Source organism: Archocentrus centrarchus, chromosome 22 (assembly GCF_007364275.1).
Source record: "Archocentrus centrarchus isolate MPI-CPG fArcCen1 chromosome 22, fArcCen1, whole genome shotgun sequence".
Lineage (NCBI taxonomy): Eukaryota > Metazoa > Chordata > Actinopteri > Cichliformes > Cichlidae > Archocentrus > Archocentrus centrarchus.
Window position 1 is genome coordinate 20,154,587 of NC_044367.1, and position 285,543 is coordinate 20,440,129.

General features: G+C 40.0%; 18 protein-coding genes and 1 non-coding gene across 34 annotated transcripts in view; 10 read left to right on the forward strand and 9 right to left on the reverse strand.

Moving 5' to 3' along the window:
• The first annotated feature begins 1,362 nt into the window (after positions 1-1,362).
• On the forward strand, positions 1,363-2,382 carry LOC115773080 (syntaxin-11-like). The gene has a single exon (XM_030719591.1). It carries the CDS (start codon positions 1,363-1,365, stop codon positions 2,215-2,217), a length of 855 nt encoding a protein of 284 aa, XP_030575451.1. The 3' UTR covers positions 2,218-2,382.
• A 1,217-nt stretch (positions 2,383-3,599) lies between these two features.
• On the forward strand, positions 3,600-6,050 carry stx11a (syntaxin 11a). 2 transcript variants are annotated; one of them, XM_030719191.1, is made up of 2 exons: positions 3,600-3,816; positions 4,962-6,050. In XM_030719191.1, the coding sequence occupies exon 2, from the start codon at positions 4,967-4,969 to the stop codon at positions 5,846-5,848; it is 882 nt and encodes a 293-aa protein (XP_030575051.1). In that variant the 5' UTR covers positions 3,600-3,816; positions 4,962-4,966; the 3' UTR covers positions 5,849-6,050. The 2 variants fall into 2 exon arrangements, with proteins under 2 accessions (XP_030575051.1, XP_030575050.1); XM_030719190.1 differs by having other exon boundaries at positions 3,600-3,811.
• A 1,003-nt stretch (positions 6,051-7,053) lies between these two features.
• trnal-uaa (transfer RNA leucine (anticodon UAA)) lies at positions 7,054-7,136 on the forward strand. The gene has a single exon. It is a non-coding gene; the product is annotated as a tRNA-Leu (tRNA).
• Positions 7,137-8,659: 1,523 nt separating this feature from the next.
• On the reverse strand, positions 8,660-14,012 carry fbxo30a (F-box protein 30a). Its single transcript, XM_030719601.1, has 3 exons — positions 13,835-14,012; positions 10,949-12,999; positions 8,660-10,843 (listed from the first exon to the last, which is right to left on the reverse strand). The coding sequence occupies exons 2-3, from the start codon at positions 12,959-12,961 to the stop codon at positions 10,640-10,642; spliced, it is 2,217 nt and encodes a 738-aa protein (XP_030575461.1). The 5' UTR covers positions 12,962-12,999; positions 13,835-14,012; the 3' UTR covers positions 8,660-10,639.
• A 29,015-nt stretch (positions 14,013-43,027) lies between these two features.
• LOC115773089 (uromodulin) lies at positions 43,028-52,241 on the reverse strand. The gene is made up of 8 exons (XM_030719598.1): positions 52,206-52,241; positions 52,003-52,106; positions 45,459-45,619; positions 45,220-45,355; positions 44,658-44,752; positions 43,876-44,035; positions 43,480-43,594; positions 43,028-43,374 (listed from the first exon to the last, which is right to left on the reverse strand). Exons 3-8 carry the CDS (start codon positions 45,596-45,598, stop codon positions 43,199-43,201), a joined length of 822 nt encoding a protein of 273 aa, XP_030575458.1. The 5' UTR covers positions 45,599-45,619; positions 52,003-52,106; positions 52,206-52,241; the 3' UTR covers positions 43,028-43,198.
• Positions 52,242-53,193: 952 nt separating this feature from the next.
• shprh (SNF2 histone linker PHD RING helicase) lies at positions 53,194-68,891 on the reverse strand. The gene is made up of 30 exons (XM_030718216.1): positions 68,754-68,891; positions 66,392-66,985; positions 66,005-66,134; positions 65,677-65,895; positions 65,369-65,447; positions 64,796-64,946; positions 64,575-64,677; positions 64,232-64,491; positions 63,489-64,139; positions 62,044-62,295; positions 61,857-61,935; positions 61,583-61,746; positions 61,078-61,334; positions 60,707-60,828; positions 60,368-60,456; positions 60,113-60,205; positions 59,909-60,016; positions 59,241-59,383; positions 58,964-59,137; positions 58,728-58,790; positions 58,420-58,645; positions 58,002-58,139; positions 57,510-57,611; positions 57,346-57,417; positions 56,979-57,167; positions 56,776-56,868; positions 56,607-56,693; positions 55,176-55,354; positions 54,492-54,572; positions 53,194-54,377 (listed from the first exon to the last, which is right to left on the reverse strand). The coding sequence occupies exons 2-30, from the start codon at positions 66,974-66,976 to the stop codon at positions 54,281-54,283; spliced, it is 4,986 nt and encodes a 1,661-aa protein (XP_030574076.1). The 5' UTR covers positions 66,977-66,985; positions 68,754-68,891; the 3' UTR covers positions 53,194-54,280.
• Positions 68,892-71,248: 2,357 nt separating this feature from the next.
• grm1b (glutamate receptor, metabotropic 1b) lies at positions 71,249-96,873 on the forward strand. The gene is given in 10 exon segments (XM_030718217.1): positions 71,249-71,311; positions 73,081-73,238; positions 73,241-73,903; positions 76,339-76,588; positions 83,485-83,720; positions 89,042-89,288; positions 90,369-90,537; positions 91,748-91,874; positions 93,527-94,454; positions 94,884-96,873. Coding segments are annotated over 9 exon segments (3,531 nt in total). The 5' UTR covers positions 71,249-71,311; positions 73,081-73,189; the 3' UTR covers positions 95,746-96,873.
• Positions 96,874-97,162: 289 nt separating this feature from the next.
• Positions 97,163-99,941, forward strand: rab32b (RAB32b, member RAS oncogene family). Its single transcript, XM_030718218.1, has 3 exons — positions 97,163-97,376; positions 99,109-99,386; positions 99,777-99,941. Exons 1-3 carry the CDS (start codon positions 97,163-97,165, stop codon positions 99,939-99,941), a joined length of 657 nt encoding a protein of 218 aa, XP_030574078.1.
• Positions 99,942-106,324: 6,383 nt separating this feature from the next.
• Positions 106,325-131,684, forward strand: stxbp5b (syntaxin binding protein 5b (tomosyn)). 5 transcript variants are annotated; one of them, XM_030719276.1, is made up of 29 exons: positions 106,325-106,801; positions 108,158-108,255; positions 112,488-112,569; positions 112,946-113,046; positions 114,090-114,224; positions 117,439-117,502; positions 118,086-118,169; positions 118,592-118,715; positions 118,999-119,077; positions 119,644-119,798; positions 119,891-119,963; positions 120,304-120,451; positions 120,566-120,633; positions 120,866-120,906; positions 122,184-122,404; positions 122,533-122,717; positions 122,970-123,095; positions 123,345-123,493; positions 124,724-124,786; positions 124,881-124,937; positions 125,029-125,076; positions 127,241-127,291; positions 127,523-127,651; positions 128,451-128,690; positions 129,075-129,432; positions 129,589-129,754; positions 130,447-130,558; positions 130,937-131,157; positions 131,251-131,684. In XM_030719276.1, the coding sequence occupies exons 1-29, from the start codon at positions 106,658-106,660 to the stop codon at positions 131,290-131,292; spliced, it is 3,564 nt and encodes a 1,187-aa protein (XP_030575136.1). In that variant the 5' UTR covers positions 106,325-106,657; the 3' UTR covers positions 131,293-131,684. The 5 variants fall into 5 exon arrangements, with proteins under 5 accessions (XP_030575136.1, XP_030575137.1, XP_030575139.1 ...); XM_030719277.1 differs by lacking the exon at positions 127,523-127,651 and having other exon boundaries at positions 131,251-131,683; XM_030719279.1 differs by lacking the exons at positions 125,029-125,076; positions 127,241-127,291; positions 127,523-127,651 and having other exon boundaries at positions 131,251-131,683.
• Positions 131,685-136,709: 5,025 nt separating this feature from the next.
• Positions 136,710-195,406, forward strand: sash1b (SAM and SH3 domain containing 1b). 5 transcript variants are annotated; one of them, XM_030718290.1, is made up of 18 exons: positions 136,710-137,199; positions 182,307-182,435; positions 183,082-183,132; positions 183,627-183,676; positions 185,583-185,623; positions 185,855-185,941; positions 186,046-186,158; positions 186,404-186,502; positions 187,458-187,590; positions 188,303-188,688; positions 189,299-189,373; positions 189,725-189,868; positions 189,984-190,116; positions 190,384-190,553; positions 190,643-190,849; positions 191,339-191,489; positions 192,154-192,285; positions 193,528-195,406. In XM_030718290.1, the coding sequence occupies exons 1-18, from the start codon at positions 136,726-136,728 to the stop codon at positions 194,220-194,222; spliced, it is 3,270 nt and encodes a 1,089-aa protein (XP_030574150.1). In that variant the 5' UTR covers positions 136,710-136,725; the 3' UTR covers positions 194,223-195,406. The 5 variants fall into 5 exon arrangements, with proteins under 5 accessions (XP_030574150.1, XP_030574149.1, XP_030574152.1 ...); XM_030718289.1 differs by having other exon boundaries at positions 191,339-191,498; positions 193,528-195,405; XM_030718291.1 differs by lacking the exon at positions 136,710-137,199 and adding an exon at positions 177,792-177,955 and having other exon boundaries at positions 191,339-191,498; positions 193,528-195,402.
• A 60-nt stretch (positions 195,407-195,466) lies between these two features.
• On the reverse strand, positions 195,467-198,916 carry ddo (D-aspartate oxidase). 2 transcript variants are annotated; one of them, XM_030718299.1, is made up of 5 exons: positions 198,859-198,916; positions 197,106-197,300; positions 196,836-196,944; positions 196,568-196,744; positions 195,467-196,406 (listed from the first exon to the last, which is right to left on the reverse strand). In XM_030718299.1, exons 2-5 carry the CDS (start codon positions 197,275-197,277, stop codon positions 195,848-195,850), a joined length of 1,017 nt encoding a protein of 338 aa, XP_030574159.1. In that variant the 5' UTR covers positions 197,278-197,300; positions 198,859-198,916; the 3' UTR covers positions 195,467-195,847. The 2 variants fall into 2 exon arrangements, with proteins under 2 accessions (XP_030574159.1, XP_030574160.1); XM_030718300.1 differs by lacking the exon at positions 198,859-198,916 and adding an exon at positions 198,042-198,411.
• Positions 198,744-203,921, forward strand: zbtb24 (zinc finger and BTB domain containing 24). Of its 4 annotated transcripts, none has more exons than XM_030718298.1 (7): positions 198,744-198,798; positions 200,906-201,728; positions 201,986-202,153; positions 202,356-202,439; positions 202,531-202,614; positions 202,719-202,800; positions 202,896-203,920. In XM_030718298.1, the coding sequence occupies exons 2-7, from the start codon at positions 200,951-200,953 to the stop codon at positions 203,779-203,781; spliced, it is 2,082 nt and encodes a 693-aa protein (XP_030574158.1). In that variant the 5' UTR covers positions 198,744-198,798; positions 200,906-200,950; the 3' UTR covers positions 203,782-203,920. The 4 variants fall into 4 exon arrangements, with proteins under 4 accessions (XP_030574158.1, XP_030574155.1, XP_030574156.1 ...); XM_030718295.1 differs by lacking the exon at positions 198,744-198,798 and adding an exon at positions 198,839-199,139 and having other exon boundaries at positions 202,896-203,921; XM_030718296.1 differs by lacking the exon at positions 198,744-198,798 and adding an exon at positions 199,456-199,486.
• Positions 203,922-205,938: 2,017 nt separating this feature from the next.
• On the reverse strand, positions 205,939-224,278 carry LOC115773128 (coiled-coil domain-containing protein 162). The gene is made up of 24 exons (XM_030719653.1): positions 224,145-224,278; positions 223,709-224,041; positions 223,237-223,437; positions 222,973-223,094; positions 222,641-222,869; positions 222,356-222,558; positions 216,123-216,276; positions 215,902-215,997; positions 215,206-215,403; positions 214,890-215,095; positions 214,545-214,683; positions 214,339-214,459; positions 214,127-214,236; positions 213,270-213,419; positions 213,123-213,170; positions 212,802-212,969; positions 211,297-211,449; positions 211,062-211,196; positions 210,717-210,869; positions 209,779-209,988; positions 208,648-208,768; positions 208,428-208,490; positions 208,067-208,215; positions 205,939-206,028 (listed from the first exon to the last, which is right to left on the reverse strand). Exons 1-24 carry the CDS (start codon positions 224,226-224,228, stop codon positions 205,963-205,965), a joined length of 3,612 nt encoding a protein of 1,203 aa, XP_030575513.1. The 5' UTR covers positions 224,229-224,278; the 3' UTR covers positions 205,939-205,962.
• Positions 224,279-226,657: 2,379 nt separating this feature from the next.
• Positions 226,658-232,032, reverse strand: LOC115772755 (putative uncharacterized protein C6orf183). The gene is made up of 10 exons (XM_030719136.1): positions 231,877-232,032; positions 230,469-230,541; positions 230,176-230,286; positions 229,937-230,050; positions 227,831-228,019; positions 227,623-227,713; positions 227,205-227,335; positions 226,955-227,107; positions 226,768-226,869; positions 226,658-226,669 (listed from the first exon to the last, which is right to left on the reverse strand). The coding sequence occupies exons 1-10, from the start codon at positions 231,996-231,998 to the stop codon at positions 226,658-226,660; spliced, it is 1,098 nt and encodes a 365-aa protein (XP_030574996.1). The 5' UTR covers positions 231,999-232,032.
• Positions 232,033-234,282: 2,250 nt separating this feature from the next.
• On the reverse strand, positions 234,283-241,206 carry foxo3a (forkhead box O3A). The gene is made up of 2 exons (XM_030718935.1): positions 240,255-241,206; positions 234,283-235,659 (listed from the first exon to the last, which is right to left on the reverse strand). The coding sequence occupies exons 1-2, from the start codon at positions 240,807-240,809 to the stop codon at positions 234,355-234,357; spliced, it is 1,860 nt and encodes a 619-aa protein (XP_030574795.1). The 5' UTR covers positions 240,810-241,206; the 3' UTR covers positions 234,283-234,354.
• Positions 241,207-246,368: 5,162 nt separating this feature from the next.
• On the reverse strand, positions 246,369-257,020 carry afg1la (AFG1 like ATPase a). The gene is made up of 13 exons (XM_030719267.1): positions 256,882-257,020; positions 256,332-256,537; positions 254,694-254,745; positions 254,480-254,581; positions 252,068-252,198; positions 251,855-251,954; positions 249,993-250,051; positions 249,811-249,893; positions 249,654-249,724; positions 249,445-249,545; positions 248,937-249,077; positions 248,723-248,833; positions 246,369-246,830 (listed from the first exon to the last, which is right to left on the reverse strand). Exons 1-13 carry the CDS (start codon positions 257,006-257,008, stop codon positions 246,693-246,695), a joined length of 1,422 nt encoding a protein of 473 aa, XP_030575127.1. The 5' UTR covers positions 257,009-257,020; the 3' UTR covers positions 246,369-246,692.
• Positions 257,021-258,603: 1,583 nt separating this feature from the next.
• Positions 258,604-264,078, forward strand: LOC115801354 (sex comb on midleg-like protein 4). 2 transcript variants are annotated; one of them, XM_030759128.1, is made up of 8 exons: positions 258,604-258,809; positions 259,634-259,870; positions 260,243-260,372; positions 260,526-260,726; positions 260,905-261,066; positions 261,162-261,380; positions 261,467-261,612; positions 261,693-264,078. In XM_030759128.1, exons 1-8 carry the CDS (start codon positions 258,807-258,809, stop codon positions 261,816-261,818), a joined length of 1,224 nt encoding a protein of 407 aa, XP_030614988.1. In that variant the 5' UTR covers positions 258,604-258,806; the 3' UTR covers positions 261,819-264,078. The 2 variants fall into 2 exon arrangements, with proteins under 2 accessions (XP_030614988.1, XP_030614986.1); XM_030759126.1 differs by lacking the exon at positions 258,604-258,809 and adding an exon at positions 259,136-259,271 and having other exon boundaries at positions 260,526-260,750.
• Positions 264,079-266,269: 2,191 nt separating this feature from the next.
• Positions 266,270-272,273, forward strand: vsnl1b (visinin-like 1b). The gene is made up of 4 exons (XM_030719571.1): positions 266,270-266,573; positions 268,268-268,434; positions 268,612-268,827; positions 270,392-272,273. The coding sequence occupies exons 2-4, from the start codon at positions 268,273-268,275 to the stop codon at positions 270,587-270,589; spliced, it is 576 nt and encodes a 191-aa protein (XP_030575431.1). The 5' UTR covers positions 266,270-266,573; positions 268,268-268,272; the 3' UTR covers positions 270,590-272,273.
• Positions 272,274-275,161: 2,888 nt separating this feature from the next.
• Positions 275,162-285,543, reverse strand: part of smc6 (structural maintenance of chromosomes 6) — a 27,488-nt gene continuing 17,106 nt past the window's right edge. For both annotated transcript variants that reach the window (XM_030719570.1, XM_030719569.1), the window contains 13 exons: positions 285,213-285,414; positions 284,996-285,110; positions 284,719-284,879; positions 284,386-284,521; positions 282,214-282,294; positions 281,943-282,113; positions 281,698-281,835; positions 281,358-281,503; positions 278,505-278,630; positions 278,309-278,414; positions 277,864-278,016; positions 277,690-277,787; positions 275,162-277,425 (listed from right to left, as the gene is read on the reverse strand). In XM_030719570.1, the coding sequence (XP_030575430.1) occupies positions 277,341-277,425; positions 277,690-277,787; positions 277,864-278,016; positions 278,309-278,414; positions 278,505-278,630; positions 281,358-281,503; positions 281,698-281,835; positions 281,943-282,113; positions 282,214-282,294; positions 284,386-284,521; positions 284,719-284,879; positions 284,996-285,110; positions 285,213-285,414 (1,718 nt within the window). In that variant the 3' untranslated portion in view covers positions 275,162-277,340. The remainder of the gene's footprint in view (positions 277,426-277,689; positions 277,788-277,863; positions 278,017-278,308; positions 278,415-278,504; positions 278,631-281,357; positions 281,504-281,697; positions 281,836-281,942; positions 282,114-282,213; positions 282,295-284,385; positions 284,522-284,718; positions 284,880-284,995; positions 285,111-285,212; positions 285,415-285,543) is intronic.

The following is a 285,543-nucleotide window of genomic DNA, read 5'->3' on the forward strand; positions in this document are numbered from 1 at the left end:
ATTGAAGGAAAAGGTTCAGTACTAGCAAAAATATAAAAACAAAGATTTACAGAAAGTATTAAAATCACAAATCTAACTTTTTTTTAGCAGTCAAAATTATAGATAAACTGTGCCAATAATAATTTTAAAAATTTGTATTATCTGTTGTAAAAATCATTTAAACTCAACCAGACTTCCTTGTGACTCTAGTTCATGTCTTGTTTGCATGAAGGTGTTCAGGAACATGGGTTGTGTGTGTCTTCTGGTGCTTTTGTTGAGTTAAGCTTAAAACACGTTCTAGGCTTTTTTTGTGTGTCTTCATAGTTCAATGAAGCCAGACAGGAAAGCAGGGAGAAAGAGTGGTAAAGGGCCCCAGGTCACAATCAAACCTGGGCTGCTACAGTCAGCCTTGTGGCTCATTTTCACCTGTTCAACTTGTAAGCTAAACTCGCACCTCAGCTTAAAGCATTTTAATTCAAAGTTTCACCACTAATGCCAAATCCGACTACTTTTCTGTTTGAGAACTTGTTTCTCAAGTCTTGAGGGAGATTACGTGTCCCAGTGGATCAGGAGAATTCATCTAAGATTACTTGATACTGGAGACGTAGAAAATGCTCACAACTGCTATACGCTGATGACAAAACCTTTGTGTTGTATTTTGTAAGATGAGCTTGACTGAACAAAAGCTTTCAGTCATTAGTTGGGAAACATCAGATGTATAAACAGGCTAATGAGGAACTTTCTCTTGGCGTTTCTTTAGTGTGCTTTTCTTCTTAGAGTCACAAAGGTTTGTACTCTATCTTCAGCGATGTTACAGCTGGACCAGCTCAGGCAGCATCAGTCAGTTCAATAATAAGAGGTGTACAAGGTTGGGTGACATGTTTAGCTGTGATCAATCCAACCATGTTAGAGGTTAAATTATTTCCTTTAACTTTTATTTGAATCATTTTTAGTTACCTACAGTATTAGAAAATGCTGTAGATGAATGAATAGCAGCTGACATAGAAGAAAGTTTTTTTTTTAAATTATTAACAGGCCACATGTAATAAAAAGCTTCATAGAACTGTGGAGATGTTTTCATTTTTTGGCCTCTGTTTACACTCACCTCTCCCATGATCATTATCGTTTAAACTTTTAGCAGCCAAAGAGCTAAATATCTCTGTTAGCAGCTTAAGACTGGCCTGAAACATGATTCAGAATGAATGATAAGGTAACTCATTGTCTCTAAAAGTTGCTTAATAAATACACTACTGCGTGTGTGATGTTTTTTGATCCTTTAAACTTCCAGCCTAGGAATAACTGCTGGATACATTTTTGTCATGCTGGATACATTTTTGCTTCCAGATGAATAAATCTACCTCTTTTCCCTGTTTCCTTCCAGCCATGAGAGACAGATTAAGGCACCTGCATCAGGTGCAGACTGATACTGAGGGTTTCAGCACAGTGGAGCTGGATTACCTGCCAGAGCATCAAGAAGAAACAGCTGGAAATAGTGACCTGGATGGTGTCCTAAAGGACGCCCAGCTGATACGTCTGGAAATCCAGCAGATCCAAAATGATATCAGTGAACTGAAGGATGCGAACTATCAGGCTTTGAATAGGACTTCCGATTCCTCTGTGACAAAGCGGGACTCCAATGCAATTGGGGCAGATATCAAGCGCAGAGGAGAAGCTGCGCTGCGGCAACTGCATATGCTGAATCACCTCAGAGATGAACTGGAGGCTCAGCGTGGGAGCTTGGACCCTACAGTGCGCATTGCTCGAACACAGTACCACTGTCTGACCAATGCTTTGCGGGAGGTGATGTTCAGCTACAATGACACAGAGATGAACCACAGGGAAGCTTGTAAAAGGCAGATACAGAGACAGATGGAGATAGTGGGCAGGGAGGTTAGCATGGAGGAGCTGGAGGAGATGATGGAGGGTGAAGAACTGACTGTGTTCAGCGTCCAGATACAAGGGAAATCTGCCCGGTCTGCCCTCATGCAGATTGAGAGCCGGCACCGGGAGATGCAGGAGCTGGAGAAGAGAATTGAGGGGATCCAGGAACTATTCCTAGATGTGGCCATCCTCATGGAGGAGCAGGGCATAGCAGTGGAAAACATCCAGAAAAATGTTCAAAATACTGATGTGATCATTCAGGAAGGCAAGGTCTATCTGAATAATGCCATGACATCTGATAAAAACAACCCCTTCAAGAAGCTGTTTTGTGGCTGCTTTCCATGTTATTACAGTTAAGTCTTATGAAGGCCTTAATGATTCTAACATATGGTGGCTGTTAATGAATTGCACTGGTTTCCAGGATAAACCCACAGTTATGTGCAAGGAAGGTGGAGCCATTTATTGAAAGGTTTGAACACCGACAGTGATGAGGCAAAGCTTTGCTGGTCTTAGTAAAACAAGTCCCACCAGTGGACTGGCTGTCCCTTTCTCTGGAATGGGCCCCAAGTCTGAACTGGATAAATGCTTTAGAAAATGGATACATGGATAGATAATGTTAAAATATTAATATTGGTCATTCATCTGTAAAAGCAAAGTGCAATTGGTAGAGCAAAGACTCATAAACTGTTGATATTTAACCTTAAATCCTTAAACTAGTAGTGTTGAGATCATTATTTTAGGTATGTTTAGACTTTATGTGATTTTATGTGGATGCGTGATGTGGTTTTTATTGATTAAAGTGTAAACCGTTAGTAACAGCCCAGCATGACTAAGACTCCTGTGACCTTTAATGAGTTCTCTTTCAAATGTTGATAAAGCCATTGTTCCTGTAACTGTGCATGATATCACGTAAATGAGAGTGCCAAAAATCTCTATTTCTTAACATGCTGGCTTATATTAAAAGTATATGACCTTTCCTCCTTAATTCCACACAATTGAAATAAACAAGCTTGTGTTACTACTGCTTATTCATTTCATCTTAATCTTCATCTTCTGAAATTTTACAGTATGGGCACTGCTTTGGTACTACACCTTGGTACATTTTGGATTGCACTATTTTTTAATGCAAAACTGCTGCTTATAACTGACTAAATGGAGCAAATGACAGTGACCATAACACTTCTTCTGCCTCAACATATAAAGCAGTTATAAGGGCTTTATAGTACTTTGCCCAACTACCAAAGAGGTTACAACATTCACAGTGGTCCCTTTTTTTTCCTCTGAGACATGAAACTTTCTGGAAGTATTACAACATTCTACTTTTTGACTTCATCTTTTTTTTTTTTTTAATTGAAATGGCATTTTAAAATCTTGCTATATAAAAGAGATCAATTTGCACATTTCACCAATGTCAAAAACGTATTCTTAAACACTAAATAGATCTTACTGTGGGACTTTTTCTCCCGTTTGCAGCGTCAGTGTTGTACTTTGATTAATGTTTTTGTATCATGATAACAAGATGTATTCATGTTTTTTAAAAACTGTTTTATATTTTTAGAGTAAAGAATTTAAACTATAATGAGATTCGATTCACAATTCTAAAGGACATGAAAAACGCTTGGTGCGCCAATGGCACGGTTTGACATAAAAACACACAAATGACTGTGACTGACCCACACCTCCTTCCTGGAATCAAACTCGAGAAGCAGTGAAATATGTGAAGGAGGGAAGGCGTTATCTTCCGCGTTAATACCCGCCGCAGGCTATATGGGCAGTGTAATGTCAGCGTGTAACGTATAGCGTGTAATGCAAGACCTTCTTAAGTTGACTGTGGTACATGTTAAAATTTGCATTTATACCCAGAGACAAAAAGAGGAAATGTGTCTTTCTGTACTCGCCTCTTCTGCTTTCGCGACTTTAATTCTCTAATATCGGTGGAGGACACAAAAAGGTAAGGTGTGTGCACCTTCTCTTGTATTCTGTGATTGTGATATAGGCTCAGTAATCGATACATTGACGTAAGGTATCGCATACGCTGACTTCTGAATCACTTTAGATTGTTTTCAAGCGCTTCTATTTCCCCCCGATCCTCCCCTATCACGGCGGAGGATGCTTTGAGCTCATCTGATGTGGTTGTTTCGTTTTAGAAAATATTTTAACATTATCCACATCGTACTGCATCTATGGGACGGTTTCTCTCAGCAGGAAATAACCGCGACTGAAGTCGAGGGACTGTAATTAATTTAAATCTGATCGTGAGAATGCCACAGCTGAGGAAGAAACTTGCCAGCTGACTTGTAGCCACCTTGGATAACACATTAAAAAAAAAAAACTGTCATCGTTATCTAAAAGGGAGGATTAAACTTTATTTTCTTAAATAGAAACGCAAACATATCAAAAGAAGAGCTCAGTATCACACCAGCCCCTCCCTTCTCTCTGTTACCAACAGAGAGACCAACATTCAATGCTACATTTAAAAGAAATTACAACAGAAAAGTAGGTTATTACTCATGCTGGTCAAAATTAGGTGCAGACCCAGCTTAGTCACTACCCAGTATCATTTATAAAGCGATTCTAAAACAGGAGGTTTATTTTTAGATCCATGTATTTGTTTTATTTAGGACTCTGCCAAAGTAGCATTGCATGATTCACATTTCAGAATAATCTGATACATTTAAATTCAAGTGTTGGAAACAATCCATTTTAGCTCCGCTCTCTTCATGGCCACCCACCCTTTATGTCAACTTTCTTCTGATTAGCTAGCATTCAAAAACAGAGGCTTTGAACACAGGTGGGTGGGTGGGTCTTCTGCACCAAAGTGCAGAGAAATGACCCGAGAATATCAGCCCTCGGTGACATCACACAAAACTAAGAGTAGAAGCAGCAGTCCAAAGCCTGGGCATTTAGCTCATAGGGGTTTCTTGAAGATGTCATTATTTAAAACTTTGACCGTTTTTTATATTAACTGTATACCCTTCACAGAAACATGTCATTTAATTTTAAATAAATCAGTCTTTTCACCTAGTTCTACATCAGAAAGTAAAGAGTGCATATCCCACAAATCCTTTAAAGAGGCCAATAAATGTCTGTGACTCTTGCAGGTAAGATGAGGGACCGACTGTGTGAGCTGCAGGCCTTTACACCTGCAGAGCAGGAGCGCAGGCCTGAGGAAAGTGAAAGACTCACCGATGATCATGACGAGCCTCTGGAGCAGCATGCCATCGTGTTTGAGGGCGAAGACATGATGGATGGCATCTACAAGGACGCTCAAGCAATGAGGAAGGAGATCCAGTTGCTCAGATTGGATGTTAAACGTCTGGGGAAGCAGAACACCAGGTTCCTCACATCAGTCAGGAGGATCAGCAGCATCAAGCGGGACTCCAATGCACTGGGAAGGGATATCAAGGCCAGAGGGGAGGCCATTTATAAAAGGCTGGAGAAGATGGGGAAGCTGAGCAAGGAGCTGGAGGAGGACCATGGGGTTACATCAGCTTTGGCTCGCATGGTGCGCTCACAGTATGTGTCTTTGACCAGCGCCTTCCACAGTGCCATGTCTGAATACAATGAGGCCGAAATGGCCCAAAGGGAGAATTGTAAAACCCGCATCCAGAGGCAAGCAGAGATTATGGGCAAGGAGGTGACCAGGGAGCAGATAGACGAAATGATTGAGACAGGGAAATGGAATGTCTTCTCAGATAATCTCCTGCTGGAAGGGAGGACTGCAAAATCTGCTCTCAACGAGATTGAGAACAGGCACAAGGAGCTGCTGGAGCTGGAGAGCCGCATCAGGGACATTCACGACCTTTTCTTCCAGATGGCGCTTCTGGTGGAGGAGCAGGGCTGCATGCTAGACAACATAGAAGCAAATGTATGCGCAACTGAGGACTACGTAGCTAAAGCTGCAGCACAGATCAAGCAGGCCGTGAAATACAAGAAAAACAATCCATGCAAGAAGCTCTTTTGTTGTTGTTTCCCGTGCTGTAACTGAGGCAGCATCAATGATTTTTTTTTTTTCACCAGAATGTCTAGATTAGTTTAAATCAACTTTCTCTGCAAATGTTTCTCAAATGTAGCTCACATGTAAGTGTTTTTCTGCTGTTGATATTATTTTCTTCTCTTAGTTGATACCAAAAAGTCAGAGTCATTCAAACCACACACACATATGCAAATATATACAGTGCGATAATGATAGTTACATTTCCTGATTCTTGCTGAGAATAGCCTTTGCATGCATGACTGCTGTAAAAACATCTAAGTTATTCTTTAATGTGACCGGCAGCATTGTCCTTTAGCTTTCAGCTTTGTATAGTTTGTAATGTTGCACAGAAGTCCATAAAGTATGATTTTATTTATAAACAAGAGCCTTGGAGTGGCTATTTTTGGGCAGCCTGAATGTAAGTCTAAAACTAAGCTTAGAAGTGGTACTTGCTGTAGACTTGTTTCTTATTGCAGGCATTGCTTCACAAGTTGTGTAGAAACACTGATCACAGCTTAACCAACAATTGTGGTTAGCTGGGGAGGCAAGTTAGATTTGTGAGGATTGTGCAACTATCTGTTAGCCGCCCCCATGTGTATGATCACCAACTACAAGCCAAGGCTGGGCTTTTTCCACTTGTTGTTTCACATTAAAAAAAAACAAAAAACTCTTTGTATCAGCTCCACTTTAGAGATGAAATAGCATCACCTTCAATCAATGATTTTGTTAATCAGTGTCACACAACCCAAACCGGTCACTTCTATTTAACAGGGCAGCTTGGTGTGTTTGCACAGGTAGTGTTACAAGAGAAATAGATGAGAATGGCAGCCTAAACAGGTCAGAGGACTTTCTGTTCGCACTTTTCTCACTGTCCTTTGTGATGGTAGTAAAATTCAAAAGCATTTATTTCCCTGTATGTGTATGGGGCAGCCCATCCCTCACTGGGGAAATCCCAGTCATCAGCTGGTATATAGAGAGTGTTGTGACTCAGACTGCTATAAGCTACTGTGTACCTGTGGGAGCTTTCAGAATTAACTGCCTCTGCTCTGTGTTGAAAGGAGTTTCAGGGCTGCAATGATTGCACTTCCTCAGCAGTGCCGTGTGGTTTGTAGGGGGCCATTTACCGACAGCAGTGACTGAGTTCATTTGAACTGTGGCGTCATGACTCGGGTAGTTATGCCTGATTTTGGACATGCGTGCTACACAAGCACACATTCACCAGGATGGCCGAGCGGTTAAGGCGTTGGACTTAAGATCCAATGGACAATAGTCCTCGTGGGTTCGAACCCCACTCCTGGTAAAATGGAAGTTTTAACCGATATTTGGAGGGAGTCTCTCTCCAGGGTCAGATGTCAAGTTTCGCTTTGGGACCGTCATTAAGTGTGTGTGATTTGCTCAAATGGTTGTCAGCTTCATTTGAGACTCTAAATTGCTTTGCATTCTTTAAATAACACACACACAGTAGACCATTCCCCATGAGGGGAGTACACCTGGATTCAGCTATAAACTAAACATAGACGGCAAGCCTCACTGCTTGACTATAAATTTGAGAGTTAAACAAGTATTTGATTGCATAGTGTGTTCCAAATGTAAACAAAAGGGGAGCCCCATGGGAAAAAAAAATCATATTCAAATATTCAAAAGCCATGCAAATAAATCTCCCCTTTGATTGCCAGATTAAAAATTAACTGCCAACAAAAAGCAAGGGTCAGTGTTTTCTGATGCTCTAAAAGATATTGTTCTTATCAGGAATGCTGTAACACAAAAGGAGAAGTAATGTAATCTGAAATGTATGTAGAGAAGCTTTCATTAACACCATTCTTCAGTTACATGAATGAACCTTTAACTCATAATTAAAAAAAGGGCAATAATGATGGCTTTCTCTATTTTCTCCCCCTACTTATCTTGAATTAAAACCCACCAAGCGGTGAGCCGAAACTAAATCACATCCTGACCCATCATTGCAAGGGAGGATGTTATGTACCAACAGGCCTATTTATATTTCCTGTGTGGATTGTTTTGCACTTGTGAAGGGCTTTTGATTTGGTGCCATCTAGGGGTAAGAGATGGGAACTTGTAAAACTTAGCATAGCATTCTTTGACAAATGCTGTATTACTTGCTAGTGTTATTAGGAGAAAAAATTAAATAGCAGACACTGTATTAAATATCTCAAGATTTTACTGGCTCTAAAAAATGTGTTCCATTTCCATAATGCACATTTTCACTCTGGTTTATTTTTTCCTAAACATCAAAATGCATTGCAAAGTGTGTCTATAACATCTTTCTTTCATACTTGTCCAATAATCTTACAAAGACCAAGTGGTTCTAAAAAGTTTTTGTAGGGAACAATATTGCTTACTGCACACCTGACCTAAATACAAGACCTGCACAAGTACCTTTGGTAGGATTTTGTCAGATGTGCCCCTATGACTGACCACTGCAATAAAAGTCAAAACATTTAAGAACTCAAGAGTCTCTTTATTAAAATGGACCAAAAGTCAAACAAATGAAGTTGGCATACTGTGGTGGAAAAACAACAAAAAACCCCACATCAGCAGGAGTGATAATATAACCTAAAACACTGATCAAAATGTTGATACACTCCAGGTGCAAAGACTGCAAAACAAAAGGTGGTCTGGAGATGAAAACCTCATATTTGTCTTACATGCATGAACATCAACAGAGTAAAAGCCTGATTTTCATGCTAGGTTCCCCATTTCTACTCACACAGGCAACTTTAAACCCAAGGACTAAGCGCATCTCATCAGGATTCGTTGATCTTTGTGGAAGGAGATTGATTATATTAAAAAAAAAAAAAAAAAAAAAAAAAAAAAGAGAGAACATAAGTAAAGACATAATACTCATTAAACTTAATGTGTGATGCCTGAGAAATAAACTGTATAAATTAGCCTGCAACTGGACTGATCAATGTATTTTCCAAAAACATCAAAGTCACATCTAGTACAAGAAGGAGCAACAGTTTTGCTACTCCAAAAATAATCTGTCAGATATAGGATTTAAATTTTACAGTACATGCCTTTATGTGCAAATCAGTAATTGAAATCCAGACCTAACAGAGGCAGATGTATATTTCCAAAGAAAAGTACCAGTACAAAAAAAGGAAAAGAAAAAACAAAAATCATACATAAACTGAAAAAGAGCTTAGTTTTTGACACAGCTTGGGCTTTACATCAAAAAAGAAAACACACACCAAACCCATATTTCATCACTAAAAAATTGCTTATGTCATTTTAAACCAATTTTGAAAAGCTCCCCCACCCCACAATATAAGGGGACTACACTTGTTAAGTTTTGTTAGACCCCATTTCTTGATTCGAACTAAGAGTCATTCAACAAGCCTGATGACTGTTTTAAATGAACATAAAAAAAAAACAAGCTTTAGTTTTAAAAACATCACTTACTGATAAACATGAAAAACATGTTATCAGCACTGCAACTCAACTCACACCATTATAATACTGAATCAGTTCCCCACAGATCCCATAATAATCAAGCAGCTTACGTGGCTTTCTCAGCAATTTTCTTGAATACACTAACGGTGAGACAAAGCTTCATGCTGCAACCCTGAGACACCAACAATATGTGAACACAGCGGACATGTATTGCCAAAAAAACCCTTTAAAAACCATGATAAATAGTGATTATGAACATAGTTAATGATGCTTATTAAAGAAGGGAAGTGTGTGCCCGTTACATTTCCTTGAACCTGACCTGCAGGGTTTTCTTGAGGTCTGACACTGAGGGGAAGGAAACCAAGCTTCCTGGTAACCAGTCACTGGTGATTCATCAGGTACATTCATTTTTTGACTTTGCTACATTTAGATTTTTGGAGAAAAGAACCTCTAAATAATTGCTGGTTACCTGTCAAAGTACCCAGTAGAAAAGACCACAAGCCAACCATGGCTAAAAAAGTAGTGCCAGTTGACTGATAAATAGTGTTGCTTCATGTCTCCACATCCTGACTAACAAACCCGCCTCTTAGTCAGAAGTGAGACGAAGAAGAAGAAGAAAAAAAAAAAGGGAGGAGGATGGACCACCTTTGTGAATGCTGAAACATGCCCAAAAAGTGTCAGCATGCTTATGCTGGTGAACAGAACTCAACACCGACAGTGATGCAGTTCAATTATTCTGTAAAGTGGAACACAGAAGTTTGGTCAATTTTAAAATGTAGTATTAAAGGCGTGAAATCTATGAGTTCCAAGCAGCACACATGTGGTCACTGTAGGCAACTGGAGTAGATGTCAAAGTGTGCCAGATATCAGTAAACTGTTCTAGATCAAAGCAGTGGAGAAATCTCACTGAGATGCTTTGAACAACCTTATGACTAGAAAAATCAAGTGTATCTCAAGTTAAGGCTCTACTCTTACCACCAATGTAGCACAGTACTGCCTTTTTGATATAAAAATTTTAAAAAAATCTACACCAAAATATTTGATTATTTACACAGTGTCAGAAAAGGTACGGATACAAATTCAGTACACTAGGATTAACAGATTCATGAGAGGAAGATACAATGCTAGAATTTTAATTTGCTTTTTTACAGTCCTGATCTGTGACTGCAGCACGTCAGCCTGAGCTGAAGCATCAGCTCACTACTGGCTTTGTCTTGTTTGAGGGACTGAAGACTGTGTCCACTGTGACGCAAGGAACCACAGATAAAGTTCAACCAGGAGTTCTCTTTTTGAGGCCTGAAAAGTCTTAATGTCTGTAAACACTGGAGGGAAATACATGTGCATTGAGTTCTGAAGGACTCAGAAGAGTCTGAAAAATGACCTCATTGTTTATGCTACTGGTTTGAGAACTGAACGTAAACACCTCCCCTCTTTTGTGAGCTCTCTGGTGAAACACATGCATGGCAGAGGGATCGCCTCCTCCCGACGAGCAATTGTGTTGAACTTGCATTTCTTGAGGTGATCAGCCATACTGGCGATGTTTGCAAACTTCCACTCGTTCACTGTACCAAAGGCTGTGCTAAATCGCCACACCTGAACAAAACAAGAAAATTAATTAATTTTCATGCGCGAGTGACGAGTGAAATTTGCCATCAGCTGTCTTTAAACAGCAAAATATGAGTGCATAAGTGGACTAACCTTGTTTGTGATCTGCCATGAAGGAGACCCATCAGCACGCCGTTTCTTCTCCCACAGCAGAACAACCATGCCACGCATCTGCAGCAGGCTAGCACACACATCCCTCATGGTGCGGGACACTCTAGACAGCTGGCACAAGCTAAAGCTGTCCAGAAAACCTGCTATGTGCTGCAACACTTCAAATGGAAGACAGCTTAACTGGTCACACTGAGAGCCAAACTGACAGTTCTTTCTTCGGTTATTGTCACCGCTTGTCAAGGGTAAACCAGGTTGCACCCCAAACGAACCGAGGTGCCTGTCATGGATTATTCGGAAGCCCTGAACGGATGGGCAAAATCGTCTTTGGGAGTAGGTGCAGCCGTAGTAGGCCAAGGGGCAGCGCTGCTCCATCCAGCCATTGAGTCCAGCATGGATATCTCCATGAACATTTTTAAAATGAGACGAGAATTCATCTCGTCGGAACAACTGTCCACACACAAATGTGAACATGGAGCGCTGTTTGGTTTGGTATCGGGCCACACATTCAAGGACTAGGTCCAGCCTGAGAGTGTGGAAGGGGCTGGGGTTGGAAAGCTGTGGACTGGCGTGATCGCAGGCTGAAGCTGAAGCAATATCCCCCACCATGGTGTTGGTTGCAAGAATGGCAGAAGGGAAGGAGAATGTCTGTGTACCAAAGTCAATGTGGTAGCCATCAACAAACCTACTGTCTGAGATCCCTCTCCCTCCTGGAGAATCACCGAGGCAAAAAAGCAAAGCTGCAGTGATGAGGTCAATGCCATGGAGGCCCATGGGGTCATCTGCTACCTCCAGGTCAGATGTGTCAACTGCCTTGTCTTCCATCTTTGCTCGAAACAAATAAGGATCTGACAGCAGGGCCCGACGTCCATTAAATGTAAACATACTTATTCCTCTGAGCACTTCTACATTCTGTAGCTTACGCTCTAAGCACCTGTACCTGAGTTCAGTGGGTAAGTGTTGTAAGAAGTTATTTCTCACATGATCAGACAGTAGGAATGGCATTGGAGGTGCAAGTTGTTCTTGCTGAGGCACAGGAGGCTCCAGTGCTACAACAGGCATGTAATTCTGAGGCATCTCTGGCCAGACAAGGTTGGAATCATTTATTGGTTCATCAATGTAATCTTCCTTCTCATCAAAAAGCAACTCAACAAAATCATTTTCTTCAACCCAGTTGATGCCATCGTCTTCTCCATCTGCTCTGACAGCACCCGCTACTCCACCTACTGCTCCCAGCTCACACTCTGAATCCGAGTCACTCTCTTGCATATCTACATTCTTCCCACCTTCAGCGACATAAACACCATGACTATCACCATTTTCTCCATTATGGAGTGCTCCATTCTTATCAGTCTTTTCGGCATTTAAGTTTCCAACAATTACATTAATATCCTTGGAATTAGTGAGGATGTCCAAGGCAGCAGCTAAACTTCTCCTTGTCTCCACCGAAGCCCTGTACAGCTCATTGTAGGACTCTTCCTCCATTTCCACTGTTCCATTACCCAACACTGTCTCTGGTAAACTTGATGCTGTGGCCATTTTTTCACTATCATCTAATTCTTTATCTCCATTCTTTGACACATTGGTCGTGACCTTAAGGGACTCTAACAACATCCTCTGATCCTGCAGAGCCAAAGCCATGTCTAGCTGCTCCACCTCATCAAAGTCTTTGCTCAAGTTTTCATAGGACTTGCGATCAGCATAACTGACGGGCCAGCGGTTCCACTCCATAGTACAACATACTATACTTGCGGGGCATGTCTCAAGGTGTTGTGCCATCCTGATCCTTGCAATAGTGAAGGGGCAGCCAAATCCACTGTTGAGGCAAGGCAGCCGTTCATACGGACACAGCAGACGATGTTCCTCTAGTTTACACGAGTGAAAAACTGCCCCACAGACAAGAGGACAGCCAATGAGGTCACAGGAAACTCCAGTCTCTGGTCTTACCATGCATCTTCTATTAATGCATTTAAGGCAGTGGGGGTGCAGATTCTCCATTTTTATTTCCTATTGATAGCAGGGGAAGGTGTCCGACCCTGAAACCAAATGATAAACAGATTTGTTTTGTTGCGAAATCTCACCCATGCTATGGTAACAACTGTTTTTAGGTTTAGCTGGAACAAAACATGCTGGTGTTACATTATACACGCATGTGCCTTCAAGGAGGCCTGTCACTTATTCCCCCCACATGCACTGTAAAACCTTTACGCTGTTCAGTAACATTTCACAACACCCGTCTTAGGTTTCATGGTCATACCAGTTCTTCCAGGACTTTCAGGGCAAACCTGAACCCTGACCTTCAGGCTCTGTGACCTGTCCCCAATTTTTCATGGCGTTCTGGTAACATGCCCATAATTCAACCTGTTTGGCAACAGGGTGCAACAGAGCTACCAAGAGGAAAATACTTGTGAATCATATCTTCGGGCTTATTTGGTCATGTTACTTGTGTGGGGGATTTGTGGGATAATGAACGCCAGCTAAGAGAACAACAAGCAATCATTTTAAAGACCCACAACAATGCTGCAAGCCCAAACAATGCAATGCAACAAAGGAGAACCATTATTCAAGTTTTTAATGCCTTGGCCAGCAAGTGCTGACTAAATTACGCAAGCATAACTGGCTAAAAACACAAACACAGCAACTACTGCCAACACACCTAACTAGCTACAGATTTACACGCCAATAATATCCACCAGCAAGTTCGCAAATATATAATTAGATGACCAGGTGTAACCCTAAAGGATCACTTGCTAAGTCACAAAAGTTTAAGTTAAACAAAAGAACAACAACATGACTAGCCGGTTAGCATTAGCGGCTACACTTTGTTAGCCTACTTAGTTAGCTAGCTTCCAGCTCCTAGAAACAACTTACCCGAATTATGGGGGTTCTCCGAGTGTGTTTTGTTTATATTATCTTACTTATACAAGCTCCGTCGATACCTGTAGCGCTGAAACTGTGACTATATAAACACCCCGCGGTATTAAATGTGTCGAAAGCTTCTTATGAATTGAACTGGCTACAGCTGCTTCCTCACTGCTCGGGGTCGGTCGGAGTTATGTTGATCCTGATACTGCAGCGCCGTATACGTCATCACGCAAACCGGCCGGTGTCCCGGTCATATTTAGGTTTATGGACACAGACCTGAGAGCACTGAAATAAACAGACTGGGAAATACCCCGGGGCACTTTTACATCTATAATCCCACTTAAGATGTCTGTGATGCCGTTTTGGAGATTTAACGGGGACCGACTCCTGATATAATACACTACTGTGCAAAAGTCTTGAGCAGACCCTAATTTACATTTTTCTTCCAAGGAGCCAGAGTTTCTTTTAACTTTTGAAATAGTCTGGAGCAGCAGTTCTCCGGACTTTCTGAAGGTATTTCAAAGTTTTTCTTTGGACACTAGGTGCTTTTTTACTCATTTTCAGAGGAATGTTTGTTAAGGGATGAACCAATGTTGTGACACATAAGGCAGTGTTACTAGCAACCTGATCAAAATTGATGGAGTTTTGAACACAAAAAATTACCATCAGATTTTGATCCACCATGCAATACCATCTAGAAAGTGTCTGACTGGCAAACACACTGCCAATGCACTAAAAGCATACATGGATAGAAAAACACACAACAAAGCACTATCAGCCATGGATTGCCCAGAGCACAGACCTTAACATTATCAAGACAGTGTGGCATCATATTGACAAAGAACAAAAGAAAAGGCAGCCAACATCCAAAGAAGAGCTTTGAATGTCCTTCAAGAAGTGTGGAAAACTATTCCTGAAGACTACTTAAAGAAATTACAAGAAAGCTGCCTGAGAGAGATCAGGGTGTGTTGTAGAATAAAGGTGGCCATGCCAAATATTAACTTTCAAGCTCATTAAAATTGTATAAACTCTGTTATATGCTGTCTTTCCATTTATGTTTGCAGGTGTTTCAATAAATTACTGCACCTATTTCCTATTTTTCTAGCAAAATATAAAAAATGCAGACGTACAAGCAAAAAAAAAAAATCAGTGGATGAATTTGGCAGCAAAGGCTGTTGAGTATATATTTCTCTAATACAAAGATATAAAGACAGGCAAAAAATAAATAAATAAATACGTTGATCTAACATATAATTAAGTCTGATTATTGTTCCCTGGACCTTTGTATACTAAAAGTACTAAAAGCATATAAATGAGCCAGATTTATCAAATTCACATTTTAAACAGGACTAATTTCACAACATTAAAAACATACTGGCTTTGATGTATTTAAAAAACATTGTTTATGGGTGCTATTACATACTTATTTCATTATTATTTAATTTAACAAATGTGCGTAAACATAGTTAAAAAGTTATATGAGATTAAAAGGTAAAATTTTAAACACCAAGCCTGAATATTTGAGTGCTGCTGCCCTGGATGATGTTAAATTAGATCAGGCACTGTAGTTCATGTTTGAGTAAACACCACACACCCCTGCTGATGCTGTAAACACTCATTACTGTGCCGGAAAAGCACAGTAATGAGTGTGGCCCTATTCCATTATAGGTCCTGATGTGCCACTACAGCAAACCAGGATTCACTAAATTGAATGCAGCCATCATGAATACACCTTTGCTTTTCTCTATTGTGAGACGCTGGACTAATTTGAAATTAAACTACTGTTAGGTCCCTGTTTAATTGTTTACATTTACACAGACATACTGCAGAAGTAACAGACTGGTGCACCATTGGGTATTTCAGAGGACCTTTTGAAAATATGTGAACTAGAATTATATTTAAAATTAGTGTTACCACACAATGGAAATATTCCCATTACATGTAGGTCTTGCAATAACAATTTTACTTCAGTGGAAATACAATCAGGAAAAATCTACCTGAAGTATCCAGGCTCCTGTCAAACAGACAGATTGAATCTTAAATCAAGTATCTCAAAGTGTCACAGTCCTCAAATCAGGAACTCTTAAGATAAATAGTTATTAAGTTGCTTTTTGCAAATCAAGCAAATTCTTCTCTAAAGAGCAAAATATGGAAAACATAATACATTATAATAAAACACACCTGTATATACATTTGCCAGTTGTACAAAGTTCATACAATTCATGAGGCCACCTCTGAGATGTGCTGAATGTTGGACAGAGTAAGCTGTGCTTCTTGTGCTGGGTAGAAATGTCTGGAGTGAAGCCACAACCTCCCAAACACTCCTGTTATCAGCAGTAAGACAACCAGCAGTCCTCCGAGGACAAAGGTCTCCACAGCTGGGCCTCCCACTGCATCTGTGCACAGGTGTAACTGCATGCATATGAACTATATGAAACTATATTAGTTGCAAACCTGAATAAAAACATGCCAACATTGTGCTTTTCTCTGTGGTTTAATAGTCGCCTTATGGGTCTGTAAGGCACTGTATGGGACAGTGGGATGTCTCTTCACCTTCTCCAAGATCTATATCCATATTGATCAAGCTAGTTCAGTTTGAAAAATATAAATATCATTTTATATTTGAATTAAGGATAGCTAATGTGGCTGAAAACCAGTCCTAGGCTGATGGGTCTATTTTGAGGACAGAAGCATTGCATATAGCAGACTTGTCTGAACTGGCCTCTGACTCCCAGTTTGAGGAATGGGTGCTGCATGAGGTCACTCACAGGTTGGCACCATTCGTGGCAGATCTGGACGTTGCAGTGAAGGAAGACAGTGTAAGAGCTGCTGACAAACTTAAATATTTGTATCCTGAACATGGCCTCTGGGCCCTGACCATTCTTCAGAACGGTCAGAGTCTGTTCGTTGGTCAACACTGGACAGCTAGAGAGAGAGAGAGAGAGAGAGAGACAAAGAAGTCTGGGAGGCCTGCTGATAGCAGTGAAACATGATGCTGAACTTTGAATATAAAAAAGGAGGAACAGCTAATAAAAAAACTATTACTACAACTACTGGTGGTGAGACAAGACAATAGTTTGATTAATGGTTTGAGTGTTTTCATCTCTTTGTGAAATCTTTGTGTGTTTAATAGCACTGCTGCTGCCAACAGTACCAAATACTGCCTGGTTGTCAAGGACATGCACAGCTGTTGAAGTGAAATGCATGTGGCCTCTCAGACAGGAGTCACATGACCAGACTGTGAGAGTTGTTTTCTGGCCGGCTCTCCATGCAACAAACTCTCTTATTTCAGATTTCAACAGTGTTCCTGTAGGAGGATGTCAAGCTGTTTGCAAATGTAATGAAACAACACAGCCAAAGAGAATGCCATAAACAAGCTTCAACTCTTTTAAAGGATCTTGTGGGAACATGGAGATCATGCATTTTCAACTGCAAGCTGGTTAAAGGAGGAAAATAAACCTTAAGCACTATGAAAATAAATTCATGACAGTGCTAAATGCTTCTATTACACACTGAAAAGTCCTTAGTTTAGCAGCAGCAGATGAGAAGGTATCTATGACATAGCGATGAGTTGAGTGATGGCCAATTAATGCTTAAAACAACGCAAACAGTTTTCCATAATGCACGACAAAATGATGACTCACATTAAGTAAACAGCAGGTGTACCAAGAGGTTATAACAGCATGAAAGACTGTCTAGTCATGGGTGGAGTGTTAGATTTCCAGCACTGCTTGGAACACTTCCCACAAAACATATTGCTTAACGTTGTGTAACAGCACACCCAAACTAGCTCAAAAATAGCTGTGAATAGTAACAACACTTTGAATGCTTAAGAGTCAAAGCCAAGCATATATCAGATCTCATCTTTAACAGATATTTTTCTCTTGTTATCATTACTCTCCCGACCAAGGCATATTGCTTTGCACAAGGTGACAATTTGCAAATACTATATATAATAGACTTTATTCAGGTGTAATCTACCTATCGAGCATAACATTATGACCACTGACAGGTGAAGTGAATAACACTGATTATATCTTCATCTTGGCACCTATTAGTGGGTGGGATATAGCAGTGAACAAAGAAACATTTTGTCCTCAGAATTGATGTGTTAGAAGCAGGAAAAATGGGCAAGCGCAAGGATTTGAGGGAGTTTGACGAGGGACAAAATTGTGATGGCTACACAACTGGGTCAGAGTATCTCCAAAACTGCAGCTCTTGCAGGGTGTCACTGGTTTGCAGTGGTCAGTATCTGTAGAAAGTTGTCCAAAGAAGGAACAGTGGTGAACCAGCGACAGGGTCGTGGGTCACCAAGGCTCACTGATGGATGTGGGGAGCCAAAGCTGGCCCATGTTGTCTGATTCACCAGATGAGCTAGTGTAAAACTACAGTTCGAATTGCTGAAAAGGTTAAGGCTGGGTCTGACAGAAAGGTGTCAGAATACTCAGTGCAACACAGTTTGTTGCGTACGGGGCTGCATAGCTGCAGAACAGTCAGGGTACCCATGCTGACCCCGTCCACCGTTGAAAGTGGCACGTGAGCATTAGAACTGGGACACAGAGCAATGGAAGAAGTTGACCTGGTCTGATGAATCACGTTTTCATGTACATAACGTGGATGGTCGGGTGTGCGCCCATCACTTACCTTACACCTGGCACCAGGATGCACTATGGGAAGAAGACAAGCCAGTGGAGGCAGTGTGATGCTTTGGGCAACATTTTGCTGGGAAACCTTGGGTCCTAAGCATTGTTGCAGACCATGTACACCCTTTAATGGAAATGGTATTTCCTGAAGGCGGCAGCCTTTTTCAGCAGGATAATGTGTCCTGCCCTGCCACAAAGCAAAAATGGTTCAGGAGTGGCTGAGGAGCACATCGATGAATTTAAGGTGTTTACTTGGCCTCCAAATTCCCTAGATCTCAATCCAATAGAATATTTGTGGGATGTGCTGGACAAACAAGTCAGATTCATGGAGGCCCCACCTCGCAATTTACAGGACTTAAAGGATCTGTTGCTAACACCTCAGTGCCAGATACCACAGCACACCTTTAGAGGTCTAGCCCTTTATAGGGCACTCATTGAAATACTTTGAAATTCAAAATTTCAACCTCAGAGTGTTATTAGAGGACATAACAAGACTTAATTACTTTTGAGGCTGGCTTGACGGCAGTAATAAACTGAAGCTGAAACCACACTAAATAACATACTGTTTTTAACAGTTTAATTGATAGTGGATTATATTATATAAATAATACTCTGCTAAAAGGTTTAACAAATTCTCCACATTTTTGCTGCTAAAGACAAGCCAGATCTGTAACTAGAACCAGTGAATAATGTGCACTAAAGGAGGTGCGTGCTATCAGAGTGCCTTTTGCTCAGGCACTGCATATCCTTAAGTCCAGAAAGAAAGAAAGAAAGAAAGAAAGAAAGAAACAAGAAAGAAAAAAAGACAATTTAAAGTTATTGCTCACAGGCTCAGAAAAATTAAAAATGCAGCAACTTACAACATCAGCCCATCTACATGCAGCTCTAAAGTACTAAAGTTGTGTGCTGTTGAAACCTCAGAGTTTTACTGACACACTTTACTGCCTGCTTCTTACTTTGTTTGACACATAAAGGGAAGCTGAAACCACACTACATAACAAACTGTTTTTAACGGTTCTGTTCACCAGCTTATCAACTCCTAACAAACGAACAGAGACCAGACATTCCCTCCAACTGTTTTAATGACAGTTGGTTAAGACGGTCCATGGAAAAAGTGGAAAAACTTCACACTCAATAATTAGAATTAAAACAAATCCAACATAGTTGTAAAATGTCGTTGTTCAGATAGCAGACTAAAAACAATTAGAGACTTGCCACAGCAATAACAGCTGTAGTGGTTTCATTGTTACGTTAGAAAAAATATATAATTGCATAAGCCTTTATTCTTTTTAGCCCCTGGATAAAACCAAATTAAATAATGAATCCAGGTGAAACTCCAAAGTCTCCGGCTGGTCGAAACAATGCAGTCCCGAATTGAGGCAAAATTCTTATCACATATGACAAACAGAATTAAAGGGAAGTCAATAATAGGAAACCCAGAATTGAATACTTGCATTTTAAAGAGATCAGCAGTGAATTAGTTTAATTAACAAGGAAACACACTAGTAGCACCTTTCATAATAATGAAATTAAGTCATAGATACCAGAATTAAATCTAATTAAAACACACACACACACACACACACACACACACACACACACACACACACACACACACACACACACACACACACACACACACACAAACACACACAGTTTTTCTGACTCCTTTTTTTCCCCCTCAACAACAGCAGTAGAGACTGGAAAGTAACATATCCGGCTCCAGCAGCGACTGCTCCCTGCCATTTGGCTTGGATGTGTGTGGTTGCTGGGATGTTCATGCTTAAACAGTTTAAGTGATTAGAAGTAGTGATGGTGAGATGAAGCTTCATGAAGCATTGAAGCTTTCCATTCAATTCTGTCTGGAACCAGCAGATCAGTTCAGATCGAGGAGAAGCAGCTGAACTTATTGTTCTAATATAGTGAGCTCAGCTTATTGGTGCAGCCCTCCACAACAGTACCAGTTTCTCATGTGGCCCCTTGGGAAAATTAACTGGTCCAGCCTGTGGGGGGTCCTGGCTATGTTGTTCTTCAGAGACTAATAGCCAAACAGGTGGAGATTAGACTGGAATAATTTATTGAAGGACAAGATTTTATTCTGCTGAACAGTCAATTTACTGTAGAGAAAATTAACTGTGCAGGTAATTTACTACCAACTACTTGGTGCTATTAGCAGTATATCGCCTGCTGCAAACCATAGTATGATTTTATGATTCTAAATCCTCTCCTCCCCAGGCACAAATTACAGCAATAAGAACAACAGTTTAACAGTGGAGTCAACAATGTGACTAGCCTTGGAAATGTTGGTAAGTGGCATGGATGAACAACTATTCTGGATGAACATCAATATTTTGGTAAAATTGTTGTGAAATTGAAATCAAAGAAAACCCATTTCTGTAAAATGTCAAATGCAGCAAGATAAAAATGTGAAATATCTTACCCTGTACACGACCCACGCTTTGGTATTCAGCTGGAAATAAAACAGCAGCAAAGAAGTATAAATATGTAGTTTGTTGACATTGCTGATATAACATGTAGCCACCAGCTTCTCTACTTTCTTTAAATCAATACAATTCCTTACAGACCCAGCACAAGCCAGAAACACTGCATTCAAAGTGTCCTGCTTCAGACTGAAGGCTAACATTGGGAATTAAATATATGCTGATTTAAATGAAGTAAATGTAAACAAAGAGTAGTGTTTTAATTTTACTTGATGCAAGAAGAATATTTGGATTATTAAAGTAGTTAATAAAAAAAGCACCAAGCTGAACTTCTTGCTGTGCTGCAGTATTCAGGAAGTGAATTTACCTGTAAGTTGGAGCCTCATCGGCATCTGTACCGCTCACCTCAGGTTCAAGTTTAGTCCAATCAGTGGAGTCCTGCTGCAGAGGACACTCACTTTAGCATAAAGAGCAAATATTCTTTATCAGATTTATTTAAAAAAAAAAAATCTGCAAAAGAATGAATAAAATAAACAAAAGTATGGCTGTAAGGAATTACCTTCAGGCTTCCACAACCCTCCAGCTCTGAGCTTCCTTTAGCTTCTTGCCCTTGTTGAGAAACGGAATTGAATTAATAATAATAATAATAATTAGACTTATATAGCACTTTTCAAGGTACTCAAAGACACTTTACAATTCCATGCACTATTCATTCGCACCTCAATCATACTTGGTGGTGGTAAGCTACTAATGTAGCCACAGCTGCCCTGGGGCAGTCTGACACAAGCATAGGTGCCAATTCGCACCTACGGCCCCTCCGACCTCCGACCACCACATTCAACACATATATACATACACACACAGGCAAACATACAACCACGCCACTGCCACCCATAACGTAACATGATGTTATGTTGGCTTATAAAAACTGAGCTGTAAGTGTCTACATATTGTTCTGCTTTATCTCTTTATGTGTAACACTGTTCTGAGAGAATGTTCAGAACACGCAGCTGAGTGAAGTCTAAGAAAAGCATCTATATTACATAAAACCAATTCTAATGTACATGTGATGAATGGAACAGATGGGTAACTTTTTAAAATTTTATTATTAATGGTTAAATCCTCTGAGCACCAAAGGTCATGGCAATCAGTCAAATATTTTACTAAAAATGAAAATGTCAACCTGTTGCTGGTACGAGAGGAAAAGTCCAGACTAACTAAAGTCACAGAGATTCATCCTGTGGGGACCATTTCATGGCAGCTATAACCATAAAATCTAACAGACCACGCTCTGCAGACAAACTTACCTTTGGATGCTGAGCTGCTCTCTGACAGCCTCTGCACCAGATCAGTTCTGCTCATGTCTGTTAAAACCTCCCCGATCACCTTCACAGCCTGCTGACCAAGTTCATCCACCATGGCATCCAGTACTCTGTGTGTTGTCTCTTTAAACAATGTCTTTATTTGTGGAAGGCCCTTCTGAAAGCATGTGAGTGGCAGCAACAGACTGAATTTGTTGAGTTCCTTTTGACTCAAATCCTTCAGTGTTTCAAAGAGAATCTGTCTATCAGCTTCCAGCTCTTCTTCCTGAAAAATCAAATGGACACATTAAGTAAGTGTGTAATTTCACTACTGGGATAGTAAAAGATGTACAGGTGCTGGTAATAAAATTAGAATGGGAGCTGGCTCTGGGCCAGGTGGCCAGCCTCCTCTGCGGGGGTTGGGGTGTGAGGTCTGGGGCCCTGGTGCCCAGGGTCGCCCGTTTCCCGGCTGGGCCCTTCCCTGTGCTGGAGGGGTCTGCGCACCCTTGGGCGCGCTACCATGTGGGGTGGGTTGACCCGCGTCAGGATGTCTGGCTGGCATTCCGGGATGTTAGGGGGCCCACATGTCCTCTGGGTGGGTGGGATGCTCAGATGTGGGGACAGCAGTTCCCACGGGGGACCAGTTGGTCCTGGACTCGGGACCACTGTGTTTATGTGTTGTGTGTTGTGGGTGGGATGTTTGCTGTTGTCTTTCGTGTGGGTGTGGTTTGTTGCAGTCTTTTGTGTGTGTGTGTGTGTGTGTGTGTGTGTGTGTGGTGTGTGTGTGTGTGTGTGTGTAGAGGTGTGCGTGTTTGTGTTTGTCTGAGTGTATGTGTGTGTGTGTGTATGAGTATATGATTGTGTGTGAGTGTGTGCGCGCGTGCGCGCGTGCGTGCATGGACAGCTGGGCCTGGGTCTGTGGCCAACTGAGCCTTGGCCCCTGTTGGACACGGTTGCAGAAGGTGGGAGTTAACCCTCCCTGCCACTCCCTGCTGCTCCCCACTGCTGCTCCTGGGATGTGGGTGCCTGTGGGTCCTGGGGTGTGTGGGCCGGATGACTTGGCGTGGCTTTTGGCCCGTTCCCTTGGTCCCTTGGTGGCTGTGGCCTTGGGGTGGCTCGGGCCTCTTTGCATGGGGGGGGGGGGGGGTGGGGGGGGGGGGGGGGGGGGGGGGGGGGGGGGGGGGGGGGGGGGGGGGGGGGGGGGGGGGGGGGGGGGGGGGGGGGGGGGGCCCTGCGGGGTGTCGGGCGATCTCGGGCACACTGGGGCCTCGGGCCGCATTCTTGGCTTGTGCTGGGGGGGCCGGCCTGCAGAGGGTGTGGGCTGCTCATGCCTCTGGCTCTCTGGGGTCTTGTTCCATGACAGAGGAACACTCACCCATTACTACAACTACAGCAAGACTGTATATATATGCATGTATATATATATATATATATATATATATATATATATATATATATATATGCAAATGTGTATGTATGTTTAGCTATCTATCTTCTATTATTTTTTTCTGTTCTCTCCCCCTTTTTTTTCTTCTCCCTATCTCTCTTCTTCTCTTCCTTCCTGCCTGTCAGATCTGGCAAGAATACATAAAAGAAAAAGAAAAAGAAAAATACATATAACAAGAATAGCCTACAGAAAACTAATAGAGCTCGCCTTGTAAAAGCAAATATGTTTGGTACAATAGTGCATTCAGTTCATCATCCTGATTGCAAAAACTGCCAGGCATGACAGGCCAAAAAAAAAAAAAGAACATCATGAAAAAGTTGATTTATTTCAGTAATTCTAATCAAAAAGTGAAACTTGTATATTATATTCATTCATTACACACAGACTGATATATTTCAAATGTTTATTTCTTTTAATTTTGATGATTATAACTGACAAAACCCCCAAATTCAATATCTCATAAAATTAAAATATTACTCAAGACCAGTACAAAAAAAGTGATTTTTACAAATGTTGGCCAACTGAAAAGCATGAACATGAAAAGTATGAGCAGGCGTTTTGTGGAAAAATAAAAATCTCAAACCTACCTTTCATTACCCCTAGTATTAAACATCATAACTGCTATAAAAGCCTCAGTATAAATACCTCTCTGACAGCTTGGTGGGAATTTTTAAAAATAACTAAATCTTCACTTATCCCCTGTAAACTAACACCCATTTGGAACAATCCAGGTATTTTTCAGAAAAAGAAAATGCTGAATTTTCCGTTATGGCGAGATAAGGGTGTAAATAATTTAGAACATATTATCCAAGATGGAAACCTTATTACATTCCAAGAACTTATATCAAAATCTAGAATTGGCAACGGTAGATTTCTGGAATATCAAAAACTTAAAAAAAAAAAAAAAAAAAAAGTATGAGCATGTGCAGCACTCAATACTTAATTGGGGCTCCTTTTGCCTGGATTACTGCAGCAATGCAGCGTGGCATGGAGTCGATCAGTCTGTGGCACTGCTCAGGTGTTATGAGAGCCCAGGTTGCTCTGATAGTGGCCTTCAGCTCTTCTGAATTGTTGGGTCTGGCGTATCGCATCTTCCTCTTCAAAATACCCCATAGATTTTCTGTGGGGTTAAGGTCAGGCAAGTTTGCTGGCCAATTAAGAACAGGGATAACATGGTCCTTAAAGCAGGTACTGGTAGCTTTGGCACTGTGTGCAGGTGCCAAGTCCTGTAGGAAAATGAAATCTGAATCTCCATGAAGTCGGTCAGCAGCAGGAAGCATGGACTGCTCTTACACTTCCTGGTAGACGGCTGCATTGATCTTGGACCTCAGAAAAAACAGTGGACCAACACCAGCAGATGACATGGCACCCCAAACCATCACTGACTGTGGAAACTTTACACTGGACCTTAAGCAACATGGATTCTGTGCCTCTCCTCTCTTCCTCCAGACTCTGGGACCTTGATTTCCAGAGGAAATGCAAAATTGACTTTGATCAGAGAACATAACTTTGGAGCACTCAGCAGCAGTCCAGTCCTTTTTGTCTTTAGCCCAAGCGAGACACTTCTGATGTTGTCTCTTGTTCAAGAGTGCTTGACACAAGGACTGCGAAAGCTGAAACCCATGTCTGCATACGTCTGTGTGTGGTGGTTCTTGAAGCACTGACTCCAACTGCAGTCCACTCTCTGTGAATCTCCCCCACATTTTTGAATGGGTTTTGTTCCACAATCCTCTCCAGGGTGCAGTTATCCCTATTGCTTGTGCACTTTTTTCAACCACATTTTTTCCTTCCCTTCGCGTCTCTAATAATGTGCTTGGACACAGAGCTCTGTGAACAGCCAACCTCTTTAGCAATGACCTTGTGTGTCTTGCCCTCCTTGTGCAAGGTGTCAAAGGTCGTCTTTTGGACAACTGTCAAGTCAGCAGTCTTTCCCATGATTGTGTAGCCTACAGAACTAGACTGAGAGACCATCTAAAGGCCTTTGCAGGTGTTTTGAGTTAATTAGCTGATTAGAGTGTGGCACCAGGTGTCTGCAATATTGAACCTTTTCACAATATTCTAATTTTCTGAGATACTGAATTTGGGGTTTTCATTAGTTTTCAGTTATAATCATCAAAATTAAAAGAATTAAACATTTAAAATATATCAGTCTGTGTGTAATGAATGAATATACAAGTTTCACTTTTTGAATGGAATTACTGAAATAAATCAACTTTTTCATGATATTCTAATTTTATGACCAGCACCTGTACATGTATACCTTTTTCTTATAATACAAAGCACTTACGTGTTTTTTCCATGTTTGTATATATTTACATGTATATGTCACGGCTTGTGAGCTGACAACTAGAAAGACCCAGAAAGGCAGGACCCGAAAACAGCTCTGCAGTTAAAAGCTTTTATTCAGTGTAAGCAGGAATAAACAGGTGCTGGAGTGTGAGTTGGGGAGTGAGTGGGGAAAGAGTCCAGGGGTCGGGGCGCCACTAGGGAAGGGAAAGAGGGTGGTTAAAGTCTATTTCACAGTATAATTGAATTTAATAGTGCGAGCTGGATTGTCTCAGGCTTACTTTACAATCCAGGAGATGGTTGCTGGGAGATTGGGAAACTAAGATGCTGCGACGGTCCAGAGAGTGCTAAGAGTCGGAGGGCGAGCAGGCAGGCCGGAGAGTGACGACCAGATAGTGTCCACACTCTTAACCCAGATATTAATTGTAATTAAACGTTTTAGTAATCATTACTTATTCTTTCGTCTTTGGTAAAAATGTTGTCCCATTACTAAATCAAATTAGTTAACTGTACGTTTCTACACAAATATAGAGTGTAATGAACTTGTTAAGCAGAGATTACTAAAGATATTATGTTTTTGAAGTGAAGGGGCGGGGCATATTCAAACTGCTGCAACATGCACCGTGGCAAGTTCAACGGCTCCTGACTGGTAAGTGTGAAGAATAACTATTTTAAATAATACTAGCTATTTCTTTGCTTAAAAGATAGCTGAGTTCCATGTGCAGCTATAACTGAAAATTATAGTTACAGCCTACTGCCACCATTATCAACACTTTGTAAAGGTAAAGTGAGGGGTTTTGGAATCGAAGTTAAATATCGCGAGTGGAGTGGCGAGCGCGAATGTTAGCATTGGCTTAGTGTTAGCGTACTGACGAGTCTCAGTTTATAACGGACAGTTACTTTAGGAGAGATGTAGTTTGCTGAAATAAACCTTTACTACACCAAGTTTAAGCCGAGTGTATCCTGTCTCTGAGAGTAATTTTTTTTAATTGAAAAAGCCGCTCCAGTAGTGTCAAGACAGCTAAATGCTATCGTTAGCTTAGTGTTTCACATCGTTCGTAACAGCATGTGCTTGTGTTAACATAGTACACGTTTTTTTCTATACGGTTTCGTATGTACTGAAATGTAATGGTCGGACACAAAGGTTGAAATCTTGTATGACTAAAGAGCTGAGGCTAAGGTTATCGCCAGTTGTTCTTCTTCACCTCTGCAGACTCTTAAAATACAGAACTGACAACAAGTTAGAAACGTTATTAAACCTGTCAGTTGTCTGCAGACAGAAGGGTAAGCCTAACTCATTCGGCAATATTTTAACTCTAATGTGAAACGGGAAAACAAAATTTTCAGGCTGAGAACAGAAATTTCAAAGGGAGACAGTATTTAAAAGTACCATATTTCCTTGATCGCTGATGACATGGTTGTGGACAAGTGTGCTAAAATCTTTATTATTTTTTGTTCTTACAGGTCCGTGTGAAGATGCAGTGGAAGTGCAAATACTGTGAGTTTACATCAGAGAAAAGGGGTTACCTCTTAAAACATTACAGGCTAAAACATGGAAGCTACACCAGAACTGTACCATTCATTTCCTTGCTTACACCAAGAGTGTTTATGCACATTTAAGTCCATCAGTGCACTTAGGGTCCACTTATCCAAAATTCACCAGAAAGACCAAGATGCACAACTGTGTGAAACACTGACCTTTCACTGTCAGTCCTGTGATTTTTCTGCTGCTTGCACAGAGGCAGTTTTTATCACTCACTTGCGGAGTACACATTTAAAAGTTAATCACAGAGTCCACTGTCCATATAATGGGTGTAACTTAATACTACTGTGTACTCCACATTCAATGCACACAGAAGTAAACAGCACAGAACAGGCAATTGGAAGATGTTCAAACCAGAAATAGTGTCTGGTAGTGAAACCAATGAAGTGGCAGAAGAGGAACCTGGGCCCCCAAACAACACTGTTGATTTAGAAGGCAGCGAAGAGTCCAGCGATGAAGAGCATCATGATCTTGGGAAACAGTTGGAGCACAACCTAGCTGCTCTTTTTTTAAAGATGCAAACCATCCTCCACATTCCACAAAGTTCTATCGATGAAGTTATACAACAGCTCCTACATTTACGTGAACTGTCCCAACCACTGCTGCACAATTCAGTCAAGGACATTTGAAGCTACACACAGATGTAGATGATTCAACTGTGAAACAAGTAGTCAGGGCTGCCTCAGAGAGCAATATCATACTAAAGTATTGTGGCAAGGGTGGCTCCTTATCAACCTCTAAAAGGAGAGCAGCATATGTAAACAAAAACTTTGATGTGGTTATGCCAGTTGAGTACTTTATTGCCAGGGAAAATAAATCCAGTGCTGTATATGTTCCTATAAATGCCATGTTACAGAAAATGTTGAACAGGGCAGACATTTTAGATAAAGCTCTTCCAGTACAAAAACATGTGCCACATGAGTACAGTACATACAGAGATGGTTTGTACTGTAAAGAAAATGGCCCCTTAACAGCGAGGAATTCAGAATCGCTGTTGGACTTTACACAGATGATTTTGAAGTGTCTAATCCATTCGGGACATCTAAGAAAAAACATAAAATGAGTGCAGTGTATTGGGTGCTTGCCAATGTGCCATCAAAATATAGGTCCACACTCCAGTCCATTCAACTTGGCTCTTTTATGTAAAGCCTCTGATGTAAAAGAATATGGCTATGCTAAAACTCTTCATCCTCTGATCAGGATCTGGTTTCTTTGGAGCAAGATGGCCTAAATGTTGAGAAGTTGGGAGCATGTGTCAAAGGCACAGTGTTGTATGTGGCTGCTGATAACTTGGCTGCTCATTCTTTTGCAGGATTCTTGAGAGCTTTGGAGTGGACAAGTTCTGCAGGTTCTGCATGGCAACGATGAGTGAGATCCAAGACAAGGAGGTAAGCTCAGGCTCTTTTGAACCCCGAACTGCAGACATTCACAACAAACAGGTACAGGAGGTACAGCAGGATCCCACTTTGGCAAAACAGTATGGTGTAAAGGGACGATGTGTACTAACTGACAGTCTGGAGCACTTTCATGTTGTTCATGGCTATCCCCCTGACATCCTACACGACTTTTTTGAAGGGGTTGTTCCTGTTGAGTTATCACTCTGCATTTCAGAACTGATTTCTAAGAAATATTTCACATTAGAAACACTGAACCATGCTATCACATCTTTTGCATATGCTTTTCATGACAAAACTGACCAGCCTCAGCCTATTGCCCAAGGCTTCTCTACCAAAGGGACCATAGGTGGAAATGGCCATGAGAACTGGGCTCTAATCAGGTTGCTCCCACTTCTCATTGGCCATAAAGTGCCTGAAGGGGGACGATGCCTGGAACGTTCTGATGCTCCTTAAAGATATTGTTGAATTGGCTGTAGCAACAAGGCACACTGAAGAGTCTATACATTTCTTTGAATGCAAAGTGTCAGAACACAGAGAACTGTTGCAAACTACATTCCCAAATTTCAAATTGCGTCCAAAACACCACTTCATTGAGCATTATCCTGAGATGATTAAGGCATTGGCCCACTGTCAGATGTCTGGACAATGCGTTTCGAGGGAAAACATAAATTCTTCAAGCGGGTCATTCGTAATGCACACAACTTCAGACATGTGGCACTTACACTGGCTGTAAAGCATCAGAAAATGATGGCTTACTGTTTGGACACAAGTTCGTTTTTCAAGCCCTCAGTTGAGCTGGACAAGGTTACCACAGCACTGATCACATCTTTCCCCGAGAATGTCCAACAAGTTTTCTGCAATAGAGTACCCCAACTTACAAAGGTTATGGTTGCATCATCAGTCTCTGTAGATGGAATTAGATATTATGCTGATATGATACTCTGTTGGTTCATGTTCAGGCCTCCCCAAATTTCAAACAGATCAAGCAGATTGTGGCAATAAACACAGAGATCTTGTTTGTCTGCAATACAATGATGGCATGGTACCATGAACATGTCAGATCATTTGAACTCTGTGGCAGCACAAATCCCTCTTTATGTGTGGTGGAACTAAAAGAGCTGAATGATGTTTTCCCTCTGTCAGCATACAGATTTGGAGAAAATTCAGTAGTGACACTCACTCGTTATATTCTGTGTTGAGAAACCACAAGTGTTGTCAGTCCTAGCATTGCTCTAGATAGAGTCTAAATGTAAGCCTAATTGGTAATTTTGTATCTTTTTTTATAAGCCTTATGTTAAACTGAATATCTATGTCTTTGTGTATATATTTCTAATAAGCTATTTTTTTTATTTCCAAGATGGCAGCACACCAGAAGATGACCTTGAGAGTAATTTTCACAGAGACGGATATAAGAAAGGTTGTTCTGAATACGAGACCCACTACAGTGGAGGATTTGATAGGCAAGCTTAAAGATCACTGGGACTTAATTTTAACTTCAGTCTCCAGTACCAAGATCCTGAATTCAATTATGAAGTGTGCAATCTGACAGATATCGAAGATCTTCCTGAAAAACCAACAGTCAAGGTCATCCCTCTACTTGAGTTGGTATCTGTCTCAACATCTGAAGAAATCTTGAGTGGCACACCCAGTGTAGCAGATACAGAGATCCTCTCTACATCCTCGCAGGAGCGACAGAAACAGTGGCCAGATTGTTTTGATATCCCAGATTTTTCTGTTGATGTAGCATATAGACTTAGGCAAGCAGATCATCAGTTTCTTCGTGATGGTACGCACCTGAAAGTAACAAAAGAGCTGAAACATGAGATTCTTGAAAGATTGGCAGAGAGCATGTATAGTTGCACAGCATACCCAAATAATGCTCAGTTTGAAAGTGTTGCACAAGCCCTCATAAGCAAGCACCCCTCTCTCCAGGAGCGAGGCTCAACCAGTCGCTGTAGTGGCTGGAAAAATAGTCTAAAATTTAAAATGGCTAATTACAGAACAAAGCGCAGAAGATCAGGGTGCCTTGATGTAGCAGTAAATGCAGGGAAATGAGGAGGGCATTCAACTGAAGGAGAACCAGCCAACAAGAACATCAAGAAAGGCGAGATCAACTTCTTACCCAACTTTCCAGAGGGATTTAATCAGGTAGCCCTTGAGGGTGCCCACAAAGACTTGGTTAATGAAATGCAGAAGAGAACACCAAATGGACAGCTTGTGAAAGAGAAGATGGATCTGACATTTGCATTGAGAAGAAAAGAGGTGGTGGAGTCAGAACCTGCTGTATGTGAGATGGTGGAACGTTGGCCTGCTCTTTTCACAGAAGATCAGGTTAGTTCATTCATGATTAAGATAATGAGAACTTTTTTTAAATATGTGTCTGTGTTTCTCTTAGGAAACTGCCTTTATAAAACCTAAAAATATTTATCTGTTAGCCATTCCCACTGTCAGCAAAAAAAGTAATTTTACCATGCAGGACATGGGAGTTGCTATCTACAGCTGCCTTTATCTTTTTTGGTAAGGAATATTGTATATTGAGTTAGTCATTATTGTGAAATCAATCCCAACACCCTGATGCAGAACTCTGATTTCAGATTATTCTGAAGAGGTTTATCATCTATTAATTCCCTGTTCACAGTACGCTATCCTGCTTATTAAAAGGTTACTTGCCAACAAAAATATATAATTTGACGCAAAATATTAATAGTCTGTTATATGTAGCAATGGTCTGCTACACAAAAGTAACACAATACCACAAACAATCAGGGCAGTAGAAAAGCAACTCCTGTGTTGTGCGCGGTACAAAGTTTTTGTCAAAGACGTTTGACTAGAATAACTGAAATATCCCCAAATTTAAAGTGTAAAGTGAGTGAGTTGAAGGGGCTTTGTGTTTTACAGCTGACCATGTCCACACCTGTGCAATTTTATTGCTGGCCTCACTCTGGTGCTTCCACCTTCAGTTATTAGCTGTAAAGATGTAATATTGGAGCATTTTCTGTATTTTGCAGGTATGCATGGAGTTCAACAGGATTGTTGGCAAGAATCTCAAACAGGAATTCTATGAGAGCATTGATCGGCACAGTCCTCGTCTTATCGAGATTTTTCGATCCAAGAGAGGGAACATTGGCCAAATGTTGACACAGCTTTCCCAACAAACAAAGGTTGGTCCTATTATGCACTTGCATTGTGTGCAACAGCTCATGTAATGACTTGGCTTTAAGTCCAACTGTGTTCATTTTCATGCTTCCCATAGATTGTTGAAATGATTAAAAGATTTTGAATTTAGGGATGGAAAAACAAGGCTGAGTTTCTGAACTTCACTAAAACCTTCAGAGAACTTCAGTAAAACCTGCTAGTTCTTCTCAGTGTTGTAACAGTGGGTTAATTAACCATGAGCCATGTATTTCTTAAATTTTAGGGAATGTGCCTTCAAAAGTCCTTGATTACCATTAGGGATGCACTGATATTAAAATGTGGGATGATATCGATACCCGATATTAATATTGCTGTTATGGCAGATAACTGATAATGTATACAATATATATATTTCACTACCCTTTCGACACCTTGGAAAAAACAAAACAATCCCACCGCTGACATTGATTCTCTGCTTCAGATGAACTCCTCACAATCTTGCGCTGCATCGCTGTCACATGACCAAAACAAATACCACATGACCAACCTCCTCCCCTGCCCGTCAAGAAGATGGAAATAGATATGGGTTGTTAATATTGACCCAGTTTTATTTATCGGACCAATACTCACATGTTAACAAATGACTAATATTGGCTGATACCGATGTTAATGCCGATATATTGTACATTCGTAATAACGATGCTTAAGAAGGTGTGGGGACTTTATATTGTTTAATACAATCAATTGTGCTTAGTTACTTGCTTATTTTTGTCATTTTACTGCCCAAAAGACTGCAGAGCCAACTGATATTCGAACACTGGTGCTCAGAGGACTTCCTGTTATCCTTGGTGACAACCCCACAGACTTCTACAAACCAGCCTTTGTAAGTAATTTTACTTAAAGACTACCTAAAGGAACAATAACAACTCAATCTTGAATTTTCACTCTTATACATGGTTCTCATGGGTCTTTGAAATACTTTAAATTCTTTAATATTTACTTTGCAATAATGTTTTGCAGCTGTGTTGTATGACCTATTTATCCAAAGTCAGTGTATTACTTGCATTAAGTGCCATTTGACATGGCCCCTGTTTGGAAAAGCAGCAGAGGTACTGGTGTAGGAAACTAAGCAATATACTGCTGTGATCAGTGTTTCTAACAACATTATTTTAGCCACCTAAAAAATCTAGATCAGTGAAATGTACACTATACATAGAATATTTTCACTGCATTACTGTCAGTCAGACCTCTGACATAAAATTACTTTTATATAAGTTGTATAAAGATTCTCCTGCCAAACTTCATAGACAAAATCTGTTTACTTTGCTGAACAGAGGAACGGCTCTTCTACTGCTGCCTCAGTCTGTTCGATTGTGTTATTATTTGGTTGGTTTGAGTTCACTAAACTCACACAGTAGTACACATTAAGGATCAAGGACATGCTAGACTAACAACTCTTGTGTTCTATGAGGTAAAATTACTAATTTTTCCTATGGCATTTGGTTGGCATGAAGAGAGTGCTGTAACTTAATTTTCTAGTCAGATAGGTCCGTTGGACAGCAGTTTGAGATGCTGAAAATAGTATGCGTCCACTAAAACTGATATAAATTTTTGACTTATCTTAAAAATACAAGTTGCAGCAGTAATTGCTTATCTACCTACATTGATCCACCTGCTGCTTCTCCAAAGTGGGGAAAGGCTGACCACCATCTACTGTAGGTAAATATGCTGATGCATCTGTAAGCACCTCATGCAACCCACTTTAAAGGGATAGTTTTTTTTTTATCTTAATTTATATCTTATGCTATGCTGTGTTGGGTTCATGTCAGGATTTGGGCATAGACAGACAGACGTGGGAAAACAGATGGCAGTTCCAGTGATTAAAGAAAACTTGTGAGCATAGTTTTAAATAATTCAAAGGATAAGGTATTGTTCCACTTAGCACTAGCACATGAAGATGCTAGATAGATGTTCTTTTGTGGAGCTCCAACTCATTCAACATTTACACTAGGAAACTAGGGCTGCATAGTATGATAAAACAGATGATATGACAGAAATTTCAATTTGATTGTGGAAGTTATTTCTTTTTATCAATTATTGATGTCACTGAAATATCATTGTTGTGCTCTTGTCATTTATAAAGGACTCAGATGACGATGACTCTTTCTGCAACATTGACATTGGGATCCTCCTCGTTCAACCTGAAGGTGCTGTGCCCTCATCCTCCCTGCATCTCAGTCCAGCCTCACTAAAAATTGTCATTGAGGAGAAGTGGTGATGGACAACATTCAAGACCTGCCAAAAGCTATGTGTCTTCTCTTTGGACTTGCATATGCAATGCATCTCAGTTACCCCATTTCTATGAAGTTCACGTTCCAGTTCATCCAACAGATATTTCTTGAGCTGGGCCACGTTGAACTAAAACCAAAGTTACAAACATTGAAAACCAGCTTGCGATGTAAAGAAATGTCTTGTGTGTTGTTTGTCAGTGAACAGTCAGGGGGTTGAAAATATACTTGAGCAACTTTATCAACTCCATCTGCATTATCTAATGCAGTTCAGTGCAGCAGTACTGCCTCAACTTTATTTCTTAAGAAAGTTTGTAATGTTCAGTTTACAGTGTTATAAGACACATCAATGTCAGGCCACTTGTACTCTACAAAACAGGATTTAGACGTGTATGCTCAGGGCTCCATAGTAATATTTAGTTGATACAGTTAAAGGAAAATTCAGCACTTTTCATATAAATGTCCAGTTTGTGTTGATGGTAAATGTAGTCATTTGAAGCAGTAAATTCAAAATAATGTAATTCCCTCCTCAACAGCAACATTACCGCTTATTTTACAGGTTTTTTCAGTCAATAGCAGCACAGGAATTTATTGCTTCAGTTGATTACATTTACTAACAACACAGACTGTACATTTACATAAAACATGCAAAATTTTCCCTTAAACATAGTTGATCTGTGCATTTTCCAAGTTGGAGATTGTGTCCTATTTTAAGGTGTCCAGTTTTTCCAAAAGGATGCAAATATTTTTGTTGAATGCTGCTGCATTTGTATTCCTCCTCTAAACATGTTAGAATTGAGTTCAAGCACATATGCCTATTTTTACTTGCCTTTTGGATGGCAAACTTTTTTTTGAATGGCTACTGTTTTGATACTTTTTTATACTTGTGAAAAGCATGATGACAAACTATAGTTAAAATTGTCTTTTTGCGTAAGTATTCTGCAAAAAATAAAATATTGGAATATTGAAATGTATTTGATTTATTCTCTTTACAATTTAGTGTTACATTCAATACAACTTGAACATAAAAAGGGTAATAGGAAGAGGGTAAGAGGAAATGTTATTAATCATATTAACAAAATATAAATAGCTTTAAATGTTAAATTGCTTATTTGCTTTACAGTTTAGCTTAAAAGTAATTTTCACTCTTAATCCAAATTAGTTGAGTTTACTAGAAAATCGCGTGGAAACTCGTTGCCTTAAACATTCTAGTTTTTACACAAAGATGAAACTAAACATGTTTAGTTGTGTTAACTTAGAACCTTAGTACAATGTATCAAACATGTTTAGTAGTATTTACTAAAATGGATTAGCTCTCATAAATAGGAAGAAATTTATATGAGCTAATCAATTTTAGTAAAGACTACTAAACATGTTTAGTTTCATCTTTGTGTAAAACTAGAATGGTTTAAGGCAACGAGTTTCCACGCGATTTTCTAGGAAACTCAACTAATTTGGGTTAAGAGTGCAGGTGGTGAGTAATCCGTGTTAGCGACGTCACTGAGAGTGGAAATGGGAAGGCTCTTCAGCTGGTGTGATAAGATGACCACTGAGGTAAAAAGACTGGCAGAGATTGGGTGGCCCCACTGGTCCATAAGTACTGGAACTGGATTGAAAACAGGTGTGGGAAGCCGAAGAGCGGGCCCAAAACTCCACCCTGCTGGGAGGAGCCTGCCTGTGGAAAAAGCCCTAGCCCAAAAGGACACAGCAACATCCCATACCATGATAGTATATATATTTTTTTTATAATACCACTACTTAGACTCCCTACTTGATTGTTGTTCTATCATGAACTGGCTGAATCGGAGACAGTGAACTCAAGAGCAGAACCCAATCAAGAGACCACAGAGGGAATCACTGCAGTAATCCCTGAATCTTTCTGTTAACACGGAGGTTTTAGCCAGGGGTACAGATTAACCAAGCTTAGCAGGTCCGGGTGGGATACTCTAAAAGGGAGGAAAGAAGGGTTAGTCTCAGAAATGTTCTCAGTGCGGATAGCAGTCTGTTCTTAAGGGAAGGAGATGGTGAATGAGGCCTTACTTGGGTTCAGAGTCTGAGGTCCAGATTAGCTAGCCGATCCTTGAGCTGGAAAGAGGTGCTGAAAAATAAAGGCAAGACTGATAAATAAAAACAGAGTGTTTCAAAAGTGCAGAGCAGAGCACTCCATGCAACTCATACAGAAAATTGAATACACAAGCATATCATCCTGAAGAATTATAATTTTTGCTTTCACTCCTAATGATACTTTTGGCTTTAGTTAGAAGAAACATATGGATATAACCTATGGTGATGAAAGCTGATATAGATTTTTCCATGAGTAAAATAAACCAGTGATTGTACTAATTTAGTTAAAACAATAGTTTAAGTTTATTTATCCAAAACAAAGCGAGCATTAACCATCAGGACCTGGTTTAAATCAAACATAGCAGTGTTAGCTGGAAGGTGTATGAAGGAGTATTAGGGCCACATTAAGAAAAAAACAACTGTGCATTTAAAGAATAAAGTCAAAATTTCAAGAAAAAAATACTTTTTGAGAAAAAATTCAAAATTATTTTGAGATTAAAGTTGTCATTTCAAACCAAACAACTGTCGCACTGTGCCAGTCTCCCTATGTGTTACGTCTGCTTGTACCATGTTTGGTTACTTCCTGTTTTATTTTGACAGTCCTTTGTCCTGCACACTTAGTATTTAGTTTTGCTTCCCCTTGTCTCATCTCTGTAATTATGTTCAGCTGTGCTCCTCACCCGTTGTATTTTCCCTCATTGTCCCTTCCCTTGTTCCTCGTTGTTTGTTAATCCTGCTGTGTACCTTTGTGCTTCACATTCATGTTTATGCCTCAAGTTCACGTTAATATCTCAAGTTCATGTTATGTTTCGTCAAGCCAAGTTTCATTATTAAAGCTTTAATTTTACATTAAGCTCCTCACCTTGTGAGTCCTGCATTGGGGTCCTCTGCCTTGCCGGCCACAGCATTACCACTCTGACAGTTTCAGAGGCATTTTACTTTATGTTCTGACTCAGTCGTATAAAGTGTATAGAGAAGGTTGGTAAGAACCTGCAGCAATACTGTTTTTACAGAGCTGACAGGTTTGATTATGGTCGCATAAACATCAGAGGTATGACGGATACAATTTCAGCTAATACTTTTAACTACTGCAATTCAATATAATTTACTCATAAAAAACATCCCCTGGTAACAAATCCCATCTTTTATTCACCATTTCATAGTAAATTTGATGTTTTGACTGAAAGGTGCAAAGTCAGTTTGAGTAAATAAATGATCCTTCGAGTTGGTTGGTTAGAACATAGTTTAAGCTTCTTTTTATTCTGTGGTTTAAACAAAATCAAATAGGAAGTGTTATACAAAGTGTGTAGATTAACAGGATTACATGTGACCATACAGTCACGAGTCCTGTGTGTGTGTCCTCAGCTTGGAGTGAGTGAAATAGTAAAAGATAACAGCTGTGATAGTCTGAAGGTATGTATTTTATGAAACATACACACACACACACACACAGACACACACAAAGCACTTTAAGTCTTTATGGCTCATGATCAGATGGATAGGAAATTACCTTTTAAGAATAACACTAATACAGTGGAGATGATGCAGCAATGCTGAAGTATTAAAATACTACTAACATATTTAGTCTTTATGAGCACTGATGTGTATGTGCAGACTTTTAAGATCAATGCTCATTGGTTCCACACAGCAGGAATACAAAAATATGACTTGGCCATATTGGCAGCTCGTCTGCTTGAATAGTCATCTAGATGAGATTATCAGGAACAGGTGTGTGTTTAGCCTCTGGGTGACTGACTGCTCAGAGGGCAGAAACCAGAGTTGGGCCCAGGCCTGAACCACAGGCCAGGAGACCAAAACAAATGAGAGGGAGAGAGAGAGAGAGAGAAGAAGGGCCATGACAAAATATACTTACAGTAGGCTTTGATCTTCGCAGCATGGAACACAACTAAATGAACCACTGAATGTCTGCTCCATAGTCTCCGATACGATACTCAGTCAAGTGAAGCCACATTAGCACAATGTTACAGCTTTTATTTTTAAAACAATATGTTGCAGACTTTGTCCAGCAAACACAGTTGTGCTACAAAGTAAAACACACGGTCTTTATGAACAGTGGTGTCTCTGTGAACTCTTTTTTTAAGAGTCCCATCACATCCACAAACACACAATACATGAAATAGTCTAAAGATCTTAAATAGTTGTTAAACATGTTGCAGATTCGAGTAGATGAAACACATACACAAACTCTATAAGGAGGAGGAGGGATGATTAAGACAAAGCACCATACACATCAGTGTATTTTCAAATTAAACATTATTTTCATGTTTCTTTGTACCACACACTAACCCGTAGAGCCCTGGAGGGTTTTGCAGTATTAACACAGAGGGAAGAATTATTAGAGAAATATAAAATCCTAAATGGAGTGTTTAAAATGACCTCTTTCGGTAAATACCCAACTGTGCAACTTTAAAAGGAATAGTTAGAGCTGCTTCCCCTTTCAAGGCCATGCAGGGGAAACCTGGCTTCACAATCATTGCAGCAACAACAACAACAACAACAAAACTGTTCAGGGAAACAAGTGGTGGAAACAACGCCACAGCATCATCCCATCAGGGAAGATCTGGGAACCGTACAAGAAAGACCAACCAATGCAACTCTCTAGTACATGAGTGTATTTATTTCAAAGGTTATTATTAAGACATTCAATTCAGTTTGTATGAAGAATTTATTATGAAGATAAATTACAGAACATTTAGAAGCCATAGCTTTTTACTGAACTGGAGAAAAGCAAACGTTTAAAGCTGATTTATCTGCATAATAATTCCAGTTATTTTGTTTAACTTTACAAAAGGTAAACAATTAAAAACAGTCTCTCTGTTATTTGTTGCATAAATACATTATACATAGGGAAAAAATCAGTATTAATTTCTACATGATAAAGACTTAAAATTCAGATTCAAAGAGACAAAAAATGCTGCATGTTTTAATCACTCGTTTGTGTACTACAGTTCCTGCATATGAGCAAAAAGTGATTCAAGACAGAACAAATGTGATACAAAACATTAAAAAAAATGCAACACAGGTACATGAAGAATGAACCACAATAAAATTCAACAAATTTAAACATAAGGTGTCACAGTAAACACTGTAGCCCTGTTTTAAAGTAAAATGCTGATTTTCAGTAGATTTTTAGTTTCTTTGTCTGAAAATGGATTTCACCCTCATATTTCTTTCAGCAGAGGTCATTAACGAGCCGTCTCTCGTGTGTCTGAAGGATTGATAGAAGACGTCTTTTGAGGCATTGCCACCTTCAGGGGACCATTGTAGAGCTCCCTGATCTTCTCCTGAGAGGTTGGCAGACCTCTGATTGTGTCGTAACTTTCTTGGTGGATCACTTGTTCTTTTAGGAGCTCATCCAGTATCGGTCCAACGTTGCTCACATCTCTGGATCAGCTCCACTCTGTGTTTATCCAACAAAGTGGTTTTCTGAGGGAAAAGTTACAGTGATTGGTTTCTTGATGCTCCAGAGCTGCAGAACATGTTTCCTACAATGTTCAGGCTTCATTCAAAATGCAAGAAAACTGCATTTCAAAAATGTATATCACTGAAGTTCTGCAAACAAGACGTTAAGTTCTGTTGATAAAACTGTAAGGATAATTCTTAATTCTGGAATATTTCCCATAATCATGTCTGTTGTGGCTTTATGGGTCTTTGTAAATGTTTACTTTAGTACCAGAAGCTCAGGGAAACACACAGTTGCCACAAACAGAGGACAGAGCAAAACCAACTGCATATTCATGAAAAATACGATTTACTGCACGAATCAGTTTTTAAATATTTGTTTTTAGTTGGACTCATAATAAAAATAGGTCATTTTGACCTAATTGGAATTCTAATTATTATGCTCATACTGGCTGATTTGTTAACATTTTTAACAGACCAGATGGCCGCTCCATGCAGCTTGAGTCTAAAAGAAATTGTTAAAGCAAAAGAAAAACACACAACACACACACACACACACACCCACACACACACACACACACACACACACACACACACCAGACACCTCATCTGCATGAAATCCACAACAAAACCCCCCCAAATTGTTGGATTGTTCAGATGCAGCTGCAAAGAGTGGAGACTAGATTTAACAGCACATCTGAAATGCTGTAATGGCTGTTTGAGCAACGTGAACCAGTGGGCGGAGCACTTGCCAACCTGAGCAATGATATTGTTCCTCTGACAAGTTCTGAATATGGACTGATTGATGAATGCACAACACTCTTTCAAGCGTTTAAGTTTGTAACAGTGGAACATTCAGAGGAGCAGAGTGTCAAAAACTGATATACTCTACAGAATACTGCAGTACAAACTGTCAGCAAAGGTTGAACATGTAGTGCTAAAGCCAACTATACAATCAGGTAAGTTGCAATCACATTAAGTCTTGTATAGTTGGTGCAAAATTGAGCATAAACATCATACAGTGTCGTTAATATTATTAGTATTTAATGTTTTATTTTGTGTTTTGTACACTAGGCTCATACTTTAAGGAAAGCCTGCAGGCCAGATGTGGGACACAGGAATCATCTGGGTATTTGTCCTAAGGTTTATAAATCTTTTGAAAATACTGGTGAAAGCCCAGGAGCAGAAAGGACCCAGACTCTGGAGTGTGCTTCACTGATGTGCTAAGCCACCATATCACCACAGATGGTGAGCAGTTTCAGTTTTTCCTGTCACTTTTAGAGGTGCTGTCAGCTAAACAAATAATGCAAGTAATGTGTTAGTAATGCCTGTGCTGTATAACTAATTATAGTTTTCATTAATTCAGAACCACAGACATCAACATCCTACAGGCAAGCAGCAGAAGTGAAAACAAAACCTTGTATACCTGCAAGAACTGTGCTGAACACATTTTTCTCTATGGCTGAGGAGGTAAAAGAAGCCAACCCAGGTCAGAACATCTTTCACAAAGAATAGTGGGGTCTGTCTTAACTACCAACAAATTAGCTGACATTCAAATCCACAGAAACTAAAGTAGTATGTGGTTTTCATAAGAAACATAGGAGCCTTTTCTCTATATATTTATTTTCATAAATTGGTTTGCACGGAATTGCTAAGCAAATGAAACACCCTCAAATGCGTTAACAATAACGGAGGGAAATGGTATTTGCTGAACACGCGCTTCACTACCACACATTTCTTGCCTTGTTGTACGGGGATTTCACCAAAACTTGTGTGGATCGTAATTATGATAGTTTGGTGTAATAAGCAGCCTTGCTTATAATAGTTCAACGCTTCTCTGCGTCGAGGTTTCACAGAAAAGCATAATTAAGATGTGACGATAGCAAAGGTGGCCAGTAGATGTCACTGTGGAGATGCGTTTCAGAGATGCGGGGGGGGGCTGCACATATGTGTCTAAATGTGTTGTACCGAATGACTCGGCTGAACGTGAGGAAACTGGAGGACAAAAGAAGTGGCAGTCCTAAAACACCTGTCTTCAGCAGATGAGCACTATCTGAAAGTCATGTCTTTAAGAAATAGGAAAAAAAAAATCCAGCAAAGACCTGACACAGGATCTGAGAGATGCATCTGGCCCTTCACTTGATCCATCTACTGTTCCTTGAAGCCTCATCAGAAATGGTCTCAGTGGAAGGGTGTCTGTCAAGAAACCGTTCTTAAGGAAGAGAAACAGGCAGAAATCGCTGAGATATGTCATATTACACAAAAGGTGGACTGAAAATCAGTGGCAACAAGTCCTAAGGAGGGATGAATGCAGAAACATGTAGAGAGGAGGTCAGGATAGATGTGCCACAGTGAGTGTCTGAAGCCATCTGTAAAACACAGTGGAGGCTCTGTCATTGTTTGGGGCTGCATTTCAGCCAGTGCATCAGATTTGAATCCACCATGCAATACCCTCTGGAAAGAGTCTGACTGCAAGCAGCTTCATTTTTCAGCATGAAAATTATCCCAAGCACACTGCCAATGCACTAATCCTTCTGCAGTGTAACTAAGCCTGATTGTTCCTTAGACTTCTGTATCAAGGAAGTATTAAAAGTACACAAATAAGCCATATTTATCCAAATTCATGTGTTTTAAACAGGAATAATTCCATAACATGAATAATGTTTTGATGTCTTTATAACACATTGTTTAATATGGGCATTTTATGGGTGACATTTGGGTCTCATAGTTAAAGCTATATGACCCAAATGTTATATGAGATTAAAAGGTAAAGTTAGGCCCTTTTTTTAAAAAAATGTTGTTGCTATGGATGATATTAAATGGGAGCAGCCACTGTAGTTTATGTCTGAATAAATGCCACACACCCCTGATGATGTAAACATTCATTATTGTGCAGGAAAATTGTTTAATTTGAACTTAAACTACTGTTAGGTCCCCGTTTAATTATTTACATTTACACAGACGTACTGCATTAGTAACAGACTGGTGCACCATTGGGTATTTCACAGGACTTTTTGAAAGAGTGTGAAACAGAATAATATTTAAAAGTAGTATTGCCACTCAATGAAAATATAACCATTACGTATAGGTTTTACAATAACAATTTTACTTCAGTGAAAATACAATCAGCAAAAATGTACCTGAAGTATCCAGGCCTTCGCAAACAGCAAAATAATATTTGGAAATCTTATGGGATGATAGAATTAAGTAGCACAAAATAGAAATACTGACATAAAGTACAAGTATCTCAAAATGTCACATTCCTCAAATCAGGAACACCCTTAAAAGAAATGTTTATTACATTGCTTTTTACAAATCAAGCAAATTCTTTTCTAAAGAGCAAAACATGCAACACATTATATTTTCTATGGCCATTTGCCAGTTGTACAAAGTTCATGCAATTCATGAGGCCCCCTCTGAGATGTGCTGAATGTTGGACAGAGTAAGCTGTGCTTCTCGTGCTGGGTAGAAATGTCTGGAGTGAAGCCACAACCTCCCAAACACTCCTGTTATCAGCAGTAAGACAACCAGGAGTCCTCCGAGGACAAAGGTCTCCACAGCTGGGCCTCCCCCTGCATCTGCACACAGGTGCAACCACATGCACATGAACTGCTTTCAGGTTCTGGAATCTTTATGCTGTGAAGTTAAACTATATTAGCAGCAAAAACTGGATACAAACATACTCAGTTTGGGCTTCTCGCTGTGGTTTAATAGTCGCCTTATGGGTCCGTAAGACACTGTATGGGACAGTGGGATGTCTCTCCGTGTTCTCAGTGGTCCATCTTCACTGGAACAGTTCTGTTTGGCAAATACATGAGTGAAAGTATTGCTATTAGCCTCAGTCACAAGCATTGTATATTTGAAATAAGGGCAACTCATGTGGCTGAAAACCAGTCCTAGGCTGATGGGTCTATATTAGGGACAGAAGCATTGAATATAGCATATAGCAGACTACTCTCCAATCTCATTGTACATCCTGTGTAATGACAATAAAGGCATTCTATTCTATTTTATTCTACTTGTCTGAACTGGCCTCTGACTCCCAGTTTGAGGAACGGGTGCTACACGAGGTCACTCACAGGTTGGCACCATTCGTGGCAGATCTGGACGTTGCAGTGAAGGAAGACGTTGGTGTAAGAGCTGCCGACAAACTTAAACATTTGTATCCTGAACATGGCCTCTGGGCCCTGACCATTCTTCAGAACGGTCAGAGTCTGTTCGTTGGTCAACACTGGACAGCTAGAGAGAGAGAGAGAGAGAGAGACAAAGAAGTCTGGGAGGCCTGCTGATAGCAGTGAAACATGATGCTGAACTTTGAATATAAAAAAGGAGGAACAGCTAATAAAAAAACTATTACTACAACTACTGGTGGTGAGACAAGACAATAGTTAGATTAATGGTTTGAGTGTTTTCATCTCTTTGTGAAATCTTTGTGTGTTTAATAGCACTGCTGCTGCCAACAGTACCAAATACTGCCTGGTTGTCAAGGACATGCACAGCTGTTGAAGTGAAATGCATGTGGCCTCTCAGACAGGAGTCACATGACCAGACTGTGAGAGTTGTTTTCTGGCCGGCTCTCCATGCAACAAACTCTCTTATTTCAGATTTCAACAGTGTTCCTGTAGGAGGATGTCAAGCTGTTTGCAAATGTAATGAAACAACACAGCCAAAGAGAATGCCATAAACAAGCATCAACTTTTTTAAAGGATCTTGTGTGAACATGGAGATCATGCATTTTCAACTGCAAGCTGGTTAAAGGAGGAAAATAAACATTAAGCACTATGACCATAAATTTATGACAGTGCTAAATGCTTTGTTTACACAATGAAAAGTCCTTAGTTTAAACAGCGCAGAGGCAGACCTGTCTCCGATGAAGGTGTACTGAATATTGCTGTATGGATCACTTGTCGGTGTTGCCCAACATCTCTCCATACGCAGCAGCAGATGAGAAGGTATCTATGACACAGAGTTGAGTGATGGCCAATTAATTCTTAACACAATGCAAACGGTTTTCCATAATGCACGACAAAATGATGACTCACAGTAAGTAAACAGCAGGTGTACCAAGAGGTTATAACAGCATGAAAGACTGTCTAGTCATGGGTGGAGTGTTAGATTTCCAGCACTGCTTGGAACACTTCCCACAAAACATATTGCTTAACGGTGTGTAACAGCACACCCAAACTAGCTCAAAAATAGCACTTTGAATGCTTAAGAGTCAAAGCCAAGCATATATAATCTCTCTCAAATCTCATCATTATTAACAGATATTTTTTTCTTATTGTTTTCCTCTCAACAAAAACATCACTTTGCACAGTGGGGCAATTTGCAAATATATGACAGACATTATTATTCAGGTGAGATCTCCATCTATGTGAAGGTGAAAAACAGAATAAACTGACTTTTCCCTGCAAATGATTTACCATGAAAACTTTTACAAATATGTTATCCTCCAGGGTCAGTGATGGCACGGTGGTCCACTCGTCCTCAAAGGCTGCATCTTTATACAGCAACATCGACACTGAGAAATTCCCGTCCTCCGTGTTGAGAGTGATGGGTCTGTAGAGGTAATAAGTTTTTAAAAAAAAGCCAAATGTTGAGAACAAACCATTTTACTGTTGGATAAAAATCAGAAAAAACAAAACAAAACAAGAACAGTTACCTGACATCCACTCTGATCATATTTTCCCCGTTGGGTTGTTGGACCATGTAGTTGATGGGGTAGCGGCACACAAATGTTATGTTGATGTAGTTTCTTGTGATAATATCTGAGTAGTTATTGTGTATAGTGTTTATGAACATGATGTGTGTGTCATCTGAGGCCTAAGGAGAGACCATAACATGTGTGAAGGTCAGTGCAGGGTGCAGTTAAAATATACTTTATTGTTACTTTTTAGGTTTTTGTCAGTACACAACAGTGGAAATCAATAATGCTGTTTTAGGTAAGAACCACCAGATTTTATACCATATTACAGAAGATGCAAAGTAACACATTTGAGAAGCTTTGAATTTATTTATTTTTTTAAATAAAATGCTGCCATATCTTCAGCATTCAAGATCTGTTTTTGCAGTCCTTGCTGTCCTTGAACTTTGTTGATAGTGGGAGACAGTTTACCACAATGCAATTTCTTATTATGCTACTTTTGGCTGCTCCCCTGCCACAGGGGGGTTACCACAGCAGGTAGCTCTTTGATTTGTCAGTGTTGCACATCAGATGCCTTTCCTGACATAACCCCAAGAGGGATTTGTGTCACCAGTTGGAAGTGAACCAGCAACCTTTGACTTGGCAAACAAATGGGTTAGTCACTACACTATGGAGGCACCGCAATAATGGAGATTTTTAACTGTTTAAAAACACATAAACTCCAATGCAGTGTGGTTATACATGTAAATACTGGCAAGCTGGACACAGCAGCATCATCTCCCAGTTGTACTGATCAAATTAAAATGTCAGTAGTCACTGAGATTAAATCACCATCCTTTTAAAATCTATCCCCAAGTGTAGACCAGAACTTGAAATAGGGACAGATGAAAATGTGGTGTGTGTGACATTTAGTGTTGTAGTACTCGAGATCGGTCTTGGTCTCGAGACCGGTCTCGAGACCGCTTTTTGATGGTCTCGGTCTTGTCATGGACTCGACCGCATTTGGTCTCGGTCTTGTCATGGACTCGGACCTTGCGGACTCGGGATTTTATTTCAAGACCAGTCAAGACCACAGCTGTGGAAATATCACTAAATTGCCAGAATACTGTCCAATTTATTTGTTAACATCTTTGCTTTTATTGGATGCAAAACGTACTGATTCAAATCCCACAAAGATTGCGCTCCTCTGCCTCTCAAAGGAGCGCACCTCACAGACTCCGCCCCGGCTAGGTCGCTGCTATTATCGCTGCTTACGCCTGTATCATTTCACCGCAGTTTGCAATCTACCACAGAGCACGACAGTTTCATTCACAATGTGTATGTTTGATCTCACTATGGTCACCGTGTGCTGCATAAATCGAAATAACCGCAATGAACACGAAGAGAAGTAAGAGGGAAATGAAGATCAAAGGAAAAATTTCAGGCTTCCGATTCAACAAAAAAAATCCCAGCATGAAAGGTAAATACCAACCTTCATGTATTTTGATACACAAACTAAAAATTTAATGCAAGTTTTAGGGCTGGCAACGATTCTTGGAATAACGCAATTCGATTATTAAAAATCCTCGACACAAATTTGTGCTTTGATGTTTGGTTTCAGCTCTGCAGCTCAGGTGTCTCCGTGTAAGCGGAGCATTTCCAAAAAAAACAAAAACGACCCTTTAACACGAGTGGATCGCTGAGATGTTTTTTCACCCCCTACTTCTCTGTGCTGTGAGTGCGCATGTTTTGAATGTGCGCGCGTGTTGTGCAGAGGATGTCAGCTGTTATTTTTTTCTTTACGTCAGCTGTAGCCACACACCTCCACCAGTCCCAACTACAATACAGCCAACAGAAATATTCCACCCCCCAACCTCCCCCACTCCCCACACCTCAGAGAAGCCCACATCATCAAGGACTCCCACCCCAGAGTCCCCTCCTCCCCCACCCCCACAGTCTTTTGTATTCAGGAGGACCAGGTGCTAAAGCAGTTTCAGGAGTGTCAAAGCTCGCAAAGCTCCAGGTCCAGATGGTGTCTCACCTGCCACACTGAGACACTGTGCTAACGAGCTTGCCCCATTGTTCACGAACATCTTCAACTCCTCACTGGAGGCTTGCCACGTGCCTGTCCTGCTTTAAAACCGCTACCATTGTTCCTGTCCCCAAGAAGCCAAGGATCACTGGACTAAATGACTACAGACCTGTGGCACTGACTTCTTGTGGTCATGAAGTCATTTGAGCGTCTGGTGCTGTCCCACCTCAAGTCCCTCACAGCCCCCCTTCTGGACCCCTGCAGTTGCCTACAGAGCCAACAGGTCTGTGGACGACGCCATCAACCTGACTCTGCACTTCATCCTACAGCATCTGGACTCCCAGGGAACCTACGCCAGGATCCTGTTTGTGGACTTCAGCTCTGCCTTCAACACCATCATCCCTGATCCCTCCAAGACAAGCTGTCCCAGATGAACGTGCCAGATCCCATCTGCAGGTGGATCATTGACTTCCTGATGAACAGGAAGCAGCACGTGAGGCTGGGGAAGAATGTCTCGGACTCCCGGGACCATCAGCACTGGCACTCCTCAGGGCTGTGTCCTCTCTCCTCTGCTCTTCTCCCTGTATACCAACTGCTGCACCTCTGACCACCAGTCCTGTCAAGCTTATAAGTTTGCAGACGACATGACTCTCATCGGACTCATCTCAGACGGGGACGAGTCGGCCTACAGGATGGAGGTCAAACGTCTGGCGTCCTGGTGCAGCCACAATAACCTGGTACTGAACGCCCAGAAGACAGTGGAGATTATAGTGGACTTTAGGAAGCACACAGCCCCTCTACCCTCCATCATCCTGACTGACACCCCCATCACCACAGTGGACTCTTTTCGCTTCCTGGGAACTACCATCACCCAGGACCTCCAAGTGGGAGCCCACCATCACCTCTGTCATCAAAAAGGCCCAGCAGAGGATGTACTTCCTGCGGCAGTTGAAGAAATTCAACTTGCCAGCAAGGACCATGGTGCAGTTCTATACTGCCATCATTGAGTCCATCCTCACCTCCTCCATCACTGTGTGGTACGCTGGAGCCACCACTAGGGACAAACAGAGACTACAGCGCTTGTGCACTCTGCTCCTTCAAAATGTTTTTATCAACCACCTGATCAGCAACATGAAGAACAGAGAACTTTGTAGCTGCTCCATCCACCTGTTTGTTTTCACACGAGAAACATCTGCAGTACGGAAGTTAAAATATGCTGAGAATTGTTAAAATGAAAAATTATTTCTTATCCAATTACTTGATTAATTGACGGAGTAATCAATTAAATACTTGAGTACTAAAATAATTGATAGTTGCAGGCCCTACTTGTATTCAGAAAAGCCATAGTCAAACATTAGTTTTCAGCACCAGTAGAGCTATGAGAGGCCTTCAAGAATAAAATACTACAGTTCCCCCAGCAAGATGATGTCACTTCCTATTGTTGCATTAAAAACGTGATAGTTTATGCTCACAATATGGTGGCTGATATTCAATGTAGGAAATGCTATTAGCAGCTGAGGAATCTGGATTATGTTTTGTTGTGTATTTTTTATGTGATTTCTGCAAACACAGTGGAAGGAACGGCACTCTGGGACACATTAAATGCTTGATGTATAAATGTAACTTTTCTGGATTATATGCAAAAATGATCATTCTATCAATCTAATAAGGCCTGATTTAGAGTTCTGCATTGATCCTTTGTGTATAACTGAAATCCTCTCTGGAGCAAAACCTGACATGCACCTCGAGAAATGTAACTACACGTCCAAAAAAACTGATTACTGCTTTCTGGTTAGTTCTTAGGCCCCATCACTCAATTAACAAGTGGGAGCGGCATTGGTGGTTATATTAGCTTACTAATTAGCATTAGCATTAGTGCTGGGGTGAGAAATATTTCTTGCTAGAACCCGGAAGTTAACCATGGCCACCACCATGGTAACAGCAGAGAAGTAAGTAGTTGTTTCTCTTCGCCATTAGTACATTGAGCTAGTGGTGGGCAGATTGATCCTAATATCGATAATATGGATGCCAACGTTGTATTGGTATTGATCAATATCAGTGTGATGAGATCGATACTTTGGGCTTCATTTCTCTCCTGTATGCAGTGCTGCGGTTTCATCAAAGATGCGAGCTGACTGTCTAAGTGTCGGCTCCTGTCACAGCACAGAGCACTTTGCTCCTCCCTCCCCACAGTGTTTTGTTATACTGTCATGTGATGCATACATATTTTATTTGGGAAAAAAAAAGGATTTTGCTATGAAACATTTAAATCAAATTTAAATTTAAATTTGTAGAAAATTAGTGAATGAAGGAACATTTTTATTAATTTTTTATTATACTTTCTGAAAAAGCTACCTGGAAAAAAAGTTTGCATTTGTTCTTGAGTGATGATTTTGTACACTTAATTTATGAAAAAAAATCCAAACATCAATTTATGGGGAAAATTGTTTTGTTCTATTGTTTCAGAACAATAACTTTTATTTGATAAAGTATTTTCTACTTACATATAAACTTTGCCCAATTCTATCCTGGGTTTTAACTAATTAATGATCCAAAGGAAAAAAATCTCAAACCAGTTAAACTTCATGGAAATTCTTCATAATTATTAAAAAGTATTGGTATCAGTGTCGGTGATAATGGCCCTGTGTTTACTTTACATAGGATCGATACCAAATTATGAAGTTTGCACACAACTACATTGAGCAGCATACACCAGGAGTGACTGACAGTGCTAAGACCCTCCTCCTGGCTCTGACTGGTTGTTTTGACTGGGAGCTTTTCAGGGAGGAGGTGGATGAGCTCCATTTTTCGCAGATTATCGGTCTCTATACTGTCTGACATGGTGACAGTTTAACAAATATGTAAAACCAGATTTTTTATAAAAGTTACATCCTGCAGCTTTAATCTGTATAAGATTAAAGGCTTTAGTTCTTACTGTTGATGAGTGTTTGCCATTTTTTTCAGTTTTACACATTTAGCTATGTGGTTTTGAAAAAGCACCCATTTTTAACAAAGGTTGTTGGTTTAAAAACAACACAACTTTATGCATAGTTTATGAAGGCAGAGAAAAGGTTAAGACTATTGTGATGAACTATGAATATTGTTTACATTCTGTGATAAATGATGGAAGTCACCCAGGAGTATTAATAAAGATGGTTATATTTATTTGAGCTGTGAGTGTTTAATATCAGGATGATTTTATGGGAATGCGGATCTTTCAGATCAATTTGAGAAGTGATTTGATCATGTTTCACATTTTATTGTGTCATGTAGTGTCAGGCACTGGTCTTGGTCTTGTCTCGGTCTCGCCCCCCTCGTCTTGGTCTCGACTGGTCTCGGACCCTAAAGTCTTGGTCTTGTCTCGGTCCGCGATACCCTCTGGTCTTGGTCTTGTCTCGGTCTCGGGTTAGGTGGTCTTGACTACACACTAGTGACATTGTCTGGGCCCTGCTGAGATCAAATGGAGGATGGCTTCTATAGTTACAAAGCAGGACAAAGTGCCCTTAGCTCTAAAAGTTGAACATCTCACCTTCTTGGTAAAAACCTGACCCCTCTTCTGGCAGCCTCACTGAGAGGACTGCTGACAGATCGCACAGCAAATAACAGACCCCCACTGCTACCTGCACCTTATACAATCCAGAGCCATCATTGAAATGTCAGTGGAGGAAACTGTCCTGTTTCAGTGAAAACACTGGACCTGTAAACATTTCATGTCTTCTCTGCGGTGGGGCGTAAAAGGTGCTACAGTCAAGGTGAAAGCGTGATTGACAGCCATGACATTCTTCTCCTTTAGCAACAGCCATTTTACTTCAGAGCAAACTTACTTTCCTCTGCTGCTGTGAACAAACCTTGTAAAATGCTGAGATGAAGTACTGGGAAAACTGCTGAACGCCGTGTTAACCTTTTGCTTGCTTTACAAGAAAAATTTTAATGCATTCCGAGCATTCGAAGAACACTTAGGTGCAGGGATTTAAACGCGCTGAGTTTTTAGAGTGGCTGGATTAAAATAACCAGGAGCCTCACTGGCCAATGATTTATGACCTTTCTATTCAGTGAGATTCAACAAGGAAAAAAAAAATCATCATTCCCACATAAATGCTGATAAATAAGAAATACAAGCCTTTCAGGGTCCCATTGATGCTTTAAAAAGAAACAGCTCTGCCCTTCTTTCTTGAAATAAATACTGCTCCTCCCCTTCTTTTCTCTTCATTCCCTTCTCTCTGGCTTCCAGTGTGTGTGCTTTCTCTGTCCATCTTATTATACTTGCTATGAGCTAATTCCACACAACATCTGAACACAGGAGTCTCACAGTCCGTATTCACATCACTGCTGATATTTTACGCAAATACAAATAAATTGTCACAAGTAGCTTCTTTTGGGTCTCAAAATTTTCCCTCAACACCTGTAGATGTTGTAACTTATTATGAAGGGGAATTTCTTAGAATAATGGAGGTGGTAAAGAGAGGTCATCTTCATGTCGGTGTTAGCTGATTTTGTCTGGGTTCACTCTTAACATCCATGTTTTAAAGCAAAACAAAGATGGGTCCATACCAGTATAGTGCCACAGTCTGAAAGATTTGCCTTTATGCTGAAAACATAGTCATCTCCGACTACAACACCACGACACTCTGGATCATTAAATGTAAATCCCGAGCCTAAAAAGAGAAGACAGAAAATATTCCAGAAAGATATGGAATTGTTACTCAAAATGACACAATGCTTGTCAATATTAATGTTGGTCGGTGCTGACTTACATAAACTGGAGGCACTTTGCTGAGGAAAAATGCGCTTGGAATAACAACCCCCATATGGTCATTGGTACAAATGACAGTCTCATTAAGTTCTAATAACAAGAAGACAAAATATACAGATTCTTTGAGATGCTGGTGATTTATTGGTAGAAACATCCCTTTTGTCAACGCTAAGTCTCTTTTAGGCTCAGCATCTATGAAACACATATAACTACTTAACCAGTCAGCACATGTAGTGGACACACAAAGTCTAGCTAACTGGGAAATAAAACAATCAACCAAACTAACAATGTCCAGAGTTAATCAAAAATAAAATGTCAAAAGCATTTTGGTAAAATCAAAAATAAAACAAAGAAACAGTTTGTTTGACCATTTCAAGCCCAGATGTGCTGGTCTGTGAGGTGTGTGCTCACCCTCCTCCTCAGGCTCCAGATAAAGCGCCAAGGTGACCATCCTCATGGGAGCAGCAGCCAGGCAAAACCAAACTGGCAGGTGCCATCTTCCAACAACGTGCCCTCTGGTTTCTCGTAGCTCAGCCACTCCACTGCCTTTGGCTCCTTCTCTGACACTCTGTGATTCTTCTGGGAGCTATTCACCACAGCTCCCTGACACCAGAAAATATAGTACCCCTCACTTACTCCAGCCCCTTGAAAACTAATGAACTGTGGCCCTCCCTCAGCCTTAAAAACACCAGCTTGAATGATGCCCCCAACAACAATGAGATTCCACACATGAATAGGGGGAACTGAGGGCAGTCCAAGGTAACACGCATGTCACCGCCTACTGCGGCAACGTTCTCTTAGTAACATCTTACGACTGTTCTTACTACAGGGAGCAACAAGAAGTCTGGTAACCACGTAAAAAGGAACAGCAGCACGGGGCTGTCCCTCTTTGTTGTCTACACCTTTGTCTGGACATTTTAAAATCTTTACTAGTGCGGGAATTGCAGTCAGTCAGGTAAAAAGAAACTCATTACAAGTCAATGGCAATTCAGTAACTATGCCAAGTACCATTGAGTGTATGTGTGTGGTAGAACAGACCATGAAATACAAGAACGGAATGACGATTTTAATCAGTTTGAGACAAGCAACATTTAATTAAGCTACATGATTCTTAAGCTTGACCAGACAATTTGTAGGAGTAATAATAAATAGAAAAGGATGAGACACCTGCTGCAAAACAGAATATCTTCACACAGTTTTTACAATTTGGATTTCCAACATTAGTTTCCCACACATTGCATCTTGTGCTTTTTTTTTGTCTTGGAAATAAGACAGGCATTGCTAGACCAAACTGTGTGGTTTTGTTTCAACAGCGAACTAGGTTAAAGAGGGATGGTCTGGTTGAAGAAATCCTGCAACACCATTTCATTTCAGTTGTAAATAAGTAAAAGTGAGTTTAGGTCAGAGGTGAGCACAAATCAGTGGCATCCTTCCTGCTTCAAGTTTTTACTACATAGTAATAAACCACAGTAAAAGCACTGGACAAAAAGAGCTAGGCGTAACAGGCGGACAACCTGCCGCTCACAGACTTTTATTTCCTGAATGTTGTGAGAATACCTCAAAGTGGTTCCATCCATCTGGAGATAATGAAGTTGTACATGAATGTAGACGTCTGATTACACAAACAGTCTAAATGTGATAAACAAACACAGCTTACTGGACCAGTAAGATACAACTATGACAAGTGATGCAAATACAACTGCTCCAAACTGAGTTAAAATTCAACAAGTAGAAATTTGAAGCAATTTGTCAACGATTACTTAAAATATTTTTTTTTTTTTTTTTTGGAAATACATCTCATAACCTCAGGATGCTTGTATAAAAAAAGTGGAATGTGCAAAATTTTTCACCACTGGGTAAATAGTGCGCTCCCTTTGCCTGCTTTAGAAGAAGAAGAAGAAGAAACAGCCTTTATTGTCCCACAGAGGGGAAATTTGGGTGTAACAGCAGCCGCAGTTATTATAAATATAAATAAAGATATATAATTCACACTATTAAGAAAAGAATATATATAAAATCAACAAACAAGTAGTTTCTGTAGTTGGTATCCCTCTATGAGTAGGCCAGTGCTGAGATTCACTCCAGAGGTTCAGTGTCTTCAGTAAACAGATCAGCTAAGTCAGCGACTGTCAGTACTGCAGCCTCTGAGTGCTTCATGGCAGTGCTGGTGTGACTGGAATTAAAAAAGGCTTTTAGTGGTACTTTGATAACAGTGCCTCCCCGACCTCTTTAAGCTATATTTAAATACAAATGTAACAGCATTAAAAATCACAGCACACTGACACACCTTTTTTCTGCTGTCTTCAGCATTGCTTGCATTCTCTCTTCAATGGTAGATTTGATGAGGAATCTGTGAACAAATGTTGGCCTGGTGGAGAGAGGAAACACAAATTAGTATTTCTTTGCTTTGTTTTGTTGAGTACAGAGTGGATTATATTATATAAATAATATTTTGCTAAAAGGTTTAACAAATTCTTCACATTTTTCATTCTACTTGCTCCCAAAATGAAAGAAAAATGAGCCTATGAGTCCCATACAACCTTAGATTTAACTGACATATGAATTCTGATGCAGATTTGTAACTAGAAGCAGACAAAGTGAATAATGTTGTATATGCAGTGCTGAAGGAGGTGAGTGCTGTCTAAGTGCCTTTTGCCCAGGCACTGCATATCTCTGAGTCTAGACTGAGTTTAAAAAAAAAAAAAAAAAAAAAAGATTAAAAAAAAATCTATCACTGAGGTATAAGTGCTGTACTTTACTAAGCAGCATAGTTGTGGATTTGCAGTTTTATTAATAACTAGAGGGTGCACTAATATTACATATGAATCTAAGAACAACAAAAAAAAGAAACTCCCATTTTGAAGTCAATGATTGCAGGCAGAGAAAATTTTGAAATGCAGAAGCTCACAACAAAATATCTGCATGTAGATATTTTGTTGTGAGCTTCTGCACTTTACGGTCTGTGTCTTACTTGGTTTGGCCAATCCGGTGCACTCTGCCTATTGCCTGGAGCTCATGAGCAGGGTTGAGGATTGGTTCAACCAGCAACACGTGCGTTGCTTCAATGATATTCAGTCCATTGGAGCCCGTGTGGAGCGGCAGAAGAAGAATGTTGATCTTCTCTTCATATTTGAAGGAACTTAGATTCTCCTGGAAAATAACAATTAACAGTGCACACATTACAATATATCTGTATCATTAGATTAAACTTGATTAATCCCTTTGGGAGGATTCCATCAGGGAAATTAAAGTTCCAGTAGCACTTTTATATTATAGGCACACAAGTGAGCACAACAGTAGTCAGAAACAAACACATGAATAAATAAATAACAATAAACAAAGACACAAGAAATAGATATAAAGATAGATATATAGATATAAAATGTCTAACAGATGATGTGGTATTGCACATTTCTAGTATTGCTTATGCTACATTGTGTCTGTGGTCAGGCTCAGACTGCTGCTGCCCCCCCAGCCCTACCCGGTTACCCCTCCTCCCCCCAAAGAGCAGTCTGAGGCTGTGGGGGTCAAAGTAGTTTTTCAGTCTGTTAGTCCTGCACATGGGGAGGAGCAGTCTGTCACTGAACAGTCTGGTAAAAGATCTCCAGGAGTTTCCTGCAGATGTTAAAAGACCGTAGCCCTCCTCAGGAAGTACAACCTGCTCTGTCCCGTCGTGTACAGGTGAGAAACGTTGGCATTTGATTTATTTTAAGAAAAAAGTGAGGTCCCAGACAAATTCATACAGCAGTTTAAGTACTGTGTAGTTTCAGTTTCAAACAGTTAGTTAATGTGCCGATTTTATCCCGTTTCACTTTTTAATACAAAAACATATGTGGATTCATTGTCTTCCTGTGGTATTTTCCTGCCAGTTGTTTTCAATCTTACAGACTTTTTACAAATGTATTGGCCAGAAAGAAACCTTTATTATGAAGTATCTCCATATTAGTGGCTAAGATTATACATTTATCTCCAAGAAGAATGATCTATTTTTGTTCTTCAGTTTGTCTTACTGTTGGTTTGTTAGCAGTTTAATCTCACAGTTCTATAAAAAAAAAAAGTATGTATGTGGAACTTTTAGAGCATGTGGCCTGAAGTAAAGGAAGAAATAATGAGAATCTGGGGTTGACCTGCTCTCTAGGGAGTGATTTTAGGTCAAAATAACAACCTGATCCAAAAGTGACAAGTATGAGGTGTAGCAGCAAGTTGAACTGCTGTTTTAGCTGCTGCTAGAATTTGGATCAATTAAAACTGACTAGATAGGTATTTAGACGGTATTTAGACAGGGCTTTACCATCATACAGTAAGTGGATGTTCAATAAAAACAAAGCAATAAAAAAAATTAAATGCATAGTAAAAATTATGGTATTCATTATGAGGAAATTGGAACATATCAAATTCAAACCTGAAATTTGTGAATTCCGTTGATTTGAGAGAACTCCATGTTATTATCAAACAAGGCCTTGGCGATGATGTCCAGAACACTCTGCCACTGTGCAAAAGAGAAACTAGGTCAGATCCAAACTTGATATCGCCAAAGTAAATCTTGTAGAGTGCAGATAGTTTACAGTTACCGTGGAGAAGACAAGACACTTGGCCCCGGGGTCGTTGACTTGAATCTTCTTCAGAGTTCTCACAACTGCCTCCACTTTGGTAGAGTGGCTTCCCTGACAAACACACAAAGAGTAAAGTTATTATGGCTGTGTTAAACAAATAATTACTACAGTCATCCAGCCATCTCTTCCTGTATTCCATGAAAATGGTGTTGCTGACTGACCTTGACCGGTATGTCTTGGTCCTGGCTGGATGACTGGGTGGTGAAAACATAGGAGATTTCTGTGTGGGATGTAGTCTGCCTACAAATGGCACACTTGATGGCTCGCCGCCTTGATCCCACGCTGTACTGCTCCACGATGATAGCGATGCACTCATTACAGAAGCAGTGGCCGCATGTCAGCACAGCCCACTAGAAAAGAGAGAAGAACAAGAGATTTTTCTACATGGAAAAAAACTGCTGTGGACCACTGTAAGAGTATGAATAAGTGTGGTTCAGGCTGCCGATGGTGGATTAATGGACGCCATATAAATCATATAAAAACAAAAATACAATTTACACCTGTGAGACTTCTACAATGGACTCTCACCTCCTGTCCCAGGGGCCGGGCACAAATGGGACACGGCTCTGGGTTTAGACCTCCAGTAGACTTGTCCTGGGACTGAATCAAGAAATTTATGTTGTTCAGAGTAAGCTCACACAATACTCTTAGCTAGGGTAATGTTACGAATTTTGTAGTTACTATAAAATTACCTTCTCCAGATTTGTGAGATACAGAAACTGGCCAAGCTTCTTTTGAAGCTGAGACTTGGCCACAGCTTGGTCGTTCAGAAGTTTGACTCTGTTCTGCTCCACCTGGACGCAAAACAGTCAAGAGCAGGGTTCAGAAATGTAATAAAAGTAATAATTCTAATAAAATAGAATATTACATCCTTAGAAACTTTCAGTCCTCTATCTATATACACATTAATTAATTCCAGAGTCTGTGGCACACGTTCAGCAGTTGGTTTCATATTGACAGTTATCTTACTCCATAGCTGGACAGTCTTTTGTCAATTCAAATAAAATCTATTTAATTTCTATAGCACCAAACTACAACAACAGTCATCTCAGGACACTTTACACTGCAAGATAAAGATCCTACACCATTATATGCAGCAAAGTGACTCTGCAAAGTGCCAATCATTCAACAGTCCTAATACCAAGTCACTCATGTTTTCATGACTTGCATGAACTTTTACTCACCTCATGGGGTTCTATGATGTGCGGCAATTTGGGCTTCGGCTCATCAGGCAGACGCACGCGTAGCCTCTCCGTGGCCATACCCAGCTCATCAATGGCTGACACGTGATTGCGCAGCACCATCCAGTACTCGTGCAGCACCTGAGGAGAAACAAATGAAACAAATCACTCCAATCTGTTTGAGCAATATAAAATCATATAGTTAGTCCAATAATTTATGCTGAAAAACTGAAAAAAAAAGAGATTTGACTAATCATTTTTATTCAGTTTACTGCTCATAATACATAATAAAAAATGCCTTTGGAACCCTATTGGACGAATGCAGCTTTTTAAATAATATAGGAAACCTGGTTACTTGTCCTTTAAAAAAGGATGTGCTAAGTTTGAAAATAGTAAGCGTGTTGTAAGTGTGCCTGCAAACCTTGTACTCCTTCTTCCAGTTCTCAAACAGTTCCATAAAAGTGTTTCCCTCCTCCACCAGGTCTGGGTCCATGCGTTTGAGTTTGGCAAAAGACAAGATGGCCTTCAGAGTGCGTTCTGTCTCACTGGCTGCCCACAGACCTCGGCTGGTGGTGGGGAGACGGTCATCGACCAGCCCCTCTTCATCCTCGATCATTTCTTCAAAGATGGCCGTCTGACACTTAACACTGTGGAGGAATTTTACTGATTAATCAACACTTGGTTATGTAATTTGATTGATGATGGGTCTAAAAATACTGCTCAACTTACGTGTGAGAAAACAGCTTGGACTCATAATCTATGAAAAGTTCATCTGCTTTGCAAAAAACACAGCTACAATATGATGAGAGAGATATTAGTTATAAGTGAAAATACGTTCCACACTGTTAAATTTACAAAGAAAGGTAAAGAAACACAATGAAAAGCTGTCATACAAGTTTATAAATTTAAGTATTGTAAGGTTCCTAACACTGCTTATATGAAGCTACAAAATGCTGACGACATACTTGTTGAGTGGTAGTCGCATAGGCCTGAGATGGCAAATTGTGGCCTCCTCAATAACTTCTTTCGAAGCTGGACCTTCAAGACTTTTCACTGCATCTTGCACAGTCTTTTGAGATTTCACCAGATCTTGCATTTGCGTGGTGAGCAGAAACTGCAGACCATAGGAATCACGGAACCTGCAGGATATCAGACATTTTAAAGCATGCCGGTCTCTTAAAAATTAGAAAGTAAGTGCTAGTAACTTCCTTGTAATTACTAGGAAACACTTAAAGTGCTTACTTGTCTGCCATAGAGAGCTTGTGGGCTTGTTGTTTATAACTGGATGTCAGTTCATTCTTGACACGGGACACCAGATCGTCATCAGTGGAGCAACGGACTGCTCTCTGAATAACATCCAGCCACCAGGGAGAATTCAGCTTGACCTTGAGAAAGAAAAATCATCATAGTGATATTTAACCATGTTTAAGTAACAACTTGTTTTTTATTGACTGATGCAACCACTGGACTGGAAAAAACAAAGGCAATGTATAAGTGGCTGGAAGTGAAATACCTGAAGTCTTAGAAGGTTTTGGGATTAAAAAAAAATCTCTGGCTCCAGTAATATCCTATTTGTCATTAGCTACATTTACTATTTTCTGATCACTATCAATTCTATTTTTTGAAAATCATTTGATAATTAAGAAGATTTTAGGCCTCCAAAAAGGGATAATAATTCTTAGAAAAACATTTAGTCCAATGTCAAAATATGAATTATGATAAAATGCATATTAGATCACTTCTATCTATACATCAATCTCAAAACCTGCGTAGCCATAAATATGCATCTGCAGAAATTTTATGATCTTAAAAAACATTGACTTTGCATTCCTAAACATCAGTTATATCTCTTTATATATCTAATCTTTTTATATAATGTGTAATTTCCCTGAGGGTAAAGAAGTTCTCACCTTTCGCTTCAGCTCTTTTATGTTTTGCAGCACCGGCTGCAGGGCCTGACGGGCGTCGGCAACCTCAGAGTCATATTTGGTCATGTAGTGCTGTCTCAGCTGCTCAGCCTACAGACACAGGGCGAATGATAAAACTGCAGTATGGTCAACTACTGTAAATAGAAATAAAGACATTCTGACAATAGAAAAATATTTGTGAATCACCTCTTCACCTAGTCTGTCATCTCTAAGAGTAGGAGGAATCCCAGGGTGCTTTGCGCTCAGCAGCTCCATCAAGTTGTGGGTAGCATGAAGCCTCTGTTTTACCACAACAGCAAAAGTAATCAAAAATTCATGATATCTATGAATTTTTCACAAAACCATATATACAACAAATCAGCATACTAAGAGGTAGTACATAAAGAATTAAGAGTTGAAACCTTTCACATGTTAAGTGCAGCCATTTATGAGGCCACATACCTGTAATGAATCAGTTTTCAGTCTGTCTTTGTGCTCCTCTGACGAACGGAGCACTTCTCTATACATCTCTGCTGCCTCTACAAAATCACCTGCAGATGGCAAAAGAAATAGACATCCTTAGTGACACTCAACATATCCATCACATGTAGACCTTACAAACCACTTCAGTACAGCGACAGCAATCATGCTGCTTTACTGAGACCAGCCTTAACAAAACATCCCAGCACAAAAAGTGTTGGAAGACACAAAGATGAGATCATGGCCTCTGTTTTGTTTGAACTAATTCCCATGGGAAACTGAGAGCAAAGGGAGCAGATGTATAGAAGGGGTGATCTATACCTCTGATTATGTGGATTCCAGCCAAACCATTGAGTGCACACACCAATTGTCTGTGAGCTTCTTCACACTCTACTCGACATTTCTTCTGCAGGGACTTCAGGAGCTCCTCCATTGTCATGGTGCTACAGAGAGATGGGGCACACAGGCAAACCCACTTAACAAATCCTCCAATACAGATTACACAGAATGGGTCAGCTTTAAATAAACACAACTGCATGCTTCTCAATGGACAAAAACGTTGCTGGAAGGGGGCTTTGCTCATGTTAATGTTGTGATTTAGTCTAGCTGGCTTGTTAATTAACTACTGCAGCTGCCTTTAAAAAGCCCCTTCATTTCCTGCACAAGTGCCTTAAGATCCTAATGCCAAGTACCTTTTCTGCAGAGGCAGGAACTCCCCCCTGACAGCCTGTGGATGGCAGCAGGCCTGGCGCAGTCTGAGCAGAGGGCACAAGATGGTATTTACGGTACGGCGGTCGAGGCTGCCAAGTTTCAGACTCCAGTCGGAGATCTTCCTGAGATTGACCAAAGCGTCTTGGGAGCAGACCTCGTGCTGACGATGGTAGAAGTGACCCTCAACGGGCGAGAAGTGCAACCAGTGCACCTCCTCTGTCTGAGGGGGAATCTGAATCTGGAGAAAGATTAACAAGACATCAAATGCCAGGTGGGTACATTTTCTAAGTTCAGTACAAACTTTCAAATGTAACATTATGTCTTGCTTATTTATTTATATCAAATCAAATACAGTTGCATTAAAAGACCAACAAGAGAAAACTTTACAGTTCTGTTTCACATGAAAAAATGTGTCACACAAAATAGTTTTTCAGGCACTCTCAGGTAGAGCAAGGGCAAATGTTCAGAGATGTTTTAACATCCTACCTGATCAATGACGTCTTTTTTAGCCGATCGCCATAATATCTGAGCGATTACATTGTACAGAGGTTCTGTATTTCCACGTCGGTAGGGACGATAAAGCAGTTGGTCCCACCAGTGTTTCACCCAGTATGGGTCAACTCCCAGGAAAAGCACAAGGCCATACAGATCTACGGAGTGAAAAAAGTTAATCTTAATGATTTTTTACAACTTGAGACCATACTCATAGCCTGCTTATGTCCTTTTGATTTTTTCCACGTTAATATTTTCTTCACATTACCTTCTAAGCCTCTCTGAACTGGAGTGCCACTAACACACCACCGATTAACAGATGCAAGACGCAGAGCCATTTCTGCAGCCTGAAGGGAACAACATCAGGTGGGCACATAAACTAAATTTAAATAAATCAGACAAAAAAAACCCCTAAACATTTAAGATACAACAAGAATTGGATTCCCTCAACTCACCTTTGCAGTGGGACATTCAACCATCTGAGCCTCATCCAGACAGATTCGCCACCACTCCACAGCTACCAAAGGGCTGGGTATGGCCATGTAGCGCTTCTGATTGCGGAAGCGGCGCCCGTCTTTGCTGTTACTGTGGGGAATGTCAACATAGTTGAGCTCAGAGCGCAGCACATCGTAGGTGGTAATGACCACATCCTGCTCGGCAAGCATGTGAGGCTGAATGAATCCATGTTTCTTCACACCCTGATAAACCTAAGAGGAAAGTTAAAGGCAAAAACGATTAGGCATAATGCAAATAAACACAGATGAAAGATAAACGTGTGCATCCAATAATGAATGATAAAAGTCATGTGGTGTTGGTGTCGTTCCAGCTGCATCATAAATATTGCTGCTTCTGAACCATCATTGCAACTGACTGCTCGCACTGTGGGAAAACTTTACTTAGACTTAAAAATCAGAAAGAGGGTAAAGGTGAGTGTGCCATGTAGTAGGTGTGTGGTGTAGTAATTCAACAAATGGGAAAAGCTCCTTGTGAGTATTACCTTTGGGGGGTTTCTATCAAAAAGGAAAGAAGTAGATGGTTTATTTTAAACCAAACCCTGCTCTTTTCTTAAGCATAACAAAGCAGGGTTGTTACTTACACCCAGCCAACCAATTTTTGTGCTTGAACCAAACCAAACTGCAACTGCAAATGGGATTTTAAAAAGTCTAAAATCAATGAGTCAAAACTGACTTTTAGTGTTACTCAGGAGACAAAGCTCAGTCTCTCAAGTGAAAGTCTTGGGTTTGATCCACCTATCCACCACAACCTTCCACTTACACTGACTTTGTTGCTCTTTTTTCTCCAAACTTGACTTATGAAAAACTTCTTTCTTGAAAATGCTTCTGTAAGAACACCTTTTCTGCCAGAAAGCCCTGAAGGCAAACTCCATTTGTGTGTTTTTTTTCCCCTCATAAATAGCAAAGCTTTAACATCACAACAATTTAATTAGTCAGCGACTGTGGTGTTGCATTATGCTCATAATCAATTATCTATGTGGTGCAATATGGCTTGCTAGTTTTAACGAAGCTTGGTATAATGCACACACTGGCCATGATTAGCAGCTGTTATCAGCATTAACTCCATTGTTTGCAATTATTTTTACATGTCCAGGTAAAAGGCCTCATGGTGGCTTGAGAATACGTAAATTCAATTCAGACAGAAACGGCTCCATACTGTAGTAGTTTACACATTTGCCTGACAAGTGAAAGATCCCTGGTTCATCTCTGGGAAGAGACAGAAATTCCTTTGGGGATTGAAAGTAGCTTCTTGTTCTTAAAATTTTTACTGGAAGGCAGAATAATGACATATAGCATTGCTGGGACCAAACATTGTAACATTTGGCACTATCGTATTTTGTATTATATGACACAGTAACAAGAGACGTATGAATCTACTCTCTCACCAGCACTTGTAAGGAGGAGGACCTGATATGCTTGTTGATCTCCTCGACCCACTGGTGACAGATGGAGCTTGGGGAAATGATGAGGGTGGCTCCTGTGGACACCGGTTTCATGGCTACCAGGCAGTGAGGGCAGTAGAAAGGTGTAGTTTCGAGGCTCTCCTCTTTATAGTTCACACAGTCCGCGTGCTGCCACAGCTGACAGTTCAAACACTGCACGCGGGCCTTGTAGTCAATGATGCCCAGCTCACCACATATGCACTCAAATCTGTAGTCAGGGGTGTTAAATGGGACAACAGACACTCTTGTGGGGGTTTCCATCTCCTTGTCATCAAGCCGTGAAGCTTCTCCTATTTCTTCAGGGAGATCATCTATTCTGCACATGTCCCGTGTATCTGAGGCACTTTTATCCTGAGACACCTGTAACGGTGCTGTGGAAGAATCCAGCATGTCATCTGACTGATCTGCTTTCTCATTCAGATTTTCATCCCACTCGTTCTTTGTTTCTGCTTCCTCTGAGATGAGACAGTCAGATGTAGGGGTGCTCAGATCTCTCTGATCTTCTGAGAAAGAGTTTTGTAGAGCTGCTTCTGCCTTTTCTTTTGCTCGTCTCTGAAACATTTTCCTGGGTGTGCTCTCTGTGTTTTTGGAATTCTAACAAAGACAAATGCAGACCAAACTCAGACAACACAATAAACTCATATTTGTAGCATAAAACATTCATATTTGAAGTTCTTTATTCTTACAGACTTTGCTGATCCCGCAAATGTTTTCTTTGTTTCTTTGTAGTTCTTTCCCAGCTTGAACGACCCCGCCAAGCCACGACCTTTGACCCGGTCAACCATGCCTTCATCTATGAGCTTTGTCAGTGTCTTCCTGATGTGGTTGCGGTTCTTGAGGAGGTCATAGCCATAGGTGGCTCGTATATAGGTGAAGACAGCATTGACTGAGGCTCCCTTGCCAGATCTCATCTCCTTTATTGCAGTGAGCAGCATGACACGCACAGCTGGAGAAAAGCAAGTATTATTCAAAAAGTGTGAAAATTCAGGGACTTATGAGGGTTGTCTGAAAGGACTGTGAGTGACATACTTGGGTAGGATATTTTCATTTTAGGCTGAGCTTCAGACTTGCAGCTGATAACTTTCTTTCTTTCTAGTGGAGGAGCAGGAACAAAGTAATTCACAGATTTTCCCTGAAAAAAATCAAAAGTTTTAAAAAACCATAAACCATAATAAAATACATAGTTTATTACATTGTTTACTGAAGAAAAAGGCAAAACTGTGTATTCATGACTGTAGAGGCCTACTAACCACAGGGAGTGTGAGGACCTCCTGTTCGAGGTCCTGCCGGGTATGAAACAAGATTAGAGCCAAAACCTCCACCGTCTTTCCAAGCCCCATCTCATCAGCCAGGATCCCACCAGGCCACTCAATGCCAGCCAGTGGAAATTCTCGAATTAAGCTGAAAATAGGAAAGAAACAACAGTCTAGTATCAGTGGCATTATAGCTCATACCTCAGAGTCACCTAAATGTGATAATAGCAAGTTAAAGGGTCGACTCATTCAAATTACACAAACCTTCATGCTGTTTTACTGTTTTGCTTCCAAGATAACAATTCTTCTACCAACTTTTATGCTAATCATGCTAAAAGAATTAAAAAAAAAAAAGAAAAAAAAAAACATTACCAAAACGCAGTGTTCGGTTTTTAAGGAAATGTTTTTCCACTTAAATAGTAGTCCCCACAAAAACTTACAATGAGGCCTATGTTTACATGTAAATTGTGTGTATAAAGGCATGATTCCTGCTGTCTTTATTGAGCTGCAAAGACAGCAAATGTTTCTGAATGATCGGAAACTTCAACACAAGAAGAACTGTGTTCTTACCAGCCAGTGAAAGGGTTATAAAACAACTTCTTGCCACACAATGTGATCAAGTCCCGCCAGAGGAAATGCAAAGATTGTTCTGCAAAGAAACAGTAAATATTAAATGTGTAGCTTTACTTATGTGATCTTTGAAGTCAACGTTTATGTACGCTTATTTTTTTTTTAAGTTAAGAATTACCAAACAGGGGAAAACACTGACATCTTAGTTTCAAAGATTCTCAATTTCAAAGAACCCCGAAGTAAAATTCTTGTTAAAGGAGCATGAGCAGCTGTGGAATGAATAGATGCATGTAATGTGATGGATCTACCTTTACTTGAGGTGCTCCTGTACTTCTCTCTCCTCAGCATCCAGTTGACTGCCTGGCTCTGGTAGGGCCTGAGTACAGGAATAAGAGCCTTATGCTGGACATCATAGGTCACCTTCTGGCTTTCTTCCTGGTGCAGATGCCTGACATAATCGTAGAGCTCCTCAACATTTTGCCTCTCCAGGTCAGTATCACATTCTTCCTCCTCATTCTCAACGACTTCTAAATAGAAAATATGGCAACAAAATCACTACTCTCTGGACAGGATGTCAGGGTGAATTGTAAACTCGTGCTGCTATAATACGGCGTGAGGAACTTGGAGACTACTTACCAGGGATAATGAAATCGTAGAAATACTCCATTAACTTCTGCATCAGTTGGTTTGCTTTCTTCAGCCGAGCATTTCCTTCACTGAGGAACTCCAGCTTCCTGAGCCCAGTTTCCAGCAAGTAAATCCCCACCTGGCAAATAGAACCAAGGAGCAGCTTAAATAAGCAATAATGTTGAACAAAACTTCAACTGTTTGATATTTTTGACCAAAGGAGCAAAATCTTACTCCATACATACAAGGCTGACAGTTGATTTTACTATTTGAAAAACAAATATTTAACTCTTTGTTATTAAAAGCAGTGTAATTCCATGGCCTATCCACATATTAACAAAATCAAATATAAACATGGGCTTTGCATGATGTACCCCAGTAGAAATACCTCCATACCATAACTGAGTCATCTGTTGTCTGGTGACAGAGCTGCACCACCCTCCTCTTCTGCAGCCAGTCGAGGTCCTCCAGCGGGATCCTGCGGAGGCTGCATTCTGCTGTACAAGTGTCCTCATCAGGCCTCCACTGCATTCCTGAGCTCTCATCACAGCTGCTGTAAATTAGGCAGAGCTGCTCACCCATCCTGTGAAACGTGAAAGCTCTCTGATCACAGTCAGATGGGAGCCAGGCTGGCCTGACACTGAATTCCCCAATGAGTGCTTTCCAGATGTGGCTGAGCTTTAAAAGTGGCAATACAGTGAGTGCCAGGGAGGTAGAGGCAGCAGTGATGTCAGATGATGTGCTGGGAACTTCTTCTGAAAAGTGGACAGAGCGGGTGCAGGCAGCCTCTGTGGCGCCCTCTGGAGTGGAGAGAAGGGCGGTACTAGGAGTGGGGTCCACTGAAAGAATAGAGCAGGTCGGTATCTCGTCATCTTCCTGGACTGCCTCATTCTTGCGGTCCTCCAGCATGTTCCAGTTCAACTTCTTCTTGGCTTCTTCATCCACCCTCACAGGAGGGGCCCTCTTTCTTCGGCTACTCATGATGAAACTCTGCAAAGTACAAAAAGTTTGAAATGCTCATGGAAAAAAGTAACACCACCTCATATTCATTTATGATTACATCAATAGCATATGCCAAATATTTACATTTGGCAGGCAGAAACAAAATGTTCTTCCCAAGCTTCTTTGAAATTGACAATATGTTACATATCACCTAATGACCACAATATCTTAATCATTATGAAAACCTTGCCTTCATACAGACTATTTACTATGTAGTTGTTTTACACATTCACCCAACAAGCAAAGATCCCTGGTTCAATCCCCAGAGGAAACACAAATCCCTTTGGAATTGTGTCTGGAAGGACATCTGGTACAAAAAAAATCTGCTAAATCAAATATATGGTCCTACCCACTGTGGCAACCCCTTGTGACTAAGGGAGCAGCTGAAAGAAGCTTTTCCTTTATACAAATAAAATTAAGTAAAATCCACCTTTCCACTTAGCATATATTTGGTTTACTTCTGTTGCCTTTAAGCCTTTTTGCCCTCCGTAAATAGTTACTTTTTTAAAATATGTACTTAAACAGGACTTAATCTACTAGAGTAGTTTCACATGATTCACATTTGAATTTAATTCACATTTATTTAATACTGGGCCTTGGTACAGCCTGTTACAAACAAGGCATTTTAGCTCCCTTTATCAGTTGAAAAAGGCACTCTTCAGAAAACACCCAGTTCAGAGCGCTTGAGAGTGCAATGAAGGCACAGCATTTGTCAACTGCTTGTAAATCCACAGCTAAAAAAAAAAAAAAAGAAAAAATTCTAAAAGTATTATTTTTATATTAATATTGTGGTATGTTTGTGGTGTCATCTGGTACAAGCATGAATACTTCTGCTCACAGCCAGAGCTTTGTGCCTGAGACAACCATTTTAGAGATAACTCACTGAGTCCAACATAGAAAAAAAACTTGAACCCAATAGTTTAGAGAAGTCTGACCTTATGGCTCCTAGGGATTACTTGTACATATGCTGACCTCATTATTTGAAACGTTGGTCATATTTAAGATAAGCATCCAACATTATGTGGACCTATTACGAGCCTAGATTAACTGATGATTTTAAATTGGCTGTAGGCGTGAGCATGAATAGTTGTCTGTCTCTGTGTGTTGTCTCTGTGATAGCGGCTCCTCAACCCTGATTTCGATAGGTGAAAGAAAATACAATCCAAACGTAGGTCTGAGGTATGTTCCAGTAATGGTGGTGCTATTCTCTGGAGAACTGATTGGTCATCAAAAGACGAAATCCTGCTTCACAGTACAGGTCTCTGTAGGTCTCTGACTGTCAATAGGTCAATGACAGTCTATATGAGGTAATTACTGTAGTATTAAACCGTCAAAGTGAATAAAAAACATATCCCACAAGACAAACTGCCACATGTTGTCACTGCCTGTGCATTTAACACTGCCACTCTGTGCATTTAACACTGCCACTCTAAACATTTAAGTTTACAGCTGGAGTCTGTCATTTCACTTCAGGTACAGTGTGTCTGTGTTTACCCCTTATTGCCCAGACTCGTGCTAAATGTGCTGCTAGCTGGCTAACTTGTACATCTTCAACGCGACGGCTTACAAGCTGCTGTTTCAAATTAGCTCCCTTCGGGGAAAGTTTCTCCTCTGAGAACACAGTCAGCAGCGAAACCATCATTACATATAACACTGTTGTATAAACACTTACACAATGAGAGCACTTTCGTACGGCGCGCCGCTTTTTACCCTATGACTGCAAACAAGCAAATGAGAAATAAAAAAGCATATTTACTTTTCGAGCCTCTCAAAAACTGCTCCCGTTATTACCGCTTGATGAGAAGTCGTTTCATGCTGAAGCAGCTCCAGACAATCTGGCTGAAGTGCACCTCAGTTCATTTACGGACATCAATGTTGACGTCCGCCATTTTTAAATGCAGGAAGTGACGTAAGAACAGGGGAAACGTTTCTGCCTTGGTCAAGTTTTATGTTTTTCTTTTGCCTTTAGTCTGTGTTAGATTAAATTTATCTAACAGAGTAAACTTACAAGAGATTAATTTATTTGCTTCAAATGCAATTTTTTTGTCTCTATTTTGTGCCTATTTTTGTCTTTTTATTTTTTAGTGTAACGTGCAAAAGTCTTAACCACCCATCACTTCTTTATATTTTGACAGGAAAATAGGAAGTAGGTGCAGCGATTATTGAAACAACTGCAAACATACATGGAAATATCGTGTATAATGCAAAAACAGAGTTTCTACACTTGTAATGAGCCTGAAAGTCAGTATTTGGTATGACCACCTTTTATTCTTCAGCCTGAACTCTCTTAGGCTGCTCACCAGGAGTTGCAAACAGAAAATTGTACAGAAGCTTTGGTTATTTTTTCCATCTAGAGGAGGGTGAACCAGAGGAATCCAGTGGAGAAGCAGAGAAGGAGAGCAGCAGAGAGTGGGGATAGAAGTGAATTACAGGTGAGTATTCCTTTGAAATGCAGGCAGCAGGCTTGATCTCTCCATTGGGTAGTGGAGTTGGAGAGAAAGAACTTCAGCCATCCTTTCACTGGAGAAGTCACACCATGGAAGCACAAACTGGTGTCATGGCAAAAGTGATTCCTGATGTTTATTTATTTATTTTTTTTTTATGTCTAATATCCTTGTTTATATTGGTAAACAGTTTGTAGTTAACATAATTTATGAGAGCTTAAATATAAAATTAAGAAAATACCAGTTTTTCAAGTATTTTTATGAGTCTGCATTATTCTACATTATAATCAATCCAGTCCTTTTTGCAAATTAAAATATTATCTTGCATTTGTTGCAATTTCTTCTGCCCTCTTGGCTAGGTCTTTCTTGAAAGAGATTTTTAATGTCAACAACACTTTTTCAAGGATATATAAAAATCACTTTGCCAAAAACTGATTGCAGCTTCTACCTTGTGACAGAATTTTTTTTTTTTTTTTCTGGCTCAAAATGACTTGATATCATTCACGAGAGACATGTTTGACAGATTATAGGTCAATAAGTAATTTAGAACAGTTTAAATTACCAGCAATGATTTTATGGCAGATGATCACTGTAAGTACTGGTAACTGATGAGAAGATGGGGAACTGGTATGACAGCTTAAGACCGGGAACATCTGACACTTCACCAGCAGGTCGACAGCTCCACCTGAGAGAGAAAGAGAGATAACCAGAGGCAAGAGAGAGAACAAGAAAAGAGAGAACAACACAAATTGTGTTTTTGTGATATGCTGCTAGTAACCAAGTGCTTAAAAGCACAGTTTAAAATCGGTTCTTTGCTGAGTTTTCTCTTATATGCAGGCATAATACTGGTTTATTATTTGAGTTAGGTGCCTTTTTTAGTTGAATGATTCATAGATCAGTACTTAGTGGCTTATGGCTTAACATTGCTCTGAAAATGATCAGGTACAAAGACTGGACTGAAAATGAGCTGAAAAGCAGTCAGTGTCCAAAGAAAAGCTTTGAAAGATCTTCAGAAAGCCTGGAGAACTATTGCTCAAGACCACTTAAAACAGTGCAAGTTTTTTCAACGTTGTCTTGAGCACTTTAAAAGAAAAGGCTCCATGGAAACAAAATATAAAGAAATAAGGGGTGGCCCAAGATTTTTGCACAGTACTTTACGTTTATGGACAGTTCGTGCAATCTAAAAGTCTTTGCTCTACTGATTGTCTATTTTGTGTCCTAACAAGCGTACTTGTTCATGCTTTATAAAGTTTTATTAAGTACGGTTGCAGAAGTAGTACAACTTTTTAGCCACAAGGTGACAGCAGAGTCTGATTTTTTTTTTTTTTTTTTTTACTGCTGGAGCAGTGAATAAGTGTATCACATCTGACACTGTCAGGCAAAACGCAGAAGGGAAAAACTGAAGTGAAGTTTGACTAATCTCTTTGAAGTTTTCATTGGGGTGGCTATGAGCAGCCTCTTACTTTACACTGATTTGGTCCAGTGGGTCTTAATGAAAGCTTGTCAAGTCGTCATCTTTCCCCGCTTTATTTATCTTAAAATATGCTCCTCAGTAACCCCCACCGCGATCTTCCAATCCTTCACAAAAATGTTTTATCAATCGACGCATCACTGACCCTCGTGATGTGCAAATCAGGGACACTGCAGTGAATGTGACCCGGTTTAAAAATGCTGTGAGAAAGAGAAGAAGAAGGGAGCATCTCATCATCATGCAAGGCACACAGAGAGAGAGAGAGAGAGAGAGAGAGAGAGAGAGAGAGAGAGAGAGAGAGAGAGAGAGAGAGAGTCCCACCGTGTTTTCGAGGCAGCGGATTCCAGACCGGCGGCTTCAGAGACTCAGACCCACTATGTCCCGAACTGCGTGGTTCAGGTAGGTGAAGTCCTGTCTGTAAGACTGTTACACATGCATGTGCATGCAGTTGATGATGTTGCATGTTATGACCTGTGAATGACACCGTGTTAGAGCTGCAGCTGAGGACCTGGAGACAGCTGCCAGACGAAAGATTATTTAGGGAGAGCGAATATTAGTCTTTATGTGCGCTGTTTGAGATGGGTCAGTGCTAGAATTTGGTGCCCTCTGAGTCCCAATGACAGAACATAGTGTATTTTGTATTAACATGGCCAGTACTTAATTTTAAAAGCTTGTTTTACTTACTTAACTCGTCTCAACTGTAGAAAACACCTATGTATCCAAGATTAGTTATTCTTTCAGTAATCACTGATTTTTAGCACACGTAGCATAAGCTGTTATGTCCCCAATCATATTTGTTCAAGTTCAGGTAACAATATAAGTTATAAAACCCAGAATAATTTGACATTTTTCATTAGTGTTGCATAGACTTATTTATAATATTCTAGGCCAAATCTTAGTTTTTCTATTAATATATTTTTAGTGCTTGAAGTCCTTGCAATAAGTTGATTCCCTGAACTGATGCGTTCCCTCTGAACACACCCCCTCAATGGCCCTCTAGTCACATGACTTAAAGAAAGCAGTATAAGACTGAGAAGACTGTTAAGAATGGAGTTTAAATTTTAATAAATTCAAAATATAACACTCTGGCATAATTTCATTTTTTTTAAATAATCAAAAGGAAAATTCAAAACGTATGAGTAAAATAGTTTACACTTTTTAAAGCTGTTGAGATCATTAAATCAAGCAATTTTGTCCAGAAACTGACTCTGACATGACGCTTCCACTGTGACGTAAGAGTGCAACAATAGTGAAAAGGATATGTCATCATCTATGGGATCCTGGGGTCTTTATAGATAGCTGAAAATGTCTCTAGCTCTAATTCCTAGGTGGGCAGATATACTTTCCATGTGAGTTAGTACAACAAATGTCAAACTTCGAAATTGTTAACTCATCACAATCTTGATACTGAACCCAAAAGTTAAGATAGATTTCCAACTAAAAGCCTGTTTAAACTGAAAATAGTTACACAGGTCAGGTGCTGTAAATGCAAGAAATGTCACTTAGAGATTGCTCCAGGATTATGCATTACATTTCTAAGATGCTTATTGTTTTTATTTATTCAGTGTTACAAACTTTTAAACCTTTCCAGAGTTATAATTTCTTAAACAGGTGGATGATTTGGACATAAGGTTGAATGGGGCAGTATAATTATACAGGCTTTATATTCTCACCTAATAAATTAAATTTAAAGCAATATTATGCATATCTTTATGGTTAGTTGTAGGGAATTAATGAACAAAATTACATAATTTAAAAATTTAACCAAATTTCAAATAGTAGGAATAACCCAGGAGTAAAAGTTGAACAAACAGTTGGAGGTTCAACTTGGACAGTGGCAACTGTCCTTGGTGCTGAAGTTTAAGAGTTCAATATGTGTCTTCAGATTCACTTTAGTACTCCACTTTAGTATTTTTACATTTTCAGCTATGGTGTGATTGAGTGATCAATCTGCCAGAACTTTCCCCTTTAGTCAATTCATTTTCAGAAAATTGATTTCTAAGACCTGAAATGGCCATATTGAAATGATTCGATTTGTCTAAGTGACTACAAAATATATTATAAATAAATAGAGGATAAATAAAGAGATTAAATCCTTGCTTTGGAGATATTCATGCTTGGTTACATGCATAAAATGTAAGAATTAATATTTCATGTCTCCCATGCAGGTTGGAAACACTGAAGAAGACTCAGCTGAAATAATTTTACCCATAGAGGATTGATGGCCCTCTATTATGGCCAAGTGGACATGATTCTACATTCAGCACTTGTGGCACGATGTCGAATATGATTTACCTGACTGTCATAAGCATTTTATATTTGCCTTTTTACTGTTTGAGGCATTTGGTTTGTCCAAAGGAAAGTATGAGAGGTCAGTGGTACCAAGTTCTGCCTCTCGCCTGGTGGCGAGGATGGATGGGGATATTATAATTGGAGCCCTCTTCTCTGTTCACCACCAACCATCAGCTGAGAAGGTAGCAGAGAGGAAATGTGGAGAGATCCGCGAGCAGTACGGCATCCAAAGGGTGGAGGCCATGTTCCATACCTTGGATCGGATTAACGCGGACCCAAATCTGTTACCCAACATCACTCTTGGCTGCGAGATCAGAGACTCCTGCTGGCATTCCTCGGTGGCTCTGGAGCAGAGCATCGAGTTCATACGAGACTCTCTCATCTCCATCCGGGATGACAGCGACGGCTCCAGATGGTGCATTGAAGGGGCCCCTTCCAGTCAGCCACCACCGACCAAGAAGCCCATTGCTGGAGTCATCGGGCCGGGCTCCAGTTCTGTTGCCATTCAAGTCCAAAACCTTCTGCAGTTATTCAACATCCCACAAATCGCCTATTCTGCAACCAGTATTGACCTCAGTGACAAGACACTGTTCAAGTACTTCCTCAGGGTTGTACCCTCAGATACTCTTCAAGCCAGAGCCCTATTGGACATTGTTAAACGATACAACTGGACCTATGTGTCAGCAGTTCATACAGAGGGTAAGGCAATTTTCTTTATTAGTTGGGGACTCACAACACAGCGGTGACACAGTGGCATCTAATATGAAACAAGCTATTAAAAACACTGACTCCTACATTCCCCATAATGCAGCTCAATAGTTTTTTGAAATAAGCCCCTCCATGCTTCCCTGTGTTTGAAAATCACACTGTTCAAACCCCACTGCTCCAGTTTGTAACACAGACCTTTTATTATACTTTTTTTGAGGAAATCCAGATGACATCATTGTGACATCCTTGGGGCTATTTTTGCAAACTTTGAAAACTCTTCTGTCACAGTAAATTGTTATATAATAAGCTCACTGGTCACTTCATTCGGTACGCCTGTTGAACTACTCGTTAACACAAATGATTAATCAGCCAGTCAAATTGCAGGAACTCAATGCATTTCAGCATGTAGACATGCCCTGCCAGCACTCCTAGGTGGGCCCCATATGGGATAAGCAAGGGCAAACATTATGGGCCCCATAAGGTTTTGTCCACGGTTTCCATGGTGGCCCTACATGGGTTTGCCCAGATAGATTTTAACCGGCCCTGAATATGTGTTCATTCGGACCCATACGGTCCATGCATGGGCTATGCATGGACCCTGCATGGGCCTCATGTAAGTCAACCGTCTGGATCCCATGGCATGGTTGATGGTATCAGATGGACTGGTCTTAGTTTTTCAGAAACTGCTGATCTCCTGGATTTTTCCTGCACAACCATTCCTAGGGTTTGCAGAGAATGGTCTGAAAAAGAGAAAATATCCAGTGAGTAGCAGTTATCTGTGTGAAAATGCCGCTTTAATGCCAGGGGTCAGAGGAGAACAGTCAGACTGCTTCAAGCTGTTATGAAGGAAACAGAAAGTCAAACAAACAAACAAAAAAAAACTTTTTCGAGCAGCAGAAGACCACACTGGCTGCCACTCCTGATACCTATGAACAGGAAACTGAGGCTACAATTCATACATACTCACCAAACTTGGACAACAGAAGACTGGAAAAACATTGCAGCGTCTGGTGAGTCTCGAGTTCTGCTGCAAAATTCGGATGGTAAGTTCAGAATTTTGCTAAACAACACAAAAGGTCATGGTGTAATGTGTCGGGGATATTTTATTGATAAACTTTGGACCCCTTAGTATCAACTAAGCATTGTTCAAATACTACAGCCTATCTGAGCATTATTGCTGACCATGTCCATCCCTTTATGACCATCTTTGGATGGCTGCTTTCAGCAGGACAGTGCACCATGTCACAAAGCTCAAATCACCTCACCTGGTTTCCTGAACATCACAATTAGTTCACTATACAAACATGGCCTCCCCAGTCACCAGTAGACCACCTTTGTGATGTGGTGGAACGGGAGATTCACATCATGGATGTGCAGCTGACAAATCTGCAGCCACTGTGTGATGCTATCATGTCGACATGGACCAAAATCTGAGGAATGTTTCCAGCACCATTTTGAATCTATGCCACAAAGAATTAAGGCAGTTCTGAAGGCAAAAGCAGGTCCAACACAGTACTACTAAGGAGTAACTAATGAAGTAGCCATTAGTATATGTATGGCATATGTACTGCTGTTCTAACTGCAGATAGAATTGACTAATGGATATTTGTTCAAGGGGTGTGCAATTTAGGAGGTGTGATGAGAAAAAGAAGCCTTCACTTCTTTTTTGTGAGGTCTCTTGTCATAGAAATGATTCTGTTTCTTTTAATGCCTCAAAGATCTTTTGTGGCATAAAATATCATTTTTGTATAATACTTGCTTAAAACACAACAGTCATCTCAAACTCTGTTTTTCCAGGCATGTTTTTTCTAATCAGATTCTAATTAAATTTCTTCCCACAGTTTTAATACCCAAGACACCCTGAACGCAGCTGTTGCAAATCAGTTTTTACTGATGGAATATGAAGACAGGTTTAAAATTGTCTGATAAATAAAAAAACAAACCTAGCAACCCTTCCTTGTTTACAGAAATTAATATCTGTCTGTTGTTCTGTAATGAATTAAATATGTGCACTAGGTGCTCAATGTTTCAGACAGCTAGATTACAGCCCATTTATTGGATTTACGAGTGATGCTGCAGCTGAATTTCTGTGAACATCTGGACGGGCAACCTAAAAATGACAAGACTTGTGTGAGTGCTCGTCCTCTGATACTACTCTTGAGGTCATGGTTGCCACATTTGCTCTAGTTGCAGTGCTCTTGATTCTACATAAAGAGGTCTGGGGACACAGTGAACCACTTAAATGCTAAAAGAAGCCTTTTTAGATATGTGCTCAGAAAAAACTCTTTGGACTTTTTTTTTTTTTTAAAAGGACATCTTGAAAACTAGACAACATAGAATAACGTGATAGAGTGAACTTATGAATGAGAACCCATTACTTTTTCTTGTGAATGAGCCAACCTGACAGCTGCTTTTTTCTTTCTCAGGTAACTATGGGGAGAGTGGGATGGAAGTGTTCAAAGAACTCGCCTCACAAGAAGGCCTTTGCGTCGCCCATTCTGACAAGATTTACAGCAATGCTGGGGAGAAGCATTTCGACAGGCTGCTGAGAAAGCTGCGGGAGCGTCTGCCTAAAGCCAGAGTTGTTGTCTGTTTCTGTGAAGGCATGACAGTCCGAGGGCTGCTCATGGCTATGAGACGGCTCGGAGTAGCCGGAGAGTTCCTCCTAATTGGCAGGTTTGTTAGAGAACGTTTTCCCACAGGGCTTTTAGGTTTGTCAGTTGTGATGTTCTTTGGATGAGAACAAAAGAACAAGAAGGATGAGAAGCTTTTTAATAGTAGCAGGATTTTTATTTCTAAAATTTTAGTGTCCATGAAAATCAGTCAACACAGCGTTCAAATAAATAAGAGACATATTTGCATGTCAGATGAAGTGATGGCCTTTGTGTCAATAATGCTAAAGATTGTGCATCCCGAATTACAGAAATGTTGGGACTCTGTGGAAAATGTAAATAAAAGCAATGCAATGATTTTGATATTTTATTCAGAATCAAGTGAAGAAAATATCAACTGTTTAAAATGAGAAAATGTACCATTTCATTTTGAATTTGATGGCAGCACCACATCTCAAAACAGTTGGGACAGGGTCATGTTTACCACCATGTAGCATCCCCTCTTCCTTTAACAGCAGTCCATAAACAGCTTGGAACTGAAGAGACCAGCAGCTGGACTTTTGGGAGAGGAATGTTCTTCCATTCTTGTCTGATAGAAGATTCTATCTTTGTTGCTTTTTGTTTTGCTTTGGTTTGGGGGTTTTTTGCATCGTTGGTCTAGGCTGCAGGCAGTGCAGATCAACACCCAGACTCTTGTCGTAGCAGATGCAGTACGCGGTTTAGCATTGTCTTGCTGAAATATGTGACGCCTTCCCTGAAAAATACATCATCTGGATGGGAGCATATGCTGCTCTAAAACTTATATATACCTTTCAGCACTGATGGTGCATTTAAAGATTTGCAAGCTGCCAATTACCCAGACACATGTGGCTTCTTCTTTGCTTGACAGATCTTTAACCTGCATTTGTGGATGGCACAGCGGATTGTGTTCACAGACAGTGATTTCCGTACGTGTTCCCGAACACATGCAGTGATTTACATGACAGAATCGTGCCTGTTTTTAATGAGGGTGCTGCCTTAGGGCCTGAAGATCACAGGCATCCAATATTTATTTTTGGCCTCGTCCCTTGTGCACATCTTTTGATTAAGTTATGCAGTGTATATGATGAGATATTCAAAGTTTTCCTAATGTTATGTTGAGGAACATTATTCTGAAATTATTCCACAGTTTGTAGATGCAGTTTTTTTTCTTTTTTTTTTTGTAGATTGGCAATCCTTTGCCCATCTTTATTTCTAAGAAACTCTGCATGTTGCTACCATCAAATTCAAAATAAGCCAGTATTTTTCATGAAACAGTAAAATGTCTCAGTTTAAACATTTCATGTGTTTTCTGTGTTCTACTGTGAGTCTACTGTGGGTTCTATTGTGGGTTTATGACATTTGCAGATTGTTGCATTCTGGCTTTATTTGCATTTTACACAACGTCCCAACTTTTTTGGAACTGGGGTTGTAGTTTGCCATCACAATCACAGTGACAACAGATGTATGACAAGTTCTATTCAATAGGTGGCATGTAACTGTTTTATATCTCAAAACTGACACATTTTTCTATAACTTGAGCCATTTTTGTCACGTTTATTGACCGAATATTATTACACCAATGTCCATACATAGACAAATATAAAACATGTCAGTGTGTGTTACCCATGAATTTGTGGACTTATTTTTGAAGCTGAAGCTGATGACCATATTTGGGCTAGAGGGTAAATTTAGGGAATTATTAGCTAACAGCGCTGCCTACTTACCTTGGTTGGCAAGGAGTGCCCATAATTCACTGTAAAATTAATTATAAAATATGGGCTAAAAACAAAAATGTATTTGCTGAAGAAACTGAACAGCTGACTCTTTAGTGGGCCTTTCAGTACAACAAATGGCACCCATCTTTCACTCATAGTAGTTACATCCTAAATTATGCAATTTAAAAGAGTGATTTTGATTTTAAAAATATACCACCTGTACACTCAGTACAAATGGGGAAATTAGCTACAGAGACCTAAACTGTTTTTCTGCAGCAGGCTGTGAACATATAATCACTGCTGTAAATGACAGTTGGCTCCTGAACAGCATTTTTTTTTTACATTTAGTAGCTCTTCTGTAGCATTCACACAGTGTCAGTTGGCATATGGATTTAGATTTCCAAAGTATTTAACAGCAATTTATCCATAACAGCTTTAAGGTTTAAATTTAGTGTTACTGTTTTATCTTTTAGAGAAAAGCAGTTAAGCAACAAGGTTCTTTTAGTAGCTCTTCTTTCAGTTCTGCTAAATGATTAAAATAGAAAAATGTCACTGTACTGACTGAAATGTGAATGCTGAATTTTATGTATGACATTCAGTCGTATTCAGGATGGATTATGTACGAAAAGTTCATATGAAGCAAAAGATTCTTCTTTTCCTACCGGGTAGCAGAGTTCCTCTGAAAGCAGAAGATGCTTTGAGTCTGGCTTGGTAATGAATAATGCATCCACACTCTCTGTCAGATCACAGGAGGGATGGGCTAATATGGGACAGCACCTCCAGCATAAGCTGGGGAAAGTGGAGTAGTGAATATCAGCACATATACCAGGCATTCCCTCTATGTTGAGCCTTAGCTCACCTCAGGCCCTGTTAGGAGTTGTTGCAGCACCTACGATAAAAGCTGGCTATGGCTAATTCTCTGAGAGTGGTTTATTAATCTTTTATCTTTTTTATTCGGAATTTTGATACAAAGGAGTCAACTTGATCTTCTTGCAACTCAATGATGGAACAGATTCATGGAAAAAAAAAATAGGACACATTAAAGCCTAAACTCATTCTCACCCCTTCTATTTGAATTTGCATGGCTGTTTAAGTCTACACGGAAGATAAGGAGGGCGTGAGTTTGGTGTGTGTGTGTGTGTGTGTGTGTGTGTGTGTGTGTGTGTGTGTGTGTGTGTGTGTGTGTGTGTGTGTGTGTGTGTGTGTGTTTTTTCTGGGTCAAGGAGACTACTGAAAAAGGAAAATGTTTTTTTGAGCAATGCAGTAAGTGAACACATGCAGGCCTGTGCAGTGGGCAAATCGAAATGCCTGAGGTGCTGGTCATCAACCATCCATCTTCTGCTGTGTGGAGGATGAAAGAGATGGCTGTGCTCACACCACAGATCCCACACATCTCAAACAACAAACAACTAATTTGATCAGCTCTCCAGTGAAGCTTCCATTGCTTTGGAATTGATAGAAGTATACGTTTGCTTGGCACATATTTTAGATTGCAATATATGACTCAAAATCAAATAAATTACAAATCAAATAAATTACAAAAAAAAAACAGTTTGGCACTACATTAACAGCTTTTCTAATAAGGCCTCTCTGCCCTAAATTAAATGATTCACAAACGTGTGAGCTCAGACTTGTGTTATAACTCTGTACAGTATGTGCGTGTGTTGACGTCAGAGCTGTAGGTTTTGGCACTCAGAGTGTTGGACTGGGGGTAGTGTGATGCTGAGAAGCAGATGGCCAGGTACTGTTGATACTGTCATGCTGGACAACCATTGTCAATTCATTTTTGAAGCACCAGCCAAGCCAAGCTGGCTTCAGCTTCTTTAACAAAATGTGGGTTTTAGAAGTCTGGAAAGGGATATTTTTGTCCTCTGGATGAAGTTGTGCAATATATACAATATTTGTAAATTATTCAAGTTTGAATAGAACAATTGATTGTTTTGGTAAAGGATAAAACTGCAGTTTTAGCTCTCTTTGTCATCTCTTAAGGCAGTGTTACTCTCCAAAGCTGATAAGCAGAAAAAAAGCAATGCCAGCAACTCTAAATTCTAACATCAGTTTGCTAACAATGTGACACTGGTTGGTTCTACAGACTACTTTTCCCTACACAAATAAACATTAAAAGAGTGTGCACTTGCCAGCCATTTTATTAGTTACAACCTTTCAACTGCTCATTAATGCAAATATCTAATCAGCCAATCACATGACAGCAACTCAGTGCATTTAGGCACGTCGACACGATAAAGATGACCTGATGAAGTTCAACCCGAGCATCAGAATGGGGAAGAATGGTGATTTAAGTGACAGTGAATGTGACATGGTTGTTGGTGCTGGACAGGTTGATCTACGTATTTCAGAAACTGCTGATCTGCTGTGATTTTCCCACACAACCATCTCTAGAGTTTACAAAGAAACATCCAAAAAGAAAAGAGAGAAAAAAACTTCTCTGGGTGAAGATGCCTTATTGGTGGCAGAGGTCAGAGGAGAATGGCTGCTTTCATGTGAGGACTGCTGATAGGAAGGGAACAGAAACTCAAATAGCCACTCATTACAACCAAGGTTTACAGAAGAGCATCTCTGAATGCACAAGACATCCAACCCTGAAGGAGATGGGCTGCAACAGCAGAAGACCACACTGCGTGGACTAAAAACAGGAAACTGAGGCTACAATCGACGAGAGCAACAGAAGATTGGAAAAGTGTTGCCTGGTCTGAAGAGTATCAATTTTCTCTCAATTTCCTATGGCAACAGTGTACCCATCTTCTGCCTACTTTTAAGTGGATAACATACCATTCCACATAGCACAAACTAGTTTCTTGATCATGACAGTGAGTTCACTGTACTCAAATGTTTCTAGCACCTTGTTGGATCTCTGCCACAAAGAATTAATGCAGTTGTGAAGGCAAAAGGCTTTAGTCTTTATTTTGCTTATTATACCTCATAGGAATAATGGAATGTTGCACATTTGAGTTTTGTATCAAAGATAAGGAAAGGCAGTTGACAAATCAAAGCAGCTGTGCTGCTGGAACAGCTTCAGTGCACCCTAATAGTGAATCTCACCCTCTGTAACCGTACTGAAGTTATATCTTCCAAAGGTTATTTCCTGATTCGGTGTTTTGATGATGGTTTAACACATGCAAAATCTCCCATAGGTCTTAAGCTGGACCTATGGGGCGATAGCACATTATTATCATCACACCATTCAGTGACCCCAGTGACCTATGGATGAATGAAGGAGAATGAGAAATACTTTAGTTATCCCACATTTCCAGACAGATATGTTGTATTATAGAGTGATAGCATCTGGTATGAAATATCTCCTCTTTGTTCTTGTGGCAGCTGAGCTGAATCAGTCTGTTAGAGAAGGTGCTCCATTTGCTTGTCCGCTGAGTGATGCGGGGGGGGTCAGGATTATTTGTTCAGTGACCGCACCACAGCAAAATCAGCTGCGTTCTCCACAGATGACTGATAGAAAATCTCCAACATTTTGCTACACACATTGAAGGATCTCAGCTTCCAGTTCATTCTCTTTTTGTGCACTTGCTCTGTGTTGGTCTTCTAGTTCAGCCTGCTGTAGATGTGGACAACCAGTTACTTGTACTCCTCCATCACATCAGTGTCCTGTCCCAGGATAGACACAGGTCTTGTGGGCATACTTTTTCCTTCTAAAGTTCATATTCAGAAGCAGATGATTCCTCCCAGACCATTCCACCAATCATCCTCTCAGTTGCAGCAGCTGAACTGTGTTAAATGTACTTGAGAATCAGAAAAGGGGATCTTCACCTTGCAGCTGTTACTTCCTGAATGGGAGTAAGCTCTCTGCAGCATGTAGATCATCCACTCCCAGATTTGGTCTGTGTGCAAACTGCAGAAGGTCAAGAGACGTGTTCACTTGTGGTCTTTGGTGGGCCAAGACTAGTCTCTCTAGTACCTTTGATTAAGGGTAGTTTCATCACAGCAGAGTACAGTCCCATCAGGATAGACGTGCTTTATCATAGCATACAGGTGATCTCTTAATGCAACTTTATATTGATTTGCAGTCACCCTTCCCTCTATGGGGACAAGTGAACCCAAACAGCTTATAAGTGCCACCAGATTCCCTCACTGTGAAGGGACTGAAGGGTTGAAGTTTTTCTTCAGCTGGTCACCCATTTGTAGGCTATCTGTAATGTTTGGTTTTTCATTCAGTTTGTCATTGCATTTTAAGAAGCTGTTTTTATGCCAAACCTTGAAATTTGTAGCTTAAAGTCGCTCGCATGCCTTATTCTCAGCTTTCATTTCACACACATATGCGTACAGTACCACGTGAATATATCAAGGATTTGATCCTACACTGCATAATGCTGCTTTAACACACATTTGCAACTTGAATGGGATTTCTTTTTTTTATAATGATTTAAACCTGGAGCATCAAACAGCATCTTTTTCCCACATGACCTTTTGCAAAAGGATCAGATGCAGAATTGACTTTCAAAGTGTTGAGTTTGAAGCTATAAATATGAGTTTACGACAAGCTTGACACTTAGGACTTTCGAGTCTGTGTTGGGTGGGAGTTTGTTTCTCTCCGGGGCAGATTGCACAGCTAGAGTACTAATCTGTGAATTCTCACCAGACTTGTGATTGTGTCTGTGGACTCAGCCCCCCCCCCCCCCTCTCTTCTTCTTCTTTCAACAAGTACAGCGAGCACTCCACGCCCCTCAGCGGGAAGGCTGAAAGGGAAACAAAGTCAGGAAAACAAAAGGGAGATGTTGTTTTTCTTCATGATCCAGTTTGCACTGACTTTTTGGAGCTCAGCAGCATAAAACAGCTTGTTATTTTCTCCAACCAGATGACTAATATTGTGCGACCTGTTAGTAAAATATGAAAATGCTGAAGATAGCTGTTAGGATTAGGTTTAAATGCCTGGAAGGTTTTAGGTTGTGTATTGATATTCACTGGTTGCAAAAGATTATTCATTTGATAACAGCTTTAGAAACTACATAAATTTAACAGGCTCTGATTAGGAATTTTTCTTAGACCTTGTTGGAACTATTCTAGTTCACTCTTACCGATTGTATATACAAAATGGATTAAAAACAAAAAATAACATTGTTAAATGTTATTCTGGTTGTCAATGGGGATGTTTTTGAGATTACTTAAGCTCTGACATAATGTTAAGACATGCAGTGCAGCGATTGGGTGTCTAGTTTAAGTAGAAATGATAACAGTGCGTTCCTCTCTGCAGTGATGGCTGGGCAGATCGAGTTGAGGTGGTGGAGGGATATGAACAGGAAGCTGTGGGAGGCATCACCGTGAAGCTGCACTCTGAAGAGGTCTCCTCATTTGATGACTATTTCCTGAGGCTCAAGCTCAGCACCAACACCCGCAACCCATGGTTCCCTGAATTCTGGCAGTACCGGTTTCAGTGCCGCCTCCCCGGACACCCGCAAGAGAACATGAATTATGCACGAAACTGCTCAGGTACCTAAACAACTCATAGAGCAATTATGATGTTTCCTGCAGTTATTTTTTTTCTTTTTTTTCTGGCTTCCACTTTTACGCCAGCATGCACATCTGCTTGTCTTTTTGAACTGTTCTGATGCGTTCAATGCCCAGAGGACGATGCCAAAAGAGCCCCATAAACTGGAACACGCTATTTAAATATGAATTAGACTGCCAGAGGCTAAAATTCTCTCTAAGTCAATCCAGTAACACATATTTTTTTTTTATATTGTTCATTTCTGTGACACTTGGCTTTACAGAGGATGATGATCTAGGTAAATTAAATCCTTTGTTTCATATACAAACAAAGTTAATGCATTACTTCTTAATTTCTCGAAACAATGCTCAACAAGCATGTTTCCAAAACATAATTATTTTCTGCACCGCTTATACAGTTTTCTTTTTAAAATAAAAGCCTCTATATTTACGTTTTCAATCTTAAACTATATGTTTTATGGGGATGCAGATGTTTCTCAAGCACCCCTTACATGTATTTTTGAAAACAGTTATTTTTAACTAAGGATATTTAAACATATTGATAAACGTAAATATAAAATGTTGCATGCAGCAAAAAAAGAAAAAGACTTTTAAGACTTTTAAGCTATCAAGATACTTTTGGGAATTTGTTTTTGCCATTGCATCTTTTTTTTTCTACTGTTATTTTGACCTTATTTCCTTTGCACATTATTTTCAAGAATCTCTTTGATATATGACGTATATTTCTGCTTTTATTCATTTTTATGAAGCATCATAACTTAATAGCAGTTATAAGTGGAGATGTAGTTCTTGTGTCCTGACCTGCAAACACTTTGGGTTTTATTTTATTTATATTTTTATTTATTTGTGTATCTGTTTATTTATTTTGGTGTAGAACTCCAAGATGGTGAGTGAATCCTTTTTAATGGAACCATAATGCTCCTCACTTTGGAAATATACATAGAGGTTGACTGATATTAAGGTTTTATCACATGTTGGGAAAATGTAAATGTATTGCTGATAATCTTTTTTTTCTATTACATTTACAATTAATCTCAGTTGACCTCTAATATATGAAGCTATTGGGATGTTTTTCTTCCACTGCACTGAGAGCCCAAAAATTGGGTCTAGTTTGCTCACACTTTGTGTTCTCCCACCTTTTCCAGCCTTATGAGATATAAGATATGTTTCATATAAAACAGCCCAATAACATTTGAGTGAGATGGGAACTTGCTTAATTGCATGTAGCCAGAGAAATAGCAGTTAACATACAGTTAGTGCACATGCTGGGATCCATTTTGTTGTTTCGCTATACTGTTTAATCCATGTAATACACCAAGAAGGTTGAGTTGACATGCAGCCAACTAATCCCGACGTGCAGCAGTAGGTCCTCTGCTTGCATGCTCACATCATGACATCATTGCATCATGACTGAAGCTCACACAGCTCAGAGGAGTGCGGCGAGCATCAAAGCAAAGGAGCTGTTAAACTAGGTCATCACCAGCAGTTCCCATCGGACACTCACCCAGCTGCTGCCCAACTAAATTTACTGTTGATGTGTTTGTTTGCAGAGGCAGTGATTTTCCCAGCAGTCCTTTTTAACGATCATTACATGATTTAACACGAGTGGCAACAAACACGTCACCAATGGATGACGCTCATAAATGCCGCCACGCAGTTATAAATGCTGCTGGGTGAAGCAGAAGAAAATTGTGTCTTACAGACCGCATAGAAGTGACAGTGTCACCGAGTAAAGCTGCAACAAATAGAACATTTTGATAGGGAAACATTAAAATAAGACAACAGCACTGATAGAAAAGGTTTTTATTATTTTAATATAAAAAACTGAAATGCTAAATTTAAAGCAAACACCAAACATCTGCATTCCCATTTAAAAATTAACACTTCCCTTAAGAATAATTTTCAAAAACTCATACATACTTAATACAGTACATTTCCATGTAAGGAGGCATTCTGTTACATTGTCCATCTTAAAAGGAAAAAATTCAAACACACTGTAAACCCAGATTTTGATTCCACTTAAAAATATTGAGTTCATATTACTTAAAATGGCCTAGAATGTGAACATTACTTGTTAATGCTGAGTAGACTGTACTTTTTGATGGTCTATCCTATTGTAATCATGTGTTTGAGTTCAAACAACTTAATATCAAGTTTTGCACCTGCTAAAAATCTAGTTTATACCAGTTTTAACAGACCGGATTAATGCGCAGCTGCATGGTGGCATGATGGTTAGCAGTGCCACCTCACAGGTAGAATACTATCTAGAAGGTCTGGGTTCAATTCCGGCTTGGCCCAGGCCTCTTGCTGCTTGGAATAGTTGACATTTGGTGTTTTTGTTCACAACGCTCTCTCGTATAGTTTTTTCATTGTTCCATGGACAAATTTGTAAATGTTAATGTACCATCGTTCAGCAGGGCTGAGTTTTATCATGTTTATTTACCAAATTTAAACAGACACAGTTCAACACTGTAAAAAATATTTGCATTATTAGGCAGCATGGTGGCGTGGTGGTTAGCACTGCTGCCTCACAGCTGGAATAGCTGTCTGATAGGCTGGGTTCAATTCCACCTTAGCCTGGGACTCTTGCTGTGTGGAGTTTGTATGTTCTCCCTGTGTCTGTGTGGGTTTTCTCCCACAATCTGAAGACATGCAGTTACTGGGGTTAGGTTAATTGGTCTCTCTAAATTGCCCACAGGTGTGAATGGTTTCTGTGTCAGCCCTGCAACAGGCGGGTGACCTGTACGGGGTGTATCTTACTGCCTTGTCAGCTGGGATAGGCTCCAGCCCCCACCACCCCCACACAACCATGAAAAGGATAGGGGGATTGATTGATCAAAAGACATTTTATTTTTTCATGAACTATAAAAGATAAGTTTGGTCAATTAGAACATGCAATTTAGTTCAATTGGAAATAGAGTAGTGCTTACTTAACAGGCTGAGTTAAATGAACTGTTTCATTACTTAAAAAATTTAAGGCAACCAGTTACCTTGTTTTTTTGTAAGTAGATTCAACTTATCTGGGTTTACAGTGCAGTATCACCTGACCTGGTGGCAGATATTCAACATGGTATGACCATAGTATTTTTTTTCCCCATTTAAAAAAAAAGAAGATACATTTTACAACCTGTTAGACAATTGAAGAATGAATGATACATACATTTGCATTAGTATAAATGTAAAAAAAGAGCGCATCGACGACTCATCCCGGAGGTCACAAAAAGAATCCAGAACGGCATCTAAAGAACTGCAGGCCTCACTTCCCTCAGATAAGGTCAGTTTTGTGACCAACAACAAGAGAGTCCGCTCTAGAAAAAATTACATCCATCGGAACATTCAATGGAGAAAACCACTGCTGATCAAAAAGAACTCAAAGACTCATCTCATATTTGCTAGAAAACATTTTGATGATCCGAGACTTTTGGGAAAATATTCTGTGGACTGACGAGACAACATTTGTTGTAAAACTAACACAGCATTTCAAAAAAAAAAAAAAAAGAACATCAGACCAGCAGTCAAACACGGTGGAGGTAGTGTGATGGTCTGGGGCTTCTTTGCTGCTTCAGGACCTGGATGACTTGCCATAATTGATGGAGCCATGATTTTGTGCTCTATCAGAAAATCCTGAAGAATTTCTGGCCATCAGTTTGTGTCCTGAAGCTCAAGTGCACTCGGGTTATGCAGTAGGACAAAGATCTGAAACACACCGGCAAGTCCACCTCTGAATGTGTTAACAAAACAAAATGAAGGTTTTGGAGTGGCCGAGTCAAAGGCCGGACTTAAGTAAGGCTGAGATGCTTTGGAATGACCTTAAAACTTAAACCTCAATCATTTAAAAACTACATTTGAAAGAAAAAAAAAATCATGACTTTTCCACAGACAAACTCTTCTAGTGCTATGATCAGGCAGAAGTATATTTTCATCAGTGTCGATTGGCACAGAGGTAATATATGCGCCATCGCTTGTTACTGCCCTGAACGTTCCCATCACACTTCCTTTAATTTAACTGACCAGGCACAGAAGCAGCCAGCTGCTGTGGTCAGCAGTTTGACTGTGCCAACACTCATCTCCCTGGTCAGGTTCGACCCTCATATCAGACTTGCATGGATAAAAAGTTATTACTTTGTTTATAATAGACATATTAATAGCATTTCCTCAATACCTATTTCCTACCACAAGTGCTCAGGGGTTATTATGGGGTCATCATTGATATAATATTGAACTTATTTGCTGTCTGCACTGTAAATAATATTTCCTTTGCTGGATGTGGTTAGTCTGGTTTCCTGCACATCCATGGTCCAAAAATCTGTTGTGTCCCACCCACAATGTTAATAGACATGAGACATCTAGGAGGGTCCTGTGGTGACTAGCACTGGGATGGTTTCAAGGCTGGGTCAGCACGTCTGGGCTCTTTGTCATGTATGTGGCGCAGGTCCAGAGGAAGCAACTGCCATCAAGGAATGCCACTGCCATGGGTTGGGAGGGGTGCGTTATGTACATGAATGTTTATTTGGGTGGTACATGCCTGAGTAGCATCCGCGTGACTGACAGGACCCAAGGTTTCACAGACAGTCTATTGCAATGAGATAATCAGCGTTATTTACCTCACCTCAGTGGTTTTAGCCTTAAAACTGGTCCACAGTTTTACCAAAACACAGTGAATGCATGGTGTAGATTGCTATACTTTAACACAGTGCAACAAAAAAAACCTGCTACTCTGCTTCTAGGTTGCATTACACTGAACTGATAGGGTGTGTTTGAACATCGCAGTGTTTGCATCCAAACATTTTTGTCTCATGCTGTTTGTCTGAGAAAAACAAAACAAAACAAAACAAAAACAATATGAACAGAAGACAAAAGATCCAAATATATGTTGGTTCTTTTTTCTGCTTGAGGAAACTGAATCTCAGTGGCAGGGGTTTCTAGAGTTTTAGGCCAACTCTAATTGAATCCTGACTCACAACTGCAGAAATGAACAGTCTTGCCATGGTAACAAGGATTATTTGAAGCCATCTTCCAAGGCTTGCAGTTCTTTTAAAGCAGTATCCCACAGAGGCAAAGATACATGTGGCTTCGCTGGCTGAATTTAGAGAACAGTTACAAGAAGAAATCTGTGAGCACCCTATCACTCCTTTGTAATATGTCACATTATGCTAGACAACCTATAAGGTATACCTGAAATTTAGAAGAAACTTTAATCACATAAGATGCTACTGCTTGCAGCAATAACGCACCTCTTGTAAGTCTTTCCCTGTATGTTTGTCCTGGAGATGAATCCTCACTGTTCTCTCATGTGTGGGCAGGTTATGAAAGTCTGGAGGACAACTACGTTCAAGACAGCAAGATGGGCTTTGTCATCAATGCCATCTATGCTATGGCCCACGGGCTGCATGACATGCACTCTCACCTTTGCCCTGGCCACGTGGGGCTCTGTGATTACATGAAGCCTGTTGATGGAAGCCACTTGCTGGAATTCCTTCTGAGGACATCTTTCACAGGTGTGTCTGGGGAGGACATATGGTTCGATGAGAATGGCGATTCACCAGGAAGGTAAGGCCACTTCTCTTGCTTTTATAGGTGAAATATATTTTCAGAAAAAAGCATTTTAATTAAAGAAACATTAATTGACCTTCAAATTCACCCAGAGGGGGGCAGTGAACCCCCAGTGTTAAAAGGGGAGAAATAAACATATATTCACTTCAATCAGCTGAGAACAAGGTTAAAACTGAAATGACTGAAAGCAAGCTGTGTTTAAAAACTACTGATAAATGTACAGTGAGGTACTACACTCACCGAACACTCTGCTGGACCCCCTTTCCCTTCAGAACTGCCTTAATTCCTTGTGGCATAGATTCAACAAGATGGTGGAGACATTGCTCAGAGATTTTGGTCCATATTGACATGATAGTATCACATAACTGCTGCAGATTTGTTTGTTGTACATCCATGATGTGAACCTTCTGTTCCACCACATCCCAAAGGTGCTCTGTTGGACTGATGGACTGCTGCTCACTAGACTGAACTTCAGCAGGTTGAAGTAGTTGAGTAGTTGAAAAGGTGTACCTAACAAAGTGGCGGGTCAGTGTGTGGGGGGGTATTTTTGACTGATCTAAAGCATAACCAAGATCATAATATGTGCAGTTTGGGTAGGAAAATCAATTTTAGTAAATGCTTGTGTCCAAAGTAACTTCCAGTAAGTTAGCCACACACTAAATAAAGAATCCCCTGTCAGTCTGAAATTGATATGCAGGATTATATAGTTATCATTAAGGGTTTTATATGAAGTTATTACTATTGACTCTCCACTTTTTAAAATTTGTGTTTATACAGGATTATACTGGTTGATATTAAATTGGGCTGTATTTATATGTGCAAAATATAATGTACAGAATTTGTTTTGATGGTCAGGCCTTTGAAATTAAGTTTAATATTCTCCAAATTATATGTGGTTTTAGTGTCTGTGATCTCTTTCATGCTGATTGAGTATGATGCAGCCAAGAAATATCCGTATCAGGAAACATAATTCCTGAGCAGAGGCAGTATTCTTTTTATTTGCTCTCAGTTGCAGGAAAACTCTTTCAGCAATGGTGAATGAAATGCTCTAAATAATATCTTTCTATCCACAATCAGGTATGAGATTATGAACTTTCAGCGTGTGGAGAACGGTGTTTATGATTACATCAACATTGGCTCCTGGCATGAGGGCATGCTCAGTATTGATGATGACATGATCCAGATGAACCGCAGTGATATGGTCCGCTCTGTCTGCAGTGAGCCATGCTCCAAAGGAGAAATCAAGGTTAAGCTCAGATCTTGTACATGTTGTGTTTACATCTTTATTATTCAGCCTCTGCGTTGCACTTGTATTAAGTATTTACAGTAGTATATATATATATATATATATGTACATGTTACAGTTTTACAAAATACAGTAGTTCTACAACTGTCCCTTTGTTCACCTCACACAAAAATCGTTTCTCAATTATGTCTTTAAAAGTTTCTGCTCATTAATTGTAAGTCATGACTAATGTTTTCACACTCTGTCAGTTCTAAGGTTTTACTTATCAGGACATAATAAAAATAATCATGTCTTAAAATGAGATAAATACAACATTAGATGAACAACGACACATGACATATTGCAGAAACAGTGTGTGTCATAGGAATTAAGAGGGTAAATAGCAGCCTAGTGCTGCTAATCAAAATCACTTGATCAATTTATGATCAGCAAGTGTGACCACCTCTGTATTAAAGTAAATGTCAAAGCTCATGACAGGACGATCAGAAAAAGACTGAACAAATCACAGCGGTAGAGGGGGTGATGATTTGGGCTTGTTTTGCAACCACAGGACCTGTAGTCACTGAGTCAACCATGAACTCTTCTGTTCTTTAGCCATCCTTCTGATGGCTAAAGCTTGACCCAAATTGGTTCATGCAGCAAGATAATGGCTGAAAAAAAAAAAAAGATACAAGATGATGCAATGGCCCAGTCAAAGTCCAGATTTCAACCCAGTTGAAATGCTGTGAAGCACTGTTGTAAAGAAAAGTGGGCCAAAATTCCTCCACAATGATGTGTGAGACTGAAAAAATCATATAGAAAATGATTACTTCAAGTTACTGCTACTGCAAGCTACTGAATCGTGGTGTGTACTTAATTTTTCACACACTGCTTCTGCATTTTGGCTTAGTTTTCATTAAATAAATAATGACATAGTGTAATATGTTATGTGTTGTTGTTCATCTGAGGTGTTTTTAGACATTTTTAAAGAAATTCGTGTTAAACCTTGGTTAAAATGCTATTTAGTATGATGAATGGGTGCATACTAAGTTGTCATGTCTTTCTTCATATGCTGAACCTTTCTATGTTTAGTTTTACTGTGTTAAAAACAAATATTTAAATATTCATGCAGATCTGGTCTCCCTTGGACTTTAAAATACATCCATGGTAAATATAGTTAATTGTAGAAGAGTATTTTTAAATTTTTTTCCCTACATGTTTCATGAACCAGGTGATAAGGAAGGGAGAGGTGAGCTGCTGCTGGATCTGCACTGCCTGCAAAGACAATGAGTTTGTCCAGGATGAGTTCACATGCAAGGCCTGTGAGCTTGGCTGGTGGCCTGACAAAGAATTGGAAGGTGTGCTTGTACTCTTCACTTAGCTGCTTATATAAACCTTTAGCTGCTTTAAACACTGTACAGGGGCTGGCAGAGGACCCTATTGGATTTCCTTTAGAGAATAGTTGAATATTTTGGGAAATATGCTGTCCTTCTTTCAAGAATTAAATGAGAACATCTCCAGTAATTGGTTGGTTTGGCATCACATAGCGAGTGGATCCAATGGGAAACAGCTTACCTGGCCCTGGCCAAAGGAAATCTAATCTATCTGCCAGCACCTGTAAAGCTTAACATGTTATACTTGGATGTTTAATGTGCACAAAAAACGAAACATTTGCTGCCTGAGTGTGTAAACGGATCCACTGTAGTCCCCTATAAAATTATACACACTGTATCAGTGAATGAGTGAACAAGTGAGGTGATTTCAGACACAGCCTTTTTCACAAAGGAAGCTTCATAATAAAAAAAAAACATGCTCTTGTTTTCCTGTTTTGGACAGTTGGACAGAGTTGAACTTAAAATTAATTTGCTACTAACATATTATGTACAGAAACTCCATATTCTGATCTATTAGCTAAAAAGTGAATAAATGTATTTCACATAATAGCTGGCTGCTTCTTAAAATCACCAAAACACCAGTCAGTAAATAAAAAATTATCCTAGACAAACTGCCTCAGCTGATTAGCACAGCAGATGTTGCTGCTCTGCAGTTTTGTCATTTAAATTTAGATTAATTTTTGGTTGCTCCGGTGGCCACGGGCTGTGTTCCTGTTGCATGACTGATGCTTTCAGAGATAGGAGGAGTTTAATCTGGCTTATCTGAGGCTGTTTAAAAAAAGTTAAGTTCCACCAAGCTTTTACTTCTCCTCCTTCTACCTCCTGCACCCTGTACAGCTTGTCCTGCTAAGATTTTTGCAGCACTATTTCATAAACCTGTTCTGTCCTATTTTCATTGCTTTCCCATGACACCTGAGAGCCATTCATCATCCTCACCATTTTATCCGACAGCAGCCCTAGTTCACTTACCACTCTTCTGGCCCACTTTCAAAGGTCTTCTATGGTGTTCAAAGACACTTCCCTAATAGGATCATCCTACCCCCATGCTGTTTAATTTTTTATTTTTATAACCACAAATGTTTGGATACACATGAAAACGGTATAATGTGGAGCACAATGAAGGATGTAAAAAATATTCTTGTGCACTTTTCTAACCCTAACTCTCTTGGCATTATACAATGAATAAATAACGCAACATGAATTAGAAATTCAGAGTGTGTTCTCAACATGAAGCAGAAAGGCAAGCTTATTTGGATCCATGAAAAAGCAGTTATTTGTTTTGTCCTGCTGCACCGGCAGCCCTCCTCTGCTGGCTGCAGCCCAGTCTGGCCGTGGCTGAGTAGAAAGGGGCTTATTTATAGTTGAACTAAAAACCCACTTTGAGACTTACTGTATTTTCTCAGGCAGAGATGTATTTGATTAATTTTTCATGTATCCATACAGTACAGTACAACACTACATTTTTCATTGAAAATGACCTTTTATTTAATTGCTCTTCTCTAGATAATCATGAAAATATCCACAGAGCCCATGTTAAAGTGATAAAAAAAATATGTGACCAGCTTTCAGTACGCTGTGCCTATTTTTTTATTTCCATGTTTTTTTTCTCTTTGCAGGCTGTGAGCCAATCCCTCTGCGCTATCTGGAGTGGAGCAATCCAGAGTCCATCATCCAGGTGGTCTTCTCCTGCCTGGGCATCCTGGTAACATCATTTGTTACCTTCGTCTTTGTCTTGTATCGTGATACACCAGTGGTCAAATCCTCCAGCCGGGAGCTCTGTTACATCATCCTTGCAGGGATCTTCCTGGGCTATCTGTGCCCTTTCACTCTCATTGCCCGACCCACTGTGGCCTCTTGCTACCTCCAGAGACTTCTTGTTGGACTCTCAGCTGCCATGTGCTACTCAGCCCTGGTAACCAAAACCAATCGCATTGCGCGCATCCTGGCAGGCAGCAAGAAGAAGATTTGCACGAGGAAGCCGAGGTTCATGAGCGCTTGGGCTCAGGTGGTTATCGCTTTCATCCTGATAAGTGTCCAGCTCACACTGGAAATTACCCTCATCATCATGGAGCCTCCTGAACCCATCAAATCTTACCCCAGCATCAGAGAAGTCTTCCTGATCTGCAACACCAGTAACGTTGGTGTTGTAGCTCCACTGGGCTACAATGGTTTGCTGATCATGAGCTGTACCTATTACGCCTTTAAGACCCGCAATGTCCCTGCAAATTTCAATGAGGCCAAATATATTGCCTTCACCATGTACACCACGTGCATAATCTGGCTGGCGTTTGTACCAATCTACTTTGGTAGCAACTACAAGATCATCACTACATCTTTCTCTGTGAGCCTCAGCGTGACTGTAGCTTTGGGGTGCATGTTCACACCAAAGATGTACATCATTATTGCCAAACCTGAGCGGAATGTGCGCAGCGCGTTCACAACCTCTGATGCGGTGCGCATGCATGTCGGCGACGGCAAAATTGCTTGCCGGAGCAACAGCCTGTTGAACATGTTCAAGAGGAAAAAGAACGCTGGAAACGGCAGGTAGGTTCATTAATTGAGTCTGTGAGTCCTGCTCCTGAGGCACCTCAGGGATGCTGGTTTTACTGCAATTCCCTCTCCAAGGGAACATGATGTCTTACTGTATTCACTTTCCTAGGGACACCTGTTGTAAAGTGTGATGGATATAGGTCAGTACTCAATTCACACAGCCATTTCAACCTTTGATCTGCTATTAAAATTAAAACAAGCATCTCTGTGTGCTAAGGGATGGCAAATTAGATCCCTAATACAGAATACAGGGTTTCTCCAGGGCTCATCAGAAATGCATACTAATAGCTTTAAGGTGTTTAATTTTTTTTTTTCACAAATACAAATAGTGACATTAGTTTTTCACATGAACCAGAAATGCTGTTTTTGTCTCCACTTTTCTGGGTTCCTATGAAGTAACAGCCATCTTTATTTTGTTCATAGTTCTAATGGAAAGTCTGTGTCATGGTCTGAACCAGGTGCAAGACATCCTCCAAAAGGGGATCACATGTGGCACAGACTGTCAGTGCATGTGAAGAGACAGGAAGCAGGTTCCAATCAGATGGCTGTCATCAAACCCTTAACTAATACCTTCCATAACACAGCCCTGGAATTCTCAGACCTCAGCACTAAGACTTTGTATAATGTGGCTGAGGAGGACGAGAGTGACCCTGCCCATTATAATTCCCCTGACACTCCCCCTATGGTGGCCCATGGGCAAATGCCTGCCGGTGGGCTGATAAAAGACGTGGGTGAGGAGGTGGAGCTCTATTCTCCCGAGCCTCTGCAGCAAAATAGAATTATCCCCCCCCAACATGTCATAATGGACCACCTGCAAGAGGAGGGGGTGGTGAGCAAGTTCAACAGTGACACGCCTGAGATCAGTGGTATGATAAGCATGCCTGAGGTTGTCAGTGGCGGCATGCCAGTGTACCATCAGGCTCACCTCATCCAGCAGGACCCTGTCCTGCCTGTGCAGCTTGACCCATTTGATGAGGAACCTGCCTTCCCATTAGAGGAGGAGGACGAGGAGGAGGAAATGGAGAATGAGCAGTTTGGCCTTCTCCATGGCTACATGTACAATAACGCCCAAATTCATGACGAGGAGGACTTTGTTGAGGTCAAATTAGCAACGGAGGAATCTCTGGCTCTGATGCCTCCTTCACCTTTCCGTGATTGCACTGGTCCTCCAGTGAGCCCCTTTCCCAACTCGCCAGTGTCTGAGTCGATTTTGTGCACACCTCCAAATGTGACGTACGCCTCCGTCATCCTCAGAGACTTCAAACAAAGCTCCTCAACTCTGTGAGGGCACACCCTAAATGTTACCAGTTGTACTATATTTTCAAGTTTATACAGTATGTGTTGTATATGATGATACATAAGGAAAAAGTGATTCTGTGGTCCGTCAAGCCATTTTTCACTCCTAATAGCTTTTACATGATAAGGGCGAGCAATGAGTGCCACATTTTAGATGTTGTATGAAAAGCACACTGTATATTTCTAACATAAGCTTTTAGAGACAAAAATAACTGACAAAAATAAATGAATGATGTACATACATTTATGAAGTATTGTTGTATAAATAGATTTGTTTGATAAATGTAGATGAGGTAACAATCCAATTAGTTTGTTGACTTTAATCAAGGTAACTTAATGGGCATAGTTTCTATAAAATTATTCACTTTGATTATAAGAAAATCTGTTGCGTTGCACATTGAGGGTTGTGTCCTTTGTCATGCAAAAGTAGAGCTTTAAAGTGAGAGTTATTTTTTAAACACCCTTATTCACTTTCAGTGTCAGTGTATGTTTCTAGCTGCAGACAGTAGCTTCGTGTCTAGCATACGGACATAAAAGAGGAATCCATCTTCACATGTAAAAAGAATAATACCCCCCAAAACTATAAAACTATTTATTTAAGCTTGAAGTGCAGGGTAAAATGTTGAAAAAAAAAAACTATTATCTATGAATCTTTGATTGATGCAGTACTGCCAAACAATTGCACTGCATTTTGAATGTAGCAGAGTTCAAGTGCCACATTTTTTTCCCCCATTTGTACATTTATCTTATTTCTATGGTCTTGAAAGGCAACTTAAACTAATTTTAAACTTGTATGTTTTATAAATAGACATCAACTTTCATAATTGTATAGATTATTGTATTGTGAATGTATGAATTGTGTATCTTATTTTGGTATTCTATATGCATTATTAGTATTTGAGAAAACATTAGCTGTGTATGCTTATATTGTGTGTGATTGGTTGTGTACACCAGTCCATTTCCTAAATATTGAGACTTTAACTACCTATCAAAATTGTATAGTGTAATAAAGTGCTACTATTAGCATAAGTAATAAGCTAGTTGCAGCCTGATATATGAAGTTCAGAGTAAATTAAATCTACAGTTTTAAACAGTAGTTGCTGGAGATGACCATTTGAAGGGCACTTGTTTGATTTAAGTAAACTAAATCTTTTTTATGCTTTTGTCTTCTGTTTTTCATGCCGGAACATTAGGTGGCTCTGTGCTCTGGGCCTACCTGCTCCAATAGTGGTTTTAAATCAAAGGTCAAAGTTTCATTACTCGGGTTTAAAGGAAGAAATTCCAACAACACTGGAGGAAGTAGTGACAGAGGGAATAGCACTGAGTGTTGAGTCACTGTTATTTCAACACACTATTATTCAGAATATTTTATCTGTCTCCATGCCTGTCAACTCACGGACTGCAGCATGGGAAGGAGTTCAGTGACATTATCTACGGATAAGCTGTTTAAAGTTTTAGTCATTGGGGATTTAGGGGTTGGGAAAAGCAGCATTGTTATGCGTTATGTTAATAAATGCTTTGATGAAAGATACAAAGGAACAATTGGAGTTGACTTTGCCCTAAAATCCATTGAATGGGATGCCAAGACAGTGGTGAGACTACAGTTTTGGGATATTGCAGGTGAGTGTCAGTTATAATGCAAATTCCTCTACAAAATTATATATTGAAAAGGTGAATATCTAATTTTATGGCACTTGTTAGAAACTCTGGAGAAACTGTATTATGTAAATGTGAAATTTCTGGGAAATCAGTATTTTAAAAGTGTACCTAATGACCAAATAGTCAAGTTTTTATCTTTAAGCATTTCAAATTTAATAAAATAATATCTTGATATATTTATTTATATATTATGTGTATTTAAATAAAATAATGCTAAACTCTCTTAGCTCAAAATAAAATGTGCACTTACTGGCCACTTCATTAGGTATACCTGTTCAACACAATGTCTAATCAGCCAGTCACAAGGCAGCAGGACGACCTGCTGAGACTCAAACTGAGCCTCAGAATGGGGAAGAAAGGTGACTGAAGTCATCGGGAATGTAACATTGTTGTTGGTGCCAGTCTGGTCGAAGTACTTCAGAAATTGCTGATCTACTGGGATTTTCCTACAAAACCATCTCTAGGATTAACAGAGAATAGTTTGAAAAAGAGAAAATATTCAATGAGCAGCAGTTCTCTAAGAGAAAATGCCTTGTTGATGCCAAAGTTCAGAGGAGAATGGATACACTGCTTTGAGCTGATAGGAAGGCAACAGTAACTCAAGCAACCACCCTTTACATACAAAGTATGTAGAAGAACACCTCTGAATGTGCAACACATCAAAACTGGTGCGGTCAGAATTTGGAAACATGGCTCCATCATGCTTTGTATCAACAGTTCAGACTGGTTGTGGTTGTGTAATGGTCTGAGGGACATTTCTTGGCACATTTTGGGCCACTTAGTTGCATTGTTTAAATGCCACAGCCTATCTGAGTATTGTTGCTGACCATAGCATCCCTTTATGACCGCAGTGTACCCATCTTCTGATGGGTGCTTCCAGCAGGATAATGTACCATGACACAAATCATTTCACCCGTCACGGATATGCAGCCAACAAATCTGCAGCTACTGCAAGATGCTGTCATGTCAAAGTCTCTGAGGACTGTTTCCAGGATCTTGTTGAATCTATGTCACAAAGAATTAAGGCAGCTCTGATGGCAGAAGGGGGTCCAACACAGTATTAGCGAGGTGTACTTAATGAAGTGGCTGGTGAGTGTATATTTAAATAAATTGTGAATTTTAAATAATTGAAACAAAATGTATTCACCTGAAATGTATTTGTGTATTTTAAGTAAACAAGAACTCTGGAAGAAAACATTTTGTTTGTACATGATATTTCAAGTTTTTTTTCTGTGTATTTGAAATGATATTGTGGTTCACATTTGATGGCAGCTATAAGAGCCTAAAATGAGATGATGCAATCTTCTCCAGATAATGATCTTCAAACTCTAAAATTTTAACTGCTGAATAAGTTACTGAATGTTTTAATGCTTCGAAACTATAGCAAGTAAAACTGCAGCTTTTTTTATCCATTGTTTTATCAGATCTAATTTTAATCCTAGCCAGTGTCCATGGAAACATCTGATTTTATTTCAGAAAATTATTGGTGGTCTCGCACTTCTTACATAACATTTAGGTTTTATTACTCCTGCTTGGATCCAGATTTGCAGTCTTGGAGTTTACTTTTTTTTTCAGTATGGAGAGTTGTAGGTCATGCAGTCACAGTAAGAAGAAAGTACACTTTCACAACTTCTTTTAACAAAACCTTGTGGAAAAAGATCAATCACACACATTTATTTTATCATCCCTCAAGGCCAGGAGAGGTTTAAGAAGATGTCCAGAGTGTACTACAAAGGGGCAATGGGAGCAATAGTGGTCTTTGACATTACAAACAGCTGCACCCTGGAGGCTGCTTCTGAATGGAAGCAGGACCTGGATAGCAAAGTCTGTCTCGACAGTGGCCATCTGGTCCCTGCTGTCCTGCTGGCCAACAAATGCGACCTGACGGGGAGGGATGGAGATGTGGTGTCCTCTCTGGACAGCTTTTGCAAAGACAACAGCTTCCTGGGCTGGTTTGAGACCTCTGCTAAGGTGTGTGTTGTACTATCATAGCAGGGGAATGTGTGCCTACAGTAACAGTCAGTGTTGGCTGTTTAGCAGTAAAAATATTATGATATTCCACAGATTATTAAATAATTAACTGATTGACTGGATTATTTATTTGTTTGACTAATTTGATAGATTTTGTATTTGAAAGCATTCTTATTACAAGGCTCCATTCTGCATGAGTGGATCTTGCATTAGACTTGCATGAATGTATGCTTTATTGCATGTGTGAACTTTAACACTGCACCTACTGTATATAGCCTGTTCATAAAATACAATAAAATATTAACACGCAGGAACAACTTGCAGCCAAACACTTAACCCAAAGAATGCAGACACAATGTTCCAAATCACTTTCTTCCCTTCCATTTATAGGACAATATAAATATTGAAGAGGCAGGTGCCTTCCTTGTCAAACAAATGATGCTGTGTGACACCAGCCTGTCCACTGAAGAGCGCCACTGGGACAAGATCAAAGTGAACCAGACTCCCGCGGACAGTCCAAACCAGTCGCTGTGCTGTGGGAGACCACTGTTCTGAGACAAAACACCAAACTGCTGCTGGTTAAACAGATGATCAAGGTTTGTTTGTGGTATGTGTCATGAATCCACAGCCACCTCAGTGAAGCTGTGTCAGAAATCCAGGGAGCTTCAGTAACTTCATACTACTACTTTGCTAGTTTTCTCAATAATCTAAAGACTGTGTAGACTGGCTTATAAACACCTCTGTGGAGACAATGAGCTCATTCCTCCAATAAACCACTGATCCAGTCAGAATAATAAACAGATCAGCATGACACACTTCCTGCTGGGAAAAGTCTGTGACACTCTTTGTGCAACCAAGACGTGCTGGTGAATGACCTACTATAATGAGAGGCCACAAGCTATGTAACACTTATGTATTCCCATGCACAAAACCAGCAAGGAGAGGAAAAATGCATATTTCACGCTGTGAAGTACTCCTCATTAAATGACACCCTATCTGACTCCAGCTTCCAGTTTTACTTGTCTGTTATGCAACCCATGCATATAATTATCTCTTAATCACTTTGCAGTAAGATGAGCTAAGACCCATGCATAAGCAAGGCATCTTAGATTGATATGGCCAAAAGCAGAGAAAAGCTATCAGCATGACCTGATTTTGGTTGATGAAAGAGATTTGTGAGAATGCCCAGAGATGACAGAGTGTGCTATACTGGGAGCAGAGCATTTAGGCTGTATCCAGCAAAGATCAAAAGGTGTAATATTCAGAATCTTTTGCATAAATGTATAAAGTAAGAAAATGAAGTGGAGGAAAACAGTAATATATCAGCCTCCAAACTGCGGTCCAGGTAGAAATATTAAACCATTTGGAAATATTCAGAAAATTACAGGTTAATCCATCCATGTACACATATACATACATTCCTACACGGTACACCCAGGACAGGTTGCAAGTCTTATAAGTTCTTTTTTTTTTAGTCAGTTTAGTTTAGTTATTGTTGCACTGCCTACTGTAAAGTGGTTAATTCTATAAATTGCTTTCAACCTAACCAAACTATTTCTGGTCAAATGCATGTAGTGTTTTTTGTTTTTTTTTATGTTTTAATAAATTCGAATAAATAATACATTTGAATGAAAGATTTCTCTTGTCAAAGTTGTGAAATTAAAGTGCTTTTAAGGTCTGGGCTATAATCCAGCACATTGTGTGATACCTTGTCCTTTATATTCTCTGACGTGTTTTGTGTTGCGCAGGTTATTTTTGCACACCAATCTGTTCTTTGCTGTCCTGTAGTTTTACTTTTCAGTGTCCTTGCAGTGCAACAAGGGAACTGTTCTACATCCCGCCGTTGGGTACCTTTCCAGAGTAACTTTTGTCCAAATTCAGGCACTGTCTGCAGATATGTCATCAAAATTGATTCAACCTTTGTGTAAAATCACATAATTTTTTATGGGCAATTGTTCACTTACGATTAATTGCATTATTAGTAAATCTCTCAACACAAAAAAAGAGCCAAAATTGGTCATTACAATTTCACAAATTTATCAATACCCGAACAAATTCCTCTGATATCTAAATGCTGATCAAAGGAGTTGCAGCACAAAAGCCAGCAAGGTAGTTTACCTCATGTGGCAATTGTGCCATAGGGAAAGAGATGGAAGAAGTAACACACAACTGCTAATTTTGGATGTATGTCCCAGTTACTGGAGACCTACATTCAGAAGTCAAACAGGGATGCTGGCCCCAATACTTTTTCACATCGGACACAAAAGCCCCACTCCTTAACTTGTTTATAAAAATGACAGTTTGAATGGATGGGAGCCTCACTCTCTGCAACAGATCCCATCACTTGTGCATTATTGATATTGTCCTGTTTTATCTGCCCTCAGGCGTGCATTTCCTCTGGCAGCTTTGTTCATATATTCATGATTGCATGACAATTTCAATTTAGTCAAACTTGTGAAGAGGTTAATGGAGAGTAAAGCTGTCTACATCACTGTGCTGTGCTGCTCTCTGTTTCCTATTGTGCCTTGCGTGACCTATTTTATGTAGAAAAAGTATTCCGTGTCTTTGAACAGCAGACATTAGTACCAGACTGGTATTCTGCTGCACCTGCATTATGTATGTTGATGTGCCTGAGTCCATAAATGTGTGGAAAAAATACTAAAATATAAATTAACCCAATAATACCTATAAACTGACCGCATCCTGGACCATCAAGGGGCACCATGATGAGGGGGTTCTGTATGTTGCTGTCCATGGTTCTGAATTTTTTCCACAAGGCTAGCCCTCAAAATACTGTCAAATTAGAAATTAATTCTGTGTTAGTAGATGACGCCATCTAGTGGACAAAATGTAGATGTGCAAAGACAATTTAAGGAGCGATACAGTGGCGCTAGACGTCTTTAACAGGGAAAACATCATCCTTCTCGTTTGTGTTTTTTAATTTTTTTATTGTTATCCACTGCAACAAGAAGACAAACTGAACAGGACTAAACCGTCCTGTTTCCTTTCTATATCACTACCAACATGTTTTGCTTCATTACATCACATTTCTGTATCATATTTTTGATTAGTAGCAGATTTGCTGCATTTAATGTTGTAGGAGACAACTGTCATCTGTAGCAATTTAAGTGATAAGTTAATCAGATGTTTTTCATGTAAACAATTTGATCTGTAAAATAACTACAAGTTATAGAAGGTGTTCTGTCAGCTAATCTAGCACAATTTTTTAAAAAAAATCAATATTTAAAGTAGCAAAAATTGGAAATACTCAACTTTTAAGTTTTATGTAATAATATTAAAGTGAAGGCACAATAAATTAAAAATTGTTCAGGAGTTCAAGGCTCAAATTTCATTTTGTCCATAATTTCTATATTTTGCGTGTTAGAATAAGGCTTAATCCTGACCATTTGAAATAAGTATGCAGATAATTGTTAACGTGTAAAGATTTGATGTTGGTCATATAAAAAAAATAGAATAATTAATTAAATCAGTAACTGTTAAATAAGTTGACTGACAGAAAATTCGCTATTTTAACAAATAATGTTAGTGTGTTAAATATTAAAGATGGCTTGTTTTGAAGGGTTGCCAGGAAAAAGTCTCTTCTCTCTAAAAAGAACATGGCAGCACAGATTAGTGTTGGAAAGTTGCATCTGAACAAACTACAAGACTTCTGGAACAATGTCCTTTGGACAGATGAGACCAAAGTGGAGATGTATGGCCAAAATGCACAGCCCCACATTTGGAGAAAACCAAACACACCACAATGGTGGACGGGTGATGATTTGGGTATGTTTTGCAGTCACTGGATCTGGGCACCTTGCAGTCATTAAATCAACTATAAACTCCTTTGTATACCAAAGTTTTCTAGAGTCAAATGTGAGGCTGCTTGTCTGATAGCTAAAGCTCGGCCCAAAGTGGGTCACACAACAGGAGAATAATGATTATTTATTGTCCTGATATGTGAGACATTAGAATTGAAAGAGGCTGTACTTTGTTTATCATGACTACATGTACAGATGGAGTAGCTGTGATATATTTCAGTCACCTCTGTTTTCTTTATTTCTTTATCTTGCTAGGAAAATGGAGAATAGCAGTTTTGTTGAAAATAAGCAAACATACATGGAAATACAGTATGTATAATATTGCCAATATTGAGTTTGAAAGTTAATATTTGGTATGACCACCTTTATTCTTCAACACAGTCTGAACTCTCTTAGGCAGCTTTTTTGTAATGTCTTTAAGCAGTCTTCAGGAATAGTTCTTGGAATGTTGGCTGCTTTTTGTGCTGCTCTCTGTCGAGATGATCCCACACTGCTTCAATAATGTCTGGGTTCTGGAGAGGCCAATCTATGACTGATGGTGTTCTATTGTGTTTTTTCTATTCAGGTATGCTTTTATTGCTTTGGCAGTGTGTTTGGGATCATTGTCATGCTGAAAAATCAAGCAGTTGCCAACTTGATGCTTTCTAGATGGTGTTGCATGATGGATTCAAATCTGATGAAACTTTTCTGCATTTAAAATTCTATCAATTTTGACAAGATCTCCAACACCACTGGCTGAAAAGCAGACCCAAACCAGGACAGACTACATACTGATGATGATTTGAACCAACATTTTCAAATTTGGATTCATCACTTTATAAGACCTGTTGCCCCTGATTTTCAGTCCAGTTCTTGTGTAATGTGGCATACCTCAGCTTTTTCTCCTTGTTTCCCTTCCTTAAGAATGGTTTCTTAACAGCTGAACAACTGAAGACCTTTGTCAGGTCTTGACTGGACTTTTTCCTATTTCTTAGGAACCTGACTTTCAGATGCTGCTGTAACTCATCTGCTGTAGATAGTTTATTCTTAGGCCTGTCACCTCTACTTTTGTCCTCAACTTGTCCTTCTTCTTCTTCTTTTTTTGGCTGTTCCTTTAGGGTTCACCACAGCGGATCATCTGCCTCTATCTCACCCTGTCCCAATCATCCTCTTCTGTCACGCCAACCCTCTGCATGTCCTCCTTCACTACATCCATGAACCTCCTCTTTAGTCTTTCTTTATTCTTCCTGCCTGGCAGTACCATGTTCAACATCATTTTCCAGTATATTCATCTCGCCGCTGCACATCTCCAAACCATCTCTCTAACTTTTTCTCCAAACTGCTTGACCTGAGCTGTCCCTCTGAGATACTCTTGTCTAATCTTGTCCATCCTGGTCACTCAGCTCTGCCATCTCCTGGTCGGCCTCTTGTCTTTTTGTCAATGCCACCATCTCCAAACCATGCATCATAGTAGGTCTCACTACCATCTTGTAAACCTTCCCTTTCACTTTTGCTGCTATCCTTCTGTCACACATCTCCACTCTCTCCACCCACTCTCTTCTTCACCTCTCTTGTGCACTGTCCACTGCTTCGGATGGTTGACAACAGGTATTTAAACTCATCTACTTTTACTACCTCACATGGGTTACACTTGATCTTCACCTTTCCACCTACCTCCCTCCCATTCACACATGTATGTATTCTGTCTTCTTTCTACTTTCGCGCCTCTTTTCTCCGCTGCATATCCCCACCTCTGCAGGCTCTCTATCACCTGCTCCTTACTTTCAATATAGATCATAATGTCAGCTGCAAATATCATAGTGTGAAGAGGTTCTTCTCATCTGCCACTTGTCCAATTTTCTCAAAGTGTACAGCGTTAATCAGGTGATAATACTGTTATCACCTGTTATAATACTGTTATCAAAGAAAAACTTTGAAAGACTTTCAGAAAGCCTGGGCCACTTTGAAAATGACAAGAAATTCTGGCTCCTTGGAGGCAAACTATAGGGGCCGGTCAAGACTTTTGTACAGTATGCTAAGTGATTAATTATTAAAAGCCATCCCAAAACTGTTTAAAGAATTAAAATCCAGAAAACACTAAAAACAGTCTTAAATCAAAGTTAAAAAAGGCTATAACATTGCAAATATGTGTATTACTGAGGCCATGTGTTTTAATTTTTTCATTTAAAAAAAAAAACATTTTCTGTCTTTCATGACTTCCATGTAGCTTTTTCAGGTGCACCATTTAAGGAGTGCTGTTTAATTCCTGAATCAGTTCAAATGAAACTATGTGCCTACAGGTGTGGTTAAAAAAAAAAAAGTGGGGCCAATTAAAAGAATGACATATCACAAAGGTGAATATTTAACCAGGTTTTTCAGCTTTGTGTCTAATTCTCTGCGGAGGCAAAATAACCTAAATCTACCTCCTCAGGGAACATGAAGAATGAGGAAATACGGCCTATTTTTTGGTCCGCACAATAGACTGGAAAGGAATACCAAAGGCAGGCCTTATATCGTGTTTCCGTGGGAAAGTGCTATAGTAAAAGAAGCTTGTGGCTAGATTGTTCTCCCTTTCTTCCCTGCATTATTTGTTTGGTACTTGTGACACCACACTTCACATCTCTGACAGGTGTCACCAGGGTTTTCATTCCATCCCAGCCCTCGGGCAATGAGGCGTCCCCTTTATCCAGCAGGGGGCCACAGGGCTGTATGAACTCTTTGCGTTCCTATGTTAATTTCTTTTTTTAACCCTAAAAATGGTTTTCAGTGCTCACAGCTAGAACTAATGTTAAGATTGTGACAAAATTAAGGATTTAGATTTTGTTTTTGAGTGTTTTTAATTGCAATTCTAATTTTAAACTACAGAAAATGACCATAACAAGGTGTTCAGAAATAAAGACAGTCCTTCTATTTTAAGTATGGTGATGTATTTTGAATTGGCTCTATTTGCGACCATAGCTACTAAAGTATGTGGCCTATTAAGTCTGTTCTTTTTGTCTCAGCAGGTGTCACAACACAATGAGTTTTAAAACATTCCGATCGAGGTCACCTAATCTGACGGGTCATGGAATACACCGTAACGCCGACCCTGCATCCGGGTGACGGCAGAGCGCAGACTCAATCCCCGCTGCAGTTCACTGCGTTTCCGTAGCCACTTTGCTACCCGCTGAGCCCTGGTTGGGGAAGGAGCTGGCGGAAACGATTGATCCCGGTCGACTAAACGCCAAAGCTGGCAACATAAATGGCGCATTAGGGCTGATATCGAAAGGGACTCTTTAAACCAATGTTCGTGACGCGGGCGCTTTTGGAGAATGCGCGGGCAACACCCTCCGTAACATGTGAGATGTGTACAGAAAGGTATTAACTGTGCGTTATTTCGGCTAACTAGCTAGCAGCTACCCCCCTCTCTATCCAATTTATGGTAGCTCGCTTGATCTGTTTTTTCAAACGTCGCTTGTGTACCGGAGGAAAATGAAGAAGTTTAATATTCGGAAGGTGCTGGACGGCTTGACAGCGGCTTCTTCCTCCTCCTCCGCAACTGCTCAGCCGGGTACTCCCAGGGAAAATGATGTTGTCCAGGAGACTTTACAGTCGGAACATTTCCAGCTTTGCAAGGTGGGTTTCCGTTAATAAAAGGTAACATTAACGCACTGACAGTCAGATGACAGCGGCGTGACAAAGAAAAAAAAAAAAAGAAAACGCACTGCCTGTTTTCATCTGTCAGCCCTGCTCATGATTTGGATCGAAACCACTTGAGTGCACACACACCAGATTTAAAGTCACATATTTGAGCACTAGTTATGCTGCAATGTGATGCAGCCTTGCCTCACTGTGCCCCGTGGTTGGCTGTTTGCAATGCTCAGAATCTTTGCCTCAGGTAACTGTACAGTATATTCGTCACTGTAATAGCTCATAAAATTACAATACAACACGCACCCACCCCATTTAGATGGTGCTCTGATAACTCCTGTTCATGCTGGAGATGCAGGTCTAACGTGAGTTTTAATGTGAGAGATTGAGGGCGAAATCTGAGGCATGTTTTGTGGTACATTTATTTCATTTATTACAGTGATAGAGGATTTATTGCAGATGTCCCATGTTGTGTTTCAAGGGGTGGAAAGAAGAGCACTTTTCATAATGAAAACTTTAAATGTAGTAAATATCCACCTCCTTTGCCTCCCTCCCATACCTTCAGCTAAATTTCTGCTTGGTTTTTTAAACTAAGCCACCACCATCCACGAGCGCAGCAATCGCTTCAGAGCCTAATCTTTGTGGGTACAGTGCATAAGAGCATGTGAGTGAACAGCTTTGGCAAAAAATAAATAAAAACCAATCCTTTAAATCCCAGCCTCACAGGTCACCACGCAAGAGCTCCCCAATCTCATTTTTAATCATGCATGGTTTAGTAATGCAAACTGTTAGGGCTGCCTGGAAAGGTTTTTGCCCACCAGCTTCGGCTCCAGCTGGGAGCAGAACAGGTCAGGTCCCCAGGTTACAGGGCCATGGCATTACCTATTATATAATCCTGCTGCAAGCTACAGAGAGCCCATGGATGACTGAGCAACGTTTCCAACCTGAAACAATTGGGTTATAGATGCCTGATGATGATAATATTTTGGTGGCACAACTACTTCAAGATGCTGGCAATCAAATCTAGACCAAGTTTATCAATGTGAGCCTTAGACTGGCTAAAAGTTATTGTATTATTGTTGGTTTACGGGATTGATCATGCACTGATATCAAGCAGCCGTAAGAAAGATATTCCAGTCCTCATTTTCAGTAATGTTTATTCCTTATCTAATTTCTTATCATAATAGAGCAGATTTTCCACATTGATGGACTGCATTTCTTGGAGATTATGATAATGTTTTTTTCCTCTACTAATGCCAGCTTGACTGTGTAGGAGATGATTGAATAGCTGGGTGAATGTCTGATGTAAATTATGCATTTTCTATTTTTTTTTTCCTGCAGACTGTGCGTCATGGCTTCCCATATCAACCATCCTCAATGGCTTTTGACCCCGTACAGAAAATCTTGGCCATTGGGACTCAGACTGGAGCTTTGAGGCTGTATCCTTTTTTTTCCAACATGAAGAAAGTCAGGCAAGGAAAGTTAAGGTTGGAGGATTCAAGGTTTACATTTTTTACATCCTCACCCTCTTTGTGCACACATGTAAGGAAAGCAAATCCATGTCTAAGTTCCTGGAATCGTTTCCAGGAACCTTTTCCTGGAAAGGTTGCAGTTCAGGATTCCACAGAGGCAGGAGAGTTCACAGACTAAATTATCCTTTCTGCTTCTTGTCATCCAACCTTACAAAAAGAATAAAACCAACTGAAGGAAGTGTTGTTCTTAGGCTCGACACTTGCTTAGGATGTTTTTCTGTGCAACCAGCAGCCTCCTTCTCCTGAAGCACCCAGGCTCATTAGTGGTATCTCTGCAGTAGCGTGAACAGCTCCTCTGCCATATGCCGAGGAGCCAACCTCATCAACTGTGCTGCCCAGTCAGTGCCAGGATGCCACTTCATATGTGCTGTAAACATAACTGGACTTGCACGACATCCACACACAATCAAGCTGCCACAGTGCTATGTGGCCCCTCAGGCAGTTGGAAGTCAGTTTCGTATTTGTTTGTGTTCAAGGATAAAAATTTGTTTTTACAGCTAACATCCATGAGTCACAGCAGCAAAACTGCCCCTGGATTCCAGTCTGTTAAGCACTGCATGTGACGGTCTACTCATTTCCAGGTTATGCCTTCAGGGTTGACCTATTAGTGTATCAGCTGAGGGTTTCCCTTTGTGCATGCTGATATTCTGCTTAAGAAGCCCACCTGCTTTGTTTACATTTTCTTTAAGTGGCTCTATCCTCCTCTTTATCCACTCTCCAGGTTAAGAGGGCATTGTGTTTTTTTCATAGGGCAACTCCCAGAGAACATATACTGCTTCCATGTTGTCCTAATGTGCAAGGTGGAGCTGATGGGATTACTGTCATTCGGGCAATTGGCTCATTTATCAAAAGACGGGCTGTATTGATCCACCTCAGTGCCCCTGAAGTTTGGAACTGCTGCCACAGCTCAGTAGACATAAACTCAATGATGTGTCTACAAGCAATAAATGTCTGCTTTTACAAGATCTGTCTCTACTACAGTGTTTTAATCAGTGTGTAACTCTAGACATATCCCTGCTCCTTCCAGTGCTCTACTTGGCTATTATAAAACCCTCTTACCTTACGTTTAGGCAAATGCAAATAATTTGGTGTCTGGTGACTGTTCAAATTTTTTACTTTTTAGAAATTAGACCTCACTGACCCACTTGCTGAGTGTGTAGGGTGCATATTGTATGGTTGCAGATGCCATGAGCGGTGAACCCTTGGTTTGATCCTCAGCTGGCTGGGTCATTTCATTTGTGTCATTCCTCTTGTTTCTTTGCCCCAAATAAAAGCTTAAATGAGATCTTTAATCTCTCTGAGTACTTAAGTTAGTAGACCTAATATAAATGTATTCATTTTAATTCAAAGTCCTGCTTTGTACAACATCATTATTTTATAAGTTATAGGCTGGTTGTTGAAAGACACGCTTATTGGTAGAATTGCATGATAAAGATAACTTCCTGTCATGAGGCTCATCTGTTGATTTTGTGAGAAAACCTGCTGATGTTGAAATGCTGCGGTGAACCGCTGTGGTTTACCGAACGGGGAAGTGTTGATGTTCAAGGGGCATGACTGTAGTGTGTGTGATGTGTTAGTCTCACAAGAGCAAAGGGGAAATCCTTGTGAAGGTTAAGAGAGCAAAATATTTGGCATGTACTCTGATATGGAGTCAAACTTTATGACATTAGGGTTCTTAAAATACACATGGGTAATAAAAATTACATCTGCAGGGTGTTTTTCCTGTTTTTAAAACAGCTAAGAACAGCTAAATTCTGAAAAGACACATTAGCTGTCTTAATGGGTGTAGCTTATGCATATCAAAAAAAAAAATCTCTGGTCTTTAGTCCCAGTGAGGGGTCAACTTAGGCCACGGGTGGGCAAATTAATATTGAACAGAAGTGAGTTCAGCTCATTGGTGTGGCTCTTCACAACAGTTTCAGTTTCTCTTGTGGCCCCTTGGGAAAATTAATCGCCCACGCCTGGCTTAGACTATGCTGTGCTCGCGGGGCTGCTAATGATTTCATGATTGATTATCAGATAATGTATTTGATTCGATAGGATATTTGAAATTGTCAGGTGCAGGCCAATACAGTTTCCCAGAAAGGTGATGTATTGAGTAGGATGCACGAATAGTGAGTTCTAATGTTTTCAATTCATTTATAATTTTTTGGTATTATTTACCCCCCCCCATGCCAGGGAAACAGAAATCTTTATTATAAAATATAACAATATGTAACAATGGATAAAGCATTATATTTACTGAGATGGAGCTGAAATCAGTTCATCATTATAATGCAGCTTGTGTTCTCTTACAGTCCAAAACTTTAATTAATTCAGGATAAAAAGCAGAAACTCTTCACATCTCAAAAGCAGGAGACCTGCAGCTTTAGTTGATTACTCAACTAAAGGAATGAACTAATTTCAAAATAAAGCACATCATGTGAATCTAATCATATGACCAACAGAGGGTGAGAAGAACTAGCATTTTTGACATTTTTTGTTTTGCAGTGTGACCCTTCTTCCTATGCTCACACTGCCAATTAAATTAAAGGCATGAAGGGAAATGTGTATTGTACTCTAAATCATTTTATGCTATGTAGTTTGTACCTGTGGCCTTTAAGCTTTTGATCATGTAGTGTGGAAGGAAGTTAGAAAAGAATGCACTCGCTTGCCTCAGTGACAAAATCTTGTTTTGAGGTTTGTGTTAGTAATTTCCTGCTAGCCTAGAAAGTAGCTCTGCTCAGCAGCACCATTAACCTACATTGCAGCTGAATCAGTTAAGGCTCTACTTGTACAATACTTAGAATGAAGAGTTCGTAACCACTGAAAAATAACACACAGGCTGCCAGGCTGTTGAAGTGATCCCACAGCATTACAGAAATATTAATACACTGTTGCATATTACCATTCTTGCTCTTTCGACTACCTCTCTGCTCTTATTTATGCACGTCCAGAGGGTATGCAACGGACTTAATGACTCTTGTCCTCCATTGTGGACCTGTGGAAACATGATATCCATTAATAATTCTGAAAAATGTTGTACAGAACTTGCAATGCCAGGAGGCAAAACTAGACAAAGGTCGTGGGTGAATGTGAGTTCAGTGGCCAGCAGCCTTAGACTGGCGCCAGCTAAAAAAAAAAAGGAAAAAAAAAAAAGTCAGTCTAAAAGTTTGCCACTGTCCTTTTGCCAACCTGATGTCCACTGTTGAGCCTGTCCTGAAACGGTATCCTGCAACCCCTCCTTAGTTTGTGTAAGGAACTGAGGGATTGTTTGATCACTGCTCGCTTGGTTAATCCTGTACAGAATCATTATACTGTTGGAGCCTTAAAATGGACTTAGTCAGTATAGCTGCCCATCTTTGGAGCTTTTCTTTGGCATGATAACAAAGAGTATGAGAAACTCTGCACCTATTTTTTTCTTTGTGGTCATTCTGTCTGTTTGTGGATTCTCTGTATGATTAGATCTCTTGCTGCTTCCTCCTCTTCTTGTGTTTGTATGCATGACTCAGTGCACATACGATCCCTGTGATGGTGATTAGAGGCTAGTTGAAAGTTTTCCCCCTTGATTTTTGTCATTTCACTGCTGCTTGTGAAAGTATTTGAAGATGGGGTTTTTTTGATGCATTGCAGCCCTGATGCCTATGTGGCAATGCTTCTCTGTGGCCACAGTCTTTTGCACTGTGTAATTTTCGAAGCCCCATGTTAGCGGAATGGGTGGCCTGATTGCTTCTGAATGGACAAATTAAGCAGGCAGAGATCCTCAAAGTTAAAACTTAACAGCCCAACAGAGAGAAGTGAGAGTGAAGTTAATCATGCTGCCGTCACACTGGCTGACGCATGTGAATAAATGAGGCAGACAGGGCCCACTGATTTTATTTATAACTCACCAGTTTGGTTTGCAAGTGGAAAATGTCAACTTACATTTAGTTTAGTAGAAAAAAAAAAAGCAAAGAACTTGGGAACCTTTTTTTTTTTTTTTTTTTTTTTTTTTTAATATTGCAACACCTACAGAAGGCTGGAAATGCCAATTGCCAATTTCAATTTTTTTTGCATTAAACTATATCAGATAACCTGCAGCATATTTAATTTTTTTTCTTGATTTCTGCATGAACCTCACTGGCACCTATCCAGTTTTCTTTGACTGAGTCAACTTTTAGCTTTGGCCGTGCAGGCGTGGAGTGTTACTGTCAGCACGAGAGCGGTGCCGCTGTCATCCAGCTCCAATTCCTGATCAACGAGGTTTGTTGTCATTACCTGTTCCTTGTGTCTTTGTTTGGTTTTCTCACTCCTCCTCCTCCACCACCACCTTTTCGCCCGCAGTCTGTCCACTTCTCTCCTCACACTGCCATAAATCTACTGCCATAAATTAACTGTGCTTTTATACATTGAGTAAAAGTAATGCTAGTGGTGTGACTCACAGTCAGTTCACTTCATTTCAGTTGAGTTTACTTAAAAAAAGAAGCTCCAACTGGCAGCATTCATTTCAGCACACTTTATATTGTAATGACTACAAGCTTATATCACATGCTTCTGGTAAAGCCATATAAGACAGCAGTTACCAAGCCACATGTTTTCTCTGTGCTAATAACCCCTCTCTTTATTACCATCGCCACAGGGGGCGCTGGTGAGTGCCTTAGCTGATGACAGCATCCACCTGTGGAACCTGAGGCAAAAAATCCCGGCTATCCTGCATTCGCTCAAGTTTAACAGGGAGAGGTACAGTAATCTGTTCTTTTGTGTTTCTGCGTTTGCAGCAACACTGCATCTGTTTCTCTGTGATGTGTGAACAAAATTTGCAAAGAGCTTTCACAGCTGGGCACGTGCTGTGGGGCGGCACCAGATTCTTCTTAAATTTCATTTAGTCAGTAAGGAAAATTTGTGAAAAATGGATCAGTGCTAGAGCAGTTTTTCATCCTATATTCAGTGTTTTACTACTTTTCAGGAGGAATGTGGCGCCCACAGATTTTTATCACCCAGCTTTGCAATTTCTCTCAGCCCATTATTTGGATTTTTGGCCTGCAGATTATTTATTTATTTATTTTTTCTGTTCAGACCCTCTTTCAAATGTAACAGAAATTTGATATCGGCAAAAAGGACATTACACTACTGCTTATTTATGTAACGCAGCAAATATAATCCAGTAAAAATAATATTTGTGTTCAGATTTTAACTCAAATAGCAAGACAAAAATGAGCAGTAACTAACTAACAAAATATAATAAAGAATGTTTAAAATAGCAGTATATTTTTCCTGTGTGCTACTTTTCCTACTTCAAGTTAACAACAATTTGCTGCAGATATTTTGCAGCATCTTTGGTTGTCTAAACAATCAGGTCTGTTAAAAGTAACAGTAGGTGTTGTTAAGTCAGTGATTTTCAAGTTCATTCAAAAATTGCACCAGATTTTCCCTGAAAAGTCAGAAAAATGATGTGTGGACAGACAAATGGCCAAACTCAATAAAACAGTTACCACAGACTCAGTCTATTTCATATAGTAAATGTGTTGTGTGACTGAATGTTTTTTTTTTTTCACCCAGTTGAGAAAAGGCAGCAGTATCTCTTCTGCTGCCCCCCCCACTGATCTATATATAGTCTGGCTTCATTAGCGTGACACAGTGCAAGGCCTTTGTAATTAAATCTTACTCACTCACTACTCCTTCCAGTTGGACCACCATGATTAGGAACAAGGGTTACCCTTTAATGCCAACTGAGTCATGATATAATAAAAAGCCTGGTTGTGATGAATCCTGATCTCTTCCAGAATCACATACTGCCACCTGCCCTTCCAGAGCAAATGGCTGTACATCGGCACAGAAAGAGGAAACATCCACATTGTCAACGTGGAGTCCTTCACTCTCTCAGGCTACGTTATTATGTGGAACAAAGCCATCGAACTGTGAGTCTGTATTTCACAACTACCACACACACACACACACACACACACTCGCTATTTGCATATCTTGCATGTCTTTGTGCAGTTGAGACTCAACCAGGAAACTCAAAATTGCAAAGGAATGTGTTTGCAGATACAGTTAGTCCTGTATACTGAGAATACTGTAGCTCTGATCAGTATGAGGGCGGTATGGAGGTGGTGATTGTGCCATGCCAGGACTTGCAGTTGAGACTTCTGGAGGTGTTTGCTGCCAGATTTAACAGAACATCTCTGATAGGAAGTGCCCACTTCATAACCTCAGTGACCCATCCTGTGTCACCCACTCCCTCATGTAAACACCCACTGTAAAGTTTGTGAGGAATTTTACATCACATCCTGCATCTACTGCAGGGTTCCCATTTAATGTCACGTGCAGGTGGTATGATCTTGCTGGATAAAAACACCATTAGTACCTTTTCTGGGTATTATAGCGTTGTAGTGCCTGAATATTCGTGCTGTGAATACAGGGTTTTCCCAGCACACAAAATTTTGCAATTATGAATTTATTACAAAAATTATAATTATAAACAGTTTGGCTAAATAATTGATTCTCAATAAATAATTCAACAAATGATTAAAAAAAAAAAATGCCTTTATTGGCAGACCAGAATTTTCTTCACACTTGGAATAGCTACCATTGTTGGCTTCATTTATCTGGTAAAGTTCGGGAATTCTGTCATTCAGACATGGGTCACCCGTCCAGCATTCCCATAGGTATAAACTAAGCCACAATACTCATGCAACATCTGACAGTATATTAAGAGACATTAAGTCAGAGTCTTACCATGCCAGGCCACCTACACGTTGAACTTCCAGCTGCTGCTCTGCCATGAAGCTCCCAGTTTTTGTTTTAGTTTTTGTACTGATGGTAATGCTAGAGGAGGTTTGGAACTCTGCAGTTACTGAGTCAGCTCAGTGTTTGAGACTTTTGCGCCTCAAGACTTGACAGCCCCAATTTGTAACTTTACATGGTGTGCCTGCCACTTCATGGCTGAGTTTGATGTGGTTCCAAAATGCTTCCAATTTGCAATACCACTTACAGTTGATCGTGAATCTAGGAGGGGAGAAAATTTCACAAACTGACTTTGTTGCAACAGTGGCATCCTATTACAGCACCACGCTTGAATTCAGTGAGCTCTTTCTTTTACAAATGTTTGTAAAGGCAGACTGTATGAATGGGTGCTTGATTTTATACACCTGTGGCAACACGTCTGAAAAAAACCCACTCAAATTCAAAGATTAAGAGGCGTGGCCCAATACTTTTGTCTATATATTGTAGATCTGATAGGTACTTTGATAATTCCAGGGAAAGTCATCCAAGCACACTTCAGTAAAGTTTATTAAGCTGTAGTTTATAAACTGTGACTGTGTAACAGCTCACTTCCTGAAGTGAAGCACGAAGTTTCATCTGCTGTTAGCACCTGATATGAGTCTGTGTCCATATTGGGGATAATTCATTAAAAGTAAATGATGACATTATTGCTGCAAAAGCTTATTATTAGTGAGTGTCATAAACCTGTTTTGAGTGCAGAAAAATAGTGAAGTGGCTTTGAGGCTGTGAGACTAAATGCAGGTGTCAGAAAAAAAAATTTTCTACATGATAATGCTGTTTGTGACATTCTCCAAAGAGTTGTACTCTTGTGCATGCCTCTGTTAATGTGACTAAATGTATTCAGACTTTGGTGGTTTTAAAAGTGATACAAAAATGTTATTAGGTCCGATCTCATAAGATTGTTGTCATGATTTACTGTAAAGTGAGTGCACATTTATAGATGAAGCCAGCACATTCAGATCAACAGAAGTGCATGTCTGAAACAGGCTCAACTGTGGTTACATGCATAGTGTACTGCCCAACAGACTCCAAAAAGTAGCCGATTCTGAGCCAAAATTAACCCTGGAACTGGGCGATTACTTTTTTGCTAAATGAAAACTTTAGTAGATGTTCTTTCCAAGCCATTTTATCCTTCGTGCCCGCAAGTGAGCTAAAAGAAATGATTTTAGAAAGTGACTGCCAGCTAAAATTGGTAGCATAAAAGTGTGTGTGTGTGTGTGTGTGTGTGTGTGTGTGTGTGTGTGTGTGTGTGTGTGTGTGTGTGTGTGTGTGTGTGTGTGTGTGTGTATAAGTGAGTGTGAGGCTGCAGGTGAAATCGGATAAATTGCTCCTTTAGATCCTGGAGTTGAAAGTGTCAGAGCAAAGTATTCCATCCTCTTAGATAAATTTCTCAGAAACAGGCAGTGGAGATGGGAAATGATTTAGCTTGTCTGATTGCGAAGATGAAAAGAAATGATATGGTATGAAAGCTAAAGCATAATATTCAGTTATTTCTTTGTAGAATCTCTGATAGGAATGTCTTTTCCGTGCTCTGCTTCATAGCTTGTTGCCTCTGGAAACTCGTGGACTCTCCTACAGTGGATAGAAATGCTGCATATGGTCCTAATGATCATATTTGGTGTCACAGTGGAAATGGAGCCCATTTAACTCGGCTTTAACTGTTTTTGTGAATAATGTTTAACTACATTTCAGTCAGTTTTAAAAACCATGTGAAAATCATCTTTATTTCAATAAAATTTGGTTTGCATACATCATAACTTGTTATTAAAATCGTTATTTGTGTTGATGGTCTATCACAATGTGGTGATTACCGACTGGAGTTCATATTCTGCTCCATCCCTTCCTTTTTCTCCATTGCGACATCACTGACTCTATCGACTCATCAGCAGCAGCAATGAGATCATTAGCCACTGGAGCCAGACCACACTCAGAGGCAGCAACACTTTCTTTAGGCCAGACCTACACTTCCTCCATGCCCCTTGCTCTGTTGCCACGGTGATCCTGTCTTGAAACACTATAATCTCTCATAGACCCTCATGTGACCCTACGCTCCCTCTCCCTCACTGTTTGGCTCTCTCATATGTCATGCCTATTTTTTCCCCCTCTGGTGTACTGATGCACGTTTTCATCTTATTATCTTGTCCTTTTTCTTTGTGCGTGACCAAAAGATTGTGGCTTATATTTTGGATGCCTTTCCTAATTGCCTCTCTATCTTACTGCCCTCTAAAAGCCACGCAGTATGACTACATTTATCAGATACATTTTACTCATCGGCTATACATCAACTACAAATGTACTTAAACTGACTTGAACTGTCTTCCTTTTCTTCCTTCTCTTCTGTGACAGATCCACCAAGACACACCCAGGGCCTGTTGTGCACATCAGTGATAACCCCATGGATGAGGGCAAGGTAACGGATAGTTAAACACTACATTTCCTGTACAAAAGATACACAATTGTACCCCAAGACGTAAAACAAATGTTCCATTTTATTTGCTATCTGGTGGTGTGCTTTTCTTCTTCTCTGTGGAGAACTGGAACAGACAACACAATGCCGGTATGGTTTGTGCAGCTATAAGGACACGGCATTTTTAGCCAATTGAAATGTCAATGTAACTTTGGATGATGACATCAGAGTCGAAGAGAAAAGGTTTATTCCTACACTACATCATTTGCAGAGGAGGAGAAGTGATAGTTTTTTGTTTTGTTTTTAAAGCGTGAGACTATGTGGCCATGAAAGTTACATTTCCATTAATTGATTCACTTAGATTTTAATAAATATCACTGGAGTACAGTGAACTAAATTGTGTAAATGTGAGAATGTTTTCTACATCTTGTGCCAACCCAAGAAACTGTTAAATATCTACTAGGGTTTGAAAAAAAAAAAGAATAAAAGTTGATTCATTCTCTTAACATTAACCCCATTTTGTGCAGAATGTGCTTTCACAGCAGTCTGTTGAGCTATGCCTGCTTTGCTTCTCTTCTTATTACAGCTTCTGATTGGATTTGAGACTGGGGTAGTCGTGTTGTGGGATTTGAAGTCCAAAAAAGCTGACTACCGCTACAATTATGACGAGGTGAGGCATGGTTTTTCTTTCCTCTGTTCTTGTGAGGAATCTAGTTTGTCTGGTGTTTTCTCACTGTTGTCTCAGAAACATGTTTGGTCTTGTTGGGTTGCATGGAGAAACAGTTAAGTCGCATGTGAAGGAACTCCCAAAAGCTTTGTCATGTAACCTGAAATAGCTGCTTAGGTTTCTTTCATTTCAAGAGAATGAAAACCATTTTCTTAAAGCTTCAAAATAATGTCATTTGAATCTGGTGGGTCTGTATTTTGCTAATTACACTCAAATCCCTTGAAGAGGCCCAGCCACCAGTGAACAAGTTGTTGAGACAAATCGTGATTCCTCCATTATGTAAACTTGCTTTGCTGTCCAGAACTATCAAACATATGTTTCATGTGCATTATGTATCTCACACTATTAAACGGCTGCTCTCTCAGGCAATCCACTCAGTCGCCTGGCACCATGAGGGCAAGCAGTTTGTTTGCAGCCACTCCGATGGCACTTTGACCACGTGGAATGTACGAACCCCGGCCAAGCCTGCACAGATCATCACACCACACGGTAGGAGCTGTTGTATACACACAGTTGTGGTGTTTATATTCACAGAGGCATAATTAATGGGAGAAGTATATATGTCTTTAAACATAGTCTTTGAGGCCCGACTTGTATAACAGGTGGATGCTGACATGTCCATATGTATACGTGTACACCATATGTACTGTATGGTGTACACGTATACATATGGTGTACACCATATGTATACGTGTACACCATATGTACTGTTTTCCTGCAGTGTAAAATATGTTTGTTTTTTGTTTTTTTTGGCATCTTAAAAATCCAATAGGAAAGCAGCCTAAGGATGGAAAAAAGCCAGAACCATGCAAGCCTATCCTGAAAGTGGAGTACAAAACAACAAGGGCTGGGTGAGTGTGATGGTAGCAAGTTCCCACCCATCCTGTGTCTTAACCGACAGTAGTTTGAATCCATATCCTGTACTCAAAGTGGCCTTTCCTGTTGTTCTAAATATGTCGAACAGGCCAGTCTTTGTGACAGTGTCCTTATGTTGATGAAAATCTGGGAAGGCCCTGTCTAATAAGTAATTAGACAGGGCAGCAAAATGATTTGTTGTTTCACAATACTTGTTAAACATAATGAATTTTTACACAGCTGGCATTGTCTGAAGAGATGCTATTATGTCAGTCATGAAGTACATGGACAACATTTCATTGAAAGTGATCTAATAGTTCTTTTTCTCAGGTTTTTGAGGACAGGGATTAATATAGTTTTCATAATGATTAAAAAGTAGGCCCCTCCCATCTCAGATACTCTCAAAATCGGGCCAAAAAATCTCCAGAGAAAGCACTACAGTAAAATTTTGTCTCCCTCTTTGCCCATTTACCACTGAGGAGACCTGGTAATTTTTCAGCTGCTGCAACAAACTAAATTTTATTGAACAAGCTATTAAAATGTATGTGTTTGCTAAACCCAGGGACCCATTCATGGTGCTGTCTGGAGGTCTGTCTTATGATACAGTGGGGAGGAGAGCCTGTCTGACTGTGATGCATGGAAAGAGCACTGCTGTTCTGGAGATGGACTACCCCATTGTGGATTTCCTTACACTGTGTGAAACTCCATATCCAAATGGTTAGCAGCGACACCAATCTGAACTGAATATGCAATTCCCAACTGAAATGATGCCATTTTCCATGTTAATTTTGTGGTGATTTGTGTGCTAGACTTTCAGGAGCCTTACGCTGTGGTAGTCCTACTTGAGAAAGATTTGGTCGTAATAGATCTCGGACAGATTGGGTAAATATTCAACTTTCTAACCATGTCTTCATTAGTATTAGTATTATTTAGGTAATGCATCTCCATTCTACACCAAAAGGCCAAATTCCCCACCCCAAGTACGCTATTATTAATGTATAGAGGACAAGACCCTACTGAAATTTCAAAGTGTAGTAAGTACAATATACAAAATAAATATATACAATATATAGTTGTAATAATAAATGTTAATAGAAGACACCACATTGGTTGCAATTACATTAGTTACCCAGTCAGACTAGCTAGTTGTAACAGATAATTCAAAGCATGTATCATAATGCTGTATAACAGTCATTGTAAACATGACTGATTGTCATGACAGATATCCCATATTTGAAAATCCATATCCTCTGGCTATCCATGAGTCACCGGTGACCTGCTGTGAGTATTTTGCCGACTGTCCTGCTGAACTTATTCCTGCACTTTACTCTGTCGGCTGTCGGCAAAAGAGGCAAGGTTACAGTAAGAAGGTAAGTGACTCAGTTGTGTTATATATATTTAAGTAATTTTTATTCGAGCACTTGCCTTTGCAGTTCACTCCAGAGAGAAGCATATTTATTTTTTTCTATTTTTTTTTTAAACAGGAATGGCCCATTAGTGGTGGAAACTGGGGCCAAGGCACACAGAGTTACCCAGAGATTATAATCACAGGGTCTGTATTGATTGAATAAAGTAATAATATTATGAGTCATTCATTATACATTTTTTTATATATATATATATATATATATATATATATATATATATATATATATATATATATATATATATATATATATATATATATATATATATATATATATATATATATATATTTTTTAAAAAAATGCACAGTTTACATTCAGTATTTCATGGTGTAATTTTTTTCTCTGCCCCTTAAATAGACATGCTGATGGGTCAATCAAGTTTTGGGATGCTTCTGCATGTAAGTATTTATTTTATTTTGGGGATTTTCAGGAACAGTATATTACTAACCAAGAAAGTCAATGCTTGCGTGTTATTTTTTTAGCTTTAATTTACATTTCTGGTACCTCAAAAGTTACTATATTGGTTTGTTCTAAGGTTACATGCAGTAAAAAAGAAACTTGATTATTGAACTTTTGGTTTTCTTTGCTCATTCAGTGAATTAAGTGGGATACATTCTGTCAGCAGCTGAAGTGTCTATTGTACAAAATTTTATTTTACTTCTATTTTAGTTTATTTCTAATTTACTAAAGATTTAATCATTTTCTCATTTTTAACATGAATGCAAGTTTGAGTGTCTTTTCAGCCCTCTGTAGGTTGATAATTTTCATTTCCATCAAACGATGTGACATCCTTTCATTCCTACTACATTACCCAGTCTATATCAGTATAGATATTCAGCATGATTTTTTTTTCCCATTGAGATCTGATGTGTATTCAAAGTGTTCCTTTAATTTTTTGAGCAGTATACTTCGTTTCACCAAATTCTTAGTTCATGACTTATTTCAGACTGTTTAGCAAAGTTACTTGCATAAGATTCTCAATGTTTTATTTGCAGAAATAATAAAGAACTAATGTGATAGCTTGATGTTTTGCTTTACCACACATGTTCCAAACCACTTGAATCCCATTGGATGGTGGTGATCATGATCTTGTTGGTCATAATCATGGAGCAGTTGATCTTACTGGTTAATTCCCACATTAGGAAGATGCGGTTGGGGCCTCTATGTCACCATTATGCTATCAGTTACATGGTCACTGCTATTACATGCTGAAGTGTCGCACATATAATGCTTTTTATGGCCATGGTTACGACTGATGCTGTAGTCATAGTGCTACTGAACTCAAACACTGTCATTTTATGGTGAACTACATTCATTTGTCCTGTGTATGACTGTTTGCAAGACTTCTTGACTTCTCAGAGGATTTTAATTCTTATTAGTTTGTGCAATATAGCACACCAATGACAAGAAAACTTATCACTTTCTTTCTGTACTTCACACATTACAGTAACCTGTGAATTCTGAAGGATCGTGAGCTGGATGAGCTACTACGTCACTAATGTTCTGGTTCTTTATGCACAACCTAATTCCCATCTCTAATCCTAGTGGCACATGGATTTTGAACGTTGTGCTACTTGAAAGTACAATAATCACTGCCTCGTTTCCTGTTCTAACCTGTGCTTTCACGAGTACACTGATTGCAGTGAATCATCATGTCCTTATTTTTCTTCCAAAGTAATGCTCCAAGCACTGTACAAGCTGAAGACTGCCAAGGTGTTTGAGAGGGCTCGTGGAAAGGAGGAGAAGCCAAACACAGATATAGTAGATGAAGACCCGTTTGCCATCCAGACCTTGTCATGGTGTCCTGAGAGCAGGATGCTTTGCCTGGCTGGAGTATCTGCTCATGTTATCGTCTATAGATTCAGCAAACAAGAAATCACCACTGAAGCTGTTGAGGTAAATTGCCTAGGGCATAATCAACAAGCTGAGTGAATGGGTAAATCATTCCTGAGGTCATGATATATAGATTGGATAAAAATGTGCTAGTTCAAGTCGTTTTGTGTCTTTTCATTTCTCATGTTTAGCTCTTGGAGGTGCGAATGCAGAGTGAATTTAGTGACGTGGACTCCCCTGACCCAGGAGGAGACCAGACCCCCACTTTGCCAACCTCGGGAGCTTCCTCCAGCCCTCAGGAGAGCGAGCCTCCCACTCAGCCATTGACAGGCAGCAACTCCTCTGATGGCCCACGAGACAATATACCATGCCTGCAGTATGGAATTTCTTTTAATTTGTCCTCAGCATGGTTATGGTTTTATAAAGCAGGCTGTCGTTGAAGAGATGAAAAAAACACAAGGAGAAAATAGTCCTCTTAATAAACATCTTGAAAATGTTTTTAAAGTAAAAGGTGGAAGGGGGAATAATAGCAATAAAAATGATTATCCAGAGTGTAGCTTTCCCAAAGATAATTTATTCCAGTGTAAAGTGCAGCCTGCTGTCTTATCTTGCTGTGTGTTTGATGCAGGGTGCGGAGCTCCCCACTGAAGCAGTCTCCGGGGTATCAGGTGGAACTGGTGATCCAGCTGGTGTGGGTGAGTGGGGAGCCACCTCAGCAGATCACCAGCCTGGCAATCAATTCCTCCTATGGCCTGTAAGTCTCAACATTCAGTGCACTTGATATTTTGATGTGAGATCACATCACTATATGGCCCACACTAGTCTTCATAGTGGTGTTTATCCCTGCTCAGGATCTGTTTTTGTGTTGAATTTGTGTGCATCAAGAAATTGTAATTATATCCTGTCCTGAAAAAAAGGCTCTAACCAAGTGGAACAGTAAATAAAGCCTGCCAAAATCATAATTTGGAGTTCCTCTGTATCCTTTGACCTTCCTGTCTTTCAGTGTGGTGTTTGGAAACAGTAATGGTCTGGCTGTGGTGGACTACCTCCAGAAAACTCTGCTTCTCAATATGGGCACGTCAGAGCTGTACAGCCCATCTGACCCCTATCAGAGGCAGCCTCGCTCCCCACGTAAAGCAAAGCCTGCTGGAGGTGAGTTTCACTCCACCAATTAGACACTATTGGTTTCTCTCTGTGTTCTGCTGAACCCTGGCTAACATTTAACTCACTGAAATACAGTGAATAATTTATTGCGGTTCTTGTATATCTTTATTTTTGCTCAACACTGTTGGCGGCGTTGGAGGTGGGTTAGGGAGGCAGAGCTGACACTTGGCAGCTGCCCTGACTTCGCACCGTGAGCACCGCCCCCTGCAGTAGCTCCTCTCCCTCAACAGGGGGCATCGCTGACAGATTCTCCATCTGTTCAGTTGGATGGAGCAAAGACAGTGGAGCAGGCATGTTAGAGTGGATGCTGTAGCTGAGCAGAGCTGCTCTGCTGTAATAGCACTGCCTTTTAATTCTGTTTACTGACAAAACAATACATAAACCTTGTTTACTTGTTTCAGCCTCACTGTTTCTGTCATGTCTTCTATTGTGTTTTTTTTTTCTGCCTAATCATCCTGTCAGTCACTGTTTGTCTTCATTCTTTTCAGTCTCAGTAGCCTGATGCTAGATGCAGGACTCTTTTTATATTGATTTTCTGCCTTTAAAGCAGTCTTTAATTTAAGCAAATTACAAGAAGACCATTGGCTGCATATACTGTTCTGCATAGAAATTCTGCAGCAAGCAGCTGAGACTTCACATTTTCTTCTGTTTTGAACTTATATTTCCAGGCATTTTTCTGTCTCACTGTTTTTACTGTTGGTCTCTCTCTGTGATTTGGTAAAGACATTCCAACTGTGACGTCTTGCATGTCCAGACTTTCTATCTTGTATTCTGAGTCTATGAAAAAACTACGCTCATCTCACTTCAGTAAGTGCTGTTGTGTCAGATTATTTTTTTTCTCTCTTTCCCACAGTGTCATTGTTCTCCTCTAAGCCTTTCCTTTATCTGATAAAGATATATTCCCTGGTTCTATTATAACACCCCAAATCTCCAAAGCTCAGTACTGACTTTTTCTTTGACATTGGCAGTGAGGATGAAGTAAAATTTCAGGCTTGAGAAAGAGTATCTTTAAAGTCTTTTACCTCTGATTTGTTATGATTTGTCAAACAATGCTGATGCATTTAGTCAGCTTATTTGTGCTAGATGTGTAAGCTTACTTGCTACATTGAATGATTAGCTATTCTTGCCTTTGTTGTAATACTTGAGAGTTTATTACTTATTACTACATGTTCAGTAGGACTGTCTGACTTTTAATTACAACTTCTGGGGCTCTTACAGCGATTTGTGAATCCAACGATGGGTCCAACACCTCAGAGGACCGCTGCAGATCACCTACTTCAGGTAAGTCAGCTTGAACTACAAAGTAAATCATTTTATTTTGAAATGCGGCTTTTTTTTTTCTTTTTTTTTTTACCGGCTGCTATTTGTCGTGTAGGCTCTCCCTCGCCCTGCAATTCTGATGATGACAAAAAGCAGAAGTTCATAGAGAAGGGTACCGTATTTTCAAATGTATGAACCTTAAAAGTTAGCTTTTAGATCATGTGTGAAGTTCTCTGACTTGTATTTTTGAACCTTATTTCCAGTGAAATGCAAAAGCAGACGCTTTTCCAAGACGGTTGCCAATGACTTTGGTACTGTATCTTTTAGATGTATGCTTTGTGATTACTCACGCTTTCTCTCTGAATGATGGCGTTCTAACCACACTCTGCCTTAATCCTACGCAAGCCTGTGCATATTATGTCCATTAAAAAATAATTGTGTTTCATAAAAATGGATTTCTAAATCACACAGTTTGGGGTTTTTGTACAAAATGAATCAGGGTTGTTTATCAAATGCATGACAGGATGTTTCCTAAATTTCAGGTGCAGATTTTCTATGCAGACTTTGGCCAAAATATTGTAGGCTGTTGTAACGTGACTGTGAGAATAGTATGCAAAATATTTTACATTGTACTTAATGTGTTTGCAACACATAGAAAATCTGCTTCCTGCCTCAATCTTTACAGCACTAACTTCAAAATGATTTCTCTTGGATTGTGAACACTTGCTGTGTGTGTTTGATTCCAGGGCTTCAGTTCAGTGTTAACTGTTTGGCTAGCCACTGATATAATTTTTTTTTTTTTCTTCCTTCTCCTCTCTCTCCACCTACTCTCTTTGCATAACTATGTTCACTGAATTGTAATTACTTTATTTCTCAACTGCCTCTTGCTTTGTTTGACATTACAGGCTCTTTTGGTTGTCTGTGATGCTTCTCTGCCTCATTTGTATTCTCACGGTTTCTCTTTGGGTGGTTATAGACAGCAACAGGCAACTTTTGGGGATTTATACTTTAAACTAGCACCCAAAATCAACTGCAGTGTTTTTGTATTTACAGTGTTACACTCAGAGCAGTTCAGTGTCTTATTACAAGTTGTGTCTTTATAAGATATACACCAGTGAGCCACAACATTAAATCCACCTTCATAATATTGTGTAGGTCTGCCTTATGGTCTGACTCTTTGACACATGGACCCTACAAGACCTCTGGAGGTGTCCTGTGGTATCAGGCAGCACAACATTAGCAGCAGGTCCTTTAAGTGCTTTACATTGATGGGGCCTACACAGATCTGACTCCTACCACCTCCCACAGATGTTCAATCAATCTGAGCTCTGAGAAATTTGGAGGCAAAGTCAACACCTTGTCGTGTTCCTGCATTTTTTTTTTTTTCCCAGTGTGGTAGAGGGCATTGTCCTGCTTAAAAAGCTACTGTTGCAGTGAAGTGGTTATATATGGTCTGCAACTGTGCTTAGATTGCTTATGTGTCAGAGTAACATCTTCATGAGTGTGAGTAACCATATCAACCTCATAGCAGAATGTTACCAGACGGTCACTCTGCCTCCACTGGCTTTCCTTCTTGCCATCATGGATTCTGCTGTAATCTCTTACACACATAAACAACATAGATATCCATCCACATAATATAAAGAGATGCACAATTCTTTAGACATCTTTTTCCACTGCTCCATGTTCCAAGTTTTGATGCACATCTGCCCACTGTGGGTGCTTTTTGGCACTAACAGGGGTCAGCATGGGTCCTGGGTTATAGGTCCAAAGGTTATTGTAGCTGCCCAGTGCTGAAACACACAAATGTGTTCTAACACATTTCTATCATAAACAGCGATAAGGTTTTCTGAAATTTGCACTACGTTAGTTTGGTTTTTTGTTTGTTTTTGTTTTTTTTTTTGTTTTTTTTATGAAAATGGCAACTGGATCACACGGACCAATAGTAGTGACCTTTGAGAAGCCATGAGCCTGGCCTGTCCCCAGTTCTCCAGTTGTCCTTCCTCGGGCCTCTACCAGGAACATCATCACGTTATGTCAGGGTACCCAGATCCTTACGTTGCCCTTTTTTTTTTTTTTTTTTCTGATTCCACCCCGTCAGCTTCATTAACAGACTGTTCATGTGATCCTAACACTGAATAATCCCACCGCTATACAGGTGCCACTGTAACAAAATAATCAGTGTTACTCAGTTCATTTGCCAGTGGCTTTAATGTTGTACCTGACTGGTGTTATGTCCTGTGTCCTCAACAGTTGTCTTGCAGTTGGTATCACCACCTTTAAATCTTACTCAAAATTGTGTTCTATTTTCAGTGATTGCACACTGATTTGCACATTAAAAACAATGCCACAAAATAGTGAAATCATAATTACTGAATCATTTATTGCAGTTAATGTAAAAAGTTGTTCAGAAATTTAAATCTTTCTAGACGTTATTGTTTCCTCATAAAATAGAGGTATTTGTTTCTGTTACAGCCAAGATGTCACGGAAAATTAGCTTGTCTTGTGAGCAAAAGACTGATATGGGTAAGCCAAAACAAATGACTTACATTTTCTAAGAACCTTTGCATTTTCTTACAGGTGTTCATCTTGCCATTTGAATCTTCTGCTTTTTATTAGGTTCACAGCTTTTAAGTAGGTCTGCAAAAGTATTGCTTACTATCTAAGCAGCATGTTGGCGTGAATGTGATGTTCCCGATGTCTTGAGGATTTTCTCCCACAAGTTGAGACAAACGCTGTCTCTGTTTGAACTCAAAGGAAAGGCTGGGTTCCAACGATGGCGCCCTCTGACATGTAAGAAGCAATTGTGTTGTGTGAAAAGAGTGCCAGCAGCCAGGATGAACCTGAAGCAGGACCTCTCTAGAACCCAGTCAGACCCCATTTTCTGTGAGTGGTCCAGCCTTGGTCTGACTTGGGCTGAAGTCGGACGACTAATACTAACTCCACTACTGTGGCTTTTACTCTGCAATAATTTGGCCGATAACACTAATCCTCTCACGATGTGTGTTTCCTTCTTTTTGAGGAGGTTCCACTGGCATGGCTGCACTCAGCGTTGAAAATCTTGCTTTTCTTGTTTACAGTTTTTCCTCATGAAGAACGCACGTGATGGCCGTCGTGTTAAGCCTTTCCCCCCTGTGTCAAAAGGCCTTTTGTGTTTTTGTTGGTAACCTTCATTAGGTTTTTAAAGAGGGTAAAAGCTTGGTCTTCAGCTGCCATCAGCACAACAGTGAGGCATGAATAATTCTTACTCGTTAAATACCAGTTCTTCTGTAGGAGTTACTGTAGTAGTATATACATTTTTTAATTAATTTTTTCACATCAGAATTAATTCCAGAAAAGTAAATTAAAAAAACAAACTAAATTGAAAATAATCTGTTTCCTTGGATGTAAACTTTAGGAGCATCACAATGTCAACAGCTTTTTGGTCTATGCTGGTTGTTGGGTTATTTTATGTTACTGTGGGTGTTTTTTTTTGTTTTTTTTTGTTTTGCACTGGATTTCCATTTCTATAAATTACATAAATATGATGTAAGGCATTCTCTGCTAAACCTCTGACAGCAGAATATATCTAACCCGGGTTTTCTGTTTCTTGGAGCACTAAACTGCTAAACTGCTTTACCCCTTTCACTTTTATAGAAATTGTTTTTCTCATTCTCTCATTTTTGTGCTCACTCCTGCTGCCCAGATGCCAAGGATAATTCATTCACCCGCTCACGTAGTTCAAGTGTAACCAGCATAGACAGAGAATCTCGAGAGGCCCTCTCCTCCTTTTACTTCTGTGAGAGTTTCCCGAGAAAGACAGACAGTCTGGTCAGCCCCTGTCTGCTCGTGGGGACCACCCAAGGCTCTGTGATGATGGTGGCCCTCAGCCTGCCACCCGGTGGGGACCAGAGGTTGCAGCAGCTAGTTGGCATTGCCTCCTGTGGTGAGAAACTCAACTTGATCTGCATGAGGATACATTGTGACCTTTGTTGACAAGCAGTAGAATCTCAAACAGTATTAGGACGAAGCAGCCTTTGTAGTTGAAAAAGAGCAAATGGTGATCAAGGCACGAATACAGCATTAAAGCGCCACAGATCATTCCCAGTGTGATATAATTTGGTGCTACATAGTTACATGCTGTCCACATAAGTGGTATTTGTGGTTTATTTACTGGAGATAAAGGGTGCACAGACCCGACTCTGTATTTTCATCTTAAAGTTTTGGCTTTAGGCTTAGTTTTGGTTGACAAAAATTAATTATTGTGCAGCTGTTTCACAAAGCTGTTTCTAATCCAGCTGAAAATATTATCAAATCGCAAATTTCTCAGGTACCTTGGTCAGACTCAAAGGAGGCATTTTGACTATGGCCCTGCTGGATGCAACTGGAACTCTGCTGCCCCCTTCCTTTGAGCAGTGGTATGACCCAAATGCCTCAGATGAAGAAAAAGAGAAGGGCCGGAAGCGCAGGCCAGCCTCTCCTGCCTCGTCACAAGAGGGCCAGGAGCCTCAGTTTGCCATACTGTGTTCAGAGAAACAGGCCAAGGTGGTGGCCCTGCCCTCCCAAACTCGCATCTACAAACACAGCATCACAGAGACTTCCTTCGTACTGAGGGCTGATGTTGTGCAGATGGCTGGGGCTAACTGCATCGCCTGTTTCTGTGCTAATGGGCATATAATGACTCTGAGGTATCATCATTACTAGCGTCTTCTGTTATTTATAATTTTGAAATATCTGATCAAGCAAAGATAAGTGGTGGAAAAAAGTAAATGGATGTATGTAACTTGCTGGGCTTAATACTATGCATTTTTTTTGTTTTTGTTTTTGTTTTTGTATGATTACAGTTTGCCTAGTTTGCGTCCGCTTCTGGAGGTGAACTACCTGCCACTGACAGACATGCGGATAGCAAGAACATTCTGCTTCTCTAACCTGGGTCAGGCTCTGTACCTCATCTCCCCTACTGAGATCCAGAGGATCACCTACAGCCAGGAGACCTGTGACAACCTGCAGGTTCAGATAAATGATCAGATCACTATCAGATTTAATCTTTCCATGTTCGTGTTAGCATTTTTGTAGAGAAAGAACCTGGCTCTCTGTGTGTGCATGGATTTCCTGCAGATAGAAATGCTTTGAGCCGAAGACAAGTCCCTAGTAGTGAAACTGCTATTTTTTTTTAACTGGAGTTTAATTTACTGAGAAATGGCAGACCTTTCTTATTTGTAACAATTTCAGAAATAAGGAGTTAGAGATTTCTGTTAAACATTGCAGCACAGACTTACTGTGTTTACTTTACGTTTGTATTGCTTGTAGTAATATGTTTGGTCACCCTGCAAAGGCTCAGTCTAAACCAGGAAAAACAAGTGATGTGATGTTAGCACACATTTTCACTTTGTCCTACTATTTAAACCAGATCTGCATTGTAGACTGTTGTCATTTGAACATTAGACATCGTTATAATTCCTCATAGACCAACAATTATCAGTAGAAAGGTTGGGTGTTTGTCTACTTATAGAAAACTTCATGTGATTAACAGAAGGCACGAGTACATTGAAACTGCTTTTTTTTTTTTTTTCCTCTCTTTTTTCTTTACTACCAGGGAGGTACAGGCTGTAATCAGGTTGATTTTAAAAGTCTGGCTGAGTCCGTATGTCTTCAGGGACAATATATTGAAATACATGTGGTGATGTTTCTGTGTTTCACAGGAGATGCTCAGTGAGTTATTTACCCCAGTGGAGACACCAGAGGCTCCAAACAGAGGTTTCTTCAAAGGCCTTTTTGGGGGAGGAGCTCAGTCTCTGGACAGAGAGGACCTCTGTGAGTACAGAATGTGTTCTAGTATTGCATAAAGTCTTCTTACAACCTTAGAGTAGAATTAAATATATGCTTTTGTTTGAATACTTAAAATATTCCTGTTTTGAACATCTGTAGTTTGCCATCAGGCTTCTGAATTAAATGTTACATTTATATTAATAATAATATATGAAAGTATTTCACCTTTAAAACTTTATTGCACTATAATCCTACTGTGTTTAGAACACTTTATTGATCTTTTTAGGGATTTTATTCTACTTGTTTAAAATGATGGGAGACTTCTCACTTAAGGACAGTTCTCTTAATCAGTTAGGTACCTGTGATTTTACTTGAAAGGATTTTTCAACACACCATCTGCATATCTATTTCCGTTTCTGCTAGTTGGCGAAACAGCTGCAGGTAAGGCCTCTCGTAGCCTGGCGCAACACATCCCTGGGCCAGGCAGCATGGAAGGCATGAAGGGGGCAGCGTCAGGAGTTGTGGGAGAGCTTGCCCGTGCCAGAATAGCTCTGGATGAGAGAGGACAGAAGCTGGGCGAGCTGGAGGAGAGAACAGCAGCCATGATGGCCAGTGCAGAGTCCTTCTCCAAACATGCACATGATGTAAGTGCATGGCATCTGTTTTAGCACTTATATAACTATTTTTAGGTTATCACTTTAATCCTGACTCACATTTTTCCCCTTTACGTCCCTCAGATGATGTTGAAATACAAAGATAAAAAGTGGTACCAGCTCTGATGGCAGCGTGTGAAAAGTATGGAGCATCGGACTCTGTAATTTCGAACATCAGTGTCTCTGAGGAGCTGCAGGTCCCTCTACTTCTTTTCTCCATTTTTCTCCACAAGGGAGTTCTGCGCAAGAGAATCATGAACCACCCCCCCACACACACCCCCCCAGCACAATACCATCACTCTGCATTACCTCAGTCACCCGAGGACCTCTGCAGAGCAGACACTGTCCAGTGCAATTCAATGAGAATGGAAAGAAATGAAAGAAGAGAAGCTTTTAGGAGTGTCTTTCCATTTCACCTGAGAGCAATGACGTTCAATTAACATCAGTCCACAGAGCAGGAGAGGGGGGGGCCTATCATATATTCATCAGGCACTCGTATGTCTTTCTTATATATATATATATATATATATATATATATATATATATATATATATATATATATATATATATATATATATATATATATATATATATATATATATCACACCACACCCTTTACGTTTTGTTCTGAAAGACAATTCTGCAAAACAAAAAAATGTGCTTCTGTCAGCCTGACTACATGTGTTCATTCTCTGCCCTTTATGGTGTCTGCCAAACACAGTGGACTTAAACGAGGAGGAAAGTCTGACCCCTTGTCCTTCGAATCTAATCAACTCAATGAACATGCAAGTTTCTGTAGTAATGATTATATTATTGAAGGACTGTTTTTCTGTCTAAATTATTTTTAGAGTTTATCTTCACGTCTCTGTAATTATGGTTTATCTTTTTCTTTTTTTGTCCAGAAAGGGCCTTTGAAGTACTTAGATGAGTAAATAAATGGGCAGGGAGATTATGAATCTATTGCCTCTCATCAAATAAGGGCTGGTAGTACACTAGTTCATCACCGACCATACCTTTTTACAGCTTTTACCAAGCAAGTGGTTTTCGATGAGAAAGATGAATGGCGTATTTTTGGAGTCACTCTTATTTTTAAATGTAATTATTTATAGTAAAAGAATAATAGTTAGGAAGTAAATGAAGTTTATATGTTGGGCATTAAATTTTACTTTTTCTTCTGTCGGCAAAATGCGAAAAAGAAAGTGCTGAAAATGGAAAATGTTTACCCCCAATGAGAAGAGTTTACATTGATTAATCATAAAAATTATTAAGAGTTGATACACTGGAAAATCCCCGAAAAGCTTATATTTGTCTGGCTTTTAAGGGGCTGTAGCCAATTCACATATAAGAAAGATCATGTATTGCTGGGCAAGGCTAAGATGAATATAATTAGCATAAATATAAATATATATATATTTTGGTTACAATTTAAATTTTTTCCTGTCATAAAGATGTATCTATATATGATCATTCAAATTTTTATTGGCATAATGTTGTAGCTGATTTATTTTTTTATTTTATTTTGTTTGTCTTCTTTCTCAATGTGTAGGGGAAAAAAAGCATGTGTCTCTTACAGCACAATGGAAGTGATACCGCTGTCTTTGTATCTGTAGCTGCCAGTAGAAATGACCAAGCACATACACGTGTTCCACACAGTGCCGTTGGTCATCTCTCTCTGAACCATTAACTTAAAAAACTGTTTCTGCCTTTGCCTCATGACGCATATATGCTAACCTCTACCTGTGTGTATATCTGTGTGTTTGTGAACATACATATATTCAGGAATATGTGTATGGGCGCCAATGTCTATATTACAATATATTGACCTATGTATTACAGTAGGTCTTCTGAGGTTTTTGTTTTTGCTTGACAGTGTTTTTCAATGTGGTTAACTGGAATCCTGTTGTAATTAGATTTCTTTTTCATGAGGTGCGAGGATATGCTGCTATTTATGTCAATATAGGAGCATTATCTGTCGGTCTTTTACTTTAAAAAAGAGGGACAAGACTTTGTCAGTCCAGTTTGCTGCCAAATGTTGTATATAGCGCAACAGCTGGACACAAATCTGACAGTGCAGGTTCAGGTAATGTGACATCTGTATGCTCACGGCCATGTTCTTTTCTGACACCAAAGAGTTGCTTAATTTCACAAAGTTGTCTTGATTTTTTTTTTTTTTTTCCCTTCTTCTTCATTGTCCCCCACCCCCCCAGCTGTTAAGAGTCAGTCAGGAAAGTTTGATGACACTGTTAAGAAGTCTAGTGTGTTTAAGGAGGGAGGGGACGATTGACTTTGCTTCATCTTATGGGTATGACACCTTCATTGTGCCCCAAAATGCTGGACACTTGTCAAGTAAAATCAAGGAGTTTCATTTCAAAATGGGATTTCCACCAATGGAAATGGAATTTAACTGAACGGGTGATGTATGAATTCTCTTTTATTGCAGTGTATTTAATCACTGAAATAAAGAAAATGTACGTAGAAAATGTTGGGTTAGCAGTTGCAAGATGGAGATATAGCATTTTCGAATAAACCCCATTTAGATGGTTTATTTGATTCTACTGTCTACTACTGAGATAAACCCATTTGGAAGAGGGTTTGGGTTATGGGTGATGTGGGTTTTGCACTATTTTCTTTGCACTTAAAATTATTTTGTTAGTGGAATTTCTTTTTTTTTTTTTAATTCCTCTGTCCCATTTTCTTATGTTTCAAAGGACCAAAACATGACAGAACCTATGCTTATTTATGTCATTTGCCAGTTATGCTGATTACTTCACTCTCAGATTTGTTTTTAATGTCAACATTAAGAACATTAATGTCCAAGCTGTGGTTGTGCATAATTAGCCATCATCCAGACATGACAATGAACATTTTCTGGTATATATTTAATATGCTCATCTCAAATTTAAGCTTTTCTCCTGCAAAACGAATCATCTCCTTTTGAGTGGGCCGCTGAGTCTTTTTACAAAGTGCGGCCTCGACTTTAAAGTGCTTCAGTTTGCAACATATATGTCCTAAATGGTCTCTTATTGCACATTGAAGGATGCATGATTATTAAGTGTTTACAAACTTGAAACAACCATGTATATTCCCACTTAGAGATTGTCTGTTCTGGCATTTGTATTAACCACCATGCTGAACAAAACTGTCCTCTTCACACATCCAGAGCGTGTCCCATTTTCATTTGATCATGCCAACTGTACACATGCGAGAGATTATATTTATTTTTTACTGGTACATCTGTTAACATTACTGTTTGCTTCATGAAAACTCTTGCTCTCCCTGCGCTGTAGAAATGCGTTGCAGTTGAAGCTAGGCTCAGCACCGTGCAGGAGAGCTCAAGGGTTTCTCACTCGCCATACTTCCATCCATCGGTCTTCTGGGATGAATATCTGTGGAGTTGCAGTATTTTCTCATAGTAGGCAATTTTTGTACAGTTTTATTAAAATAAATTTCACATGGATGTCTGACTTTATCTGCTGCCACAATTTAGACTGTAGATACAGTATATATAGATATTATTGTGCAATGGGAAATAAATGTAAAACTAATCATAAGTTACGTGTTTTCCATTTCATTTTTCAAAACTGATTCTTTTGCCCTCCACAGGTCAGAGTTCAGTGTCTGTGCTGGATTACTGTGTCTTGCTCAAAGACCTTTGGGGTGGCTTCTACACTGAAAAGCCACCAATCATTTTGATGGATAGCTTTAGAATAGGTGTGTTTGAAAGTATGGGTTCACCATAAATGTGCCAGATTTAGGCATGCAGGCATATTTCCAGCTGCAGTCTCGGTTTTTAGAGGAAACACTCATTTTTCACATGATCAGCTTGATTTCTTTATAAAGGTTCACTTCCACTGTGGAAGATCTTTTGAAAGTCTTTTCTCTGTTTTATCCACTTGCTCTCATGTAGGATCAATAAACATTTTTTTTTATATTTTTACTTCTAAAGTTTATATATAGTAGGCCAGACAATTTGTATAATGTATGTAAGATATTGTATGCTTTGAATTTGTCACAAAATTTCAACTTGTTAGCTCAGCCTTCAAATAAAACAAGTCAGAATTGAGAAAATAACTTGAAAGTTTAAGTTATTAACTCAAAATTTTGCGATAACAAAATTTTGACTTAGGGATGGCAAAAAAAAAGGAAGAAATATGTTTGTTAGGTAGCTGCTTTGTGGAATGTATTGGTAAAAGGTCCAGCCCACATAACGTGTAGGCTCTTTGCAGGATATGGATTAAGCTGAGTCCTAGAATGAAGATCCCCACCCACCTCACCCCATATGCACACACACATCACCCCATATGCACACACACATCCCCAACCCCAGGGTGTTTCGCCATTCTTTTTTTTAAAAATTGAACTAGAGATCCAATTTTTCAATATATGTGAATTTTAGAGATTATTTGAAAAATTCTGTCAAGTTTAGATTGGTTTTTTTTTATGCATCAAAGGGACAGTCACATTTGCTGACCTAGATGGGAAATAAATAGATCTGGTTTAGGTAATGGCTGTAAATACAATTTTGGTGTTATTTTTTTGTTGTTTATTTTATTTTAATAACTTTGCACTGTGCGTAACTATTTTATTTTATTTTATTTTATTTTATTTTATCGGTGACTAGTCCTACATTTCCCAGCAGCCCCTGCAGGTGGCGCCGACGCTCTAAGAACTCCCGTGGTCTGGCGGGATCGAACTACAGCGGTGAGCAAAGACCAGGAGCAGCAGCATCCTCGCTGTCTGACGAACCGGCGGATGGAGCGGAGGGACAGCAAACTTGAAAACGGTGAAAGCTGGAGACAAAGTAAGCTGCAACACGTGTTCTCAATAGCTATAGATGATTTTTATGTTTTGTATTGTTTGGCATTTTAGGAGTTATATATCGCTGTGGTTCAAACGAAATTGTTTGTCTTTGCTTCGGATGAATGTTTTTGATGGACCTCTGCGTCTTGCTGTGTAGCCGCCGCGATGAATGAAACAAAGAGGATGGACGCAGACTGAGAAAAACTCCCAACTCTGAACGTTATGAGCGTTGTGCCTTATTTTTTATTTTTTATTTAACAGAAACGTATTGGACTCAGTTAAAGAGTTTTTCTCCAGCTAAGGTTAACTTTATGTCTCCGTCGACTGCACAAAGTAGCAAAGTAGCCTTGTACACAGAAGTCTAGCTGGCTGCATCAAACAGAATTGTTCCGTGAAACTTGATTTTTTTTTTTTTAAATCTATGTTTCTTTGTCCTTCCCCCAACTTTTAGCGATGTCACAGGCCGGGTTCACCAAGAGCATCTAAACCGGAGAACTTCAGCAGTGCAGGTGTCTCAGCCTGGGTTTGGTTAAAGGGCAGCTGACAGTTACTCTGGTATCTCTTAAGATGCCTTTGCTTTGCTATCTAATGCTCTCCCCACAAGCAATAGATGTGTTTGATTTGGAGAACTAAGTTGGATACTGTGTGTAAGGTGGGAGTCTTATGGACCTCAGTGCTGGACTGCCACCTCACAGGCCCAGCACAGCAGCACCAGTGTGAATGATGATGTCCAATTTCCCCCTTATATCCAGTCTTAAGATGAGCCAGGGGGCAAATCTCGTCCTCCAGTGGCTGTCTAAGCTCCACCTGGCCCAGTATGTGGAGTCATTCCTTGACAATGGGTATGACGACTTGGAAGTTTGTAAACAGATTGGGGAACCAGACCTGGATGCCATAGGTGTGCATGTTCAGTATCACAGACACAGGCTGCTCACAGCGGTGCAAGCATTAAAAGAGGAAGACAAAAGGAAAGCACCTGGGTACTATTTCACCTTAGAGCCTCTGGATGCTTCTGTTTGCCACTACAGCTCGCACTCAGACAGAGTGGGTGACTTGAGGTCTCACGCACAGACTGCAGGAGTGCACCAAGCCTCCTGTCCTGGAAACCATAACCCGAGGTTCACAGATTGTAACGACTTTGTGACCTATCCCAAACTGAAGCTCAAGGTACTCATACGGGATAAACTTGCAAAAGATGGCATCAACCTGGGACAAGCGCCGTACACCCACAAGGTAGGATATTTTTACATCCTCTCTTGCAGTTAAGTTGATAATAAATGCTGGGTCTTTAAGAGCTGTCTCATTGGATTTAATATGCTTACTTTGCTGTGAAAGTGATGAAGAGTGTGACAAATTTCTTTGATAGTGCTGACGTCAAGTGATTCTTCTTCGAGGAGGTGTTGGAGTCTCTGGCAAAGGTTTGCTGAGGCTTGCAGTAGTGTTAGTTTACTCAAAACAATTTCCATATTAGGGCCAAAGTTTATTGGATTAAATCTAATTGAATTGACTGAGTGGGTGCTTGGTGAAACCGTAGCAAGATTTGCAGTGTCCTCTGATCCTCACTTTAAGTTAGGGTGGATTTATGTGCAGAAATTTCTAATACAGTGACTGTTTTTCCAGATTTACTGTCGTCTAAATGGCTATTTCACATATCTCCCAGAATGCCATGTTAGAACGTGTTCAGTTCAAGCTTTTAGAAGACATCCTGCTCTGCCATAATATTTTGCTGTAGGACCCTTCACACTTCCAAACTGGGGAAATAAATCCATACTGGCATTGAATTTGAGTACAAAAAATGAGAAATATCGTGTTTTATAATGAAACATTTGTTGCATCTCCAGCTGTTTGTCTCTTTAGCCATTGGTTCCACCTTACAGTACAGCATAATACAGTAGAAAGTAAGTTATCATAGTTGTATTAAATCTCAAAGAATAACTACACTAACAGTTCTAACTTTTTTATTTTTATTTTTAATAGCTTTTTTACATTCAATTTTTAAGGTAAATAAACAAACCAAAATACAAAAAAAATAAACAATGCTACAGAGATGCTGCTAGACTGGTATACTGTATAAGGCAAAACAGGCTGTAACATCAGTAATGCAGTGGGACAGTATCCTGCACTTGCACAGTAGTTTGTTTTATGTGGTGAAATCCAACAATATATGAATCCAGTCCATGTTCTGTAGTCCAAAAATGTGGCAAATCCAAATCATAATCAACCCCCAGAAGTTCTAGTGGCCTTCCCCATTTCTGCTAAAAAAGACGAGTCCTTCCATTTATTATAGTGTTCAAGTTTTTCCATATTCACACCCTCTGAGGTCAGAGATTTTCACATGGAAATAGAAAGACTTGGCCTTCCTTGCTAATATTAAGAGGCTGGATCAAATCCTCCTTTTCTTTAAGGGAGGTGGGAACCTTCCTAAGTGGACATAGAAGTGGATTTGGAGACAGCTGCTGACCTATTGCTGTGCAGACACTTGAACATACTGCCATCCAGAACGTTTTGATTTTCAAGCAGTCTACATGAGATTTACATTTGGGACAGTTTGGTGAATTCTCTGTTCTGTACTTACTGTAGATGTACAGAGATGTGTAGATGTGATGCAAAAGTATTGTTTTAATACTTTATACCTGTTACACCCATCATTGACTATTACACATTTGAGCAAAGTACACCGGGATGGTCTTACCCAGGTTGTGTTTTTGCTGCTTAATCTTGAGAAAAGATTTATTGGATGTGAGTCTGTCAGGGTTTCTAGTGAGTTGTTGTTCTTATACACAAAGCTTCTGATCTGTAAATATTTGTAGAAGTCTTTATTTGATATATTGTACTTTGAGTGAGCTTTCAGTGAATCAGATGTTTTAAATCTCCCATTCTCCAGGAGGTCAAAGATTCTAACAATACCTTCTTTTTGCCAAAGTGTAAAGTTTGCTCAATTTTACTGGTTAAGCACCCATGGCAGAAAAAAAACAACAAGCAAGGGTTACTGATCTCTGTCGACAGTGGATCAGTCTGCCTCGATGACTTACTGACAGCATGTCATTTTATTTCGAGGGATTTTCTCCCATCCTGACAACTGCCCTGTTTGTGTTGGCTACAGGGACTCTTAGTTAATGTAATTGCAGAGGATAGCTGTTCTGCTTTGGCATTAACCAAATCCATTCAGTCCATAATACACTCAGCGAGTGGTCCAAGGCCAGCCAGATGAAAAGCTCAGCGACACGTTTGGCTTATTTTCAACAGCCTGTCTCAGACAGGAAGGTGTGACTGATGGATTTGGGATTTGATTATAGCACAGAAAACTGATGTTTACTATTTAACCAGCGGTAAACATGTCTTTATTGTAGCAGACTGTCAGAATGAATCCTTGCTAGCAGCACTGATGAACACTCCCCCAGCATATCTTTACACTTTCAGACCCAAGGCACAGTTGTTTCTCACAGCAGTGGTGCTTAGCCAAGAGAATCATACTCGTGTTGATTATTTGTCTTTCCTCGATTGATTCAAGTTTAAAATGCTGCTTATCAACAATGAATGAATGTGTTCTGAGGCGCTAGTCAGCCAGACGCAGCTTTCTAGTTTGATTTGTATCAAAACGAGTCATATTTGGACCCAAGTGCTTGTATTTGTGCTTCTCTGTACCAAGCGAGCCTTGTGCAGTGTTTTCTGCATTGCCATTTACTTTATTATTGAAAGTCTAATTAGAAAAGTTTACTTTAACCATCTGCATTGACATTAACATTAAAATAATTGCAAGTTTCACATGCTGTTCATGAAAGATTCAGAGATAACTACTAAGTGCAAAGGTGCTTTGTGATTCACTTCCAGCCTTTTTCTAGGTTACAGCCACACAGACAGATTCACCTAGAAAAGTTTTTGTTTGGAAGTCTTTAGATTTGGTGTCAGCACAAGTATCTGTTGCCAGTGTCCCAGTGCCAGACACTGCAGGACACCCCCCTGAGGTCCTGTGTCCATGCTATGATGGGTCAGAGACTTACACAGTGTTAGGCAAGTGGTTTTTAATGTTGTGGCCAATTCAGCTGTATCTCTCTGGCCTTCCACTGTGTGTTTAACATTTTGAGTATTATGTCATCCTGCTGCATTTCAGCAAGAAGTGGGCCAAAATTTTTGGCTCATTAAATTTGGCCCATTCGATCCTTCTCAGTACTTGCACTGCGAAGACATGCATGATAATTTAATTCATTTACAATGTGAACGAGTCTCTGCTTGATTTGGTAGATCATCAGTAAAGAGGGATTTAAAACAATCAGGTCAAATTGGTTGTTATGCGAGCAGAATTTTGGAGCAGTTTGGGCTTTCAGCTTCATCAGATGTAGCCCATTAAACGGTTGCAGGATGCAGGTATGTAGGCCAGTATGGCCCATTTTCTCACCAGGAATAGCATACAGTAGCTTAAGGGTAAGCCCATCTCTTCCACCAGTACTTCAGTGCTTAAATTTGTGCAGAGCTGGATCTTTTACTACTGTAATATTGTATGCTGAGAGTTAGACATTATAATATATACAGTTCAATGATTGTATTGTATTTTCCTGGCCTTATTAACCAGAGGGCAGGGATGTTTTAAAACCTAAAGTATGCACTGTGTAGTGTACCGTATGTTACTATTTGTTTACGGTTAATTTTTATTTTTAAAAAGTGCATATTAGATTCTCTTCACACCACGCCATCTCTAGTTTGTCTTCCTTTTTTTCTTCTTTATTTTACAAGTGTGCCTCACATTTGCTTTGTCTGAGTTTAACAGTAGAGTATGTCCTCAGGCCCTCTTCTGTCTCATATTCTGGAACCACAGTGGTTTGCATTTGTAACCACATAATGTCTGCTGTACTCTGTAACACAATCAATTCCCAGTGAACAGTGTGCATTTCTGATCATTCTGTACACATGAATTGTTCACACAGACCCAAAGGCCTGTTACAAACCTTTTTTTTTTTTTTTTCCAGGGGGGGTAAAGCTGATTAAGCTGTAAATGATCTAAGTGCTGGTGACACAACAAGCAGTTTCCTGAAAATGTGACATGAAAAAATAGGTGAAATTTGGTGCTTCTAATTCATGAAGTTACTGTTGGTGGAAACGGGAGTCTCTTCTGTGCTGCGGAGATGTAGCCTGAAACAGAAGTTTTGTCTCAGACAAGATTATTAAGGGTTTTTTTGTTTTTGTTTTTGTTTGTTTTTTTTGTTTTGTTTTGTTTTTTTATGTGCACAAAAATATTTGTCATTTGTCAGTAAAGCATACATCACATTTCATCAAGCCCAATCCCTCTTTGGAAGGGTTTCCCTTTTATAGCTGTCTTAACAATGGGCTTCAACCCCCCAGAAGGCCTCATTGCAGCGCCTCGCTTGAAAACTGTCCTGGTGAACAAATCTTCATAAGATTTTTCTGTGTTGCTTCTCCAGAGGATCAGAGGACAAACAAAACCAGCAGGCCCCTTTTGACAGAAGAAAAGACAGTCTGAATAGAGCCTGGCAAAATACAAGATCTACAGCAGCTGACAGCTGTCTGTGCCTTTTGTCACTGTAAAATGGAGACTGAATAGAATGGCTTTTGTTGAACAAAGTTGGTTTTAAAACACCAGCACTGCGCACAAGTGTAACATTACGTATATCGGGGACCTGTACATGTGCATGAATCATAGAAGTGGACTTTTTGTAGTTTTTGTTCAGTTTCTTTCAGCGCTTCATGTAGGTCACCTCAAAAAATAGTTCATTCTCTTCTGATGGCATGGTGACGCAGTGGTTAGCACTTACTAGTGCTTTACTAGGTGAAGGTCAAAGGTTTGAATTCTGTAGTCTGCTGGGACTTTTCTGTGTCAATTGTTTTTCTCTCAAAGTCCAGAGACATGTTGAATTAGAAAGTCTAAATTGCATTTCTGCACGTGTGAACTGTCTGCAGGGTCTATCCCAGGGCTAACACTTTAGATCTACAGCGTATTAAGCGTGAGGCTTTACTATTTCTAAGTGTCTTCTTTTGTTTTTTGTTTTGATTTTTTTTTTTTTTTTTTTTTTTTAATTTGAAGATGTCACCTCAGACTGTTACAGTTTCTGTTGTTTTTGTTTTGTTTTTGGTCTGTTTTTGTGCCAGTAGACAGGTTCCACAGGGGATAAGTAAAGAGACTTGCCTCTTTTTAATCAACGAAGAATGTTATTGTTACAGTGAGTCAATATTTCATCTCTAATTTTTTGAATTCATTTGACTAAGCTTTTGCTCAACATACCGGTACGGGCAAAGTTGATCACGCTCTTTCTTCACTCAGATTTTTGGATTATGAGCTGAGTCACTTTTAATCTGTTCAGGTGCTGCATAGGAACGCATTTTTCATTTGTAGTCAGATGGCAACACACAGTATAGTATATTAGTCATGCAGGGTATTTCCTGCATATAAGAAATTTTGATCTTCCCCCAATGGAAAATCACCAGGGTTGTATAAAATAGCAGGAAAATGCCCAAACTTCTCTTAAATAAGTTCAAACGGACCAATCATCCAGACAAATCATGCTTGTGTGAAAGCCTCCACTCAAAAGCCTATTTCGAGCCAGGAAAAACCCTGGCATACATAAACAGTGTGGGCATACTGCACTGTGATGTACTTTTCTCATGTTCTCTATTACTGCTGTCTTCCTGCTCGCCCTGTAGTGTACTGTGGGGTAGCCCAACTATTGACTTTACTCGTGTTATGTCAGTATAGATTAGCTCAAACCACTGGGGATTTGCAGAAATGTTGCTGGAAAATTGCCCCTATGGTGCTGAGGGATAGTTGGGGGCAGGGTGATTGGATAGTATTGCGCAGATCATTAAAAAATGTAATTTGTCATATTTATGATTTATAGTTTGGGATTAAGTAAATTCCTGTCCAGCTGGTTCATCAGCTCACAACTAAGGTGAAAACTTCAACTGTATAATGGCAGCTGTCAGTGTACCACATATTCAGTATCATATGACTACTGAGCAATATCAAAGATGCATGCTGCTAACACAGAGAATACTGTTCTATAAATAATTTAAAGCAAAGCACTGACCTGTATAAGCTTAAGGTTGTCCAGGGTCACTTGCTCTGTATGTATATCCCTCTATCCAGTTAAATTTTCTTTTTAATGGCCCTCTGCCTTCATGTTGCTTTTAAGTAGGAATTATTCAGTAGAGCATCTGGAGGAGCTTTGCCCAGTGGAAGCAACAACACCACACACTTTTACCAACACCATTTTAACACCATGCTCATTTTGGATTTAACTCAAGAGGCTGTTTTATTTTGTTTTCCTTGAATGATTATTTTTGAGCAGTTGTTCTATGTACAGATTTCTTTTAAGCAGCCTTACTTATTTAAACACGCCTCAGTCTTCAGCCTTTATTTCTCTAGTGCTTTGGCTTTTGTTTTACAAGGCTAAATAGGTCTTTGAAACTATGTGGTGCTCTCAGAATTTAAATTGCTGTGTTAGAGCAAGCCCCTCTTTTCTTTGTGCCAGGCACATGTTAGAGGAAGCTGAAGTGAAAAGGGAAGTTTTATTTAAGTTTGTATCAAAGAGTGCACTGAGCCCAACAGTGAACTGCTTTGATGAGGTGTGGTCATTTAATTTGTTTTGGAAGAATTCAAATAGAAAGTTGTACACACTTTTTTGTGCTTACCTTCTCTGAACAATATTAGCATGTACTCTATAACCTTCACCACATGAAGTATATAGTAGAGGTAATAGAGTAGTTCAATCTTTATTTCTGTATTAAAAGTTTTCTCTTTGCTGAGCATTCGGAGACTTCTGAGACTAAAGATTAGCCACCATACCTGAGGCCCGAGTCACACAGGCCTAGAAAACCGGCTGGCGACCACCTGGCAACCACTAGTTGCTAAGGAAAAATGTGTATTCCTTGACCAGTTGGTAAGTGGTTGCAGGAGGTTGCTTTCTGTTGCTAGGTGAAATTGGTACCAAAGAGGTATTCAGTACTGTACTGAAAACCTCCTTGAGAGAGCTTTGCTTGCAGTTGTTTGGAGATGCCAACTTGTCTGCCAACACTTGCAAATTACACGCAAACTGAAAGCGGTAGTGAAACTGTGAAGAGTGCGATGGAAACTGGAAAAGTTTGGACATTAAAATGGATATGGAAAAAGAGTAGCAGACTACAAAAAGAAGAATGATACAGTTAAGAGGGCAAGAAGTACATAATCTGTCAACAAAAAATGAGAAACTGACTGCAATGAAAAAAAGCAATCCAACATCTGTGGGATAGTGCCAAGAAATTAGACTTTAAGTGATGACAAATTGCTGATTTGTCCATAAAACCTTTGACCACACAAAACCTTTGTATATTGGATGTTATCAGCTGAACAGTTAAAATTGTATTAGATCATGACATTTGCCTGTTTTTTTTAAAAAAAAAAAAAGAATAGGAAACAGCCCCACCCGCACCTTACTTGCAATACAGTGGCTGAAACCATGAATCTATTAGTGCTATATTTCTTCTAAAATTTAGGTCATATATGGAAGCAGCTTATCGTTTGTTTACATGCTGAAACTCTGTATATAATTCCACATGGCACATATGAATAATGTGAGTTACTTCACTGCATTAAAGACAACCATTACAAAGAGCACTGGTACATTTTGCATGACTCTTTTTATAGGAAGCTAGTAAATGAATGGCAAAATTTCTTTACTTAAGCACTTATACGCCTCTGAAATTGTAAAGGTTTTCATCCTTAGTGCAGCTCTCTTTTTAATGTAGTGTGCAGCTGTTGGGGAATTTAATTTTTATTATCTCTGCCACTATTCTGTCCCACATTATCCTCAAGGAGAGCATCACAAAGGAAGGTTAACATTTTTTTTTAATAATTTATTTCAAAATGTGCACTGACACAAACAACAAAAGAGACAACACGTGTGGTTATGTGGATGCGCATTTTGTGGATACACAAGACATAAATAAATAAAAATAACAACAAAGGGGGCACTAGGGTGGAAGCTGGGAAAACTGTCTTATCTAGTTTATCTATCTCCTGTATTTCTCAGGGATTCAAGTTCTACAATGTTACTGAGCAAGCAGTGATGGAGAGAGAGGAATTCTACAGCCTCAGATAGTAGATAATCTCTCTGTCACTGTAGACATGAAAATAATTGTCTGAGTACCCTGAAGTGCATTGTGAGCAAACATTTGTGTCACTTAAACCCATCTTAAACACTTTTCTTTGGGTGAGGTGGGTCCTGGGAATTGTTTTATACTGTATCAGGTGTAAATTTGCATAGTTGGTTATGGAGAAAATGTTATTGCAGATGTCTAGAAGTCTGGGATAAAACTCCAGGTCATTTTTTCCAGTTGTGTATAGGTAGAATTGTTAGTACATCAGTATTTGAAATTACCTTGTAAAGTTATTTTTCTGGATTGTATGATTTTCATAATTTCTTCTGTTAATCCAGAGGGAAGTAGTGGGTTATTTGTTATGTTAATCTTAGATTAATTATAGATTTCAGTCATTGGTATTGGAAAAATTGCTCTTCACCAACTCTGTACTCCTGGATGGATCGTTTTGAAAAAGATGATGGAGATGAGTGATTCCTTTGTACAATTTGTATAATGGGAATTTTATTGTATAATAGGAATTCTGGGTTGTGCCAAATTGGGGTGTATTTATGTGGGGATAGTGATGATTTGGGAACTTTTGTTTGCTTTCCATCAGGCTGTCAGAGTTGCACTAATTGGATAATATTTTTTAATTAAAAATGATAAGAAAGGGATAAGAAAGGGTAATTTAATGTGTTTTTTTTTTTAAGTTGATTTTATTCTATATCCATCCATAATTTATTATAGTTGTCCTTTTGTATCCATTTGATTAAATCTTGTAGTTCATTAGCTATGAAATTGCGATGAAAACTCTGTGCTTCTCGTCCACCATGTAATTTATTATTTTGTAGTGTTGATATGGCAATTTTGGGTTTCTTGTTTTTCCAGTAGAATTTTGTAGTTAATGAATTGAAGGATTTAAAAGCATTAAGAATAGCTAATTAGTCTGAGGTAAGATTTTAATTTTGACTAGCAATTCTGCCATGTAATGATAAGGGAAGGTGGATCCAGGATTTGCAATCATCTCCAATCAGAGAAGTTATTGATTATACTGAAATTTTCCTGTAATTAGTTATGTGGGTCTTATAGATATAATGATAAATCATCTGCATAAAGACTGATTGTGACTTGCTGTCTTGTACTTCTTTTGATCTTATTGTTCTGGTGTATTGCTGCTGTGAGTGATTTAATGAAAATGGTGAATAAAGATGGATATAGTGAGCATCCTTATCTGGTTCCCTGGTGACGTGTGAAACTTTGCAATATGATCCCATTTGTGGTTATTGTGGTCCTGGGTAAAGTGTACAGTGTTTTTATCCAATTGATGAATGACTCTCCTGGGGTGCTGAATGGAAAAGTCCAGTTAATGCTATCAAATGGCTTTTCTGTGTCTAATGATACTATTATTGTTTTGGGGCAAGACTTGGTACGTTGAAAAATCTGCCAATATTGTCGGTAGCATTTCTAATTTTAATGAAGCCTCTTTGGTGGATTAATATTGGAGTGACTTTTTCTATTCTAATAGCTAGAGTTTTAGCAGTTAAGTCTCTTTATTAATGAGAGTGAACAATAACTTGAGGGATGGTTTGGGTCTTTGTTGGGTTTCAGTAGGAGAGTAATAGTGGCTATATTGATATGTCTTGGTATATTGGAAGTTCTTTTGATTTCTGTGTTTACTCTTGGGAATAATGGTGATAATATTTTCCAGAAGTGTTAAAAAAATTCTGCTGGGAATCTGTTGGGTCCAGGTTGTTTGTTATTTGGCAGTTCACTGATTGCCTGTAATAGGTTCATCTAACATATTTGCTGTTGTGAAGGTGAACAAATGTAAGATTAAATGTATTAGTAGTTATAACTCCGAGGACTCTCTGGTCTTGTCTGATTTTATTTTTGTGCGCAGCTTCTCACATCTCATTCAAAAATCATAAGGATAAAATGAATAAGACTACACACAATAACAGTTAAATCTCTGCGCATGTTTGGCAGCCAATTTTAGAATTCATGTCAAGCTTCTTATGCAGGTCAGCTAACTCTTAAGATCCCGTAAGACCAAAATACTTTTTCCTGAATCATGCCTGTCAGGTAGATGTGAGCCCACTTCATTTCCCAGGTTGCCTTAAACTTTGGCCATTGCTCTTTCTGCTTTTCTTTTTAATTACTTTTATTTTTAGCTGCCATGGCTCTCAGCCCAGCTGCTTCTTTACTCTGAAATTGTAGAAGCAGAATTCTTTTGTACTAGGTGGGCTGCAGCAGTTGCTGGAAAATACATAAGAGTTGCATGCTGGAATTTTTTTTGTCTTCTACTTTTTGGTCAGTTTTTTTTAATTAGAATCTGTGTAGTTTTTCTCCTAGGGGGTGATTCACTTAAGGACCTTAACTGTTGCATTCTTCAATTTGTCAAAAAAAAAAAATGTTACATACTTACATGTGGTGGAGAAAACGAGGAACTACAGTGGCACATTAGATTCTGCAAGCAACAAAAATCAATTAACATTTGATTTGTATTCATTAGTCACACTAGTGAGTTTTGTCATAATCGTGCTACTGCATATGTCCTGCAGATATTTCAAAAATGGTTGGAGGGGTACCTGTGTGCTTTGTAGGCTTCTGTGGCCCACAGTAAATCTCAGGCTTACAATCCATCCAGTGCTTTGGCCTATTAGTAACTAGACTTCAAGGTCTGAGAAATCTGACTAATGTTAATGTTGCACCTTGTGCAATAGGCCATGACATGACATTTACTCATCCAAGTCAAGAAGTCTATCCTAAGTCTATTGCTGTTGAGTGTTATTTGTGGCTCTCACAGTGGGAACAGAAGTCGCACAAGGGATGTTCCTGTAAAATTCTCAGAACTGCATTTTAGCCTTTTTGTACTGTATCGCCTACTGTAAAGATGGCAGTGGGAATACATCTTAGGCCACATGAGTTCCAGTTTGTTTGTGTATCTGGTGACTGGCAGTCTACTGTGGTACTGTGGAGTCTACTGATGCTTCTATGCATTGGTAGTCTGCAGAACAGGAGTACACAGCTGTGTATTGGTTGTCAGCATAAGGTCTGCCCATACAAGTACAAGTATTTCACGAAGACTGTGAGCACCAGTCAACCACAACATTAAACCACTGACTGGTGAAGTAACATTGATTATCTTATTGCAGTGCAATGATCTCCTGAGCAAATTGGTTCCTTGCATTAATGTGGGCGTTATTTTGACACACACCATTCACTTAAACATTGTTTCAGACTGAGCACACACCTATCATGACAATGGCACTCCCTGAGGGCAGTGACCTCTCTCAGGAGAGTCAGAACTAGCCCGATCCACAGAGGCACCACTCTGCAGCTGAGAGGACCCTAAGGTCCTAAACGACCAGTGTCACCACAGCAGACATCCAGTGGTCGCGTGTCCATGTCCCAAGAAACTGGAGATATTTTGGTGGGTCAAGGTGGACTTTCACAATATTTGGCCACAGCTTTTAATGTTGTGGCTGTTCATTGCATATAGGAAAAAGCCAAGGGTCGCACTCTTGCAGTGCAGTGAGTACTGTACGTTCAGAGTATGACCCACTTTCTGCTCCTCTTCCTCCCCACAGCAACTAAAACCCCTCCTCCCTTATTAATTTCATATGATAAGTCTGCTGACACTATTGCATAGATCCAACAGCAACATAATATAAGCTAAGCTGCTTTTCTGGTGATCCGTTTGCAGTTGAGTACTCCTTGAAATAACTGCCATGTGAAATTGAGAGGATGGGATTCTTAAATTCATTTCCATTATCTTGCCTTTGGTTTCCTGAGAATATTTAATGTGCAAAATGTCACATTTTCAGCATACATAATGTATTCACTCCAAGGAATCCAAGTAAAATGGAGCAGCTGTAGTCCATTTGTGTTTGTTCCCCCATTAGCCTCTTTTTTCAGCCTTCTTTAAGTCATCTTTTGTTCTATGTGGAAGGGAAGTGATGTATACCAGATATTTTTTTTTATTCTAAAAAGCTATTAGATATTTTTAGTTTTACTTTGGTTTAGTGTAAAGAGGACAAAATAAATTCCCTGTTGCTTTTAAGTTACAGAAATCTTTTGCAGCATTATTGGTCAGGTACATGCATATCAGTACATTGTGCTACATGTTAATGGTTTATGTATTCCATTTTATAAAATGTATTTTTTGTAATTGGACAACATTTGCATCTGTATTTTACATCATAATGCATACATCATCTCAACATTTGTCATGGAGAAGCACTAATCAACTCAGAACACTAATCAAAGTGGAAAGACAAAAAAAAAAAAATGAATAGAATAGATTTATTGTCATTATATGTCACACATAATGAAATTACAGAAAGCTGTAAACTAGAACAGGAACTCTGAGAGCACATTCCTCTGCTAAGGCCAATGCCTTACCTTGTGATTTTAAACCAAGTTATTCAGATCTGCACCCAAATTGTATTCTTGATTGTATTTTGTAATATTGTCTTATAGTTTTTATACTTATTTGTTTTTATGTAACACGAAGTACCGCAGCAATTTCCTAATGATTCTGATTCTGATTCTTCCTTTTCCCATGCCCCAGCTCCCCAGCAAGCTTAATAAAACTAACTTTGCTGAAGGCTGAGGAATAAACAAAACTAAAAACAGATCTGTAAGTATACTTGTATGCATTAAATTACATTTCTCTACGGTGTGAATGCGATAACTCAAGAACAATGTGACCTAGGATATTCAAATTCACACCATAGATGCATCTACTGAATATCGAATCTCAGCAACCTTGACCTCAATGTAAAGGTCTGAGGTCAAGTTTTCTGAAAATCTTGTAAACGCAATTACTTGAATGATGTCACCTAGGATTTTCAAATTGATAGCATAGGTGTAGCTACCAAAAATCTCGGACAACTTAGTTCTTACCATAATAATGACAATCACAGAAAGTGACAGTATTCTCAGTGGTTTATATTTATTGTAATTTTAGCCTTTCTTATTTCTGATTCTTATGTGGTCATTTGCTTTTGAATTAATATGGTGAATAAAGTCACTAAGGTGCATATGCACCCCGTTAAGATCTACTGAGACCTGTAAATATGCGTTCTAGAACTTAGACTTCCAGGATTTGTGGCTGACAGCATTTTTTTTTTTTTTTTTAATATAAACTTGGCACTGAACCTGTTTTCCCACACTACTGGGCTTCAGTTGGAGGTTTTTTTTTGTTTGTTTGTTTTTAACACAAGGATTTTCTAGCCAAAAAAGAAGTTCACATTAATGATTCTGTTAAGTGGCAGCCTTAATAAAAACTGTCCTGAATCATTGCAGTTCTCTTTATTTATGCATGAGCACAACTTGGATTTTCTTGGGTAATTTCAAAAACAATCTGTGCATGAGCTCTATTTCTTTTCATTTATTACTGACAAACAGTGGGTGATCAGAATGCATCTCTTCCAAGTGTTTTTTTTGTTAAAAACTTGGAGCCTTTTATACCCTTCACAACACTGCAAGCTATTTATTTTAAATCAATTATAAACTTATCAACTGGGCAAGCAGGTTTGAGATTGCGAGATTTGTGCTAATACTAAAAGGCAAACTCGGAAAATGAGCCAAAGAAAGTTTAGTTGTATATGTCCAAGGATTTTGAACTTGTGTAAAGCACATAAAAACATTTCCCTCTCCTTTCCATGCCACAATTGCAATACAGAACTTTTAGTACAAGGAAAGAAGTCCATCTTATTGATTAATTGTATTGGGTAGAGTGTTAACCTTTCTGCTTTTAAGTTTACTCATATCTGGACAGCTTGGAAGCTCTTGGTGGTTCCGCCTTTCAGTGGGATTGTCAGTGAGTTCCCCCAGTAATCCAAAGGTAGTGCATCCCCATGATACTAGTTAACTATCTATTATCCAGCTCTTTTCCCTGTATAGAACTAGGCTTGAAACCTGAGCTTGTCTAAAAAAATATGAAAGATTGACTGCATTAATGCTTATGTAAGTCTTAGAAACAACTGTAGAAAGAAACATTTGTAGAAAGATCTGTCAGACAGATCTCTTTCCTTCAGGAGGCATTGTCTGTTTTATAAACTTTATAGGAGTGTAAAGGTTAAGTGAAATTGACTAACTCTGAAAAGGAACCAAGCTTTACTCCAAGGTTGTGCCAACAGTTGAAATGTCCTGTTTGTTAGTCATTTTGTGCATGAAATACAAACTGGATGGCCTCCAAATTATGTGTAACAATTGCTATCATAAGCTGACAGCTATCCTAGTGCATCAGCAGTTTTTCCTTTGATGATGGTTGCATGTACTGAACTAGTACCAAAAGCATCAAACTCTGAGATCAATCAGAGGGACAAGACTGGAAACAGTGAAGACCTTCAAGTTCCTTGGTTTGATCATATCAGTTAAAGGTTAGTACAGATGACAGGTGCAACAGCAAAACTTAAGATCAACTGGAGAGACAAGAACATATGTCTGTGCACCAAAATCGACCTGCTGTGCTCTCTTGTCTTGTCAATCTTGCTGTATGCCTGTAAAACATGGAGACTCAGCAGAACTCCAAAGAAGAATTTTTGCAGAGATGAGATACTAAAGGAAGATATTATGCATCTTATACACAAAACATGAAATGATCCACAGAAAGCTTGAGTGGGTAATTGAGCTCCTTAGAATTTTTTTTTTTAAGGTGAGATGGGATGGCCATGCCTCTTGTTCATCAGGCCTTGCACAAATCATCTTGCAAGGGACAGTCCCAAAAACCTGCATATAAAGAAGGCACAGAGATGAGAGGACATCTGAGAATGGACAGTCATGAATCAGGTGGAGTCCCAGAGAACGGTGGAGGACAGAGATACAGATTCAACTCACTGTGCTGGCAGCATCCTATCTGGCAGCATCCTATCTGATATGAACTGCAGCATGGACTGGGATAATAATGTTTTAGAAAAAAGTATATGAATGTGCAAATATTGCCAGATTATAGGACAAATTTGGAGACAAAAAAGTATGTACAAGATGAACATAAAAGCTTTGCTAGGACCCCTTTTAGGTCATGTTCTGTCTTATGCTCAATTAGATTAAGTGTTACTAGTATTATCAATGAATGTTGCTACCAGCACACCACACTGCAGCTCAACAAAGACACATAAAAAGCCTCCAGATTGTTATTTTATGGTTAATGAATCTACCTAGGAAGAACTGGGGCTTAAGGCATTAGACGCTTGTTTTGTAACTTCTAAGCATTCATACGTTGTCGCCTGGCCTTTTTGGCTTGTGTGCCTGATGTTTTATGAATTTTGTCTGGAAATCAGATGCTGTACTGTAACAAAACACTACCTATGTTAGTAGAAAGTTGAATATTATTGAATGAATCTTGGGGGAAACAACTGTCCAAACTTTGCATGCCAGCTTGTCTCTGATCCCTGTGCTGGCTCTGCAGTGATACTGTACCTATCATCTGTCTTCCTGTTCATCAGTTTCACCAAAATTCTTCCAAGCAAATCACGTGGCAGCTCTTGGGATAATATTTAGCAGTGTTTTTCCTGCTTCACTGACAGTGTTTCTTTTAAAAAACAAGAAAAAAGGAACAGGCTGTTCCTCCTGGGAAAGTAGATGGCGGTGAGCAAATGCCTTGAATGAACTACTTTGTGTGTACTGTAAGATTTCGAAGTTTCCGCTAGGTTTTCCCTAGGACGCTGAAAGAAAGTGATAGTGCTGTAAGAGTATGTTGTGGAAACCATTAGGGTGAGTGTTGTCATCAGCTGAAAGAATCAGGGCAAACCAAATTGCTGCACTCTGTGCAACTACGCGTATCCACAAAAGAAGTAGTGCCTGTTGTGAAATATTGATTGTCACTTTTTATATCTTTAGAACACAAAACTGCTGTTTAGGTCTATAGCCTTTGGTCAGTTTCCTCTAGACATTCGCTGAGAACTGGAAAAGTTGAGGATGATTTCATTTCTCCTGTGTGAAGCCTGTTTGGTTGTGTAGTTGTGGCGTGGGTGGAAGATTTTATAGGTCTCTTGTGTGCTTACATTCTAATGTCTCACTGTTTATTGTACAGTCTTTGTTGGGAGGGCTTAGTGAAAGGGTTAGGGTTGCTGTTCATATGCTTAGTCTTTAATCTTTGTGTGTGTGTGTGTGTGTGTGTGTGTGTGTGTGTGTGTGTGTGTGTGTGTGTGTGTGTGTGTGTGTGTGTGTGTGTGTGTGTGTCAGTACAAAGGGTGTTTTCCAACTGTCAGTCTGTGTAACGGACTGAAAAGGATTTGAAAGTCTAAGTTACATGTTGCATGTGCTGATATGCAGTTACTTAGGAGAAAAGATCAGCCCTGTAGATATGACAGGACCTTAGCTACACAGAGCATATCCTGAAGCAGGTTAAAAATCATTTGGCAAATTTGGAGTAAAGTTCTTACCAACAAGTTCCTTGAATTAACACGAGACAGCACTGGAGCTTAAAATCTTGGAAAATGTTGCATGCTAAGGATATGACTAACTGTAGACAGGGTTGTGTCATCTACCAGTATGACAGGCTGATGTGCTGCAGTCATTGCGGTAAAAAAATATTTGTTTTAAACCCATTTAAGCCTTAGAATATAAGCATTATACCAAACCCACATCATTCACCCCCCGCAGTAGAGTCACTTTGTATCTGTCATGCAGCACCTTGACCGCACTCTTCCTGTTGATGCTTTTTTGGTCCCTGACTAGTTAGTCATATTCTGTACTGTGCTTTCTTACAGTTGTGTTTGTATTTTTGTAGGCCTGTCTTTTCTTTTGTAATGCACTATTCTTCAGATGCAGTTAGTGTTCTTGTACATGCATAACAAAAAAGTTGTTGAGTCTTAGCTGACTGCCAGTGTAGAATATGCTCTCAAAGTAGGTCTCAGACCAAGCCAAGACAGCACAATGCATACTGCATCTTATTCAAGCAACAGATAACAAAATATATACACTAAAATCTGTACTTCAGTAGTCTTTACTGTTACTGTACAATTACCTAGTTTAAGCCTACGATTAAGGACTTTTTAAAGATTCAACTGAGATCTAAATTTATCCTGTCAGACAGACACCCACAAACAGAGCGTGACCACAATCATACATGAAGTATGGTAATTACAGTTAAATTTAAAGGGACAGTTAACCCCAGAATAAAATTATTATTTTTTTTACTCTGAGCTGTAGCACCATTTAGCCATCTAGGTGGTTTTGGTGTGAGCTGCCCAGTTTTGAAGATATCAGCTGTAGAAAATATTTGCTTTTGCTTGAATATGAACTAAATGGCACTTGCCTTGTGATGCTTAAAGCACAAAAATCAGCAATGTCTCCTTGCAGAGCCGCACTACTGGCCATAAGAAAGAGAGAAATTTGGGGTGAGTATCCCTTTAAGGCACAGGCCTCTGTCAAATGCTATTACCTTATTATTCTATTTAGCTTCAGATTTCAGGGTTTTACCATACATGCATTACATTCAGAATAATATGTTACGACAACTGTGATAAATGGCTAAACCATGATATATAATGGCTATGCTCTAGTCATCCGCTTCGTCTCAGTTCTGTGTTTGGGTTTTCTACAGCGATTCATTTGCATGTTGATACCTCAAAATTCACAGAGGTCTTTGTGTTTTATTGACCAAGACCAAAGCTGCCAGACTGCCTACCAGCAAGTCCAAAAAAACAGGCTATGAATGTTATAAACATCCCGTGACATTTGTGCTGAGTAGCTTGGTATAATATTAGATGAGTTGCATTATAGTTGAATCAGCCCATACTGCTTAGCAGTGAAGTGGGCTAAATATGGTAGGTTGGTTAAATCCCTGTTCCCCCACTGCCAGTGTGGTGATATGATACAGCTCGTGCCTGCAGAGCTTGTGCTTTACCTTACCAGAGCACAGATATCAGTAGCTGCCGGAAATCTACGACTGTTTCACTTGATTTATCCATTTTCCAGTGGTGATGTTGTTCAAGCAAGGGTGGAATTAATTGGCTCAATAGAAATCAATTATTATTTGAAACGAGAGTTTCTTCTGGCACAGTTGTGTATGCACAGTCCATTTTGTTGCACCCCCCAAGAAATGGAGAAAACCTAACTGCTGCAGTGTAATGACAGGCAAACTAGGGAGTGCGAGCATGAAAACACTGTACATACGTGGACAGCTGTGTGGTAGGCTGTATAAGGTTGACTGGCAATAATAACAGAGCAAAGGTTTGACCAACTGACAGCCAGAAAATTACTTACTGGCATCAGACTGACAACATGCTGACTGTACAGTTTGAGATGAAATCGTTTTCAATCATTTAGGAAGTCAGTTGTGGACCAAGAGTTAATACTAAAGTAACTCAAACAGTTTAGTTTTTCACAAAGAAACAACTGTAGCATGTTCAAATTTTTGTCATCCGTGAAGAAAGTCTGTTCCAAATGTTATTGTTGACAGGAATAAAGTTTTCATATTTTGTCTGTTGCAGATGTATCATGTTGATGCTGTCATGCTGTTGACACATTTTCAGGACTGTAGGAAGCAAAAATAATTTGTCTGAATTACTGTATTATACAGACTGACAGTGTCATATTGAGTTTGGAGCTTATTCTTACAGAGGAGATTTTTTTCACAGTTATCATACATACATGCATACATCATGGTTCATTATCTAAATAAAGGGCAACATGACATTTTAATATTATGCTATGTTTAGATTTATGAGCCACTTCGATAGCTGCGTCACAAAATTCAGGGATATTTCTTGTGAACACCAACATTTCTTGTATATAGTTGTAGCAGACTTTTCTAAAGTTGGTCGTGTTTGTGCTTAATCTATATGTAGCATAATTTAATAGTTTATATATTTTCAAAATGAAACTAAATCTGAGATTAAAGAACTGTTGCATAAGAGGGAACAAGAGGCTTTCAACAGTGAGCAGTAAGACCATAATCCACATTATTATGAACAGATAAGTCTCTATTATGGCAATCATTTGGTGTAGTACTTTCAGAATAAATCAATAAATCTAGGCTACTTGAAAATAGTAGGACACCAGTGCATTGATTAAAATATAATCCATCCATCCATCCATTTCCATTTTCTTCCACTTATCCTGGACCGGGTCGCGGGGGCAGCAGCCTAAGCAGAGACCTCACCCAAGAGGCACCCAGGAGTCATCCTAGTCAGATGCCCAAACCAACTGATTTGGCTTCTTTTGATGTGGAGGGGCAGCAGCTCTACTTTGAGCCCCTCCCGAATGGCTGCACTCCTCACCTTATCTTTAAGATAGAGGCCAGCCACCCTTCGGAGGAAACTCATTTCTGCCGCTTGTATTTGCGATCTCATTCTTTTGGTCACTACCCAAAGCTCATGACCATAGGTGACGGTAGGGACATTGATTGTGCGGTAAATGGGATTTACCAGTCGATAAAATATAATCAATATGTGTTATACTGCAGCGAAAGCCTTGTTCACGTTTTTATTTTTGTTTTGTTTTGTTTTATTTAGTTTTATTTTTCTGGTGTCATCTTTTGTCCTCTTTAGTTGATGCTGGAGACCTCATATTGTGCTGTTAAAGGTTTTTCCTGCAGAGAAAATTTTGGTGTCTGCCATAAATTTTTTACCATTTTTGACAGCCTCAAAGGAAATCCGCCAGGGCCAAAATGATAAGAACTGATAATAAGAATAGCAATATAAATCTCAATGTGTTTATAAAGCAATTTATCAAACAGCTGTTGAATAAGCATAACATAATTTTAAGTCTCTGACATCCAGTCTCTCCCCTTTTATCACCAACTCACACCCCTCTTTCTCAAACTCACCCCCTCACTGGTAATATAATAATCCTAATTTTGCTGACTTTATGAACCTTTTTAATTTATTTAAGCATTTAAGAAAATTATTATAACCCCTAAAAATAAATTTAAAAAACAGATCAATTGTGACCATGTGTAAAAATGTAAATAACATGAAAATCTCATTTTGAATATCAGCAACATGTTTTATAGTCGGGAGAGGGCCATGTTTACCACTGTGTAGCATCAACTCTTGTTTTGTATGTGAATGTCTGAGAAGTGAGGAGACCTGCTGATGGACTTTTGGGAGAGGAATGTTGTCCCATTCTTGTCTTGCCAGTTTTGCACCCGGATTTGATGAAGCCATGCTTTTGTAATAGATGCAGTATGTAGTTTAGCGTTGTGTTACTGAAATATGCAAGGCATTTCCTGAAAGAGACGTCTGGACGGGAGCATATGTTGTTCTACAACCTGTATATACCTTCCAGCATTAATGGTGCCTTTTCAGATGTACGAGCTTCCAGTTCCATAGGCACTAATGGAGGCACATAGGCACCCATGGAGCATCAGAATTGCAGGCTTTTGAACTGGATGGTGCATCTCCTCTTTAGTCTGAAAGATCAGGCACATCCCCCCCCCCCTTTTTTTTTTTCTTTTTCTTAAATAAACTGTAAATAAAATATGGCTTCGTGAAATTTGCAATTTCACATTGCATTCTTTTATTATTTGCATTTTACACAGCATCCCAACTTTGTTTTGGAGTTGGGGTTATAGATTTCTGTCAAAACATCACACAGATTCATTGCTTTTACTGTAAATTAGAAAATCTCAGTCACTGGTGTGTGTAGTCATTTCCTAAAAAAGCTTATCTTAAACAGGAATATAACCTAAATTTTATTTCGGTGGTACTTTCTGCCCTTGCAGTGGAACTGTCCTGACAACAGGGACTGCAACAAAAGTGTCCCCATGCTGGAGGGTATATCCCCGGGTTTCCATGTAAACTAACACCAGTGGGACAAGTATAACACTGATCATAAGTTAAGTCAATACAATTAAATTTTATTTACAGTACCAGTCAAGTTTGGACATGCCGTCTAATTCAGTGTTTTTTCATTATTTAAAAAGTGTCTGCATTGTAGATTATAGTTTGGATTCAAAGTTTAATAAAGAAATACACATGTAATTATTTAGTTAACAAAAAAGTGTTATTCAAACGAGAATATGGTTTTTATATTTTAGAATTTTCAAAGTAGGCACCGCTTGCTTAGATGACAACTTTGCACATCTTGGCATTTTCTCAGTCGGCTTCATGAGTTAGTTACCTGAAATGGCTTTCAGTTAACAGCTGTGCCTTGTCAAGAGTTAATTTCTTGAATTTCTTGCCCATCAGTTGTGAACTGGTAGAGCTGGTGTACAGCGAATAGTTCTATTTGAGTAATGTTCTAAAACATATTATGGCAAGAACTACTCAACTAAGTAAAGAAAAACAGCCAACAAGTGTGCAGCACCTGTGGGAACTCCTTCAAGACTGTTGGAAAACCATTTCAGGGGTTTATCTCATGAAGCTGACTGAGAGAATGCAAAGAGTGTGCAGAGCTGTAATCAAAGCAAAAGGGGCCTACTTTGAAGAATCTAAAATTTAAGACATACTCTGGTTTGTTCAGCACTTTTAGGTGTAGTACATGATTCCTTATCTGTTCCTTCATAGTCTGGATGGCTTCAGTATTAATTTACAGTGTAGGGAAAAAAAAATTTAAAAATTGAATGAGAAGGTGTGTCCAAACTTGACTGTTACAATAATTACAGAGAAAACCCAACAATCAAAACGACCAGCTATGAGCAAGCACTTGGTGACAGTGGGAAGGAAAAACTGCATTTTAACAGGAAGAAACCTCTGGCAGAATCAGGCTCAGGGAGGGGCAGCCATTTGCCATGACCAGTTGAGGGTGAGGGGAGAGAGAGATAGGACAAAAGACGTGACCCATTCTACTATTAAGTCTCTGGACTTAACCTCTGAAAGTGTTGTTGGATTATTATCCTGATAGTAAAATTATATTTGGGAATACTACTTTTGTTGTTAAACTTTTTTCAACAGTATCCTGGCGTGCTGTAGTAGAGACTGGGAATTTTTACGTTAAATACTCAAACTAAAATTTCCTGTTATGCATATATTGAATGTTGTCCATTTTGGTCAGAAAAGTGTTATTCAGACAACTGTGGAGAATATTCAGTTCAGTCTAGTATTGCTCATATTGTAGGAATTGTATGCAACCATATGTTGCCAGGGATGGTTCATAAAGAGACTGCATGGCAATTGTAGTGACTGACTTTGACATTATCAGATCACACATCAAAGAACCAGGAGATGAGCAGCGTTCCTTTCTTTATGCTCTAATGGGTAGGGCATAAGGTGCCTCACCAGCACAGCATCATGAAGTACTGAAGAACATTGAAGTGGCATTTGTTTCTTACCTAGTATTGTCTAGACATGTGAGGTTAAACCTAGTACAACATAGGTGAGCAATGTCACAGTTATATAGAATTATCCACAGGCCTCACTGAACACTTTACATTGTGAATAGAATAGAATAGCATTTTTATTGTCACTGTTAAAAAAGAAACAATGCTAAGAACAATGGTAAAACAGTGAAATGCAGTTTAGCATCCTCTCTACGGCAGTAATTAAAAAACATATGCAAGACAACAATAAATAAGTAAATGTAGTAGATTAAGGTAAATCTGTCAATGCTAGGTAAAAGTATGTACAAGCTTAGATTGTTTAAAGTAACGAGTGCAGTCGGTGGTGGGCTGGCAGATTTGGGGGGGGGGGGGGTTTCACTGTAATTGTCCATTTGAGTCAATTGTCCATTAGTTCCGCTGTTTGCCCATCAGGGTGAATAGTTTGGCTGAAGGTGGGAGATTGATGGCTTTCACAGCCTGAGGGAAGAAGCTGTGTTTCAGCCTGTTCGTGTTTGCCTTTAACTGTCTGAATCTCTTTTTTGAGGGGAGGGGGGGAAAACAGAGAGTGTCCAGGGTGAGTAGTGTCCATTGCAATGCAGAGAGCCTTTTTCTGGAGTCGGGTGTTGTAGATGTCATTGAGGGGTGTTGTAGATGTTGTGAAAACACCTACCTTTGGGATTAGAAAAAATGAAAACCTTTTGAACATGATCGCAAAACCTATACTGTCAAAGCAGGTCAAATCCATCCTAACCTCTGCCTAACCTCTTTATAGAAGGTACAGAGGGATTTAAATAAGCCTTGTGAACAGTAATTGCAGTCATACACATGTTTGGGTCAGTAATGCTATAAATAAATATACAAAAAAGAAGAAAAACAAAAACACTGCCATATCAGGGTTCAATATGACTAATAGCCTACTGGCCTGAGGCCCTGAGTCAGCAAAGTCTGTTGGGCAAGTTGACTGGCCAGCCACTGGTCCATTTGGACCAGTAATGGTGTTTCCACCGATCAATACACCAGTGGAGCAAGCTGGCTGAAGTGGATACTCACTAATGAGTCAGGGGATTTTTGTCAGTATTTTTACTTTAAGAAACAGTAAAAGTCCTCCATCAAACCACCTGATTGGATAGTTTAAATGCAAAGAAAAGTGATCTTTTTAGCTGCTTCCATCCATGCCTGATATATATATTTTTTTTCCCCACAAAGTGACAGCTAAAATAAAAACTTTGTATCTTGACAGACTGTTTAGGTTTAAATTTGTCAGATTTCTGTAAACCTTGCTGCAGGCTGACAGCAGCCATCCTTTTTCTGCCAGAGATACTTGCAGCAGAGCCGGGGCACGGGGGATACTTCACTACACTTATTTTAAAACTTTAGTTGATTATTTTTTGTGATTACAGATTTACAATATAAAATATAAAAAATCCTATAAAAAAATACTATATTTAATCCATCTCCCTATCTATCTTCTGCTGCTTATGTGGGACAGGTTTATGGGGGCAGCAGTCTAAGCAGAGAACCCAGATCTCTCTCTCCCTGGCCACCTCCTCCAGCTCATCCAGGCAGCACTACTTATCAGCCTAAGGCTAAGGCCCTGCCACCAAGCAGTTGGGTGCTTGAGCCCCCTCCCCATGCCTGGGAACTGGGTACGGGCCAGTAACACAGTCCCAGGCAGGGTGAGCTGGTCCCTTGTTCTTTTTGCCTTCATAGGGTATTCCTGAATTGCTCTTTGACTGGCTCCTCAGCAGGACCAATTTACCCTATCAGGGGCAAAAGCATAGCTCCTGGGATCACTGGGACACACAAACCCCTCCACCCTGATAGCATGGCCAGTCACAGAGGGGTTTATTTATCCTATATCTGGGAAGTTCATCTGTCACAACAGTTAAAATAAAAATAATAATTACAGCTAAAATGGCAATAGAAGTAGTAATAGTAGCAGTAACAATGGCAGCAAGAACTGTTTAAGCTTCTATTGGGTGTTTTATTTTTTTAAGCCTTGCTGGCATAGATTTCTTATTGTATAATGTACATGCAGGGCACCTGTTTAAATAGGGGTTTCTCTCTCAGTTGGTTTATCCTTGATCAAATAAAGGTGTCTATCTTTATAAAATACATTGCATTGTTTGACTACCACTACTACTACTGCTATTCCATCACTGTTTGAGAATTGCATTCTGGACAGTCATTTTCTCAATTACACCCTGAGGGTGGAGTGGGTGAGTGTTGGTTTGGTACCTTCTGAGTTTGATCTGGCAGACTGACAGGAAGCCCATTAACTACTGCATTCATGAATAACCCTGACCTGTCTTCCCATGCTGCTGCGGGCTCCCACAGTTATCTTCCCAAAGATGACAGCTGTAGCAGATACTGAAGCCTGGGGTTCACCTTTGCAACTGCAGGTTTCAGAAGTTGGTATGTCTGTTGGCGTACACTTGGCTTTCACTGGAATTATTACAGACAAGCTAAAAAAAATATTCAGTATGGCACAATGAGGCCAGCGTGCTAGCACCAGGACCTCAAGCCCCATGTCTGGCAGATCCTGGTCTAGGTGATTCATTACTGAGTGCGGTAGTACCCCCAGCCATACATCTAATGAATATTAAAATAATGTGAGGAACCTGACTCATTTAGGACTTCTTTTTTTTTTTTTCTTTACCTGCTACATGCTGCTACCTGCTCTTTGACTATTATCCAAGAAGACAGTTTACATCTAGCAGAAAGTTTCTTAAATGTCGCATAGTTATGTCACTGTCATGAACCATGCCAAGCTTTTGTTGGCATTTAAATCTTAAGCTCAGTGGATACTGTGGATGGTGGCATGGTTTGAAGGTACTGTACATGACAGTAAAATGTCACTTTGATTTGTGGAACATACTGTAACATCATTCAACAACAGCAAATCATATATTTCATGAAGAAATGTGGAAAAACAAAAACACTGGTTTCGCACAGTCCTTAATGAAAGTGAATAATAGAAAACAGATGTGCAGAAAGACTATAACTCAGAAACCATACATATAGATGGTAGTACAGATGTGTGTTGAACTTTTATGTTGTATCTGCTGACTGAATTAAAATATGTGAATGCATGCTGCTGTCTGTGTTGCAGTTTGATAAACAAACCACCATTTTCCCCCTGTTATATTCTGTTAAGGCCCATCTCTAGTACATCTCTTACTGGCTTGACAATGACATTTTTATCTAACATAACAATCTTACCCAATTGGAGGCAGATTAGGAGAAGATCTTCACCGAATGTAGCTAGTCCTGTAGCATCAGGACTTATGTAGGAACAGGAGTCCAGATTTCATGAATTGTGCAACGCAGAGGATGATTGTGGTAGATTGAGATGAAATTGTAAGAAAATTTCATACTGTATATAAATACATCTGTGCTATACTGTTAAAGTGTGTTTAAAAATGTCTTTGAAAAGCACTAATGGACAAGATGATGAAATTCAGTTTGAAAGGATCTCTAAAATGCAAACTTAAATGGAAAAGAAATTTGTTTAATGAAAGGGCTCCCTTTTGATGTTTTTCTCATATAACAATGCCAAATGTCATATTTAATGCTTACAATTACGCTGAATAAACAAAATGCGGAAGGGGCCACTTTCATGGCTAAATCATAGTATGAGACATATAATACATTATTTTTGTTTCATAAGCTTTCATTAGTTACACCTTAGCAGTACTGGGTTGGACCGCCTTTTGCCTTCAGAACTGTCTTAATTCTTAGTGGCACAGATTCAACAAGGTGCTGCAAACATTTCTCAGAGATTTTGGTCCATGTTGACATAGAAGCATAACACAGTTGCTCCACGGTGCAGCGCAGTTGCTCTCTCATTCCACCACATCCCAAAGGTGCTCTCTTGGATTAAGATCAGTACACAATGCACTCAATATCACATTCAAGAAACCAGTTTGAGATGATGACTGAAAGCAGCTATCGGACGACAGGTTCACTGTGGTCATAAAGAGATGGCAGCATCAATACTCAGGCTGTGGCATTTAAAGAATACTCAGTTAGTACTAAGGGGCCTAAAGCATGCTAAGAAAATATCCTCCACATCACTACACTGTCTTGTATCAACACCTGAATCATTGATTGACAGCAGGATGAGCAAAGTTTTTTTGTTTGTTTGTTTTTTCGCAGTCTTCTATTGTCCAGCAGAAATTGTAGCCTCAGTTTCCTGTTCTTAGCTCATAGCAGCAGCACCTGGTATAGTCTTCTGCTGCTGTAGCCCATCTGCTTGATTGAAGCAAGTGGTTTTTTGAATTACTGTTGCCTTCCCATCAGCTCAAAGCAGTCTGGTGATTATACTCTGAAAGCTGCCGTCAACAAGAAAATGTTTCCCAGACTACTGCAGATCACTGGATATTTTCTCTTTTTCAGACCATTTTCCCAATAGATGGATCGTTAAAACAAATGATGCTGTTTTTAATGAATAGTTGTACAGTGATAACAGTGGAAAATGGTTAATTATGCTACAGAGTGAGAATTTGAGTTCAATAAAATGATGAGGGCGCCAGTAGTTTCAACAAGACCTTTCAACTTACTCTCATGTTTGGTTAGTAATTTCTTAGAGCAAATCTATTAAGTAGAATTTTGTTCAATGTTTAACTACATTGATGAATAAACTGTTAATGAGTTGATACCATATCAACTCAAAAAGTCACTCATAATTTTGTGTTGGCCAGTGAGTTGACGTTTTGTACACTACATGTTATTCGTATTAACAAAAAATTATCACACTGATTTGTTAAAGAAACTCTTACAGTATCACTGTCTGACAACACTACTGTACTTTGTAAACTGAACAGTTGAAAAGTTTTAGACACAACAAACATGTCATGCCAAATTTATTTTTACATTCAAGGATAAATAAATAAAGCTAAGCTTAGAGTACAAACTGATTCCTCAGAGTTTTCTAGTTATATTGTTTGTGATTCTTGAAGTGCATTGCATGACATGAGATTGCAGAGCTTCCTCGAGGAAGTCTTGTTTGTGCCAGTGTTTCTGTGCCTGCAGGCAGGCTTCAACCCTTTGTGGGTCTGATTCACTCACTGAATATTTATCATGCCTTGATGTTTAACGCGCGTCTGAACATATCACTCAGCTGATGTTTATCAGTTGTCTCTTACTTGACGTTTTGAACTTTAAAGTATTAGACTTCAAAGTGCTTGCTAATGAAACATACCCAAGATAAACCCAGCGAATTAGCATGTAAAAAGCATTTGAAGTGGAGTAAACTTGATAGAGCTCAGAGCTGCTGACATTTAGCTTTCAGCTTTTTTTGAGTTCCTCTCTGGAGTCAACCTTGCAGAAAAATTGATTCAAAGTGCAAGACATTTTACATGGTTGACATGAGACGCAGACAGACCCGAGCAGGTTCGATCATGGATGTAAATCCATGAAGTAAAAGATGGCTTCTTGGATTTTGGGTTAGTTTCATTATTACAGCGTCCCACGGTGGATTTTAGGATATAAAGGCTTGTTTACTGTGGGTCTCAACATGTTGATATTTTTTATTGTGCATGTGTGACCATGGCTAAGAACAAATGGGTCTTTAAAGCCTCTGTCTGTGTGTGGTATATAATTTTCCTTTATGCAGAGTGAAGATTAAATTGTGTCTTCAGGGTATGGAGATGGATTAGTGTCTTAAGCACGTACCGTGTACAAAATGTGCCACATATAGATTGCCTTTCCTTCCTTGTCCTAATATCTTTGTCAAGGTTAAAGCCACATCTGATGCACTGTGCCCTTTATTTAAGCAGTTAATCACGTAATGGCTTCCGTAGGGGCCAATAAAGTCTACATGAGAAATGTGACTGTGTTCATCTATTATCTTATTAACTTTGTGAAATGACATATTTATGGTTTAGACCCACTGTATGTACATAACACATTTTTTGCTGCTATACTATAGAAATTGCTTTGCTTTTAATTATCTGCATCCCTTTCTCATTTATTAAGATAGATTAACTGCTTCGCATGTATGAGTTACAGTATGCAGAGTCTCTCTTGCAGCTCGGTGGGTCCACAAAGTTTTATTCAGACCTACAGTGTGAGATGCATGCAGTGGCATAAATTTGGTCAATGTTAGCTGTTTTTATATCTAAAACGTCATGTCTATGCACAGCAGAAACCATAATGTTGTAACTGAAAAATCAAATCATTATCAGCAGTAGTCTATTATGTCTCTATATCTATTTGAAAGGCAAAAGTAATTTGCTATTGGCTGTTGAAATGATTGTAAATATTTCTCAAATGATCTTGCTGTCTTTTTGACATTTTGTAAGTATGTTAGGTCAGCTTCCACTTTGTATGTTTTTGAAGTACGCCTTAAAACTCATTTTTTTCTTTTGACAAGGGAATGCACGAAAGAATAGGAAGAAGGAAGTGGAGAGAATAACAAAAAATAGGAAATGACAGATTCACAGCACAATAAATGAATGCATTTGTAACTTTGTAGTCTAAAAATGTTCATCAGACTTTGATGGAAATGAGACTTTGACCCATTTACAGGCAGAGCATTTAGTCCACAGTTTTCTATGGGTTCCTGCTTTAGTTCTTGAGGAATGAGTCACTTGTTTCATGTGTATTTCTTCTGCTATATGCAGCTGTTTATCTGTCCTTAAAGAATCACATTTTAGCCAGCTCCTAATAATTTTATACGCAGTAGTCAAAACTTTGAAGAGATGTATATCCCCACTTTGAATCATGCCACTAGGTATCAGTCCCAAAAAATTTTGTGTGTGCGCGCGTGTGTGTGTTCAGATTATCATACTTTATATTTATCTTGTCCCATGTACCCTGACTTCTCCTGCCACAGTGTTTCAGCTGTTGCCATTCATGAAAGTTGTTCTAGTGGATGTCCTCGTATGGCTTCCATGCAGCGCTGTGATTGTAATTACATTTGACTTTTATTACGTCCATCAATACACAATGACATAAGATGGAGGCCAAACTGTTGGTCTAACAGTTTGACTCTGTCATCATACACTCATTATTGAGACTGAGATTCTTGTTTCCCATTGAGACAACCAATGTATGTTTAAATGATATAATCAGTTGACCTTTTATATAATCTTGATGTTAACATCTGTGGTACTCAGTCACTACTCAGTATGAGCTAATGATGCCCAGTGGATAATGTCCACTGCAAAATAGTTATTTTCTGCTTCGCTGGTTAATCTGGCGCCTGTGTCAATGTCGCACAAGCTGGCCAGATTTTAAAGAGTCGTGCAATGGAGTCATGCACAGAAAAAGAGCCACAGAAACGAGTCTGACCATGTGCCAGATTTTTTGATGTCATCTTTTATAAAGTGAGAGCTGTATCTGGAAGCATAATTTCTATTTGCATTACAGTTTATTTTGAAAAATGTGGCCATCTTTACTTTGGTTAAAGCAATAATAAATTTTATGATTTAAGTTACAGTAATAAACAAAGCAAATATTTACCAACATCGATTGTATATGTCTGAATATCATGTTTTCAAATATTATTATTTTGAATTATTATTGTCTTTGCAAAATACAGGCTGCCTAGAGTGACGCTCTTCAGTTTATACATTAATTAGAGCTTGTTATGCTGCAACACTGACAGTGTGCCATATAAACAGCTGCTCGCTTGTACCTGTAAAAGCTCCAGTCAATTGCTACAGGGATGTTTTGGCTTGTATTTCTGGCTGCTCTCTTTGTTTATCTTGAGCCAAACCAATAATTATTCAGCCTTTCCACATAGCATCATCTGCTGAAGTGAAATTAAACACATGAACAACTGGAAGTAAAACAAGGAAAGATGATTTTTGATAGTAGAAAACCCAGACTGCAGTACTGACTTTTCTAACTAACTTTCAGGTTCCAAAAGGATAACATTTTGTTAAAGACAGGGAACAGTAAATTAACTTTCTGAATAAAAATTAAGAAATTGCTTGCTTTGCAACCATGATTTTTCTTCAAACACACTACATTCCTGCACAGACTCGAACTTGGACAGTGAGAGGAAATTACAGTTTGGTCCAAACAACCTCTGTACCTTTCTTATGGCTGTTTTGTGTTAACATTTACCTATTTTTAAAAAGCAAACACACGAAAAGGATGTGGGTGTTCCAGTGATAGTGGTGATAGCAAAGCTACAAAGAAATGCAAGCTGTGCATATCTGTGAGAAATGACAGGAAACTGTACGACAGGTATTGTATCTGCTGGGCCTGCAGGATGGGACAGAGCAAATGAAAAATTACCCTTATAACCTTTGGTGAAGCAGAAGTTGGCAGGTGACCTTCCTGTTTGATTTCATCTGTTAAATGTTTTTATACCAATATGCACATGATAACACACTGGTTTTTTTTTTTCACTTTATAATAGACCAAGTTACATTGGTCTGAAACTGGAGATGTTGTTCATGCAATAGAGCTTGTTCAATCAACCTGAAAACTACACTGAAAACTAAAATGTGAGCTAGTTCTATTTCTGTGGGGAGTTTGCTAATCTGTGCTTGTATGAGCAGGATCCAAAGGCTTGCCGCCAGTGCATAACCAATTGCAATAGCTAACAAACTAACTCAACCACCAGGGTCATTTAGATTTCTCCACACATAATTACACAGCCAAATGTGGCTGAGAGAATCAGCGGTCTGTAGCTGAGTCTGCATTTTAACAAAGCTTTTGTCTACAAGCTAATTTGTGATGCAAGAAAGTTTCACTTTCAATTTCACATTAATTGATGGATGACATGGCTTGGGAACTTGGCATATCAGAGAGCTCATGTTTTTTGGCTCTGGCAGAATGTCCCTGGCTCCCCCTCTATGCAGATCTTCGCCTGGCCCTGCCTGTGTTGGACCAGTCACACCCAGCTGTCTAATATGGGTCAGGTTTTGCATGCTAACTAACAACTTATTGCATATATTTACATTTTTGTCACTCACTGCCATGCTGTTCTGATTGTTGTAGTTTTATTAACTGGTGTTCAGGGGCATCCAACACTCAGAAATCTTCAAATTCAAGCCTAAACTTTAAGGTTTCAGACCATTTTTCTTTTTGCACACACTCATGGACACTTCATTAGGTACACTTTGCTAGTACTTGATTGGACCCCCTTCTGCCTTCAGAAGTGCCTTAATTCTTCATGGCACAGATTCATTAAGAATGCTGGAAACATTTCTCAGATATTTTGATCCATATTGAAATGATAGCATCACACAGTTGCTGCAGATTTGTCAACTGCACATCCCAAATGTGCTCTATTGGAGCACAGTCAACTCATTGTCATCAAGGAACCAGTTGGAGATGATCTGAGTTTTGTTACATGGTGCATTATCCTGCTGGAAGCAGCTATCAGAAGATGGGTGCACTCTGGTCATAAAGGGTGGATATGGTCAGCAACAATACTCAGGTAGGCTGTGGTGTTTAAATGATGCTCAGTTGGTACTAAGGGGCCCAAAGTGTGCCAAGAAAATATCCCCCACACAATTACACCACCAGCCTGAACAGTTGATGACCTTTATTTCACCTCTGGCGTCCAAAAGCACATAATAATCTTTCTTTATTCATGTTTAATAGCATGGTCTTAAATTAGAATGTCTGAGAATGGGGATGTATGATATAATCAAATCTAATGCCTCTTTTAATGTATCATCTGACAGTAGTCCGACGTGGCAGGCAGACTGGGTGACATTTATAAAGAAATGATGGAGAAAATACACTAGGCCTAAAGAAAAAAAAAAAAAAAAAAGAGAGAGAGAGATAAAGACAAACAATGGAGACAAAAGTGGGACAAAAGAGATTAGAAAATAATAAGTTATGAATATGCATAAGTAAAGCAAGAAAGAGAAAATGATTTAATAAAAGCTTGCATGTGATGACGAAAGGGCTGGGCTGAGGGCTAGAGTTTCTGGATTGAGAAAATTATCTATTGGCCATTAAATCTTAATAATCCTCTAAGAGCTTATTAGAAAGGCAAGAGGGTTCCCAGTACAGTGTGGTGGCTGGAAAGGAAATAGACCCAACTAAATTAGTATATTTCAGTTCTCACAGTGATGAGTATTTGCTTAGGATCACCAACAAGCCATTGTATAATCACTGTGATTATTTTTTCTGTGCTTTCCAGTAATGTCTCCATGACCTTGATCCTGAAATCAAGAACTGGAGTACTTTCCCTTAAAATATTTTTGCAGCCTCATTTATTCTATCAATTGTTGTGAAATGCATTTAGGAACCACTTAAAGTATTATGTGAATTGTAGAGTCAGCTGCAGGGAGATGGTTTATAATGCATTAATTTGATTATTGGATATTTATTCCTGAGTGCTTTTTGCTTTGTTTGATACGGTTTAAGCATTTTGCATTATTAAAGTTAATATAATACTTGTACAACATGGCTGCTCAGATCATGCAGGATCTCATTTTTATGTAACATCTTTAGATAAGTAGAGAGGGGACTGACAATATACTAGGAAAAACAGAGAGGATGAAATAGTTGTAGAATGATTAACATAAAGGCATTTGTGTTTTTTATCTGATAGAAGGACAAACAGTTTATCTGACACTTATAGATTATTTACAAAAAGTACAATTACAACATGCTGAGAGCTATCTCTCACACTCTATAGACCTCATTTAGCATGTTAAATGTTATAGTTCATGACAGTACAATTAGAAAAAGACTGAACAAGTATGGCTTGTTTGGAAGGATTGTCATCCCATACTAACTGTCAATCATGGTGGTGGAGGGGTGATGATTTGGGCTTGTTTTGCAGCAACAGGACCTGGGCACCTTGCCATCACGGAGTTGACCATGAACTCCCCTGTATACCAAAGTATTCTGGGGTCAAATGTGAGGCCATCTGTCCAGCTTGCCTGAAATTGGGTCATGCAATAGGATAATGATCCCAAACATAACAGCAAATCTACAACAGAATGGCTGAAAAAGAAAAGAATCAAGGTGCTGCAATGGCCCAAAGTCCAGACCTCAGCCTGACTGAAATGCTGAGGCCAGACTTTAAGAGAGCAGTGCATTAATGAGTACCTTCAAACCTCAATGTACTGAAGCCACATTGTGAAGAAGAGTGGGCCAAAATTCCTCCACAATGATGTGGGAGATTGATAAAGTCATACTGAAACTGATTACTTCAAGTTATTGCTGGTAAAAGTGCTTCTTCAAGCCAATGCAGTGACTCAAAGAGTCACAATTTAAAGGCAAAAATCTTGTGATTTTGCACAGGGAGGGATATCCCCCAGTCAGTTGAGTTGATTACTTGGCACTGTGCCAGGCTGAGGTCCTCTTGCACCGGGCTGAGAACTTCACCTGTTTGCTATCAGAACTGTTCGCTATCACCACAACCAGGTGCGGCCATTTTGATTCACAATGAGCTGAAGCAATTTTGCGATTGACACGTTCTTAGCGGGGACATCTCAACTAATACCAAGGCAAACCCCTCCTTAAAGTCGGACCTTGTACTGAATAATGCGTTGTACTTAATTTTCCACAAGACTGCATAGAATCTTGTGAAAATTTTCACATGACTGTATTTGGTCATCCAACCATAGTGTTGTTCCATGTAAGAGCAGTAATATCTGAAAAAAATTCCCACTTACCCAGAATTGCTTTTTTATTTTATTTTTTTATTTTTATTTTTTTGCCTTTAACACATTTGAGCTCTGTTAAATACAGCAGCCAAATCAATTTTACACCAACTGCAAGAGTCTCAATTTAAAGGCAAAAATCTCTATGTTGTATAACTGTTTTAATAGCAAAACCACAATTTGATGTCAGTGATGTACATTAACAGATATGAGCACTGGTACCCTGGATGCAATGGAGACATTCATGTGTTCTTTATAATAGTTTGGAATTCCATTAATCAAACAACTTTACATTAGGTCCTGGAGAAGGTTTTTAAAATCCTTGCAGTTTGAGCATGCAGAAGGGCCTGAATCACAGATGGTCTCAGGATCAGTGGATGCCCTCTTTGCGGTTTGCTGATAATTTTGTTTTGGCATCAGATGGCGTGCCCCTTTTACTCACTTTAGTAAATTTTAAAAGGAAACATCCAATTGCTGTGACACTTTTGTTTGGACACAATGTACTTCAAAGACCTGTAACACAGAAAGTATTTATAGTATTCATGAAATATATTAACATACCACTTGGTTATTGTACAGCTTGGGTGAGGCTAGAAGCACTGATTGACTTTTTAATAGAATCACCCTTTATACCTACAGTACCAACATTACGTCTCGGTTACTCTATTTAGCAAAAATCTATGCCTGTTTCTATTAGATCTGGCTATTCGATACACAAAAAAATGCCTGTTACAGTATATCTGAGTAAATAAAACCCAAATAAATAAAACTGGATTAGAAAAGTGAGTACAGTGCTGGATGAATTTCCTTTGACTAAACCCTCATTGGGAGCAGCAGAAAAAAAAACATCCTGACAATATACAGCAGCCACGGTGGCATCTTGCTATTAAGTGAATGCTACTTTTAATTTACATGAAACTTTAATAAGGTATATTGATTGAAAAGTGAGGCTGAGAAAATCTTAACACTTTACCAGATGTCGACCTCAAGAAAAGGCCAGATACTGAGCAAGCGATCGATTCCGATGAGTGACTATGCATATTTAATCACTAAGTCAAGGTTCTTGACATATGAAGCACTGTGTCGCACAAAATACTTTTACTAAATCCTGCTCCTTTTAGGGAGAAGAATAAGTGGGGAAAAATGTATACTGTATTATAATAAATTGTGTATTATATTTTTGGGCAGGGTTGGTAGAAATGTTTAAGCCTAAGAAATCAAGATTTAAAAACTGCATTAATAGGAAGATCAAGAATCTCACTTATCATAGAAGAGATATCAAACACTGAAGGCAAGGCACAATTGGCTAGCTGCAGTTAGCATCCATTAATGGCTGTTGTGACTGTAAGGAGTGACATTGGAGGAGACTGATCAACTGAGTTTGGAGGAGGAGGAAAATCAAGTTGGACAGGAGCCGTTGTCAGCAGCTCTCTATGCTGTTGTCATACAGAGCGTGTGCGATGCGTGAGAACAGTTTTCTGAACAAAGGAAGTTTATCATTGCAGTGTGAAGATGCAGGTTTCTGAGAAACAGATCTCCCAGAGGAGAAAGCCAGCTGGCATGTCTAGAGGACAAACTGGCTCTGGCTAGACAAAAATGTTGTCAGGAACATCTTACTCAGGATTTGCCACAAAAAGGTCACAGCTTCAGTCGCTCCCCAAGAAAGTGTTCAGTTCAGTAGCTCTCTGTGAAACATGGCTCATTACTAGGTAAATACAATCATGTGTTTGTTTCCATGATCATGTCAACCAAGTGGCTCACCCACTATTGGACATTATTGATCTCATACATATGTATTGTATATCTGTGTATTTTCTCCGGTGTACACTCATCAGCCACTTCATTAGGTGTGCCTGATAGTAGCAGGTTGGACTCCCCTTTTTGCCATCAGAACTGCCTTTATTGTTTGTGGCATAGATTCAACAAGCTGCTGGAAACCTTCCTCAGAGATTTTGGTCCATATTGAGATGATAGCATCACACAGTTGCTGCAGATTTGCTGGCTGCACGTCCATGATGTGAGTCCCCTGTTCCACCACATCCCAAAGGTGCTCTACTGGAGTGAGGTCTGGTGACTGTGGAGGCCATTTCAGTACAGTGACTTTATCGTCATGTTCAGGAAATCTTCTGTTGTCCATTTTTGGTGAGCCTGTGTGAATTATATCCATTAAGTTGCTGCCATGTGATTGACTTCTTAGATATTTGTATTAATGAGCAGTTGAACTCCAATGAAGTGGTCGGTGAGTGTACATGTATATTTTTAACAGATGCTTGGGGTAATTTAGAAATTGTGTCATAGTTCTTATAGCAGAGAGCCTCCAGCTCTATTATTTACAGCGCATGTGTCACAGCTGAACAGATGGAGGCAGTGTCATGATGACAAGTTGCTAACTAGTTCATGCTAGAAAATTAAACAATCATCCATCATTTTCCTTTTTCCCTATGACCCAAGAATTTCAATATTGGATCCTCGTATTGAACTGGTGATCTGTCTAGGATGTTCCCCGCCTCTTGCCTTGTGTCAGCTGGGGCAGGTTACAGCCCATTCCCAACCCCCCCCCCCGCAGCCCACTTCTTGTTCAGACATGTACAGAGGAGCTGTTGTGGACAGAAGTAGAGCCCAATTTGCATATTCGTAAAAGGAAAGAGAGGGTGTATTAGGAAACTTCCCGTTTGCCACACACCTGTGTGCAAAACGGTTGCTGTCAGCAGTCCATACTGTGCCCCTGTACAAGCCTCAAAACTTGGGTAGATACTGTGCCAGTTTTACTAACAATATATGATGTTAACTCACAGTATCTGATCACTTTGAACTTTAATTGGCTTTACAGTAAATTGTGTCCAGAATCTGAAGCTTATTTGCTTACAGTGTACATGTCAGTCAACCAATCACCATGTGGAACATAAATTGAAAAAGTATTTCAGTGTCTTAGCACATTTGAGTATTTTCATTTGTTGAAAATAAATGGAAGTTTTTTTGTTTCCTTTTTTTTTAAACCTCCTGTACCAAAAACATACCAAGATTTCAAAACTGAGCCTCATCCTTATATTCTGTACATTATTTGTGCCCTTCATTCTCAATGTTTTAGGCTGGCAGGTTAAATGTTAATATCACAGAATTTTGCCAGTCTGTACTTACTCTTTCTTAGGTTGCTCTAATCTGTTCTCTGGCCAAAAGTCTCGTCTTCTGCTACTCTTGATATCACTTACTGCTGTGCACTGTGCTGTGAAGTTCTTCAAATCAAGTGATATTCTCCTCTCCTCTCCGCCCCCCCCACCCCCACCCCAATGAAATGTTTAAAAGAGAAAAGCCCACCAGAGGGTATTTTCTCTTCTGTTTTTGGGGCACTTTGCTTGTTTTTCACACCATGCAGAATGACCTCATTCTGGGGCCTCGTGATCTTACATTTTGGGATTGACAGCTGCCCTTGCATTGCGTCTCATGAGGGTCAGTGGGCGTCGGGCTCTCGTGAGGGGTGAGTTGAGCTGCTTACTCGATGCAGCCAAAGACGTTGCCAGTTGACTTTTACGTCTCAGGGGACCGCAGCACAGCCGCACAAGGGTAATTACCCAAGCACTGGGGTGAGGGGCAGATGAAGTAATTTCAGCACTTTTGAATTAAATATGGTCCAAGGATATGAGCAATCCACAGGCCGCTTCATGAAAAGCCCAGAACCATTCATAGAGCAATGTATGAATACTCATGGTGTTTCTTGACATGAACTTAGTGACTTTTAAAGGAAAAGTATGCAGTTTTTTTTTTTTTCTTCTCAGCAGCACTGAATTAAACATGCTTCAAGGAATGGGAACAATCTCCATGCTGCCCAGACCACAAATGCACTGCCATCCAAGCAGGGATTAAATACACAGAGGATTTTCATCCATGTAATTTAACAGAAATTTAAAGGAGATGATTCGCCATTTTACCTTTGAATTAAACATGCTCCAAGGAGCAGCGAACAAGATCCAGAACAATCTACAGGATGCTTTTATAATTACACATTACACATATTTCCAGATGTGAATTATGTTGCATTTTAAAGCTGAGTGGTTGTTGGAGGCTACAGTTTCCTGCATTTAAATCTGTCCTATGTGATTTCAGCTAATGTTTAAAATCCCATTGGGATTTGCAAGAGTTAGTGTTGTAGACAAAAGGTTGGTTCTGTGCCTCCTGTCTGCCCTTTTAATCTTCTTAGGCGTTTCACATGCACCCTTTTTTTAATCAGGATTCCTGGCTGCTTTCCCTTTGTGGCATGATCTTTATATTTTTCAGCAAGGCTGGTTTTAACCAGGTTTTTTTTTTTTTTTTGCTATGTAAGAACACCTGTTTTTTTGTTTTGTTTTTTGTGTACATTCTGCATCAGAGAATGAGAAATATCCTATTCAGTGAAGCTACCCTTTTCTCTGTAAGCAGTTGCTTGGTGAGTGACAGCAGGAAAAGTGGGAGCAGAGCTGTGTGTCTGAGACCTCGCTAATGCAGTTCAAACAAGGCCAGGTATCCTCCTCGCCGTCTGTGTGTGACTGACAGTGTGCATGTCATAGTGTGACCCTTCTCATCAAAACCCCTTTGGGACTTGTCAAAATCCACTTAACCACTCAGACCTGAATGGTTAAGCTCTTCCACTGATCCTTTTTTTTTTTTTCCTCTTTAGGGGACCCCAAGGCTGTCCATCTAAACCAGGCCTTTAGGCTCTCTGAAATAACAGTAATTCTCACGCTCGCTTCAGTGTTTTAGGTTATATTAAATATCGCTGCTGTCATCTATAATTCTTGATTGATTCTATAGGGCTTTAACTTTAATTGATTTGGCTTATCACAGCTTGTCAGAGCCTTAATGTTAAAAAATATCTCATGAAGCTTAAAAAAACTTTATTTATAGATAATGGACATTTGGGTATCTGTATGAATTTTAAGGTTTTACTTTATTGATATACTTGTGATTTAGCATTGCAACAACACAGAATGTACAGACTCTATGGATAAAGGCAACCCTAGTGGGTGATATTAAAGTAACATAATAATTATAATAAACTCATCAATTCTACTGCTAAGGTTACATTTTGAGGTGCAGCGTCTCATCTAACAAATACTATATTCTGTGTTTAATTTTAACATTCAGTTGATCAACAGTGATAGGTGTGATGATATGATTTGCCTTTGAAGGAAACACAGACAGATGAATGTGTCTCTCGCTGTCTTGAGCACAGAGTGATCTCCTCGGGGATCAAAGCTCAGAGGAGCGCTCGGACACACAGAGTTGGCGCGCATACACACAGAAAGTCAGGAGACTTGACAGTGATAGAAAAGGCGATGGCGTCAATCTCCGGCTTCTCATGTGCTTCAAGGTGACAAGCAGGCCGGCGCTGTGCAGCCAGGCGGAAAACTGCCCTTTCTGGCATGAGCTGCCTCGGCCCTTTGGCACCGCAACACTCAGCGTAGCCCTCGACCATCTCCACGATCCATCTGCAGCTCAGCATAATCTGCAACCTCCTGCCACAGATCTGACTCTTGTATTGGTACCTCCTGCTGCTGCTGGTACTTGCTGGTCTGGAGTCAGTGGTCAGTCACACAAGATGAATAATACACACAGTAGGGTCACAATTAGACAACGATAGTGAGGATTAATCTCACTGACTAATGCTACAAGCAAATGAGGTCAATGCCCTGATACTTATATTTAATGTTCAGTGTAAACATGCCTTTATCATGTTGATGAACTACAGCAGTGAGCAAAGAGGAAACATTACATTACTGCCTCTTCTAAATTATTCTCTCTTTTTTTTTTTTAAGTTCAAACTAGTGCAGCCAGTTTATTTGGCTCTTCACCTCATTATCATTACCTTCAGCCGCCATGTATTTGCATGTCAGTAACTGAAAGATGTGGAGAAAGAGCTGCTGTTTGCTGCCACCTGCTGGTGGATAATGTTGTTTTGTTTTGTTTTGTTTTTAAAGTGTTAGGCTGCTTGATATCAGAATCAGAAGCTTTTATTGTCATCAAACACAGGTGCTTGACGAAATTGTGGTGATCTGATGACCATCAAGAAATTCATTTGGCTTGTTTCTTTGTAATTTTCAGTATCTTTCATTCATAAGATGATTGCTAAAGAGGACCAAGAAAGATTGCTGTGAGATTGGCTCGAGTTCACTTGAGTGTCATTTTTAAGTGACTGTTTTTCAACACTATTAATTTTTTTTTTCTACAACTAAATTGTTCTAATATTTTTTCACCCAGTCCAATTGCAAATGTTTGGCTCAGTTTAGTTTGGGCTGTTCAGTTAGCAATGTGAGTTTTATAATGTATTATCTACGTATCCAATACTTTAAAGCATTCATTCTTTTATCAGTTACTTTTAGCTATTTTTACCCTTTCTGGATGACTGTCAGTTTGCATTTCATCATAGCAATTACCTTCAGCTGAACATGTATCAGTAATGGCTTGCTGTTGTAAAAACTTCATCAATATCTAATACTAAATCTGGTAAGCTACTATTCCAACAATTCCATCCATTATACTGGCATTTTAACCCTACTTTTAGCCACCTATATCAATTACTTAATCTCTTTTCACCATTCCTGATTTATTTTAATCATTTATAAATTTGCTTTGACTGTCAGCGCTGTTCAGATCCACTCTCTAGTTAGTTGGTCTGCTAATCTTTCCATTCACCCCATGGCTACAGCGAAAGTACCCCCTGGGGTAGATGCCACATCAGCAGAGGGACACATATCTGACCAGCAGCCACACTAAAAATAAAAAACATTATCCTGATATATCACTCTCTAACTCCACTGCAGACATAAACATGCAGTCACACTTTCATACACTGAGAGGTGGTGGTTTATTTGAACATGTGAGTCAGCCAGTCCCTGTGGGCTGCAGCTGGATAGAGTACAGTGCCCCACCCAGCAGCGTCAAATGCGGTTGCAACTCCCCCAACCTGCCCTCCCTCCCTCCCCCCAATTTATGCACGCTGGACTGCCCTCCCCTTTACTTCAGGATGTATTGTCCTCCACTCTTTAAACTGAGTTAAGTATTCAAAGGGAGCCATTCACTTACAGAACAGTGCTGGAACTAAAGGGCAACTACTGGATGGCTGCTGGCACACAGATGCCTGTTTGTGGTGAGTGTATTTTTATGTGTGCGCTGGAATGTGATGCTATGGTTAGAGGTGGTAGTTTTTCTGTAGATTAACAGGAGGAAATTTGACTTCATGTTGCCTTTTTTGCTCTTGGGTTTTGAGTCTTTCTCTGCAGTTTTGATTGCTGCTGTTACTAAGTTAACTAAGTCGGCCCTTGTCCTCAAATGATCCTTTGAAACATCACTCAGTAATGTGCTGAAGACGTCTATAATACTGTTTTATTGCATGATGAGTGATCTTTATAACACAAGATCCTCTGCTGAGCTGTAACCATACAGTGCCATTTGGTTTGAATTAAGCTGTTGAATTCATTCACAAAGCTGATGCACTTTTTCAGATTGTAGGGCTGGAGCTCAAAGTGGACCGAACTCAGATCTTACATATTCACTAAAAAGAACATGTTATGGTCTTTGTAATTGTCTTCACCTTACCCTACATATTGACTTCTGACATAACGTGACCTACATCTCTCTCTCCGAGCAGGATAAAGAAAGTAATTTGCTGATACTTTGTGACCCAGGTGTGGTTGAGGCAAGCCAGAGGAACTGTTAAAAACACTCATTAGACAGTCTTGGCCCTGGGGGCACGTGAATCTTTTGTCTGCCTATGAGATGCTCATTGCCTGAGAAATGTGACACCACACTCTCCTTTTCAAGCCTCTGTAGTTGATGTTTCATGGTGCAGTTTTGGTGTAGACACTGCTAAATTGGAAACAGTCAAAGTTGGAGCACGCTGCAGTATTTTGTCAGTCATTTCACAAGAATTTGCAAGATCTTGTTGTTATTCAATTTAACGTTCAGCTCACTGTGCTTTCCATATACTTATGTTGTGTTTAGATTTATCTAACAGGGAAGTATACACATCAGACATCAACCATGTCTAATAAGCACTTAGGGTGCTGCAATGTCATGTGGCTGTGCTACAATAGGCTGTTTATGTGAATCAGTGGCAGTCGGAGGCAGAAGAGCGACTGCAGCCAGGCACAGCGCAGAGTCTCTCAGTCGGCCTCAGCCTTGTTTCTTTGCTATATGAAAAGCAGCCAGATTTTCAAGCCCTCTTGGACCCGGGGGCATGTCATTTACCAAATGAATGGGCCTCTCTTCTGGACAGTTGAGGCAGTCAGAGTCTATCATGACACAAGACAAGTGAGCCCACAGTATTACTTTTCACCGCAGAGGGCTGTTTTCAGCAGGCCCATTTGCATACCTTCAGGGTATGGCATGAGTGAATCAAAATAATAAAAATGCGTGAAACGGCTTATGAACATACTGGATGATTATTACTAACTCAGCTTGTGACTTAAATCATGACTAGACGTGATGACCAGCTGTCTTACGACATTCAAGATTCTTTATTGTCACTTCTGCAGTTACAAGATACACAGAAACTAAATGGTGTGTCGCCTCGAACGAAGCAGTGCAAATAAAGTTAAAAACAATCTAACTAAAATATAAATATACTAAAATATAAAATTAGACCAGCAGCCAGCATTAATTCATACTGAGTAGTGAGAGTCTAAGTGTTGAAGTGCATATGCTGTACTGTGCAATTAAGATTGTGCAGATGTTCAAAGAAGGTCCCTGGTCACATGACATGCTGAACATTATTACTCCACACTGCGTTACATGTAAACCTCACTTTGTTGCATTGTTGCTGTTTTAACATTGCTGTAGATCTAAGATTGTGCTAAACAGGCAATTGTTGCTTACAGACATAATTTTACATTAATTTGCTAACTTAATTAGTTTGCCCGCCTTGCTTTACTTGTATTTCTGCACATAGTATACCGGTTGTTTGTTTTTTCCTCCAAGCCTCAGATACTAATACAGCCTCAGAAATCTCTAAAATAATCTTATTAAAGCACCATCATCACAGTACCAAACCCTGATGGGTAGAGATGGCTAATATAATTAAAAGAGGCTTTCTAATGTTGCTGCCTTAAGCGGCCTCATAGTTTGTGGAGTGTAAAACTCCACAAACTATGAGAAAAGACCACCACCACCCCACCCCCCTTTTCAACATAGACCACAAACTGTGTCTCAGAATGAGCCATTCAGGTTTGCAGCTGGTTGCAACGTCAGAACCTGATAAGCACAGCCCCCCTGCTGGTAAACAGATCCCTGAGTATCACAGAACCCACCCTCTTTAATTCTGAATGAGGAGCCGTAATCTCCCATTGTTATTTGTTTGCTAGAGTCATTGTCTTCTGACTATAAAATGTCCCAGTCATAAATAAAGAAATGCAAATTATGTTGTTGGCTGAAAGAGCCAACACAGCAGACCTACTGTGCTACCTGTACTGTAGGAACTGAAGCTGCAGTGGATTATTTTTTTATTTTTGATGCAATGTACCTACAACAACAGGGAATAGCCATAGTGTTAGTACATTATGACGCTAATGTTGTTGTTAATACCAGTAACACTGATCATATGCCCACAGTAAAAAGTCATTTTCCATTTGAACTGTTTGAATCCTGATTATTTATTTGTTAATAACATGTCACTGTTTTACAGAATCACCATAAAAATAACTTTTCAGCTATATTTACAAGTAAATGATCATTGAGAGAGAAATTTGGGATTGACAGTAAGCCATTTTCATACATGAGCTCAAGAAGAATCAGGTGAGGATCAGTTTCCGTTTCTTGGAAAAATACCTGCACTCCTCCCACATGAGCCCGATCAGAACTTACACATACCTTGTACTAAATAAAGCTGGCAAGTTAACGATATTTTAGTGTCCAAACAGTCTAATGGGGTAATGCCTAGTGCTCGTGCTCTCATTGGAAATGGGCCTGGGCAGCAACAGGCCTGAAACAAGAGGAATTATAGGCACAGCTGAGTGAACAACCTGTGAAGTATCCTGAGCTGAAAGCTGAAATACTGTCTGGGGACCTGCGAGACATGCTTTAACTTGTTAGAAGAACTGTGATCACTGTTACAGATGAACCCGCAAAGAAATATCACCTCACTCTGTTGTTTTCCCAGGTTACTTTTTTGTTTATTTTCACCACTCTCATGCCATCACTACTGAAACATCACAGGCAGCTGTTTTTATTGAGAAAACTCACTGGATGCTTCCTGCTTAGCACCTCACAGACAGAGTTAGCAACAGGCTGATGATGACTCCTAAAGAGTTTCCACCTAAACAAGAGACCAAACCAGAGCTAAAAAAGCGACTAATTAATTGTTGGAGTCAGACTCCCCCGGGTGGTCAAACACATTTCCAAATGAATGCAAATGTTGCTTTGTGTCTGCTAGACATGGAAACAGGTGACTGCATGTTTACATTGACCATAACGAGCTTAAACGGTGATAATGTAGAATTTTTAGCCTGTCTCCAAATGGCAAAAGCAAATAAAAATAATCACAAATAATGTTTTTGTTTGTTTTAACAGTCCTCTATATCAGATATTGTAAGAATATTTTTTTAAAGGGATAAAATGTATTGAACCCACAATTTCTGCTAAAAAACACTTTGTCCACTGTGTTAATGTTAATATGCAAAATTTATAAGAAATGCATGTGAACAGAATTCTTTAAAAAAAATAATAATTTGGGTTCATTATGATGATAAATACTAACCATAACTGAAATGGGAGAGCATATAATAGATCTCTTTTTTTTTTTTTTTTTTTTTTTTTTTTTTTTTGAGTTATTTTAAATTTTTTTTAGTTTAAAACCTCTTCTGTTTAGATCTCGGCTCATTTCCATGAAAAGAAAATTCCCCCTGTGATTCTGGTCCCAGAGGTCACTAGATCATAAAGCTCAGCATTAATTCTTTGATTTATTATTTACCCCCGCAGTATGAGGTACACAGCATTCAGGTTTTACAATCGAAGGAAACCAAAAGGGGTTACATGCAGGAGAGCGAGCGGTGTGTCAGGGCAAAGACTCATGATGTGACTGAGTGATTCTGCTTCTTCTGATTTACGGTAGACTGAACCGTGGCCTCTTATGTCAAGTCCCGATGACTGTGAGAGCAGAGTGAGTGCCGCAGTTGCGTCACACACCACCTCTTCGGGCCTTGGGGTCAGGTCTAAGGAGGGCTGAGGAGGTGGGAAGGGGTCACTGGGCAGGAAGAAGACAAGCTGAGAGTCGGTCTTGCAGCTGGGTGTCTTTGATGCGTTATCTTACACCCTGGTGTTTTATCTCAGTGGTTCCTGGCTGTTTATGTTGGTGGTGACAGTGCTAAACTTTCAAACAATGGCTTCATGTTTACAGTGGTGCCTGCTGTTTGGTATCTTGGTGAACCTCCACAGGGTGTCGTTTTCCTCTCCTGATCTGTGGTCATATCTGAGTGTGAGTCTGAATCCCTCTGTATCTCTTGCAGGATGGCTCGGTGGGGAATCTTGATGACCTGGCTCAGGAGTACTCTCAGTATTACGGCACCTCCCTCAATGACGTATGCGAAAGGATGGAGGAGCTACGGAAACGCAAAGTAGTGCAAGATGCGGAGATGGTAAACTGTCTTTTTCTTGTCAGTTAAGATCAGGGTTTAGTGCTGTATTGACAAGTTTTATATTACTGCATCGTATCCATTACACATCTGCATATTCACTATGAACTTGGAGGCTAAGCTGCTTTAGTAGCTTAGCTTAGCAAAAATACTGAAAAGAGCTGGACTAGTGGAGGCAGAAGGTGACAAAATCTGCCTACCTGCACCTTATAAAGTCACATATTACCACGTTAAATGTTTATGTAGGTTAGCATCTCTACCATAAATACACACCGTATTGATTTTGTCATCTGTTCCTTTTATTTGTGAGTGTGTGTCTTGACTGTAATTTTTATTCTTTTTTAAAGTCTCTGACCTTCTCTACTTGAATGCTGCCTTTGGTTTTAACCTTGGGTAGCACGGAGGACAGGCTACTCATAGAAATTTTCTAAGAGAGACAGAAACTTTGGAGTTGGAACATATCTGAATTTAATTTTAAGAAAATGTGCAAAACTATTCAGTCAGTGGTACAGCCATTGCAATTCCTAACTGTTAACTGGTGTTTTTCATTTTGTGCCCTGGCTGATTCAGTCAGATGAAATTATGTGTATTTTTGTGTTATGATGACACTATAATTTACTCCTCCACTTCCTCTGTCTGTGTGTTTCAGGGAAAGGTTGACTCAGTGGCCACATCACTGCAGCTGCGCTCACAGATCCAGGTGAGTGTCCAGCTCTGAGCGTGTCAGGCCCCAGGAGAAGGCAACTTCCTTTTCTGTATGTCAGCAAACAGGCTGATAAGAGGCAGAGGAATTGGCAAGTCATGATTTATCCCAAGCAAAGGCACACAAAGTAACATCTGAGTGACTGTGAGGCAAAGAACTGGCCTTGACACTTTGCTTGGTAGTAGATCCTAAAATATGAATAAATATGACAAGTATACATTTGTTCTGGTTGAATTGCAAGAGTAACATTTTAAAAATGTACGTTTACAAAATGAATTAGCCTGTTGTTACTTGCAGTTGTCTAAATATTGGGAATTTCCTAAGATCGTTAAATGTCTGGATTTTAAACTAATTCAGTAAAAAGGAGCACTCTGTGTGTGTGTGTGTGTGTGTGTGTGTGTGTGTGTGTGTGTGTGTGTGTGTGTGTGTGTGTGTGTGTGTGTGTGTGTGTGTTTACATTTTATATACTTGTTTTTTTCCATCTCCTTTAGGAATCCCTAGGACTCAGCAGCACTATGTCGACTCCAGAGACTGAAAGAAGGTAAAAAAAAAAAAAAAATTAGCCCTGTTTAAAATAGACAGTAGTAGAGCACAGTCTCTGTGAGTTTATGCAGCATTGCGGGGAAGCATCTGCAAAAATATATATGAAATAAATATAACTGCTGCTCTGCATCATGTGTTTTGTGGAAACTTTACATTACATACCTATTATTTATTCAAGTCCCATGACTGCTGGAAGCTGAACTGCTATGACTCTTCCCGGGTGATCTCCAGCACCTCTGTGGACATGTGCATTTCCTGTTTCCTGGTGTCACATTAATGAAGCATTTCTGTGTCACCTCCACACTTCCTTCCTTCCTTTCATTGTTTCTTTGCAAAGATTTTGAAGATTAGTCACAGTTTGCCATTGGAAAGCTGAATAAGATCTAATAATTTATATGATGAGTAATGGAACAGCAACATATTGATATGATTAGATTTGTTAAAACAGACATGAGAGTTCCCTGAAAGTTGGGCAATAGCTGTCCTTGTTTTTCAGGATTTAATTATCATTGTGAGAAGGCCTGCATTATTCAGACCCTGGACAGGGATGGAATTGTGCAAGTCCTGTTCAAACAGGATTAACAGGACTCCTGCTCTGCCCTCTAGTGGGATCACTTCATAGGAATCTAATGAATACAGCTATCAGCAAAATTAGGGTTCCTTTTTGAAAGCAAACATTGCTTTTGCACTTTTTTTTTTTTTTAATTATTTCAGTTATTTTTTACTAAAAATTCCACAAATTAAGACACCATCCTCTCCAAATGCTTTTATCTCACAGTACATGGGATGCTGTTTCCTGTGGTAAATGGGAGCATGGGCGGCCTTTAGAGATTATAACTGTTAATAACAGTTAATAATTAATTTGGATTGTTGATTGTTTTACCATAATATTAACAGTACTGTGCAAAAGCATTGAGCCACCCCAATTTCAATATATTTTGCTTGGTCTTGAGAAGTGGTCTTGAGAGCAATAGTTTATTTATTTATTTGGGGGGTATTTTAAGCCACTTAACTCTAACCTATGAATCATTCAGTCATAAAAAAAAAGGCACCTAACTCAAGGGATAAATCCGTGCAGACAACATTGATTTACACCAACAAGGTGATTCCCAAAGAGCTATTAGCTGAAAACTTGGAGTATCTGCAGCATGCTCTTAAAAAATAAGGGAAAACTGGACAAGTGGAGGAAAAAAGATGTAGTGATAGGCCTGAAAGTCATGTACTTAACAAGTAGAGGAAAAGAGCCAGCCTGACTCATGACCTGAGAGATGCATACTGTATTTCCATTTGTATTTACAGGTGTTTCAATAAATCGCAGCACCCATTTTCCTAGCAAAATGTAAAGAAATGAGGGGTGGATTGAGTTTGTTTTCAAAGTAATATACTGAATCACCACAAACGAGTATAAACAGAAAGAGGCGGTGAGAAAGATAGACACAAACTGTCCAGAGAGAGTGAGAGACAGAAAGAGAGAGTGAAAGTGTGCAGGGAATGCAGAGGCCACATTAGTGCTGCTGCTGCTGCAGCAAAACCCCGAGCAGACAAGAGAAGGGCTTTATTGTTCCAGCGATGGCCGCAGAGCACTGATCGTTGTTCATCAGCCAAGAGCAGCCAGTCTGTTTTGTCTGTTTTGACTGCTTTGATTTGCCTCTACTGTGATGCTAGTGTTTTGAGGCACAGTGCGTTTTTTGTTAATCATATTTTTTTTATTTATTTTTATGTTGGTTTTTTTGTTTTGTTTTTAATTGAATGGTTGAGCTGATAGGGGAAATGGTGGGATAGCAGGGGGGGAAAAAATGAAGAAAATAATTTTGGACAGCAGGTAGTGTTGTGTTCAACAGTTTGATTTTTTTTTTTCCCCATTTTAACTATATAGATTAAGTCAGTGTTTTTGTTTCATTTAGGTTTCCTGTTCACAAATCCAGCTCGGATGATGGATCAGGGGGTAAGTCAAAGTTTTACTGGTATATTGATTGTTTTATCATAATGTTCATTTATTTATTTTTATTCAATGTTAAATGAATAATTTGCTTATTTGTTCTAAAAGAATGGAAAGAATTGATTTAAATTTTTCTATTTTCACCATAATACTTTATTTATTTACATATTTGTGGTGATTATACTTTGAATTTGTTCTTTTTTTTTTCCTATACTAAAATTTGTTTGTATGCAATAGGAAAATGGGACGGAAAGAGAAAGAGCAAGTCTTTTTGGCAGAATTTCAGAAAGTCCCAGAAAGGAGTGATTCATCAGATTTCAAAAGGTATCTGACAAAAAATAATTTTTATTTTTGACATTTTCTTTAAACTAAAACAAATACTTTGAGTTGTTTTCTTCATATCCATTGTCAATGCTACTTTTTTGCAGGTGACGATGTTGGTTTTGTGGCCAGTGAAGTTACCATGAGTGATGAGGAGCGAATTCAACTGATGATGATGGTGAAGGAAAACATGATCTCCATAGAGGAAGCCCTGGCACGGGTATGTTGTCATGCATCCCGGGGAAACTTTGACTTTTGAAAACGTATTTATGTGGTATTTCTTCAAGCATTTATTTTGAATAAACTAGAAGAAGATCTCATCAGATTGTAGGAATCTCTGTACACAAGTCAGACTGTATTATTTAAAAAAAAAAAAAAGCCTGATAAAGTTACCAGCATTTTGATCCTTTCTTATGTGGGTATATGGTTACGCATAATTCGACTCAGGCTCATTCTTTTTTGCAGCTGAAGGAGTTTGAGATACAAAACAGACACGCATGCAAGGCTGACCTCACAGAGTCGACTGATCCCTCTAGTGCCACAAATGAGTCGTTCAGCTGCAACGTAAGTCTCTAAAGGCACCTTATTTGCTTTTTAATGCTGAATCACTACTTCAGACAGTGTGTTGTGCGTGAGGGCCTCTGATTTACCCGTGCCAAGGCTGTTGAGCTGTTGACAGTGCCGCTCTCTTTCGCTCTGTCCCTGTCCCGGCGATGAACCAGGGCCCCTCTAAAGCCCTGCAGCTCAGGGCCCTTTCCCAACTGCAGGGCATCGGGCGGACTTCTATTCAATGCTGTCAAAGCCCTAACCCCCTATTGTGCTGTGGTGAGCGGGTGGATTCAGCACAGGGCTCTGTTATGCAGGCCGCAGCTCTTTTATGCATGGGTGGGGTGATTAGGGGGCTCAGGTTCAGGGCACATTTTTTTCAGATTAGTCTGGATGGCCGGACCGTTTCTGTTTGCTGCATGTATCTGACTCAATGTTTCTTTTTTCCCCATATTTATGTTTATGTTAATTAAAGACTTGTTCTCCTCATACTGAACTTCTACATTTCAAGCTGCTAATCAGCTTTAATTTTGTCTCTTGATGGCTATTCTGGGATATACATAACACTAATATTTTGGTCAGCAGACAAATGCTCAGCATGCATGACCCAAGATTGCAAATGTATCACTGACCTTTTCAGATAATGGTTAAGGTGATTTCCAAGCAGCTAGCTTGAAAGCTTTTTCTAGTTTATTATGAGCCACTGCATATGTATTAGCTCTTTGCACAGACCCAGTGTCATCAGTGTGGTTTCTTACCACATATCTATATTAAACTACAAGCTTCTACACCAGATAGTTGCAAAGCATCCACAGCAGGTACGCTGCTGAGTTACTGGAAATGGGAGTAATTAAAATACTGCATATAGAGAGCAAAAGTGTTACATAATATCATATTGAAAGTATTAGGCCTCAGAGCCACTGTGTTGTTCACCTCACAAATGATTTCTGTTAATGTAATTCTCTTCCATCAGCCCTGTGACCTGTCAGACAATGAACAAGAGGAATCTGTGACGTTCAGGAGGCTCCACAAACTGGTCAACTCAACTCGGAAAGTGAAGAAGAAGCTGATCAGAATTGATGAGTCTAAGAGGCCGGAAGCAGAGGGTACTAAAACCACCCTCAGATAATATCTGACAGTAGATGTGGCAGCAATCAGTTTATTTTTTGGTTTATATTAGTGCACATTCAAGAGAAACAGTAATGTGGGGAGAGCGATATAGGGGAAGTTATGCTGTGGGTTGCATGCGACCTGTGGCTCACAAGCATGTGTACACCACAAGCATGTGGCATACATGCGCCACTGAGCCACCCCGGCACCCAGCGATCACAGTTTCATGTAATAAACATTGTGAGACACATTTTAGAGCAGATAAAATTCCTAGGTATTTTGTTTCATGCCATTAAAAATCACCAAAGGTTATTTAAAACACACTGTGTATTAACAGGAAGCAGTGCGTCACACCACAATGCTGAACGTGGCATTTGAGGAAAATATCAGTATTAGTGCTTTATCTAATGACTGTTTGACAATAACACTATTCATAGCATGTTTTCATTATTTCCAGAGTGTCTGTTTTGAATAACAATCAAAACCCACAATTTGGAAAATTGTAACCAGTACAAATAAAAGTAACCAATACAGTATTATCAGCAGGAAGGAGAGAGTAAACACAAAGATGTTGCAGCAATATCCTTGCCATAGTATTAGCTATGGCTCATCAGTTTCAGCTAATATCAAATAATTAATAAATGCAGTTGCTGATTTTATTATCTTTTATTGCATGTTAATCTCTTCCATTCTCTTTTTACCCACCAGAGAGTATCGATGGCCTTTCCTGTGGAGATGCCAGCATGTCTCTGTATTTAGGTGTGCAGAGGAAACCTGTAGTGTGTCCTGTGGACTCCCTGGCTTCAACCCTACAGGAACAACTCACCTACAACAGAGACTCAGATAGCCTGACCACCTCCCCCTCATCCAGCAGTGTGGACACCTGCAGCAGCCAAAAGATCTTCCAGACCTTGATGAAGTCTAGTGGGAGCCCTGTGCACCAGCAGAACAATGTAGCAGGGGAGGTGAGGGAGCCCGGTGAAGGCTCTTCCTTTTCTGAAACAGAGGGTTGCAGTGAGGAACCCAAAATTGCACGCTCAGTGACCGATGGAGAGCTCCGTGACCGGATCCTCAACCCTCTCAGTCACCACGGGGTGAGTATAGAGGCACATTTGAATAAGGACTGTTTATTAAAGAATCTTTTCTTTTCCTCCATTGTTAGTGAGTTTGTACCATTGGTACCATCATTTAAGCCTCTCAATAAGGCAACAACAAACTTCTCATTTAAACGGGGCTTTTACTTTGAAACTGAGTCTGGCTGCTAGTAAGCACATCCACATCGAGTTCTTGATGCCTAAAAATGTCTTCATTGTCAGACAGAGACTGATTGTACATGTTCTCTTATTCTTGTCTTTTGTTTGTACAGTAATACAGTATCAATTATAGACTGGACTGATGCTGATCAGCACTGTATGCACTGTTTGTTTCTGATGGCGGTTAAATGAAAACTTAGATCAAGCCTATTTTAAAATAAATGATACATAAATTCAGGAACTAACGGACCTTGTATACATTTTCTTTAATATTGTCTTCCAAATTATTTATTTCTGTGTGTCAGTCATTGGTTCTGATATGATCTGCATCAGCTATTTGTAGCTTAAGCATAAATGATGGGCAAAAGTGGTGCCTGCACCAAATGTGGGTCTGCTTTCAAATCATGCTCTAAAATCTCACCAGGTTTTTTTTTTTCTTTTTTCCTCACAGAGAGCTTCTAGCTTTGGAGGATTTGACCTGACCAACCGATCAGTGAATGCAGTCAACTCTGACAACGATAACTCCGTACGTGGCTCCTAACCTACCTGATTCAAAAGTCAACTTTACAGTTCTCCGATATGTACAGGACATGCACAAGATTGAAATGCTGCATCCCCCTGACCTACAGTGTGCATCAAATATGTATCAAAAATACAATTGAATAGAGAGCCATAAGAATATGTGATACAGATATGAAAATAAATGAGGTATTGCAGTATAAATATGAAGTACACATATAAATGTGAGGTGTGCAAGTATTCCTGTAGTTATCTTTGTATAAAAATATGAAGTATAAGTTAATTTTTAAAAATGCATGCAGTCAAAATAAATTCTTAACCTTGTTTACTTATTTGTTTCTCTGTGTTTGTAAATTAGAGCAAAGCTGCAGACGAGGATACGAGAGACGGCATTAAGTCTCCATCAACATCTCGTATCTCTCTGGGCAAAAAAGTCAAGTCGGTGAGAGAGACGATGCGGAAACACATTTCCAAGAGATACCACAGTTCCTTCTCTGAACAGGTATGTTTTGGAAGTATTTATGTGTGTTATAATTGTGAAGTATGGCTGTGAGGCTTGTGAAGCATATGTAATAAGTGGGTTTTTTTTGTTGTTTTTTTTCCCTTGTGTATTCTAGCCAAGCCCAGACCGCTCGTCCAGCTGCCCTCACTCACCTCAGATAAACTCAGACTCTTTGGAGAAGCCCAAACTGAAGCCAGGAGGGTCTGTGGAGAGCCTGAGGAGTTCGCTCAGTGGACAGAGTTCCATGAGTATGTCTGTGTATCGGTGTATGTTCAAATAACTCTTAGTATTTGTTTAAACTTGGAACACCAGATGTGTGGTGTTTATTGTGCAAATCTCAAAGGATTTATTACCTTTGAAGTAGTCTAATCATTCTGGTCTCGTCTGCTATATTCATCTGTGTGAAAAACTGTAACTCCTGTCAAGTTAAGAAACACGTTAAAAATATTTGTCAGACACTAACAGACCCATGATGGCTTGCGGTCTTGATGTGAAATCTCTTGTGATTTATGCAGGCGGTCAGACAGTGGGCACCACTGACTCCTCCAACAGCAACAGAGAGAGTGTGAAGTCTGAGGACGGAGAGGAAGACGAGCTGCCTTACCGCGGACCCTTTTGTGGACGTGCTCTGGTTCACACAGACTTCACTCCAAGTCCCTATGACACCGACTCCCTAAAGCTGAAGGTAGGCTATGTTATATTAAAAATTTCTTAGATATGAGCTTATACTAAAAACAAAAAAAAACCTCAAGTTTCCCTGATCTCGTTTCGCAGAGCGGAGACATCATCGATATCATTAGTAAGCCTCCTATGGGCACGTGGATGGGGATGCTCAATGGTAAAGTCGGCACCTTCAAGTTCATTTATGTGGATGTTCTGAATGAAGAGGAGTTGAAGCCCAAGAAAACACGCAGGAGAAGAAAGGCCCGACAACCCAAACCCACATCTGTGGAGGAACTGCTTGATCGCATCAACCTCAAAGTAAAGAAAGGAATACATTTGTAAACAAAATCAGTTAAGATTCAAATATGCAACACTTAGATAAAATACTTGCATATGATGGGCTTTGGCTCTGCTTAAAGGAATAGTTTGACATTTTGGGGAAATGTACACAAAATGATGTTTTTCCCCTCCTTTCAGCGTTTATGCTCTTTGATATGTTTTGCCTCATCTTACTCACAGTAAGAAGCCAAGAGGAATATTTTCTAAAATCTCAGAATTGTAGATTTTATTTTATAATTTTTAGCTTAATAAAATAGATTATAATAATAATAATAATAATAATATAGATTTCTATTTTATTACAGATTTCTAGCTTAAATATGAAATTTCTACATTTTTCATTTTCACCTGGGCTGGGAGTCTTTAGACATGTTTTTCATCTTGAAGTTAAGCTACCTTTATATTTCTTTTGCAAGATGTGCATGCTAAAATTGAATCTGTGCATCTTTCATCCTCACCTTTCCACAGGAGCATCTCCCCACCTTCCTTTTTAACGGTTACGAGGATCTGGACACGTTTAAGTTGTTAGAGGAGGAGGACCTGGATGAACTGAATATCACAGACTCTCAACACAGAGCCGTGCTGCTCACCGCTGTCGAGCTGCTGCAGGAGTACGATGGTGGGTCAGGTAAACAACAGAAAATCTCACTTTGATATAGAAATATTCCCACTCAAAGCGCCACATTTCAGATTAGAATAGAAGAGTTTCGATGTACAGACTAATGCTTAAATACTGCCTGTGTCTGCAGCAAAAACATTCAGTAAGTTTGGCTTTAGCTTGTCCATGCTGTTAGTGCAATTGTTCTGTTTTAACTGATGTTTGTCACTCTTCTGATTTATATTCTGTAGACTTTTTTTTTTTTTTTTTTTTTTTTTTTTTTTTTGCTGCATCTCAGGTTCTCTGGTAATTTTCAAGAATGAATGAGCATACCCTGGATAATCCTCCTTTCTAATTCCAATAACCACTGTAATGGATTAGCATTTAATTCAGTATGGGCTGAAACTAGCGACTGGGCCCATAACATCTTCAGGAAATTGTTTCCTGAGCTCACAGAGTACAGAGGCTGAGAACCATTTTTTTTCTTCTATGTAACAGATAGTCTGAGTAGTTGCCCCCTGCTGGCCATTGGAAAGAATGCATGTATAAAGCACTTAAAGCATTTTCAGACCTGGAAGCGACATCACAGACATTGTGCTGTCTATGATTTCACCACAGTTTTGTTTTTGAGGTCAGAAGATGTGACTCTTATGCCCTTGGTGGTGGTGTTGTGCATGCATTGCAGGAAGCAGCGACCCCGAGCGAAGTGGTCAGTCTGAAAGGTCGCAGGAGAAGCTGCTGCTGGACAGGCGTGGCCTCTTGGGAGACTCCCCACGAGACTCGGGCTGCTACGAGAGCAACGAGAACCTGGAGAACGGTAATGACAGCCTGACCCGCCTGTGAACACTGTCTGCTTCTTCAGCCCTCCTCTGCCTCATCTTTGTCTAGAAAGACTCTCCAGCTCAAGCATTCCAAGCCACCAGATTCAGTTTTCATCCTCTTCTGGAAAGACTTTCCTGTCGTCACATTTACTTCTGGCGCTTCTTTTTTTTTTTTTTTTTTCCTCCTCAAGCATCATCATGCTTTCTTCTGTTTCTGCATCACTGAATCAAACTGCTTTGCAGTCGCTCGTGTCTCCTCAGTGCTTCTGAAAGTTGGCATCACTTGCCTTCTCAACATTTTCTGGAGAAGAGAAAACACAGGACTAGAAAGTTAACTTGCTTGATGTCAAACTGAGCAGTGACAGTTTTCTTGCCCGCAAAGAATTTGCGTGCAGAGCAGCTCGCAGGTCTACGAATAGATCTGCAGTTGCAATTTGTGTGGTGCTGAAAATGGTAACTTTTGAACAGATGTGTGAAAGAGTGTTTAAACAAGCTTTAGGTTTACTTACATTTAAAAAAAAAAAAAAAAACTCTCAGTAATGGCAGTACATGTTTGCTGTAAGTGCTTGCTTTATTCATAGCTGTATCATGCTTACAGTGTTTTCTCTTTGGGCTTAAGTCTACAAACTGTCAAAATGCAAAGAGCTGTGCTTTCTGAATGTCATGTGATTTGGAGTACAATGTCAGATCAGCCACATCTGTATAGTGTATTTCTCTTAAGATTCTGCTGTTTGTGTGTATATTTTTTTAGTCCAATAAAACATAATGTTGCACAATACTTTGTCACGTGCCTGAAAACTGCATATTGCAGCAGAACTAAAATATATACTTAACAATGTAGTGTTAAAATAAGGCAATTTGTATAACTGTAAATGCACTAAAATGCAGAGCGCATAGGGCTACCTTAAAATGTTTAACCCACTTCTGATTGAAGTGTGGCATGTCTAGGGCCTGAGGTCTCAGCATTTTCTGAAGTGTGCTTCTGTCATGGTTGACTGTGATGAATAAATTGCTCCATGCTTTACCACAATTGACTGCTTGCTGCTTTTCTTTTGCCCATCATTCATTTTAGTTCACATTTAGCTGCTTGTTTTGACTCTATTCTTCTCTTCTGTGTCCTTTTTAAAGTAGCTACTTTCCAACACTGACTTCTCTGCTGTTGTTCTGCTTAAGCCAGATACATGTCACAACTGACTGGCACCTGTATGATCCGCACACGCTTCACTTGTTTATTTCAGGGAGGGACAAAAAGGCGCCTTCAACCATCAGCAGGTCTTCGTCCGGTTTTGAGTCCAGTCACCTCCCGTCCCCAGAGTACCCTGTCCTTCCCCTGCCCCTCACCTCCATCCAGTCCAATGAGTCTTCATCCCAAAGGAAACCCAGATGCATTCCCTGTGTCCTTCCTGAACTCGCAAAGACCAGTTTAAGCTCAACAAAAGGTCAAATTCAGAGCAGATCCATTTCTAGGAGTCACAGCTGCATGGAGCTAAGAAGAAACACAGCACCAAGTCCGCTACGCTGCTGTTTCTCTTTGTCGAATCTTCACAAAGACCAGAAGAGAAGACTCCTAAGCCTTAAAGACTTGAAGCTGAATGAGGAGAGCACACAAAAAACACTTACAGTCATGCCTCCATCCTTGCAGTCTTCATGTAGGACACCACATGATGTCGCGTGTACCATTTCAAATGTAGATAAATGCAATGCAACACAGCAGGCACACCTTAAGCCACCACCCACAGCTCCACCCAAAAGATCCAGAGATCATGTAGCTACACCTTCCTTATTAAATCCACAACGAGAGCGCTTACTGACAGAAACACCCTTCACAGATCACACCTTTCCAGTGGAAAGGAAGGGTCCTTCAGTTTCAGCCACTTCTGAAGCCTGTCGGCTAAAAATGAAAGCAATCCGAAGACATCCATCAGCTCAGTAAATCTGAGCGCAAAGTGTTCATCTGGCAATGGAGCTGGCATCTTCAAAAGTACAGAAAGGCGTCACTTTACAGCTGTCAATTGCTTCTGTTTGGGATAATGGAGTTTCTGAAAATGCAATCATGGGTGTCATTTTTTCATCTTGAGTGGAAATTTGAAGGGCTGAGCTTCCAGTGTTAAACTATGTTTATGTATGATATCTATCTACTGACCCCCTCAGTCACAGTTGCAGTGTTCAGTTCAGCTGAATCCGGTCCGTCTCTCTGCAGTGAACCTGACTAGAGTCCAACAGTTACACAAGCAGCAGCGCTGGCAAGGGGTCCTTATTTTATCAAAGCAAAGAATTCATGAATAATTCACTCATTCTTGGGTTTACTGTTAATGAACATTTTCCATGTGTTAATATGGACTTGAAAGAGCTTTTTTTGTGTGTGTCTGTGTATATAAATATATAATCGCCATTAGTGACAGTGGACCTAAACAGACAATATTGCTACACACAGCAAAGTATGCTTGCAAAAGAAAAAAGAAATAAGCTTCATAATTTTCACTTTGTGGATTCTGATTTTACACACGATGACTCGCTGTCACACGGTAGTGATGCTGGACCAGACATCTTTAATTTTGTTAGGAATGCCCCCATCAAAACAGCTGCTGTGAAAAGAATCTGTAACTATTAACAGGCAAACAGTTTATATGATAATAAAAATTAATGTTCTCAGACAATGCAAGAACATGTCTACTGAAGTAGTCATACAGAAAATATCCTTGTGTATTTGATGCAGTTAACTCTCAGACATAATTTATACATTTGATACTCAGTGTTATGCTTTTCACTGTTCTAGTCTCACACCAGTAGATGTTTGCTTTTAAATAAAGCTGACCTCTTTTTACAGCTGAACAATTAAAATTTTAGCCCTTTCATGCATAGTGGTTGTTCAAAAATGTTCTTTTGTATATGCCTGTGTTTTCTTGTTATAGTTATCAGTCAACACTGTGGATGCTTGTGATCATCCCATACACTGCTACCGATTGGCCAGTCACGGGGAGTTGCTTTTTTAAAATTTTTATTTGTTATCTGAATGTAATTAACAGAATCAGGATTAGTGAATATCAGCAGCAGTGACAGTCAATCTGAGGATGCAATATCATTTTCTGTTATTGGTGTGTTAAATACACATTTCTCTGGTTGAAAAGTCAAATGCATGGTGTCCAGCTGAGTGGATATATTTGTAACTCCATGAAAAATAGGTTCATAAACAAAATTTTAATTGCATTTTTTTTTTTCTTGCCTAAAGAGAAATAAAAACATTCAGAAAAAAAAAATCTTGACTAAGGTTCTCATAATTCATTCATGAAAGGATTAATGAGATGTATATGTCATTCCCTGATAACCTCAATGACTACATTAAAACTTTACTACTCTTAAAAGTTAATTAAATAATTATATTTCCATAAATCAGGTTTCTTAAATATACTCTATTTAAATGTAAAATCTATTACAAATTCATACTTGAGTGCATTTTACTAAAACTTTTCTGTGTTTAGCATCTCCTTGCAGCAGAGTCCTTTTTATTAAAGGTTAGTGTGTTAGTGGCTGTGACTGAAAGCAGGACTTAGAATTTGTTCACAGTTTAGCCTGTGGAGACATTTCATGAAGGCACTGTCTGACCAGCTCCAGCACATCGACGGCGGTACCCCAGGCGAGGGTCACTCCCCAGCCCCCGTGGCCGTAATTGTGAACCACAGGCACCTGGCGGCCCTGCAACTTCACCAGCTCCCTCTCCACTCTCGGGTTCCTCCTGCTGGGCCTCAGGCCGACCCACTTAGTAAGAATTTTGGCTTTGCTGAGTGATGGCTCCAACCTGCTGCAGCGCTCCAGGATACCTTTAGTGTCTCTGTCATCCACCTGCAGCCGCCAGTCAGCCTCCTGCCTCGTCCCACCTATAGTGACGCTGGCTATGCCGGGGTAGATGTACGTCTTCCCATCTCCATCTCTAATGAAGTGCTGCACCCAGGGGGCCTCCACTTTGAGGACCTGGCCTCTGACTGGGTAAACTTCTGTGTCTCCCACTAGTGTTTTGGAGCCCAGGCCGGAGCAGTTGACAATGATATCAAAGCTGTTACTTAATTCTTGGAGACTGTTGATTTTCCTCTGTTCCACTCGCCCTCCTGCTTTTCTGAACCTTTTAGAGATCCGGTATGAGAAGAGTTTATGATGTTTACATGACTTTAACTTTGAATTAATGTAAGCGTTTCCAGTTAGTTTGTAATTAAATGTTTTGTAGAATAAATAATTTTCTAATATCCTTGACAGGACAAAAGGAGTTTAATATAGGGGACGAACCTCTTCTCGAGCCACGGCAGATAGGTGGAGCATTCGCATTTTAAGGTGGTGAACGCCTGGCCAAACTTGTGATCCGGAAAGCGTTTCAGTTCATCATCAGTCATGGGTCGAAAGCCAATCACAAACTCTGACCAGAAAGGTTTCTTAACTGCTGGAACATCTTTAAAAATCTGCAAACTGGTAGGAAATCAAAGAGAACTCAGTGGACTGACAGTTCGGGCTGAGTACTCAACTTTTGCAACATCATGACACAAATATCAATTGTTACCCAGAGCTCAGCATTACTCCAGCGTCGGGTGCATGTTGAGATTGAGCAATGGCCAATAGGTGATCAAAGCTGTCCTTGAACCAGCGTTTTTGTCTTTCCAAGGGAATATCTGATAGAGGAACAGAGTAAAGGTTGCAGTTATTATTACAGACATGTAATGCACATTTGCATTGCAAATTTTGTCTTGTAAAATATTTACCTTAATATTTTTGCATAATGTGATGCAGCTATAGTGCAAATGCCAGAGAGAGAAAGACACTGTTTTCTTACCTGGAAATTGAGCTGCAAACAAAATCCCAGCAGCTCCATCGCTGGTCGTGTCCGGGCTGAACTTGTCAGCCAGCAAAGTAACAGAGCAGAAAGGAAGCGCCTCAGAGATACACACAGCAGTGGAGAATCCAATCACACCAGCTCCCACCACCACAACCCTGACAGTTTTCATTATTGACAACTCTGTGTCTCAAACTGGAAGACAGAGCAATGCACCAAGTGCAACCAGATAATATTCTTAATCTTAATCTTATCAGCAAGCATAAAACGTAATACTCCTGGTTGTGCGGCTTGCGCTTTTATTATATATACGAACAAAGCACCCTTTATGTGCAGCAACCTTTTTACTCCACTGACCCCTGAGACTTTTTCCTCTGGAGAGCCTGAACAACTTCATAAGAAAAAATCATTTTAATTTCATTATTTAGTCATTATTATGCCCCTTTTGGAGGCTTCCAAAGCTCATGGTGACTCAGTCCTTCAATGCTGTTTCTGTAACTAAAGAAATCAACTTAAATCAAAGACTCTTCTATTAAACAAAGCTGTCTTTCTGACAGGCTCTCGAAAACCCAGACATTTGGAGAGCGTAAAGCAATATTACTGATATTTTAAAGGACTTCCTACATTGTGAGTGGATTTTATAAGTCTTCCAACTTGCTTAACACGCTCGATTAGGTTTACGTAAGTTTGAAACTCCGGGCATTATGGTTGCCAAAGTCGGGTGCAGACAGACGCACCATTACACTAAAAAAAAAAACCCCCCCAAAAAAAACGAACAAGCAATAACACTAAAATGATTAAAAACAAATAAACAAACAAAAAAAACCTTCCATTTGGGAAAAAAAAAAGAAAAAAATCTTACACACCAAATGCCGCTTCTACAGGCTCTGAGGATTATATACACCAAGCGCCATTAAGGTCAATTCATTCACCCACCTATAATAAAACTGTCTCCTCTTTGATCCGCACAGAAAGCTGTCACTAGAGGATTTCTTAATATGAGACAGTGCCATAGACACAGCATGTGTCTATGGACACTCCTGCACCATGCAGTGTTTCTCTGCAGTTTCTCGAGGACGTGCAGGTGCTGAAAAAAGATTCTTCATTCAATGCAGCAGTTATTTTTATAGGGCAAAATCCTACCGATTTTCATTTGCGTAAATAATTTCTTATTAGACCACCTGTTTAGCATTTTAAATAAATATACAAGTAAGTAGTAGTCCTATAAATTGTTCAATGCCACTTTTGTAAATAATTAGCTCAGGTAGACCGACGGTCCGAATCTCAGAACCCAGCAGCAGGTCGACGATTTATGCAAGTTGCATCAGAACTTGACATCTCGCGATAGGTGGTTCGTATTCACGCTCAGTGTTGCCAAGTCCGCTTATTATAAGCGACTTTGGGCTTGTTTTTTTTCTAAAGTCGCTTGCAAATCTCGTGAGTCGCGGGTTGCGGTTTTTTGGGCTTGTTTTTGAACGTGGAGTTGCTTATTTGGGCTTGACTTTCTTTCCGAGTGAAACTCCTTGAATATCTCTCGGCGCCCTATAATAAAGCAAAAGACGAGTGGTAGGTAGTTTGTCCCTTCCAAGCCCCCGTTTACTGTTTATCGCTCCTGCCCAAGTTGACAGGGCGCACACCCGAACAAACACCCATAACAGCCCAGAGTGAGGAGGCAGCGCAAGAATGAGCTCCAGTAAGCGGGGAAAATATAGAAAAAATATAATAAAGAGTGGGAGAAAGAGAGCGCACTTACAGAATGGATCCGAGCTCAGATGGGAGACAGTGACGCTAAAAGTGGGTACGCACTATATGCAATGCATAGGGGCGCCTCACAAGAGGGCTGCGCCAAAACGATGCGACGAAATAATTTCTCTAGTCGCATTTTCTATATTTAACAGCTGTGCAAATGAAATGATCAGTAACAGAGGAACGGCGCTGATTAGGCACCCCTGTGCTCCTTCACCCCCACCCTCCCAAAAGTGTCTGCATACACCTCTGAAAGTAGCTGAGGTCCTAATGGGAGACGTACCAAAGGTATTCCCCAGATTTTGCAAGTGTGAAATATGTGCTCACCATGCTGATTTAGTTCAACATGCTAATACAGAGAAACACACACACACACACACACAAAAACTGTGCACCCTTCTCTTCTATGAGGCTAAGAACCATGGGTCTTACTGCTCCAAAACACAATGAGATAAAACGAAGAAGTGAGCTAGCTACTACAGAGATATACTGTTTAAAAGCGGCCTCAGTTTTACACAGTGTTGTGGGTTGCCAGTTGGGCTTCTTTTGGGCTTGTTTTCATAGAGCTGGTTGCTTGTTTCTGTCGCGAGATCTGGCAACACTGTTCACGCTCTCCGTCAGCCCAGTGAGCGAAGGTAAGGTCCTAAAAGCTACCTACTTCAAATTAAACCCCGGTTTGCACGCTTTCATCAATTCATTCCCTGTCGCCAGTCGGAAACTTATTACAGTTCACTTGTTTAAAGGCAATATATCGGTCGTAGTCGTTGCAATTTCTGCTGCTCGTGGCCCGTTTTGAGACGATTAGCTTGTTTGCTAACATCCATTCATCTGCAGTCTTCACTAAGGCCACACTGAACTTTGGGTGAATGCGGTGACAAGTGTAAAAATTTTTTATAGAAAACCAAGAGCTAAGTCAAAGTATCGTTTAAGCACCAAAAAAAAAAAAAAAAATAGGCCCGTCAGCCACTCACAGGTTTGGTTATTGAGCATTTGTGTCTTTATCCAGAGTGGAAGGCAATGGGCTAAATGAGACAATGTTATAGACACCTTTTATTATATTTCTGTTATTTTATTGGGATATATCAGATACTTTTGTTAGATTAGCAGATCAGTGGACCATCACTACAGACTGATGAGTCCTCCAATAGTAATTAATTTCAGCTATATAATACCTATTGTATGCTTACCTAACAGACTTAAACTATTATTTGGACAATCCTATAGTGATACAGTCCTAAATGATAGTAAAGTGTTTATCGGGATCCGCATCATCAATTTGGGTGCTAAGAAATTGCTGTTATTAACATTTGCCAATTTACAAACTGAACATTCATTAATGGAGAAACTAATTATGTAGATTCCAATGATCATGTATTGAGTAAGCAGTAATAGTAATACAACAAAGTTCATACATTTAAATGCACACTGTACCTCTGATACTTTAAGCCAATCCTATACTGTATATACAGTTATAGTCATTTTACATAGACTCATAATGGGCATGAATGTCATGTAATGGTCATGGTACACTGCACAAAGTGGGTGGAGTAACAAACAAAGAGGATTACTTATGAATTCTTCAACTTAACCTCAGATCAACATCTTCATGGTTGAAACTTGGACACAATTTGATATTCCAATGGGACAATTTTCCCAAACACACATCAAAACTAGTTTTGCAATGGATAAAGCAGGCTTAAGAGTCATGTCTTTGTCTGGAAACCTACCAATTTAAATGAACTCTTATCAATTCTCCATGCCAGAAGCTTGATGGCTACCAGAAGCATCTGGATGAGGTGCAACTTGCTAAGGGACATTGGAGACTGTATGTATACCTTTGATCCTGTGTGGATTAGAGAAAATCTAAAATAAATTCAAACTTGTGCACTCAATTCTTGTATTTTAAGGTCATTAAAGATGTATGCTGTACAACCGTTCTACCCTGGAAAAAGAACAGTTCAAAGAAATCAAGAGCTTCAATTTGCCATGACATTCACATTCATGATGAATGTATGTAAAATTCTGACAACTGTATACTCATCTTGTTTCCACAGGTTCTCTTTGTTTCAGGGACAGATGTGGTTGTTTTTGCTGCGAAGATGTCTCAGAAAGCAACCAGTCCAGCTCCATCGCTCATAGCTCACCTTCATTCAGAGTCACATAAACAGAGCATCCTGAGCAAATTCGACAGGCTCAGGAAAAGGAACCTGCTGTGTGACATCACACTTGTTGTAGAGGATGTGCAGTTCAAGGCACACAAAGCCCTGCTGGCAGCAAGCAGTGAGTACTTCTCCCGCATGTTCACATCAGAAGATCAGATCCATCAGTCCACCTCCCGGCTGGATGGTATGGCAGCAAAGATGTTTGCAGCAGTGCTGGAGTTCATCTACAGTGCCCAGGTGTCTGTGGAGGAGAGCGCCACAGAACAGCTCCTGGCCACGGCTCATTTTATGGGGGTCAGTGACCTTGTCAAAGTGCTCACTGACCTAACCCACTCTGCAACAGGGGTCAAAGATGATGATGCTGAAGCAGACAAAGCTGAGGATGTAGAGCTGTTGAAACGCAAAAGAGGGAGGCCAAAGAAGAATGTAGGTCTGCCTGTAATAGACTTGGTGGGGAGAAGAGCACCCTCAGAAACTGAGTCACAAGCTAGAGATAACGACCCTGGAGCACACCAAAGCCGGCAGAGCAAACGCAAAATCAGACCACCGGTAAAATATAAGGGTTACAAGGTGGGTAGTGACACAGCAGGAGGCAAAGAGCCTGGAAAGAGAGGCAGGAAGAGGAAATACCCTGACACTGAGGCACGATGTGAGGACTGTGGAAAAGTCTTTAAAAGCCACCTGTTTTTAAAGATTCACCAGCGGACTCACACAGGTGATCACACTGTGATTTAAAGAGAGGTCAAAATGGAGATTCAATACAATTTTTGTAATGTTTTTGCTATAATTAAAGAACTTTATTCCCCCAAAAAGAAATAAATATCTAACTCTTTACATGTCATACTCTGAATTAAGATAATAGCAAGTATAGCTAATTAGGACTGACAAGGACTAACTCTACTGGGAAAAGGAACCAATTAAATAGCAGTGATACTGCACCTGTAAAAGTAGTACTGCTCTCTTTTCCTCCAGGAGAGAAGCCTTTCCATTGCATGGTTTGTGGGAAGAGTTTTACCCAGAAGCACACTCTGCTGGCTCACCAGCGCATGCACACTGGAGAAAAGCCATTTGTTTGTACTGTCTGCTCTAAAGCGCTTTCCACCAAACACTCCTTACAGGAGCACATGAACCTCCATGAAGGTAGGATCCAGTGAATGAATTGCCAGTTTCTCATGTTTGTTAAGTAGTAACTTGGTGAGACCCCCCCCTGCCCCCCCAAAAAACATTTTTTTCTGATTTTTCATGTTATATGATGGCTAAGAACCTAATGGCACAGAAACTGAAGTATTCAAGCGTATTGTGATATTGATCTCTATGATCGCTGTTTTACTTGTTTCTTTAGAAGAGAAATCGTTTGATTGTGATAAATGTGGAAAGGCCTTCACTCAAAAAAGGCAGCTTAAAAGCCATTACAGAGTTCATACAGGTAAGACATGGAAAAACTGGAAGAGCAATAGAGCAATTCAGTTTATTCAATCAAAAGGCCAAATGTAATATTTATTCATTTTTAATTAAAGGCAAATCATTACCAGAATGTGCTCAGTGTCATCACAAGTTTATGGATGCAGCTCAACTGAAAAAGCACCTGAGAACTCACACAGGTAAGATCAAACAGCTCCGTAGGTCATTCTTCAGCTATTGACATCTGCTTTATATCTGGAAGCACTTGCTGCAGCAGCTGATGATGGCCTTAATGTTTACACAGGTGAGAAGCCTTTTACTTGTGAGATCTGTGGAAAATGTTTTACAGTCAAGAGCACACTGCAGACTCACATCAGGATTCACAGGTGAGCCATTTTAGTAGTTTTTGCTCCCTGCTGTATGTATATACGACCCAGGAGGAGTCATTTGATCATAACTGCTCCGCAATCTGGTTTTGCAGAGGCGAGAAGCCTTATAACTGCAACATCTGCAAGAAGTCCTTTTCAGACCCCAGTGCCAGACGACGACATGTTGCCTCCCACTCGGGGAAGAAACCGTTCACCTGCTCTTTCTGCAGCCTTTCATTTACACGCCTGGACAATCTAAAAACACACACCAAATCCCACAACAAGGAGAGAGCTGCCACAGGAGAGGCCTCATCAGATGCCGCAGCAAAAGATGGCTCGGCAGCCCCGCAGGAGGAGGTGCGGAACATCCTTCACCTGCAGCAGTACCAGATGCCCCCCAGCTCTGAACAGGAGATCCAGCTGGTGGTGACAGAGGATGTTGACCACATTAACTTTGTCCCAGGTCACGACCATGAGATCAGGCTCATCAGCACAGAGGAAGAGACGGCACAGTCAGACCCCTCTAAAATCACTCTCCTCAGCCGGCCGCCAGGGAACATGCAGAACGTGGCACTGGTCACTCAGGGTGATGTGGCGGGCCAGACCTCTCACATCCACACTATCAGCATGCTGCAGGGTCAGATGATGCACCAGGCTGAGCAGATGCATGTCATCACTCTGAGTAAAGAGGCAATGGAGCAGCTACAGGCTCATCACGGTCCTCCACAGCCCTTTCAGATAACACGTCCCATCCAACAGCTGCAGGTGATGCATCAGCCGATCCAGCAGCTGGCTGTTGCTCAGGAGACAACGGAGGGGCAGGTGAGCAGGGAACAAAATAGCCAGGCTATTAATGTTAGCAGTCAGAGCAGCCAACCCATCTCCATCAGCCAAACCAGCGAGCAGATCTCCAGCCATCAGATCCAAGGACAGACATTTCAAATCCAGTCAGGAACTGTCTCCTACCTGTACACCACTGGACTGCCACAGGAGAGCTGAGTGATCTGGACAACCATGAGCATAAATCTGAGGGTGCTACAGTGGACATCAATTATTGGCAAAATGACCATAGTCAGTGTTAGCAGTCTTAAAGGAGAAATTTTGTATTTTCATTAAATAATTTTTTGATAAAGAAAATATAAGTATACATTTTTATACTGTAATGCTTCCTTCCAAACATACAATTATACCACTGGTTTCACCACTGTTACAGTCAATGTAGAGTTTTTTTTTTTGTTTTTTTTTAAAATGTTGCTATAGCATATTAGAGAAAAAAAAATTTTAAGCATAGTGGTTTTTCCACCAATTTATTACAAGCCTGGCTGGCCTAAATTAAACCTTAACCAGGGATTTTTGTTCATACGAATGCTAAAACCATTAAGTAAGCTAATATCTTACTAGCCTCCTGTTATGGATAAAAGGAGTAACATAATATACGATGGAAAAACAAGCCTGTCAGGGTCAGTGTGCTTCCTTTCTAACTTCCTGACAATAAAGCATTTTATTGTCAGGATGTTAGAAAGGAAGCATAAATTTATTTCAGGGAGAGCCAAGATTAGCAAAACAAACCAAACTGCCCTAACTTAAAACAAAACCTCATTGGCTAACTTAATTAAAGAAAAATTACAATCCTACACTTCAACTCCTTAACAAACCAAGGAAAAACAGGAGAGAAAGGTGGATATCAAAAGAAAGTGGCAGCTATCCCCTGCAGGCTACCTCTGGCAATGCAACTCAGTGAAACAAATAAAAATCAAGTGTAACGAGCACAAACAAGCTAACAAGGAACATAAGAATCCTAACCTCACAAGCATAAAGCAAAGACTAACAGGACACTCTCTAAACACACACGACCCAAAACACCCAAAGGCCCTGAAGGGCAGCTTGAGCCAACTTGTATTGAGGTTTCTCTTGACACGTATTGCTTGAGAATTGTCAGCCACATTGGATGTGATAAAACCACTGGTTGCTAGACTGACTGGCTGGCAGTGGTTCCTGGAGGTTTTTGGCTCTCGCTGGGTGAAATCAGTTGTAAAGAAGGTGCGGCAACAAAAACCTCCTGTTGCTAGCAGATTGCCACAGTTGCCTGTAATTTTTCCCATATTTGTCTTCAGATATTTGCTATAGTAACTACTAGCCAAGCAGTAGTACAACTTGATAAAGCATGATGCAAACCACAAATGGAGAAGGTTTGCTTTCAAAGTAAAAGCTGTGCCTCAGCAGGGTGCAACTTTTACTGGTCAGTGCCTGTAGACAATCCATCACTTCCATTCAACTGCAGTCATAATGTAACCAGCAAAAGCAATCACAAGGAGGCCAGGGGGTCACTGATTGGTCTGTGGGCTTGTTTGACAGGGGCCTTAGTTACTTGATTCTACATCACCATGATTGTCACACATCCACAATAGTGCACAAGTTAACAACATGTGGTTAGTGGTCATGTTTCTGCAAAAGCTCAATCAGCCCTGGAGACCAATGACAGAAAAGGCAGGAACATCATGAACCAGTAAGAGGGAAGGGAAGAACTCAGAAACGAGGACCTGGAACAAACGTAGTATGAATGTGCTACAATCACCAATTGCCACCGAAAAAATGTGTATTCCCTAAAAAGGTTGGTGAGTGGTTGCTGGTTGTTTCCATGTGAAATTGGTTGCAAAGAGAGTCCTACATTTCCTTGTGCTTTGGTTACTAGTAGATGGACCCCGGTCACCTGTAGTTTGCATGAAAGATGTGAACTTGCCAGCAAACAGTAACTGCTAGCTGAGCATAATAAAACTTGAAAAAGACTGACACAAACCTAAAAATGACAGTTTACTTTCAGACTAAGAGTTGTGCCTCAGATCAAAATAAATGCCAATTGCTGGAGCCTATCCCAGCTATCATAGGGCGAGAAGTGAGTTACAGGTCGCCAGTCTGTCGCACGGCTAACGCAGAGAGACAGACAACCATTTACACCGACCAATTAACCTAACCCCACCACCAGAAGTGGGTGGATGGATGGATGGATGGATGGATAGATGGAGAAATTATAAAGAATACGAGTGATGGCTGTGCTATCAAGAGCTTGTACAAGAAGATGGATGGAATTCAGTTCACACAGCTATTAAACACCACAGTCAAAACAGCAGCTGGGAGTGAGCTAATCTGCTAAACAAGCTGCACTGTTAAATACCAAGGGTGTCATTTACCGCTGCACTTTTTTGGAAACAACGCCTCAGCAGTCAGGAGATGCAGGCGACACAGATCCTGAAAGAGAAACAAAGGCGGATTCAAGCTTAAGATCTGGGAGATAATAATGGGCACTCTGCTACATGTGTCTGACCAAAGAGAGAGACTTTAATGTGAAGAGGCAGTGCCTGCTGCTTGGAATTTCTGAAAGACGCATCAAGATAGGTGACAGAAGCTTTTAAAGCATTTTCACAGTCTTGACCGTAAAATAAGTACTGTACTGTCTGATTTTAGGTTCAGTATTTACTAGCCGCCTAACAACTTATTATATAGAAATGATCTTCATTAGCAGAAGGGATTTGTAGAGCATTTCATAGGTATTCAACAATTTATGAGAAATTATAAAACAACTGGGTAAATATGCTTTGATTCCTGATGAAAAGCTCCAAAATGTGCAGTGCTGAGTAAAAGTATTTGCCCCCTTCCTGATTTCTTATTTTTAGTATTTTTGTCACATTTGCATGTTTCAGATAAAATAAATTTTAATATTAGACAAAGATAACCTGAGTAAATACAAAATACACTTTTTAAATTATGATTTCATTTATTAAGTGAAAAAAGCTATCCAAACCTAGCCTGGCCCTATGTGAAAAAGTAATTGTGCCCCTTGTTACGTCATGAATTTGCTGTAATTAACCACATTTTTTGGAAAGCTGAGTTCAGTTTCACTAGCCACCTGTTGAACCCATAAACACTTAAATAGAACCTGTCTGACAAAGTGAAGCAGGCTAGAGTTCCAAGGAAAAAGCCACATTGACCAAAAAGAACACAAAGGCTCATCTCACATTTGCCAAAAAAAACATTTTGATGATCACTGAGATTTCTGGTTAAATATTCTGTAGATTGACGAGACAAAAGTTGACATTTTTGGAAGGTCTGAGTCCTGTTACATCTGGTGTAAAACTAGCAGCATTTCATAAAAAGAACATCATACCAACAGTCAAACGTAGTGGTGGTAGTGTGCAGGTCTGGGGCTGCTTTGCTGCTTCAGGACCTGGATGACTTGCTGTAATGAATGGTAATTGATGGAAACATGAATTCTGCTGTCTATCAGAAAGTCCTGAAGGAGAATATTCAATCATCATTTTGTGCGCTGAAGCTCAAGTACACTTGGTTTATGTAGCAGGACAGTGAGCCGAAGCACACCGGCAAGTCCACCTCTGAAAGAGAAATGAAGGCTTTGGAGCGGCTTAGTCAAAGTCTGGATTTAAATCCAGTTGAGATGCTTTGGCATAACCTTAAAACAGGCTGTTCATGCTGGAAAACCCTCCAGTGTGACTGAATTAAAATATTTCAGCAAAGAAGAGTGAGCTACAGAGATGTGAAAGACTCATTGCCAGCTATCCCAAACACTTGAAGGTAGTTCTTACTGCCAGGGGTGGTACAAATGGTTATTAGGCTCACTGGGTGTTGTAGAAAAATTAATTGAGCATTGAAACCAAACTGATTTTCTGAGGTTTAGTGAAAGAAACCTTTGCAAAGGGATCAATACAGTATGAACAGTCTTCACATCAGCATTGATATAGAACAGAAAATGTTTTTTTCTTCTTTATCTGTAGGGAGTTTTTTCCCTTCAGTCATGTAGGCACCTGTCTGATACAAAGAAACAAAATGTCTCATGACTTCGAATGCAGCTTACGATTAGTTGTTTTCCATCTTTACAAAAAAGTACAAAAAAGTTACAACTGAACACCAATAGTACAAAGAGGTTAAATGACAAATACAAATTTTTCACTACGGGGGGGGAGTTACTTTTTCGCACAGGGCCAAGTAGGTTTAGATTGCAATTTCCCCCCTTTTATAAATTAAAAACTGCATTTTGTATTTACTTGGGACAGCTGGAAGAGGTTCCAGCCTCCCTGCGACCCTGAAAAGGATAAGGATGGATGGCTGGATACTATTAAAATTTGTTTGATGATCTGAAACATATAAGTGTGACAAATATACAAAAAATAAGACCAATACTTTTTCACAGTACTCTTGGTGATCCTTATGGTAAGACTATACTGAACTTGGCACTTGCCCTCTTCAGCAGAGTTTACTCCAGTTCACTCACTGCTTTAGATCTATTTGTTTTGGGGTTTGAATGCCCTCTGGCTATTTCTGCTCTCTGCTGTCTTGGCTCTGTTGCAAAGTCCTGATAGGCAGTGTAGTTTGTGAGGCTGCCAAGCTGCAGGGCTGAATGCTGACTGTTCCAGTGTAGACCTGTGTAGACAGAAATAGAACAGAGTGTGAGATTGACTGCAGTGTGAAAAATAATATCTATAAAAGAAATTTAAAATGTCATCACAAAAAGTTACAAGTATCTGGACAATTAGATGGCTTCAATTTTACTCCTGAACCGCATGAGCAGCTTTATATTATTGCTTCACTGCTCTGAGATGAAGGTAAGTCTGGTCTTATGATGGGCACAGTACCTGCTGAGGGACTTCTAGTACTCAGTCTGCTAACTGACAGCGTGGAATAAGTCCTGCTTTGACCTGTGATAAAACCGATACAGAGAAAGAAGAAGTAAAATGTCAAGAATATCTGAAGCAGAGAAAATCTTATAGGATCTTATCTTATGATCCGTCACCCTTTTGTCAGGAGAGATTCTATAATAATGTCTGGCTGTGCTGATGTCTAGAAGTCCTTTACCTGTTGTTGACGCCCTTCTGGAGGGAGCTACCTCCATACCGTTCACCTGGTTGTGCAGTTTATCCAACTGCTGAAAGGCCTCTTGTTTAAAGCTGCGTTCCTGCTGTAGCTGGCCCCTCACCTGGACCCACAGAGTGTGATTAAAAGTTTTAGTTTTATTTTTTATTCCTGCTGTTAATCCAGAAAAACAAACTCTTAACAAACATCAGGTGGATTTATATTTAGTGATACTGGCATCATTCCACTAATGATCCTTTAAAGAAATCATGAAATTTAAAATTAAAGAGCTAATTAGTTAGGAACAATAAAGTGTATTTCTGATGTACATCTAAAAATATCAAAGACGATAATTGCTGTGGACCCAACTGGACGGACCTACAACAAATCAGAGCAACAAAACATGTAAACAGATTGCAATTGAGCCAGAGCACACAAGACCAGGAGGACATCTGTTTGAAATGGACCGTGCCAGAAGTTTTCTGCTGCAAAGGTGAGACATCATGAAGATGTTTCATCCAAGAGGCTTTTCCTCAGGTATTTAGCCCTGATGGGTTGTCCCATTGGAGGTAGTCCTAAAAAATTTGGAAAATGAAGGTTTTGGAGTGGCCTAGTGAACGATTTTGTCTGAGGTTGTTTCTAAATTGCTTCTGCACAAGAATTTCTCAGAAATTCAGTTCTCTGACGAGCCTGCCAAGCAATCAAGAACCACGCTTTGATTCACACCTTGGCTCATGGGACCATTTATGGCTTACAGGGTGAGTCAGTGACTCACAGGACCACCTCCATGGTGGGTTAAACACCTGGGTGCCTCTTGGATGAGAGGAGAAACATCTTTACGAATAAAAAAAAAAAAAAAAAAAAAGTCCATCTGCCTTCATCTGAACTGCACACAGGTATACAGTTTATTGTTTTAATTTAGACTTAAAATACCTTTTGGTTGTTATTTAAATACAGGTGATGACATTTTCTTCATTTTTTTTTTATCATGTCCTAGCAATACTTTGGATTTTTTTTTTTTCCAGAAAAAACATTTAAAATCCTCTGGGCAGATTTTTTGAGCTCATGAAAAGTAGATATTTTGGAGGGTATGCGCCTAAGACAGATGCACATTAATGAAGATAACATGCAGACCTGCCGGATCTCTTTGGCGCTGCGCTGTCTTTCTAGTCTGTTTATCCTGCTGCCTCTGTCCAGCTGCTCACCGAGGACCCTGAGCTGTCTGTCTCTGTCCTCCACGTCGGCTCTCATTTGTTCCAAGGTCTGCACTCGATAACTGTCCAGCTCCTGTCTGCTGCGGGACTCCTGTGCAGACCGATGCCTGGCCACCTGGAGCTCCTCCATCTGTGAGCAAGGATCAGCAAACATTCAGTGAATACATCCAGGCTTCTTTTCCAGAAAGCGTTTGCCATTATAAAAAATTTAAATGCAGCGCTTTACATGAATCAGGAAGTCTATGGCAACAAAACTTCAGAGTTGGTCAACATGTGCAGTACTGTCCTTGCAAATCTGAAATCTGTGCATGATCACAGGATGAGAGAGTAGTCCAAATAATGGATTTGGACAAAAAAAATAAATAAATGGCGCTTTTCCACTCAGTCTGCAGCTTTATGGACCTTATAATTTCTTCATGAGAGCATTTCTGACTGTCTCTGGAAGTAATTTAAGGTTTTCTATCATTTCAATTAAAAAAATAAATAAATAAAAGCATCTCTATAAAATAATTGCAAGATGTCATTTCAGTAACTTTAGGAAGTAATGGCTCCAATCAAATAATCTTTAAATGTATTCCAAATAATTTCTTTTGTCTTAGGATGAAAAATTCCATCTGGTCTTCTAAAAACACCAGAAGAGAGCGCTGGGAAGGCTGCAATATATTGTAGCATGATCTGCAAGGAGGCAAAGATCTTGGCATCTTAAAATATACCTGTACTGCTTCTGATGTAATGTAACAGCACCCCCACCAAGCTTAAGAAATGTATACTTTACATTTAAGAGTTTTATTGAATTTCCAAGTATTTGCATTTTCAGATGATGTTCGTGTTGCCAGGTGTGGATAAACGTGCACGTACCTTCCTGCTGAGCAGCTTCTTGGTGCTGCTGCACTCAGCCTGACAACGGGTCAGTGCCTGCTGTGCAAAGTCCAGCTCCTCCTGCAGGAAAACCACCTTCTCCTCAGATAACATTTTCACTCTGAGAGCCTCAATACGAGTGGTAACCTCCCTCTGAGGGAAAAAAAGAAAAATCAGTAAGAAAAGTAAGATGTCATAGTCCCTGCTGTGTAGCCAGTTTAAGAACATTTTATGACCAGCATGTGGCACCAAGGTCCTGCTGTTCCCTTTCACTCGATAAGCTTGTGTTTCCTTCCTGTAGGAGGTCAAGCTAACTGCTGAATATTGCTTCATCCTGCTGCTGACCTGCTTGGTTTGGAGCAGCTGTCTGTGAAGTTTCTCCTGGTCAACCACCTGCCTCCAGCGTCTCAGAGCCCTCAGTTTACAGAGCAGAGCAGTCAGCCGGCTGTTCTCCAGGTTCAACTCATGGACTTCTTCTTTCTTAAAATAACAGGTATGAAAGTGGTATTTTCACACGTCCTGTTGAATAGTTTTTTTCTTTTTAACTGCTCATACATAAAAATTAAAAAACTTTGTGTACCTTTAACTGTGTGAGGTTGAGTCCATCATTGTCTTTGGTGCAGCCATAGGTCTTCTTAAGCTTGATGATCTTGTCCACTCCCTCCCCCCGTACTCTATTCACCATCACACTCATGTCCCGCTCCATCTGTCGGGGATACTCATCAAGTCTGGCCTGACAGCCAAACGTGTTGCAACAACAAACAAAGTCTTTAATAAATCAAAAACTGTAATATAATAATATTTGTTTATGCTTTTCAGGAATAAAGATCTAAATAATAAGCAAAGGAAGAGCAAATGAAAATTGACGGAAAATTGTCTAAAAAGAGAAAATATCCAGTTCTCTGGGTGAAAATGCCTTGTTGATGGCAGAGGTAAGAGGAGAATGACCAGACTGCGTTGAACTGATAGGAAGGCAACAGTAACTTAAATAATCACTGCATGATATGGGATGCTGAATGCACAACATGAAGCAGATGTGCTGCAAGAACACTGACTCCTGTTGGCTACGAGCAGGAAACCGAGGCTACAGTTTACACAGGCTCACTGAAATTGGTCACCAGAAGACTGGCTCTCATGAGAATTGATTTCTACTGCAACATTTGGATGGTAGGGTCAGAATTTTGCATGAACATTAAAGCATGGCTCCATCCTGCCTTGTATCAGTAGTAATGGTTCAGCTGGCTGGTGGTGATGGTGAAATGGTGTGGAGTACATTTACTTGGCACACCTTAAACCACTTATGGCTCCAGAGTGTCGTGGTTTACACATTTGCCTAACTAACAAAAAGTCTCTGGTCCAATTCTGGGAGGAAGCACAAAGCTCCTCGGGATTACATCAGGAAGCAGAGCCAGCATAAATATCTGCCAAATTAACTATGCAGACCTATCTCCTGTGGTGACCCCTTATGAATAAGGGAGCAACTGAATGTCCTAATTTTTTTCCTTAGCCCTTTAGTATCAATTGAACATCATTTAAATGCCACAGCCTACTTGAGTACTGCTGCCAACCATGGCCATTCCTTTATGACCACAGTGCACCCGTCTTCTGATGGATAACACACCACGTCACAAATTTCAGATCATCTCAAACTGTTTTCTTGAACGTGACCAAGTCCATGATATGGTGGAAAAAGCGATTGCTATCATGGATGTGACTGTGATGTTAGTGTAGTGTCAAGCGCTTTGAGTACTCAGTACCAGTACCATTTATCAATGTGGACCAAAATCTCTCAAATGTTTCTGGCACCTTCTTAAATATATGTCACAAAGGCTTAGGCAGATATTAAGGAGGTCTAACCCAGTCCTAGCAAGGTGTAACTACAATTTTTGTTTTTAGTTCTTGTATCCACTTGTAACTGACTTCCCTGTAACACTAAGTTATCTGCTTCAGTGACAATTTCAGTGAGATGAAGTCACACACAAAGTAAAAAAGTAAAAACTAAGAATTCAAAACTTTTCTGGCTGTACCCCGATTGTCATTACTTGAATGAGAAGCATTATAGATGAACATGATCAGATATTTTACCTTTAGCTGGATGCAGGTAGAGAAAAGGTGTTGGACCAGAGGGTTGTAGCGTTCTTTGAATTTGAGACTGAATTGGTCCTCTAAAGTCCTTTTCTCTTCTTCCAGATGAGCGACTTGGGCCTGCAGGCCTGAGATCTCCAACATCATCCCACGGCATAAATTTGCCACCTGTGGATTAATAAAGCACAAAAACAGTCTTTTTCTAGAAGTGTCTTAACCAAAAACATGACTGGCATTCCTAAAGCAGCTCAAAACTTCTTTTTCTTTTGCTACTGAGCCACAAAATCAAAGAGGCTAAAGACAGGAATCCACTGTGCATACCTCTTTGTGAGCGTTACTCATCTGAGTGTCCTTCAGACTCTTCAAATCCTGCAGTTAAAATGGTGAAAGATGACAGACTAAAAACAAGCTCTATATAAACTGCCAATAATGTGTCTAATTAGATGAAAAGATGATTCACAGATGTACCTGTTCTTTCTGGTACAGAAGCTGAGTGTGCTGCTGCAGGATCTGTTCATAAAACTGTGAGTAAAGCAGAAAGCTGTGGCGCTCTCGCTCCATCAGCGAGGAGCCGAGGTGAGCGAGACACTGCTGCAGATGGTCCCGAGACACCTTGAGCTGAAAGAGGAAACAGCCAGGAATGTTATTAATGAGCACCTGAACTTTAGCAACATGCAGTGGTGCTTTCTTTCCCCCCATCCTTGGGGAGTTGAAGATTTAATGGCAAGGATGCTGCATCCTCATCTTCTCAAAGCTCTGAATTTTCAATTTGTGGTTGGGGCCGTGCCAGAAAAAACATGAATTCTACCAGTTCTCTCAACTGGAGTGGTCAAATATCCAGCCAGAATTATGCCAGAAGGTTGTTGATGACTACCAAAATTGTCTGGTTTGTATGTCAATTACTCTACATATGCTCTGTGGGAAAAAATGTTTAACACCCTTCTTTTACAGAATCTCTGAAAAATCCAGGTGGAAATGGGACCGTTACCTTTTCTCTTGCTTTCTAAAATAAGCCATCATTTCTCAAACACCTGTCAAATGGAATCTCTACCTGAAGCTGATACCAAGCAACACCTCGTGTTCCCTGTCCCACATGTTTGCATATTAAACGAAGCATATTCCTACTCCTTTCTCCTCTTCTTGCAGGCAGGAAAGTGAAGATTATTATCACTTCGCTTATTTCCACTGGTAGTAAATAAGAAAAATGAAAGTTCATAGATCTAAACAATTTTGAGTTTGAGATCCCCCCCAGAACACTCTGAACAGTAGCAGCACATTATTAGATTTTAGCAGACAAACAAAGCATCATTAGGTACTCTCCCTACCTCTCCATCCGCCTGCTCAGCTCCCTGCATCAGCTGCTGAATGAATGTTTCCACCATCTGTGGCCGCTCAGGGGACAAACTGTACTTCATCTGACTTCTTTTCCATAGCTCTGTTTACATGCAGGAACACTGTTATATTACTGCAGTCATATAGATTCCAGTAAAATATTTAAAATGACCATTGAAAAGTAGATTCAGTGTATTTTGTGCACCTGTGGGGAGCTGATTATCTGGTTGAGTTCTCTCTGAAAGCACTAGTGTGAGCTCTCTGCTGATCTTCTTCTGGAGCGCTCTAATCATATCGCACTCTGTGCTCTCCATCAGCAAGTGGAGCTGAGAAAAGTAGATTTTTCAGTGCTGTAAGGTCTTGTTGTTAAGACACGAGGACTTAATTGTGCAGTTTCAGTTGAGCTTGTACCTGCCAGGCTTTCACATCAACCTCGGCAGCTCCAGGAGGGGGCAGAAGAGACTGGCTACCAGAGATTAAAACCTCATAGTGGTGCTCTTTACCCATTTGTTTAGCCAGAGCTCTCATACTGGGGTAAAAGATTTCACCTCTAAAAACAGAGTGAATTAGATTACTTAACTGTTGAAACAAATATCTAAATGTACTATACATTATCCAAAAATTGCTCCAGAACTGTTGCTAAGAATATCCTGAGTCTTTAATGTTTACATTTTCCATCGCAAAACCAAACAACTGCCTTCTGTCATAAATAAATAAAATGGTTTGAGTGTCTGATGTTTGGTATTCTTCGGTTACCTGTAAAGTTTTACAAACTGTTGATAGAGGGCAGGTGTATCGAAGACATCGATGCCCAAACGTCTTCGAGCCCAGCTCTCCCTGAAGACCCCCAGCTGCTTCGTCAGCAGGAGGAAACCTTTCAGCACAGACTGGATTCTGATCGGCTCCTGAAGAACTGAGAAATCAGTCTTTCGTTCTTCATCTTCCGTGCAGCTTTTATTTCCCTACAATGAAAAACAATGGTTAACGTGATCTAATTAGCAGTCTTAATGATTTACCTAGTTTTTATTTACTAATGTAAAAGCATTGTTCTTTCTCTGCCTAACTGGCGAGCGTCGCTGTTATGGCACTTAAAAACAGTCCTTACTTCATTAGGTGTGCAGCCATGCTGAAGGTCATCTTTGTTGCCATGGAGACGAACAGGCTCTGCCTCTCTGCTACTGCTCAGGACGTCCTCCGTGAGCTGAGAGACCCCGAGGATTGCAGCATTGGCCTGCAGTCTACTGCGATTGCTCAGGCCGCTCAAACAGAGCTGCAAATAGCCAAAAATCTTTTTGTACTATCATAGAGAAACATTAATGATGAATTTACAAAAAACAAAAAACAAAAACTGAACTCAACTGTGTTTGTTGCATGTTGCTTAAAGTAAGGCCTTCTTTAAATATAAACTTAATACATATCATTCTCAAATAGACTTAAGAACAATACAAGAAAGAAAGAGCCACCACCCATTTTTGCAGCTGTAAAAATAAAAATATGAGAAATGTTGATTTTCTTGTCAAAGCGACCTGAGCACATCTTCTAAATGGTAACAATACTGAGGTATCATTCATGCAAAGTTTACTTTTTGTCATTTCAAACAACACACACACACACACACACACACACACACACACACACACACACACACACACACCCTCTGGGCAGCATGATTTTTTTATTTTTCATTTTATATTGGCAGTTATGTTTGGCCTTTTGGACCAAACATCACTGCCATTAAGGGGTGAAAACATCATATGAGGAGGTGAACCTGCACGCAGTATTCAATAGGTGGGACATCCCAGATGTGCAGAGGGAGCAGTCCGTGACAAGCTATAAAACTCCTCCATGGATACATCATCTGTGCCTGCAGCAGACAAAACCACAGAAACAAATGAGAGCGCACGTTTCCTCTCATTCTTTCATGTGTTTTTAAACTTCTAAAACATATGTTAGGATTTTTTTTCTACAGTGATTAGTTGATATCACCACCTGGCAGCTTTGATTCTCCAAAGGTCGAGGAACAGGCAGCATGAGACTGAAGACGCCAGTCCGGATGCAGCTACTCAGCAGAGGGAGAGCATTCGTCATGTTGTCACTCACACTCTGGTAGGAAGTAACATCACCAGAGGAGAGGAATGCCTCCCTAAACAAGATAATCATGCTTTGTTTATAAAGATATTTGTATTATTCCTTTATTAGATTGTGAAAGAAGAGAGATGGAGGGAAATGTGGGGACAGGAATTGGAAATAAACACCCCAAAAGTTTTAGATTTAATGAAATATTTCAACTGGTCAAATACCTCACACCACCCAATAGTGGAAAATGGAACAATATGAACTAGCCACTAAATTGGGTCTACAGTAAAGTATTTTCCAGTATTTTTTTAAAGCATGATTGTTTGTGTGTTCTGAAAGTGTCTTTTATTAAGAAGTTGTTTTTAAAACAAAAAGCCATTAATGCTTGAAAAGGAAATAAGTGCAGCAAAGCCACAAGAGACATAAGCATCATAAGAACTGAAACCATAAAAGAAAAAAATAAAGAAAAAAGTAAAACAGTCTTTAAATATATTTGCTATGGTGACAGACAGCTGAGGGATATGATGGTTTCACCCTGACCTGACAAAGATTCTGACTGCAGTATCAAACTGCAGCAGGAGGACCTGCCTGCGCAGTTGCAGCAGGCGGCTGACTGACTGCAGGCTGCTGGGATCAGACAGAGAGTCGATCTGCTGCTGGAGCTCCTGCAGCTCTGTTCCTGCGCAGCACCCAGAGGATGAGGAGACAAATGAGTGAGTGGCTGTTCAAATACAGGTTTTCTTTTACTACACTGAATGACTACCCCGTCACTGGTTACACCTGTGATTCAGAGATAATGATCTGAATACAAAGGTTATAATAAATAAAAAGCTAAATAAAATATATTTAGGTATTTTTATATTAATATATTCATAATGAGAGTGGGTTGTTAACACAATATACATATATACATACATAAATATGCAAACACAAACACTATGAGCTCAAAAAATTAAAGGAACACTTTTTAATCAGAGTATAGCATCAAGTCAGTCAAACTTCTGTGATATTGATCTGGTCAGTTAAGTATCAGAGGGGGTTGTTAATCAGTTTCAGCTGCTTTGGTTTAATGACATTAACAGGTGCACTAGAGGGGAACAATGGCACAACCTCCAAAACAGCAATGGTTTTACAGGTGGAGGCAACATTTTTTCCCTCCTTATGTTTTCTGAATATTTTTTCACTAGTTTTGCATTTGGTTTGGACTGGTAGCTGCTCCTTTGTGCAAGGAGGAACAGGATGAGCCAGAACCCCACAAAATGGCTTTCAGTAGGCTGGTGATGTAAATATCTCTGACCAAACAATCAGAAAAAACTTCATGAGGGCCCGATGTCCTTCAATGGGCCTTGTGCTCACTAACCAGCACCGTGGAGCCTGACTGGCATTTGCCATATAATACCAGAGTTGGCAGGTCCACCACTCGCACCCTGTGCTTTTCACAGATGAGAGCAGGTTCAGCCTGAGCACATGTCACAGACATGGAAAGGTCTGGAGAAGCCATGGAGAACATTATGCTGCCTGTAACATCGTTCAGCATGACTGCTTTGGAGGTGGATCAGTGATGGTCTAAGGAGGCATAACCATGGAGGAATGCATAGACCTCTATGCAACAGCACCTTGACTGCCATTAGGCAGTCCTTGGACCCACTATCAGACCCTACACTGGTGCAGTGGGTCCTGGGTTCCTTCTGGTGCACCACAATACGTGGCCTCGTATGGTGAGAGTATGCAGGCAGGGGATGAAGTAATTGATACCATTGACTTGCCTCACCTAAATCTAATAGAACTGACTACACTTTTACATAAAAAGGAAGTATTTAATTGTCATGTCACTTTTTATTCTATGCAGTACAAGACATGCTTCAAAGCACATGACAAACTAGAGCTGTGACAATACCCACTAGTAAGTCTACTGAAGTTTAAGCAAATAGGACAGCAGTCAAATTTAGCCTCAAGCTTTCCAACCACTGAATGAATGATCGATCCCTAAACATGTCTATTACTACTCTCCTATTAGGAAGGCTTCAGTGTTGAATAAACCTACCAATGCCTTCAGCACCTCCCCAGTCAGCTGCCAGATGTGAGCCTGCTGCATCCTGTCCTCTCCTCCATCTGAAGGAGTCTTCTTTGTTTCCCAGTTTGCAGTAGCTGATCAGATAATGAATAATGTCATGAAGAGATGACACTATCTGCAGAGTGTGATGGAGAGCCTCAACACATGCCTGATGAAATCAGACCAGAAGAGAGTAAAATTAAGTCCAGATAATGAGACTGCTAATATGCTGCACTCCCCCCCACTGACATGGAAACAAGAACAAAAAAAAAAAAAAGAACGACTCCGTTCTAAAATTAATTCATGGCCCTGAGAAACTGAAAGCCTCCATCACCCTCTGTGCTTCTGTAATATTAGTTTCAGTGACAAGTTTAAGTGTCTCACCAAAATGTCAAGTGTTTTGAACATGTGAAGCACTTCAGTGAAGTGGGGGATGTACCAGAGGTTGAGGAGTGTTTTTCCATCTGCACACAACAACTGGTGCGGTTGATGCTGAAAGATCCTGTTTGGGAAACAGCTTGTTTTGATAACTTTCTCTGACTACAACTGAAGAAACGCATCTGCACCAAATCGCACAAACTTATACAACTTCTGCTCACCATTTTAATACTTTTCAGTCTGTTGGTGTACTTATGGCTCAAATTCTTTAAACATGTTTTACCGTACTACAATAAGGACAAAAATATAAGGTGAATAATATTTTGTCCCACTTCTAAATGGTTGTACCTGGGGTCAGCACCAAGATCAGCTCCACTGGGATCAGCAGCAGCTCGTCCAATCATGAAGTGGGACTGACGAATCGAGGGGATGTCTTCCAAAAGAAAAGTTAGACTGTAGTAATATCCGACAATCTGAGCTCTCACACAGTGCAGGGATATTTGTGTGCTGAATCTGAGGAAGCAGTAGCAGGTAATGTATTTACTTTTAGAGCCACGGAAAAGAATTCAGCAAAGCTCCGACAGTTTGTCGGCCGTTTTGTCTTTTAACAAAAGGACGCAGCTGCTTTGCACGAACATACTTCCTGAGAAAGTCGATTATGAGCTCCCTTTTAATCTTTGCAGCTTCCTCCTGCAGAGTGAGACAAATTAATTTTACTTTTATGAGCAACCAATCACATTTATCATGCTGCTCAGCCACCTGAGAATCTACCGCTGCATGCATCTCACCAGGGTTTTTATAGACCCCCCCACAGCCTGTTTCTTCTTCAGAAATAAATTCAGCATCTCGTCACGCAGACCCATTTTTTCCAGCTGGATGGACACAAAGGCTTCCATCGCCCTGGAAGAACAAATGAGATTCTGTATATTAAAGAGCTACAAAAAAAGTGTTACATATTAATCACTATCAGTGTAGTTTGTAAGTCATTACCTCTTTTTTGTGGAAGTTCTTGTGGAGGCTTTGGAGGGAAAAGGTTTAGATTTTTCCACCAGGCTGGCTGTGCGGCTGCCAGAGCCGGAGTTACATGTTACATCTTTGTCTTCCCTCTGAGAATAATAAAGATGATAAACTGAACATTTTAACAACCATTTGTTTAGTATGGAGGGGTATGAATACATGTTATTAACTGATAAATGTATTATTTTGTCAGGCTGGACCTGATTAACCCTCAGTTAGGTGGTGTTCATACTTTTGTTACTCAGCCAGTGTTTGCCTCTCTGGTGGATCCACCACTTTTTTTTTTTTTTTTTTCAATCAATACAGCCAACAAAAAAAAAGAAAATGTGTAAAAAATACTTAACATATGTTTATTCCAATTACAAGCAATATAGACCACATATAGTGTTAATATTTGAAATTTAGAGCATATTTATCAATAGAAGTGTTACTCGTTTTTCACACAAAATAAAACTCAGTCATAACCAAGATATGGGGGAAAATATGTTTGTCTTGAAGGAAGGAAGTTAAATTACTCATCACTATTGATGTTTACTTCTTTGAACTGAATTAGAAATTAAACAGATTCATGCCTGTCTATATTTTAGCCCCACTGAATGAGTAGCTTATTCATGTCAGCCAGAGTGGACAGAGTTTTGTTGTGTTTGCATATGAATTTCTTGCACTTGATGCATGTATACTCTGCCTTCCTATTCATCTTGGACACACACACACATTGGAGCTCTTATTTTTGTTGCTACTGGATCTAGATCAGGGAACATCTTCTGAAAAGTTGAAAGTCAGATTTGATGTCCTGCACAAGAAAAGCCCTGGCTGCACCATTTTGGCACCCACGTGGGATGGCTTATTCTTTGGGCAAGAAGGCCATTCATGCCAATCCATTTTTCTCCCCTTGCTGGCTTCTGATTGGCTTGCTTTGGAGCTGACTGATGGTCAGCGGTCCTTGTCTTCAAACTGTCAGACTCAGAATTGATGCTGCTCACCTGGTTTACCAGGTAGCCCATGTACTGCAAGCTGGAGTCCTCACTGGACAGGCCTTGGTTTGAGTTTGCTGCAGATCATTTCCTGTGTGTCTTTCCCTCTCACTCTCTCATCACCGTCCTGTCTACTGTTTGCACTGTCCTATCCAGTGAAGGCAAAAGGCCTCATGTTCTGAAAACTCTTCCTCTTCGTAATTTTCCACATCCTCTCCTCTGAGCAGAGAATCTTTTCCCCATCTTGACTGATAAGCAGCCAGGGCGAAGCTATTTATCTGCTGTGTCCCACCCTCTATTTGCACGTGGGTTATAGTGTGAGAAAACAGAGTGGTTCCCAGAACACAGATGAAATGCACAAGAATGTGCGAGGAGACAGGTGTAGGAAAATGAAATGTAAATGGAACCGTGTGTAGGAAAAGCAGGAGTAGAAAGACAAACACGCCCCATGCCCCCACCCACACATCATATCACATCACAGTCAAAAGTCTGGACACACTCACATAAGTGTGTCCATGTATTTTACAACATTTAGAGTTTTCCTCTAAGTTATGGTGTAAAGCAGCAAAAAAAAAAAAAAAAAAAAAAAAACCCCAGAAAGTAAAATATAAGTACCTCAAAATTGTACTTTATTATCTATTGTTTTGTATTTGATTAGTCAACACAAACCTCAGCTGAAGCTGAATCACTTTCTGCCCAGAGACAAAGACAAACCAGTTTGACTGCACTCATCAAGGCGTTCTTCTGCGTAACCTGACAGGCCAGTGTCACCTGGAGGTTCTCGATACTCTGTTTGTTCATAAGCTAGGAAAACATATGAACATATGAGTTTTTTCCCCCACTTTTTTTGTTCTTAAATTAATTATCCAATAAGCCTCAGTGTTTATTTTAATCTTACATGGACCACTGCCTCCTCTGAGCTGAAGCTAAACGTCCCGATCTGGTTCTCGTCCAGTTCCTGGATGCCCAGAGGGAGATGGGATGGGGTGAACCTGCAGCAGAAAGTGCTCTTTAATTTTCTTTCAAACACAGTTTAAATGCGTCTCCCTCCTTTTGTAGAAAAGCAGGGAGACACATTTCAGGATCACTCAAAAAAAGTCCCAACATCTGTTTGACATTAGTTAAGAACTTGCAGCTCCTGTCAAACACCTACTTCCTGGTTTTAATATATATAGCTGATATTTTAGTTACAGAAAGTTGGCAAAGCTCCAGCTATTGGATATAATACCCCAAAATTGGGTATTTTTGGGTATTATATCATTGAAAATTGGACATTTTGTTTTTTACCTGTCCACAGAGCTGTCGTCCTTCAGGATTTCTGTGATAAAAACAGGCCTCTGCTGGACTCTGACTTTCTGATCAGTAAACTCAAACTGCAGTGGCCTCAGATACAGGTGAAACTCCTCAAAGCCGAGCTCTAAGGCCACATTTCTGTACAACCTGTGGAAAAAAAAAAGTTATATTATATTACTCATTTAATTCAAACAGGATCTTTCTGGCTATACAGAAATGTCAACATATCAGCAAAGGGACACAGCAGCTCTGATGTAAACTGGACTTTTGTAAGGCAACTGGACAGTTTAAATCAGTATCTTTGATTGAACTGTGCACGCTCTTCCCACAAAAACAAAAAATGAACATGCTTGAGTCTGAATATATTAAACCAAATGGTCCAGACCCTATTGTAGATACCCCTGCTACCGTGCTGTGCATGTTTTATTAACTGTGCCAAATGTGCCGTCTCTGAGGCTGATTCCAGCAGGCGATGGCGGACAGTCACGAGCTCCAGCAGCTTGGACAAAGTTTCCATAGCATACAACTGCTTCTCTTGTTCTTGCATCACATCGCTCTCCTCTGCTGATTTTACCAGTGACAGGCCCACCTTCTGGACCAAAATCGGATCCTCGATAAACACGCCTGAGAACAGCTGAGAGCAATGGAAAGAAACTGGAATTTAGATTTTTGTGTACAATAATCTGAAGAAACTGCCAAGAAAGAAGAGAATGTACATCTTTTTGTATTTGAGAGCTGTAGGAGGCTCCTGCTGAAGTCAGGTTGTTCCAGCTCTGCAGTGCCTGCTCCAAGAGTTTTTGTTCAAGGTGGAGTTTAGCAGTGATGCTCGTGGCTCGGTGCAACTGACAGAGCTCAGTGTGAGCCTGAACCAACCCTTCATAGACTGCAGAGGCCAGACAGAGTGATGGATGAACCTCTAGGAGGAAAACATTCATCAGTGCAGGCCTGCAAACAAACAGGACATGAGGAGAGAAATAACATGGGTGTTAAAAGTACAAAATAATGGCGTTCTGCAGGATAAAGTTCCTCCACAGCTGCATTCACTTGCCTGCTGCCTCCAAGTGAGACCACATATTGGGGAACATAGTTAGGTGGACGACCATAGTTGGTCAAGAAGCTTTTGCAGTCATTTCTCCAGATGCGCTGAAGGTACAGTCGCTGTCTCTCTATCTGTTCAGATGAACAGATAGACTTAGAAAGTTGGCTCATGACCACACCGCAGTTATTACAATGAAACTAGTTCTGATTCATTACTGATGAATCAGCATGAATTAATATTCAAATATAATCCATTGCATCATTTAGTGTTCACCTGATTGTCCAGAATGTATCGAATCAGCTGCTGGTGACTCTGCATGCAGTCGATCTCTGCCCTGAAAGCCCGAACAAAGTAATCCTGGTTCAGGTCCAGCTGCGGCCTCCTGTGCATGATGTCAGTGATAACTTGTGCCAATGCAAACCTCTCCTCAGTCCCTGCTGCATGCTGGTAGGCTTCATAGTAACAGTTCAAAAGCTAGAGAAACACAAAAGTTCACAGAACATACAGTTCAGTTTAAACACTCCATTCATTCATCCACCTTCTTCCACTTGTTCTTTTCAGAGTCACGGGGGGCTGGAGCCTATCCTCATTCAATAAAGTCAATTTATCTCAGTTGTAGTTCTATAAAGTTCAATGCAATTTGCTACTACAGCTCTAAAAGCCATTATTTGAACTTTATTAAACAGGAAATGACTGATCATAGGAGAAGAAAAAAAAAACTGAATTCTCTTTTTCATCCCTCTACCTGCACTTTGCTGTCCAGGAACTCAGTCTCACATGTCCACAAATCAAGAAGCACAGCAACACGGTCAACATCTGTCCCAGCCCAGGAATCGATGTCTGCTGTTGAGGCTGACGTGCGATCAGTTTTCACGATTTGTTTAACTGCATTTCTGTGGATGAAGTGTGAGCTGATGAGGAGAAGCTCATTCATTAACTCTGCGAGGTCCTGCAGAGCAGCGTCGTACATGACGGAAAACCCTCTGTGGTCCTGAGTATGGATGAAATGCCCCTCAGAGGTGTAAAAATCATGAAGATTCTGCACTTCTGCAAACTCCATGAACTCTGAGCAGTGGACCTGGAAAATACATTTTGACAGAAAATGACTGAGTAGTGTTTGTATTTGTAAAAAACTAATTTTTTAAAAAATTCATTTGAAGCACCAGGATACATGTTTTTACCTTGTAGTCAACAGGAGTGTTGTGGATATACTTGAGCGAGCCGAGGCCTTCTGCCTCTCCTTTTCCTCCTCTGGCTGCATTCATCCACCCTGTCTCCTCCGCTGTGCTGCACAGCTCCTGTCCCTCCAGCTGCAGACCTGCCACGTCAAAGGTCAAAGTTCTCTCCACAGAGCGCAGGTAATTCAGCATCCCAAGAGTCACACGCTGCGGATGGAAAAAAAAAAAGAAGGCGGCATTTTAGAGCTTGCATACTGTAGCAACAGACATAGAATATAATAGAATATATCTGATATAGTGCATAGAGCAGAATGCACTTACTTACCTGCCATATGTAATACTAAAACTATAGTATTACTGTACCTGGAGCTCTCTGAGTTTCAGATGGCGTAGATAGATAAGGGACAGGTAAGCTCCTCTGGTTACTACTGGATCTGAGCAGCCATCATGTAAACTGTCATCCAGGCTCAGAACCTGCAGACTCTCTGCCAAAGACTGGCTGCATTTTACAGACAACAGAGATGTGCTATGGTATGAGTGAGTGGGAAAATATTTTCCTTAGTGTTCATTGTACTCAACAGAACTTAAAAGCTGGGACAGCAAAAAGCTTTTCACTTTATAAGTTTCCAATGACCAAAGTAATGTGACAAAAACATTTCTGCAATGCAATTTTCCTTGAATAAATAATACATACGTTTCATGACACAAACCTTGAGGTCTGATTCTTTGAAATCTCTTTGTTGCTGCCTCTGCTCTTGCTGGATCTGGGCGAGTGACTGTAGGTTTCCTACCAACAAAAATGTCATTTTTATCATACGGACTGAACTTTTCCAGTCACACTAAGTCCAAAACTGGGCCACACACACCTGAATGACACTGGCGGCACTGTAAACACTTTTCCAGATCTCAGAGATCATTTCTCCTTTTTTTGAGATAAATGATGTGGATTGTGAGTCACCAGTATGAGCCGCGTGTTCTTTGAGAGCTGCAGCCACATGGAGCAGATTGTGGATCTGGTGAGATACACAATAAGGAGAATGTAAAACCAACCACATGACAAAAATCTTAGTAGTAAAAACACATATTACATTATGTACGCTCACTGGACACTTTATTAGGTACACCTTGCTAATACTGAGTTGAAGCCACTTTTGCCTTCAGAAGTGCCTTAATTCTTCATGGCAAAGATTCAACAAAGCGCTGGACACATTCATCAGAGATTTTGGTCCATACTGATGTGACAGCCTCACCCAGTTGCTGCAGATTCGTCAGCTGAACAACCATGATATGAGACACCCCTTCCAGCACATCCCAGATGTGCGCTGTTTGTTGAGATCTGGTGACTGTGGAGGCCATTTGAGTACAGTGAACTCATTGTTATGTTCAAGAAACCAGTTTGAGATGATCTGAGCTTTGTGACATGGTGCATTATCCTGTTGGAAACAGCCATCAGAAGATGGGTACACTGTGGCTATAAAGCAATGGGTATGATTGGCAACAATACTCGGGTTGGCTGTAGTGTTTAAACAATGCCTAGTTGGTACTAAGGGGCTCAAACTGTGAAAAGAAAATATCCCCCACCCCATTACACCAGCAGCAGCCTGAACTGTTGATACAAGACAGGAGGGAGCCATGCCATGCCCTTCCATCTGAATGTTGCAGCAGAAACTGAGACTCAGACCAGGCAATGATTCAGACCAGCCTGTCCAGCACCAATAACCATGCCACAAAGTCACATAATCACCATTCTTCATTATTCTGATGCTTGGTTTGAACTTCAGCAGGCCACTTTTACCATGTCTATATGCTTAAATGTGTTGAAGTTGCTGTCATGCATTTGGCTAACAAGACATTTATTAAACGAGGAGCTGAACAAGTGTACCTGATAAAGTGGCAGGTGAGTGTATTGCACTGTTTTCCTCTCTCTTTCTTTAAAATCTGTACGCAGTTCTATAGTTTATTTCCAGATGTCAGGGAATAACCCCACTCTGCATTTAATTATTAGTCATTATTAATCACTGGCTCTTTTGTGCTCTCTCTCCCCCCTCAGCCCCAACCAGTCACAGCAGATGACTGTTCTTCCCTGAGCCTGGTTCCGGTGGAGGTTTCTCCCTGTTAAAATGGAGTTTTTCCTTCCCACTGTGGCCAAATGCTTGCTCATAGGGGGTCATTTTGACTGTTGGGTTTTCTCTGTAATTATTGCAGGGTCTTTACCTTACAATATAAAGCGCCTTGAGGCAACTGTTTGTTGTGATTTGGTGCTATATAAATAAAATTGAATTAAATTGAATAACTAAATGTTTCAAGTAGTGTTTGTATCCACAGCTTTGCCATTGATTGTGTAAATGGACTGGTACTTACAGTCAGTTTGAGCACTCAAAGTGCTTTCTACTGCAAGTCTCATTCACCCAATAACATACACAATGCTTTCATCTAAACCTAAGCACTTCTTATTTAACATTCACATACCCACACACTCCAATGGATGGATCTGGGGCAACTAGCCCAGGGATACTTCAACACATGGACTGGAGGAGCCAGTTATCAGAGAGTTTAACCCATACAATTATTAATCATTTATAATAATGACAGCCCATCTTGGAAGATGTATGACACTGATCCAAACCTGAACAAACTTGCACTGCATCTTGAGCAGCTCATCAACTGAATTCCTTTCCTTCAGCTTTGTGAAAAGTTTCTGCTGCCACGGATCTCGCCTGGGTTTCACCTACAGAGCAAAATCCAAATGGTCAGTTTTTCCTGTTCTCCCAACCAGAATGAATAAAAACAGAAGTGCCTAGTTTTACTGAAACCTGGATGAAGGGAATCCAGTTAGCCTCCTTCCTCAGAGCTACATTTGCACTCTTCCTCCCCCACTGGCTCTCGCTGACATCCGTACCATCATAAGGAGGAAATGTTTTCATCTGCTCTTGTTGTTGGAAGATTGTTCTGAACTCCCTCCACACCTGGTCAGACAGCAAAAGAGATTAAGGCCACTAATTTAAACGCACTTCCACAACTTTTCTCTTTTTTTTTTTTTTTTTTAAAAAAAGACAACAATACCAAGCTGAATAGCTCCATCTCATCTGCAGGAGTTTTCAGTTTTCCGGTGTCATATGGCAGGTGGAAGTAGGAGATCAGGGACTGCAGCTCAGGTAGAAATTGCTCCAGGTGAACTGTGTGGAGTGGAAGACCTGAAATACAGTTAAATGTAATCTGTGAGGAATGATTTTATCGCTTTGTCAAGATTTACAAAGCTGGATGTGCAGATGCAATAGTCAGAGCTATGATGCTGTTTTACTATTTATTATTTATTTATTTTTTGGCCAGGTGTCACATCACACGGTCAAATTGAATTTACCCAGCAGGAGAAAAAAAATTATTTTTTCCAATTACGGAAGAATAAAAAAAAATTTAACACAGGGAACATTTTTACTGGAAATATAAAATGTACATTTTTAAGATAAAGTTTGATTCTCACCCTCAGCCTGTTGTGTCTCACGTAAATTTTCCCCATAATCCTTTCCTTGTGTTTCATCTTTTCTTTCACACATGGGCACATAGTGCAGCACCTGTTAAAGCCAGTATGAATTTACATGATGAACTCTCTTTAAAGAAATAAACACCATAAAAGTAAAACACTACAGGCATCTGATAATATGAGCAATGATTAAAACTGTCGGTTTTACCCTGAGAAAGTTGTGAATGGGTTGAACAGAGTGCAGGTGGCAGACGAGCCACTGCAGGTAAATGACCAAATCATCCTGAGTGAGCAGGTTGGCGGGGTTTCCTCGGCCGGTCAGGATCTTCTCTCTGCTTGCTGACAGTCTGCGAGCTCTCTGAAAGGCATCCTGATACTCATGGGTCACGTAGGATACCTGATCCTGAGACAAAACAAGCCTGATATGATGATGCAATTTTTCAATGTCACCACAGTGAGCTCCCTCACTCAGGGAAATCATTAAATCACAGAGATAATGCATAAAATCTAAATAAAAACCAAATGCAAGGACTCATAAAAGTTTGAAGCCAACATTTAGTAGAAAGTAATGCAAAGACAGCGAATCAAATGCTGAAAGAGTTTTTTTTTTTCCCTTCTTAAGAAATATGTGCTCATTTACTATGAAGTCATGATGTAAAACTGTAAAACTTTGCAAGATGAATTGCTGAAGTTCAAACTGAGCATTATGGAATGGAGAAGAAAGGTGATTTTACTAAATTTTAACACAGCATGCAGGGCTTTCAAATTGTTTTGGAGTAGCAGGGGGGCATGCCAAAGTAGCAGGCGCCTTATGAGCGAGCCCGAAGCCATGACGGCAGCAAACGATATGAATAGTCACATGGCAGTCGTGAACCAATCAAATGGCTCAGATTGAAAGTACGTAAATATTGCCACGTGCGTCCACATGGCGCTGGAAATGGAGACGGCGGACAGCGCAAAAAATTTTTTTTAGGAAAATTAAAAAGTAGACGGCGCAGAGTGGTGGAAAATGCGCCTGCCGCCGGCATAATTTGAAAGCCCTTAGCATGCTTGTTGGTGCCAGACACGCAGGTCTGAGCATTTCAGAAACTGCAGATATCCTGGAATTTTCTCACGCAGCTATTTCCACTGAAATGTCCAGTGAAAACACTGCTTGATCTGAGGAGTCTCAATTTCTACTGCAACATTCGGATGGTAGGGTCAAATTTGCCCCTTAGTACCAACCCAGCATTGTTTGAACACCACAGCCAACCTGAGTGTTCCTGCTGCCCATGCCCATCGTTGTATGACTACAGCATGCCCATCTTCTGACAACACACCATGTCACAAAGCTCAGATCATCTTAAACTGATTTCTTTAACATGACAGTAAGTTCACTGTACTCAAATGGCCTCCACAGTCACTAGATCTCAATCTAACAGTGCACCTTTGGGATGTGCTGGAACGGGAGACTCGTATCAAATCTGCAGCAACTGTGTGATATGTCAGCATAGACCAAAAACTGAACATTTCCAACACCTTGTTGAATCCATGCCATGAAGAATTAACACAGTTCTGAAGGTCAATCCCAGTACTAGTAAGGTGTACCTAATAAAATGTCCCATGAAAGTATACTGTTCAGCATCATTGGTGCCTTTTTTGGGGGGGGGGATTCTGTGGCAGCACGATTGCACAGTGGTTAGCACTGCTGCCTCACAGAATACCATCTGGAAGGCCTGGGTTCGATTCCACCTTGGCCCAGGCCTTTCCCTCTCTCTGTGTTTGCATGTTCTCCCTGTGCTTGCGTGGGTTTCTGTGCTTGCGAATGGATGGATTTAAATCTGTATTTAATTCAAAAAATGAATCCCAAGGTTTTTGGAAATTGCATTCTGTGATATTGTGACAACCCACTCTGACCTGCCTTCATTTTGGCCTGCTTGTGTAGCAGGTCTCCTGCAAGTATTAGAGGGCTGGAGTGGCTCATTTGCCAATCAGTGACAGACAACACGTGGGCCCAATGTGTGTCAGTGCTCTAAGTTCTCAGAGATCAGTTGATGTGGGGCTCTCCTCCGTGAGACACTTCTTTGGCTTTTGGTTTGGGTTATTGCATCTGCCAACATTGCATATACTATTTCTTTACTCATGCACTCGCTGACACTACTGACTGTACTGACTACACACATCATGGTTAGTTTAAGTTCTGCTTCTGTTCCTTCAATTTAAAACAAATAACCTTTTAATTGGCATTTGTGTGCATCTCCCTTTTTAGATATATTTTTAAAGTATGGTTAAAAAACAGGCTTAGGTCATGCTGTTTTTATATACACATGGCAACCTTGTAATGAGGATAAAGCTTCTCAATAACGCTGGCATGGCGGCAAAATCTCCTCCATCTCAACATAAGCAGATATTTGATCTGAGCCAAGTGATAAGATCTGTCTGTGAAGAACTGTGAAAAAAATACAAAAAAGTCAAGTTTAAAGTCAAGTTTAAAAATCACTCTTTACTTTTTTTTAATTCACAATCATCTCTGTTTCCTGTGAACAACCTTTCTGTCTGAGTGTTTGTCCTCACCTGGTGCAGCAGAAGAGGCAGACTGTCAGGAGTGTACTCCAAACTCAAGCAGCTCTCCAGCTCTCGCTGCATGACATCAGCCTGAGACCGAATAGGCAAAACTTCAGCCACCTGAAACCAGAGGAGAACAAACTCAGGAAAGAAATTACACGTTTTTAAAAGGCTATATCAATCTACATTAATGCCTTCAGTTGGCATTGCATATAAACCAAAGATTTAAAAGCTTTGAACAATGCAGTAATTTACAAATGAACTTTCTGTAGAAAACATGTCCACAAGAACTTTTCAGTCACCTGAAGCCCTCTCCTCAGTGCATGCTCCCTCTCCACACGAAAGCAGGAAATCTCTTTGGGAGCTAGGAGAGAACTGAAATAAAACTTGAATTAATAAAATTTTAACAAATTTTTACACAAATAGAATTCATAAGTAATAAATGCATCCTTACTAAATGAGTTTAGCAAGGCTAAAAAAAAAAAGAAAGAAAAAAAACTGGCAAAGTATAAATTAAATTATTTTACAATGCCTCCAACTGTTGTTGTTCCACCAAAAAAACCAAAAAAACAAACAAACACAAAACAAAAAATATATTTCATTTCCCTGCTATAATTATTTTCTCTTGTACAAATTTCCAACTCTATAACGCAAATAACCCAAGTGATACAAACAATACTGTGCAAAAGTCATCCTCATTTTTTTTCCTTTTTCCCTCTTATTAATATGGAGAATTCTGGTCCACTTTTCTTTGAAGAACTGTTTTAATTCAGCATACTGGAGGGTTTTCCAGCATGAACGGCCTGGTTAAGGATATGCCAAAGCATCGCAATCAGATTTAAGTCCAGCCTTTGACTAGGCCACTCCAAAATCAAGTGTGCTTGAGCTCTAGGGCACAAACTGATGGCCAGACATTCTCCAAGATTCTCATGATTTCCCGGCGAAAAGCGGAATTCACGTTTCCATCAGTTACAGCGAGTTATCCAGGTCCCGAAGCAGCAAAGCAGCCCGAGACATCACACTACCACCACCATGTTTGACTGTTCGTCTGATGTTATTTTTATGAAATGCTGTGTTAGTTTAACACCAGATGTAACAGGACTCAAACCTTCCAAAAAATTTCAACTTTTGTATCTTCAGTTCACAGAATATTTTCCCAGAATCTTGGGGATCATCGAGATGTTTTCTGGCAAATGTGAGATGAGCCTCTGTGTTCTTTTTGGTCAGCAGTGGTTTTCACCTTGGAACTCTCCCATGGAGAACATTTTTGCCCAGTTTCTCTCATTGTTAAATCATGCACACTGACATTAACTGAGGCAAGAGAGCCCTGGAGTCCTTTAAACGTTGTTCTGGGGGTTTTTTGTGACCTCCTGGGTGATGGGTGGATACGTTCTTGGAGTAAATTTGGTAGTGTGGCTAGTGAAACTGAACTCAGCTTTCCAAAACAAACACCCCAACAAAAAAGTTTGATTACAGTTAACTCAGTTTAACAAGAGGGGGAAAATCACCCCCGGGTCGATTTTTCTTCCCCTAATAAAATAATTTAAAAACTGCATTTTGTATTTACTCAGATTATCTTTGTCTTATATTCAAATTAGCTTGATCTGAAACATGTAAAGCAAACCAAACCATATTTTGAGTGGACGATGCCCTCAAGGTCCACCCACTTGGCATTCAGCACGGACTTTGCATCCATAATAGCCAACAAACCTGTAAGTGTTGGAGGGTCCCGCTCCCCCAGTCTCCTCCTTGAGTGCACATAGGTGATTCCACAGTTCTGCCTCCATCTGCTTCACCTTCACAGAGGAGGCAACTCTGTACACTGCAGACATGGCTGACCCCTCTCTTCTTTCAGGATTTAGAACCTGAAATCACAACACTCAAACTATATTAAAACACAACACCTTTAGGCCTGCTAAGTCTGCTGACTTGGCTGACTTGTTGTGATGCGTCCATGGAGACCAACATCCATGAAGCATGAGTAGCTGGACTCCGTGACTCCATTTCAGCTCTAGAGGGCTCCATTGTTTCACTGCAGTCATCCTGTCTTTGAGATGTCATGTCTAGCTTTTCAGATACAGTGCAATTTCTTTTGCTCTGGTGAGTAATATAAAGTATATCAATATGAAACATTGCATCACTGAACCATTTAATCTTTGAAGAGTGCCTACTTCAGCAATCACAGCCCCTGGCCTTAAAGAAAAAAAAAACACAAAAAAAAAACAAAACCTTGGCTTAAACTCAAGTGGTCCATTCGTCTTGGATACAGCGCGTGATTGGTTCCTAGAACATGTGTTTATCCAATAGCAAATCACCGTGCCATACAGAGTCAAGTCTGCAGCTGTGCAATTTCTCTAGGGGCAGAATTAACAGCAAAAAGTGACAAACTTTAGATTTTCAGCAGTTCAAGCTTTATTTACATGCACCATCTCTGATAAAACCAAGAGACGTGTTGGATTTACAAGTGGAAATGTCATCTTGATATTTTTTTTTTTTGTAGGAAGGAATGAAATGTGGAGATTGGCAGTGAAATTTGTTCAAATCATAAATGCAGAAAATAAAAACAAGTTAGTATTTTAAATTTTTTAACATTAAATCCATTCACATGAATAAAAAAAAAAAAAAGTAATAAAATTTGGAAGCACAGCTGTGCAGAATTTACTTGTGTTAAACAATTAAGCCAATGAAAATTAATATTTAATCTCTTCTCAAACTGAGGGACACCATTTGTTGCGTGAGTGATCACCCAGTGAACAGAGTATGAAATAAGTGATTTTACACAACCCTAACCAAATCGACATGAACATGGCAACAAGTACTGCAATAAATAAACGTGTTTGTTACAATGTTTATCAAGTTTAACATAAGAATTTACCCTTTAAAAAAAAAAAAAAAAAAAAAAGCCCATCCTGCTGTTCCTACAGGACTGTGCTGATGTATAAATTTTGCCCTTATGTCACAGGTTCCATTTATTTAAATGCAGAAAAACTTTGGCAATATTTTAAATACTGTAATCTTTTCTTTCATTAATGACCAAAAAAAAAAAAAAAAAAATACTACTCACCCTCCCACTGTTGAAAACATGGCACCCAGCACCTGCTATAGTGCTGATAACAAAGGAGAGGCTACTGATGGTGCTTCATCTGCAGCCACTCCCTGCTATCGTATTTATAGCACCAAGAACTCCTTCAAATCAACACCAAAATTGTGTAGCTGGACAGTGCTGAGAGTCACCAACTGTGGTTATTTTAATCTAAATAGTCTCAAGTGTTTGCCAAGTTAAAATTGAAAAGAAAAAAAAAAAGTGGTAACTAGAACTAAACTGCATTCTTAACTTAGTCCTAAGGTCTGTATACAGAGCAGTACTTCCAATATTGCAGTGAGTGGAAGAGGAGGGACCTAAAAAGGGATCTGCAGCAGAAACATCAATACTTCAGCAATGCACCTCTTCAGAAGGAATGAATTCACAGTAATGTCACTAAAATCACAGGGTAAAATTTGCTACAAAAAATAAAAACTGAAAACACTGCATACAAAAAACACATGTAGATCAGTTCACATCTTGATAACACATTACATATTGATATTTGGTGTGTGACTTGGTGCATCAATGGGGGAAAGCTTTTCCAAAAAAAGTAGTCCATTTACGCTACGTCTCAAAGAAATCTAAAAAAACCCTTGTCAAGTATCCTCCACTAGAACGTAATAATATAACATTCTCTGCATCTTTTTCTGTAAACAGGCCATCAGTGAACAGGCTGACAGCTGGTTTGGCAAAAAAATGTTAGTTTAGGTATGAAAGTGTGTGAAAGGAGAGACAGAGATGAAAACAATTTTCAGTTTTATGTTATCACTTTGTGATATGAGTGAATCCCTGAGACTAATGAGTTGATCCTATGTAGTTTTAACTGAATGTCCTGTAAGTTTCATTCCAGTCAATACTGTTTGTTCACACTGGCTAGGTATTGATCATTTCAAAGAATTATTTTTCTTCACTGTGAAGACACCATTATGTGTCTCAGACACGTAATACAGTACCAAACTTAATGCCTCAAATTAAAAATAGAAGGGAGGGGAAAAAAAAAAAAAAAAAAAAAAACTACTGAAACACTTTACTTTCTTCCCTCTAGTTGCACAATGCAGGATAATGAACCCCCAATTTACACTTTCCTTACTTCTAACAGCTTCTCAGCTCGGCACCCAGCTCTGCGGGCTTTGTTTCGAGCTGGAGAAGCTTCCTGAATTCTTGTTGGCGTTCTGTGTGGAGGTGAGGCGAGAGTCAAAGCTGAGGTCCAGACAATCTGCGTCCATCAGTTCGTTGCGGATGATGGAGTCCATGTCACAGTCCAGATTGCTGCTGAACACGTCGAGGTCCAGATCAGTGTGAAAGCGGTCCTGACTGGATAAACTGGAACTGAGCTGCATAGAGGTGTTCTTACTAGGAGACTTCAGGTGCGGCTGCTTGGCTTCGGGGTGGCCGTCGTCACTGTCAGAGGTTGACAAGCCCGCTTGCCAACCAGGCACTGAAGAGCTTTCGGCCTGACCTGCACTGGTGTGGTTAACCAGAATGTGGTCTTTGCGGAGCAGCATGGCATTTCGGCGGGAGTTCTGCAGAGCGATGGCGGTGCTGGCCTGTGACATCAGAGGGTCAGACTGGGTCAGCATGACATTGCTGTGGCTGTGGGAGTCCATGGTGAGCAGATCCAGGGTCTGGTGCTCACTGTAGTGAGACATGCAGGAGAAGGTGGTCTGCTTGTTCTCTTGGATGGTCTGCATGGGTGACTGCCGCAGGCTCGTGATGGACGGAGGGCTGAAGAGTGGGTTTGTCCCGTAGCTGCCGGAGGGACTGCCAAGACTGCTTCCTGAGCAGCTGAAGGTAAACACTGAACTCCCCTGACTGTTGGCTCCATCCTCCTCTCCAGGAGGAGGCTGCTGGGATGCTGTGAGGCTGATATTGTCTAAAAGATCATCCATCAGGTTGTCAGAGAGCCCATCATTGAGGTTCATCGTACCTGCCAGATCAGACAGTCCTGTTGGTCCAGTGGATGGGGACATGCTGCTGGGGCTGGAGTACAGCATTGGAGAGAGTGGCGAGTCATCATCAGGTACCTCATCCAGCTCCAGGTTAGCCAGGATTGGGGACAGACGACCGCTGAGTGTGCTGGCGTTTGAATTGGTTCGGGAGCGGAAGTCTGTCCAGGCATCCAGCTCATCACTGCTGCGGGAGGTGGGACTCCCTGTCCATTTGGAGAGGCTTGAGGAGCTCTCAGAGCTGCCATCTTGAGCAGCCTGCAGTGAGGCCTTTTTCTTCGTGGCACGTCCTCGGGCTCCTTTGATGTACTTGCTGTTATCCATCGAAACAGCCCGCCGTCGGGGAGCTTTGCCACCTTTCCCACCTTCTGGGTTGACCATCCACCAGGAACTTTTCCCTGTTCCTTCATTCTGGACTTTCACAAAACGGCTATGGAGGGAAAGATTGTGTCGGATGGAATTCTGCAACAAAAAAAAAGGGATGAAAATTCTTTAAGTATTTTTATATCTAAAATGTTTTAACACAAGGTTCCCCCTAATATAAACAGTAGTACATAAAAATGTTTTGTATACATACATGGTTCAATTAGGTTATTACAGGTGTATAAAGTTTAAACTCTGAAAATGTGTGACTGAAATGCGTGACTGTCTACCAGGCAGAGAGTACATGTTTAAAAAAAAAAATAAATAAAAGCTGCGAATTGTGTTAGGATACAGGATCTGGGACTTTAGATGTTAAATACACAGCAGACTAAGAAAGTGTGCTGCTGCATCTGATAGGGCAGTTCAACTTTAATCAAGCTTAAAACTAAAAGAGAAAAAAAATTATTATTTTTTTTTATTACAACTTGCATTTTAATTGTTCAGAGTTGGGAAAATGCTTAGCTTCCTTGTGCCAGTAGAACCTGTTGTAGTAATGAACCAGATCTTATAAACCACTGCAATACAAGATAAAGCTGAGTGTCATAAGCACACAAGGCTGTAGTCTATATCCCCTAAACAGACAACTTAAGGTTTTTGTTGTAAAACTACTCAGTGCAAAAGTCTTGAGCCACCCATCTACATTTTGCTTCCAAGGAGCATTTTCCTTGCAATATTTGCAGCCTTTTATCTTGCTAAGTACTGTAACTTATTAATACAAAGGAGTCTAATCACTAATGCTGTAGTGTCTTCAGAGACATTTTTTGCACTGTGACCCATTTCTGGCTGCTCATAAAGGTCTACAGGATTTCCCTGGAGATGTTTCCATCCACATACAAAATTAAACAGCTGGAGCATGCACGCCCAGCCTGTCACACTTCAGTAACACAGGGAGAAACTCTGCAGTGATCTCTGTAACCCAGAGGCCAACTTCACAGGGAAAGGCTTCAGCTGAATTCTCTAAAGCTCAAATTAACCTGAATTAACTCTAGGTCCTATTTAAACCCATCTCTAAGATGATTAACCTAATCAACTGCTAAACAAGCTCAACACAAAACAAACTCCAGCAAGATAAGACTGGAAATCAATCTCATTAAGGCACTTGATCAGAGCTTTGATGACAGAGTTCTCAAACAAGCATTGGCAAGTTTTCTTCTTAATGCCATGAGTCAGCAGAAAGACCCGCTGACAAACTATATGCAAAGCCTTCACTTCAATAAAAAGATTAAAGTATTTGCTAGTTAAACTAATCTTTTTCAACAAAGCACGCCTTATTCTAGGACATAGAATTTGGGTGTCCTGTTGCTCCTTCCATCTTGGATTCACCAACCTTCAGTAAGAATTAAGGATCAGGATTCGAGAGATATACACTGGAATTTTCCCTTTAACTTCCAATTCCAATTCTTTAAGTTTGACAACTTACATCAGTAATTTGCTTGGTTCAACATTACTAAAAACAGGGCAAATTAAAAAAACAAAAAACAAAACACTTTTGTCCAAAGTGTGTTTTTACATTTAAAATCGCTTACAAGTTTTGGCAAAAGTATTTAATTTTTTGAGGAGCTGATGTTGTCTGGAGAGAACTAGGTTAGCCAATTCACCCCATACCAGGTCCATGATCACACATAATATTACAGCAAATGTTACAATGCAGCTCAGTAATGCGCTCAAGGTTTGACAACAAGGCAAAGGGGTGTTGCATTTTTGTGGGATTTGCTAAAAATACAGAATACTATATAAAACAAACTAACATCCACAGAAATGCAAGAAATCACTATAACACTGGCAGAACATCTCTAAGTGGAAAGACTGTTTACTTTTAATCTTTCAATTTACAATATAAAAAAAAAAAAAAAAAAAAAAAAAAAAAAAAAAAAGATTGTGTAGAAAATGTCCAGCCTTTATCAAAAGTACTAAAACCACCCTAATAAGTGGCTATAAACAATTTGGAAACATCTATAAATGAAGCACATCTGTCTGCACTTTTATCCTGTGTGATAATCTGCAAGTCCCAAATGACAGTCTCCAGTAACCCCAGCAGTGCTTGTGAACTTAGTCTCTCTGCTGCTTCCTACTGAAGTCCAACATCCATTTCCCATCAGTGATGCTGAGGGTGTCTAAGTACCCATCTCCCAAAGAAAATATAAAGAAATGTGGCATGACTTTTGCACAATACATTATCATTTCTTTCAAGTAATGTGACCAATGTCCTTTCTAAATTTGCTTTATGAATAACTTTGCTTGAACTCTGGATGCCCCCTCCACTACTCTCCACTTTACAGTGGAAAAAGTAATACTGTGATGCTGAAATCCTCTGGAATTGGATTTGGTCTTTATGTTTAAACAAATGAGCATGTGACTCAAAACCACTAGACCCCCCCTTTCTTATTTCTGGTCAGAAATACACTAATCCTCTCATTTCCCTCTCCCAGTATATATTCTGTACATCTAAAGTCAGAGTCTGCTACAGCTGAATAGCAGTCTGCATAAAAGTCACCTCATTAGGTGATTAAACAAACGCACCAAAGACGGTGTGGCGCAAAAATTCAGTTTTGGTCCATTAAATCCAACTTTGAAAGAGCAAATTCAGCATCAGGTCCAATAGTGATCCATCCGGTAGGATTTATGTATCCATTTTCAGCCACAAATTCTAACTAATCAAAATGTTTACATGTACATTTATCCCTACCATGATATCCAACACCACACTTGTTGATAGGAACAAGTCATATATTCCAACATGTTGCTTATCCCATGAGCTACAGGCGGAGAACACAATAACACCACCTGCCCTGTTCAATCTTAATGCAATCCAATACAGCGGAGCTGCAATAAATAAGCCTCAGTGACAGTCCAGTTTTGACTCAGGCTTTCATTCAACTCTGTGGTCATTTATGAGGCTGTAAAATATACTGTTGTATTAAATTATACTAGAGCAGGCAGATCTACAACCTCAAAATGCCCAAAGGCATTAAATCCACTCCTCTTTGATGCAACAAAAGCTAAAGGCTCAGGCAGTTTAAAATGCAGCGGCTTTGCAATAATCATGCTACACATGCTTCTTTTATTGCATCCACTTCCTGTACACAGCTAGTAAAGACTAAAAGGACCTTGTTATGGTCAAAGATGTAAAGTAACCAGGCCCATATGCTTAAAACCAATTTTATCTGGGTGCCATACAGCAACTAGAACTAACAGTCTTCTTAAAATGAAAACGCTATTGGATATAAAAAAGGTATCCAATAAGCGCCATAGGCACCTACAGTAGGAGCTATACAGCATTTACAAGAGAAATCACAAAGAGCAAACTCCTGCCTTCCCCTCCCCCACACGCAGTCACAGTAGTGCTGCAGCACCCTTTGAGCAAAGCCTCATTCTGAGCGGGGACTGGAACAATGCCAGTTTAGCCAGAGCCAGATCCAAAGACAAACACTGAGCTTCTCTCACACTGCTACACATTGACCTACATAATTTATAGTCAGCTGATTGATTCTAGTGCCCGGGCATCATGAAGAGACAGTGGCACACAGCAGGGCCGAGCCGCAGCAGGGTAGTAGGCACCCATACAGTGGCTGAATATTTTGCTTGGATTCACAGCACTGAGCATTGGAGACAAAGCGCAGCACTGAGTGCAGTGTACTCTCAGTCTGTGGAATGAAATGAGGTGTGTGACAGATCTTAATTTAAAACCCTGTTGTCAGAAGCGGAACCTACTGGGGACACTTGCCAACCTCAACCTGACTGCTGAATGTCACAACTCCAAAGCATCACTTAGGAAACGCTGATGTCAGCACATGTGAAACCTTATTAACACTTTCCTCTTCCAGCCAATATCTGCCTACAACCCCTGTATGCATCAGGTGACTGAACATAAATGAAATATAAACCATCAGGTTTTCAAACTACAAACCAGCCAGCTGATTCGGAACTCTGAATCACTCGCCCTGAAGATGTGAAACAATCTTGACCGATATTGTGATTTATTCAAAAGGAGCTGCTTGTTGGAATCAGCTTGCATTGCATATCCAGTTGTGCAGGATTACAACCCCCCCCCCAATCTAAATCCTGCAAAGCTCAAAGCTTTCAGACTAGATTCCATGACAGATGAATTGGTTTGGTCCAGGCCAAACTAATCCTGAGAGGGGAGGAAAAAAAAAAAAAAAAAAAAAAAAACTGGGTGAAGCTTTTGAGAAGCCTCTGTGCTTCAGTGTGAGCAGTTTGCCTGAAAGTGAAATTAACTTTGCATTGCATGCTTTGTATTTCAACTTTCATACTTGTTTTGTCATCTTTATGCATCCTGATTTTTAGAGATGTAACAAAGCTAGTCATTTTGATGCACATTAATACAAGTACACTCATGTTGAAAGCGGCCCAAGTTACATATAAATTTACACCATGTGCCTGTTAGACCGCCACACATTCCAAATTCCCTAGGATGTTACATAAATATGCCTTTATAGCAACGCTGAGAATGTCAGCTATGATCACCCAGTGAATGGAGCAGACTACAAATAGCTTGTGCTTGCACCCACCGCCTCCATCTCTAAATCAAAATTAGCTGTGTGCATTGCGTCTTTACATGACCACAATAAAACTGGGCTTTGTTATGATGACAGCTCCAGGATGTCACTGCTCACCTTCCAGCCAGCAGAACTATTACTCTCCCCTTTGTCCTTGAAATATGGCACAGACCTCACCATCCAGTCATAGATTTGGGACAAGGTCAGCCGTTTCTCGGGGGAGCTCTCGATGGCTTGGGTAATGAGGTCTGCATAGGAGTAGTTGCCCCAGGCATTCCTGCGGGCGGAGGACTTCCTCAGCTGTTGGGTGGCAGAACCACTCAGAGCTGCTGCGGGGGTTTGCGCGGAGGAAGGCGAGCCGTCGGCGGCCTCCTCTTTGGAGGGGCCGCGCTGGACCTCCACCGACTGGGAGATGGAGCTGTTGCTGCTCGGCTCTCGGGTTTTAATAGCACCGCCGCTGGCTTTCTGAACAGCGCCGCTCTCCGTGCTCCCACCCTCATCATCCTCTTCTTCGGGAATTACGTCAGTGTCATTTGCCCCGGGCTTGCCCGCACCAGATTCAGGACGGGGCAGGGGCCAAGTGCAGGACCGTGGTCGTTTCTGGGGCTCGAAATCCGGATCTATCTCAACGTTTAAGGGAGGCTCGTTGGCGCTACGCGATACCTCTGCCATGTTGATCGTAATTTCTCGTCGTTGCACAAAGGGTTATAAAATCACTTGGGTCGCATTCCATCAATGTTGTGTGCAGGCGTCAGGGACAGTTTATTTACTATGCAAGCGATGCAAGTGTCCCTGCCTGCAGCTCGGTCCCAGCACGTGTCCGTGTATCAGTTCTCCTGCAAGGAGTCTATCCGCAGCACACACAGCAGAGTGGGCTCACCAGAATTGCCAAAACATCGCCTTTTGTCGTACTAAGCCCACACCCTAGCTAACACACATTGTAATTTCGCGAAATGTGGAGTGAACGACGCCAGGAGTCCGCGGAGTCTTGGAGGAATCCAAAACGGCGTTCCTTCACAAGCGCCCGCGTCCCGCACCGCGATCCTGCATGACAAGAGAAAATTTTCTCTATACATACACACTGCACCTAAAGCCACCACATCAGCTTCATCACTCCATACACAGCTGCCATCTTGACCATTTCCCTTCCCAAGTTCTTAATCAGCCGTGCTGTGGAGCTGCCAGTCGCTTGAGCGCTGCAGTCCAGATACCATCAAGGCGAGGAGAGGAGGGTTTCTCAAGGCCCTGCACCTTCTTAAAAACGGGGCTGCTGAAGAAATGCGCCGAGCCTCAGATCTGCCCTCTTAAGAGCTGGGAGGAAAAAAAATGATGCTTTATGGCTGCAGTCTGGCATCTTGAACAAGCCTCCACGGAATCCTCCGTGAGCCCAGCAGCCTGCAAAGACACTTCATTCAATCTGCTGCGGTTGGCGCAAACGCTGAGCCCAAGAGAAGGAGGGGGGAGAGAACGCGATCCTGCCCCCTGGACTGCGCTGAAATTAAAGTGACAGTGTAGAGATGTCCGCTAGCCAATGACATCACCTCTAATATGACCATTAGAGCCTCCAGTGCGCAAAAACAACGGTAAAGCTGCATATTTTATGTTACATGTAAATCCTGAAAAGAAAGGGAATGAGGAGAAAAATACTGAGGTCATCCTTTAATTCAGTTGGGTTGTCTAATATTTAAAAAAAAAAAAAGTGTATATTCCCAAAGGCTGTCTTTAAATTCTACCCACACTGCCAGGGATTAAGTGCCAATTTGTATTCAGTAATTAGTTGGCATAATTTTTTTTAAAAAATAAGTTGTCTCTTTGTAAATTCTTCACTCAGTCAAAACCGTCAAAATCCCACAAATAACAGCTCAGTGTATTTGATACTCTTGCCTTCAAATGTTGAAAAAATAAAATCCTCAAAATAGGCAGTTGTTTGTACCTCATTCAAATCTACAGTTTCTAAACATGTCATTTTCCTATCTGAAACCAGAGCTAGATATAGTCATGTTCTGACAGTAACTGTTGATGGAAATCTGGTGGTTATACTGACCTGAAGAAACTGAGCTGTACACCCACACACACACACACACACACACACACACAGATGTTTTTCCAAAGATCAAAGATATTTAAATCTGATGGGTCTTTGATAAATACAAATTTAAATCAGAGCCAAAAAAAAGAAAAAAAAAAGATTTTGTATGAAACCATTACAAAGTTTTCAGAAAATGGAATTAAAGTAGGGTTAAAATATTTATACACCTACTTTATAACCTGCCCTTGGTATTTATTGCAGACATTTAACAGCAATAAGACTAAAAATTTTTTTTTTTTTTAAAGCCTGCCTAAAGACTAAAGAATTTTCCCAACAGCAGAAACTATTTAACTTGTACAATGCTTAAGTGAGTGGTAGGATGACTTTGAGCTGATAGGAAGGCAACAGTAACGCAAATAACTACATGTTACAACCAGAAGAGCATCTCTGAATGCACAGCAGCAGAAGAGCACACTGGGTCCCACGCTTGTCAGCAAAGAACAGTAAACCGAGGCTGCACTTCACACAGGCTCACCAAGACCGGACAACAGAAGATTGGAAAAGTGTTGCCTTGTGTGACAGAGTGGTTTAGCACTTGGAGCACTTTCAGACTCACCACTTATCTTATACACGTTAATTTGACACACCACAGTATATTGTTTATTTTTCCATGTGCTTATTTGCGGTGCTTATTTGCCATTTCTAAGGCAACGCTGCTTCACTTGCTATCCCTGATTTGTTTGTGTTAGCATTATGTTGCAGTTAAAGTAACTGAGCAGGTTAAAGCAAATTCACAATCATAAGTTGCTACAGTTTCCTCTATTATGTTACATGTTTTACTACTGTTTTTCCTTTGTTCATGCTTACCAGTGTCTTTTTTCTCTTTAGTTCCATGTCGGACAAGTGTTTAAGAAACGCCAAGCGGCTCCTGACTTTTATTGTCCTGGTGTTTAACATCACTGGGCTAAACCAAGCAGAGGGGTTTTCTTTTGTGGGAATATTTTATATTGTTTATTTTATAAATTATGGAATAATTAGTTGAAAGTATTTGTCTTTATAAGAAGCCCATTTAACCATGTAAATGAGCTACTGATGCGTTAGTGAGTGCTATGTGATCTTCAGATGTTTGTATTGCCTTCTAGGTTTACTGGCATGAGGTATTGGTGCTAGCTAGACTAATTGGGTGTGAAGACACCCCTATATATGGTAAGGTTGCTTCAGAGGAAACCTCCTGGGCCTTTTGTTTATTGATTCTAAGTTAATTTGGGGAGTTTTGATCAAATGTAGGCCTAAGCTTCACATGTAATGGAGAGCACTGTAAATAAACTACTCACCTCTGGGCACTTAAAATGTTTGCTCAGTCTGCTTACCTTCCACCTTCCTTGATATTTGAGTCAGACTATCCTTCGCCTAGTCAGCTGAGTCTTGATTTTTGCTGTAACATTCAGATGGTAGGGTCAGAATTTGGTGTGAACAACATGAAAGCATGCTGTTGTGTAAACAGTTCAGGCTGCTGCTGGCAGTGTAATGGTGTGGAGAATATTTTCTTGGCACACTTAAGACCAAATTATTATTATTATTACCTTTATTTAACCAGGATTGTCCCATTGAGATCCTAGATCTCTTTTGCAAGAGACACCTGGCCAAGAAAGGCAGCACATAAAGTTTCAACACAAAAATTACACAAATATATAAAGAATAAAAATACACTTAATTGAATTTTCAAAATTAGTTAAAAAGAGTTTTTAAGACTAATCAAACATTTGCACTCATATTAAAAGCATCTGTACTCCTGGAGCCTGATTGTAATGGAATTTATCATGGATTTGAATACATTCAGTGATACCAGACTTTGGAGCTTAAGCTCTGATTGCAAAAAGTTCCATGTACTCAGAGTAGAAAATCTAAAAGCTTTCTTCCCCATTTCTGTTCCGACCTTAGGAACAGTAAAATGATAAAAGTCCTGGGAACGGAGACTGTAGGCCCTATTATTCATGATTAAAAGGGATGATAAATAAGATGGAGTCATCTGAAGAATAGCCTTATAAATCAACTCGTACCAATGGCCGAGCCGGCGCACATATAAAGATGGCCAATTTACTTTACTGTATAAGACGCAATGATGAGTTAGAGCTCCACAGTTTGTAATAAACCTCAGAGCACCATGATACACACTATCCAACATGTGGAGGCATTGAGCAGAGGCATTCATGTATAACACATCACCGTAATCAATAACGGGAAAAAAGGTTGACCCCACTAGTTTTCTTTTATCGGCATTTAGAACAAGCTGCAGTTGGCAAAGCTGTTCTTGCACTCTATTAAAGATAATTTGCAAACCATCCAATTGCATGTACAGAAAACCCTGCTGCTACGAGACGTTCAATTAAAATATCGTGATCCACTGTATCAAAGGCCTTAGAAAAGTCTAGAAAAGAGAAAGACAACACTGTTTATCATCTTATAATCTTCAAGGCTGCAGTGGTAGTACTGTTTTTTGTGAAATCCTGACTGAGAAATCGACAGGATAGAATTAGTGGCCAGGTATTCTTTTACTTGTTCACTGACAAGGAATTCAAGAACCTTAGCCAGAACAGAGAGTTTAGAAATAGGCCTATAACTGTTTAAAATAGTTGGATCCCCTCCTTTCAAAAGGGGGATGACAAATACAGATTTCCAAACTTTTTGAATTACATTGGTCAATAAAGTAAAATTAAAAATGTAGCACAATGAAACTACTACAATTTCAGATGCCAGTTTTAAAAAACAAAGGCTCCAAATTATCTGGTCCTGGTGATTTATTAGGATCAAGGCCTTTAAGAGCTTTAGCAACCTCTGTTGTAGAAAAAAGTGTAAATTAAAAGCCTGAATATTACCATTGTGGTGTTTAAATGAGAATCATTTAAATGCCACAGCCTGAATATTGTTGCTGACCATGCCAATCCCTTTATGATCACCCATATTCTGATATCTGCTTCCAGCAGGATAATGCACCATGTCACAAAGCTCAAATCATCTCAAACTAGTTTCTTGAACGTGACCCTGAGTTCACTGTACTCAAATGGCCTCCATAGTCACCAGATCTCAATCCAAGAGAGCACCTTTAGGAAGTGGTGGAATTGGAGATTTGCATCATGGATGTGCAGCTGATAAATCTGCAGCAACTGTGTGATGCCATCACGTCAACATGGCCCAAAATCTCTGAGGAATGTTTCCACCACCTTGTTGAATCTATGCCATAAAACATTAAGGCAGTTCTGAAGACAAAAGGAGATCCAACCCAGTACTACCAGCAAGGTGTACCTAATAATATTAGAGTGTAGATTAATAATAATAATCTGACAGGATGAAAACAGTGTGTAATGACTCACTACAGAACTTTTTTTTTTTCTCCATCTGAACATTAGGTCAGGAATAATGTTGCTAATCTCACTGTCAGTTATTATTGCAAGTTAAAAATGAAACACTGCTGAAGGGAAACACATGCTATAATCTGAAATCACTTTAAAAAAGGACTTGAGATCTAGTTTGTGCAGAAAAAAAGATTCCACCAAATAAAACACCAACTGTGTGTTTGCATCAGTAACACTTTCATTTGTACAGGAGATATACTCCTCTATTTTTTTTTCTCACTTCCCACACAGTGCAGTCTTTGTCTCTGTAAGGCTGTGTGTTATTGTATTTAAACAGAGGATGAATGCAAGCAGACAACAGTTAAATATCAACCAACACCAACCCATAAACTGTTTCATTTGTGGAGACAGATGCACAAAGCTATTATGCCCTGGAAGTAATATTTAACTGACATGTTTCATGTTTCCTTTTCATCAGCTGAATGAAGAAATTGGTGACGCGTTAGATGGTGCTGTTCATTCTCTCCAGCATCTACAAAGCTTTCTGAGAAAAACATTTCACATGCATTGACCAAATAAATCACAACTCATGGCTGCAAATCTCCAAACCACTCTGCTGCCACTGTATTTAGACATGTTAAAATCATATACAGCTCATACCATTTTCAAAACCATAGTGCATCTTAAAATAGATTCAATTAAAATGTCTCTTAAATCTTCATAAACGTCCTTTCGGATTCTTTTCCCCAAAGTTGTCCAGCTGATTTCCCACACATAAAAAAAAAAAAAAATATATATATATATATATATATATATATATATATATATATATATATATATATATATATGTGTGTGTGTGTGTGTGTGTGTGTGTGTGTGTGTGTGTGTGTGTGTTTAACGTTGGACATCAAAATGGCACCAAGTTAAAAGCAATATGACACACCAAAGTTCATCTTATAAATCATCCTTAAAGTGCAATGTCGCAATAAAATGATTAAATAACAATAAATAGTCTCTGCACTACATTTGTGCACATACAGATGACCGGTCCCATTGGGTTTGTGTTGGATAGGATGATGAGGATGAGTAGTGTATAGTTTTGGGGTGTTATAGGCAGCGAGGAGTGTAGATTAAGAAGCACCAAGTTTGGTAACACTGTTGCCTTTCCAAATGTTACACCTGCGATTTTGTGCTTCTGTCCCCTGCCAGCCAATATTCTTCTGTCTGCATCTCTGTGAGTCGAGACACTGTCCTCTGGAAGGCAAATTTTTCCTCTTCTCCGCTGAAGATGGACAGACTGCTGGCTTCTTCCTGTTAAACAGACATTGCACATGTTACACCTTACTGAAACAGGAGCAGCCACGTTTGTATGGCAACACACAATGCTTTAAATAAAGCCATCGATCAACTGATGACAGGCTATTAAAACAATTCAACAGCACTACTCTCAGCCCTTTCATCTGTACTCGGTCACACAGATTATTCTTTTATTACACTCAGATTTCAGTGCCCTCAAACTACTACATAGTTTTTTATGTTTAATTCTTTTTCTGACATTTTCAAAATTATATTTCACATGTATGTTTACAGCTTAAGGAATAAACTTAAAACTAATATCAGTGGTTTTATTTGTATTACATAAAGGAGATTCTACAAATCTCAAGCTGAGACTGATTTACAATTGAAAACAATACAAATTTACCATTTTATGATGATTCTTACAAGTTTTTATCTGGATCCTTAATTTGCTTCTAAAAACTAAAGTCTTCTTTGTCCAATGTTTCATGTCATGATGCACCAAATGTTTTTGCTTGGTGAAAGGTCTGGACTGCAGACAGACCAGTTCAACACCTGGACTCTTCTATTATGAAACCATGCTGTTTTAATAGATGCGGTATTGTTTTACTGAAATATGCAAGCCAGTCCTTGAGGACACATCCCCTGGATGGCAGAATATGCTGCTCTAAAACCTGTATATACATTTCAGCACTGATGGTGCCTTTCCAGATGTGCAACTTGCCAAATTCCAGAGGCTACATGTAATTTTACCACCAGTATAATTGCACCTGTATGGAGTTTATTTTGTCATGTTTTCTTTTTGATACAAAGAGAACTGATTCAGTTTTTCCCTAATGTAGGGAGAGCCTATTGTCAATCAGCCTTTCTCTGATTGATTGTGTTGGATAACCTCAACCCTTTTATCTGCCATAGTAAGGACTGTGTCATCCACATATAAAAGCAACTTAGAAGACACTGTTGAGGCAATATCATTTATATAAACTAAAATAACAGTGGACCTAGAATAGATCCTTGGGGTACCCCGCAAGTAATAGATTCTTTGAATATCCCATCATCTACAGTACATAATATCATCAAAAGATTCCAAGTCTTCATAATTTAACTTTAAAGAACATTATTCTGAAACTCCGGGCAACTCTTTGTGGCATTTGCATGTTCTCCCAATGTGTGGGTTTCCTCCGGGTACTCCAGTTTCCTCCCACAGCCCAAAGCCATGCAGTCAGTGGGGTTAGGTTAATTGGTGATTCTAAATTGCCCATAGGTGTGAAAGGTTGTTGTTGTTGGTTGTTAGCCCTGCAAGAGGCTGGCGACCTGTACAAGGTGTACCCTGCCTCTCAGGATACACCCTTTTTTGTTTTAATACCACTTATTTTTTCAGCCCTTTGTTGTCCCTGTCCCAACTTTTGAGGCATGTTACTGCCATCAAATTCAAAATGAGCAAATAGTTTTCATGAAATAGTAAAATGCCTCAGTTCAAACATCTGATATGTTTTTTTTATGTTCTATTGTGAATATAATATAGGTTTGTGAGATTTGCAAATCATTGCACTCTGTTTATATTTACATTTTACAGAAAGTACCAACTTTGTTTTGGAATTGGGTTTACACAAGGTGAAAGCTGAGTTAAGAGCTAAAATTGACACATTTTCTAATATTAATACATCTCAAGGATGGAGTTTATAGGTTTTTCCAATTACAACATTAAGACTTAGTAATAAACTGATGTACTGGTTAAAAAAAAAAAAAATCTTACAGTTCACACAATATGCGCTGACTTACTTTTAGCTGTGTGCTCTAGGTTTCATTCACTGCCAGCTGTGGGCCTCAGCGGCCTTAATCATCTGTGTTTACCACTGAAATTACACAAAAGTGGTTTCTCTGTGGAGACGAGAGTCACAGCTTACCCTTTTCAGCCCCAGGTCATCCATCAAAATGTGGCTCTCATCATGACTGTGATCCCCATCATGTACAAAAATATCCTCCAGCGGGTTATCTGCAAGAATCACCACACGCACCTAAAACAAGACAAATTTAGTGTTTAAGTCTCAAACAAAAGTAAAACGTTGGTTGTTTTTAGTACAGTTTTAATATACATACAAACAAATGAAGGCTGAGTACCTTATGTTCATAGAGGGCATCCACGAGTGTAATGAGCCGCCTGGCTTGAGTTTTTTTGTTCACTGTCAGCAGAGGAATGTTTCGAATGAAGACTGTGTCAAACAGCCTGGATATCTCTAGGTAGTCACTGGCCCCTAAAGGCTGCAAAATTTATATTCAAACACACATGTAAGAGGTATCCAAAAGCAGGATTTTCCACATTGGTTTGAGTCATTTTTTTTCATTCCCATAAGATTTTAACCAATCCCCACTTTGCATTAAATGTTTACTAGAAACCTCTGACTGTGTCACTTTGTATTTGCCAGTTTCTTTCCCTTGAGCATCAGCAGAACCAAAAAACGAGTGCCGTTTAAACAGAGAACCGTCATTTCCTTTTAAAATAAAGCAATTCTTTATTGAAAACCTTTTTTAAAACAATCTACTAAGCCTGAAATCCCACACAATTTAAGACTATAAGACTGAAAAACAGAACACGTTATAACACTCATCACACAAAGTTGATACTTACTCTATCACAAAGCTCCTCAAACGTACAGTCCACAATGGTCCCACATGCTTTGTTCAGTCGGACTTTTCTGTTGTGGACATTCATAACTCTTGGTCGTGTTACTGCAGAGAAGATTAGCTTCAGTACTTTATGTAATGAGGAGATAATGTCAACAAAATACCACATTGACTGTAGAATAAAGTAAAATCTTGTTTTGGAAGCCCACTTACTGTCATTCTGTTTAAAAGCCAGCTCATCAAACATCTTATCAAGTGTGGCTTCTGCATCAGGCTCACTGGAACTGCAACAGATGTAAGAAGAAAACCTTAAATTGGAGAAACAGTGCAAACAACACATACTGTCTGTCAGCAAAACAAGATTACTTACAGAAAGTAGAGTTTTCCAGAAGAGGGTCTATTCTGTTTGCGGTAGTCAATCCCAGAATCCAGGCGAAGTGTATGGCAATATTTCTTCAGGGGAGGAAAGAAACAATTTATGGATCATTTATTGTGATTGGCACATATAGCAGCCGCCGCAGCAGAAGTGAATTTATTTGACTTTTTTCATACCTGTAACACTGCGATAAAAGGCACAAAGTTGACTCTCTGCAGGCCGTTTTTATACAAGTCTGAGGAAAGAGAAAGGAAAATCATTTCATGTTCGCTGGAAATCTGGCATAAATCTAAATGGTTTTCCTATTGTTAAAGAAAGCTGATTATGCTTTTCTTTAGTTTCTGTCATATCTCCATTCACTGGCCACTTTGTTAAGTACACCTCTACACATATATCTAATCACCCAATCACATGGCACCATCTCAATGCATTTAAGCATGTAAACAAGACAACCTGCAGAAGTTTAATCTGAGCATCAGAATGGGCAAGAAAGGTGATTTAATTGATTTTGAACATGGCGTGGTTGTCTAAGCTAGGTTGGTCTGAGCATTTCAGAAACCACTGCTCTACTGGGATTTTCCCATACAACCATCTCTAGGATTTACAGCGAATGGTCTGACCAAGAGAAAATATACAGTGAACAGCAGTTCTTGGAAAAAAAAAATGCCTTGTTGATGCCAGAGGTCAAAGTAGAATGGCCAGACTGCTTGGAGCTGAAAGTAAGGAAACAGTAACTCAAATAACCACTTGTTATAACCAAGGTATGCAGAAGAGCATCACTGAATATACAACACATCGAACCTTGAAGCAGATGAGCTACAGCCGCAGAAGATGACACCAGGTGTCACTCCTGTCAGTTAAGAACAGGAAACTGAGGCTGACCAAAACCAGACAACTGAAGTTTGGAAAAATGTTGTCTGGTCTGATGAGTCTCGATTTATGCTGCAACATTCAGATGATATGGTCAGAATTTGGCGTGAACATGAAAACATGGATCCATCCTGCTTTATTTATTTATTTATTTATTTTATTATTATCCTATATTTATCCAGGTGAAAGTCTCATTGAGATTAAATTTTCTTTTTCAAGAGAGACCTGGCCAAGAGGGCACCAGAGGTTACAACAAATACAAACCATAATATAACAAGTAAAGAAACAAATACAACTGATATTCACTGCAGGCAACAGAGCAGCTTTGGGATGCGGTGAAAGGACGTGCAGCTGACAAATCTGCAGCAACTGTGCGATGCTATCATGTCAACAAGGACCACAACCGCTAATGTTTCCAGCACCTTGTTGAATCTTTGCCATGAAGAATTAAGACTTTTCTGAAGGAAATAAGGGGTCCAACCCAGTACTAGCGAGGTGTGCGTAACTCAGATATTCAGGCGAATGGATGTAAAAATAATCACAGTGTGTCAAATGACTTCACGTGGCTATAAAAACTCAGTTTACAGCAGGTGTCAACTCTTAAATCTGCATGGTTTCAATGTGAGTGGAAATCCCTAATATGATCATTTCAGGCACACATCAGTCCTTCCCACCTGCTGTTCAAACCTTCTGTTTATGAGGGGCAGCCAATATGAAGAAAGCTGGCTTAAAAGGAGGGGGAATGGAGGTAAAATGACTTGTTTCAAATGTGATTTTCAGAATAAGACAAATATGGGTTATTTTGAACTGCGTATCATGCAAAACTACTCTAATAGAGTCCCCTTTGACATTGTATAACATCTGTCAGATATTCTCAACACAAACCACAAAAAAAAAACACTTTAAATTTGATGAAAATGCTGCAGGTTTTTTTTGTCAAATAATGTATACACATCTACTTAAAATCATAAATAATTGCCTGAATGTGATTATAGCTCACATTTATGATTACATTCCCATAAAGGGATTTCAATTATTTAATTTTTCTCTCATAAGAGGAATGTGCTTTGAAGATACTACACTGGCATCTTGAGGTTTGTTTGTTTTTTTAATGCAGACCAAAGGAGATTTGAGCCAACTGTAATACAATATACCACTCACTGCTTACCTTCAGGGGGACGATTAGAAGTGGCCACAACAACAACACCGTTCAGAAACAGATTCTCAAAAAGCTGTTTGAGAATCATGGCGTCTGCGATATCAGTGACCTGAAATGTGCATTTGAAGTAAATCAGTGACTGTTACACGAGCTTACATGTTACAGAGACTAAACATCTACAGATGTGCTTTTTTTTTTTTTTAACAAGATAATTTAAAGTACCTGAAACTCATCGAAGCACAACAGACAAGCCTCCTCACTGATCTCCTCAGCAACCGGAGCAATGGGATCATAAGATTTGGCCATTTTTCCTGCTTTCCTTTTTGGCATACTCTGTTTCAGCCGATGAATCCCTACAGATGGAGAAGATAAATGTAGTTAGCGTTGCTTGTAAGTCTGTAACAAGAATAAGTACAAGTGAACCTAAATAGATCCTGAAAACCACTGTTGTAAAGGCAAAAGCAAGTGGAAACTACCACATTCATATTATATATCATAAAGTTTGAGGTGAAATGCTTCACAAAAAAAAAATTTAAGACTGAAAATGGTCTAGGCGATATACCCTTTTAATATAATCATTGGCAATACTGGACAGTGAAAATTTTCCAAGTACGTCTGATTTTAAACTTAAATCCATCCATTAAATCCAATAGTGCTCGATGGTTAAATGAATATTTTTAGACCGATTTAAAGACCTTTAACATCAGTATGTAGATCACGTGACTGTGCTTGCAGAAAACTCAAAACCCATACCCAGTTTAAATTTGCCAGATTCTCCCTTCACCGTTGTCCCCTAGTGGATGTCGGGATTGCTTCCAGCATGGCTGCTATTTTTACATCACTTCCTGGAATTCTTGTTCTGATCACAAACATACGCGAGTCTGTGATTTCACCATGGAATTAAATTTTAGTGTTAAAGTGGCCCAACCACAAGCACGCACCACCTTTTTTCTACATTCACAGGACTGTGCACCACAAATTTCTCATTCAGGGACAGATTCTCAATACGGAGATCTACTGAGGTGGCAGAGGGAGAACAATCACAAAGTGCACTGGAAAAAAAAAAAGCAGTTGCCAGATTTGTCTCCCGGTAGATTCATCCTCTTCTCCAAAATGAAAATCAAACTGAAGGATGACCATTGCTAGGAGGACATCTACACACAAGTCCAACTAGTCCACCTAGTCAAAATATACAAGCTTGCTATTATATTATACAGTCATGTGAAAAAGAAGGCTTTCACAGGACTCTGTGCAGTCATGTGTTAAACTAAGCACACCCCACTTTTAGCAGCAATATCTTGAAGTACATTTTCTGGGTGACTTTATCAGTCTGTCACATAATTGTGGAGGAATAGATGCCCACTCATCTTTATGCTCTTAGTTCAGTTCATTGAGGTCATAAGGGCATTTGTTTTTTTGTTTTTTTTAATCCACACCCCTCTTAAGGTCCCACCACAGCATTTCAGTCAGGTTGAGGTTTGGATGTTGACTGGACCACTGTGACCTTGATCCTTTTCATTTTCAGCCCTTCTGTTGTACATTTGCTGTTGTGCTCGGGATCGTTGTCCTGTTGCATAACCCTGCAATATCAGATCAAGTTTACAGCTGCTATACTTTGGTATATAAAGGCATTCATTGTTGACTCAGTGACTGCAAGGTGCCTAGGTGCTGTGGCTGCAAACCAAGTGCAAATTATCAATAATTATTACAGTCCTCTGAAAACCTTCTTTTTCACACGACTGTATTTGCAGTGCTGTTTACACAGGAGGTAAAATGTTCAAGCAATCGAAGCCTGCTGGAATTCTAAAATTGTTCTCAGCATTTGGCTTCAGGGCCAATATACTCTCTATATTAACAAGCATGTATCAGGTCATAGATGCAAATCACTATGCAGAAAACTACTTGTAACCACTAATAGGCAATTTTGAGGGCTGAATTAGCGACAAATGATAAATGGACTGGTTCTTGTACTTTTCTACTCTACTTGAACACTCAAAGTGCTTTATACAACATGTCAACATGTCTTCATTCACCCATTCATACAAGCACTTTTCTTTTCTACATCTAAGTGCTTTCTATCTAACATTTGTGAACACATTCACACTCCAACGAATGCACCGGGAGCAACTCGAGGTTCAGTGTCTTGCCCAAGGACACTTTGGCATACAGACTGGAGCAGCCAAGGCTTGAACCACCAACTTTCTAATTAGTAGATGACTTGCTCCATCTCCTGAGCCACAGCCACCCCAAATGAGTCCATGAGCAGGACAGCAGACTATTTCAAAGGTAAATGTTTTGAATTCACATAAACCAAATCTCAGGGGGAAAAAAACTATATCCCATGCAAGAATGTGGTAGTGACAAGTGGATTTTACTAAACACATATCTGGTTTTAAGTGGCAGGGGACTGTTAAGGGAGGCACATTATATCCAGATGGGATTTTTTAAATTAATTTATACTGATATAAGAAAATGTATATTTGCATTTTTCTTCCACTACATGGATTCAAGAGACTTATCTGCTATCTGCCCCCACATGACCACTAGGAGCAAAGAAAGTACAAAGCTGCATTTGATAAACACAGTTTGTTCCCTTTTTCTCTGAAATGCAACGTAACCATCAACTGTACTTACTTTTATGCACATCCAACATAAAACCATGGAAATGAACCCTCTTCTTCTTCTCAGTCTCCACGTATGAATAAAACATGTCCATGACCATAGTTTTCCCGGTGCCTGAAACAAAAAAAATAAATAAAAGACATTCTGAGTTAGGAACAGATCTTAATGTAACATGCACACAAGAAACTACACTGAGTTATACAACTCTGTGGGTGTTATGGCTTACCAACATCACCGTAGATGTAGTAACCTTTTGGGGGCTTCGGTTTTGTGAAAAACTAAAAGATGCAGAGACAAGTTAAAATGAGCAAAAGGTCTTAGAAATCTTCCCGTGCAAACTAATATATACAAATGTTTATGGATCTTTCAGTCATTTCTTCTTTAAATTGTGACCTGAACAAAGTACACACTAAACAGTGTGTACAAATCAAACCCTCTAAGAACGCATGTTAGGTCAACAAAGCCTACAGCTGATGAGGCTGAGTTACAAGATAAAAAGAAACAGTGTAGAAACAAATTTTAAAAGGCATGCGGCTGAAATTATCAGCAAAGAAGATAACGTTGCATGAAATGGAGTCGTTCTTAGATTCCTCAGATTTATATGTCACAAAGTTGTAACCTGAAAAATGTGTGCAGGCAGGGTGGAGTGGGTGGAGACGAGTGTCCGGGGTGATTTATGATAGGATAGTAATAAGAGCAAAAGGGAAGGTTTACAAGATGGTAGTGAGACATGCTATGAATTACAGTTTGCAGATGGTGACACTGACAAAAAGACCAGAGGCAGAACTGGAGGAAGCAGTGCTGATGATGCTCAGATTTTCATTGGGAGTGACCAGAATGAACAGGATTAGAAATTAGTGTATCAGATGGTTGTCTCCAAACTGCTCAACTTTAATGTTAGAGAAACAATGCTGATATGGTTTGGACTTGAACAGAGGAGGGATAGTGGCTATATTGGACAAAGGATGCTAAAGATGGAGCTGCCAAACAGGAAGAAATGAGGAAAGCCTCAGAGAAAAATCATGGCTGTTGTACAGGAGGACATGCAGAGCGTTGGTGTGACAGAGGAGGATGCTAGGGATAGAGTGAGATGGAGGTAGATAATCCGCTGGGCGACCCCCCTAAAGGCAACATCCGTAAGAAGAAAAAGCAGTAACTTCAAAAATATGTTTCCCACTTCTCTATTCACCTAATGTAAAATCTTCTTAACAGTAACACTGGATTTTCTGTGTGCTGTTCTAAAGGTGTGCTTTAAGAAAAGAATTGGTTAATATTTTGCATGCCTGAATCGGTTCTCTCCAAGTATTTTCCAACTTCCTCCCACAGTCCAAAGACATGCATTTTAGACTAACTGGTGATTCTAAACTGGCAATAAGTACGAATGCAAGCACGAACGGTTGTCTGTTCCTGTGTGTCAACACTTTGATGGACTGGCAATCTGACCAGGGTGTACCCCACCTTTTGCACCGTTTCAAGTGGGCCTGGCTCCAGGACCAGAATTGGGTTAGCAGTTAAGAAAATGGATGGATGGATAGATAGGACACAGATACACTCCATGAGGAAATTTTTTGGCAGCAAAGAGATGCCTGTATATGTGACAATAATATTATCTTGAAACATTTGCGATCTTCTGTGATGCAACTGTGCAAAAATACTTTATACTTTACATGTAAACAAGGTTCAAGGCACAAAGGTAAACTAAGATTAATTTCTTATATTAGCAACTTTGGGCAGCGCCGGAAGAGGATGGATGGATGGATATTGTAAACTTTATAAGCCACGCTGCTTTGCACTAACAATCAGTTACTATTATTATTATTCTTATTACTACAAGTTGGATGCCTGAAGACCTGCTTATAACTACCTTGGAAAAGATGGATGTCGGGGTGTTGCTGTATCCTTTCAGTGTTTTGTGCAGCTGGTCCAGTTTCTGCAGCACCGCTTTCTGGTGCTCATCCTCCCTCAACGTCCCATCACTGATCAGCCCGGTGTAGTGATCCAGGGGGCCGCTGAAGCCGGCGGCGCTAACACCGCTCTCCTCCTCCGCCTGCTGGACTTTCACAGAGTAACCTTAAAAACCGTAACATTATCGAGACGTTAGGTCTCTGTACAGCTTTTAAAACCACTGCAGAAACGACTTTATGGGTGATTTGGACGGTCAGGATAACGTTGTTTTGGTGGTCGAATACGAAAAATTGAGGGCTAAAAAGTGTGGCAGCTAGCAGGACAGGATAAAACTGTCAAGCGTAACAAGGTAAGTTTGTATAAAACCTCCAAAAATGTGCATTAATGCCAAGTTAACGCGAAGAGAGCGCACACTAGCCAAACGCGTGCGTTAAAAGTAGGACAAGGTTATGATTAGAGCAGCGAACCATTACTCCAAACAGCCTAGAGTCGCTAAAAACACGCCTCACCTCTTCTGTGGAGCCCTGTGAGAGATTTCAGCAGCTTTCCGGAGTAATATTGCTCTTTTAAAAGAACCCTAAAGCCCAATGAAGCTGAGGGTGACATCTTCACAGACAGCGGTACGCACGCTGCCATCTTGGATTCAAATTTTATCAGTAAAACTTTATTAGCAAAGACATTTCCAGTCGCTTTTCAGCCAACAGGAGGCGCCAACTGAGCACCCCGGATCGTGTAGCAGCCCTTTTTATTATATACGGTCTGTATACTGAGAAATACTAGGCTATGCTAAGCGAAAATGTAAATAATAATTAGCAGAGCTTAAATTGCTATATATGGCATATAAAAGGCAATAAAAAGGAGCTACTAAATTATATATAATTCTCTTTTTTACTTTACTTATTTTTTGTTATATTTTATCTCAAATAAACCAGTTAATCAAAACCTAATTGGTTGACAGATACATTTTGACAGTTTGATAATAGATAAGGCAAACATCAGCTTCTCCTGTGTGCTTCTATTTGATAACGTTGTACACTGAATATATCTCTGGGGCTTAGGCTGTTAGTCAAGCAAAATAAGACATTTAAAGACATCACTTTCAGCTCTGGGAAATTGTGACAAGTGTTGCGTGTTCTTCAGGATAATTACTTAATTTAATTGCTATATAATTTAATGGATAATTAAAAAAAACTCAATTTGCCTAAATCTCAAGACTGCACACACACCTGATTTGTCGTATGTGACTGTAATATCCAGTGCAGCAGTATCATTTGCTCTTACTGCAGGAGGTAAATTAATGCTAGATAGTGTCTGTTTGCACCCACCTGAATAAAAAAGGGGGAAAACACACCTGTATTCAAATTATGGAGAAGTACATTTAAAACATAACATTACAAAACATTAGATCTTCACAGCATATATCCACAATAAAATCAGTAAAATCTGCATTTATTATAGTGTTTTTCTTTCAATTTTATTGCATATATTTGTGAGAAAAGAGTGGAAAATAACCAATTAAGATTGTAAAATAGTTTCTTTTGTCTTAAATGCTTGGTGGGGAAATCAGCTAACCAATTAATTGTTTCATCCTCAGTACTGTTATCTTGGACAGCCATTATTTGCCTTATTTGCTGTAAAATATCCCAAATAATAATAATAAGAAGAAATGGGTCTAATTTCCCACTGCTCCAGCAGCTGCCTCGTGTTGTTTTTACCAACAGAAAACCCAAATATATTCAGTGTGCTCTCATGCATGACAAAGAAAAGCACAGACTCCTCTCATCTGGGGGGGGGGGGGGGGGGGGGGGGGGGGGGGGGGTCATTTTTACTTAAGAACATGAGTGAGATGATCATTTTGATAGATGTGGTAGATTAATGAATTCATCAGCTGTTCACCAAAGCACTAAATGTAATTTTCTTTAATTTCAGTATAAACCATAACACAATAACACTGAAGTACAAAATGTAAAACAAAACAAAACAAAACAAAAAAAACACAGATATCTCATTCTTATAATAACTGACAGCTGAAAATCTGTCTTGGCTCTAATTATGCCTCCAAAGCACTGAGCCTGAGTTGCAGACAAAACATGGTAGACAACTGTCAGGGCTTACAGGCTTGTTGCCATGACAACAGAGGAGCACTTTCTCCCTCCCTCCCTCTCTCTCTCTCTCTCTCTCTTTTTAATGCACACACATACACACAGATGCACACACACACACACACACACACACACACACACTGTCACTCGCTCTCTGTCTGTCTGTGTTGTACACTCACATACACGCTCTCACACACACACAGACAGATATACAGTATTACAGTGGAATCCGCCTCGCTTTGAGATCTGTGCTCTGCTATTGGTAGCAGGAGAAAATATAGGAACCACGGCACGGAGCGTAGGGATACTACACATCTCCACATCTGCTTTGGATGGTGAGTGCCTGCTGACCGGTTATTGTTTGTTTACATGCTGCATCCTTTCACAAATCTCCTTAAAATACATTTGGAGGCATGCAAATGGCTTGTTTCCGGTTAGTTGTTATGCTGCAGGGGAAGATTTCTTTTATTTAGTAGCTGCTTCTACTCCTTTATTTTAAGAATAGGCTGGAAGCTGTCATGATAATGGTAATTCATAGCTGGGTAGCCATGGTGAAGTCAATTTCCCCCCCTCCTTCTGCCACTGCTGAATGCATTAGTCTAATGAGATGTCTGCAGCCTGTGTGCCCAGCAGCAGCAGCAGCGCAGCAGCAGCAGCAGCGGTGTGTTAACCAAAGGGAGACTAGAAAAAAGCAAGATGGCTTTTCCTGCACTGCAAGGGATTTAACTTTGTAGTCACCTTTAGGCTCCTGGGATTGAAAACAAAAGGTTGTGGGCTTTCACAATAGAAGATAGCAGGTAATAGTCACCCCTCCCTCTCTCAGGTTTATTGGTGTGTTATCAGTGCAGGATGGAGGTGCTGTTTCCTCCACAGCACATGCATAGCTGCCTTTGTGTGTTGTTTGATTATTATGGTGCTCAGCTAAATGCTGCTCCTCTCACCGCATTGCTCAGCTGAGTATTCTGCAGTCTCCTCCTGTTTGGATGTTACTGTTGGTACACATTTGCCAATCCCCCTCTGCTTCCTCTGAATTGATGCTAATGTTGCACTCTACTATGTAGCTTCTATAGAGGAGTATTGATGTGCAACTAAAGTGCATGTTTTTAATGTATTTCTCTTGCTCTTGCTTGAGCTCACTCCTTATTTCCTTTGTGTCCAGCTACAAATGAGCGTACCTGCAGCAACAGCACAGAAATCAGACAGCAACAACGGTGAGATGCAATCAGCTGCAGTGGCTCCTTCCTTCATCCCCAGCCAGTCGGGGAAGATACCGGGCAGGAAGAGAGGGAGACCTCCACTCCGCAATGTCGCCAAGATGGATTTTCCTAATCGCTACCCTGAATCACTCCCTCCACTCAAAGTACCCAAGAAGAGGGGGAGAAAGCCGGGCTTCAAGGTCAGCCAGATGGGAATGGGGTGGGGGTGGGGGGGTGGCGACTGGTGGATGAGATGTGGTGTGTGTGTGGGTGCAGTGTGTTTAAAAATACATGTGTACACAGACAGACAGACTGCATGCCCTTCAGATTTTGTGGGATCCGAGCATAAACAGAGTGGGAGTTAACATCTGTGAGGCTTTGTTCTGTTGTGTTATGGAATTATTTTTTTTAGCCCAAATAGGACATTAGAAACATATCTGTTTTCTTTTCATACGCACCAAAGCATAAAAACTATAGCATTAAGCAACCCTAACCCTCCCTACATGATTTAGTATGCATAAATAAATGATACTTCCAAAACAGGCAGACAAAACCTGCTTCTTCCTCTGCAGCTCAAACCCAGGATGGTGATGACTCCATTGGCTATTTCTCCACCCAGCAGCACCCCTGAGCCCGATATGAGCTCCATTCCTCAGGATGCTGCCACCATCCCCCACTCTGCCACGCCCCAGGTGCTCACAGGTAAGATAAAATATGCTCTTAATCCCACGTAAGAAGCTTAAAGTGCTTCTTTGTCAGCTCAAAGACACCAAAAGATTGTATAATCAGTTCTTTTTCCTTACTTCATTCTGCTATTTCTCCCTTCCCTTCGTTTTCTCCACTTGTGTTTTTCAGTCTGCATCTACATCAACAAACAGGCCAACACGGGTCCCAATCTGGACAGGAAGAAGATACAGCTGCTTCCTGATCACTTCGGGCCCGACAGACCCTCTGTGGTGCTGCAGCAGGCCGTTCAAGGCTGCATCGACAGCGCTTTCCAGCAGAAAACGGTGTTCACTCTCCTCACACAAGGCTACGGGGGAGAAAAAATATCAGGTGTTGTACAAAGAACCCCCTCAGGTGTTGTTATCTGTTTGTTTAATAGCTTCTTTAGCACTTTCTCTAAGGTGTTACTGAGAAAAAAAAATGACCATTAGTAAAGGTTTCATGATCTGACTTGTAAGAAACTTTGTTTAAGCTGCATTTCAAGTGGTCCTCTGCTTTGCTCTCCCAGCCACATTTGATGGGAAGCAGCATCTTCTGAGCCTCCCCGTGGTGAACAGCATCGACTATGTGCTTCGTTTTCTGAAGAAACTCTGTCGCAGCTTGCACTGTGAAAACCTTTTCAGTGATCAGCCCATTACCCAGCACAGCGGTGGCTCCTACCAGTCAGATGGTACTTCTAAATTAAGTTCCTCAACTAATATAAACAAATGCTTTGAATCTGTGCGGGATTTTCATTGCTAATACAAGTCTCCATCTTGTCTTTAGCTGAAACCTCCATGGCTGAAGACTACCATTTAGACCAGTCAGATGGCAAACGCTACTCTGTTGACCCTGGCGATTCTGCATTCAGCTCCATAAGCTCGTCCTACTCACCAAAGTCCACCTACGGGTTTCGTTCTTCACAGCAGTTCTCTAATGGCTCAGCCTCCATGTGCAGGCAGTCGTCCACCAGCCCAAACACGTTCCCGGAAAACAACAGGACAGGTAAGACAACATCACAAGATAAAACAAGCATTGTTTTTCTGAAGTACAAAAGTAAAGCTCCCATCTTTTCTTTTTTCTTTCTTGAGGTTATAATGCGTCTTCAGAGTTGCAGGATTCCAAAGCTCCACCCAATAAAGATCCATCCACCTGGTCTGTGGAAGATGTTGTTTGGTTCATCAGAGATGCAGATCCCCAGGCTCTAGGCCCTCACGCAGATGTCTTCAGGAAGCATGTAAGTGTTACGCTGCTGATTTAACTGTCTAGAATAAACCTCAGCTCCTCACTGACCCCATCCTCCTCTGCCTTTCACAGGAGATAGATGGAAACGCTTTGTTACTCCTAAAGAGTGACATGATCATGAAGTACCTCGGACTCAAACTGGGGCCGGCCTTGAAGCTTTGCTACCACATCGACAAGCTTAAGCAGACGAAGTTCTGAAAACTGTCTACAGTTTATTTACCCTCTTAAATCCAGCAGAATATTTGAGGAAGGTCACATCTGAGGACTCCAGGTCTGTGAGCCAATGGGAAGGAAGTAGAATCTCGAGCATCATGAGGCGCGTCACTTCATTTAGGGTCCCCAGAAGTAAGGAGCTTCGCTTCCTTTTATGCCACAAAAGTATAAAAGCAAATAGGTTACTACTTCTGCCACTATTTATTTCCTTTTTCAACCCTGAATGAGAAGGTAAGAGAATGAAAATCTAAGAAAGCAATGTGTTACTGAATGGCTGTCTTCAGTCTTTCATATATCTCGTTCATGAAGGTATTTGTTGGTAACTTTAGCATCTTAACATTAGCAAGGTCACACAGCAAGAAAGGGGGATCCAGCTTAGTCTTGTTAATGTTAGGTTCTCCAATTTGCTAGCATCACAAAAATCTGCAAATATTGATTTTTTTTTTCTTTAAAAGTTACTATGCCAGACATGGTAGTGAGTATTTTAATAACCTTATCATTCATTTGGTGTCATATTTCTGGCCACCTGGTAAACTTAAATCAAATTTTTACTTTCTTTTGGCTCTGTTTTTGGTCTCCACCGACACCTAAGCTGCCAGATGCTCCTTTTTGTTCACCGGCAGGTCTCTAACTGTGTCCATCTGCCCTTTGGTGCTGAGCAGATAGAGTATAAATCAGTTGAGAGGGTCTTCACTCAAATCAGTTTAAAATTATGCTATGAAAAAAAGGAACTACTTTCAGCTGCCCCCTTAGTCACAAGGGGTTGCCACAGCAGGTAGCTCCACATGTTTGATTTGGCAGATTTCTATGCTGCATGCCCTTCCTGACACAACACCTAAGGGATTTGTGTCTCCTCCCAGGACTGAACTGAGGCTTTTTCACGCATTAGGTGACTATGTAAACCATTGCACTATGCTATGAGATTGAACCAAAACAGCCAGACAGCTAAACAATAAGCAAACACTGCGTAAAGCTAAGTAAAGCAAAGAGGAGCTGCAGATTCAGGCGTGTCTATTGACCTCTACACGCAACCACTTCATATTGATATTATAAAATACTTGCGGGCAGAGTGACTCTATGAGCAGTTTGAGTCTGGACTGGTGCACCTCAGACCTGGACACCTTACTCCCTTGCCATTGGCTTGCAGAGCAGAAATGAGGGTTTTGCTAAGATTTCCAGATTTATAATTCATCTCTCCCTCTTGTCTTACGTTTGGCATAGATTTAAACCTAAAACCATCATATTGTGGAATACACCCTTCATAAACCTCATACAACATATTTGTAATCATTAAAATAATGTCAACTTTGGTCTCACAAACCTTCGTTAGCAGAACATCTGACTGCTGCAGATTATGTATACAGTATATCTGTCATCTGACAAGAAATGTATAACAGAAAACACTTTATACCTTCAGAAACTCTCACTTTGTCAAATGTCACTATCCGATCTTGTTTACTCGTGTTTACAGAGCTGAAAAACATATCTATGACTGTACTTTAAAAAACGGTGCATTAAAGACTACATTGCTTTTTGATTGAGAGATTTCGAAAATCATTTTTGATACTATTTTTTCACATTACTTTCTAACCAAAAAAAAGTAATGTTCCCATTGAATTTGCCTTTCTTTTTTAAAATTATCATTTTAATATTAAAAACAGTACAGCCTAACAAAACAGAATAGCCTACGTAGAAAGACTGCAGCTCTCTTGTACATAAACAATATATAAAGAAAAATGAGAGCTTTGTGAACGTGATATATTAATGTTTTAATATGCAAGGTTGTTACATGCCACTTATCTCCATAGCCTCTTTATGTACAGTCATAAGAACATTTTTTTTAATTATATGTTTCTATGTTTTTATTGCGCATCAGTGTTGATACACAAGTTGTGAGAACACATTACACATTTAAATGTTTTACTGAGAAAACCCAAAAGGCCATGTAAATGGGTATATAAGATAATATTGCTTTTGTATACCACTTTTGGTGTACAGTATGCATCCTTTTTTAATCAATTAACCTTTGTAAGTGAATGCTGCTGTAAAGATATTACATGTAAGCCATGCCTAGTGAGATCAAACTAAGCTTTTTTTTTATTTTGAAAGTCACTATGAATAAGACTTTTAGAGAAAGCTGAGTGGATCAGTACTCTATATGGTGCTAAAAGTTATCAACGTATTCAGCTGTTTGCTTTTGTGTTTGTGAGATGTAAAGGAAAATGTATGTGTATGCTGTATTGTATGTGAGCATTAAATTAAGAAATCAAATAATCAGAGATGTTTGTGTGCAATGCAGACTTTTTTTTTTTTTGGGTCACATCATTGTAAGGGTCTGGTTGCCTTTGGCTTGAACCACAGTTAGCACTCATTTTTATACAGTACCCAATCATCCTGAATAGGTGGTGGTTTAAATCTAGGTCCACACATCTGAGAATTGTTTTGGCTGGCAGCCTTGTCTGCTCTTCAACACACATGATTTAACAAAGGTGACCTATATCTGTGCCTCTCAAACCGGTGTACAGGGACCGTCCAGGTTTCTCTGTGGGGCTCTCAAGGGGGTCCCCGTGAATCCGAAACAGGTTCACTTCTTAAATGTTGTACCTACTGTTGATGAGGATACCTAAAAACTAACACGGTATATAATGTAGTTCTGGTAAAATACATGCCTTATATATGTGTGATCCAATCCAATTTTTTATTTTTTTATTTTAGGTCCTTGAGACTTAGAACAGAGCCAATTTTGGAATGAAATTAATGGTACTGTAAGTAACAGAAATTCCTTTTTCAGGGCAGAAATGAGCTGCTAGTCTTTTATAATTCACTGAAGACTTTTTGACATCACGGCATAAAAAGTAAATGTGTTAATAATGTAGTTAATAATGACTAAACGGTATTCAGCTGCGTCAGTTTCAAGGCCCTGGTATTGTGCACTGTGCTGGTTCGCTTTCAAACAGTCATTATTTTCTGGGGCACTGTGATAGGTCAGAATGAGTGCTATAAAAAAATTTTTCTTAATTATTACCTGATCTAAAATCTGCTAAGTAAAGACAGATTTGCTCTGGAACATGCACCATGTGTATCTCCTGAAATGATTAAAAAAAAAGATTATGTCACAGACTGTTGAGATCAGGTAAGTAGGATCTAGATATTAAAGTTGACTAATTACGCTAATTTCCAACTCCATGTTTTTATTCTTGGGCTCTGCTAGAGTAGCTTTGCATTACTCACAATTCAGAATAACCCTTCTTTGGCCTGGTACACCCACTGTCTGAAACCAGCCAGAGTCTCTCCCTTTAAGGCAGCTTTCACCTGACAGAAGGTTTGTACAGCAGTGGGGCTGCATGCCTGAAACTACATCTCCTGTCTTTTACATGATATGGATTCAAAAATAGAAAAAGGTGCATGAATAAATCTGAAGCCTGAGCCTCTGATTCATGAGGATTATTTGAACATACAGTGACCTCATTATTTAAAACTTTGGCCGCATTCATGGGCAACTGATGTGTGTGTGTGTGTGTGTGTGTGTGTGTGTGTGTGTGTGTGTGTGTGTGTGTGTGTGTGTGTGTGTGCGCATAATCCCCCGCAACTTTAAAAGCAAGAAATTAAATGCCAAATCTAGACTTTTTAATCACCATGGAGACGTGAAAGGTTAGATTCACACTGGCTTGCTTACATGGATGAAAAAATCCCCCATGGACGCCTTAAGAGACGGGTCCATTTTTCACAGACAGAGGCCTGTGAGAGCTCTGGGGTCACTTAAGACTTAAATCCAGTGTTATTGTGGACAAGATAGTGCATGTGTTAGCTCTTTCCATACATAACAGCATGTGTGCACTGTTTGCAGACAAATTTAACATTATTTTGTGAAAAAAACAACAACAACAAAAAACTTTTATTTGGGCTGAGAATTTACCATCATTTCCCATCAGGATTTTGTCTTCCAAATGTTAGGGGGAGGCTTTAAAACTAAACTAAATGTGACCTTGGGGTACACATTTGAAGATGGCCAAGGGACACAGCTGGACAGCTTTGGCAGTAGGTAAGTAAGGTAAAATCTTGTGTTTGGATCAACTTGAAGGGCTTTGGACAACAAAAGTCCAAATATTTATAACATGCAAAATTTTTAGACTTTAATTTGGGTTGTGGCCAAAATTTGGAAGGCGGTTGGGGTAACAGGTTTTCTACAACATGGCCACTACTCTGCATACACTCCAGATTTGTAACGAAATGCATTTACTCTTCTTAAAGTGAAAAATTTTCACAGTTGGATTTATTAAATCCAGTTGCCAGTTAGTCGCAATAAATAATAGGCGCATCTAACAATCTTGCGCACGGAGACATCCAACATGTTAATTTCCTGATGATGAAATTTCAAGCTGACCATCCTCATCACGATGAAGATCCGGTTATAACGTGACAGGATCAGGCTGAACCCAAACCGAGCAGCAGTAGCTACAGCGAACTTATGATCAGGCTGTGATGCACACGGGTGACGCCGCGCTCCTGTAGTCGCATAACCAAAGACTGGCGTGGGATCGGTCTCTGCTGCGCCTCATCTGGAATAACGTCGGGAAAATCCAGAAATTTCATTAGCGGGTGATTTTTTTTTTTCTAAAAGAGGGCGAGCCTTGTTGAGAATAATCCCTTTTGGGCAAACGTTTTCATCGGCAGGAGGTTTTCTGTACTTTGCAGAAGCCAGAGCAGATTTATTCCGATAGAGAATCGCCAAATAATAAGGTAAGAAGTGCGTGCACTTTTAGCTCTCTGGCATGTCTTAGATCTATTTCAGATTATATATGCAGCAGTGGTTTATACGCATTATGTTTCATATTTTCCTTCTGTATGAATGAATGGGGATTGAGGAGAGGGCTGCCTCTCTGGCACCTGCGCATCCCTTAAAAATAAAGCCTCTGCGTTTTAACTGGAAACAGCCAGAAAAACAAAAATAATACAGAGAGCGATGATTTGGAGAATTTACAAAATGTCACCAAGATTTCTGCACTTAAAGGGCTTTTAAAAAAAACCCCCTCCACAGTGTGGCTCTGCGGTGGCACCGAGGGGGCTGTGTTGTGTTTTAAAAATAGCTGTTTGGTTCTTGCATTTTGACATGTTTGCTGCCCCGATGCGCACGGAAAGATGTCATTAGGAGCAGGATGAGAGGGGATCTAATCTGAAAATACTCTCACTGCGTCGTTTCCATCGGAATGCAGCAGCGTCTCCCTCTCTGCTCTCACAGGAGGCGGTTAGCTTTAATAGCATTAACTCAGATGTCATTGCCCAAAGCGTGAAATAAAATAGCATCCGATGGCCTGTGTTCGGCAGAACGACTCATTCATACCTGTGGCCTGTGCGCTATGTGGCTGATATTTCTATTAAACGCCGCAGTTTGCATCGCGCCGAGCCGTTTCTCTCAGCTCAACGCTCCGTGAAATAGTTTTGTCATGTTCCTGCAAAATGTTGCTCCTCAAGGTCATTCGCTGTAGCTTATTTTAGAGATAATACCCAACATCTGTTACTGTAATTACCAATCGCGCTCGCCAGGCTCGGTTCTATGACACGCAGGGGATGGACATTAAAAGCTGTGGTTTGCAGTGATTTTGGCTGCAGCACACGTTTCTGCCGTTTGTTGTGGAAGGCCCAAGCCAATGCAGTGCTGTCTGTGGTGGAACTGTCCAGCCTGCTGTCATGCTGCAGAGATGTGGACCATATGTTGGTCTCAAGTTGTGGACACTCCCACAATGGCCTGTGTTTGAATTACAAATAATATTCTGGTCTCTCATTTGTTAAATTATGTAATGGAAATTGACGCATCCTTAGCCACTTATGTCATTCGCCACATGATGAGTAAATAATTAATGAATGTGGAGCTTCTGGTGGACTGCCCTGGCGTTGTTCAAGTTGTTAAAGATTGCTGCTGGGGTGTTCAGTGGGGATAACAAACTAACCCAGTGGTGTGTGGATTTCCCACAGCTGCTTTAAACACTGCATTATATACAGACCACTCAGTTATATTTTGTATTGATGCATATCACACCGGGCCTGCTGTGTGCTCCTGCACGCTGCCCTTACTCATGTCTGTGGATTTACTGCAGCAGCCTTTCTTTTACAAGCAAGCACAGCCTTTGTTGTCATTGTCAGGTTATAGGACAGTGTTTGCAGTGGAAACTTGATAGCAGCGATCGAACATTTGATGAACTGGATCTGCTCTGATGGTGTTGATCCAGGTCAGTGCTACCCGGGCCACTGACTGGCACAAACAGGCTGAGGGGACAGAAATAGAACATGAGCACCGGGGCAATATTTGCTGCCATCCCAGAAGAAAAAGAACAGATTTTACACTCTGTACTGAATTTTTTGAAGTGGAAATTTGAAAGATATTTTTCAAGCTGAAGCATAGGCAAATGCATTATTCACGTGTTCTTGCACCACAGGAAATATGGGAAAGCAGAACAGCAAGCTGACTCCTGAGGTGATGGAGGATCTGGTGAAGAACACAGAATTTAATGAACATGAGCTGAAGCAGTGGTACAAAGGCTTCTTGAAGGACTGCCCCAGTGGCAGGCTGAATCTGGAGGAGTTCCAGCAGCTTTATGTGAAGGTTTGTGTACACCAGCTCCCTCTCTTCTTTATCCGCTGCCTCTTTCACATCTGTTAGAGTTATTTGTTGTGTAAACTTTAATCATACAGCAGTCAGCAGTTATTTTCCCTTTTCAAAAGCTGCACTAATGCTGTCACAAGAAAGCGCTGGTTGATCTCTTTTTTTTTTTTCTTGCAGTTCTTTCCCTATGGTGATGCGTCAAAATTTGCACAACACGCATTCAGAACCTTTGACAAAAATGGAGATGGGACCATTGACTTCCGAGAGTTCATCTGTGCTCTGTCCATCACATCCCGCGGCAGCTTTGAGCAGAAACTTAACTGGGCCTTCAACATGTATGACCTGGATGGTGATGGCAAAATCACCAGAGTGGAGATGCTGGAGATAATCGAGGTGAGGGATTATAGAGTCATTAAGCCTTTGCTCATCAGGGGACTGGCTCTTTTTTTTTTTTTGGTGCTGTTATCAGTCTCCTGCACACCTGCAGTGCCTTGAGTACAGACACAGTTTCCTAATGACAAAACTGCAGTTGTATTGAATTACATCTTTCTATTTCTGGAAAAGCCCCGCCAGAAAGATCTGTGTTCAGATATGTTCTTATAGACTGAAAGTTTTTAACGCTATTAATGAAGATGTTTTTCACATAATTGAATTCTCAGTGTTTAGGTAGGTTTCATTATGTCTGGCATTTTGCTCTGCTGTGATTAAGAGCGTCCAAAGAAGACAGAAAGCAGACTAGCTGAAAAGGCTTCAAAACACGCCTATCAAACTATTTTTATTTATTTCTTTTTACCATGAACTTTCCTCACAGTTTATAAGTGAAAAAGTGTGACTCTCACTGAAATAAGACTTACAGCTTTGGAATAAATCACCTCGAAGCAAAGAGTGGCGCAAAGAGAATACTCTGATTCCAGCTTTTTAAATGTGTGAATTTGCTGTTTTTTGTTTTTTTTTTTCAGTAATTTTGACATTTGGAAGTTTGAGCACTCTGATAGTGTCACTTTTAAGCCTTTATTGTCATCGTACATTACAAATGCTTAGTTGCTTAAAAAGCACTTGAAAAGAATAAAAACATTTGAAAATAAATAAATGAATAAATGGGGCTTTAAAAATAACAAAAGCATTAAGAGGAGGCACACAAATTCATGCATTTAGAACATGACTGAGCTTGAATGGATCCCACTCACTGCAGAATAGCTATTGCACTCAAAAAGGAATATTATAATATGTTTAAAGGAGCCACTATGCAGGGTCCACAACTGACCCATCTAGCTGTTATACAACCATTTTCAGTGCTTAGAGCATCATCAGTTGATTAACAGACATGGCTCATAGCTTCTACTCTACTGTATTTAGAATTCAAATATTTTACTATGTATTCTTTATACTGTTTTATGTAAAGCTTTTTGCTTGTTAGTTTGTAAGTGGCTCAATAGTGAAGCGGTTAACACAGTCACCTAACACGCAAATGATCTCTGGTTTGAGACCAGGTGGAGACAGAGCCCTGGGAGTGTTGCATCAGGAAGGGCATCTGGCATATAAAAGTACACAAAATCAAACATGCAGCTCCACCTGCTGTGGTGACTCCTTGTGGATAACGGAGCAGCCAAAAGAAGATTTGGATTTACTTATTTTGCAGATAAATTGCATTATTATAGAGCTACCCAGGAAGTATTAACATCATGAAGAGCTGCAATGATCCACTAATATAATGTATGTGATTATGAGTGCCATTCAATATGTATTTGGTTATACAACTTGTGCACTATTTGAGTGGAATTATAACTTTTACTTAAATAAAAAAGTCCAAATAATTTTTTCCCACATTGAAAAACAATCAACTCAAATTATGTTTACACACTTGTGCAATACCACATTTGTAATATTGTAATGATCTTTTATTAATGCATAATAAACCACAGTTCCCAGCTAACTTCTTGCTGCACCTCACCCACAGGCTATCTACAAAATGGTGGGCACAGTGATCATGATGAAAATGAATGAGGACGGTTTGACACCAGAGCAGAGGGTGGACAAGATCTTCAGTAAAATGGATAAAAACAACGACGACCAGATCTCGCTGGAGGAGTTCAAAGAGGCGGCAAAGAGCGATCCGTCCATCGTGCTCCTGTTGCAGTGTGACATGCAGAAGTGAGCCGTCGCTGCGCCCTCCTTTTCCTGTCTGTATCCACACACTCTGGACAGCAGCACACGTTTTAATGTCTCATTAGGTTCTCTGCCATTTCCACAGGAAAAAAAAACCAACAAAAAAACACTGCTTGGACTATTTTTCAATGGACTCGCTTCTTGTGGTTGTATGCATGAGAATGTCAAATGCTGAATAATTTTGAATATAGCTATAAGATATCATGCATTTCTATTTGACAACATGCCAATGTGATTTGTGCACAGTAACCCTATACATTCCCATTCAACCTTAGCTTGTATATCAGTGGAGCACTGCATTAAATTATGTTTCTGCAGTATTTAGGATCCCCAGTGTTCACTGCTGCAACTACTGTACGCTTTACATAATAGCAACTAAATAATAATTCCTATGATAATTGTAACTGTCTCTACTGTACAGACTTGTTGAGCTCTTGGAGAGTAGAGAGGCTCCTGTCTGTTCCAGATGTTTTCACACGTTGGAACCAAGAAGAGTAGGTTCTTTGCATGCATATATTATGTGTCAAAAAAAACTAATAATCTCTTACCTTTTTCATCTTTAGGTGGTTATAAAAGAGAAACCCTCATACTAAATTCATTTAGTATTGTTGCATGGGATGTACAGTATGTGACTCATTAGATCATTAGTTCACCTCCTTTAATGTGGGAGCATGTTTCCTTCCATTTGATACACGTGTATGTGTGACACACTGAAAGATTTTCGGGTTGTTCCGAGGAAGAGCTTTCATGCAAACTATGCTTTGCTTGAGTGACTTACAGGATGAGCAGAAACATATTTCTGGAACATGCGACCCTTAATGTTATATCGTACTGCTGCCGCTTAATCTAGAGATAAGGCCAAACTTACAGCTGTCATTAGGCACAGTACACATGCATAATTCCCCACAGTGATCCAAGATTGGCTTCCTTATTTTTTAAGGCGTCATCGTTTACTCATGTTAACTTTCACTTAACTAAACTTTACTCAGTACATATCAACTTGTTTACAGAAATGAAGAGCACTGCAAAATTAATAGTCTCGGCTTTTGACCTTATTGCTGGGAGCTCACTCTTAAAGCTAGGGCCCTCATCGGAGGGGCTCCACTTCCAATGCAGCAAAGAGAGGGACAAAAGCCTTATACACATGTTTACTGAACACACTGCATTCCTTCGTATAAAACATTTTTGTAAGGAGAAACTTTTTATTGAAAGGTCTCATCTTCTAATGTATTCTGTTCGCTGCAGTCATTAAAGATGCAGGATAAAGCTTTTGAAAAAGCATTTTAGAGTAAGACTGCAACGGGTCGGTGTGGGTTGAAACCACTGCAGAAATTCTCTTTCGACAGTTTTGCTTCCCCATTTCCCCATTTATAGGCTATGCAAGCAAGGACTGAGTGTCTGCTTGTAGTCCACTTACAGTAGTGGAAGGTGCAGAAGCTTTTCATTGTTCTGTCTCAAACCAAGCATCACATTATCAGTGTCTATATAATTTATTATAAATTTCATGCCAGTCACCGTGTCAGATTCTTTGTCTAGTAAATGTTTATATCAAATATGAAAAATCATAATACAAGTGACTGTATTCTTTTATACATGTGGCATGTGTTGCACCCCAAAATAATTCTGTAGTGATTAAAACAAATAAACCATGAACAGGCTTTTTTCAAAAGGCACGGGCTGCCAGGTGCACTTAATGGACACAAAAGAAATGATGACCGCTCTGAACACGTTGCTCTGTATGGATGGCTAAGTGAGTGAATGGATGGACAGCCCCGTGTATAAGAAACATATGATCCACACAAAACGTGCTCAGAATTCTAGTTTTATTGTAACAATGGTTTCTGTTGTTCACAAAAATGACCATGAACAGCTGCTGGAACAGAATCAACACTTTTAACAAAGAGAGCAGCAACAGTGAAAAGACATATCTAATAAGAGCACTAATATTGTGGCAATATTTACATTGACAAACTGAGTCAAGACCTGGGCCGATTGATCAAAATACTTGAGGTATCACATTAATGAGGTAGACTTAAATAATATTTTTTACAAAAGACTAAAAAGTGCTCCCCCCTGGAGCAAAACACCACCCAGCAGAGAATTTTGTGAGTTACTGGCTTAGTATGGGTATTATTAACATTGTTGACAAATACCAAAATGTGATTATTCCGTAGTTTGTATGGCCCCCATGTGCTTGTATGTGTGTTTGACAATGTCGGGGCATGCTCCTAATGAGGCGATGGATGGTGTCCTGGGAGATCTCCTCCCACATCTGGACCAGGGCATCACTGAGCTCCTGAACAGTCTGAGGTGCAACCTGACAGCATCAGATGGACCCAAACATAATGTCCCAGAGGTGTTCTATTGGATTTAGGTCAGGCGAGTCAATGGTACCAAATCCTTCATCCTCCAGGAACCGCCTGCAAACTCTCACCACATGAGGCCAGGCATTGTTGTGCACCAGGAGGAACCCAGGACCTATTTCACCAGCATAGGGTCTGACAGTGGGTCTAAGGATTTCATCCTGATACCTAATGGCAGTCAGGGTGCTGTTGCCTAGCCTGTACAGGTCTATGCATCCCTCCATGGATATGCCTCCCCAGACCATCAGTGACCCACCACTAAACCAGTCATGCTGAACAATGTTACAGGCGTTCTCCATGGCTTCTCCGGACCCTTTTATGTCTGTCACATGTGCCCAGAGTGAACACAGCATAGCCAAGCAATCAGCTGGATAATGCTTAGTCTCGAATGCGTGTTTGTATAATTAAGAATCATTTAATTCCTCGCTTCTAGCATGCATAACATACCATACTCCAATCAGGGCCCACCCTGACTGGGATATGGTACCCAATCAGGGTACCATCAGGGCCCAATATCCAAAGGATACCATCACAGTCTTCTTGAGGTGACTGTGATGGTAAGACTCTGGCGGCCCTTCTTGGTTAGAGATGTGTCAATGCAGGATCTTCATTATCTGTTGAAAACATTGCTGCTGGAACAGTGATCTTCATAGTGGTGGCTGATGAAATTGTCCAGGTTTCGCTTGCTTACACAGGCGTAGGAGTTACAGCAGACAGGAGAGGTACAACTTGATTTTATGGGGGAAATTGTTGGCAAAGACCACTGGCTAAGGCCTCTCTAATGTGACCCACTTATCAGCGCCTTCATCTCAAGTCCTGCAAACAATGCTGCCTGGGTAAAGTGAATTTTACCCCTTTTCCAGCTGATTAAAATAATGTTTATGGGATCACCAAAAAGACAAACGTCTTCTTCTGATTTCCATCATTCAAACCAAATGCTTTCTCCACAGTGCTGGCTTTCAAAAATAGTCTCAGCAAAATTTTTGTCAAAAGTCCTCTCTCCTCTGGGAACAACTTCCTCTGTAAGTCTTCCTTGTGAAGTCTTTCAGTCAGTGGGATCAAAACATTTCTCTAATAAAGGATAGAATTGTTCAGAGGAGCCGGGATTCATCTCTCATGTATTTTTAGACTTCTTTGATGTTTAACCATTACAACTTAATGGTTTCTCTGCTGCTTGGACTTTCTTGGATCTTAAGATCTGTGTTTTGGATAAATGTTTTACCACAGTCATCACAGCCGAACGGTTTCTCCTGTGTGGACTCTTGTGTGAATCTACCTGTTCCTTCTTCTATCTAAAACATCGCTTATCAACTACACTGCCGTCACCTGCGATGTTGTGGATGCCCCCTCTGATGTGTGTTACTGCTTGCCACATGATGTAATTGAGGGCAATCTGAAAGAAGAGCAGAGACAGGATGCAACCCTGGCAGATACTGACGACAATTTTAAAGAAGATGGTGTGGCCTGATTCCATCTTTACGTGGCAGCTTGAGCACAGGCATCATCTCTTGAAGACTGGAATAAAAGCTGCTGGAACACTTTAAGAGAGCAGGATTCTGGACGATGCTGTATAATTTTTCATATTAATGACTAAAACTGTATATAAGTTAAAAATTAAAATGCAGGAAAAAAAAGACAAATCAAATCCAGTTATCCACCCATGCCATCAGCCAGTCAGTATTTCATTAAAACACAAACACTTAAAATTACACTCAGACATCTTACGTATCGAGCACAAAACATTAACATTGTACAGTATAGGACTTCTGACATACAACCTCCTGTGTTGTTTTAAAAACCTGCATCATTTTACATAAAATCTACAAGCTGAGAACTCAAAACCCATTACATGACAGGCACTGTCACATAGCAGACAAGAAAAGTGACATTTTAAAAACCAGAGCCCTCCACAAAATAATACTGACACACAACTATTTCTTCATCTATTGCTTGTAAAATGTGGTGTGATCACCATCTAAGTAACAATTATAGACAAACACAAGTAGGCTAAACTAATAAAGCAGCAACTGGTGTACTTTTCATACCTTCACTGAACACACTGAGGAATCACTCAAAGTGCAGGCTAGAAAAGCTACATGAGCTGGTTGGACACAGCTATAAAAATGACAGACTGCCCATAGACATGGCACTCCCTATACCAAAAAAAAAAAAAAAAAAAAAAAAAAAAAAACTTAGAAAAAACTTTTAAAACTTTAAAAAAATAAAAATAAAAACCCACCACGCAGACATACTGTGGTACATTTCAAGCTTGCGAAAAATCAGCTGGATGTTCAACAACACTTTTGTTCTGTGGACAGATGAGACGAATGTTGAACTTTTTGGCAAAAATCTGCAATGCTACAGTCACGGTAAAAAGAAAGCACACCCTCTTTAAAGTCCTTAAATTTACAAACAGGGCATAATAAAAAAAATAATCTATCCAAAAATTAGGTAAATACAACCTCAGATGGACTACAAAATGTGACACATTACACCGTGTCATCACTTATTTCACAAAAATTAAGCCAAAATGCAGAAGCAGTATGTGAAAAACCTAAGCACACTTACTGCTTCCACAGGAAATTAAAGGGCAAGTAACACCGAGGTGCTGCTAATCAAATGCACTTGATTAACAAGTGTGAGTACCTATATAAAAGAAGTTTTGTTAGTTTACAGATCTGGAGCATTCAGGTTTGTTAACACAATGCCACAGAGGAAAGACATCAGCAATGAACTTAGAGAAACAACTCTTGATGCTCATCAATCTGGGACGTGTTGTAAGGCCATTTCCAAACAATCTGAAGTCCATCATTTTACAATGAGGAAGATTATTCACAAGACGAAAACAATCAAGACAGCTGCCAATCTTCCCAGCAGTGCATGTCCCTGAAAATTCACCTCAAGTTCAGATTGTCTGGCCATAATGCACAGAAAAAACAAGCACAGCATATCAGCACAAACACCCCATACTGACTGTCAAGCACAGTAGTGGAGGGGTGATGATTCGGGCTTGTTCTGCAACCACAGGACCTGAGTCCACCATGAATTCCTCCATATACCAATGTATTCTACAGTCAAATGTGAGGCAGGACAGTGATCCCAAGCACAGCAGCAAGTCTAGAACAGAATGGCTGAAAAAGAATCAAAGTGTTGCAATGGCTCACTCAAAGTCCAGACCTCAACCTGATGCTGTGGCAAGGACCTTAAGAGAACCAAACATAAACAAATGCCTGCAAACGTCAATGAACTGAAGCAACACTGTAAAGAACACTGTAAACTCCACGATGATGTGAGAGACTGATTGTCATACAGAAAACGATTCCTTCAATTTATTGCTGCTAAAAGTGGTTCTAAAAGCTACCGAATCGTGACATGTGCTTAGTTTTTCACACATTGCTTTTACATTTTGGCTTTGTTTTTGTTAAATGAATAATGACAGTGTGTAAAGTGTCATGTGTTGTTGTTCATCTGATTTTCATCTAAGTTTAAGACCCAGTAAGGGCTAGATACTTTCTTTTATTACACTATAGGAACAAAAGTACAAAAGGCCACCTATACACTCTACCTATAGGAGCTTCTCAGCCATGAAGCTCCCAGCACACAGTTTCTGTGCTGACATTAATGCCAGAGAACGTTTGGAACTCTGCAGTTATTGAGAAGGCAGAGTGTTGGCAACTTTGATGCACTATGCACCTCAGCACTCAGCAACTTTACAGCTGACTTCCTGTGATTTCTAAAAACTTCCACTTTGCAACAATACCACTTGCAGCTGATCGTGGAATATCTAGGAGAGAAGAAATTTCGCAAATGAGACGGTGCAAGAGTGGCATCCTATTACAATATCACACTTGAATTAAGTGAGCTCTTCAGAACAACCCAGAGCCTGGACACTGTAGCAAGAAATTTTAAGCCAATCAGCAACAGTTGATAAAGAAAACTGTGTTTTGTAATGAGTCAGAGTTTTTCCCTTAATCCAACTGCTGTGCTGTATGCTGAAGACTGTTGTTGAGTCAAAACATCCCATAAATATTAATGCACTGAAACTAATTTGTAGGAAGCAGAGGCCCAAAAATACTTCATCACTGTACATGTTTCATGAGCAGCTACAGAAAATGTCTAACAGAGGTTCTATGCATCAGTAAATGACTAAATTCAAAGGTTCACTTACTTTTATCCAGCATGTTGTGAGTGATTGTTCAGCAAGACATGAAAGATAGAGGTGTTTACTTTAGCCAGAAACCAACTGTGACTTAAGTTCACACCACATTTAGAGTAATTAAATGTAGGCATCCTGGTAAGTCCAAAGGGTTCATAAAAGTTTTCTTGTAACTGTATACAGTAATGCCCGTTAACATTCATTCACTGAAGTCGCTCAGTTTAAGCATCATCTTCTGTTTGACCCCGCTGTCTCTCTGGATCCCGCAGCTGGTGGATTTTGATGAGGTCTGACTTGGGTAGATTGCTGAAAAACACAAACCATTTGATCAATTATTAGAAATTATTGACACAGCACAGGTCATTTTTAGTGATTAAAAGATTAAAAGATTGACAGCAGGAGGTTTAGGAAGAATGCATTTAAAATCCAAAACAAAAACGAGTTCAGAAACAGTGACAACAACAAAAAATCTACAATTCTTTCAAAAGGTTGCATCAGCCTGCACAGACAAAACAGAAGTAACACATGAACGTCAAAGGATATCAAGACAAACATCGTAAAAGGCATTACCTGGTGTTCAGGGGAGTAATGAAGATAAACTGTCGAAGATGCTGCCGCTCTGACAGCTCCAGAAGGAGATCTAGACAGATTCTTCGATTGTGCATATCCTGCAAGGAAAGAATTAAGGCAACTGTTAGTTTTTACACCGGTTACATGCAACTATTATGTTTTCTGTGCACTCACCATGTAGACGTCAAACTCGTCGAGACATCTGAAGGGGGACTCTGTGATCTCCCACAGCGAAAGCATGAAGCAAACAGTGGAGAAAGAACGCTCACCACCAGACAAAGACCTCAAGTCGCTCACACCATCTTCGTCCCTCCCTGGAGGCTTTACCTTTGGTGTCAGACAAGGTTGAGTTTTAGTTATATAAATTGAACTAGAGAGGAGATAACGTGAACTTGAATCAAGGACTTAAATGCTTAAGCCACCAGATTGAACTTTAAAAGCATCTTTCTTTAAAATCAAAGTGCATACTTTTAAACAAAGCCATTAAAAAAATGTCTTTTTGTTTTTAATATATTATGTGATGCAATTAATTATCTCAAAATATATATAACCATTTCACACAATATGTGCTGTAATGCAACAAGCTTTTCTAGCAAAACAAATAAAGAAACACACGTACCATGATTGAAAGTGTCTCATTGTTGTGATCAAAAATCATAGATCCACAGCAGTTCATCTTTATCAGGAAGTTATTGAAGTATAACTTACATCTGACAGAGAGGGACCTTCAGGAAAAACAGACAAAAAGCACAATTTTTCCAACACCAATTAAATCATTATACTATATTTTTAAAACTTGCAAGATTGTTACTTACCTACGCATTATTTTGTATCTGTTCTGCCTGTCTGACATGATGTTATCCAGACGATCGATGAACCTCCGCAAATCCCTTACTTGGTTGGTTTTCTCTCTGTAGAGGGCGAGGGCCTCGGCGTACTCCCTAATGAGGTCAGAGGGAAGAAATTGGCATAGCCTAAATTCTTCTCAAATCAGCTGTCAGTGTGCACATGTAAAATGAGGACATGAGAATATTTAGTGATGGCTAACAGGGAGATCTGATTAATCCATACAGGAGAAGAAACAGAAGCAGATGAGCTGAAAAGCTTTGTGGAGATAACAAAGTTGAAGGAAAATAGAGGGCTCTTTAAAGACATCTTCTAACTAAAAAAATACAAGTTAGGCTATAGCAAACTAAGTTAGGGACTGCTAGGCTAATGAGCTAAGAGAGTCACATATGCTGGGTACAAGTGAGAGGTTTAGATGATGTCTGTACCTTAAAACAGTGCAAATACAACTGAAGTCGTGTATTTAAAGTCTTACTTGTTTTAAATATATGCATGTATAACTGGTATTTAATGTACTCTCAACATTCTCAGTAAAAGTGCCAGTATGCTTGATCATCTTCTTCTTTTAGCGGTTTCCTTAAAAAGCTCACCACAGCAGATCATCTCTCTCCCCATCTCACCCCATCCCCAGCAGCCTCCTGTGCCACACCAACCCTCTGCATGCCCTTCTTCATGACATCCATGAACCTCCTCTGTGCTCTTCTTTTTTCCTCCTGACTGGCAGCTCCATTTTCACGGTCATTTGTCCAAAATATTCACAACCCCTCCACTGCACACATCTCAGTCTTGTCTCTAAACTCTTCAACATGAGCTGTCCCTCTGATATAATCATTTCTAATCCTGTCTATTCACTCCCAATTAAACTCTTAACATCTTCAACCCTGCCACCTCCAGCTCCACCTCCTGTCTTTTGAACAGTGCAACCACCTCGAAAACCACAGATCGCAGGTCTCACTACCACCTTGTAAATCTTCCCTTTCACTCTTGCTTCCTACCCTTCTCTCATAAATCCCCTCTGACACTCACCTCCACTCTGGACATCTGCACTCTTTTCTTCACCTCTTGTGCACTGTCTGCTGCTTTGGATGGTCAACTCCAGGTATTTAAACTCATCTACCTTCACTGCATTTGCTCCTTGAATCTTCACCATTCCACCTGTCTCCTTCTCTTTCACACACATGCTCTGTCTTGCTTCTACTGACTTTTACCCCTCTTCTCTCCAGAGCATACCTCCACCTCTCGGGGCTCTCTGTCATCTGCTCACTACAGATCACAATGTTGGCTGCAAACATCATTGTCCATGGACACTCCTGCCTGACCTCATTTGTCAACCTGTCCACCAAGAATGAGCTCAGAGCTGATCCCTGATGTAATCCCACCCCCACCTTGAACCCATCTGTCACTCCTACCGCATGCCTCACTATTGTCTCGATGTCCGCATACTGTCCTGGCACCACCCTCACATACTTCTCTGCCACTCCTGACTTCCTTATACTCCTTCTGAAATCATCTATACACATCACATCTGTAGTGCTCTTTCTCAGCATGAAAAAATGCAACTCTCCTTAACCCCACTTGAACAACTTTCCCATAGCTTCATGATGTGGCTGATCAGCTTTATCCCTCTAATAGTTACTATAGCTCTGCACATCACCTTTGTTAATGACCCAAATAAGGGTAATACTCCTATACCTAATTATATTACTGTTATTACTGCTGCATAAATGTTTTAGCGGTCAATTGTTGTAGCTGGTTGAGGTGGAGGTATTGTTTTTTTTTTAGTATTTTAGATACTGTTGGATAGTTTAATCAAAAACAGTGTATTGCTTTATCCAGTACACTAGCACAAATCCATAATAAAGTCTAGATTTACAATGCCAGTAGTGTTCCACTTGTCATAGGTGTTAATAAAACAATTAATTCCCATGGTGCATTCAGGTGTGCTTCTAATATTACACCCACTACAGCTATGTAAATGAAGACAAAATACCAAATACAAAAATACCATTTACTATCAGGTAAGACACCGCCTTTAAACACATCAGTAATTGTCATATAATTCAATGCAATGCAATGTTGCACCAGATTAATGCAGAGCCATTTTGCACCATGTGCATCACAGACATTGATGAGTCTGTGGTGCTGCACATATGCGCTTTAACACACTGGCATGGGAGCGAATGTGCACAGGAGACCAAGGGGTCTATTGTTTTCTTTCTGTGCTACTGCTGCACTGAGATTTTCCGTTCTTTGTGGATTTAACTGAATTCAACAAGATAGAAGATTTTGACTGATGTCTGAACACCCTACACCAGTCCAACATAGTGCATTACTGTAAACTTTGCCATAGTAATGCAAACTATACAGTTTAGAAATACAGTTTATTTGGTGAGCTGTTTGAAACATTTGAAGTTGCCTCTAAATTATATATATTACTCTGTTTGTGCCTGAATTGTTCTGGTCCACTGTAACCCCTGAAAATAGCTAATAGTTCATTTAGGCTAGCTAAGCCTGCATGTCAGCTAAGGTAAAGATCCTTGGCTCAGTGGGGTGCCAGCTTAGGTCCACTTGGAAACTGGGATTAATAAGCACCACCAGAACGCAGGAAGTACCTCAAATCTGTTCACAGGTACAGTACTTGATTAGATTACTTTTATATACACAGTTTTCCTCTGCACTGACATGACTGATGAAAAAGCTCATTGAAAAAAAAAATCGATTTTCGACCATTTAAATGATTTCTGCCTCGAAGTCTGAGAAATTACCAATAAAAATCAGTATGTAAAGTATCAGAGAAGTCCCAGATTCTTTGAGTTTCTCACCTGACCACCTGCTCCTGCTGGCCATGGCTGCTCTCGTACACCTTGATCTTCCTCTTCAGTCGAGTGATTTCTGTGTCAATGCTCTTGGTGTTGCCTGTCATGTGCTGCCGTTCAGGACTAATCTCTGTAGCTTTTGCCGCGTATTCCTGTCATAACACCATGAGCTGTCTGTTGACTTTCTCCTCTTTGGTTGAATTCACTGAATATTAGCTGGCCTAAATAGCTAAAGTACAGCTTAATTACACTGAGTTTAATTTACATACTGTTCTATGCAACAAGCCTTTTAATACATGCAGTGAATAAATTATCTAAGAATATTATACTGAGAAAGAATTGTTACCTGTAACTCTTCTTCTCTTTGGGCGAGTTCGTTTTTCATGACTGCGATGTTGTCTTCATGAGCCTTCACTTTGTTTTCTAAAATTTTAAGGTTTCGTTCGTGCTTGGCACACTCCGTCTCCAGTTTGAGCTGTTCATCCTGTAGGTCAAAGCACAATAAGCCACAATCTCACTACCACCAGGTGTAAAGGTTTGAAACCCTGCACAAAACAAACAAGCTGTGCAACCATAAAACCTCTACTGTACCTTCAGGGGCTCCATTTCCTCAGCAAGCTGGTCAATCCGTTCTCTAACAGAAGAGTACTTGGCGTCTGAGTCTTCTGACATTTTCCGGTGATTATTGAGTTCTACCTTTGCTTCTTGAACACTTTGCTTTTCTACCTCGATTTTCTGCTGGTTCTCTTGTGCAACTTCTTCCTGCACAGTTTAAAACATTTAAAAACATTATACCTGCATAATTCATGGCAGCTTTCTGTTTTTTATGAAAGAGATAAAAAAATAAAAGCTGAAACGTCACCAGTGAGCTGATGTCATCAATTTGGTCCTCACTAGCAGTCTCCAGATCAGTTATTGACGCTTTGACTTGATTCACAGAAGCCTGCATGAAAACAAAACCACCAAATATAATCTAATGTTAAACTGAATATATGTAAAAACGAACAAAATAACCCTCCAAAACACATTAATCGCACTTGTCAGCATTGCCCTGTTAGCCACGGGAACACAGACTGTACATAAAAGATGGCTATAAAGTGGCTTATTTATTATTGCTTATTAAACTGCTATTTTTGCTGTCAATCATCTTGATGTTTTGAAACCAAATGTGACCAACACTGGCACTGAGCAGCTAGCTTGGTTAGCAAAGTGCATTGGTAAATCAGTGTGAAATTAAAAGGGATGCTAATTTTGACGAGCAGGGTAAATAAACAAACGATTCTTTGGAGAACAGTTTAAGACAACCCAATGTGCAATATCCCAAAAGGGCAGCCCCCAGCCACCTGCTACATATTGCATAACTTTAATCATTTATACAATTTAAAAGGCGTGTGTCATGGCCGGGGAGGAAACGGGCAAGGAAGGGCAAAAACGCAGGACTCCAGAGGTAACTTAAAAGGGCGTTTATTCCACCGGGGAAACACAAAAATACAAAAACCTTGGAAGGGAGGCACAGGGAGACGAAGGGCAGGCGCAGGGAACACAGGAACACAGGAACACACGGACACACAACGTCAACGACGCGACAAGGAGCATGGGAAACACAAGACTTAAATACACAGAGGGGCTGATGAGGGAAGAGGAAACAGGTGGGCACACAGGTGATTATGATTACCCTAACGGGGGGAAAGCAAAACTGAAGACAAGGAACAGACGACCATCAAAGTAAAACAGGAAGCCAGAAAGGGGGAGACAAAGACGCAGACGCAGACTAGACACCAGGAAAACATGTGGAACAAGATGACAACATAGAAACCGAGAAAATAACAAACACCAAGAAAACATAACACTGGGCCACCGGCCCAGGACATGACAGCGTGATACACATTTGTAAAATTTGCCCCCTGTACAATTGAGTTGTAGAGGGAAAATTAGCTATAGAAATCAAATCTGTTTTCTTACTAGGCTGTTTATTTCTGTTGAAATGTTTGGGCATTTTAACCTAAGAGTCTACCAGGACTGATTGACAGAACCAGCCTCATGTGGCCATTAGAGGAACTGCAGTTTCTGATTATTTTATGCTACAGTCACACTAGGAAAAACAGAAAATGGTTGCTTTGGGACCAAGTCAGTGACCACTCGTAGTCAGCTGCCACCTTCAAAGCAACTTTGGTGCATCAAAAAAACACAATAAAAAAAGAGTCAGTCTGCTATCAGTTTATGATTGAGTGGGATTAAGTCAGTCACATTCAATCACAGTGTCATAATATGGTGATTAACTGTCATAAGTCTGCAAAAACTGCAAATCCGCTGCCATCTACATGTGCACATATTCACATTAAACAGAAATTCATATTAGCTACTTATAATCAGAGTTCAGCCACAATCTCATAGGTTTGAAACAGAAATTCAGAAATCCTCTATAAATAGTAACATAGTTGCTGAAGGACAGCCATTTAACTGCAAAAAGACACAGGCTCTTGGCAAAGGCAACAGCTGACTTAAGTCCTCTATTACAAAGAGGTGCCGCAGACAGGTTGCACTCCTCTGACACAGATGAATTCAACGTGTAGGCAATCTGTCTGCATTTATAAATTAGACAGAAATTATTTGCAAACCTTCATCAATCTCTCTGAGCATAACTGCAGTCAGTCCGAGCCACAATGCAATTGCTTGGGGGAAGGGTTGCCTCCCACCAGGTGACCTGTGCTTTGTGATCGAAAGTAGTCACCCAGAGGCTGAGGGCGCTGCACGCTAAATCTCTGGGCAGCCAATCGGTCACTGCAACTACTTGTATTTGGTCCCAGAATGTGGAAAAATTCAATGCAATCACTGGGTGAGCACAGAATTTACCTACTCACAACAAGGCTGCTGTCCTATTTTTACTCTAGTGTGATTTAGTTTTCTGCTCAAATGGAAATCTGAGAGAACACAAAAAAAGAAGACTGAAAATGTAGAGAATGAAAGGAAATCTAAACAGCAGCGTTGCTCAACAGCTTCCAATGCACAAGCTGCAGGTGTATTGTTCACTGACCAGTGTTGTCTTCAGGGTCAGGATGGTGTTGTTAAGATTGCTCTCCATGTTCACAATGTCTTCGGTGACAGAGTTTACTTGGAGCTGAAACCTGGACAGCTGAGCCTGGTAATTCTCCAGGTCTGACTCCAGCATACTGTAACAAGCAGGATCACATTCATCTTAGAGCAAAACTTGTAAATATACCACATCTATAAAGTCATATGTTTAAAAAATAAATAAATACTGCTCCACAAGCACAATTTATACTAATGCAATTTCCATCTGACATAACAGTGGACAATAATAACTGAAGTATTTATTGCTGGCCTAAAATTAGTTTCCGATACTTACCTTATTTCAGTCTCAATATCTGCACCAAGATATTTTGCCATGCTGAAATCAGATGTGTAATAACGGTTTGGATACACCTGATCCCCCTCAGCAGTGAAGGCTTCACGACAGTTTTTAGGTGGACGGCCTTGCTGCATGACCCTCCTCGCTTTGTCTTTTTCCTGAGATCAAACAGAAAACACAGACCGGATGATGAAAAAACAAAACAAAAAGGAAATGCAACATCAATCCTAAAGCAACTCTCTATGTGATATCAAGGAGATCTTGAGATACTTACTCTGATTATTAGGACTGATTCTATCCCTCGCATATCAATCAGGCAGTTGATAATGACTGGGCTTGTTGCTGTGATTATGTCCAATACCGACGGGTACTCTGGATGATGTGCTTTTCTATGAAATAGCACAGCAGAGAGTGGAAACAAAATGTGTTTTAAAAACGTTTTAGAAAAATGTAGCATGAAAAATAAAAATAAAATCTCACATCATGCTGACCTTCCATGAATATTGTAAGGTTTATCAGAGAAGGGGCTGACAATAATCTGCGGCCTGTTGCCCTTTGGATAAAAGCGAGCCATCAGCTCCTCAAGGACCGCCTCATCTTTGTAGTTGTCGCAACAGAAAGCCTTCATGAAGCTCCGCAGGCAGCACTCCACAGCCACTGCTAATGAGGGATCCTTTAAACTGATACATGCCCCTGGGAAAAAACAGATTGTCAATTGTGAGAAATATAAAGAATTTTAAGTATTTAAATGAAATTATACTTGAAACATTTGAAGAAAATCAAAGCACTGAGTGCCCAAAATGAAATAAAAAAAGATGGTTA

Excerpts from the sequence above, each read along its gene's own strand:
- stxbp5b (XM_030719276.1), top strand. The coding sequence starts at position 106,658 with ATGAAGAAGTTTAATATTCGGAAGGTGCTGGACGGCTTGACAGCGGCT. Across the intron at positions 125,077-127,240 it reads GACGGTTGCCAATGACTTTG|CCAAGATGTCACGGAAAATT; the intron begins GTACTGTATCTT and ends TTTCTGTTACAG. Across the intron at positions 129,755-130,446 it reads AGACCTGTGACAACCTGCAG|GAGATGCTCAGTGAGTTATT; the intron begins GTTCAGATAAAT and ends TGTGTTTCACAG.
- sash1b (XM_030718289.1), top strand. The coding sequence starts at position 136,726 with ATGAGCCAGGGGGCAAATCTCGTCCTCCAGTGGCTGTCTAAGCTCCAC. Across the intron at positions 183,677-185,582 it reads ACTCCAGAGACTGAAAGAAG|GTTTCCTGTTCACAAATCCA; the intron begins GTAAAAAAAAAA and ends TGTTTCATTTAG. Across the intron at positions 192,286-193,527 it reads CAACGAGAACCTGGAGAACG|GGAGGGACAAAAAGGCGCCT; the intron begins GTAATGACAGCC and ends TGTTTATTTCAG.
- LOC115773128 (XM_030719653.1), bottom strand. The coding sequence starts at position 224,228 with ATGAATGCAGCCAGAGGAGGAAAAGGAGAGGCAGAAGGCCTCGGCTCG. Across the intron at positions 214,237-214,338 it reads AGATAATCAGCTCCCCACAG|AGCTATGGAAAAGAAGTCAG; the intron begins GTGCACAAAATA and ends GCATGTAAACAG. Across the intron at positions 213,171-213,269 it reads TTCTGTACCAGAAAGAACAG|GATTTGAAGAGTCTGAAGGA; the intron begins GTACATCTGTGA and ends TTTTAACTGCAG.
- LOC115801354 (XM_030759126.1), top strand. The coding sequence starts at position 259,640 with ATGAGCGTACCTGCAGCAACAGCACAGAAATCAGACAGCAACAACGGT. Across the intron at positions 260,373-260,525 it reads CACGCCCCAGGTGCTCACAG|TCTGCATCTACATCAACAAA; the intron begins GTAAGATAAAAT and ends TGTGTTTTTCAG. Across the intron at positions 261,381-261,466 it reads CCCGGAAAACAACAGGACAG|GTTATAATGCGTCTTCAGAG; the intron begins GTAAGACAACAT and ends TTCTTTCTTGAG.
- zbtb24 (XM_030718295.1), top strand. The coding sequence starts at position 198,915 with ATGCAATGCATAGGGGCGCCTCACAAGAGGGCTGCGCCAAAACGATGC. Across the intron at positions 199,140-200,905 it reads TAATGGGAGACGTACCAAAG|GTTCTCTTTGTTTCAGGGAC; the intron begins GTATTCCCCAGA and ends TTGTTTCCACAG. Across the intron at positions 202,615-202,718 it reads GCACCTGAGAACTCACACAG|GTGAGAAGCCTTTTACTTGT; the intron begins GTAAGATCAAAC and ends ATGTTTACACAG.
- ddo (XM_030718299.1), bottom strand. The coding sequence starts at position 197,277 with ATGAAAACTGTCAGGGTTGTGGTGGTGGGAGCTGGTGTGATTGGATTC. Across the intron at positions 196,945-197,105 it reads GTTTGCAGCTCAATTTCCAG|ATATTCCCTTGGAAAGACAA; the intron begins GTAAGAAAACAG and ends TTCCTCTATCAG. Across the intron at positions 196,407-196,567 it reads CTGCCGTGGCTCGAGAAGAG|GTTCAGAAAAGCAGGAGGGC; the intron begins GTTCGTCCCCTA and ends GATCTCTAAAAG.
- shprh (XM_030718216.1), bottom strand. The coding sequence starts at position 66,976 with ATGAGTAGCCGAAGAAAGAGGGCCCCTCCTGTGAGGGTGGATGAAGAA. Across the intron at positions 58,646-58,727 it reads TCCAAGCTGTTTTCTCACAC|TGTTAAGTGTCAGACGGCCA; the intron begins GTAAGTTGAGCA and ends ATTCCTCCACAG. Across the intron at positions 56,694-56,775 it reads AGTGTCTTGTCTTCTCCACG|TGGCAGAGTGTTCTGGACAT; the intron begins GTAACTGTAAAC and ends TCTTTTGCACAG.
- foxo3a (XM_030718935.1), bottom strand. The coding sequence starts at position 240,809 with ATGGCAGAGGTATCGCGTAGCGCCAACGAGCCTCCCTTAAACGTTGAG. Across the intron at positions 235,660-240,254 it reads ATAGTTCTGCTGGCTGGAAG|AATTCCATCCGACACAATCT; the intron begins GTGAGCAGTGAC and ends TTTTTGTTGCAG.
- fbxo30a (XM_030719601.1), bottom strand. The coding sequence starts at position 12,961 with ATGGAGAATCTGCACCCCCACTGCCTTAAATGCATTAATAGAAGATGC. Across the intron at positions 10,844-10,948 it reads CATGGCAGATCACAAACAAG|GTGTGGCGATTTAGCACAGC; the intron begins GTTAGTCCACTT and ends TGTTTTGTTCAG.
- afg1la (XM_030719267.1), bottom strand. The coding sequence starts at position 257,008 with ATGGCAGCGTGCGTACCGCTGTCTGTGAAGATGTCACCCTCAGCTTCA. Across the intron at positions 249,546-249,653 it reads GGCTTTTAAACAGAATGACA|TAACACGACCAAGAGTTATG; the intron begins GTAAGTGGGCTT and ends TCTTCTCTGCAG. Across the intron at positions 246,831-248,722 it reads ATGACCTGGGGCTGAAAAGG|GAAGAAGCCAGCAGTCTGTC; the intron begins GTAAGCTGTGAC and ends TCTGTTTAACAG.
- LOC115773080 (XM_030719591.1), top strand. The coding sequence starts at position 1,363 with ATGAGAGACAGATTAAGGCACCTGCATCAGGTGCAGACTGATACTGAG.
- vsnl1b (XM_030719571.1), top strand. The coding sequence starts at position 268,273 with ATGGGAAAGCAGAACAGCAAGCTGACTCCTGAGGTGATGGAGGATCTG. Across the intron at positions 268,435-268,611 it reads TCCAGCAGCTTTATGTGAAG|TTCTTTCCCTATGGTGATGC; the intron begins GTTTGTGTACAC and ends TTTTTCTTGCAG. Across the intron at positions 268,828-270,391 it reads AGATGCTGGAGATAATCGAG|GCTATCTACAAAATGGTGGG; the intron begins GTGAGGGATTAT and ends CCTCACCCACAG.
- LOC115772755 (XM_030719136.1), bottom strand. The coding sequence starts at position 231,998 with ATGTCTGCAGTGTACAGAGTTGCCTCCTCTGTGAAGGTGAAGCAGATG. Across the intron at positions 227,714-227,830 it reads CCATTCACAACTTTCTCAGG|GTGCTGCACTATGTGCCCAT; the intron begins GTAAAACCGACA and ends TGGCTTTAACAG. Across the intron at positions 227,336-227,622 it reads TGAGACACAACAGGCTGAGG|GTCTTCCACTCCACACAGTT; the intron begins GTGAGAATCAAA and ends ACTGTATTTCAG.
- rab32b (XM_030718218.1), top strand. The coding sequence starts at position 97,163 with ATGGGAAGGAGTTCAGTGACATTATCTACGGATAAGCTGTTTAAAGTT. Across the intron at positions 97,377-99,108 it reads ACAGTTTTGGGATATTGCAG|GCCAGGAGAGGTTTAAGAAG; the intron begins GTGAGTGTCAGT and ends TCATCCCTCAAG. Across the intron at positions 99,387-99,776 it reads GGTTTGAGACCTCTGCTAAG|GACAATATAAATATTGAAGA; the intron begins GTGTGTGTTGTA and ends TTCCATTTATAG.
- LOC115773089 (XM_030719598.1), bottom strand. The coding sequence starts at position 45,598 with ATGTTCATAAACACTATACACAATAACTACTCAGATATTATCACAAGA. Across the intron at positions 44,753-45,219 it reads TATTTGTAAAAGTTTTCATG|ATACCTTCTCATCTGCTGCT; the intron begins GTAAATCATTTG and ends TCTGTGTCATAG. Across the intron at positions 44,036-44,657 it reads TACACCTTCATCGGAGACAG|CTGTCCAGTGTTGACCAACG; the intron begins GTCTGCCTCTGC and ends CTCTCTCTCTAG.
- stx11a (XM_030719191.1), top strand. The coding sequence starts at position 4,967 with ATGAGGGACCGACTGTGTGAGCTGCAGGCCTTTACACCTGCAGAGCAG.